The sequence below is a fragment of the Pelodiscus sinensis genome, chromosome 12 (genome assembly GCF_052426305.1).
Source record: "Pelodiscus sinensis isolate ZL-2025 chromosome 12, ASM5242630v1, whole genome shotgun sequence".
NCBI lineage: Eukaryota > Metazoa > Chordata > Testudines > Trionychidae > Pelodiscus > Pelodiscus sinensis.
This window is the reverse complement of record NC_143063.1, coordinates 22,399,824-22,688,181: the sequence shown is the minus strand read 5'-3', so window position 1 is coordinate 22,688,181 and position 288,358 is coordinate 22,399,824. Positions and strand designations below refer to the sequence as shown.

Genomic DNA, 288,358 nt, shown 5'->3' with positions numbered 1-288,358 from the left:
CTGCAGAGGAACCATTGGTGGACCCCAAATTCCAATCCATGCACCACATCATTGAGCTGCCCAATACATAAACTGCAAGGGCTATTTCTCCTTGATGCTGCAGGCCCTGGTCAACCACCGTGGACAGTTCTAGGACATTTTCATTGGGTGATTGAGCAGGATGCACAATGCCTGCATTTTCCAAAACTTCAGTCTCTACCAGAAGCTGGAGGCTGGCACATTCTTCCCCCAGCGTGACTTTCAGGTTGGGGACATGCAGATGCCACTGTGCATTATGGGGGCCGCAGCCTATCCCCTCATGCCATGGCTCATGAAGCCCTACACCGGCCACCTGGATCTCAGTAGGGTCCAATTCAACACCTACCTCAGGTGGGCCTGAATGCAGGTGGAATGTGCCTTCGGGGTTGCGGGGCAGGAGCAGGGACAGGAGCAGGGCGTACCATCATTTTGCAGATGGTGGCACACATGTTTTTTGCCACAAACTGATCCCACATGTGGGTCCACCACGGGCATCATCCTGGACCTTGTGGGCCAGGGTTTGCTGAATGTCAAGGAGGATGGCCACGTGCTCCCTCGTGAGGTCCTCATGGACCTTCCTACGCTTGCGGCTCCCTCGGGGTCCGGCAGCTGCCTTGGATAGCGGTGTCCCTCAGTCATCTGTGCCGTCCTCTGTAAGCAGCGAGCAACAGTCCTCAGGCCAGAGGATGGGGATGTCCTGGGAGAAAAGCCATGTGTGGCCTGCACTGCCTCAGAGGGGCCCTGAGGTGCCCAGGAGACCATGCTTCTGCCCCCTCTGTCCCACGGACAAGCAGGTCTGTGTGTGGTCATGTGTGGGCCTTGTCTCCAGCCTGCTTCCAGCATTGGTGGGTGGTGGGAGGGCTTCCCCAGGGGTCAGACGTGTGTGGCCTCCCCAGAGCCTGTCAGCAGGAGGCTGGGGGTGCTCCGGGACTGCCTCCTGAGGCCGTATGGTGCAGACTGGCACTGCACATGCTTCCACGTGCACCAATGTCCAGGCTGAGCGACGATCGCACCCCATCCGCTGAGCGACGATCGCACCCCATCTCCTCTGTGCCTCCTTCCCCCACCCTGTGAATGTGACAAACTGAGAGCACTCACCTGATGATCCCTTCCCGCTCTCAGAGGATGCCTGCAAGACATCCAGGCCCTGGGGTATCGGATCCAGGGTGAGGGTGACTGTGCTGGACGTCTCCTCCTCCTATTGTAGCTTGTCCTCCTCCTCCTCACCAGGGAGCCCCAGGTGGGAAACGACGGGCATCTCAAACCCTGAGTTCATCACCACGAGTGGGGAAGGGGCTGCACTTAGGGTTTGGTGGATCTCCTGGTAGTAGGGGCAGGACTGGGGTCCTGTCCCAGAGTGAGAGCTACGCTCCCTGGCCCTGGCGTAGCCCTGGTGGAGCTCTTTTACTTTGCTCCTCACTTGCTCCAGAGTCCTGGGGGTGGGGAAGGTGGCCCATCATGGCCAGAGCCTCAGCCATCCAGCCATAGATATTGACATTGTACCTCCAGGAGCGGAGGTCATGTAGGGTCTCCTCCTCACCCCACTGCTCCAGGAAGGGCAGGATGTCCGCCCTGGACCAAGAGGGCGCACACCTTTTTATGCCTTTGGCTGAGTCCTGGGAACCCTGGTTGTGCTCCCTGTGAGATCCAGGAGGGTTTCGGGGAGCCTGTGGCTGGGCTATGTTTGGAAAGGCCTATGGCAGTCAGAGCCACTTGGTTAGGTGCAGCTCTCTGGTCCAGCTTCCTGCCACAAGGCTTGTCCCAGGTGCCTGCAGCTTTAAGAGCTGGCAGGAGACAGGAACTATAGAGTTCTGATTAGTTTGGACAGAGTGGCTACCAGGGTACCCGTGTTATTTCCTGGAGTCCTCTTTTTTTGGAAAAAAAAAACCCCTCCCTCTTCTGTGTCCACACACGCCTTTTTCCGAAAAACCTTTTTCTGAAAAAGACTTCTTCCTCGTGGAACGAGGTTTACTGCCATCGGAAACCCCCCTCTATTCTTTCGACTTTTTGTCAAAAGAACGTGATAGCAGTGTGGATGCAAGAATTGTTTTTCCGGAAAAATGCTGCAGTGTAGACATACCCAAAGTTAGTGAGTCCAGTGTTGCAGAAGTGTGTAATCTAGTTTATTAATTATTATTATTATTATTAATAACTTGTTCCTAGGAGCCATTGCATGGTGAGGAAGGGAAATGGTGTACCTGCCATTAACTTCTTATTGGGTTTCAAGTGTATTAGCATTGCATCCATGTGATACAAAGAATTTGATACCACACTCATGCAGGTGTCCCGTCACCTCAGAGCAGGGGTGAACCACTCGCAGAGCTCAAGGAACGTGTCCTTCTTCATCCGGAAGTTCTGTGTCCACTGTTGGTCTCCCCAGCGCTCCAGGACCATGTGGTCCCACCAGTTCTTTAATTTCACATATGCTCCTGGCTACGCATGTGGCCTCTGGTGGCCAGGCTGGCAGCCATGCAGCTGTAGACGGCTGCATTCCTGCACCTAGTGCGGAGATTGTGGGTATTGGAGGCCTCCCCCCAAACCTCAGTGAGGTCCATGATCTCTGCACTAGACCAGGCAGGCGCCCACCTTTTGTGGCCCCTGGCAGGCTCCTGGGAGCTGCCAGCCTGGTCCTGGGGAGCAGTGGAGGGCTGGGTGGCAGCGGGTTGCTGGCTCATGCTGTGCCAGGTGCACAGTCTGCTGGTTGTGTGCTGGCAGGCTTATAACTGGCACAGTTACTGTGGCCCTTTAAGGGCTCCGGGGCTGAGGGGGAGCAGACGAGTTTTCCTGGTTGTGCCCAAAGTGGCCACCAGGACTCCCTGGGAAGGGTTGGAGGCCCCCTAATTCGAAATAACTGTCTACACAGCACTTATTTCGAATTAGCTATTTTGAATTTGGTGTTATTCCTCGTAGAATGAGGTTTACCAAATTTGAAATAAGTGCTCCACTATTCTGAATTTATTTTGAAATAGCTGTTTGGCGGTGTAGATGCTATTAAAGTTAATTCGAAATAACTGCTGTTATTTCGAATTAACTTTGTAGTGTAGACATACCCAGTGGCTGTGTCTAGACTGGCAAGTTTTTCCAGAAAATCATCTGCTTTTCTGGAAAAACTTGCCAGCTGTCTACACTGGCCTCTTGAATTTCCAGAAAAGCACTGACGATCTACTGTAAAATCATCAGTGCTTTTCCAGAAAAACTATGCTGCTCCCATTCGGGCAAAAGTCTTTTCCCGAAAGACTTGTGCGAAAGGGCCAGTGTAGACAGCATAGTAATGTTTTCCGCAAAAAAGCCCCAGTCGCGAAAATGGTGATTGGGGCTTTTTTGCAGAAAAGCGCGTCTAGATTGGCCACGGACGCTTTTCCGCAAAAAGTGCTTTTCCGGAAAAGCGTCCTGCCAATCTAGACGCGCTTTTCCGAAAATGCTTTTAACGGAAAACTTTTCCGTTAAAAGCATTTCTGGAAAATCATGCCAGTGTAGACGTAGCCTGCGAGTTTTAAACTCATACCAATTGCCCTCAGAAGGTAAAAGTGGCAAATATCTTCCGAAAAGTCTGCAAATGACACCATCACCTAATTATATAGAAACACCGATGGAAGTGTTTGGCATGACTTTGCTTTCATTTTTTGGAAATTACCTGAAAAGAAGACATTAAACCTATAAGTTATAATGAAAAATGACAACCTTTCAGAAGTGATAATTGTATCAATATGGGGTCAGAAAACACAACAATGTGCTATAGTTGAATCACCAATTAGTGATGCTTGATTTAGCCGATGTTCTACACTGAAGATTTTATATAGTAGATGGGGAAAAATAAGTCCAGCTCCTATCATTCAGTGAACTACAAACTAACTTTATTTTAAAAAGAAGGATGTCCTGAGACCTTAATAAACTTTTCAAGAAAATGTGGGAATTTTGCCACTAACTTAAGTGGAGCCAAGATTTTCCAAGGAGAAGACCTTCTAGGTACCTTAGGTATTGTTCTGCCTTACTTTCCTAAAATTGAAATAGGTCAACCAAACTTGACAGGTATTTTTTGCCAAGAGGCACATAAGTTGTTTACCAGAGTTGATTTCTCAACTCTGTCAGCTTCACTGTCTTTTTTTCCTCTAGTAAATCTGGATTAAGGATCTTCATTCCAATACCAGACACATGCATGTGCACAGAAGAATCTAGGGCAGGGGTGGACAAAAGGACCTCCACAGGTTGAATCTGGCCCACAAAGTGGGTTGATCTGGACTGGAGGGGTGCTGCTGCTCCCCTGTCCCCAGGCCAATCAGGGCCTAGCGATGGGGGAACGCACAGCGCTTAGGGTCAAACCTGGCAGTTGACTCTGCACTGTGCGCCGGAGGGCAGGGAGCGAGAGACTTTGAGCTCCCTCCCACAACCAGGCCAATCAGGACCTGGGTGCGGGAGAAAGCATGCAAAGTCTCCTCCTGCTCTGCAAGGGGCTTGGCACTTAGAGTCAACTACCAACTGCTGCTTAGCTGGTAGGTGATTCAAAGTGTGGCGCTCCCTTGCAGGGTGGGGGTAGACTTTGCATGTGTCTCTACTCCTCTAGGCCCTGATTGTTCAGAATAGCTGATGGTTCTCTCTGGGGTGGGGGGTAGGGGCAAAGACTTCACGCTGTCCCCCACCTCAGACCAACCAGGGTCTGTGGGTGGGGAAGCACAGAAGAGTCCTGGTCCTGCCCCTTGTGCCTGAGGCTCCACCCCTTCCTAAAGTGGCCCCCCAGTCAAAAATTATTCCCCACCCAGGTCTACGGCAAAGGTGTTTTATCAGATTGAATCTCTTCACAAAAAGGTATCCTCTCTTGAGCTATTTTTTCATGTGGCAGTAGTTTTACAGTTCTCATCCACAAGCCCCTGGTCCTGCAGTTGAATATTGTAGTTTTCTGAAGAATTTCATTGCTAGACTTTCTTAAAAAGATCTTTGCTACTTTGCTATAAATTTCCTGGGCAACTTTGTAGAGCTCACAATTTGATTTCTGCCCCCCAGCTTATAAGAGATGCCTATATCCTTTCCATACTCCCTCTTTCAATAGTCTGTTCATGAAACACTTGGCAGAGCATTCATGGGCCTAGATATGTAATATGGTGGTTCTTGAAAAATGTTGAATTGTTTTTTCCAGTATTTTAGGGTTTTTTTTATAGGAAAATCATGCCTCCCCAATGTACTGGAATTTTTGAGGGGGTTAACAAGCATGTTGACGAAGGGGTTCCACTGGATATAGTGCATTTAGATTTTCAGAAAGTCTTAGGAAAAAACCCTTACCAAAGGCTCTTAAGCAAAGTAAGCCATCATTAGATAAGAGGACAGATCCTCTCATTGATTGGTAATTGGTTAAAAGATAGGAAACAGTGTAGGAACAAATTGTCAGCTTTCAGAATGGAGAGAAGTAGTGTCATTCAAGGGTCCGCATTGGGACCAATCCTATTAAACACATTCATAATTGATCTGCAAAAAGGGGTACACAATGAAGTGATAATGTTTGCAAATTATACAAAACTACTCAAGACAGCTAAGTCCCAGGCAGACTGTGAAGAGCTACAAAATGATCTCACAAAACTGGCAAAAAAATGGCAGATGAAATTCAATGTTGATCAATGCAAAGTAATGGATATTGGAAAACATAATCCCAATTATCCATATAAAATGATGGGGGTCTAAATTAGCTGTTAGTACTCAGGAGAGATCTTGGAGTCATTGAGGATAGTACACTGAAAACAAGCACTCAATGTGCAGCAGCAATCAAAAAAGTGGATAGAATGTTGGGAATCCTTAAAAAAAGGATAATATCATAAGAGAAAATATGATATTGCCTTTATATAAATCTATGGTACACACACATCTCAAATACTACATACAGATGTGGTTACTCCACCGCAAAAAGATATATTGGAATTGGGTATAGAACAGCTGCCGCATGAGGAAAGATTAATAAGAATGGGCTTGGAGAAGGGATGCCTAAAGTTACACACCCACTACTGTAATATATAAATAACTCCCTCGCAACACACCTCGGAAGGAGGATTTTCCCTATTTCACAGGTAGCAAACTGAGGGGCAAAGAGATCAAATGGCCTCTTTAAAGAGGTACAAGGAGTCTAAGGGTACGTGTAGACTACAGGCTTCTGTCGACAAAGAGCATCGAGACCACATCCAGTTCGACAAAGCAAGCCGCTTTGTCGACATGAGAGTGTAGACGCAAAGGACAGTGTAGATGCAATAACGCCTTCTGTTGACAGAACTCTGTTGACAAAAGGCATTATTCCTCGTGAATGAGGTTTATCACCGTCAACAAACCTGCCGAGTTCTGTCAGCGTTATGTCAACAGAACTCGGCGGTAGTGTAGACGCTGGTATAGTTTTGTCGACAAAAGTCCACTTTTGTCGACAAAACCCTATAGTATAAACATACCCTAAGTGATGAACAAAACATACCCTAAGTGATGAACAAAACAGTGCTAAACCCTGGACTGGCCCACACTGGGAATTTACATGATCATAACTACATCTCTCAGATGTTAAAAATCCAAACACATGAAAGATTTATCTCTACTGACCCAATGTTGTAGATATTTGAAGATGTTTGATCTTTGGGAGATGATTAAATTCAGCTTCTTGCTGTTTTGTAGAAACAAGCCCTACATTACATGTTGAAATACTTGTTTGACTTAAATTTTCCATGTGGCATAAGTGGAATAGGAATTAACATCACAATTTCATTGAAAACTATATGGAAACCTTGGATGTTTTCATTTTTTTACTAAGAAAGATGTTTCATTTTACATGACTGGCCTTGAGATCCTTCTGAATGAGCTTGTTGGGGTCATTTATATGATAAGGCATTTGGATCATCAGGAAATAAAAAACATTCTCTTCTAGCAGAATAGAATGCTTTGTTAGACAGTCCTTGTACTGAAAGATGTGTGTGTGGTGTAATGAAAATTAAAATTTCCCATCCTGTAACTCATCAACATGTCAGAATATACTGCTGTGGAAAATTCATGATCCTCTATTTTTCCATTCAAATTGCTAAAGATAGATACAACACCATCTATTCACTATTTTCTGCTTCTCACTCTAGTTCATAAAAAAAACAGCTGCTAATCAATTACATTTTTAACTGATTTGGGTATGGTAAAAAACATGGTTAACTAATATGTGGTCAATAAAAGTTGCTTTTATTGTTTCAAGCTGTAGGAAACAATTAACTATATCATGGATATTTAGAATGCTTCTTTTCATGTTAATCCAATTATATCTTTTAAATTTTATTAAAATATTACTAGGGGGCTGTGTCCTCCACTTGGTATGCTTGCCAACCCCCCTCTCGCTGGCTGCTTTTGCTAGTCTTTATCCTGGAGCTCCATGGTCCACAGCCCACCCCTCTCCTTCCATCCCTATCCCAACTTCTACCCTCTATTCCTACACCCACCACCCCTTGCCTCCATTACTACACCCATCATCCTTCCTAACCCCTCCTCCTCCCCACCCAACACTGCCCATTCCTCTCTTTCCATCCCTATACCTACCTCCATTCTTACACCCCTTCCTTCCCTAACTCCTCCCTACTACCACACTGCCCATCCCTCTGCCTTCATTCCTATATCCCCCTCACCCCTCACCATCCACCCTTACCACACCACCCATCCCCACATGCACCCTATCCCCCTTCCTCTCTCCCTACACACACCCTACCCCTTCCCACAAATTCATCAAGCTGCACACCCCTCGCCCCCAGGAGCGCCACTAGGTCAAGAAGCACAGCCCCGACCAGAGCTCACCTCCTGCCCAGCCTTTCTGAATGGGCCTGTTGGAGCAGTTTTGCTCCATGGCGAGCCCAGGGAGCCTGGAATGCAGAGCAGCCACTCCAAAGAGCAGAGGAAGTTGCTTGGGTGCAGTGTAGCCATGCTGTCCCCAAAGGACTGGGTGTGCAGTGTGGCCAAAACCTACCTAGCTCGCGGCAGGCCTGGGAGAGTGCACCTGGCCCGGCCCCAGGTCACCGGCACACACTGGAGCCTCTCGCTCAGGGGCGGGAGGAACCTGCAGCACAGCCCCCAAGGGCTGTGTCCAGGCCTGGGCCTCACAGAGGAAAGCTACATAGCAGACTCATGGGCCAGGCCGGCTGGGGGCAGGGCTCATAGGACGCTGCTCCAGGGGATGGAGCCGCTGCATCCCCTTTCACAGAGTCCGGTCAGTGGGGAAGCCTGCCACTGGTGCTGGTAGTGTGAGGCCATGAGGGGGGAGAGGGTTGGCAACACAGAGTGACTATGTCGTCCCACCAGAAATTTTTATATATATATATATACACACACACACACACACACACACACACACAGAGAGAGAGAGAGAGATTTTTCCTTCAGCACGCTTTCTCTATAGCATGACAAAGTCATTTTGTTGTGTTGGATGCATTACTTAGAACAGAAGAACAGAAGAAGGGCCATACTGGGTCAGACCAAAGGTCCATCTAGCCCAGTATCCTGTCTTCTGACAGTGGCCAATGCCAGATGCCCCAGAGGGAGTGAACAGAACCAGGAATCTTCAAGCAATCCCTCCATTCCCAGATTTAACAGAGGCTAGGGACACCATTCCTACCCATCCTGTCTAATAGCCATTGATGGACCTAATCTCCATGAATGTATCTAGTTCTTTCTTGTTAAAGTCCTGGTCTTCTCAACCTCCTTTGGCAAGGAGTTCTACAGGCTGACTGTGCGCTTCATGAAGAAAAATGTCCTTTTGTTTGTTTTAAACCTGCTTCCTATTAATTTCATTTGGTGACCCCTAGTTCTTATGTTATGAGAACAAGTAAATAACTTTTCCTCATTCTCTTTTTCCATACCAGTCATGATTTTATAGACCTTTATCATATCCTCCTTAGTTTCCTCTTTTCTAAGCTGAAAAGTCCCAGTCTTTTTAATCTCTCTTCATATGGGATCCATTCTAAACCTCTAATAATTTTTCTGAACCTTTTCCAAAGCCAATATATCTTTTTTGAAATGAGGCAACCACATCTGTACACAAGATGTTGGTGTTGCAAGGATTTATATAGAGTCAATAAGATATTCTGTCTTATTCTCAATCCCTTTTGTAATGATTCCCAACATTCTGTTTGCTTTTTTGACTGCACACTGATTGGATGTTTTCAGAGAACTATCCATGGTGACTCCAAGATCTTTCTCTTGAGAAAGAGATCTCTTAAGATCTTATATGAAGAGTTGCTAAACTGCAGCAATTTAGCACTATTCTAGACATTCCCAATTTTGTTTCAATCAGTTCTGATCAGAAGTGGAGGTAATTGCTATTTATATAGCAGCTAATGTTTGTAAACACTTTCAGTGTCTACTTTTTGGTGGTGTATGTTTTATACTACATTACATGGGAAAGATTATGTCTTATGTCTGGCAGAGTACTCATTAAGGGTATGTCTACACTACCACCCTAGTTCGAACTAGGGTGGTTAATGTAGTCATACGAACTTGCAAATGAAGTTCCCGGGATTTGAATTTCCCGGGCTTCATTTGCATGTTGCCTGGCGCCGCCATTTTTAAATGTCCGCTAGTGCGGACTCCGTGCCCACAGCTACACACGGCACGAACTAGATAGTTCGGATTAGGCTTCCTATTCCGAACTATCTGTATGCCTCGTGGAAGCCTAATCCGAATTATCTAGTTCATGCCGCGTGTAGCCGCGGGCCCAGAGTCCGCACTAGCGGACATTTAAAAATGGCGGCGCCCGGCAGCATGCAAATGAAGCCCGGGAAATTCAAATCCCGGGCTTCATTTGCAAGTTCGTATGACTACATTAACCACCCTAGTTCGAACTAGGGTGGTAGTGTAGACATACCCTAAGAAATTAGGCTATGTCTACACTTGTGGGTTCTTGTGCAAGTATGGCCGTTCTTGCGCAAGAATCTGCAGAGCGTCCACACTGCCCGCCTGCTCTTGCGCAAGGAAATTTACAGTACAGCGTGGTAAGACAGGGCTTCTTCCACAAGAGCTATGCTCTTTTTTAACAGGTGTAAGCCCTCTTGCGCAGGAGCTCTTGCGCAAGCGGGCAGTGTGGATGCTCGGCATGGATGTCTTGCACAAGAAAGCTCAATGGCTAAAATGGCCACCAGAGCTTTCTTGCTCAAGAGAGCATCCACACTGCCATGGGCACTCTTGCGCAAAAGCACAGCTCACACAAGGCAGTGTGGATGTTTTCTTGTGCAAGACTTATTGCACAAGAGCCCTTGCACAAGATGTTCTTCGCTAGAAACCACGAGTGTAGACATAGCCTTACTGTGTAGTCACAAAAGTTAGAGAAGTGACTACTTTCATTCATCCACCACTGTGGTCTCTATTTAGGGTGACCATATTTCCCTATGCCCAATATAGAACACCAAGTGGGGGGCCTGCCGGCCCTCAGTACTTCAGTCCTGCAGTAGAGGGGTGGAAGGGAAGGGAGTCTCCGGTGCTCATGGCTCCAGCCCTATAGACTGTGTGTGTGTGTGTGTGTGTGTGTGTGTGGTGGGGAAAAATGGGATGGGATGGGATGGGGGTAAGCCCTGCAGCTGGGGCTTCCCAAGAACAGGGCAGAGCCCTGCAGCAGCAAAAGGATTTCAGCCCTTTGGCGAAAGCCACATGGGAACAGGGCTGAGCTCCACGGTGACAAAAGGCCTTTTGCTCAGCAGCAAGGCCCGCATGGGAACGAGGCTGCAGCCAGCAGTGAGGGTGCCAGAGACAGGAGTTTCAGCCTAGGGTGGGGCACGTGTGGTCAGGCTTGAGCTTGATGTTCTGGAAAGGCTAGCAGAGTTCGCCCTCAGCACCCTGCCTGACATCAGACACCATACGCAGGTGCCTGTTTTACCGCCAGCCACAAATAGGAGGCTGCTGCGGCAGTGTTGACTGAGAAACTCAAGGACCAGGAGAGGTGGTGCAAATATGGGACATTTTGCCTCTTTTTTTTTTTAAAGTTGGGATGCCTGGAAGACAGCTTAAATATGGGGCAGTCTTGGTAAAAATGGGATGGATGGTCTCCCTCTCTCTGGGTATGTCTACACTACAAAGTTAGTTCAAACTAACGGATGTTAGTTCGAACTAACTTTCATAGGTGCTATACTAGCGCACCGTTAGTTCGAATTTAATTCGAACTAATGGAGCGCTTAGTTTGAACTAGGTAATCCTCATTCCACGAGGATTAAGCCTAGTTCGAACTTACTAGTTTGAATTAAGGGCTGTGTAGACCCTTAATTTGAACTAGTGGGAGGCTAGCCCTTCCCAGCTTGCCCTGGTGGCCACTCTGGCCAACACCAGGGAAACTCTACTGCCCCCCTCCCGGCCCCGGAGCCCTTAAAGGGCCACGGGCTGGCTACACAGTTTGTGCCAGTTACAAGGCTGCCAGCACCCGTGCCAGCACACCTAGCAGCTGACACCCATGAGCCAGCCACCTGATGACACCCAGCCCCCACCCTCTTCCCGGGACCAGCCTGGCGGCTCCCAGGACCCTGCCCGGGGCCGCAAGAGGCGGGCGCCCGCGTGGTGTAGAGCGGAGATCGTGGACCTCATCGAGGTTTGGGGGGAAGCCTCCAATGTCCACGATCTCCGCACTAGCCACAGGAACGCGGCTGTCTACGGCCACATGGCTGCCAGCCTGGCTGCCAGGGGCCACCAGCGCAGCCGGGAGCAGGTGCTCTGGAAAATAAAGGACCTGCGGCAGTCCTACTCCCGAGCCTGCCTGCCAGGAGCCGACCTGGAGGCGTGCCCCCACTTTCTGGCTCTGGACCGCCTCCTGGGGGCTCATGCTGTCCCTGCCCCCTGGGACGTGATAGACCCCAGGGCAGAGGAACCGCTCCCAGACACAGAGGAGGAGGAGGAGGAGGAGGAGGAGGGCTCCGAGAGCCAGGAGCCTGCCCGCAGCCTGCCCAGGACCCGGGACCCCCGAGGCACCCCACAGAGCCGCTCGCCTGTGTCGTCCGAGGCTGGGTAGGCGTCCACATGTGAGTACCATCGTGCTCCCCTTATGTGTGTGGGGGGCTGGGGCGAGAGGGAGCCCAGGGACCGTGCGCCTGGGCCTTGCCCACCACGGAGCAGCAGCTGGGGATCCTGCAGGGGCCCAGGCCTTGCAGAGGGGAGCTGGGTTTCACACACCTGGGCCCCTGGGGTAATTGACCGCTGTTCTTGTTTCACCACAGCCGCAGCACCTGGGACTGCAGGGCGCACCACCCCTCCTGCAGCAGCTGTCCGCGCCCGGGCCAGCAGGAGAGCCAGGAACCAGGAGGAGTACCAGAGGCGGCACCTCCGGTTCATGGAGCAACAGCTCCTTATCCAGGAGCACTTGGTTCAGGAGGACCTGAGGCTGCGCCGGAGGAGCTTGGAGGCACTGGAGGAGCAGGGCCGTGCCCTGCGAGGCCACCTCCAGAGCCTGCTGGACCGCTTCCCAATTCCTCCTGCCCCGGCTCCCCCTCCTGCTCCCCCTGCTCCCCCTCCTGCTCCCCCTGCTTCCCCTCCTGCTCCCGCTCCTGCTTCCTCCACACCCCCCGTCCCTCCTGCAGCACCCTCCACAACCATTCCCCACCGACGCCCCCGGACCCGCAGTGTTGCGAGACAGGAGAGGCAGCCGGACCCTCACCCCTGAGCTTTCCTTTCCCTTCCTCCCTTCCCTCCCCTTCCAGCTCCCTTGTCCCAGATTTCCCCCTCCCCTCTCCCACCCTCCTTCCTCCCTCCCCCCACCCCAGTTATGTGAAATAAAAAGACTTTTTGTTTGAAAAACAGGTGTCTTTATTTGACAGTAGGTAGGGAGGGGAAAGGGGAAGGAGGGGGGGAGGGTGGAAGAAGGCCCCAGTGGGGCATGCAGGGAGAGGTCAGTCCTCCTCCTCCACATGGAAGCTCTCCCACAGGGCTTCCCGGATCCGGACAACCCCCCGCTGGGCTTCCTGGATGGCGGCAGTGTGGGGCTGACTGTAGTGGCCAGCCATGCAGTCAGCCTCAGCCATCCAGGCTGGCAGGAAAGCCTCCCCCTTTCTCTCACATAAACTGTGGAGCACACAACATGCTGCCACCACGGGAGGGATGTTGTGCTCGGCCAGGTCCAGACGGGTGAGGAGGCATCGAAAGTGGGCTTTCAGTCGCCTGCAGGCCCTCTCCACCACGATGCGGGCCCTGGTCAGCCTGGCATTGAAGGCCTGGCGGGAGGGATTGAGGTGCCCCGTGTAGGGCTTCATCAGCCACAGCTGCAGTGGGTAGGTGGCATCCCCCACCAGGCACACGGGAATGTCCACGTCCCCGACCCTGATGTGGCGGTCGGGGAAGAAGGTCCCGTCCTGCAGCCGCTGGCACACGGAGGAGTTGCGGTACACCCGGGCGTCGTGTGCTTTGCCGGACCAGCCCACATTACTGTCCGTGAACTGTCCCCGGTGGTCACACACGGCCTGCAGGAGGATGGAGAAGTACCCCTTGCGGTTCACGTAACAGGAGGCCTGGTGTTCCGGGGCACGGATGGGGATGTGCATCCTGTCGATGGCCCCCCCGCAGTTGGGGAAGCCGAGGGCGCCGAATCCCCGGATGACGGCATCCAGGTCGGCGAGGTAGACCACCCTGCGGAGCAGTACCCGGTTGATGGCCTTCACCACCTGCGGAGAGAGACACAGCAAAGCGCCAATCAGTGGGGCGCTCGGGTGGCTGGGAGCATTCGTGCCCTGGCAGTGGCCCACGCCCCACTCCCGGAAGCAACCCCCCTGGCAGCATGTAGTATGGCCGGGACAGACCGACCTCTCCGGTGCGGGGCGCTTTCGCCTCCTCCCGCCCCCCCTTTGTCCCTGGGGTGGCCCATCCCCTCCTTGCAGCCCCCCTCCTCCCCCGGCGCCGTGGCTGGCGAGTGCCGTACCTGCATGAGCACTGCTCCGACGGTGGATCTCCCCGCGCTGAACTGGTTCCCGACGGATCGGTAGCTGGAGAGCTTCCAGAGGGCGATGGCCACCCGCTTCTGGAGGGGGATGGCGGGCCTCATGCGAGTGTCCCTTCTGCACAGAGCAGGGGCGAGCCACTCGCAGAGCTCCAGGAAGGTGTCCCTCCTCATCCTGAAGTTCTGGGTCCACTGTTGGTCTTCTCAGAGCTCCAGGACGATGCGGTCTCACCAGTCGCTGCTGGTGTCCAGACGCCAGATGCGGCGGGGCACGCCGGTGCCGGGGTGCCGCGGCGGCTCCTCCACGGCCCCCAGGGCGGCCAGGTGGAGAGGCAGGGGGCTGACGTGCACCAGGTGGTGCCAGGCAGCCTCGAGCCATTGCTGGCAGGCTTGCAGCAGCAAGTCCAGAAAGTGCACCAGAAGGTGCAGGGCGAGCTGTGGCTCCATGTTGCCACCTGTGGCGGCGTCCCCGAAGGGAAGCACCGACACAGACGGGCACAGAGACCAACGCTTTGCTGTCCCTCGGCGAGGTTGGCAAGCAAGCAGGAAAAGCTGAGAACCGGCTGTCCAGGGGGGTCCCTTTAAGCACGAGCCTCAGATAGCCTCAGACAGCAGCCACACAACGCAATTACTGACTTGATGCCCTGCCAGAACCAGTTTCAGCCACCCTTAAATGCGCCCCTGCGTCCAATCAGTGTGGACGCTCTAGTTCGAATTAGCAAAACGCTAATTCGAACTAGTTTTTAGTTCTAGATGCATTAGTTCGAATTAGCTTAGTTCGAATTAACTAATTCGAACTAAGTTAGTTCGAATTAGCACTGTAGTGTAGACGTACCCTCTACACATTTTCTAGTGTGCTGTGCAGTGCCTTTTTTAAAATGACCAACCAATGGGACAAAATAATTTCAATTTCCCCAGTTTTGTTAGTTATAAATCAAAATTCCTAAATGCAAATTAAATCTCTGTTTCTGCTACGAGCTTGGAGCAGTCAGACTCCCATGTTACAGGGAGCCCATTAATAAACTGTTGCTATGAGAGAAGCTTGGCACTTTTGAGGAGGGAGCAGCTGAAACTCATTCTGTTTTCCTTCAGGTCCTCACTCTATTTCTCCCCTCCAACAATTGCTTGCCTATAGGGAACATTATCATTTTCCAACCTGTTAATTTTTCCCCATTGAACATAATTGATGTAGAGATTTTCTGTGTGCATCTAAGTGATGGAGTTCCAGCTGTGCACAACTGAGAATAAGGCGTTGTTGTGATATCATGAAAAGGTCATCATGCAGCTTTGGTAATCAGTATTCCCAGCCATATTCTTCCCCAATATCAAGTGCCAAATGTAATTAGTGCCGCGAAAGAAAAAGCTGACAATGTGGCCCCTATCACAAGGACAATAGATCTTTGGGACATGATTCTCAGGTACACTGGAAGCGTAAAAAAGTCTTACAGTGGGAATGAACTCTTTTGCACCAGTTTAAAGAGGTCTTCCCGTAAATGTGAATCTGGGGCTTAAAGTTCAACAAGCTGCTTTGTAAACATTTGGCATTGAATAGCGTACCAACAATTTGCACAAATGAAAACACAAATTTATAGTTCAGATATAGATATATAAAATATCCAGATTCAGCAACAAGTGGTGGCTGATTGTTTGAATGTTTTCTTCAATTCAAACGATTATGCTGAATGGTGTATGTCATATTGTTCTGTCAAAAAAAACCTTTTTTGTCTTCGTAAAATAACATACACAGCAGATTTTTAGTAGCCATCAATACACTGCTTTTATTTCCCTCTTTAAAATGTTAGCATCTTTGTATTTTTGTAGTGTTTTATGGCATTTTATTTCATTTTATGAAAAATTGTCATTAAGTGCAGTAGACTGACAAAAATTGAGGAAATTCCATAAGACCATGTGAAAGCTAGTCATGTAATCAGATTCATTTTAAAAAAATACTTTAAATATTACAAGGGGGGATCATTTCTGACATTACAAACTCATCAGGGTTGTAATAAGAATGTGAGAGGGGGATGTTTTTGGTTAATTATATTACAACATTTATACACTTGTGTAGAGTGACAGATGCTGTATGTTTATACAAGCTTGGATAACTTTTGAATCACTCTCAGTAGCACTGTGACTACAGCCTTACAAAATGACACATTATTTAGCTTTGGAAAAAAGACAGCACACTTGCATTAAAGTGTATTTGGTAGCTAACAGTGCAGAGACTGCTTCTTTCAAGCTATAGGGAAAATGGTACACCTTGATCCTTGTGTCCAACTGAGATGTATTTGGCATACATCTGAAGGGCAGAAATGGCTTTTAGCACTACTGCATAAGAAATAAAAATGTAAAAATATTTATTCCCCCCCCCCCCAAATTAATACATTTTTACTATGTCTTTATGTGCCCTCATCCTGAATCTGTGCTGTCTGAAAGCTGACTTGACCCTTGATACCAACTACTACTGAGCCAGATATGGGACATTACCACTTCTACTTCCTCTGAACAAAGGACAGTATGTGAGTGCTGCTCATACGAAAATTATTCAGATTAGCTTTTTGGCATTTGCGTTAGATACAAGATGACAAATCTGGGTACAGGAGGGATGAGATAACTCCATACAGAAACATTGATTGTTCATATTTCCATGAAAAACTAGAAAAATACAAAGCTCTATTTCCCTATCAGCAAATTCCAGATTATTGTGTTCTGACAGACTTGCCAGGCCCCTGGGCAAGGTGGAGGGTGGGGTTGTAGCTGCAGTCCCAGAAGGGACAGGGCCTCAGGGGGAAGGGGCGGGGCTGAGGCAGCCAGCTTTCCATGACATCTGGAGTGCATCGTGCCTTGGTCCCCTTCAGGCAGCCCTCAGAGCCGCCTGAAGGGGGCCATGTGACATTTTGGCAATAATTTAAAGGACTTGGGGCTTTGTCAGAAGCCCTGGGCCCTTTGGAATCACTGACAACTGCTCCCGTTATCCCTCCCTTTCAATGGGCCTATGTTCAGATGATAAAAGTTACCCTGTCCCTGAAAGAGGGAATCTCCTGAATCGATGGCATTGGGTGTTACAATGCAATCGCGCTAATTTCTTTACTGCTGATGCAAAATGTTACTGTATTTAAAACCAATCTCTCTTCCTTGCTTACTCGCAAATGGGGACTTGGAAGTCTCTCAGAATTAACTACACCAAAACTTCATTTCTTCTAAATTGAGCCATTCTTTGCCTAGAGTTTAGTGAGACAAGTATAAGCTGAATTGCTTTTCAATCATACACTAAAATGAATTATTTAACATATTTTGTAATGACTGAATTTTAAGAATCGGTAGAGTGAATCTGACTGGAGGTATGGAGCTTGATTCTCCCCTGTCATAAACACCAAAGCAAAGTGAATGTAAAATCCTACCCAGTCAGAATAGTACTTTGCACTTGTGTAAATGATTTCACAAAGTGCAGACAGGACATAGGAGAATTAGGTTGACTTTGCGCAAGGTTATATTATTATTATTATTATTATTATTATTATTTTATTATTGTCATAGTGATGGTCTGCTGTCCCTGTCCCCTCAACCCTCCCACATCTCCCAACTCCCTGCCCTCTGCATCTCCATCCTCTGCCCTGAGTCCCCTACCCCCTGCCCTGACCCCTGTACCCCCCACCATTAACACCCATCCCTGAGCCCCCCCTCACCCGAACCCAGACTTCTATACCCCCACCGAGACCCTCCTTACCATGCCAACTCTGACTCCTGGACCCCACCACAGCCCTAGTCCCCTGAAGGACCCAATCAATGCCAGGTAAACCTTCTAGTTAAATATATACTTCACTTCAAAAGCCAGGGTTTTTAAGAAAATAGTAATTGTCATGAGACTCATGACAAAATCATGAGAGTTGGCAACACTGCCTTCTGTTTAGAGGCTAATTATTTTCCAGAAGGGTCTTAAACACATTTCAACAGTGCTTGAGTTGCAGTTTTCACAGGAGAATATTAAAAACCAAATACCAAGAAAATTTCATGTCTTAAAGCTGAGGAAAAAACCCTGAGATTTCTGAGAGCCACTGCATGCAGGAAAGGAAAATAAACAGCACAGAAGCTCTGGACAGCTTTTCCTCTAAGAAAGTTGGAAGGTCAACTGTTCTGGATCTTAATCAAGTAAAGCTATTGCTGTCAATGCCTCCACTCATAGATATGTGATAACAGGTGTGCTCAATAACTATACACTTCATATTTAATATGTGAGTAATCTTATCCAGAGTTACACATCATTTACACATTGACTCAGAGACCACATTTTCCCACTAGTTGCATTTTAAATTCTGGTCTTTAGTCCTTGTGTCCTATGATGACACAGACAACAAGTGTGAAAAATTGGGGCAGGGCATGAAAGGTAATAGGCTTCTATATAAGGCAAATCTCTAAATATCAGGATGGTCTCTCTAAAATCACAGAGGGGTAGCCATGTTAGGGTGCATCTAGACTACATTTCTCTTGGAACGGGGAATGCAAATGAGGGAAATCGAAAATGCAAATGAAGCGCAAATTTACAAATCTTGCACTTCATTTGCATAATCACATCCAATCTCTTTTTCAAAAAAGTTTTTTTTCAAAAAAAGCAGTCTAGACGTGGTTCTTTAAAAAAAAAACCCACCCTTTTTCGAAAGAAACCTTATTCCTGCAAAAATGAAGTTTACAGGGTTCTTTTGAAAAAGGGTTTTTTTTTTTCAAAAGAACCGTGTCACAACAGCTTTTTTTTTTCCGGAAAAACCTTTTTCGAAAAAGTAATTGGATATGATTATGCAAATGAAATGTGAGATTTGTAAATCTGCACTTCATTTGCATTTTCAATTTCCCTCATTTACATTCCCTTTCCAAGAGAAATGTAATCTAGATGCACCCTTAAGCTACGTCTACAGTGCACTTTTGTGTGCAAGAACATATGCAAATGAGGCACGGTGATGAATATTGCTATGCCTCATTTGCATACTTAAGGAACCATCTTTTTTTGCAAGGGGCTTTTGCGCAAGAAGGAGCAGTCTACACTGCTCCTTCTTGTTCAAAAACCCCCTCTTGCACAAGAGCCGTTCTGCCTGAAAATAAGCGGCACAACGGCTCTTGTGCAAAATGGCAGCTCATTAAGTATGCAAACGAGGCATGGCAATATTTGCATATGTTCTTGCGCAAGACAGTGCAATGTAGGCATAGCCTCCAGTCTGTAACTTTAAAACAAGTACTGTGGCACTTGTTTATATAGTATCATGAGCTTTCGGGGGTAATGATGAAGTGATATTTACCCACAAAAGCTCATGAAACTATATATTTTTTGTTAGTCTCTGAGGCAAGAGTGGGCAATAAAAAAATGGCAGCCCCCAGGGACAGTTCCTGGTGGGCCGCCACTGCTATGTTTACCTGCGCCTCCACAGATATTGGAGGATTGCAGCTCTGGCTGGCTGTGAATTGCTGTTCGTGGCCTGTGCAGTTGGTGGGAAGCATCATGGACCAGGATGCTGCTTCCTGCTGCCCGCTTTGGCCGCTAACGTCAATTTATGGCCAACCAGAGCTGGGATCCTCCGATATCTGCGAAGGCGCAAGTAAACATGGGGATAAACATGGAGGTGGGGGACCACCACAAACTAACCCTGCGGACTGTATCCAGCTTGCAGGCTGGAATTTGCCCACCTCTGGTCTAAGGTGCCACAAGACTACTTGTTCTCTATAAAATCAGGACATCTGGTCACTCTAATGTGTCCCTCAGTGCCTCATCTGTATAATGGGGATAACAGCACTGTTATCACCGAGGCACTCAGATGCTATGGTGATGGGCCCACTGGTGGAGTGGGAACTTCTCTATATCACAGTCCTCTTCTTTTCACCTACCCTTGCCCCTCACATTTCCCTCTTAGCTCAGCGGACTTGGCTATATTTCTTCTGAGCCCCCTATCTTCTCTCTTCAACCCCTGGCACCTTCCCCACAGATATTCCTGTTTTATAGGTTCAATTTAGAATGTGCAGATCCTTAATTTAATCACTGGCCCTTTCTCATCTTAATCAACTTGCCTCTGTAAACAAAACACTGACTTCCTGCCCTAAGGAGAAACATATCTCCTCTGCAAAACGCATATTCCACACAAATTCTGTACAGCTAAGAGGTTCACCTGCGAGCCCATCTTCTGAATGAAACTCAGGGTGGGGAAGGCAGGACTCTCCTGCCCCGCTCTCCCAGCTGGTGCCCTTATCAACTGGACTCTATTGACTTATAAATATTTATACCATGATTTATAGGTACAAAAGGTGACATTTTTGCCCCATAGATGACATGAGGATAAAAAATAAATGCAGTTAGTCCACTGTGATGGATTATATCACATGCCTGTAAACATTTTCAAACTGGATTATTTTCATTGAACCTAGTTTAAATCCTTTGTGCAGACAAGCCCTAAATTTAAAGAAATACCATAACATACCGCTATTTTACTAATAATATCTGACTACTGAAATTAATGTTTGAGATTTGGCATATTGTTTTCCCCCACCAGTAGTTTGAAATGATTCAGCACATGATTAACTTTAAGCATATTCATAGAACCCATGTTTAAGGCAGAACATAAATAGAACCGAAAATACACCCTACAAATGCTGTTGTGAGTAGTGATGAATTTTAGTATGTCAGTGCTTTTGTTTAGTTAGGTCCTTAATGCTCTAATATTTGCATTAATTTCAGAATCTAACCATCCTCTATGTATGGAGATGTCTTCCATTTCTACAGAACAATGTAATTGCAATATTGTAATGGTGATATGTTTAAACCAGGATACATCGCCAAAGCAGCAGACACTCATGTTTCTACATTTCTGAACATTGTGGCTACATCTACACTGGCATAATCTTGCTCAAGAACTCTTTTGCGGAAGAGTTCTTGTGCAAAAACTCTTCCAGAAGAGAGTGTCTACACTGGCATGTGCGTTTGCGCAAGAGCTTTTGCACAAGAGCATCCATGCCAGTATAGACGCACTCTTGCGCAAGAAAGCTCTGATGGCCATTTTAACCATAGGGCTTTCTTGCGCAAGAAATTCATGTTGCCTGTCTACACTGGCCTCTTGTGCAAGAACAGTTGCACAAGAGGGCTTATTCCTGAGCAGGAGCATCAGAGTTCTTGCACAAGAAGCACTGATTTCATACATTAGAATGTCAGTGTACTTGCACAAGAACTCGTGGCCAGTGTAGACAGGCAACAAGTTTTTGCGCAAAAGTGGCTGCTTTTGCGCAAGATCGCACCAATGTAGACACAGCCTGTGATTTTGGGAACCGTTCATGATGCACTAGTTTAAAGAAAATGGGTGTGTATTGTCTTTCTTTTTACATTATTTTAACAGAGTAAATGCTACTAAGCCTCTTAAAGCATCAAAAGACTCTCTTTAAAGGGTTGGTTGACTTCTTGGTTCATCACGTCTTTAGCAGTAAACAAGCATTTTGGACATGTTCTTTGATTAACTTTAGTGATTTAAGCACTCAGCTTTAATTACTGCTAGTTTTAGATACAGCACAATAAAGATAGACTCCTGCTTCACTAAATCAGGGAGATGTGACTGAAGGCCTCCTGATCCAATTGTTCTCATTTAGTCTAGAGCTCACAAACATGGTTGTAAAATATTATTGTGGCTTGAGCTGACATGAAACACCATTGTCATCAATCAAATAAAAAAAAAGTGAGAGAATCAATACGTAACACAAACATTGAGGCTTCAACCACTTAATCAATTGCACATATTTCACAGTTTTGTTCTCTCTCTCTCTTTTAACACTTGTCATTCTGCAATCTGGTGAGATTTAGCAGCTGTGGAGATGAAAAGATCAATACTTCCCAACAAGGGTGGCCTCTGAAAGACAACTGTAACACTATAACCAGAGCATTCAGGCTCTCATATTACTTAGTCAAGCTCTTTGAGTTTTAGTCACTTAATGAAAGGCGGTACTATAATAATCTTTTGTCTCCCTGCTGATACAGTTATGCGCAATCAATGAATAGCTATGATTGTGTAGCCTGACAGGATTCCAAGGTTTTGCTAAAGTCTCTGCTGTATAATAGAGCAGTGAGGCAGGTGTAATGGGTAAGTTGGATAAGTGAGAGGCCAGCTGGTTTCAGCTCTCTCTAACCACAATAATATGTCTCAATCATTCTACAAGTTATTTATTGGGATTTTTTGGGGGTGGGAGGGGTTATATTTGAAGATTCCTATCAGAGCAATTTGTGTGGGTGGGTATGGACAGATAATAGTATACAGTGCACAGACTAAAGATACATTTGAAATGAAGTTGCAATCTGACTAACAAAGTGATCATTAATTTTACAACTGGTAGCATTGCTTCACTGTGCAATATTCCCATGTTCACTGAGTAATTGCTTACAAGTGATAAAACTCACTCTTGACCCTCAAAACAGAATAAAGATAATGTCTGTAGAATTATGCATTGCAGTGCTAATTACTGCTATGTTCACTACTAATGTCTTAATTTAAGATTGTGTCAAATGAATAATCTTCAGACAAAATGAGCAGTACCATCTGACACATCTGCAAGGAGGAAGATAATTCACTGAACTGACAAAAAAAAAAGAGGAGCTCTTTTTTGGGCAGTGTGTATATATATGATTAAATGCACCCTCATTGCAGAGAAGTTTGTATTCTTTTCTGTTCTTTTTTTTAAAGTAATGTCACATAAGATGGGAAAATATATTGTAAGAAATGGATGGCCTCAGAAATATTTGGATCAGATTTTGCTCTGCCTGTGTTTGTGCCTAGTAACTACTGGATTGTTGGGTAAAGCAAACTGTTTAGAGAAGCTGAATTTGCAAAGCTTAGATCTATGTGCTCCGATTTAGGAATGCACTTAAGCATATGCTTAAATCCGTCTTTATTCTGCAGAATGGTAGGTAGTTCCCCAGCTGTGAAATATGGGATTCCATATGTATTTTTGCCTTCATGCTCCCATGGGATTCTGGACTGGGCCTAATTGTGTTCACATAGATAATATACCTATGTACAAATGGCTTGATGATCAGATGTTCTGAATGAGTGCATTCAGCTTATTTTGATGTCAGAAGGTGTGGCTGGGGCCCAACACCCCTGAAAATCAGGCAAAATATGTTTACATATATTCAGAAGACATTGAGTCTATTTTCTTGAGTTATATTAAGGTCTTGATGTTCACAAGCCCACTGAGAGTGAATATTGACGCTCGCCATCAATTTGTCAAGGTACTGAACACAGATAAATAATTTTACTCTTAGGAAACCTTTGCCTCGCTTAGGCACACTAAAGCAAAGCAAGTGCAGGATTTAACCCTGTAAAACTCATAATTTATTCAAGTGTAATTTGTGAGCTTCATTTTTTAGTGTTTTCTCAAAAAACTGAACAAATAAAAATGCTTCAGAAAGGACTGACAGCCTGGAGACTGATGTTCTCTGATCCAAAGGATAAGGACTCTTTACAGTAATGTTAAAAGAGCTTTTCTCAGAAATGAATGAAAATTGACATGACAACTATAGCAGTCCTCTTGGAACCATTCCACTGTGTTTCATGCATGCACGAGTAGTCTAGTTCTTGGGAACTTCTTGCTAATATGTATACACTTCACAGGTAGATGCACTTATATGATGGATTAAGTGATATCCAGTCTAATGTGTCTGTAATGCCAGTTTCTTTGTCAAGTGTTTTGGATGACAAGTGTATAATCTTTATTTATATATGTGTATTACAAAAACCCGACACTGATATTTTTCTTCTTGTACATCCAACCAGTACACTGAATAAATTAGGGTTCCTATGTAAAAACAGTATGTTACCATGTAATTAAAAACTATATCATACTGCAGATGTAGAAGGATACAGAATTGAGGTTTCATGAGCAAATTTAAATTTGGAATTTTCTAATTTTAGATTGCCAATTCAAGCACTCAATACAATACTCCTTTTAATATGGTTATTTATGAACATACTTTCTAAAGTTTTTTTTTCAAAGTGAAAAGGTAAAAACAAATGTACAGCTAGAACAGCCTCCCAGACTCCTCCCAAATTATAATTATCCTTAGAGCTGGTAGTAAGGCAGATAATTAAGGCTGGCACCTAAATCAAGTGGCCTGACATTCACAGATTCTGGGAATCTACCATTTCACTTAAAAAGAATGGGGCTACAGCTACACTACAGGTTTCTTGCACAAGAACTGTTTTCTGCAAGAGTTCTTGCACAAAAGGTCTCGTGCAAGAGCACGTCCACACTGCCAAGTGCTTTTGCGCAAGAGATGTGCTTTTGAGCAATAGATGTGCTTTTGCGCAAGAGCGTCCATGGCAGTGTGGACGCTCTCTTGTGCAAGAAAGCTCTGATGACCATTTTAGCTGATGACCCTGTTGCCCGTCCACACTGCCTTCTTGCTCAAGAGCTCTTGCACAAGAGGGCTTATTCCTTGTGGGGGGAGGAACAGCTCTTGTGCAAGAAGCCCTCTTTTCTGACGCTTTACTGTAAGTTTACTTGCACAAGAACGCGCGTGCAGTGTAGATGTTCCGCAAGCCTGCAGTGTAGACTTAGCCTGGGTGTTTTGGGTGCCCATTGCATTTTGGTACCAAACTGGGTACATAGGGCTTATCTATGGAGTATGCTAGTCTGCATCAGCAGGTCTCATTAACTGGCTCGTGTGGACCCTGAGTGTGGACACTGAAGTTCCCACGTGTGTTAGTACAATAGCACACACTAAGAAATATTAAGTGACTCCACTGAGCCCGTTAGTGCCTGAGACCTTGTTGCAGACTGAAATTTATGTCTTACTAGTGAGGACTAACTGGGCCTCTAGATACTTAATTTTAGGCACACAAGCTTAAAATTTTGTTCATAGTATATGGAAAATGAATCTCTCCTTGGTTAGCATAGACCGTCTGGACCTTTGCAAAGATGTCTGGTTAGAATTTTATTTGGCAATTCACATTCCATCTAGGAACATTTAGCTTTTTACCTTTCCTTGCAATTGATTGTTTACTATTGTTTCCTCCCTGTAACTTTGTTACGTTTGTATTTCAAAATGTACTCCAGTTTTTTGTCTTTTCTGACCAGTGGTTAAAAATATAATCTGCTTAATCTGTGTTTGACAGACATTTGAAACTAGGAAAAATGGGTAATATTTAAAGGCTAAATATATAACAGCTTTGCTTGTTGTATGCACACTATTTGGAAGAAGGATCCTTGGCTGTCCAGAGCTGAGTATTGAAGAGGTCACATAGCAGCCCAGAAAGGGTACTGCTTTAACTCCCTGCAGGGAAGGAGAAGGCTGCTGCTAAGCCTAATTAAAATGCACTTTGTTTGCAAGGGGCAGAGCTAAAGGTTAAATTGTTGAGATACTTTTTAAATACACTTCTGGGTAGCTGACGGAAGGGTAGTTCCCCACTTTCTCAGACTGGCGAAGGGAGGGGCAAAAAAATAATTAGAGGAAGCTATGTGCTTGCTTATTCTCATCCACATCTTGCAGATGTCATGATATGAATCAGGTAATGTGTTTGGGCCAAACACCCAGGCCATCTGCACAGAAAAAATCTGTGACCCAGGTTTAGAGGAGCTTTATGTCTGGGCTAGGTTATTCACTCATGGTATAGGTTAGAACCTAGGTTCTAATTTTAATGAAATCTTAAAGAAAATGAACTGCAAGGTTTAGTAAATAGCATCAATAAGGGTACTCCAGTGCATTGAATATTTATATGGTAAATAAATCCTCTTTGATTTCAAACTGCAACTGCTGCAGGGGAAGGTTTTTGGTTCTTCATAGCTATGATTCTCAGGAGACTATTTGAATCATAATCCTAGTGTCTAGGTGCTGCATTTATTTGATGTTTATGAGAAGCACATGGCATTTGCACCGCAGAGATGTAACCATAGGTTGGCCACTAAGGTTACGTCTAGACTACAGGGTTTTGTCGACAGAAGTTTTGTCGACAGATACTGTCGACAAAGCTTCTGTCGACAAAGAGCGTCTACACTACATTCAGTTCTGTCGACAAAGCAAGCTGCTTTGTTGACATGGCAGTGTAGACACAAAGACAGTTTACATGCAATAACACCTTCTGTCGACAAAACTCTGGTCCCATCTTGCCACTGTTCTCAGCTGATGGGTTGATTGCTCTTTTTAGCGTGTCAACCTGCTGCATAAATTAGGTCGTCACCCAAATAAATCCATTTCAGGGCATAATAGCTAGTACCTTAGGCCTTGTCTATGTTACCATTGCTGGCGACCTAAATTACGCAACTTCAGCTATGCGAATAGTATGCTTGAAGTTGACAAATTTAAGTCTACTTACCAAGGTATCTTTACAGTGGAATGTCAACAGCTGATGACTCTGCTTACTCTTTGTGTTTTGGTGGAGTACCAAAGTTGACAGGAGAGCATTTGGAGATTGATTTATCATGTCTAATATAGACATGATAAATCAACCCCCACTGGATCGATTGCTGCTCATCAATCCAGCCCACAGTGAAGATATGCCCTCAGTGATGCCCTCAGTGATCAGAGTGCTCTAGACTTGTAGCACTATGTAATGCTTACTTAAAAGAGATCCTTCAACAGAAATTAACAAGCTGACTGTCAACAATTTTCCTATATGAGATCCCATATACCTCACTTCTTACAATGGTTTAATCTATGAGAGATTCATTTGTACATTTGAATAGAATTCAGCAGAAGGGCAAAATAATAAGAAATTCTCACCTAACACCACACCTCTGACATTTTCTGTTTTATTGGGAGAGAACAGAAATCTCATAATCTGTAGTGGAGGAAATATATTCTTGTTCAAACTACGCCAATCTTACAGTGAGTATTATTTTAGTCTTGATGAAATCAATGGGAGTTTTTTGGGTGAAAACATGACTTTCCAAATCAGTGTTGGTTGCTCACAACTGGAAATAGTATAAAGAATATGATGTGACTGGAAAACAATACAGCAGTGTGGCGGGGTTTGTTATCTGGGACCAGCTGTGACAGTAGGGAGTCCTTTGTTATTAAATCCTGAATTTTAATGCTCTAGCAACTTGTGCCTAATCAATAAATGCAGTATGTGAAGTGAGCACTGCATTTGTGCCCATGCTGTCTTTATGTCTAATCTGATAATAAATGATTTATGGGGCATGTGTTTATTTTTATTACTATATAAGCTAGTAGAAAAGGGAAACTCAAATCCGAACAAAGTTGAACATATTGCTCTGCCATTGGTTGCACTAACGCCATTGTATGTGGAGGAAAAAAAAAGAAAGTCACACCAGAAGCAATAGATCTTTTTTGACATATTATCTAAAATGCCTACCTAAAATGCACCCTACAGAATACCTTGGATCATTGTGATATAGTTCATGTAAGATGTTCAGTGTTCTTGTCGTTACCAAAAAAAATAAGTGGGGGGAGGCTTTGAAGACAGAAAATATTGTAGCCAATTAATTGAAATGTTACAGTTGGTGCATTCAAGGCGTGATGGGCTCATTAAGCATTAAAACTCCTTGACATTTCCTGGTTGTAGAGAAAAATAGGAATAAGCTGTTTGGATTTTATATTTCCCTAATTTGTGCTTCTCTTCAGATGTTTTGATTGTTATTTTTTCCATGTTTAATTTCCATACATTTTATTATAAAATTCAGCACTACAGTGTCCTCATTCCTCATCTAATTATCTTTTCCCAAAAAGTCCTATCTTTGTACCAATTACATTATTTCATTTTAAAGTTTACTAGTTAATACTCATTGTTAAATTGCCAAAAGGGTATGGACTAATTTAGCACATCATTGCCACTTGGCGAAAATGCCATCATTAGTGATCCATGAGTCGAGGACTTAAAAAAAAATAGAAAAGGAGGCCAACTCAATCGTACTAATATCCAAAATGATTTTAAATGTCTTCTTTAATTAAAGATGGAAACAAAAACAGAAAAGCCTTTCTTACTTGACATATTTAAATAAATTTGAATATTATGTTTGACTGAAATTGAAGTATATTTCTTTAATACACACGAGTAACAAAAATGCAGAAGTAGCAGATTTTGAAAGATTTTTGTGAGCTTCTTTATATTAATAAATATAACTTTAAAACAACTCTCTGCTCCTTTGTTTGGAAACATTGCAAAACTTACAAGGTTTCTGATAGCAGAGCTCGGATAACAAAGCTACAGGGTGGATTACAGTGACGTGAATGAGTGATATAAACTTCATGCTTTATCTTTCTTCTTATTTCCTACTGAGCACAGTGACTCCTCTGTTGCTGGAAATCAAGAACTCTTTGACTTTTGAAGCTTAGCTGCTGCTTGCTACTTGTTCTGTGAAGGTGAAACTTTCCTGTTGGGTCCCCATTGCCTGTGGATCACTCCTCAGCATCAGCAAGCCAACAGATCTCATCTCAAGCCCTCCTTTGCTTGCTGCTTGAATATGTGTGTTGCTGTTCTGGCTGCAGAAGAGGTTTAAAGAACTGTGTGCATGCACCCTTTTTGCCACATCATAAGTGTTCAACCAATAGTTAGCCCCATATCTGTGGACTCAGTGGTGTGGCAATGGCCGTTTTTGCCGTCTTGCACTGAATGTAGTTTAAAAGATATACTGTGGCCCCTTTACAGAGCTCTGGCCATTGAAAGGGGCCTTAAAGTGTGCAAATACCGTTGCAGACTGCCTCTTCAGACAGTGGGTATAAAAGCCACTAAAGTGCACTTGGTGTTAGATGGGCAAAAATAGTTACTGCAGAACCCCAGAGTCCATAGATATGGGGTTCCCTTTGTTTCTGTGCTTCTGGCTTTACGTGACCTTTCCATTTCCTTTATTTAGAGCCCTGCATATCCATGGCTATCTACTTCATATCTGCACATAGCAGAGCGGATACCCATGCAGGGCTCCCCCCACCCCACTCTCTACCCAGCTGCCAGGTGAAGGGCAGTGGGGAGGGAGGCAGGGCACGTCCCTGCACTGCTGGGAGGGAAAGGATGCAACAGGCTCAGTTCCAAATCTCCTTGCAGGAGGGGCTCAGTGCTCGCCCTGCCCACCTGGTGAGCACTGACCTGCAGAGCCCTAGCCCTGGGTCCATGCTGTCTCTTACCCCCCAGTCCCTGCTTTTGTGCTGCCCGCTCTTCCCTGCATGACCCTGCCCACTCCTGGCTCATCTGTGCTCTCTCACCCTCCCCCCCAGATGGTTTGTTGTATGGCTGCAAGTAAAATCTGGACTGTGGATTATAGATCAGATGATGAGTTGAGCCTGGCAGATGCGGATCCACGTTTTCATATCCATGCGGGGCTCTACTTGTATTGTGGGGTCATATAAGCATGTGCCTGCTCCCTATTTAGCTTGCTCTATGTAATGCTTTGCTTTTCATAGCCCCCCCCCCCAAAGGCCCCAACAAAATAGACAAAGCACAGTGCTTGCTTTCTAGGTTTGCTTTGCACTGACTGATTGAAAGTGTGGAATAGAGAATTCAATTGCAAGTTTAGTGTGTAGTCTTTTCTGAGATAAAATGTGTACCATTTAATTCAGCACCAGTAAAATTTGGGATTTTATGAAAACATTATGTATGTGAACACTATTAGGTGCAAGTTGCAAAATTCAACACATCCTTATAAGAAAACTTGGAACTGTTCTACTGTATAAGAAACTTTAACATATAATCCTTGGTTCTTCGCCAGAGTAGTATAAGAGGTCTTCTTAGAAAAGAGAATTTACACAAGCATGCACAAAATTGCATCAAAATACCCACCAGTTTTAATCCCCACTTTTTGTAATTTTGGTGCAAGTCTGTGTGTGAGCATCATAATTGAACTGAATCTAAATTGAACTAGGAAACATTTTTTATGAGTGTCTTTGTGCAGATTTACACATCATTTATTATTTCAGAGCATTACAACTGGATTACAACATTCTTAATCTCCAAAATTGCTGTGGGATGCAATTCTAGTCTAGTCTAGTCTAGTATAAACATCATTGTGGTGTCTGAATACCTCATGGCTGTGTCTACATTGGCACCCTTTTCTGGAAAAGGGATGCTAATGACACACTTTGGAATTGCAAATGCCCCAGGGATTTAAATTTTCCCCGCGGCATTTGCATGAACATGGCTGCTGCTTTTTTCCGGCTCTGGGCTTTGCCAGAGAAAAGCGCCAGTCTAGACAGGTATCTTTCGGAAAATAAACCCTTTTCTGGAAGATCCCTTATTCCTGATTTTAAGTAGGAATAAGGGATCTTCCGGAAAAGGCTTTATTTTCCGAAAGATACCTGTCTAGACTGGCGCTTTTCTCCGGCAAAGCCCCGAGCCGGAAAAAAGCGGCAGCCATGTTCATGCAAATGCCACGGGGAAAATTTAAATCCCCGGGGCATTTGCAATTCTGACTGGTCTCATTAGCATCCCTTTTCCGGAAAAGGGTGCCAATGTAGACATAGCCTTTGTGTTTCAGCTGGAGGACCAATAAAGTCCTTAAACACCCATTAACATTAATTACAATTTTAAGCAGAACTAGTTCAGCTACATTAAGGAAACAGTTTGTCCAATGTAGTCCTTTTTTCTGTTTCTGAGTTGTTTATGAACAGATCATGATTTCTACTTGTTCCTCTGAACTTACTTGGCTGTTTTCAGTGAATGCACATCAGCGTGTGAGTTACTTGTGAGTATTGCTTTAGTAGTCACTTTGAAATTCTAATTGTTTATATTGGATGCAGAGGTTACATGCTGTGTTCTTTTCCCAAGTACAGGTATATCTTCATAGCATAAGCTATGCTCAGTCTAGCTAACCTGAATTAGTTTGAATACAGTTAGTGCAGGTAACAATAGCAGGGCAGACAGTACAGCCCATTCAGAAGCTCATGTGATATTGTCTTCACTGCACTGATCAAGTTGGCATGCTAAAAAGAGCAGTGTGCATGCAGATTCATGAGTAGAGGCTCAGGCTAGCCTCTTGAGAACAATCTCAGTCAGGTACTCATGTCCCTCTTTGCTGGAAATAGCGGAGCACTTAGACTGCAGCAAACAGGTGAGATGAAAGATCCAAGGAATAGCTTTCAATAATATTTTTGATCATGATGATCATATCACACTCTACCTATTGATTAATTTAATCTAAATGTGACTTCTACTTTCTCTATTGTTACTGAGTTCCTCTGACACTGTTTTCAAAAACAAATCCAGTTCCTCTTGGACTGAAGCTACATCAAGTAGAATTTCAGTACTCTTAACTGAACTTTTTTGACAGCATTTTGTGCCTCACACCAGTTCCTGTTGAAGTTTGTGGCAAAATGCCTAATAATTTATAATACATTTTGTCCCTTGTATTCGCTAGATCGAGGGTGAGCAATAAGCCAGAAGCAGTTTGCCAAAGTCAGCCCCTGGTGAGCTGCGGGTATGTTATTTATTTGTGTGTCTGCAGGTACAGCTCCTTGCAGCTCCCACTGGCCACAGATCGCCGTTCCAGTCCAATGGGAGCTGCAGGAAGTGGTGCGGAATGGGATGCACTAGATGATGATGTAAAAAATGTGAAAGATTTTTAAATGAGACCAATTGGTCGGATTCTAATTTCAGTTTACCCATTTGATACTACTTTAATTCCATTTACCTCACTGGAGTTAGACTTGACTTAACTTAGTGCGAAGAGAATCAAGCCCTTTCTGTTTTATAGCATTGCATTTTGTTTTGACGTTAGTTTTATTTACTCCCAATCTATCTTCTTTAATTCAGGGGTGAGCTTTCCACTGTGTGTTTGGGATGGATGCTCAAGCTCTGTATTTGCAGGGCCTTGCAGTTAGAACATACAGCTAGCCACGGGGAGGACTTCGCCTGTTGTAAAATGAAGGCCAGCTAAGGACTGATAGTGAGGTCTCCCAGAGAATGGACTTCTATTTCCAAATTAATCCTGCATCTCTTTCATCTCCTTTTCCATTACACAAACTGCAGTCAAAAGATCCCCCGTGTAGTGACCACTTCATTACAAAAAGAAAGGATTTAACAAAAATGAGAGAATTTCCTTTACCTTCCTATTTCAAATGAACTGCTTCCGAGTGCTGTATACTCCATCACAATGGTTATATTCATCTGTCATTTTGCTTATGCAGTCACTCTTTAAGCCTTGATTACCCTTGCTTTGGGCAATTCCATAGATTTTACATTGTATAACGAAGGCAAATCCAGTGAGGCTTACACAATGAGACCTTTAAGGTGCCATTCAATCCCATTCAATCACGCTGAGGCAGAGATTGCTCTTTCCCTTTATAGAAATAACGATCTCGAGAACAGTTGTCATAATATTTGTAAGACAGCATGTAAGTGCAAATTGTTATTAACTATATTGATGCACGGCTGTGGAGAAAACTCTTTATTTTGTTGATTAATTTACTTATTTAAGGAATATGTAGTATTTAAGGAATTTAATGAAAGGAATATGTATTAATATCAGCGGATTAAAAAACATCTCAGATGAGAGGACCATGATAACCTCTCACAACAAACCACTCTATTGAACTTCTAACTTTTTAAAGTAAAAGACACAATAGAAATATGAATACACAAAATTCTGCTTCAATATTACTAAGAATTTCCTTTAAACTGGTAAGAGCCAGAAAATTCAGATTTAGGGTTACCAAGTTGCCCTGGTCCAGCACCTAAATTTGTGTGGGTGGGCCCTGCTGTAGGAATAGATTTTTAGGGCCAGCGTTACAAAGATATTTTTCTGTGCTGAAAAAAAGATTAGGTGCCTATTCCCATTGAAAGTCAATAGGAGATGGATTCCTAACTCACTTAGACACTTTTGAAAATTCCACTAGGCACCTATCTGCATCTTTAGGAATCTAAATATTTTCTAAAACCTGGCCCTAAATCTTTCCCTCACCCTGAATAGTCCAAGTAAAAGAATTTCAATGAATTATCCAAGAGATAATGACAAGGAGTTTAGGTTCCTAATTTAAGGCTAGATTGAGGATAAGTACTTTAAAAAATTATGAGCTACAATAGTATTGAGGCCATATGAGTACCTACAACCAGAGCCAGATTAAAGAAATTTTGGGACACTGTAGATGGGAGGGCGGAAAGTCTCTCACTTGACTGAAATTTGGCCTGGATGCTCCCCCATCATGATGCAATGGGATCTGGCCAAACCTGAGTGGGGCTGTGACTCAGTGTGATAGGTTTTAACACCACCCATCCAAATCTGGTGGTCAGGGGCCACTCTGAGATGGGGCCCTGTGCAATCCTCCTGAAAGCACCTAGCTTAATTGGGGCTGTCTAGGGCCATGCCTCCACTATGAACTAGGAGTATGAGGCCCATACTTGTGCTACTTCTCATCAAGCTAGTGCAAGTGTAAATAGCAGTGTGGCCTCAATAGCACAGGTTATACTATGCACAAACCCTATGAATTTAGGGAAAGTGGGCTCAGCCTTGCTCATGACCTAGTAGCTATTCTTCAACCTTACTGTCATCAGAGCCTCTTTAGTGACCCAGCTGGGTGCAAAGGGTGCTGAAGCAGGGAGAGCACCACTTAAATAGACCTGGGAACTCAGTAGAGGGAGGTGTTACCAGATTTGCCCAATATCTGGGGTATGCTTATTTATTAGGGTTACTCTTATGGGATTGGGGGGAGGTTAACAATTCTATCAGTGTGCTGCTTGTGCTCTCATATAGAGCTGAATTCTCCCTGCTGTCAGTCCCCCCCCCCCCCCCACTGGAGCTCTCCTGAAGGAACTAGGTTCCTCAGGATGGGGTTCTTCCCACCTTAGCAACACACACAGACACTCACACCCTCTAACAGGGCACACCTGAGAAGACTGGGTAATCAGCACTCAGAAGCTGACCCCTTGCATGTCCCTGGACTCAGCAGGCTGGGTTTAACAGCAAAGCCACACTGCGCCCTTATGAGCCTTTGGACTCAGTGGGCTGGATTAAACAGCACTTTAAGCTGCCATCCTCATATACCCCCAGGGATGCTAATGAGACCAGTCAGAAAAGGGATGGAATAAGGGATCTTGCGGAAAAGGGCTTATTTTCCGCAAGATCCCGTCTAGACTGGCGCATTTCTCCAACAAAACCCCGAACTGGAAAAAAGTGGCAGCCATGTTCATGCAAATGCCGCGGGGGATATTTAAATCCCCCGCGGAATTTGCAATTCCGACTGGTCTCATTAGCATCCCTTTTCCGGAAAAGGGTGCCAATGTAGACACAGCTGAAGTGTTGTTGCAGAGCAAATGGGGAAGCCAAAACAACACCCCTTGAGGAAGAGTGAGTGAAACAGAGAGAGACAAGCAACCAACTTAACCATGAACGTTATTTATTTCTGGCTAGTGAATATACAAACACACAAAACAGTTACAATATTAAATCTAAATTGAAATGATTACAAATGTTAGAGCTAACTAACCATGTAACAGTTTACATAGGGCAGAGGCAGGAGGCTATGCTTGGTGGTGGGGGGAGACGAGGAGGAGGAGGAGAGAGAGAGACATCACCACTCCGTGGATCTTGCACTAATCGGGGTTCCCAGATGGTGCTGGGAGCTGGGGGTCCAGAGGGCAGGAGACAAGCAGAGCAGAGCCCCCAGCACAATCAGACAGAAGATGAAGAAGTCTCAATGGAACTGATGCAGTTTAAATCCAGGTATCAGAACAGTTTTTCTTGGGCAAGGGTAGGAGTTTTTATAGGGATAGGACAATAGTTTGAAGAGAACACTGGATTTGTTTATGGGTAAACAGGCGAGACAATAGAGACTGATCACACCTGGCACAATGAAACTAGGCTGTTTCAGTATTTTGGATGTCAGTAGGATCCATTACTAGAATTCGTCTGATAATGACTAATTTGGGTGTGAGCAGGCCTAGGTTCATTAGCATCTGGAGCAGAGATTTCCCATCAGGCTTCTCTGCAGTTCCTGCTTTGGAAAAGGTGAATTCCATTCTGTATGCTAATGGAGATGTGTCTCTGTTCTATCTTCAATGCAGATGGGGCTGGGGTGTTTCCTTAATCCTATAATCCTTGTCTGGAGCAGTTTAGGTGTGTCGTCCCTGGTCTTTTCATTGCTTTGTCTTTGATTCTTGCAGAGGCCTGGGGGAGGGGGATGGTTTTCCATGAGTGTCACTCCCTGGCTCCCCAAGAGCGCAGGGCTGGTAGGGAACAGAGGAAGACTCCGGAGAAAGGAACAGAGTTCCTTTTGGGAAGGGTCTGAGGAAGTCAAGTGGCATCACCAAGAGGAAGCAGGCTGTACTCTTATTGAAGAGAGCCCTAAGTTAGGGCCAATGATGGAGAAAGACACCCACAGAGACAAGAAGGGTGTCATTGACTTTGGGGCTCTTCTTACTCCTTCTAAGCCCTGGGGTAAACTCCTAAAGTTCCTAATGAAGGGAATCAATGGGGAAATCTGACTGGGAAAGAGGTATCTGTGTAGGGGCTAGAAGAAGGTCCAGGAAGCAGAAGATTGAGTCAAGCCCAGAAGGGGAGAAGATCTATAAGTCTGGACACTGTTTATGACCTTACGGTAGACCTTTATTTATCCCAGAAGGAGAGGGAACTTTAGGAGCCACAGAAGAATCAGAGAGGGAGTTGAGAGAAGAGGCTGGCTGAGCCTAGCCATCATGGAGACAAGGAAGAGGTTAGTGGGGATGGGAGAGGGTTCAAGAAGAGAAGTCTCCTGCAATACCATCCACTCATGAGGGAGCACCTCTGAGGCACAAATTTCCCCTAGTTCCTGCTTGTTTCCAGGAGGTAGTAATTTATTAGTGACCTGTACCAAATTGCTACGCTGCTGCTGTTGCTGCTGCTCTGTCCAGCGAGTAGAGGATCTATTCATTCTTCTTTGAGTGCTTGCTCATATCCAGTCCATATTAGGTATGTGTGCTCTCCACATGCATTGGTGCTGGAAGCTTTTTCCTCAATAGTATCTACTGGGGACTGGTGTGCACATGTTGTGGTATAAGGGGCATTGTTGGATCCCCCCATCCTCTGATCTTTCTTGCCACCAGTGACAGTGCTGGAACTTCTGCTGCTTTGACTAATACTGTTTTGTTCTCCATTCTGTGAACTTTATAAACCTGTAATGCAGGTTATGTACAGTGAGTAGCTGAATTAGTTACCCTTAATACTAGTCTTTAGTGTGTGTTAGTCCCAAAATGGTCTCAGCGGGGAGACCTCAACAGGTACCTAATGAAGATAAAGTTCCATATAGTCTCCCTGTATTCTGCCATTGGCCAATGTGTGCACCTCAATAACCTCCAGACCCAGGGTATGTGGTGTCTGGAGGAGATGATGCATCACAGAAATATCAAAAAGTTCTGAGGAGTCTACTTGGTATGCGAAGTCTTCCTACCACACTGTTTGGTCAAGGTGGTGAAAGTCCTGACAGACAACACAGCCTCAATGTTCTACATTCCATCTCTGGCACCAGACACAAAATCCACTTGGAAACTTGTCACTTTCCTTAAAGAACATGCTAGCAGATCACTTTGCATAGACTTTCCTCTTACCACGAGTGGTCATTCCACCCAGAGATAGAGTGCATGGTCTTCCAGAGGTGGGGAACTCCCCATGTGGACCACCAGATAAAGCAGGAAGTGTCTCTGGTTTTGTTCTCAGCAAGATCTGGACTGGGACCCCCTCTCTGATGCCTTTGTCCTGTTGTGATCAGGGAGCCTGATGTACATGTTCCTTCTGATTCCACTCATCAGCAAAGTCCTAGCAAATATCAAGAGAGACAAGGCACAGGTTATCATAACTGTCCTAGCATGACCTCATCAGCAATGGTCCGGCTAGTTCATGAACCTGCTGCCACAGGACCATAACTGGCTTTTATACCCCAGCCTCCTGTCCCTCCACCTCTTGGCATGAATGCTGCATAGTTTAATCTGAAGGAGAAGACCTTTTCAGATGATGTCCTACAGGTCCTCCTAGAGAGTAGGAAGCCCTCAACCAGTCTGACTTACGTGGCCAAGTAGATGAAATTTTCCTGATGGGTGCCTGAGGTGTGGCATCTTTCCTTCACATACTTTCATTGTCTCTTAGACTACCTGCTTCATCTGAGGAACGTGGGCCTGACGAACTCTTGTATTAGAGAGCATCTTGTAGCCATCTGTTTTTCACCAACCAGTCTAGAGCCAGATGATATTTTCTCATGACATGATGGTCAGATTCTTGAGACACCTCAAGAGACTCTTCCTTGGAGGCATAGACCCCCCCCCTTCCACAGTGGGATCATAACTTGGTTCTCTCTAGACTCAAGGGTCCATCCTTGAGCTTCTGTTTCCTTTCCCACCTACCATGGAAGGTCACTTTCCTGTTGGCAGTGATATCTCAAGACAAGACTCTGAGATTGAAGCCTTGACCTCAGAACTCCTGTACATGGTTTTCTACAAAGACTAGGTTCAGCTGCGGCACCACATAGCCTTCTTGCTGAAGATTGTATTTGCCTCCCATATTGGCCAGGACATCTTCCTCCTGGGCTGTGTCTACATTGGCACCCTTTTCCATAAAAGGGATGCTAATGAGACACTTCGGAATTGCAAATGCCACGGGGGATTTAAATATCCCCCGCGGCATTTGCATGAACATGGCTGACGCTTTTTTCCGGCTTGGGGTTTTGCCGGAGAAAAGCACCAGTCTAGATGGGATCTTGCGGAAAATAAACCCTTTTCCAGAAGATCCCTTATTCCTATTTGGAATAACCCCGAGCCGGAAAAAAGCCATGTTCATGCAAATGCCGCTGGGGATATTTAAATCCCCCGTGGCATTTGCAATTCCGAAGTGTCTCATTAGCATCCCTTTTACGGAAAAGGGTGCCAATGTAGACACAGCCCTGGTGTTCTGTTCCATACAGCATGAGTCCAGTGAAGAGAGGCATCTTCACAGGCTAGATGTCCGAAAGGCCTTGGATTTTTACCTAGAATGTACCAAAGCTTTCTGTAAATCAGCTCAGCTCTTCATTGATGCAGCAAATAGGATGAAAGGTCTTCCTGTGTCCTTGCAGAGGATTTCCAAGTGGCTCACCTCTTGTTTATAGATCTGTACAAACTAGCAAGGATCCTGATAATCAAAAGCCACCTAACTGGAGCTCAGGCATCCTTGGTAGCATTCATGATGCACATCCCTATCCAGGACTCTACAGAACTGTGATGTACTCCTCTATTCACACATTCATGGCACATTATACCATCATTCAGCAGGCCAGAGATGATGCAGGGTTCAGCAGAGGTGTGTTGCAATCCACACATCGTGAGCTCCTATCCACCTCCATTGGCACTCCTATAATCTAATATGGAATAAACATAAGCAAGCTCTTGAAAAAGAAAAGACAGTGATCTTTTTCCATAACTGGTGATCTTCAGGATGCATTACTCATGTCTATTCCATGACCCAGTCTCCTTCTCTACTGTCAGAGTTTCCTGACAAGAAGGAACTGAGGGTGGGGGAAGTTGGCGGTGCCCCTTATACTGTGGCATGTGCATGCTACTCCAGAGGGCTCCAGAGCCAGACCCTTATGGATACTACTGAGGGAGAAATTTGCATATGGCAAGCAACACTCCTAATATGGAATGGTCATGAGCAACACATCTTGAAGAACAACAGTTAGTTTCCCTGTCCATCTGCTCCAGAGAAGGAGTAAAAGTGAGTAATCCAGCTTATTCATGTGCTTCTGGACAAAAGATCCTAGTTGCCTATGAAAGTGTTTAAGGGAGGGTTCTTGTTCTATCTTACTCCTTTGGTCAGGTGCATAGTCCAACTCACTATCAGGTCCTTAGGTAATATCTTATAAAAGCTATTGTGAACTGAAATGGGCTTCATGGATATTTTTTAAATAATGTTATTTGGCTTTAACCAGTTTCTGTCAGGACTGGAATGGCAAATGTAACAGTATTGTGATAAATCATAAAACAAAGTGAACTGTAAACAAAAACATCAGTTTAATTCCATTGTCCAAACTGCATGAGATTGAGAGAGTGAGCAAACAGCAGAAGTGATGAAAAACATAAATTACTAGAAGCCACAAGATTCAGATCAAGATATTAACACTAGAGATCTTGGATATATCCTAAAAAATTGCTTAGAGTGGTGCTTGCAGTTGGGCAAACTGCTGGAGAAGCATTCAAATTATCATGGACATGCACTGAGTAGTGAGAAGCAGCCATAGGTACAGCGAGCCATTTGCTCTGGGGGTAGGACTACATCAAGGATCAGTATTCTACTCATTCCTATTTGTGATTATAATGGACACCTTGAAACAGGGGACTAGGAGAAAGGCTCCATGAAGCATTGTGTGGTGCTATGAAAATAAATATGAATTGCAAAGGAGTTTAGAAAAATGAAGGGCCTCATTAGAAGAAAATAGTTTATGAATCAGCTGACAAAGAATGGAGTACATGCAATGCATCAGTGAAAGGGCCAACAAGAAGCCAGTGAAACAAGATGATAAATAGTTTAAAGTCTGTGCAACAATTCAAATACCTCAGTTTGTTGTTCAGCCATGATGAGAATATGGATATTAGGAAGTGCACAAAAAGCACTTGGTGCAAATGGAAGGAGCTGACAGGAATCTTCTGTGATAAAAATATACCAAGTAAACTAAAGAGCTAAAGATCATGGTTGTTCCTATCCTCATGAATGGGTTGGAATGCTGGCCAATGTGGAAGAGGGAGCAACTCTTCACACTATCAAAATGAGAATGCTGAGGTGGATGATAGACTATACAATGAAATGGTACCTGCCAGGAAACAGGCAGGCCTCATCATGGAAAAGAAGCTGAGCGAGCGCGGACTGAGATGGCTGGGTCATGTGGGATCTGTTGACCAGAGAGTGTGAGGTCTGTTAGTCACAGAGTCTGGACAATCAGGAAGACACAAAAAATGGGATCCAAGATGCTGATAGAAGATGAAAATAGAGTGGATGTCAGTGTGGAAGAAGAATGTTTACAGATGAAGAAGAAAAGCTGCCACTCCGAACAGGACAAAGTGAAGAAGAGTAAACTAGGTGTATGTAGGAAGGAAGTCTGTTTTGTCTTATATCTTCTTGTTTGCTTTTCCTGCTGCAAGCCTGCCCTCATTCTTTTTTCCAATAAGCCACGTACATAAGCATTAACGTAGCATCTGAATTCCAACCATAATTTGTAGGAGACACCATACATTGAGAATCCAATCCTTGTATGAGGAAAGCTGCTGCTGATTCCCTACATCAGACTTTACAAAGTTGTAGTTTGTAAAGATATACAATTAGAAATGTCTGTCTTAATGCCTTCACTTAGTTCCTTTACTAGAGAGTTATAAAACAGGTACAAATTTAAGTTAGAAATAAATAGCTTAGGCTCCAGTTATCAATCCATGCTTAATCAAAAAGTACTTAAGCAATATGCTTAACTTGAGGCATGTGAGTAAATCCCATTAGCTGCACTCAGGCTTAAGCAAATGCTCAACTTTAAGGATGTGCTTAAATGCTTTGCTGAATAGGAGTGGAATTAAGCACATGCTTAATTCTAGTCTACTGGAGATTTAGGAGCTATACTAAAGGGACTTTTTTCTATTGGCTTTGCTTAGCATAGGTTTGATAAACCAAGGGTAGGACCTGACCCACCACTGGTGAAGTCAATCAAAGTTTTACCATTGGCTGCTAGGGGCCATAAGGAAAGGCCTTTTTATCTGAAATCAAATGGGCCAGATGAAATTATTACAGCTGGGAAGGAGGAATAATATGAAGGTGAGCTCTAAAAAAGCCAGAGTTCCAAACATAAACATATTTTGTGGATTTCTTGCTGCATGTTGCTGCAAAATCTTTTTATCTCAGATGAGAAACTGCCATTTAGTGCACAAAAAGGGGAAAAAACATTCTTCAAAAATGAAATAATCTCCATGGAGCTATTGTGAGATTTTAATGATGGTGAAATTGTCATGATCTTAGAAATAAAACCTTGTGCTTGCTGGTAAGTACAACAATTTCCCCTTAAATCAGGTTCACAGATATGCATGGGGATGTTAATGAAAAATGGGCAGCTTGGCACCATTCTAATCACCAGGGGAAGACTCTTTACATATGACAGCTGCCATCAATTCCTTAAAAAGTCCATCCATTGGAGAGGAAGCAAAGGTCAGTGATCTCTTATTGTCTAACAATATCATGGTTTTGCTGAGAATGGCAATCAGCAGCATGTTGCAGGGAAAATATTGTGGGCTACAGGCTTGCACAGATCAGCATTTCATTATAAAAACAGTAAGTGACTGTTATGTATTTTCTAAGTCAAGATGGAAGAAGTTCAGTGGATGCTTATGATTTTAATGGGGAAAGGTGTGTTATATCCATTCAGGTGCAGATGGGTAGAAAACAGAACAATCCTCCTCCTTTTGTCACAACACAAAGTGAAACATTTTTCCTTTAAAGGGCCAAACATTATATTCCTGTCTCATTAATTAACAGGTGGGCAACTAACACTAAGCTGCTCTTCAAGAGTAGTTATGTCTGTTGGATCCTAAACCAGTAACACTGAAACTATGGGCAGAGGAAGGGGGAGCGCGTCTCTCTGAGTTAGTGCAATGTGGAACCTGCCATCATTGAGCAGGAGATGTAGAGTGATGGTTGCAGGAATTACTTTGAAAACAATTTCTCCTTCCCCCATGAGACTGATCGTATGTAGCCCCAAACGCACATGCAAGTTGAAGCTCACCTAGAGCCACTTAGTTTTATGAAGGAATTTTGCAATGTTTTCAGTTTTAACTGAAAAGTAGCTTTAGTAATGATGTTGAGGTATCGTATGTGGTTGCCTTTTCCACAAAATACCACGAATGTAATAGTCTCTAATTAGATAGAAATCCAGCAGGGTTTGCAGGAATGTCCTTAGGCGACCAAGGGCAGCAAGACAAAGGTGACTTTTGATGCAGAAGGGAGTGTTCCATTCCTCTGTCTGTCTTTGAGCAATTGGACAACCTCGGATTCTGTAGCCCACCCAAGTTCATAGAAGTGGCTTGACCCAATTGCAATCTTCATTTCACATCCATCATAGCAAATCATATTTTCCTCTAAAAGCTTCAGAAATCAACATGTCCAACACCCAAAAGAGCACGGGAATAATTATTTAAAGAGTTGTGTAGAGAGATCTAACGGGTTTCTGTAGTTGTATACAGGAACAGCCATGTTTTTTCAATGTTAACTATTTGCAATTTATTCTTTTCACCTAAGAATAAAGACCTAGTGAAGAGGTTCTGTCTCTAGACAATGCAGATTATACAGAATTACTCCAGATAGGTAAGTCCAAAGAAGACTGAAGAGTTATAAAGGGATCTTGCAAAATTGGATGGGGCAACAGCACGGCAGAAGAAAGTCTATGTCGATAAATGCAAAGTAATGCACAATGGGAAAACAGAATTCCAACTATACCTACAAAATGTTGGGGTTTCCATTACTGTTACTGCTTAAGAAAGAGATTCAGTGTAGATAGTCCTCTGAAAATATCTGCTCAGTGTGCAGTGGCCGTCAGAAAGCTAACAGAACCATAGGACACTATTAGGAAAGGGATGTATAATAAGACAGTAAATATCAAATGCCACTGTATAAATCGATGATATGCCTGTACCGTCAATATTACATGCAGTTCTGGTTTCCCCATCTCAAAAAAGATTTATTAGAATCGAAAAAAAAAATTCAGAGTGGGCAACACAAATGATTGACACCTTCTGTATGAGTAGAGATTAAAAAGACTGGGATGTTTCATCTTGGAAAAGAGATGACTAAAGAGGGGGATATGATAAAGTTCTATAAAACGTGGAGAAATGTGAATGTGTAAATAACATTTCCTTATTTACTCATTCACATAACATAAAAATAAGGGATCACCCCCATTAAATTAATAGGCAGCAAGTTTTTAAACAAAGAAAGAAAGGAAGTATTTCAATCAACCTGGTGAACTGATGCCAGGAGATTTGAAGGCCAAAGCTGAGGCCCGCTGACAGGAATCCTGGGCCTTGTGGCAGAACAACCAATGGGTTCCCTTCCCACCCTCCTTGGCTGGAGCCACAAGTTCCAACCCCTCCCCAAAACTCCAGAGCACTTCTACCCCTCAACCAGACCGGTTACAGCTCCATCCCCAACCTGCCCAGAGGGGCCCTGTGCCAGATGCCCCTGCATCTCCAGATCCCTTCTGCAGATCCAACCCAGGAGTATTTGATACTCAGCTGCCCCCAAACCTGCATGGGGCATGTTTTAAAAGATGCTTTTCCCTAGAGCAGGTTGCGTCTGGGGCAGTGGTGTAGCCATGGGTGAGTCCGAGTGGGCTGTGGTGCACCCACTTTATATCCAGGTCCACCCGCACAGCCCCACACAGCTCTCCTCATGCTCCAGTGCTTAGTCTGCTCTGACAGCCAGGGAGCAGGATTGGCGTCTGAGTGCTTACCATGCTTCACCAGCTGCTCTGGCCCAGGAGTTGGATAGAGAGCTAACCCTACTGTGTCTAGTGCTGCAGCTGGGGAACAGGGTTGAGGCTCAGGGACTCAGCTGGGGAGCAGGGTGGGGACTTGGGGATTTACCCTGGTCCTCAGGATCACCAGCTGGGGAGTAGGGAGTCCAAATTAGATATGAGGGCTCACCCCACTTCATGTGCCTGCTACTCTAGCTGGAGAGAAGGAATGAGGTGTGGGGGCTTAGAAAGCTCTAGCAGGGGGTGGGAACAAGAACTTGCCCTGCTCCATCTGCTCGCCCAATTGTCCAACTGGGGAGCAGGGTCGGGGTTCAGGGGTTTTCCCTGCTCCACTTAGTGCTGCAGCCGGGAAGCAGGAGTAGTAGAGCTAGAACTCACTCTCGGATGCTACTCCTGAGCTGAAGCACCAAGCAGGTGCATGGAACAGGGCAAGTCCCTGCACACAGACTCCATTCTCCAGATGCATGCCTGGGTCTCTTACCCAGTGTGCCTATTCTCCCTCCCCCCGCATCAGAGTGAGGAGGAGGCGGTCCCATCCCTCCTGTCTTTGGCCCCCTGTCATGGTCCACCCACCCAGAGTTGGGGCCCATCCCAGTGTCCCCCTCTGGCTAGGCTATTGGTCTGGGGAAGAGGGGCTGCTGCTGGCCCAGGGCACCTCTGGCATAGGGTGGAGGGGGCACTTAGGACTTCTCTGGGGCTGTGTCCAGACTCAGGGGTTTTTTCGAAAAAAGGCTACTTTTTTTCGAAAAAACTTCACCTGCGTCTAGACTGCAGCCGCGTTCTTTCGAAATTAAATCGAAAGAACGCGGCTTTTCTTTCGACGGTGGTAAACCTCATTTCACGAGGAAGAACGCCTTTTTTCAAAAGTGCTCTTTCGAAAAAAGGTGTTCTTGAAAGCAAACAGGGCTTTTTAGAAAGAGAGCATCCAGACTCACTTGATGCTTTCTTTCGAAAAAGCGGCTTGCTTTTTCGAAAGTTCCGCGTGCAGTCTAGACGCTCTCTTTTGAAAGAGGCTTGCAGTCTAGACATAGCCTGGGAGTGGCAGACTGGCCCAGGACTCCTCTGGCATGTGTGGGAATCCTGGGGGCTTTTCTAGGTGCGTGTGGGTTAATGGGTCCCTTATGCCCCTTCTCTGGCTGGACCCGCGATCATTTAAAACCAGAAAAACCCAGCGCATTGCCACTCCTCAACCAGAGAATCCGTTGGAGACAGGAGCTTGTGGCTTCGGCTAAGGGTGGGGGGAAGGGTCTTTTGGCTCTGGCCAAGGGGGAGAGTGGGAAAAAGGAGTGGAGCCGGGGGTGTGTCTAGCCTGGAATCCCCTAAGTGGAGCTCCACCACTCACCCATACCTGTGGCCCATCCAGGTGCTTTAAAAGTGCCTGGCAAGATTGTTGGCTGCCTCTACTATGGTAATGTCTGGGGCCCCTGTGCTCTTTTAACTCACCCTGGCCTCCTGGGTAATTGCCCCTCCTCTCCCATTGGCAGGACTGCTAAAGCTATAATGTGGTTTAAAAAAATCCATTAGATAAATTCATGGAGGTTAGGTTAATCAATGGCTGTTGGCTGAGATGGTCAGAGATTCAAGCCCATGCTCTGTGTGTTCCTACACTGTGAGTGTCAAGGTGATAGGGGCTGGATCACTTAATGATTGCCTGTTCTTGGGGCACCTGGCATTGACCACTGTTGACAGACAGGATACTGGGCTAGATGGACCTTTGGAGTTATCGTGGACAGTTCTCTGAGAACTTCCACGCAGTGTGCAGCGGCGGTCAAAAAGGCAAATAAGATGCTAGAAATTACTAGGAAAGGGATAGAAAATAAGACCTAGAATATCTTACTGCCCCTGTATAAAACTATGGTACGCCCACATCTTGAATACTGTGTACAGATGTGGTCTCCTCACCTCAAAAAAGATATTTTGGCCTTGGAAAGGGTTCAGAAAAGGGCAGCTAAAATGATTAGGGGTTTGGAACGGGTCCCATATGAGGAGAGGTTAAAGCGACTGGGACTTTTCAGTTTAGAAAAAAGGAGACTGAGGGGGGATATGATAGAGGTATAGAAAATCATGAGTGGTGTGGAGAGGGTGGATAAAGAAAAGTTATTTATTAGTTCCCTAAATAGAAGAACTAGAGGACACCAAATGAAATTAATGGGTAGCAGGTTTAAAACTAATAAAAGAAAGTTCTTCTTCACACAGCGCATAGTCAACCTGTGGAACTCCTTGCCAGAGGAGGCTGTGAAGGCTAGGACTAAAGAGAAGCTTAAATAATTTAAATAGAGTTTAAAGAGAAGCTAGATAATTTCATGGAGGTTAGGTCCATAAAAGGCTATTAGCCAGGGGATAAAATGGTGTCCTTGGCCTCTGTTTGTCAGAGGCTAGAGGGGGATGGCAGGAGACAAATCGCTTGATCATTGTCTTCGGTCCACCCTCTCTGGGGCACCTGGTGCTGGCCACTGTCGGCAGACAGGATACTGGGCTAGATGGACCTTTGGGCTGTGTCTAGACTACATGCCTCTGTCGGCAGAGGCATGTAGATTATACAGATAGGCAAAGACAAATGAAGCCGCGATTTAAATGATCGCAGCTTCATTTACATTTACATGGCTGCCGCGCTGAGCCAACAAACAGCTGATCAGCTGTTTGTCTGCTTGCGCGCTAGTCTGGACGTTCCCTCTGTCGACATCGAAGCCCTTTGTCGGCAGCCCCGTTATTCCTTGTGGAATGAGGTTTACCGGGGCTGCTGACAAAGGGCTTTGATGTCGACAGGAGGAACGTCCAGACTAGCGCACGAGCCGACAAACAGCTGATCAGCTGTTTGTTGGCTCAGCGCAGCAGCCATGTAAATGTAAATGAAGACGCGATCATTTAAATCGCGGATTCATTTGCCTTTGCTGAACAAACAAATCTACATGCCTCTGCCCACAGAGGCATGTAGTTTAGACGTACCCTTGGTCTGACCCAGTACAGCCGTTCTTATGTTCTTATGTTCTATGTTATATTCTTATGACCTAGTGTTGCCATTCTGATGTTCTTAGTTCCCATATTGTTCCTTTGATTTACACCAAAAACTCCCACAGATGTCAAGGTTCTGTGGGGGGATGCACAAGTGGCAAGATATGATCCTTACACTTCAGAAGGGTTTTCTGATGGGAGTTACAGTACAGAGCAGGTTGCTAAGTAGACAGATCTATGTCTGGATCCACCATGGGAGACTGTACTAGTCTGTTCACCATTTACCTATACCTTATACGAACCAAGGTAGGACGCTGAGGAGATTAGGTAAAAAGCTCTTTCCCTCCATGTATTCACACAGTTCTAATCCCTTCAGAACAGGCTTGTTTACTGCCACAAAAATTAATTTTGCAGGGTTGCAAAACCCCTCTCCATCACAGAAATCGCTGATGAGAAGCTAGAGGTTTTCACATTTCAGTTCAGTGGAACTGGAGACAAGTTACAGTTTGCCACGTTGGGTTTGTTGGCAACATTTATTTCTGCACAGTGATTGTTATCATATCTGCTTTGTGGGTTAATCACTTTGGACTGTTCCAAAGGTTATTGCAAAATATGTGGAGAAAAAGTTCAAGATGTGTTTTATGAGTAAATGCACATTGTCAAGAGGATGTCAAGGAAAAACAAGGCTGAGTCCTAAGGTCATTCCACACGCCATACCAGGAAAAACCCCCATTTAACTTGACAGCAGTTGGTTCTGAGTAAAATTGCAGGACATGACCCTTAGTCTTGAATTATTTTAAGTAATACCATTTTATTTTTAAAATCAATTGGATTCCAAGTTCAAAAACAAACAAATATTTAGCATTTTATTTTCAGCTTCTGAAAAAATCAGAGTCCTTATCCACAAGACAACTGAGGGTTGTCACCAAGCTGCCAGATAACAAGCTTATATTGCTCGTTGAAAATATATTACAATTTTATCTACTTGTACTGTTCAATAAAACATTAGTATCTCAGCATTTTTATTTAACAATGGGCAACCTTAGGCCAGTAATTATGCAACAATTATAATCATAAAAACTGTCCCCTGCTGCTTACCTAGAAACAAGAATATATTAAACCAGTACTAACCATCTAAAAGGCAAGCAACAAACTACACTCATTTTTAATGCCCCTGCAGTGCACCATGGGAAGCTAATAATTCACCCTCTAATTAGTATCCCTTCTGCTGCTGTTGGCGCAAGGACAGACAAAGAGGTATCCGCTTCATTACAAACTTGTCTTGGTAATCTTTAAATGTCTTTCTTCTCTGCAGGTTGAATGCATAGAGCAGGGGCAAATAGAATGTGCAATTAAAGAAGGTTTGCTAGTCTTGCCAGTCTGACCATGCATCCTTAGTCTAATGAGGATGCTGAAAAATCAGAAAAACCCAAATGAATGCACTGTTTCTCTCCTTGGCTGTGTCATAATTCCTCCTTATTGTCTTTCATTAGCTTCTGCATTATCAGGAAGAAATGAAGGGGAAAACACAGAAAGGACAGCACAATAACTCCACAGCATGCCCTGACATATTTCAAAGCCTGAACACTTGGTAAATTATATTAAATTGGCCTGATAAAAGTAAAGGACAATGGGCTTCAATTAGTGCTTTAGAAGAGTAGGATGTACTTTTTCAAATGAAGGAAATGTACATTAATATCTTTTTGTTTTGTAATCCAGAATGGTTTTGCCACAGGACAATACAGCTTTGAAATATACAGAACTTTCCTACATTATTTTTAGAATCTCGGTGATGACAGCGATACTATTATTACAGAGGTGCATTTCTGTAAATAGCTTGTTTACATATGCATAATGTATTTTCTTATTAAAGAAAATATTACATGCCTGAGGGTATTGTCAACCTGCCAATACGTAGCTGTCTATAATTGCTATAGATGAATTTTAGAACATAAAATATGGCCTACTGGTACATTAAGAATGAAGGCCAACAGGGTATTGGACAGCCCAAGGGTAAATCGTTTACTTGTTCAAACCAGACCATGTCAATAAAAATACTGACATTTGACAGACTTTTAGTGACTTTTGTGAAATGAACAATGGTCTCATTGCCAACAATGAAGTCGATAAGACTTTAATAGGGACAGGATCTCATTCCTATCAAAGCTTTGCTTGAGAGTAGGGCCAGCTATACTGTGTACCATGCTTATGTTCAGAAATAGTTTTATATGTGCATTAGTAGGAAGGATGATCCTAGGGACTCAGGAGATCTGGGTTTAATTCCTGGCTCTACCCCAGAGTTCCTGTTTCATCATAAGAAAATCACATTACCTCTTAGTGCTTTAGTGTCCTCATCTATAAAATGGGGATAGCATATTTCATCTATTTCACTGTGGTGTTGTCTATAGAATTCATGAAATATTTTGCAAAAAATTCACTTGATGAATTTAGTCTTTTTTTCTGCTCATAGACTATCCATAAGACTAAGATTTTCCTGACAGTATCTTGTTCGGAATTATTTGGATCTTTAAATGAAAAGAAGTCCCGCACTCTTGGCTTTTGAGATTGGCAGTCAGTTGAATTTAATTCAATACAAACTCTCAGAGGAAAAGCCCACCATGTGCTCACCCTTGAAGACTTTCCTTGTGTTCTTTCTTTGTTGTGTTGTTACATTAATCTGAAATAAAGGCCATTTGGATGTTTCTTTATGTAGACATACAATAGTACAAAATGATGGAAAGATAACTGCTTGACTCATGGGACTAGTAGTGAGACGTAGAACTCTTCCATCTGTCACCAGCTCAAATACAGCCAGCTCAGAAAATAGAAATTTGTTACTAGTGGATGGGTATCCATTTAAAAAGAAAGCTGTTGGCCATCTCAGCACAGATAGCAAAAAATGAATGTGGCTGGAGTTTGTACTAGTTCTGAGTCAAAGCAGAGGTAGTGTGTAGCAAGCTTATACTGCTATTCAGTGTCTAAGGCTACATCTAGACTGCAAGTCTCTTTCAAAAGAGGCTTTTCCAAAAGATACTTTTGAAAAAGCCTCTTTCGAAAAAGAGCGTCTAGACTGCAAGCAGTACTTTTGAAAAAGCAAGCCGCTTTTTCAAAAGAGAGCACCCAGGCAGTCTGGATGCTCTCTTTCGAAAAAGCCTTGTTTGCATTCAAGAACGCCTTTTTTCGAAAGAGCACTTTCGAAAAAAGGCATTCTTCCTCGTGAAATGAGGAGTACAGCCGTCAAAAGAAAAGCCGTGTTCTTTCGATTTAATTTCAAAAGAACGTGGCTGTAGTCTAGACGCAGGTGAAGTTTTTTCGAAAAAAAGCTACTTTTTTTGAAAAAACCCTGCAGTCTAGACACAACCTAAATGAAGATCATAATTGTCCCGACTTGTGAATTTAGCCCCAGCACTAAATTCATTTTAAATGTCCAAAATACAATTTGCTCCACGGCAAATGATATGACAATTATTTTGAAAAACCTCCAATGTTTCTATTGAAATTATTTTTAGTAAGAAAATAATTGTCTATAATTAGGGATAAATTAGCTATAAATATAATTAGATGCTTAAGTGCGGCATGAAACAACATGTGGGATATTGCATCACAGAGTATAGAAAGGAAAACGAACTATAGTGTTTTCCTTAAAATATTAAGCATTTTTAAACAAACAAACCTGCACATGTAATAGTGATTACAGCATCATAGGGCATTTGCAGGAGAGCTAATGACTGGATGAAGTTAATGGTGCTTGGCATTGCATTGGAAGACCCACTCTCATAATCAGCCATTTATGTAAGAGGAAATGCTCTCTGCCTCAACCATTACTGCTTGTTGTTCTACCAGAATATTCCCTAACGTCTCTTATTTTTGTCTTGTATAAATTTCTTCACATTGTCAGGGTACACTGTATTATGTTACATTTCCTTATATAAAACTTTATATTATATTAATTATATTATAGATTATATTATATTACATAGTTATTTTAATAGCAATTGTCTGATTAAAAATATGATGGTATGCTTGGGTCAAATTTTCTAAAGGCCTGTATGATTGCCCCAGCAAACTCTTGTGTTTGACCACAAATACACGTGTGTTTGGCAGAGTGGATAAACATGTCTATTACTACTCTATTTGCATGTGTAAATTCCTGTTTGCATGCATGGAGGGGATGCACCAGAGGTACTTTGAGAATGAGTCCTGTTGTGTCATCAGGCCCCACTCCATACTGAATATGGGGTACATGTATTCCATGCTGTCCTGGCAATCCAGGGTTAGTGCAGGAATTGCCAGCATGTGCTGACTGCTAGCCCCACAGCCGCTGAGAGAATGAAAGAGCTGAGAAGTGGGTTGGTGGCTGAGTTTCATTCTCCAAGCAGATTAGAGAACAAAACTCCTTCCACCAAGCTGCTGAGAAGCTGTCCAGAAACAAAACCCTGAAAGGAGATCACAAGCTCTACAGGGAAAGCCTGCCAAGCCCAAGGAAGGTAGGAAGATCAGGACATAGCAAGAGGAGCTGTAGAGGCCTAATTTTGCCTCCATTCTTTAAGGACCCTGAGCTGGAACTCAGTGGAGTGTGCAGGCCTGGGATCCCCTACAGACCTCTCAAAGAATTAGGAACCAAGGGGTTTACAAACTGCCTAGGTACCAGGAACAGTTGACCTTGCCAAGTATCATGGAAAACCTACATACCACAGTGGGACTGAAATTAATACTCTTCATCGTCCAGAACAGGATTACTATAGATATATAGGCAGAAGCTGCTGACTGCTCTGCTCAGATCAAGAAAGCCCTTGGCATTGACCTCTCTGATCAAATAGGGCAATGATTCATCAGCTCACCAGCTCTCACACATCAAGCCAATCCCTGGAGAAGTTAACAGAGCTTTTTTCACCTGAGCAGGGCAACATTGGGAGGGTAGGAACCATCAGCCTCAATTACCCATGCCACATGTGCAATGAGTAGAGCTGATCAGAAAACAGGCTTTCCCTCCTCTGAAATAATTAAAATATTTGAAAAATCTTTTGTCCTGAATCAGGATGAAAAATAAAAAAATCAAAATTTTCACAGAAATTAAAGATTAGAGAAAAAAAATTCTGTTTTGGGAAAATTGAATTGGAATTTTTAGCATGGGAAGCATGCCAAAGTCCTTGGGTTGCCTGGGGTCTGAGGCACCCCGGGGAGCCAGTTGCCAAAGTAGCCAGCTGCCTGAAGGATTGGGGAGTCTCAGGGAATGTCTACACTGCAGAGTTTTTTTCTGGAAAAATGGCAGTTTTTCTGGAAAAACCACACTTATGTCCACACTGCAGTTGCATTCTTTTGACAGTTCCCCCTGCCACTCCTTGCTCTCTCAGCAGCCCCTCTGGGGGTACGTCTAAACTACATGGCTCCGTCGACGGAGCCATGTAGATTTGTTTTCTTGGCAAAGGCAAATGAAGCCGCGATTTAAATGATCGCTGCTTCATTTAAATTTACATGGCTGCCGCGCTGAGCCGACAAACAGCTGATCAGCTGTTTGTCCGCTCAGCGTGCTAGTCTGGATGCTCCTGTCGACATCAAAGCCCTTTGTCGGCAGCCCCGGTAAACCTCATCCCACGAGGAATAACGGGGCTGCCGACAAAGGGCTTTGATGTCGGCAGGGGAGCGTCCAGACTAGCGCGCTGAGCGGACAAACAGCTGATCAGCTGTTTGTCAGCTCAGCGCGGCAGTCATGTAAATTTAAATGAAGCCATGATCATTTAAATCGCGGCTTCGTTTACCTTTGCCTATCTGTCTAATCTACATGGCTCCATCAATGGAGCCATGTAGTCTAGACACAGCCTGGGGGAAGAACCCCCAGCTCCTCCTGCAGCATGCTTATCAAGAGTTTGCAAAATCAGCTAGGAGCATGGGGGGCAGGGAGGAAGGAAGCTACTGGGGGTGGTGGTAAGGAGGAATCCTGTTTGAGTAATAACAGTGGATTGTCAGGGGTTTAACGTACCCTTCACCAAGGAGACAGAGAGCAGCTCTGTGTTATGCAAAGAGAGTCCCCGCCAGCCTGGCTGGAAAACACCTGCAAAGACTTTGGGTGAGCGCAACGTAACTAGAAAAGATAGGATCTTATTAATTAATTCTATGCTCTAGAAGACATGCTATGGCTTATCTTACATGTAACTGTTTCCAATACTTTGACATGAATTGCTATACTCTGCTAAATAAACTTTCACTTGCTTTCAATATAAACTTCTGTAAATGCTGCATGTTCAACAGAGGTGATCTGAAGTGAACTGTGTACAGCTTCTTTGGGAACAGTGGGCCTGTGATTTGTGTCTCGTGGACCGTGGTCACTGCAAGGGGATGCTCAGAGGGTTTGGGCTAGAATGTGTCTATTACTAATCTGGCAGAAAGAGAGCTGGTCCTGATTAGGCCTGGAGAGCAGCACTTCTGCTGCCCATGGCTAGTAGGATTGTGACAAGCACCCATACGACTTTTTCCTGCTAAAAGGAGTGGTAGTGAGGTGTCTCACAACTCCCAAGACTTATGGAAAGTGTCAGACCAAGTGCTGTTTTTTTTTCTTTTTGAAAATCCATTCATATTTTAAGGTCAACGTGTGAAAATGGAGGCTATCAAAGCCAAGTGACAAATATCTGAGCTTTTGCTTATTTTTGCCATGTGTAGCAGTTACTAGTAAACTTATTGTGATAATAAATGCATTATATATAAATTGTATTGATTATACATTCATTATAGTGATATTTTAATCACATTACATCACTTACTTTCAGTCTGAACTCTTGAAGAATGACTATATGTGCAGAAATTAATCATCTAAATCAAATTATCATTGATTTGTTTTTAATCTAGAGAACTTCTTCCTAAATCCATTTCCAGCCTTTGATTATGGTGATAAATGGTTTAGAGAGTTTGTCGCTCCTGTAGGAAGTCTATTTCTTAGCATGGAGCCTGCAATTTAGATTTCAAGGATATCTAAATAAATTAATTAGCTTGTCTGACTGAGCTCTGAGTAGACTGAAATTTACACTATAAATAAAGACAATATTTTTATCGTACATAGTGCATTCTTCTTCTGTTTGGCTCAATACAAAATCTTGGCTAAAGAAGAGTGTGGGACTGATAGGTTATGTCTAGACTGGCACGATTTTCCGCAAATGCTTTTAACGGAAAAGTTTTTCGTTAAAAGCATTTGCGGAAAAGAGTGTCTAGATTGGCATGGACGCTTTTCTGCAAAAGCACTTTTTGCGGAAAAGTGTCCGTGCCAATCTAGATGCGCTTTTGCGCAAAAAAGCCCCGATTGCCATTTCCGCGATCGGGGTTTTTTTGCACAGAACAAATCTGAGCTGTCTACACTGGCCCTTTTGCGCAAAAGGGACTTTTGCCCGAACAAGAGCAGCAGAGTATTTCCGTAAGAAGCACTGATTTTAGACAGTAGGAAGTCAGTGTTCTTGCAGAAATTCAAGCGGCCAGTGTAGACAGCTGGCAAGTTTTTCCGCAAAAGCAGCTGCTTTTGCGGAAAAACTTGCCAGTCTAGACACAGCCATAGGGTATATCTACACTGCAATACTATTTTGAAATAACTAGCACTATTCTTAAATAACTTCGTCCGTGTCTACACAGCAGGCAGTTATTTCAAAAGAGTCAAAATACTGTCAAGCCGGAGGACTTCTTTCTCCAACTTCTGTAACCCTCATTGTATGAGGAATAAGGGAAGTCAGAGGAAGAGTGCTCTATTTCAAAATAAGATGCTCCCAATTTCAAAATAAGCTATTTTGAAATTGATACACAAATTGACTAGCCCTGTTTGCATAGCTTTTTTCGATTTAAACTCTGCAGTGTAGATGCACCCATACTGATTGATGTCTTATATAAGACAGACATCCAGTGAAAGCCTTCTGGTCAGTAATGTAATCCTTGGTGTGGCAGAAGTGTGGTAAAGCATGTAGGAAGGAATCCTTGCACTTATAAGAGAATTCTGTTGTGTGTTATTTCTTATGTAAAGATTTAGAAAATTTCCAGAGCTCCTCTTGCTCTTCCAATATGTGACAAGTGCCTGAACTGAAACAATTGAAAACCAGGAAATACAAAGTTAAAGCAGATCTGTGATGCACCTAGAGATTTGCAAAAGGGGTATATAAATCAGTGCAGAATAAAAAACATCAGCTAAACTGAGGCCAATAACATCTTCACTGTGTTCATTGCTTATTTGCCGGTTATACCACTACCTTGTTTTTTGTTAGTGTTGATATTACAATGAAGTGAGTCAAGTGTATGTACAACACTACTCTATCCTGGAAAGAATAAGAACTGTTAACTGGTTTTCTTTCTACTACTAACTGTCTTGTAGCTTGAAGAGTAGGGAGTATTGGAGCAGAAAGAGCTAAGATCTATCCTGTCTCCATAAAGTTCTGAATGGCTATGATGTGCAGCTATTGATAACTGTGCCATCCTAGGAGGACATGGATGTGTAAAAATATTCATGAATCTACTGTTGAGCAGTCCTAGTTTGCAACTTTGCTTAATAATTTAAAACCTCTTATTCATTTAACAAACCCTTCAGAGCAACTTCACTATAACTTTCTCTCTTTTTTTCAGTCTGACTAATCCTATTGGGCTGCCTATGCTGTGTGTGCATAGGATGATACAAAAATAAATAGTTCTAGCCTTCAGTGGGCTGCTGACAGCACAGTAATGAAAGAGGCAGTATGTTCAAGGTACAAATCAAGACTGAAAAATCTCTTGTGAACTTTTCATTTTAAATGTATGCTTAGCAATTAAAACCCCTCTGTGCTTACATATTTCTTTTAGCCTGCTCTATGGATTGGTGGAAACAAGGTAAAGTATAAGACAGAAGAACTAATTAGAATGGGCCAGAATACTGGACACGTCAATAGGAACAAAACTTCCTAATATTTGGAATGCCTCTAGATTAAGTATTTATTCCACTGACTTTCAGATCAGTGGCTTCCCATAGAATTTTATAAAGATCAGAAAGAGCTTGATGCACCTCAGTTGTCTTCTGACTAATATATAAAATAATAATTATATAAATGTTGTTGTAATAAAAATCATATGTTCATATAAAGCAAGCTTATGAATGTAAGTCCATTGTCATGGCAACTGAATTCTTTTCAATGTAATGTCAGTAACTCTTGTCACATGTGGCTCTGTATGCTTTTTCGTTGGGTGAATGACAATTGAATTGGATTGATTCAGTTTACCCACCAGTGTGACCTGTTGCAGTTGGACTGAGAGTTTACTTGGTGTGTCTGAAGCTGCTGAGCTGCTGATGCAGCATCTAATTCTAAGGAGTTGGACTGTTAGGACCGGATTCCAGCATCATAGTAGGTACTGTCTGTATTCCCCTCCTCACTGTGCTGCTGGCTGTCACTGCTGTGTGAGGCAGCAGTTATCCATTCCTTTATTTCACCTCACAAGGGCAGCCCCTCCCTCATTCTTCAGCAGTTATCCAAGGAAAAAATGTTTCTGATGCTGATGCTAGGATGGGCAACAAAGTGTTTGTGCCATCTCTCTCTGAGCCCCTGTCCCAGAGCTGTCCGTGCAAATAGCAGACCCCAGTGTAAGCCAGCTTAAAGTAGGAATCTTCTGTGGAGGAGTTTAGGATGGTGTGAAAAAGAAAGGCTTTTAAGCTACGTCTACACTGCAAGGTTTTTGCGCAAAAACCTGTGGCACGTCCACACCTCAAATGCACTTTTGCGCAAGTAAATCAACAGGAAAATGGCAGAACAGAGGGCCTTTTCCGGTGTAGGTAAACCTCCTTTTATGAGGCATAATTCCTTTTTGCGCTACAGCTAGGCTATGTCTACACTGCCATCCCTTCCGGAAAAGGGATGCTAATGTAGCACTTTGGAATAGGCAAATCCGTGGGGGATTTAAATATCCCCCGCGGTATTTGCATTAACATGGCTGCCGCTTTTTTCCGGCTTGGAGATAAGCCGGAGAAAAGCGCCAGTCTAGACGTGATTCTCTGGAAAATAAAGCCTTTTCCGGAGGATCTCTTATTCCTACTTGAAAGGCTTTATTTTCCGGAGAATCACGTCTAGACTAGCGCTTTTCTCCGGCTTATCTCCAAGCCGGAAAAAAGCGGCAGCCATGTTAATGCAAATACCGCGGGGGATATTTAAATCCCCCGCGGATTTGCCTACTCCAAAGTGCTACATCAGCATCCCTTTTCCGGAAGGGATGCCAGTGTAGACACAGCCCTATTGTGCAAAAAGGGAAGTGTGGATGCTCCAGAGGAGTTTCATGCGCAAGAAACCCCTATGGGGAAAAAGCATAGGTGCTCTGATGGCCATTCTGTGAATGGCCATCAGAGCTTTCTTGCGCAAGAGCATCCATGCAGTGTGGACGCTCTCTTACGTAAAAGCACATCGCTTTTGCAATGCGCTTTGAGGTGCGGACGTGCTCTTACACAAGAAGTTTTTGTGTAAAAACTCTTGCGCAAAAGGCTGCTTGTGCAAGAAGCCTGTCATGTAAACTTAGCCTTAGAGGTGTGTGCTTGCTCAGTGCACAGATTCTGCAGCATGAACCCCAGGAAATGACTGGAGAAAATTCTGAACCAGAAAATCTCCCTGGTGAAGAGTAATTAGCAATGTTTCATGTATCACATGCTGGGAATAACATGAATGAACTCCATGCTTTAAAATCTAAACAGACTCTTTCTTTATTAAGAGAACTAAAAATTTCCAGAGATGCTATAACTGTAGCTAGTATTCAAACCAGGTGTGGAGAGACTGACTTCCTAGCTCTGCCTCTGAACTTTTCCTCCCTACAACTTGTGCTAGCACCTCTAAGTTCCACACAGGTTGCTATGGGCAGAATACATTTTGCCTGAGGCAGAGGGCTCTTCCGCAAGAGGAATATGCCCTGCTGCATGGACCAGCTAGATGGAGATGAGAAGGTGGTGATAGTCGTGAGGAAGGAGTTTAGTGGTGCAGCTCCAGTTACTGCAATGCCACAAGAGAGTTCAAGTTCTCATCCAGGAATTGATCCTCATCCCAAAGACCATCAATTCCTAAAACACTGCTCTATTGTTGCTTCATTTATAGAAAGAAGATGTCAGCCAAAGCTCTCAGATGGGGGCAGAGTCTCTGCCACCATTTCTGTTGGACACAGATTCAGGTGTGAATAGTAAGGGGAAGGCAGCAGTTCCACACTGCATTTTCTTCAGCTGCGATCTGCACTAGCTATGATGCCCCAAGCCCCTCATGGGTTTGGAAATATTTCACAGTTGATACTGAGGTCTGTACCTGTGCCATCTGCCAGTTATGCATTTATAGGGTTGGTCTAGGGCAAGGGTGGGCAATAACTTTTGACTGGGGGCTCCTTCAGAAATTTTTTAAGTGACCCCGGGCCACTCAGGAAGGGGCAGGGCCAGGACATGTCCGTGCTTGACTTTGTGTGCTCCCCTGCTGCCCCCAGGTCAATCAGGGCCTGGGAAGGGGGAACACATGAAGTCTCTCGCTCCCTGCCCCTGCCCTGCAAGGGAGAGCTATGCTTAGAGTCAACTGCCAGCTGAGCAGCAGCTGAGTCCTTTTCAGGGCAGGAGGAGACTTCACGCGCTCCTCCTGGCCCCAAGCCCTGATTGGCCTGGAGGAGGTGGGGGGAACACGCAAACTGTCCTCCCATCCTGCAAGGAGTGTGCGATGCTTAGAAGTGCCACACCCCTCGCAGAGCAGGAGGAGACTTTGTGCGCTCCCCCACCCCAGGCTAATCAGGTATCCCCAGCACTATCTGTGACTAATTCCATTTTGGGCTAAAACAGCATTAAACTATGTTTTACTACCCTTAATAAACAAAGATTCAGATCTACATTTATGTGATTTGAATTTTATGGAAGCAGCAGTTTTCTCACTACAATAATCCCAGATCAAAAAGTGTGTTCTTTTGAATTCAAATCAACCAAATACGCATCTCTTTATGAATTCATTCATGTAGCTGATCTCTTATCTGAAGCATAGCTGGGAGTGTGATATGGTAAAAAAGGTGTAGCTCATTTAGGCTGTATATTTTATTCATATATTCTATGTGCAACTGTTGGAAGCCAGAGAAATATCTTCCAGCAAACTATCTGTGGTTAATAAAAATGACTTTTTTTCACGAATCTCCAATTTGCCAATTACCCACTAAAAATGTAGATTGGATGTTCTTTACCTAAATTGTTGCCAAATGCTTTAAGTATATTTCTTTTCTGAAAGAAAATAGCACATTAGTTGAAAAGGACAATAATGATAATTGACTATCCCAGCACAAACTATATATTACCTACCATATAAATTCTATGCTCCGTTCAAGGCTCTGAATTTTGGTGTTATTTTGTTGAAATGCTGACTACTGCTTGCTCTCAGCATTATCTATGGATGTTACAAGTGTGCTCATTCTCCATTATTGCTGCTGTAGATGTATTTTCTCTCCCCCTCCCCTGTTTTTTTAAGTTGAAAAGGAGTTGTGTGGATAAAGAATTTCCAGAATGCATTTTTCTGAAAGTCAGCTGGTGTTCACATTTCAGTTTTGCTTGGAATAGTGACATAGTTTTCTGTGACACTGCACAGAGAAGTTGGGAAGAGTATAAATCTGTAGGCAAGTTATAAATATTTACATAATAGCTTTGTTCAAGAGAAAGGTCTTTCCTTTAGAGAAAGGTCTAGCACTTGATTTTCAGAGAGACTGAGCACTTACAACTTCAAATAAATTCACTGGGAACAGCAAATGATCAGCCCTTCTGAAAATCAGGGCTCTTTTTATAAAACCAAAGCTACCAGTGGCAAATGTGAGACAAATACAAACAAAGCGGTGTCCATGTTACAGTATAACTGTTGGGAGAGTTAGTCTCTTCACGTGATGCAATAAGCTGCAAAGTGAAAAACTGTACTCACCGAGTCATTGGCAATTTCTGCTTGCTTCCACAACACATAATTTGCTTAGCTCTGATTGTTATTAGTGCTGCTTCCAATAGCCAGAGATGTTCCTGCTCCTCCTCACCTGCATTTCATTCCCATCTTCGTCAAACATGAGTGTGCATCCCTATTACTATGACATATGAGTTGGCTTATTAGTGTTATCATGCACATTTCCGGACTTGGACTATTTCTTACCATCAGCTCTGTGTTCAGAGCACTGCCCAACACCATGTAACTATGGCCCCTCTTGCTCCCTGGACTTATAACCAAATAATGTGTCCTTTGTGTCTAAATATCATTGCTAGACTGAAGAGCGTGGACTGCTGCTTTAGCATTTGAGCAGCATCTCTGTGTCCTTTTCAGGGCATGATACACTCTAGGGGACCCAGCTCACCCCAAGTACAAACATCTTAATTTCCCGAATTGACCTTTTAGCATAGACACTGCAATGGGCTCTTGTATTTGTGCCATTTAAAGCTTCCATAGGCAGCTTGATTTTAATAATAATAATAATTAATGACATTTACTCTTATTATTTTATGCAGTAATGAAATCTTCTTAGACAGTTTCTTATGTTAAGTGACCAGCCGAAGAATCGCCAAACACTGAATTCATGGCTAGATAATCTGCATTAGCCTCAGATTTTTGTCAGTTTTCAGTTTGTAATAACGCTTGGACAGCTATGTAGTTTTTTCAGTCCATTGGTCTGAAAGCAGTTTACTAAGGTGGCTATGCATCAGCAGGTTGGAGGAGCCTCACCTTTCCAGGACTCAGCAAATACGGCAGCAGCTGCAGCAGCAGCATGTGCCTCACACTTTGCTCTAGCAGCTTTTATGAAAGATTTTGGCAAAGGCAGAAGTCCCAGTGGGTGCCAGATTGGCACTGGCAGCACCTATGTTTTCCTTTTAAGATTTTTTTTTAATTCAACCTGCTCTATAAGATGCTGTAGACTGAGATGAGGGAAGAGAGAGGGAAAATAATTCTTGTTCATTTGCTGGCCACTTTCCTGTCATAGCCTTTTGCCCATATGCCTCTTAATTCTCCATCATACTAATTATGAATAACACATGAAGGACTAAAGTCAAGGACAGTCTCTGGAAAGGGATGTGAAGGGTAAGTGCTTCTCTGAAAGACTATTATGCTGTAGTTTCTTATATTTTCAAATATAGATGCCTAGTGCTGTTCATAGACTGGAAAGCTGCACTTATTGCTCCACAAATTACATCACTTATGGTCCAAGCCTGCTGCAGTAAAAGCAGCGAGAGTGTTGCCATCGACTTCAATGGTAGGATCAGGCCCTTATTTAGGTGTTTGTATCTATATTTAGGCATCTAACAGAAGGTGACCAAATTTGATATTTTAGCCAGTGTATATTTTGAGGCATTGCAGGTGCTCATCATCTGAGGAGAACAGGCGCTTTGTGTGCTGTATGATTATTTGCAGCTCATGCCTCCTTATTCTGCATGTTTTCTCTTGAGCTCATTGATTTGGACCCAGTGCTTTTTCTGCTAGTATTGGAGAGCCTGGCTGTAGCGACTGGTGCCAGATGACTGGTGGTGAGCTTCTGTTGGCTGAGTCTTGCACAAAGCTGTGGTGGTGATGGAGCCCTTTCCCTGAGCCCTTTGTCCTTGTCCCATATAAAATGGGTGATGTCCAGGAAGAATGTGAAGTACAGAGAGTGGAGAAAAGCCTAAAGGAGTTTGACTCTTATGAGGAGACTTGGAGCTACTTGAGGATGTTGGTTGAAAAGTTTAGGTTAGCATAATGGTATGTATAGGCCTGATAGATGTGTACTGGGCTCAAAATGGAAACATGCTTACAATATGCTGCAGCTAGAACTTGGCTCCAGACTTGGCTGTTGTAGCTCTTCAGTAGTGTAACCTGATTTTCAGAGATGAACGCCTACAGCTCCCAGTGGGAGATGAGGGAGGAGGGAGAGATCAGCATTGCTAAGTATCAGCATATCAGCTCCTTGTGGATAGTCCTGCTGTAAGTTTGGGATATCATCTTGGATTCACACTTGGCCGACTTGTGCTGCTTTTCTGTGTTTTTACATCCTGGGGTTGCTTTTAATGGTCTACCACAGCTCTGACTGATTTTACATTTGGTGGCTGCTAAAATGTGGAGGGGATGGCATTTTCATAGCACATTTTTTTTGCTGTAGCATCTTCCAAGTGAGCTCCAGACCTGTGTAGTTTTTTTTAGTAAACCAGTGCTTTTTTTATGATGGTATGGCCCGGAATGGTGTACTGCAGGGGTGGACTGTCCTGGCGGGATACCAGGAATTTCCCAGTGGGCCGTTCTCCAAAGGGCCAGACGAAGGGCCAGCTGGTGGCTGATGGAGGAGAAGGGGGATTGTGATGGGACGCTGCAACCCCGCACTTTAAATTCCCTGGCACCGGCCATGTACAGGGCACAGGGGGGCCGAGGGAGCACATGCACGGTATGCTCAAACACCACACAACAGCTGAGAGGGGAGACGCCCGGGCATGGTGTGACGTCACGGTCCGGGACTTTAAAACTGCCTGGTCCAGAGTTGCACCGTGTGACCCGGCTCCAGGCCCGGCAAGTGGTCTGGAGATCTGGAAGCAGCTGGGGCCAGGACTGCAGGGACTTCTGGGGCCTGATCACAGACTCCAGTGCCACAAACTAGAAGGTAGGGGAGGGGATAAGAAGGCAGAAAAATAGGGGGAAGGGTTGGGAGAGGAAGGGGTTTATGCTGAGGGGAAGGGTGCAGGTCAGGAGAAGAAAGGGGAAGGCACCAAGGGACGGGGTGGAGGAGAGACAAATGTTGGGGGGCCAAGTGGAGACAATGAGGAAAAGGGCAGGAGGGGAGGTGTCAGTGGGAGGGGGGACAGGGTAATGCCGGGAGAGGAGAGGGTAAGGGCATTGGGAGCTAGAGGAGGAGGGGGAGGTGCTAGGAGAAGGCTTGAAAGAAGGGGTGGGCATGAGGAAGGCGGGGATGGAGCAAGTCAGGTGTGAGGGCACAGGGCATGAGGGGAACGGGGACAGAGGGTGGTGAGGGGGTGGGCATCAGGGATAAAGGGAGCAGGGGCAGTGAGGGAAGGGGGGGCACCAGAAGAGTGCAGGGATAAGGGAAGGTGCAGATGCCAGGGAATTCTGGGGGTGAAGCAGAAGAGCAGACACCTGCAGGGGAGGGACCAGCACCAGAGGAGAGAGGCAGGGCAGGTGTGTAGAGGGAGGTGTTAGGAGAGGGGATGAGGAGGGGTAGCTCACATGATCAGAGTGGGGCTACTGGAAGAGTGGACACAGGGGGGAGAGAAGGGCTGGTGGAGGGGGGCAAGTCGCAGGAGGGCTGAGGCCGTGAGAAGGGCAGGAGTCAGGACAGAAGAGGAGGGTGAGGAGTTGGGGGGCAGCAGGCACCAGGGGAGCTGATGGAGTAAGGGGAAGAGACAGGGCAGCAGAGGGAAAAGGGAGAGGTTTATGAGATATTTATTAATAACTTGGGTGCCACATTGGCACATGCAAACAAGCCACATGAACTCAGTACTGGTGCACAACACAAAATTCATTCTTCTCATGGGAGGAAACTCTTAGAGGGAACACTTCCCCTAGCCTCTCCACCCCCTCCGCCCCCAAGTTAATGTCACACACATTGGGTTAATGCCATTCCAGGATAGTTGCATGAGGGGGGTTTGGTGGGGGCCAAACAAATCCCTATTGGTAGGAGGATGGTGGGAAAAGTCCTTAGAGGGGGGTCACATGACACTTTTTACTTCTGGTCATGTGTCCATCTTGCCCCGAGAGTGTTACCTCTAGAGGCCTGGCTAATGAGGGTCGGGGGTAAATTTTTAAAAAGAGTAAATTTTTAAAAAATTCTTTGATGTGAAAAAGTGGGCTGTTCTCAACCCATTTCCCGGGCCTATTTTGATTGCCAGTCTGCTCCTGGTGTACCGTCACCTATTTTCCCAGCACGTAGTAAAAGAATGGCAGCATTACCCCCTGCGTACTGGCACTTGTTTTCCTGGTGCCACTCATCTTCTGACAGAAGTCTTCTCGAGATGCGAGGCGTTTTTTTTTCCCCAGCTCCCAGCGCAGCACTTTGGCTCTTAAAGGGGACAGTATTTTGGCCCCCAGTGCAAGTTTTTTTGTTTTGTTCGAGCCTGGAGTACTGGCACTGCAGTAAACCATACACAATTAATTTTGCTTAGGTCGTGTCTACCCTGCATCTAGGAGTTTGCCTCTCTGCCTGAGCAGACAGACATCTGCTCTCTCTGCTAGAACTAGCATGCCAAAAATAGCCATGTGGACCCTGTGACATGAGCAGTGGCATGGGCTAGCTGCCCAGTACAAGCCTGCCTGATTCCCTGGATCCAAGTTAGGTCCAAATGTGCTGCTACATGTGCCACAACATCCACACTCCTTTTTTTTTAACACAAGTTCTGCTCGAGCTAAAGCATGTCTGTCTATGTGGGCTGCTAAACATGCAGCTGCTGTAAAGACACACATCAAGAGACGTTCCAGGATAGGTCCATCAATGGCTATTTGCCAGGCTGAGCAGGCATGGTGTCCCTAATCTCTGTCAGAAGCTGGGAAGGGGCAACAGGTGTGGGTCATTTGCTGATAACCTGTTCTTTTCATTCCCTCTAGGGCTCCTAGAATTGGGCACTGTTGGAAGACAGGATACTGGGCTAGATGGACCTTTGGTCTGACCTAGTGTGGCCATTCTTATCTGGGTTGGAGCTAAACACATGTTAAGATTTCTTCTCAAAATCTGTCTGCAGGAAGAGCAAATCTAGCTATGTAAATAAGTGCAAATGTGTTTGCTTGTTTATTAAGTGGTGCATCACTCAGAGAACACTCCCTGTTAGCAATCTCTACTACCTTCCAGTTAGCTTTCAGATTAAGTTTATGCTGCTGATTTTGACCTGTAAAGTCTTAAATCTTTGAGACCTGGTTACCTGAGAGACTCTTCCTCTCTGTGTGACATTCTGCAGCTGTGATCATCAGGGCACCTGTGCTAATAGCCCCATTCCTTTTAAACCTGGGGGCTATGTGGGCATATCCTATGGGAGGGCAACCTGTGGCCTGCAGGACCCCCTGTTTGTCCCTCTCTCTCACACGCTTCTTGCACGCTGGGAGCCCCACATTTCCTATTTCTCCCCCTTTCTCCCAGCATTTTTGGAGAGCCACACATCTGCTGATTCATGCACTGCTCCTCTCCCTCCCTCCCAGTGCTGGAACACCGTGAATCAGGGTGTACTACATGGTACTTTTATAGTCTTAGGCTACATCTACACTGCAAGGTTTTTGTCCAAAAATGGCGTTTTTGCGCAAAAACCTGCGGCGCGTCCACACCTCAAATATGCTTTTGCACAAGTAAATCAGCAGTAAAACGGCAGAACAGAGGGCTTTTGCTGGTGTAGGTAAACTTCCTTCTATGAGGCATATCTCCCTGTTGCTCTACAGCTATTGCGCAAAAAGGCAAGTGTGGACATTCTTTAGGGAAAAAGCACAGGTGCTCTGATGGCCATTCACAGAATAGCCATCAGAGCTTCCTTGCGCAAGAGTGTCCATGCAGTGTGGATGCTCTCTTGCGCAAAATCACATCACTTTTCCAATGCGCTTTGAGGTGTGAATGTGCTCTTGCGCAAGAAGTTTTTGCGCAAAAACTCTTGCACAAAAGGCTTCTTGCGCAAGAAGCCTGCAGTGTAGATGTAGCCTTAGGGTTTTGTTGCAGGGGTAGTTTAAACAATAGAGTGGTCTGATGCTAGAGAGATGAGGGCCATATAACCACTTAAGTAGTGGGTAAGCAAGGTAAGTTATTTTGTTGTCCAGTTTTTATTTTATCTGTGGCAGTTGATTTAGATAGGCATGACAGATGTGTACTGTGCTCCCATCAAAACAACAAAATCAGAAGAGAGAGCTCTTATTTTGCAGCTTATCAAAGAATATTAAAAACAATGGAGCAATGAAAATAAAAAAACGCCAATATCTAAGTGACCTTTACAAACTGGTGTAGAACAGCTGATAACAAATACAGAATTTTAAAAAAGCTCATGATGAATCATATTTAGTAAGAACTTTTGGAGAAGCCCACCATAGCTGGGGGTGTTCATGCTTGTTTACCCTGCTGAATAATGCACTTAAAACAACCCTCTGTAGTGTAGACATACCCTGGGTAGCCAATTTTTTATATTAGAAAGTTACCTATTACAATATGTGGAATCTTTTTAGAAGAAGAAAATATTGCTAGGCAATCAGCACAGTTTCTGCTTGGAATCACAGGTGTATCAGCTTTTGGGAATAGCTGATTTTGAAGAGTTAAAGTCCTGTTTCTCAAATGATATCTAAATCAGTTTGCTCTAGAACAGCACTTACATTGTGTTAGGGTACACACAACAACATTATTTTGAAATACCTAACGTTATTTTGAAATAACTTAGTCCACATCTACAAGGCAGACAGTTATTTTGAAATAAATACTGTCAAGCTGGAGGACTTCTTACTCCGACTCCTGTAACCCTCAGACTACGTCTACACTGGCATGATTTTCCGAAAATGCTTTTAACGGAAAAGTTTTCTGTTAAAAGCATTTTCGGAAAAGCACGTCTAGATTGGCAGGATGCTTTTCCGCAAAAGCACTTTTTGCGGAAAAGTGTCCGTGGCCAGTCTAGACGCGGTTTTCCACAAAAAAGCCCCGATCGCCATTTTCGCGATCGGGGCTTTTTTGCGGAAAACGCTACTGTGCTGTTTACACTGGCCCTTTTGTGCAAAAGTCTTTCAGAAAAAGACTTTTGCCCAAATGGGAGCAGCATAGTATTTCCAGAAAAGCACTGACGATCTTACATGAGATGGTCAGTGCTTTTGCGGAAATTCAAGCGGCCAGTGTAGACAGCTGGCAAGTTTTTCCAGAAAAGAAGCGGATTTTCCGGAAAAACTGGCCAGTCTAGACACAGCCTCACTGTATGAGGAGTAATGGAATTCGGCGGAAGAGTGCTCTGTGTAGATGCTCCCAATTTCAAAATAAGCTATTTCGAAATAAGCTATGCAATTGACGCAGCTCAATTTGCGTAGCTGATTTCGAGTTAAGCCCTGCTGTGTAGATGCACCCTTAGAGGCCTTTTTATAAAATTAATTTTGGACATGGTCGGTCTGTAAAATGTATTTTAATAAATAAGGCCCCAGTCTATCAAAGAATTTGATAAGTACTTAACTTTATGCTTGTAAGTCTCATTGAAGTCAATAGATTGCTTGTGTGTATAAATTTAAGCATATATTTAAGTTTTCACAGTACTGGAGCTATAAACACTAATTTACAATTTAGTTCTCTAGTGAAATTATTTTCTGAAATAAAAATATTTATTTTTTGACAAAAATACATAACACAAAAGTTATAGGACAGGACAGGTTACAGGTTTTTGTAACAAACACAGGAACATCTAAGCTACCCAGAGGTTGATCTATTAAAGTTGTACATTTATATTTCCTATATTTTTCAATACTGTTTCTTTTCAAACTGCTTTTCATAGACAACTGAAATTTTTTTAAGATGAACTTTTACAAACAGGACAGATCGCACGATCATTTACTAGTCTCTGTTTCCCTGAACAAAAATTAAACACACAATGATCTGATTTTAGCTGGCGCAAGCTATATAGATCAGTCACGGTGTCCTTAACTCACCCCCTGGCAACCAGGGGGGAAAAAATCACTGATTTGAAATCCTGTCCCTACACAATTATCTGCTTCCCTAATGTTCCTGCTTCAAACTATAAATGTTTTATTTTGACCCAGCCATCATGGCAATGAATGTGGAGGTCAGAAGTATTAGCAGGCTGATCCTTCTCATGCTCTGTTTTATAGTCCTTATCCCTCCTTGGTTTCACTTCAGTGATTCTCCTATTTCTCTTTCAGCTCAGCTGATCTGCATAATGCAAGTATTGGGCTTTCAGCTCTGGTCTCTCTCTCTCTCTCTCTCTTTCAGTTTATGTTCTTTTCTTTGAACTTTCTTCTCCTGGAAATCATCTTCTCAATTGCTACCTCCTGCAGCCTTTCTTACTAGTTTTCAGTCATTTTCATAAGTGTTTGACTTTTTCTGTTCTGGTGTGAATCACTCTTCTTTAATTTTGAAATGAGTATCGTCCCAGGAGTCTTATGCATCTTCACTCTCACAGTCTCTGTTAGGTCATGCCTATGCAACAAACTTTTGCCCACACAATCCCTTACATTACCATAAGCAGGGGTAGTTGTCTGTTTATTTGTCAAGGTCCAAATTTCTTGGCCAAGGTATAGCCAAGATCCAGATTTCAATGAAAATAATATTTAAAGAATAACAATAATGATTAGTAAATAAAAGGATTTCCACATCTGTTCAAAAGTGTCTGGTGCCACACTACCACAAAGCCATAACCATGAGTACTTTGCTTGTGCACCAGTAATGCTCTCATGCAGAATTGAACCTGGGACCTCTGGAGCTTAGTGCATGAGCCTTTGCAGTCTGAGCTAAAAGCCAGCTGCTTCTCAGCTAAGGCTGTAAAGCAGACTCACTGTTCTTTCTTTATGTGGTCTAGCTGGCACTAGATGGGAAAGTGAACCACACCCAATAGGTGTAATGACTACGCATGTGTATTCTTAACCCATTGTATTGGTGCTGCTGACTGGGAGTGTCCGTGTCAATGCACAGTTCATTGGGCAGGTATCCCAGGGTGCTACTTGCCATCGTTCAGTACACTGTCTTTTGGGAAGTTTTGGCAATGCACAGTAGGGAGGGGGAGAAAGCAAGTTGCACAGAGGTGACTCAGACTGAGGAATCAAGTTCCCATCATGCAACATTCTCCATCCCATAATGCCATCTTTATCCCATAATATGCCTATTTTTAAAATCCCATGAGCTGGTACGAGATTCTGTCATCTCTGGGAGAAGCCTGGAGCTCTGCATGATTGTCATGAGCACTGCAAGTGCAGGATGCACTATCCTCTGGTGTTTGCAGAGCTGCAAGTAGCCCTGTGGGGAACATAATGATTTCATGGAGGACAAGTTGTGGTGGGACCGGAGGTAAAAGTGGGCTGGTGCAGTGCATCTGTAAGAACTAGCCACCAGTACCAGCCACACCTGGCCGACTTTATGCTCCCCAGCCAGTTGGTAGCCCTGCTGGTAGGGATTGGGGTGTGTGTGCAGGAGAAGATTCTGGCCTGTCGGAGGAGTGTAGCAGGAGGTGCAGGGTTTGGGTGGGAATTTGGATGCAGGAGGGGGTTGTGACCCAGGGCAGGGCTTAGGTGGAAGTTCAGATGCAGGAGGGGGTTGTGACCCAGGGCAGGGCTTAGGTGGAAGTTCAGATGCAGGAGGGGGTTGTGATCTGGGACAGGAGTGCAGGGGGTGAGTGGGTGCAGAAGGCTTGGGTGCAGGAGAGGGTAGAGACCTGGGGCAGGGAGTTGGAGTGCAGGAGGAGGTGGAGTGCCAGGTGCAGGCTCTGGCTGGGAGGTGCTTACTATAGGTGGCAGCACCAGAGGACTCTCAGGCAGCCCCCTGCCTGCTGCAGCCCCCCCATGTCATTCAAAGCAGCTGGCTGTTAGAACAAGCATCTGTGTATCTGTATCTGCGGGACGTGCCCCTTGGGAGGGAGGCAGGTTTCTGTAAGCTGCCTGTGCCCACAAGCTCTGCCCCACCTGGTTTCCAGCCAATGGGAGCTGCAAGGATTGTGGTGAAGGTGGGGACAGCAATGTAAACAACCCCCTTCCCTTCAAAGGACAATTCATGAGGAGACACCCACTCTTACCCCAGCAGCCAGTCGCTTTGAATGGCATGTGGGGCCATGGCAGGCAGGGAGCCTTTTGAGGTCCTGATGGGTCATGGGGTATTAGTTACCCAGAGGACCATGATGGGTCAGATCAAAATGTTTGACAAGCTGGATATGGCCCATGGGCCATATTCTGCCGACCCCTGCTGTAAGTTCTGGCAGCACTGCTGTGGCAGCATGGTACTGCCCCTTGTGCCCGGGAGCAAAAGAGACAGGTGTTAAAGGGTTGCTGACAGAGGGAGCTAAAGGAGCAGCCCCACTCTGGCTCTGGCAGCTACAGGGCCAGGGCTGGAACAGAGCCACCTTTCCCCAGCTGCAACCCTACATGCCCCAATGTGCTCCCTGCCCACCTCTGTGCTTTCCAGGTCCTTGATCGCCTGCTGCATGACCATGTGGTCTTGCAAGCTCAGAGAGAACTCAGGTCAGTGGGGCTCAACTGTGACCAGAGCAGTCAGCATCAGGCTTTTTGGACAGCTGTGAAGGGACTGTTAGCATGGCCATAGGTAATCATGTCCATACTTGTTCTGTATTGACCTCTGTATGTCAGGTGTGGCTCAGTGCTGTTCCGGGAGCTGGTGTTACTATGCCAGTGTAACATGGCACTTACATTAGTGAAAGAAAAATTTAAACATAGACACATGCACAACTAAGTCAACACAAATTGGCTTATGTGACCTTATTTTGTATGATAGACCAGGTTTTAGCCTCCACTAAAGGTCAGGCGGTATGCCTGGTTTAGCCTCCGGGTCAGGTGGTATGATTAATTGTGTAGAATAGTTGACTATGGACTGCATTAATGTTTGGAAATCTGCATTTATGTCCACATTGAGGTGTTGCTTTATGCGTTTTTGTCTTACTTTTACTCCACCTACAAGATAAAAAGATTCAATTTTGAGTACTATAAAACAAACATCAAGGTAATTTTATGTCCTGTATTGCAATTAAATTGCTCATTTCTCTTAAAATAAAAGATTTGTTACTGATCTTACTGATCTTTGGACAGTATCACATCACCTGACAATCCTTCTTCCATTCCTTCACTATTCAGTGGTCCCACATTTCCATTATCTCACAAAACTAATGCAGAGTCCTACTCCAGAGAATGGAGAAAGGCAAATATAGCATCTATCATTAAAAATGGGAACAAGTGCACCTGGGGAATTATAAACCTGTCATCCTAACTTCAGTACGTGGAAAGATGCGGAAACGAACTATTAAACAATCAGTTTGTAGCTACCTAGAGAATAATAGAGTAATAAGTAATAGCTAGCATGGATTTCCCAAGAACAAATCATGTGAAACCAACCTAATTTCCTTCTTTGACAGGGATATTGGTATAGTGGAGGAGAGGGGGGTAGGGGTGGGGGTGGAAAGCAGTAGACAAAATATATCTTGATTTTTTTTTAGTAAGACTTTTGATGCAGTTCTACATGATGGTCTCATAAGCAAATAAGGGAAATGTGGTCTCCAGGTCGCACCTCTACACCGGGACTCTCTGGTCTGGCAACATCCGTGGGCCGGCAAGACCATGTATGTTCCATGATCAGAGTCCCAGAATGCTGTGCTGGGGGAAGAAGGTGTTGGAGGGTAGGAGGGGAGTCCAGTACGCTGCTGGGGGTGGTGGAAGCTCAGCATGATGCAGTGAGGGAATGGACAGGATCTGCTGGACTATGGAAGGGGGAGAAGGGAAGCTGGAAGCTTGGTTGGTCCTGGGGTGGGCAGTAATTTTTAATGGGGGGAGGGAACACTCCAAGAATTTGGAACGTGGTCAAGGGCCACATTCTTCCATATTAATGGAGGAGGTGCAGGGTCTGGTATGGAGGTCGGGTGCAGGAGAGGGTGTGGAGTCTGGGAGGGAGTTTGGGTGAAGGAGGCAACTGTGAACTGGTACAGGAAGGGGTGGAGGGGTTTGGGCTATGACCTAGGGCAGGAGGAGGTTGTGACTTGGGGCATGGTACTGGAGTGCAGGATCTGGGATACGGACGCAGGAGGGGGGCAGAGGTTTTGGGTTATGTGAGGTCAGGGGACAAAGGGTTGGGGTGCAAGAGGTAGGCTCTGGCCGAGAGACTTACCTGCTTGACTCCCAGCTAGCAGCCTTCTCAAGCAAACTCCCTACCTATCTTACCCCCACACTGGCTGCAGGGGCCATGTGGTTTTGAGCCTGAGGGATGGGGGGGAGGGGGAGGAAGGTGCTTTGCAAGCTGCGTGTTGACAACAGACCGCTCCCATTGGATGGAAACTGGTCAATGGGATTATGCTGGGGGCAGGTGCAGCACCTGAAGTCACTCCTCCCTCCCCCACACTCACAGCTGTTCAGACAGAGCCCCACAAGTTCTCACTGGCCGCTTTTCTCAGCAGCATGGGGGGGTGGTCAAGGAGGGAGTCTGCCTGAGGTTTCCCGCTGTGTCTGCAGGCGGAATCTGGCAACTTCATGGGTCAGATCTGGCCTACAGAGGGTATTTTGCCCAGGCCTGGGCTAGCCAATAGGTCTGATGAAAAGGATTGGGAGTTCTATTGGATCACAGATTAATCATGAGCCAACAACATACTGTAGTTGCAGAAAAGTCAAATATCATTCCATGGTGTACCATGTTGTATGTAAATCAAAAAAGGTAATTTTCCCACTATTCCATAGTGGTGAGGCCTCCACTCTGTCCAGTTTTGGGTACCACACTTTAAGAAAGATGTGGACAAAGTAGAGCGATCCCAGAGGAGAGCAACAAAAATGGTAAAAAGCAAAACAAAACAAGCCACAAGTTGGGCATGTTTAGTCTTGGGAAATGAAGACACGGGGGGAAGGGGACCTAATAGCAGTGTTTCAATATGATAAGGGCTATGTGATGGGGTTTAAAAGTGCTGAGCCAAGAGGGTCACCACCCCTCAGCAGCTACAGAGCATCAGATCTTCTCAAAAGGGGTCTGTGACAGGGAAGCCAGGGGAGAGTGGAGAAGAGACTGTCCAAAGGGAGAAAAGTTTCAGAGAGGTAGCTGAGTTAGTCTGTAACAGGAAAAACTTAAAAAAAAACAAACTCCCAAAGTCTAGTAACACCTTAAAGACTAACAAAACATGTAGATGGTATCATGAGTTTTCGTGGGCAAAACTCACTTCTTCAGAGGACTGGAGTATAATAAGTCCAGATCCAAGAATAAATAAGGGAAGGAAAGGGGGGAGGAGGGAGAGAAGGAAAAAGGGGAAGGGAGGAAGAAAAAGAGAGACAGTGAGTAGATAGTTACAAGATGCTTTTAAGAACCATTAGCACCTCTATTGTTTGTTTGGTTGGTTAAGTCATTAAAAAGTGGAAGATAGTGTGTGAGCCATCCTATAATCCCGGTTCAGACCATTAGCATAAGAATTAAACTTGTGAATGAAATTAAGTTCCAATCTGTCTCTGTGTATTTGGCTTGTGGAATTGGTCTGAAATAAAACAGCGACTTGGAGATCCATTAATGAGTGTCTAGGAAGACAAGTGGTCTCCAACAGGTTTTTCTGTGTTGCCTTTTCAGACATATGATTTGTGTCCATTAATTCTTTCTTGTAGAGATTGTCCAGTTTGGCCAATATACATTGCAGTGGGGCATTGCTGGCATTTTATGGCATAGATCACATTAGTGGATGTGCACTTAAATGAGCCTTTGACTTGGTGGCTGATGTCATTGGTTCCAGTGATGAAATTGCTGGTATAGATGTGTGTGCAGAGATTGCAGGGGTGGGTTCCTGGATGATTATGATAGACGTGTGTTGTGTGGTTACTGGAAAGAATTTGTCTGAGGCTCGGGGGTTGTCTGTGAGCAAGAATTGGCCTTTCCCCCAAGACGTCTGAGATTGAGGAGTCATTTTCTAGAATAGGTTGTAGATTGTTGATAATGTGTTGGAGGGGTGTAAGTTGTGGACTGTAGGTGATATCAAGTGGAATCCTGTTGTTTTCTCTTCTAGGCTTGTCTTGAAGTAGTTCATGTCTGGGTACTTTTTTGGCTCTGTTGATCTGTTTTTTCACTTCACCAAGTGGATATTTCAATTTTAAGAATGCTATATATAGATCCTGTAGGTCAGTGGTCTCCAACCTTTTTACACCCAAGATCACTTTTTAAATCTCAGACCAGGCGAAGATCTACGGCCCCACCCCTTCCTTGAAGCTTCGCCCTCTCTATTCTCCTCCTGTCCATCACTTGCTATCCCCAGCCCTTACTTACGCACTCTGATAAACAGTTTATTTTTAAATTATGCGATACATAAAATTAAAATCATGTGTTTATAGTTATGAAATAAATGGTCTGTTTTTTATTCATGCTATTTAAATCTAAAATGAAGCATTTATAATTATACATTTTGTGGGGACAGAGTTCTGCAGCTAGGGGCAGGGGAGAGGAAACAGGGTGCTAGGAGGGCAGAGGACAGGATTCTGCAGCAGGGGACAGAGTGCCAGTGGGGACAGGGTTCTGCAGCTGGGGACAGGGTGCCAGTGCGGACAGAGTTTGGGGAGCGGGGACAGGAATAGGGACAGAGTTCTGTGGCTGGGGCCAGGGGAGTGGGGACAGCATTCTGTGGCTGGGGAGTGGGGTGCCAGTCCCCTGCATCTCCCTCCATCCAGGATTCTCCCCTCCCCCCAGGGAAACCAGCCCATGCCTGCCCCGGGGCCGACCCCACGCGGCACAGGGAAGCCCCGAACGCACCTGCCCCGGGACCGACCCCCCCCACCTGCTTAGGGAAACCCCACGCGCGCCTGCCCTGAGGCCAACCGTGGGCTCCCCCTGCAGGGAAGCTCGTGCACGCCTTCCCAGGGGGCTGACTCCCCCTTCCCCCCCAGCGCAGGGAAGCCCCGCGTGCGCTTGTCCCGGCACCAGCCCCCGCCCCATGCAGGGAAGCCCCGTGCACACGCCTGCCCCGGGGCCAACCCCCCCCAATGCGCATGCGCGCTGGGAAACCCCCTGCGTGCCTCCCGCGGGGCTGACTCACCCCTCCTTGAGGTAAGTAGTGGGGCTTCTCGGGGGTGGGAGGGAAATGGGGGCGGGGCAGACAGGACGCCTCGTGAGCGACTGGTCAAGGCCTCGCGATCGACCAGTAGCTCGCGATCGACCTGTTGGTGACCACGGCTGTAGGTGTTTGTCTCTGTCTATGGGATTGGAGCAAATCCGGTTGTATCTTAGGGCTTGGCTGTATACAATAGGTTGAGAAATGTGTCTGGGATGGAAGCTAGAGGCATGAAGGAAGTGTAGTGGTCGATAGGTTTCCGGTATAGGGTGGTGGAAATTTGTCCATCATTTAATTGTACTATAGTGTCAAGGAAGTGGATTTCTCGTGTGGACTGATCCAGGCTGAGGTTGATGGTGGGGTGGAAGTTGTTGAAATCCCTGTGAAATTCTTCAAGGGTTTCTTTCCTGTGGGCCCATATGATGAAGATGTCATCGATGTAGAGTAAGGGTCTTAGAGGGCAAGAACTGAGGAAACGTTGTTCAAGGTCAGCCATAAAGACAGTGGTATATTGTGGTGCCATGTGGGCAACCAAGGCTTTGCTACTGACTTGAAGATACAAATTGTCTCCAAATTGAAAGTAGTTGTGGGTGAGGACAAAGTCGCAGAGCTCTGTTCCAGGTGTGCAGTGCTGTCATTGAGGATGGTGTTCCTGATGTGAACTGGTGGGACAAAATTCCTAATATGGAGGTTCTTAAGCTGTGTGGTGTCATGGGCATGGAAGCAATGCTTATGAACAAACAGTTTCTCTGGATTGGTCATGTTATGAGGATGGATGATACACGGATACCGAAGATGATCTTCTATGGCCAGCTTGCTCGAGGAAAGCACTCTATCAGTGTTCAATATAAGCACTATAAAGACATCTTAAAGGTGAATATGAAGTCACACAGCTTATCTCCCAATGATCTGGAAATTTTAGTTCAGAACAGATTGTCCTGGCAACAAACCATTGTACAGGCTCTTGATCCAGGCATTGTAAGAAAAGCGGAGGATCCGAAAAGAACATAAAGCGCCTGCAGTTGGCGGCTTTTTATGTGACATCTGTAATCGGCTCTGCTGATCAAGGATTGGTTTAGTTGCTCATCAAAGGCATCATAGAAGATGAGATCCATTGATCGATGGCTCAGTCCAAGAAGAGAAGAATTCGTCTTCATGTGGAATGTTGGTGTAAAGAGCTTCTACGTTCATGGTGGGTGGCCAGGATGGTATTTTCAGGTAAGTTACTGATGTTTTGTAGTTTCCTCAGGAAGTCGGTGGTGTCTCGAAGATATGTAGGAGTGCTGGTAGCCTAGGGTATGAGGAGAGTCAATATAGCCAGATAATCCTCTTTTAAGTGTGCCAATGCTTGAGATGATGGGTCATCTGGGATTTCCAGGTTTGTGTATCTTGGGTAGGAGATAGAAGACTCCTGGTTGAGGACTGGGTGGGTGGGTATTAGTGTAAATTTGGTCCTGAGCAGCATCAGGGAGCCTCATGAGCAGCTGTTTCAGGGTTTTTTGGTATTCTCTAGTGGGATCACGGGAGAGAGGCTTGTAGAATTTGGTGTTGGTGAGTTGTCTGGTCTCCTCCTGTTCATAATCTGTTCTATTCATGATGACTACAGTGCCCCCCTTCTCAGCCTCTTTGATTATGATGTTAGAATTGTGTTTGAGGCTGTGTATAGCATTGCGTTCTGCCTGGCTGAGGTTATATGTTATATGTTGTTGTTTGCTGACAATGTCAGCTCGAACACGTTTGCGGAAGCAGTCGATATAGAAATCAAGATTCTCATTATGACCATTAGTAGGGGTCCACATAGAAGCCTTCTTCTATGGAGGAAGCCATTTTGCAGCATCTGGAGATGGAGCAACCTACAGGAAAAGGATCTGGGCTGTGGGTAAGACTCAAACTGGATGGTAGGATTGGGGAGGGGTAGGACCCTAACCTTCCTCTCCCCCGTGAGGGAGAATAAGTGAACGCTGCTGAGAAAGCTAGGGAATACATATTTGACAAACTGAGACTGATTAGGCAAGTGGCACTTAATTTGTTTAACTTAATGCATCCTCTCTACACATGCACACATCATGCCTCTTTTGAAAGCTTATTGTATCCATTTTAAGATGAGGTATGATGTGGAACTGTGAATATGGTACCATTACCATAGAAACCAGGATAAACAATGACACCATCAACATGTTAAAATGATCACATTGAAAATTTTTTATTTGTTGCTGTTAGTCTTGAAATAATATATGCATTAGACTAACATTAGATTTCTTGGCGACCTTAAAGCACCACAACTCTCTAAAGGGTAAAAGAAAAGCTAATAACAAATTTGTGCAGGAATCATTGAAATGTAATAGCATTGCTGACATTTCAAGTCAATATCATCATCCTCTTCTTTATCATTATGATCACTTGCAGGAGTGCATGGGTTACCACAATCTTAATTGCCTTCCCTTCCATGTAGGGAAGACACTAGAAGAGATCTCAGACAGCATTCATTTGTAGGTCACAGGAGTTTATTTTCTCAAGTACTTTTCATGATAATTTGGTTCTGGATGTGTTGTAGAGTTTTCAAATGCTGCACATTGCATAAGAGACTCTGGTTATCTGGGGAAAGTAGTGACTTTTCTTTTCCAAGCATCAGTGATATTTTTTGTGATGCTAGTCTAGCTATGGACTCTTCTTAAAATACCACTCTGGTCATTGAATGGATGGCATTCTTTTCCTCAGGTGATATTAGGAAAATCTCTTAACTCTAAGCGTAGTAGGCTCTGGAATACGCTTCCAAGGCTTCCCTATTGTTTGAGGTTGTTAAGAACAGGTTCAACAAGTCCCTGTCATGGATGGTCTAGGTATAGTTGAGTCTGCTTTAGCACAGGGGACTGGACTAGATGATCTTTTGGAATCCCTTCCAGCCCGATGTTTCTATAATTTCTATGATTTCTGTCTGGACTTCTTAATTTCCTTCAGCTCACTCTTCTGGTACTGAAGCCCTACATGAAAACAGAGTACTCTTTTCATACTGTCACTGCTTAGAATGAACTCTCTCTCTATCTATATCTCTTCTATGTCATTGCTTCTCAAAGTACTTTATAGTATTATGTTAGAAGCTAAGGGTGAAATGATTTTTAAAAACAAAAATGGCCGCCACTGTGTGCTCACATGAAGCCTTGAACACTGGTGAAGGACTCCTGTCCAGGAGACTAATTATTCCTTTCTTCTCTTGAAAACAGCCATGGGATCTTTAAATTCCACCTTCAAAGCAACAAGTAACTTGCAGAAATAAGTTCTGTTTTGCATCTCTTTTGGAACACAGTGCCTTCTACTTAGTAAATGTTATTGCTACCGGGTGGAGAGAAGAATTTATGGAAGAGGTGGGCAACAATTTTTTGCCAGGGGCCACTTTGGAAATTTTTGAAGTGGCGCCGGGCCACACAGGAAGGGGCAGGACATCGAGCGGAAAGTATGGGGCCAAGATACTTCCAGGTTCCCCACCCCTAGACAATGATTGGTTTGGGGGTGAGGGAATGCCTTTGCCTCCCCACCCCGTTCCTCCTAGGTACCCGTGCCCCTGGCATGGGAGGAGACTTCCCATGCTCCCCTGTCCCTAGGCCAAATAGGGTTTGAAGATGGGGGAGCACGCAAAGTCTTCTCCGCTCTGCCTCTGCCCTGCATGGTGCTTCAAAGCGCCACTTCTTCCTGGCAGGGCGGGAGGAGGATTCGCACACTTCCCTGCCCCCAGGTCCTAATTGGTTTGGGGGCAGGGGAGCAGCAGGGCCTCCGTATACCAGATCCACCTGCTTGGCGGGCCTGATCTGGCCCACGGAGGCCCTTTTGCCCACCCCTGATTTATGGGATACTGTAATATCGATCTATGTACTATACAAGAAGGACTTTTTAGGTAGGAGTGTAAAGGTGTGCTCAAAATACTCCATAGAATCTCACGGGGGCAAGTTTCATAGTGTAGGGGACCATGCAGGTGTAGTGAACTGTATTAGAATTCATAAGGAACGGAGTAGGAAGTAATACAGAAAGTATCATAATGCCATGATGTAAATTAATGTGTTCGCTTCTGGTTAACCCATTTCAGAAATGATTCAGGAGAAACATAAGAGATTCAGAGACTGGAGGAAAAAGCTGATTAATGCATGGAAAGACCTCTATATGGAGAGCAATTGAAAAGACTGGGACTATTTCGTATAGAGGGGAGATTCAAAAGGGGTCTCAAATAATCACACAGTGCATTTGCAGTTTCAGCAAATATTCACAAAAATAATATTTACGCAGCTCCAATCAACCTAATATGAGTGTGTCTATATTTATATAGCTATCAATGGCACCGTCACTCTTTACAGATCATGGTGCATGTGAGGATGAATTTTTGTAATGGCTGCTGAATCTGATGGGTGAGTGACAGTCCTGTGTACAGGTAGGGTACAACCATACACTAGCAATGCACTGTCAGACAGCAGATTCTTTCCTCCACTGATGCTGGGGAACACAAATCTTGATCCACTCTGCTTTACAACGAGCTTCAGAGTACAACACACTCTTTGGGATCCTCTAACCCAGCATTCATGTGATATGCCCAGTCTCAGGCCCACCAACAGGGAAAAGGGGACAGAGGCACAATTGCCCAGGGTCCCAGGTGATCAGTAGTGGTTGGCCTTAACCGGGAGCCCTGGGCTCTTTTAAATCACCCATGCACGACACAGGGATCCTAGGTGTGTGCAGCATGGAACCAGCAGCAGCGAAGACAGCCGGGCGGGCATATAGAAGCGCTGACTGAGCTGAAAGCGTGCACCCAGAAGAGCAGCCAGCAGCTCAGTGGGCACCAGCCAGCACAAGCTCAGCCCCACCCAAATATCAGGCGGACTGTGTCCATACGGGTATGGCTTGTACAATCGGGATGCGGGGGGGGGGGGGGGGGACATAGTCTGGTCTGCCCTGGGGCCCGGAATGACTGTCAGCGGCCTTGTCCAGGCCACCTGAGTCTTTTATTACTAATTGAAGCTCCCAGGAATGGCACACCATCATGATTTAACACTTCCACAGTTGTCCCCTGGTGTTGCCACCTTATTTAAAGAATTTTACATAAACATCTGACATGAAAACTGCTTTGTCTTTAGGTATGTTTGGTAAAAGTCATCCATATTTCTGAACCATACAGAAAAGTGGATAAAACACATCTCAGAAATATGGGTTTTCACTATACATCTCTTTATACAGCAAAATACTTGATGGTGTAAAGGCATACATTAATTTACTAAATAATTGTTTTATTAATATGCTTACATACAATAGTAGTTTTCAGAGGTTTTCTATTAATCTACACTACCATTTCCAATATGTTATTTTCCTATTCTGTATTCTGTTGCCAGGTATCCCATTGGGAATTTTGCCTAAACTAAGACTTAAGGACTCTTAGATTATATTGCAACAAGAATAGATCATTCCTGCGCTTCCAAATTAAATCTTGACGTCTCTCATTTTTCCAAGAAAATCATAATATATGGATCATTTTATTTAAAGTGAAATCTCTCTTAATATTCCTTATTCCCTTCAGAGATTGTTCTTTTAGAAAACAGTGATGTTTCTTCTGATCTCCTGATACTATATAAAAGCTAAAAAAAAATACCTGAGGGTGTTTCTGAATCTGATGGCATTATGATAATTAGATTCATCATAGTTGTTTATGAATGTGTAACATATTTGCCTTTTTGTTATATTTTTCAATGACTGACTTTAGAATAGCCTCTGATCATATCAGTTGTTTAGTCAAGTGAAAGAAAAAGGAACATTAACATTTCCTTATCTGTTTGACAATTTTTATGGCAATCAGTGTTACTAAATTTCCCTATGTCATAACTAATGGTTAAGCTTTCATTGTAACTTCATTTATCCACATACATAGTATTAATCTATTGATATTCTCTCAGTTTGCATGGTTTACAATTGCTTTTCCCATTGCCTACATTTCATCCCAATACATAGTATCAATTTTGGTAGTCGATCTTCGTCTCATACTCCCTTCTCTGGCTGAGCTTTCAGTGGGAGGCCTGGGGACTTAACCATGTCAATGCTGCTTACGATATTCATGTGGCTAAATCCTATTTTATTTATCTCAATCTGTTCACTAAATATCACCACAGTTTCCTTCCATCCTGCTTATCTCTCCTGTGTTTTTGAAATATTTTGCTTTTATATGCAAGTCATTTTGTTGATTGTAGGAACTTCTGGTGATATGTTTCATCACTTTTCTTTTAATGCCATATGCTTGCACTGCTGGATTCTGGATTTCCTTGGATATTTGTAGACACAGCAAAAATTACATTATTTTCCTTGATTTGTCTAGTTGCTTGCATTTTCTAGATTTATTTCTCCTCACCCCCATGATTTAACTGTGAACGCTTCCCCTTTGGGTTATCCCAAGTGTTCTGTGCCTTTGTGTGGCTTCTTTAAATTACAGCTGAAAACATTTGAAAGGAATATTGTTATTTCTTTAGCTCTGTGAATCAGCTTTTGAGATCCACTGTTATTAAAGGATGGAATAACAGTTAGTGCCAAGGAATTTGAAGCATCTGTGCTACAACAATTAACTATTAAATGAACTGGAGAGCAGCTTGTCCATGTACGACAACCAGCTAATGATAGATGGTTCTATTAGGATAAGCAACCAAAAGTGTATTGTTAATTCAGGAGTTGGCACTATTCCCCTGAGTCATTACTGAACTAATAACTCAGCATAGTGGAAGATGGTGCTCTTCTTTTTTTTCAAGTGTAGTCTTTTGGATGAGACATAAAGAGGAAATCCTGAGCATGGGGCTATTAAAAGACCCCATCAGACTATTTGTGAGAATGAAGGTGCTAAGATTAGGGACCTGGCCAGATTCCACTGTGAGAAATGACAGGACCTGTGGGGTCACAGCAAACATTTCCCATGATTATTCACTTGAATTTAAAAAGTATTTGCTTTGGTCTAGCCTGCACCCTTTTTTGTGTATAGATTCTATGAGCACTGAAACAATTAAGTGTTATCAGCCTGCGTGCTTATGAAAAGTAAGCAGTCAGCTCGCATGACTTGGGAACAGCAATTTTAAAATTTGTCCTGGAAGTATTTCCACGTTAGCGTGTGGGAAGGTATGTGGAGGAGTTAGGATGAAAACTAAGGGCACGTCTATACTACAGCATTATTTCAAAAATAACGTTAATTATTTTGAAAAAAGGGTGAGTATCTACATAGCAAGCCCGTTATTTCAAAATAATTTTGAAATAATGGACTTCTTATTCCGGAATAATAAATCCTCAGTTCCCATGGAATAATGCCTATTTCAAAATCGTTATTTCAAAGTAGGGTGTGTGTAGACTGCATAGCTGTGGTTATTTCTAAATAACTGGCCTCCAGGGCTTCTCACAGCTGCCCTGGTGGCCACTTGGTCCATACCCTTCAGAACTCTATAGCTCCCTTTCCCCTGCAGCCTTTAAAGCTGCAGCCACAGGGGAAACAGTTTGTGGCACAAAGCAGGCCCTGACAGCTCTGTGTCATGCAGCAGTGCCCTGCTCTGCCTTCCTGGCTGCCATGGCAGACCCCCATGCTCTCACCGAGCCCTCCTTGCTTGCAAGCAAGCCAGCAGCCAGCTCTCAAGCCCTTAGCCGGGGTAAAAGAGGAGGGCACCATCCTAGTCTGGTGTGGAAATCCTGGATCTCACTGAGGTTTGGGGAGAGGAGGCTAACATCCAGGATCTCCACACCAGGAGCAGGAATGCTGATATTTATGGCTGGTTGGCCAACAGCCTGGGCCAGAAGGGCCACATGTGCACACAGGAGCACGCGTGTATGCAAGTGGAAGAGCTGAGGCAGACCTAGACCAAGGCCGGGGAGTGGAGCTTTCACTCAGGGCAGCACCCCAATTGTTCCTGCTACACTGGAACCTTGCGCTCCTGCTCACTGGGTTTCTGGAGAGGCCTGCCTTACTCCCAACTCCGTGGTAGGACACCTTCCCACTACAAGACACCACTAAGGAGGATGGGGTCAGGGAAACACACAGAAGTGCTGCACACGGCGCAGGCTCATGCCCACACTCTTGGGCAGCATTCGCTCCTGCACAAGCCCAGTCAGACGAAGGACACCAAGGCCCTGAATGGGAACCTGCCAGGTGAAGATGAGGAGGGAACCCCAGTAGCATACTCCCCAGCAAGCAGCATCTACCACTCATACACACTTTCCCCAACATCCTACCCCTCCTCCTCCAGCGGCCAGGGATAGAAGTCTTCTCCCTATGGAATGCTGCCACTGCCAGATCCTGCATGTACATGGCACAGAGAGAAGCTGAGCCACCGCATCACCCACCTCCCACCTGCAGGCTCCCAGCCTGGCTGGCATCTTCCTATGCCTGCTGGTCTCTGGGGTGTAGCGAGGTTCCCCTAGGACATCTGTGCTCCCACAGGAAAGTGCCCACTGTCTAGGCCACTGATGGCCTTGCTCAAAGTACATCACCTTGATTTGAACCGAGACCTTTTGGTGTCAGCTCACTCATTAGGACTAGAATTCATGCACCCTGACTCCTGAGATGACTGCCCTTCTCAGTTCTTCACAGTGGGACCAGCTGTGAGTAAGGCACGTCCACCACTTACCTGCACCATCCTCACGACCCCACGAGACCGGCAGGCACCAGCAACTCCGGGAAGATCTAAAGAGGGAATACATTGCCTGCCTGCATGCCCTGCAGTGGTCGCTCGAGCAGCAGGACCACAGGTTGGATGCTGACCTGGAGGTGTGCTGCACCACCTAGCAGGAGCTGTTGCAGCAGGGCCAGAGCATGTGCATGGCATACACCATTGCTGTGGATTGCCTGGTGGCGGCCATTAAGAGGTCCTGCTCCCATTCCTGCTCCTGCTGCTGGTCCTATTCCTCCAGCTTCTCCTTCTAGTCCCACCCCCCCCCACCATGTGGCCACCGAGGGCCCTGCACACAAGGCACCAGTCCCAGCCTCATTCCTGAATCTCTCCTCCACCCTTCTCCTCCTTCCTTCCAGGTTCTTACCCCAGTTCTTCCTCAGTTATATTTACCCCAAATAAAATAAAACCAGATTATTCTTTCAAAACAAAAAGTGTAGTTTATTGTGTCTGCGGGGGAAGGGAAGGGAGGGCAGGGGAAGGGAAGGATGAGGGAGGAAAGGCAGAGGGGGAAATGCAGAGGCCCCTTGTGGTGAGGCCTAGGGGAGAGTGTAACATGTGTGCTTGTCTGAAACTCCCTCAGGGCCTCCTGGATGCACACAGCCCCTTAATGGGCCTTCTGGATGGCAGCAGAGTGTGGCTGCTCAAAGGCCCTTGTGAGCTGCTTGACCTCTGCCCCCCAACCTGGAAGGAACTTCTTCCCCCTTGTTCTTGCACAGGTCATTCAGGACACAGCAAGCCGACACTACCTGGGGGACATTCCGCTTGCCGAGGTCCGGGTGGGTCAGGAAGTAGCAGAACCTCCCTTTCAAATGGCTGAATGTACCCTCCACCTGGTGCATGATGTGCAACCTGCTCAGCCTGCCATTAAAACATTCCTTCGTGAGGTCCAGGTATCCTGTGTAGGGCTTGATAAGCCAGGGGAGTAGAGTGTAGTCTGCATCACTTAGGGTATGTCTACACTACCCCGCTAGTTCGAACTAGCGGGGTAATGTATGCATACCGAACTTGCTAATGAAGCCCGGGATTTGAATTTCCCAGGCTTCATTAGCATAAAGCCGGCGCCGCCATTTTTAAAAGCCGGCTAGTGCGAACCCCGTGCTGCGTGGCTACACGCAGCACGGGCTAGATAGTTCGAACTACGTAGCCATTCCGAACTATCTGTACTCCTCGTTCCACGTAGCCGTTCCGAACTATCTGTACTCCTCCTAGTTCAATGGCGGCGCCGGCTTTATGCTAATGAAGCCCGGGAAATTCAAATCCCGGGCTCCATTAGCAAGTTCGGTATGCATACATTACCCCGCTAGTTCGAACTAGCGGGGTAGTGTAGACATACCCTTACAGTGCAGATGGGCATGTCCACATTCCCAACCCTGATGGTGCAGTCGGGGGAAAAAAGTGCCAGCATGCGTCCTCTGGAAGAGGCTGGAGTTGCAGAATATGTGGGCGTCATGCGCTTTCCCAACCACTCGGCGCTGATGTTGGTGAACCGGCCTCGGTGGTCCATGAGGGCCTGCAGGACTATTGAAAAGTACCTTTCTGGTTGATATAATCAGAGGCCTGGAGGTTTGGGGGCACAGATGGGAATATGGATGCCATCAATGGCCCCCGTGAACTTGGGGAAGCCTATGGCAGCAAAGCCAGCGACGATGGGGTCCGTCACCCAGGATGATGACCCTGCTCAGCAGGATGCTGCTGATGGCCCTCACCACCTGTAGAAAGATACAAACGGAGAATCATAGAGTTGACAGCCCTCAGAAATTCCACAAGCCCACCCCCCTTCCCACATTAGGCCCAACCCCAACTTACCCCATCCTCATCAGGGTTTTGTGAAGGCGGGACTGCAAAACCTCGAGGGACAGAGATTTTGCCCTCCTCTCCCCCCCCCCCCCCCTCCCGGCTTCCCTAGGGAACCCCATTCCAGTAGTTCACTGAAGCCCCTGCAGTCAGGTTCTCTAGGCTCTGGTGGAAGATGCAGTCTCAGGGCTTAACCCTTTCCTGCCTGTGCTGTAACTGGGGGCCAGGAGGCATCACAGTTATGTAGATGGCCAGCAGCACCCTGGCGTGTTAGCTGCCTTTCTACATTGTACGGGGAGGAAGAGACAAGCTGCTTTCAGCCATACGGGAGCAGGACATGGCAGGAGGAGGGGAGAGAAGAGCTCTGCAAAGACAAGGGCAAGATCATTCCCCCCCCATTTCTTTCCCCCTACAGTTGGAAGCAGTTCCTGTCCTTTCCTTCTTGCATAATGCCTAAGGGTTGTTGCTGGCCACATTCTAGTGTGAAGGCTGGCTGAAATCAGGGACGGGGTATATGATCCTGCATGCCCCCTGCACATTGCCTTGGGAAGATACAATGTCTGGTATCTGGAGAGGCAAGTCCATCCCGGGAACCCACCAGTCATGAAGGGTGGAGAGCATTAGATGGGGGGAGGGGGTTTGAATTGGTCAATCACCCCTCCCCCAGAATGAAACAGGTTTCTGGGAGAGTGTGTGTTTCACCTTTCCCATGTATGTATTGGGGGAGAGGAGAGTGTCTCACCCTTCCTCATGTGAACCCTAAAGTCTTAAAGATAAGAAGGTAAATAAAATACTTTGCAGTATTTTAATGGGGTCTCTGTCAACTTGATGTAAATGTGAACGATTGTACTTTTGAATGCTGTTGAACTCACTTGAAAGAATAGTTTTACCAGTGTCCTGTATTCAGCATAGGGAAAATGGTCATTCTAGTCAGCTTGAACGTTATTTATAATGATAGTGGGCAAAATACCAGCAAGATGTATAATTTATGAATAGAGACTGTTTAATGTAGTCTTGGTACCAGATTCTACAATGGAGTTCTTCCCTGAATTACTTTGGATTTATAGTGATGAGAGGGTCTGATTGAGCTACCACTAAAGCCAAGGAAAGAAGATTCCTGCTGAGCTGTCCTTTTGCCCTAAATGAGATTAGAATCAAACCCTTTTACTCAGAAAAGCCACCTTAGTTTTAGCTGCTCTAGGCTCATTAATAAGGGACAGTCCTTTCATTCCAATGAGCCCATTACCAATACTTGAACTAGAAAAGAACTGGCTTAATTAACTCCAGTGTATCCATTTTAATATATATGGATGCCATTAAAATTGATACATCGATGTTAAAGCCTCTGTGTGTGTTTAGATATATATGTTTATACATATTTATTACTTCTCTCCCATCACTGTAGTCAGGGTGCCTCACAATATTAAGGATTGAGCCTCACAATGCCCCTGAGTAGTAAGAAAACATTATCTCTGTTTTACAGAAGGGTTAGAAATGATTCATTGAGGTAACAGAGGAAATCTGTGACAAGACAAGGAACTATCCTCAGATCCTCTGAGCCCTAATCCAGGGACTTAACCAGAAGACCACTCTTCCTTTGATGAAGACTGGCACTTCTTGGTGCCAGATGCAAGACATGGGTCAATGGAGCCAGTTTCTACTGATTCCAGTGCTTATACAATATCCATGCTTCACTAACTCACTCAGCATTAAGGTAAGTACTAGTAATTAACCAGCTATGTAGCTGAATTATTCACTCCACCAGGTGTATCAGGGAATTTACAAAATGTATAGTGATTTCAGATTCCAGTATTTTGTTTGTCGCTGAGATCTTGACAATAAGGGCTATTTACTAAACAAAGGTGGACTTGTTATTCCATTAGAATAGTGATTTATTTCCATATTACCTGTCATCAGAGATGAATACCTGATTAAACTTCACAGGTTAAAAAAAAAAAAAAAAGGGAAACTGCCTTGTTTGTTTTCTCAGTGAAAGGTAGAAAAACACCTACATATGGTCACAGCCTGTTCTTCAGAAACAACAGCTGTGCTCACACCACATCTCAGAGGTAAGCAAATGAAATGTCATTAACTGCAGTTTAAGGCAATTAATTTTAGTTTCAGTAGCATGAAAGAACCAACCTGACTTCTGCGAATTATCTGTCCACACTTCAGATGAGGTAGCCATTATGTATGTCATAGATACAAGATATGTCTTTTTGTAGCCTTTATTCAAATTGAATTAACTAGTATGTGCTTGGGCTGTGAGAACAGTTGATTTATACTATATGGGTACGTCTAAACTACATGCCTCCGTCGACGGAGGCATGTAGATTAGCCAGATCGGCAGAGGGAAATGAAGCCGCGATTAAAATAATCGCGGCTTCATTTAAATTTAAATGGCTGCCCCGCTCTGCCGATCAGCTGTTTGTCGGCAGATCGGGGCAGTCTGGACGCGACGCGCCGACAAAGAAGCCTTTCTTGATCGGCACAGGTAAACCTGGTTTCACGAGGCATACCTGTGCCGATCAAGAAAGGCTTCTTTGTCGGCGCGGCGTGTCCAGACTGCCCCGATCTGCCGACAAACAGCTGATCGGCAGAGCAGGGCAGCCATTTAAATTTAAATGAAGCCACGATTATTTTAATCGTGGCTTCATTTCCCTCTGCCGATCTGGCTAATCTACATGCCTCCGTCGACGGAGGCATGTAGTTTAGACACACCCTATATGACCATGCTATATAATTGCCAGACTTCATCTGACCATTGTAAGCATATGGAAACTTCTTCTGCATATGACTAGTTCTAAAACTTAAAAGCATGAACGTAAGTTTTAATTCCACATTTTTAAGTCTTTTTCCTCACCTTATGGAAGAACAAAAAACAGGACTGTGTAGCATTTTAAAGACTAACAAGATGGTTTAATAGGTGATGAGCTTTCGTGGGCCAGACCCACTTCCTCAGATCAAATAGTGGAAGAAAATTGTCACAACCATATATACCAAAGGATACAATTTTTAAAAAATGAACACATATGAAAAGGACAAATCAAATTTCAGAACAGAAGGAGGATAGGGGGGAGGTAAATGTGTGTGAGCTAATGATATTAGAGGTGATAATTGTAGAGGGGATAATTGTGATAATTAGAGGGGAAGCTATCTTTGTAATGGGTAAGATAATTGGCGTCTTTATTCAAATTTGAGTGTAAAGTGTCGAATTTTAGCATGAATGACAGTTCAGAGGATTCTCTTTGAAGTGAAGTCTTAAAAGGTCTTTGAAGCAGGATGCAGGTAATCAAGTCATTGAGACAATGTCCTTTCTGGTTGAAATGGCAAGAAACTGTTTTTTCTTTGTGATCCTGTCTGATATCTATTTTGTGGGCATTGATCCTTTGGCGAAGTGTCTGAGATGTTTGTCCAATGTACATAGCGGACGGACACTTTCGGCACATGATTGCATAAATTATATTTCTGGATGTGCAGGAATATGTGTTCTTGATCTTATAACTCCCTTGGTTGGGTCCAATGATGGTATCAGCAGAGTGAATATGTGGACAAAGCTGGCAATGGGGTTTGTTGCAAGGGAAGGTACCAGGGTTGGTATTAGTGTGGTATGTCCTGTGGTTGTTGGTAAGAATCATCTTGAGGTTAGGTGGTTGTCTATAGGAGACTATGGGTCTGTCTCCCAGAGCCTCTCGGAGTTTAGTATCCTGTTCCAGTATAGGCTGTAGTTTATTGATAATGTGTTGGACAGGTTTAAGTTGGGGGCTGTAGGTGATGACAAGTGGTATGCTATTGTTGGTTTTCTAGAGTTCTTTGATCTGATCCTCTGAACCACTCATTTTCATTTTTCAAGCTCCTGTTTTGTTTTATTGTCCTATGGAGCCTTGGAGTTTGTCATAGCAGCTTTTAAGGTCCTTAATAAAACTGATTCAGCTGTTACTATCACATCCACGCTCACATATCCAGTGACCCAAGAAAACAAAATCACAGAATAGTTTAAATCAGAGGTTTTTAAAAGCATGAAAATCACGAACTCCATTACCTACATGACAGCCATAGCAATTTTAATGGGGAATATCCAGTTGAATAAAAATCTAGTTATTCTTTGAAGAAAGCATTCAGGCTATGCTACTTCTATTATGTTACAGTCAGATAGAATGTAATTTAATGCATAAAATGAGTGTTCATTATTACAGGGTTTACTTTGTTAAACATATCAAAAAAGAAAGTCTAAACAGAAGGCTTTACAGTTACATTATAAGTATCATTAGCTACTTTTTTCATAAATATCAATATAACTTTCCATTATTATAAATCACTCCTTTCAACAGAGCATCATATCACAGTATTTTACAAACACAAATTAAGCTTCATAATAATCCTAAATGCAGGATGATGTCCAGTACTTTGGAAGTCACCTAGCACATCATGAGTATTATTGGGGGGGAAGTGAGGTATTATGGTAAATGATACATGTATTGCAGATGAATAAATTGAAGCAATGCAAATTTGTAGCAGAGTGGAGAATAAAATCAAGGAATATTGACCCTATTATTACTAATAGACAGTCTTATCTTACTCTGTGTTTTAAACTCCTCTAAGTACAAATAATTAGATGCATGAGTTCCCAATGGTTTTAAACATTTTGTCTACATTAATATGATTGTCATGCTATCGTTGCTCCACTTCAGGACATTATTTACGTGCTACAACTTTCTCAATTAGTTAAGATAAAGATGGAATTGATTTCACTAATATTTATTTGACTGATACTATTAATCATGGTTATTTTCAATTGGCATCATGCACCTACAACTGCAATTGCACTGAGAAAAAAATCACGAAAGATAGAATATAGGGATGTTCTCAAAAAAGACAATTAGTTCTAACAATGGTTGCTCCAGCTAGGTTTGTGAATGATAAAGAAATGAAGAAATACAAGCCAGCAGAGATATGTTGCCCAATATATACACAGTGCTTGCTCTGGTGGAGTGTTTTATCACATGAAAATCTGGAGACAGATACATGTCACATAACTAGGACTAAAGAGATGAAATTAACCAAAGTGGATGCAGGTTGAACACTAGGAAATATTCCTTAGCTCTGAGGATTATCAGACTATGGAGTAGTTTCCTGAAGGAAGCACTAAAATTCTAGATGGTTGAGTCATTTGAAGCTTAAACAAAGCACATCCATAATTATCCTCCTCTCCAGGAAGTGCCACACTGGGGGACACCAGAAATATAACAGCTCCTAAGAGCAGGAGAAGGACAATTGAGCCCAGGTGGCCCAACAGAAGTATAGGTGTCTCCTTGTCTGGCCATACCAGAAGAAGGACTATAAGACACAGGATGTGGTTTAATTAGGCTGTAACTTTATTCTTAAATATTGGGGAATACCCATCAGATAGAAGCATACAGTGCAGAAAGCTCCATAAATATTTTGCACATACCCAAAGGGAGCTGTTGTCAGCTCTCCCCTTTACTCATTGTGGAGTCCAGCCAGCTTGCTAATAGGACCTCATCCCCCCACCCTAGTCCTTGAATCAGGTGAAGGAAGACTTAAAGGAGAAGGGTTTGGCTCCTTGCCAGTCATAGGAGCCCCATTCCCAGTTTCTACTCCTTTAAAATACCTTTTTTATATCCTTTACAAACCCATTTTATTTGATCACTGTATCTCTTCCTTACAGAGCACCCACAGTGGACTGCAGCTCCACACTTACATAATGAGTTGAGACGACATAGCCTAACCCCCGTTTTATATTTGCCCCAAGTATGTCCTAAACCTACTGCAGAAAAGGCAAAACACCTTACCTCATCTTGCCCAATCTGGCAGCATAGGAAAAAAATTCCTTCCTAGCCCACTGAGAAAGAAGTAACTAGCACATTGCCCACAGCAGATCACTACAAAACCTGGTATATAACTATTTCCGTAACTGGTAAGGTGGCTGCTGCTCTGTCTGATCCAGGTAAAAGAGGGCTCCCTTATTCCTGCAAGGGGATGTCTCAGCATCCTCATACTAACCAGGTCTGAAGCTGCTGCAGCGAGGCATTCTGGCTATCAAGACATTCTAGGGCATGTCTACACTGGGAGCTTTCAGAGCACAAGGTCCAGCCCACACCTGAATGTCCACACCACAATTAAAGAGCCCCTTAGCTCAAGCCCTGCGAGCCCGAGTTAGCCAGGTATGTTCAATTGCAGTGTGGATAGACCCTTAGAGCAGGAGTGGGCAAAAGGGCCTCAGTGGGCCGGATCCGGCATGCCAAGCGGGTGGATCTGACCCACGGAAACCCTGCTGCTCCCAATTAAGGCCTGGGGGCAGGAGAGTGCGCAAAGCCTCCTCCCACCCTGCCAGGAGCACGTGGCACTTTGAAGCGCTGAGTGCTGCTCGCAGGATGGGCAGGACGGAGAGGGGGAGAGTGGAGGCAGCTTCGCACACTCCCCTGCCCCCAGGCCAATCAGGACCAGGGCGGGGGAACTGCATGAAGCTTCCTTTGCCCTGCCCCAGCTCTGCGAGAGGCCCGCGGCACATCAAAGTGCCACGTGCTCTTCTCAGGGTGGGAGGAGGCTTCCCGCGCTCTCTTGCCCTCAGGCCCTGATCGGGGGTAGGGGAGCGTGCCAAGCTGCTTCCAGGGCATGGGTGCCAATCATGGTCTGGTGGCAGGGTAGCCTCGTCCCTTGCCGTTAGGTCCCACTCCATCTGGGTTGGCCCGGGGCTACTTAAAAATTTTTTGAAGTGGCCCCCTGGCAAAAATTATTGCCCACCTCGCCTTAGAGACTAACAAAAATATATAGTATCAGCGTTCACAGGTAAAACCCACTTAATCAAATGAGCATCTGATGAAGTGGGTTTTACCCATGAAAGCTGATGGTACTATATATTTTTGTTATTCTCTAAGGTGCCATGGGACTACTCATTGTTGTCCTTTTAATCATCAAGAGTTGGTACTGAGCCCAACAGATGGTATGACCACCCCACTAATCTAAAAATGTAGCTTATGTATAGTCTATGACATTTCAGTTCTGAAAAGTGGCAGCTTCTTACCCAATATACCCACAATTAGAGCTGCTTGTCATTGTAATAAGGATTTTTGTATTTTAAAAAAAATAGTATTCCTAGTAGCATTTTAGAATCTTTATAGGAAAAAGGTATGTACATTGGCTTTAGGCTCCTTTACATTACCAGAGTTGTGTCAAGGGGCCTTAATGTGAATGAAAAGCAGCCCAACCATGTAAATATTAAATCAGCAATTGGTGGCTGTTAGGCAGAGCTACCTGAATCAGCAGTAACTTCTGTAATAGGGGCACATGAGGGAGCGAGAGGACGGCCTGGCAGTGCAGGGGTTAAACAAAGCCTTTTTGCCCAGCTAGCCCCACCCTACTTAATCTGCATCCAATGCCAGGCCTGTAGGAGAGATACAAAAAAGGAGCCCATCTGCTTGGACAGCCATAGGAGATGGTAAGCCTCCAACCCCACACCCCTGGGACATGGGGTTAGAAACTCTAAGAAGAAAAACCTAGACTCTTGGGGCCATGCCCCAAACTTAAGACCTAGGCTAACATAGTGGGCTGGAGTTCCTAGTCCTGGGGTACCAGTGGCAGTGATCTGCACACCTTTCCTGCAAGCGAATCCTGGGGCCTAACCACTAGGCCACCACACTGCCAGGGATACCTGGCCACAGGGCACTTATAAAGGTTGCATAGGACAAGAGTTGTGGAGGTGATCTGATCTGAAAGGAGCCATGATTGTAGTATTACCACCTTCAATTATTTACAAATCATAACCCAGGCCCAAAAATATCACAAGATTGGCTTAAGAATCACATCATAAGATTTTAAAAATAATATTATTTCTTTCCCTCTTCCTTCTAGTCACTGAACCTTTGGGGTTATATTAAGTTTGCATTTCAAACTTTTCTCTGTGACCATGAGGGCTAGCAATGTTCTATTTCTCTCTCTCTCTCATTTATTTAAAACAAAAAACAAAACAAAAAAAGCTGGGCTTTTCATGCAGGCTCTTCACTCCATTTTAATTTCATCTGTCAGTTCCATAATCATGGTAATTCTACCATTTTAAAATGAAGTTTACTTTCTAACATACAGAAACACAGCTATTTTGTGGATGGTGAAAGATGTAATTATTTTTTGTCTCACCTCTTATTTGTTAGATAAAAATGCAATAGTGTTGTTTTATATGACAACTTGCTTGGAGTGCTTTAAAAAATGCATAGCTGTTGCAGTGCTAAAAATGTAGTAATGTGAACTGAAATCTCTATTTCACAGTTAATAATATAACACCACATTAATTATTGTTATTTATTTATAATGTCTAGGAGCCCCTATCAGCAATCTGAACTCCATTGTGCTAGCTTTGTAAAAACAGACTAAAAAAACACAGTTCCTGCACTGAAATGCTATAATCTCAGTCTAAAAGTATTTAATTGAAGCTGAACTATGAACTTTATGACGTATTTTTATGAGATATCTCAGCAATAAATACCGTATATACTCGAGTATAAGCCGACCCAAATATAAGCCGAGGCACCTAATTTTACCACAAAGAACTGGGAAAAAATATTGACTCGAGTATAAGCCTAGGGTAGGAAATGAGGCAGCTACTGGTAAATGTAAAAAATGAAGATAGATACCAATAAAATTACATGAATATTTATTTCAAAGAAAAACAATAACCTAGCTCTGTAAGTGGAAAAGGGGGTCAACAAAAACAATATGGTATCAAAAATACCGTAACTCCCGCTCAAAGTCCTCCCGCCAATCCAATGAGTCCCTGAAGGGCCGCCTGCAAGAAAGCGCCCAGCGCCAGCACCAGTCACACACGGGAACAGACGCTCGGACACTCGGCCCAACCAGCTCAGCCCCCGCCGCCCCCGCCCGGACCTTTCCCAGGCCAGAGCCCCTCGCAACCCAAGCGGCTGGCAGAGGCTCCGAGCGCCCCACGCAGCGACGGCCCCCGACACACGGAGCCCAGCCCGCTCCCGGCAGCGCCCCCCGCCCCGAGCGCCTCGGTTACCGGGGTCGGAGCTCCGGGCTCACGCTGCTAGACACGGCAGGCTGCAGAGACGCGCTGAGCCCGCCCACCTCAGTTCTCGAGACGCTGACTCGAGTATAAGCTGAGGGGGGCATTTTTCAGCACAAAAAATGTGCTGAAAAACTCGGCTTATACTCGAGTATATACGGGTATACTTATTTTCTGCCCACAAAATACTTATCCTGCATTTCTCAAAATAGCTGAATTCTGGCACCCCAAAATATACCACTAGCCCCGTCGTTCTAAAATGATCCCAGATGGACATGCCAACTCAGCTATGAATCCTTTCTTGCTTTATTTATATTATTTAATGAGCTAATATTGGACATCAGTCAAAGGTTTTGTGTCAGATTCATGTATATGTTGCTTTTAAAGCTCACTCAAATTTCACAGATAAATCTCCGTTTGAACTGTCAGCATGTGGACTGTAAAAAACCAAAAAAACAGTGTACACCACATTTCAAAGGTAGGGCAATTAATATTTTACATTTATTTTAACACTTTTTTCATTATTGCCAGATATAAGTGCTATGAAAGTGTTGGAAAACTGAACAGATTTGTTCAGCACAAGACAATGCATAACAAAACCTTGATCTTATTTAGAAAAGCATTTTTGTTATGCTGAATGCTTCCTCAGCCTTCCAAAACTTTTGTCTCTGCAGTCAAAAAGAAATATTATGCGCTAATGAAGGCTTAGTAGATTTTAGATATGATAAAAGCAAAGAATTGTTATTTAAAGTTGTAAGTTGCCACTGAAGACTGGATTTAGTTCATTATCAGTATGGATTATGGGAATTTTGTTTCAGAACATATACTTGTGTCATTTAGGGTTAATTTTAGCTATCGGTAAAACCCTGAAATTTTTACACATTTTTTTTCTGTTGAGAGATGTCCAAGGTTCTTGTTTTAGAGTTACAGTTCTTTCTCTGTGAAATTGGGATTTGTGCATAGGACAGTCAGTTTCCATGAAGATAGATCACTCTCTGTACAAGGTCAAACTCCATAAGCCTATGATTTCTGGCAGGCACATCAGTCAAAAAGGACAGAAGACAATCACCTTAGTCCCTTGGCTGTTTAGCTTGTCTAAGCCTTTCAGAAGGATATCATCCCTTTTAGAGCATTTTTGTAACATGCATGTAGAAATAATTTGGGAATTGACAAAAAAAGAACAAAATCAAAAGAAACAAAAAAAGGGGAGTAGAAAGAACAAAAATGGTTTGAAGATACTTGACAGAAGATATGGGGGCATTTAAGGAGTCACCTTACTGTCAGAGTTTGGGACCTCTGGGACATCACCTTACTGTCATAGGTTGGGACCTCTGGGATGTCACCTGAGATGCTTAGACACCGCTGAGCTTCCTTTCTCTGTCATTGGGAGCCCCCTTTTACATGGTCCTGCTACACCAGACTCTCTAGCCTGCTCTAACAAAACCCACAGGCAAGGCAAAAATACAAAGTTATATGAAACTTGCCTTCTTCCTCAATGTGAAGGAAGGTATACAAAGCCTCTTTCTCCCCTCAGTTATAACCCAGTTTATGTAATATCTATTTTAAACCAGCAACAAATTTACCAACTATGAATAACTATGAAAAAGTGTATTGTCAGTAGTCAGGGGTAGCAAATAGAACAAAGCAAATTAAAAAAATAATACAAAGCATACAATCTAAGCCAGATTCAACTAAGAACAGGTTACAAATAATAATTTCACACCCTAGTTAAGTGGTTTTCAAAGTGGTTCAGTCACGGCCCAGTATTAAGTCATGGAATGTCAGGCACTGGGTCTCATTGCTGGAGGGTGATTAGGTGACCAGAGGGTACTAAGGCAGGCTCAGCTTCTAGGTGGGGGAGAGGGCAGAGCACACAGGGCTCTGACCACTGCCCCTGACCCAAGCACTGGCTCCATACTCCCATTGGCTGGGAACCCACTGTTGGCTGCTTCTGGGGCACAACATGGTCTGCAGTGCCAGGAGAGGCAGGAAGCCTGCTTTAGCACCACCCAATACACACACACACACACACACACATTGCTGACTGGGAGCCACTCAACATAAGCTCCTCCTGCCCCAGCCAAGAACCCCCCAAATCCAGAGCCCCCTCCTACACCCAAAGCTCTCATCCTCAGCCCCAGCCCGGAGTCTACACTCTAGTCAGGAGCATCAACAATTTTCTTCAACTGGGTCACGAGAAAAAAAGTTTGAAAACCACTGCCCTAGTTGTTATGTCAGATAAAATCCTTTACAGGTCAGGTGTCTCTTGGCCTGGCTCCAGCAGTTCTTCCCTTTCCCTTTATTTAAAATTGGTTTGTTTCCAGGTGTTTTCAAATATTGCTTTGAAAAGGAAAAAAAAACTGAAGACAATCATTGTCCTCCTGATCTTATATCAAATTTCCATAAAGGGTGATACCTTTATTTGATACCTCACTCTGTTTGGGAAAAATACTGAATTCAAGATAGCTTCCAGTATCAGGTGACATGATAATATGTCCCTTGTAGAGCTCCTATAATCATTCTTCACAGGCTGATCCACATGCTGGGAGGAAGACCAAGCTCTTACATTATCTCTTGGGTTTTTTCATTGTTGTACTTGAAAAGCAGATAGTAGTCTTCACCCCAGCTGGAACACATCGGTAATATAAATGTACTGTCCATATTCCTAACTCTATCTACAAAAGCGATACAGGGATATGAATGGGATAATCATATTCAGTAAATCACAACCTTTCCAATGATATCTTACATGAGCCATTTTTCATAAAACATATCTGTTAATGTCATATTTCTAGCAGAAGCATATTTTCATAAGGCATATGGAATGCCACGTCATACTTTTTACTCTTCTCTTCCCCTCCCCACTAATAGCTACTCAGACTCTTTTGAGATTAAGTAAGAGCATGAAATTCAGGGATGCTGAGGATCCACACAACTGCTGTGAACTTCAGTATTAGCTGCAGGTGCTTAACCCTCTGAAAACCAGCCTAAAATGTGACACTTCTCCTGTGCTCAGCATTCATTACTGAGGCCAGACTTGTAAAAGTACTCAGGTCCCATTTAGGTCCTCAATGAAGGGCCGGGTTTTCTAATGTGCTCCAGAGCTCATAGCTCCCACTGGGACAACTCTGAGCAGCATTTTCAAAGGATCTCAGCATGCTCGGTTCAGATCTTTTGAAAATCTTGCCTTAACTATGTAACAGTAACTGAACTTTACAATAAGTAAAGTTTTCAAAGTACAATATTTAGATTCATAAGTGAGGGGAATTTAATATGGTTCCACTCATAGCATTTCCCCACATTAGTCTCTCATGAAATGAGTGGAGGGTTTTCTCCCAGAATCCAGAGATGCCTCCAAGATGTATTTGGATCCACTGGAAGATCTCCAGTTCCCTTGAAGCTTCTTGACAGTGTAGCTCAAGTGATACAATCTATTCAGGGATTTCCCCATGCACCACTTCCCCTTGAACTACGGTAATCAGTTGTCCCAATTTTATAGAGATAATCCTGATATTCGGGGCTTTTTCTGACACAGGCTCCTTTTTCTTCACCGCCCCCATCCTGATTTTTCACACTTGCTATCTGGTCACCCAACCTTTAACGCTTCCTAAAATGGGTTTTCACAGCATGGAGTGTCTGAGTTTGAAAGTTAACCCACAGTCTAAAGCTTTGGTAATTTCTCAGAGGATTCCCCATTGCACTGATGCATTTTCCCCCTCTCTCCTTTCCTCACACAGGGCCCCAACACCACAGAGAGCTCTTCATGGAGACTGGGAACTTAAGTACTGCAGAGCAAGCTAGAGCCTTCTTGTATGTGCGATGCAGTCTGCTGTAAATCTGTTCAGAGAGTTGGGCTACATCTAGGCTGCAGAGTTTTATTGGAAAAAGATATGCAAATTGCGATTACTGGGGTTTTTTCGGAAGAGGCTTTTTTGAAATTTAGCCCATCTGCACAGAGCCAAATTTCAGAAAAACCTCCTGTTTCAGAACATACCTTCTTCCTGTCACCGAGAGGAATACAGGGATGCCAAAAGAATGCGCCCACTCCTTTGGAAACTGTTCTGAAAAAGTGGACATGTTCCCTGGATATGGCAGAGCTTTTCCGGGATACCTCTGGTGTCCCAGAAAAACTCTGCAGTCTAGACTTAGCCTTGAAGGCATAGTCATCCATCTAAAGAGTTGATGGACCTCATTCTGTAGTCCTTACAAACAAAACTCCAATGGACCGGTTGTGCTTCTATTAATGACAAAGTAAAAGTCCAGTTGAAATTAATAAGACCAGATTTGTACCAATGGAAGTTTTGTCTGGGAAAAAATGAAGGATTGGACTTTCTTTATAGCTTTAAAAATTAATTACTATAGCTGCTTGTTGAAAAGTGTAAATTGTTTATAATGGAAAATTTTCATTACCAAATTCATGCAATTTTTAAAGTTATTTGATTACCCCCCCCCCCAAAACCTCCCCAAACTGGGGTTTGAGGAAAGGTTGTTCATTGAAAACTCAAATATTTTTCAGTGAAATAGTCAAGAAGGGCATGTTTTAGTGACAGTTTTCAACTAGCAAAATTTTGAAAATGTTTAAAAATGTAAAAAATGCCTGAACCCCCCTCCCCTCAAAACAAACAACAACAAAAAATTGGAAAAGACAAAAACTAAACAAAATCTGTGTGGAACAACCTGATAAATCACTTTTGATGGGGAAGAAATATTTCATGAAAGGCATTTTAATTCCCAGGAGTAGAATTATTGGTGAAAATAAATGAATTTAACATTTAAATTTCATTTTTAAAATCCAGTATGATATGGTCTTTTCTATTTTAATATTGGCAGAATATAGTTGCATCACTCAGCACATTTAATCATTTAATAAAATGCTTCAGTTCTTGAATGTTAACTAGAAGTCACAGGAAAGAATGTCCTAAATGTGTAAATATAATTAGTCTAGCTATTAAACCAAATCCTTCATAATCCTAATATATACAGCAACTGAAAGATCTGATTTGTTTTTCTTTGCAACTCTTGAAGTAACACTAATTTGCAATGGTTACACTAACTTGACTTATCTGTAAAATGAGCGCATACTAGAAGTGTTGGTTTATAGTTTTAATATGTTGCAATTAATTTACAGTTACAGCTAATTTAAAAACTGAAGCACTAATTGATTATTATATGAAAAAATGGCACTGGCTTTGAAAAATTCATATGCATTCCAAAGATTGCATGGCTGAAACACAAGGTAGAATTTAGCAACAAATGCACTGTTAGAAGCTAAAGCTTCACTCAAGATATATTTTTCACTTTGCGCTAATAAAGCATCTCATAAACGTTAGTCTATCTCCTGCCATAAATACAGGGTCATACTAAGGATTTAGTTCTTCAAAGAGAGTTGTTGCCATTCTATATGTTTACTATGCGAGTACCTATGTGGTTTATTTTTTTCCAGTGTCCCATGGTCATAGCTTGCTGATCTTAGTCTTACTAGGAAAAAAGTCATCCATAACAAAATAATAAAATCTGTTGTGTTAATGATCTATAGCAAATGGTGCTAGCTGAATGTCAGAGCCTGAAATAGATGTGAAAATGTTAAAACCTGGTGTGGAGAATGGAGGGAGATAGGTGTATTTTTTTATAACTATTATATTCCCCTCAGCTTACCTTTGTTATTTTTCTGCCTAATAGTACAGAGTGAAATCAGAGGAGGCTGAAAGAAAAAAGCAAACAGGAACATAAACAATGGCAAACATAAGCTGCCATCATAAGGAATACCAAAAGAGAATCAATGGGAAAGCTATGTTTGTGTACATGCACAAAAATTCAATTATAGTTAGCACACACCGAGTCAAGTGCACATTCTAATACCTGCTTATGTGTATGTGCATTTTGGTTATCATCTTCATTGAAGGGAAGTAAACATGTTACAGGCAGTCCTCGGGTTACATGGATCCGACTTACATCGGATCCCTACTTACAAACAGGGTGAGGCAACCCCGCACTAGCTGCTTCCCCCCGGCAGACCAGGGAGACGCGAAGCTAGCGCCCCTCCCCCCCCCAGCAGACCAGGGAGATGTGGAGCGGCTTTTCTCAGCAGACACCTCAGCTTGAGAATAAAGGACTGAGGGAAGTGAGGTGTGGGAGAATAAAACTGAGCTCTGGAGAAATGTTTGGCTAGAGTTTCCCCTATAATATGTACCAGTTCCGACTTACATACAAATTCAACTTAAGAACAAACCTACAGTCCCTATCTTGTACGTAACCCGGGGACTGCCTGTATTTAAAAAATGGTGAAATCAAATTTCATTTATTACAGTAGACTTTACTGGGAGATCACAGGGGTATAAACTCTAATATATTAGGGGCATGAAAGGAGAGAGATTCAGACATTTTGCAATCCTCAATTTTCCCTACATATCCTGCCTGCTTTATTTGGCATGAAAGAAACAAAGGTACCTGGTCTGCTGGGGGGGTCCAGAAAAGCCACTCGGGGGCAAAGGAGCAAAGCCACACGGGTGGCGGGGTCCCTCCACCTGTGCGGCTTTGCTCGGGTCTCCCTGGTCTGCTGGGGGGAGGGAGCGGGCACAACTAGTGCGCCCCCCCCCCCAGCAGACCAGGCTTTTGTTGCGGGACGCCTCGGGTAGAGCAGCTGGGGTGCTGCTGGGTTGGTCCTGTGGGAACCTACCGGGCAGCGCCCCAGCTGTTCTGTCCCAGGCTCCAGATTCAGCAGCTGTTGAAACTGATCAGGCTGATTCCAGGAAGCTGGGGGCAGAGCAACTCTGCCTCCGGCTTCCTGTAGTCAGCCCCTGGTCAGTTTCAGTGGCAGCAGCTGAATCTGGAGCCAGTTCCGACTTACATACAAATTCAATTTAAGAACAAACCTATAGTACCTACCTTGTACGTAACCCGGGGACTGCCTGTATAGGGCTTTTCTGCATGTTATTTTTTCAAATTAAAAGATGTGTAATCATTCCTAGTGGACTCAGGAAATAAGCAAATAATCAACTAATTATAGCTATAGAGAGACATTTGAGACCTTTATTGTGCTAACTCAGAGCTTGTCTCAAAACTTGTCTTCCTTATTCAGTGAATCAACATTGTAGTGATCCACTGGTGGTCAATCTATCATGTCTGCTTAGATGTGAAAAAACAATCTCTGAACACTCTCCCATCGACTCTGGTATTCCACCAAGATGAGAAGACTAGCCAGAGTCAACCTGAGAGCAGCCCCTGCCAACCTTACCACATAGATGGCATTGCGGAAAGTATATCGACTTCAGCTATGCTATTTGTGCAACTTCAACTACATTAATTGTGTAGCTGAAGTCGAAGTACCTTAACTCAACTTTTGGCGCTGTCCACACAGCAGGAAGTCAAATGAAGAACACTTTTCCTTCAGCTTCCCTTACTCCTTATGAAATGAGGGTTGCAGGAGTTGAAGTAAGAAGCCCATTATTTTGAAGTCATTTTGAAATAATGGGATTGCTGTGTAGACGCACACTCTGTTATTTCAAAATGAGCTTTCAGTATAGGCATAGCCTTAGTAAACCATGGTAGCCTTTAGGGACCAATCTTCTCTATGCATCCAATAGTCTACACAATGAAGAGAAACATAGATACAGCTTGGCATATCCACAATATCCAAGACTCGCATGTCCGTGCTCCTTTGTCTTCTCCTCCCATGTTTATTTCTGTATCCTGTTCCAAGTAGCTTACTATGGGCTATAGCCTGCGCACCCCCAAAGTTAATGAAAAACTTTCCACTGTCATCAGTGAAAAACTTTCCACTGTCATCAGTGAAAAACTTTCCACTGTCATTAGAGAATCAGGCTCTAAATCTGCAGCCCCTTTCTTGATCCCACCTATTGTGTCCCTTCTCAAAATACACTTTCAAGGAGGCTTATAAGTCACAATCTTATCCTATTATGACCATGATAACAAATCACATGAACTCTCTACACTATGGCACCTTTTATATTCCTTTAAGCCACCATATAATCTGTGTGGTCCTTCTGTCCTGTTTTCAACCTTGCCACATGTTCTTAACTCCACTGTGTATTTTTGTCTGCATTAAAGTTTAATAAATAATATCGGGCCTTCGGCTTAATTGCTTATTAATGATTGTTTCTTGTTTTACAGAACTCTTACTTTTTGTTGAGTAAGTTAAAAACCTATCAAAACACTCATTTAAAACAGCTATGTTCCCCTTAGTCTAGAATTGCAGACAACATAAACATTTTTTAAAATGCCTGAATGATTCAGGTTAGATAATGTAAGTTCTTCGCTATTTTAAAGATGAGGAAATATGTCACTATTTTATCTGATAGCATTATTTGTTAGCAGTTACTTGTTTTATTGCACATAATTCATTATCTGTGCATTTGCATTTGTTTTCACAGCCAACATAGGTCACCACTAAAATACTGTGTCACTGACAGGTTTATAATTCTGCTGACACAGGTTGGCAGATAGACGAGCCTCTTCTCTGGAATATAAACATAAATTTAGTTGAATACGTAGAACAAGGTCTGTTAGTGCTTTCATCAGAAGAGAAAAGCACTGTAAGAAAATAACAGCAGGCTTTTGACCCTTTAAATTACAGCTCACCAGGTCACAGAAACAATGAGCTGAACTCCTTAGCATTGATGCTACTCTGATTGCTCCCAGCATCTGCTCATTTGGCATTTGCATCAAATTCCAAAAGAAAGAGCAAACTGCTACCAAAATTAACTAAATGATTGATTGCCTGGTTAACCTAGAATCTAGGTCATAGGCTATGTTCTGATGATACCCCTGCCAGACTACAGTGCAACTGTAACCACTTATGGGGGAAAGGAGGGAATCATTTCATATAAACGGCCACTTCTTCTCTGACCCGTGTTTTGTTTTCTGTTTGTAAGTAAAAGCCTGAATGGATAGTTAGGGTGAGTACAGTAACTTGGAAAAAAATACAATCAAGCAGGTTCAATACTATTACATTTCCATAACAGCAAAGCTGTTGAATGGCCCTGGCAAGTAGGTGTAAATCTCCTAGCTATGACTAATTATGAATAAGTGGTTTAAAACGGAGAGTAGAGGGAGACGCTATTTCCTCTTTTGAACAAATCTGATAGAAGTCTATGTGTGTGTAATGGTGCTTGGGTGATGGGAGCCTTCAAAACAAACACAATCATGATTCTTGCATGGACTAAAACAAAATGTAGCATAAAGTCTTGTTTTTCTCTAAAGTAGCTGGCTTATCTGTGTGAAGTTTTGCATAGTGCGAGCTCTTTGTCTTTCAAATATTCTGTGTTCTTCAGCTGTCACTTGTCTAGTGTAGAACAATGAATTTCTCTCCCTCCAAACTGAGTTTATTTTTTCAGGCTGCCACGTTCTTGCCTTCATTGTGATATTCCCAGCAAGCCAGACTGCCTGAACTGGCAAGTGTCTATACTTTGCTTTCTTTCCAAAAGCTACAGCTGGTATTGTTAATAGTTAAAAGTTACTGCACAGCCTTTTATAAGCCAAAGCATATGTTCTTAAGGTAAAGGCATTACACATAAAGCATATCAAACAATGAAAGTTCCAAGAGGCATGTTCAAAACACCTGTTAATCTTTTGGTGCCTCTGTAGGCCAAAATCATTCCAATCCTTCCCTGGAAGAGTCATAGAACACTAGAATTGGAAAGGACTTTGAGAGGTCATCGAGTCCAGTCACCTGCCCAGTACTGCCTAGACTTTTTGGGCTCTGGAACCCTTTACATGCGTAAAAATTTATGCAGAGCCCCAGCGGTCCACTCATTGTATGTGTTGTACCTATCGATGTTTCCACTTTGTCAACCTCACGGAGCCCCTGGAGATCTCTGCGGAGCACAGTTCGAGAAACGCTGGCCTAGACCATCCCTGATAGATGTCTATCTAACCTGCTCTTAAATATCTCCAGAGATGGAGATTCCACAACCTCCCTAGGCAACTTATTAGTGTTTCACCACCCTGACAGTTAGGAAATTTTTCCTAATGACCAACCTAAACCTGCCTTGCTGCAGTTTAAACCCATTGCTTCTTGTCCTAGAGGCTAAGGAGGACAATTTTTCGCCCTTCTACCATTCCTTAGAATCATGAACTCTATGATTTCATGATCTCTTTCACCCAAGATGCCTTCAACTTTCAAATTCTGTCCTCCTTGGACAGAAGATCTTGTCCATTTGCTTGAACAGAATGTAGGCCCTGAGTCAGTTTAAACTCAGGCTGTTTTCTCAGGCTGTTTATCCAGAAATCATTGCATTGTTTGTTGATCTCTGGAGAATCCACTTTGAACTAGATTATGTAAGTCCTTCCAGTGGTACTTCTCTGGAAGTGTTACAACCTGAGTGAATTTGCCTAATCACCCCACAATGTTCTTAGTGCCTGAGGGAACTATGGTCACCCCACGCCATGGAATTATATATAATCCCTGGCCCACAATGCTACCTAACCTTTGCATTTAATGTAATAGACTCCAAAGATACTTAAATTTAATTCAATACATTTGTTTTCAAGCGTATTGAAGGAAATTGTCATATCTCTCAGAGGAGTATCTGAAGTGGATTGTGTACAACCTGGAGGTGTTTAAATGAAGAAAAAAATTGAATTTGGAGTAATTTTAAGATTCTGTCTCTCAGAGTTGAAAGTTTATGTTCCAACAGTTTCCAACAGATACAATATTAGCAGCAACGTATTTGTCAGATTTTATACTATAATTCAGCAGTTGGGCACTTAAGTGATTGCACTTATATCCTCCCACACATCCACCCCCCTTACATAACCTTCTACTCATCACCTAAGCATTATAAATAAACTCTATTCAGTTAACAAACGGTAAACTTTCTGGAGAAGAAGTTCGGATTTTTCCCCTCTAGTAAACCCACAAAAGCAAGAAAAAAAAATTTAACACCTAGCAATACATGCCATCTTCTTTTCTACCCACATTCTTTAACATAACAACGGCCATATAAAAATTACACCTTCCCAACACAACACATCACGACTCCAAAGAACCATAACTAATAGTATTTGGAGGAGGTCTTTTGGTAAAGGAGTGCCTGCAGAAAAGCAGACTGAGGGTTGCAGTCTATGATCCATGATGTTCAGAAGTTGTGATATTGTTAAGGTGTGTGCTGCTAGCTGAAGGAATAGACTGTTTGTACTGCCACACAGTTTCCCTTTACATTTCCTTGGTTTTTTGAGTTTGCTTCAGGTAGCTTATATGTATAGCAATCCTAATTGCTTCACTAGAAGGTTTTCATGTATTACTAACACCACCAGACCAGGTTCACAGTTGGTATTTATAAACTAATTCATAAATTCATTCAAAATGTATGATTGTCACATTAATTATGGGTGTGGACCAAATACAAGGAAATCTTTCCACTGAATTCAGTAGGCTTTAGACCAGATCTCATGGGCCAAACCCTGCCATCCTCCCTTAAACAAAAGCCTTATTGACGTCAGTGAGTTATAGAGTGAGATCTTTGGGGTGACTTTACTGAATTGAAGGTGGATGACTTTATTTTGTTAAAAATATACAAACATATCACAATCTCGCCTTCCCTTTCCTCTGCTTCCCCCTCTCCAAAATGTCAACATAAATTCTTATATTTAAATGAAATCATTCTGAAAGATTCTCTGAGGCTATGTCTACACTACAGAGTTTTTCTGGGATACCGCCAGTATCCTGGTTAAACTCTGCCATGTCCAGGGAACACGTCCACTTTTTTGGATCAGTTTCCAAAAAAGTGGGCGTGCTCTTTTGGAAGCCCCGTATTCCTCATTTTATGAGGAATAAGGGCTCTTCCAAAAGAGGGTTTTTTCCCTACATTTGGCCCTGGGTAGATGGGCTAAATGTTGGAAAATCCTCTTAAAAAATTGGAAAAATGTACGCAAATTGCAATTTGCAATTTGCATACCTTCTTCCGAAAATAACCTGCAGTGAAGACATAGCCTGAGAGTAGCATTTTCCTTGAAATGCAAACAGCAAGATTTCAAAGTAGGCACATTTAAGGAGTAAATATGAAGACACAGTATAAGTGCAATTTAAAATCAAATTCAATTTACCCAGAGGTCAAAGGTAAATAGTAAGATGATCAGATAGAGGAGAAAAGAGATTAATCCATCATACCTCGTGGCTGGAGTTCTTCATACAAAATGTAAGCTCTAGGGGTAAACAAAAAGAGAGACTTTCAGAGAACAACATGAGGCATCCACCAGGCTACAGAATCAGTGAAGTAATTCCATGCTCTATAGTTTCTGTCAAAGACTGGATATATTTTTGAACTTTCTAGTTTCATTTTTTTTAAGTTAACATAATACCATCCTCTCCTTTGTCTCTTCATGACTATCACTGTATGCTCTGTTTCAAAAGTTTCAAAAGCTGTTCTCAGTTTCCACTGACCAGATATAATCAGGGCACCATACACTCAGCATAGCACTTTAATTACACTTTCCAGAGATAGAGGTATTGCATGGATACCATACGTGTGAAAGAAGAAATTCTCTTTTCATGCATGGCTATCCTTACTAATCTGTAAAACCTTGTTTTAAATTCCAAACTCAGGAGCTGAGATTTCCAGATGCATAAATGTAAACTGCATTAGCGTTTACAATGATAGCTTCCAGATCTGCTACGGTCAAGGAGTGGATTAAATGTGAAAAACCCTGTTAGTGATATTAAGTTTTAGCAGTGAGTCACAGTAGGATATAGACTTACAAGTATATAAAGTGAAATATAAGACACCAGGTGAAGCCAAATGCTTTCAACTACTATAAAAAGGGAGTTAGTGTACTATAATTATTCATCTTAGAATCATTTACTATAGTCAAGAATGAAGTCAGATCCATGCTGTTACATGTAAGTAAATAGAATTTGTGGGTAAACAAACAGCCCAGTATCTCCACCCCCAACAAAACCAAACCAAACAAAATCACCAACTCCCTCCCAAATAAAAAAATGCCTTTACCTCATGAGATCTGAGAAATGCAAGAGTCTCTATAGGTGTGTCTAGACTACATCCCTCTTTCAACAGATGGATGTAAATAAGGCACTTTGAAATTGCAAATGAAGCCAGGATTTGAATTTCGCACGCTTCATTTGCATAATCACATACTGGCACTCTTTCGAAAACATGCTATTTCAAAAGTAAAACTGCAGTCTAGACATGTTCTTGTGAAAATAAAAGCCTTTTTTGAAAGATCCTGTAAAACATGTCTAGACTGCAGTTTTTCTTTCGAAATAGCGCATTTTCGAAAGAGCGCCATTATGTGATTATGCAAATGAAGCACGGGAAATTCACATCCCAGCTTCATTTGCAATTTTGAAGTGCCTAATTTATATCCCTCTGTCGAAAGAGGGATGTAGTCTAGACATACCATATGGCTGTGTCTAGACTGGCAAGTTTTTCTGCAAAAGCAACTGCTTTTGTGGAAAAACTTGCCAGCTATCTTCACTGGCCGCTTGAATTTCCACAAGAACACTGACGATCTCATGTAAGAAATCAGTGCTTCTTGCAGAAATACTATGCTGCTCCCGTTCGGGCAAAAGTCCTTTTGCGCAAAAGGGCCAGTGTAGACAGCTCAGATTTGTTGTGCGCAAAAAAGCCCCGATCGCGAAAATGGCGATCGGGGCTTTTTTGCGCAAAAGTGCGTCTAGATTGGCACAGACGCTTTTCTGCAAATCTAGATGCTCTTTTCCGCAAATGCTTTTAACTGAAAACTTTTCCGTTAAAAGCATTTGTGGAAAATCATGCCAGTCTAGACGTAGTCTATATGTATAAAGATCTAACTTCTGTTTGTCTCTGCTGCCACCACAACTCACCAGGCTAGAGAGTAATCTATTAGGTAGAAGTCCACATTACTGTTTTGTAAATCAAATTCTATTCTGCTTTTCACTATTCAAACTTCCCACTCCCTCTTAATCTGGATTAGTAAATATTAACTGTTAATTATGAATAACTATGACCCAAAGCCCACGAAAGCCAATGATTTCAGCGTGCTTTTGATCAGTGTTTTTCAAACGATGAGTCACAACCAAGAACTGGGTCATGGAATGTCAGGTGCCAGGTCTCCTTGCTGCAGGGGGATAAGGTGACCAGTGAGGGTGCTAAGGCAGGCTACCTGGCACCACAGACTGCACTGTGCCCCAGATGGGGGAGGAGAGCTCACAGGGCTCCGTGCACTGCCCCTACCATGAGCACTAGCTCTGCACTCCCATTGGTTGGGACCTCACTGCTGGCTGTTTCTGGGGCACAGTATTGTTTGCAGTGCCGGGAGAGACAGGAAGCCTGCCTTAGCACCCCCGCTGCACCACTTACTGGGAACCATTCAAGATAAGCCCCTCCTGCCTCAGCCCTGCCCCCTCTCTCCAAAAGCCAGAGCTCCCTTCTACACTCCAAAGCGCTCATCCTCAGCCAGGATCCCACACTCTCTAGTCAAATCATGTTGGGTTACAGGCACCAACAATTTTCTTCAACTGGGTCATGAGCAAAAAAGTTTGAAAACGACTGCTTTGGATGATGCCCTGTATGAATAGCAATAGTACACCAGCTAGGATACAATTACTAGGTATATAAATCCTTTATCTTAAAGGCATGTGCTGATTGCCAGCTACGGCTAATAAAATATTTCCTATTATTGCAAAGTTAGGTCTGTTGTGAGGACTTATACTTTCCTCTGAAGCACTCAGTATTACCCACAATCACAAACAAGCTATGGGTCTAGGTGGAATATTCAGGTCAAATCATGCTTCCTCTGAAATCACTGGCAAAATTTTAGCTGATTTCAAGGCCACCAGGAATTGGCCTGTAGTCTGGTCTGATAGGAAAAATTCTATATTCCTAGGCTCCTACTCATTCTGCCAAAATAACACAGGTACTCTGCACAAAAGCATCTTGCCATTACATCAGATCATCTTCCTTTCCTGTGCGTGTTGCATTTTGTCATCAACCAAGATTTTAATCTCTTTGGGGCAGGGAGCATGTCTTTCTGTTTGTTTGCACAGTGTCTAGCACTATGGGGCCTCAGGCCCAAACAGAAGCTTATAATAATTATAACATCACCAGGAATACTCACTTGTATGTTTCTCTCCATGAAATAAGTTCTATAGAATTAGACAGCATGGTTCAAATGCCTATAAAATCTGTTATTCTCTTTCAAATGATGCAGGATGGTAAAAATAACCAATAGAAATCACATATAGATAGGGTAGGTTGGAGACATTTTGTGGAAACCAAATTCCATCAGAATATGAGGGTTCCATCAAAATTTAGGCATTTCCCCAAATTTGATTTTGCTGGCGTTAGGTTTCAGAACAAAGCTGGGCATGGGGCTGCTTTGACATCTCTGAAACAAAATGTTGCATTTTGTTCACTTTGGAATGACTTCTTATTTCAAAGTCTTTTCATTTTATATTATAATATATACATGTCTTGTTCGCTGTACAAGTAATGGTTATAATCAACTACAAAATTGAAACAAAGTGTTTCAATCTACCCCACGTAATTATTATTTTTAACTAGATGACTTAACTTGCATTACTTGAGTCTGGCCTGGGGTGGGAGTAGGCTGTCACATCCTGGCTGCTGATTTCTGTGTCTCAGAGTGGGCTGCACCCCAGCTGCTGGTTTCTTCCTAGTGCCAGCCAGGAGACGGAAGCATGTTCCCCAGCTGCCCCAGGGCAGGTCTCCTGCCAGTGCTCCCCAGTTCCAAGGGGAGGAGTTGGGGGTGCAGCCTGGGGCAGAGGGAGCCATATACCCCCGCTATCTCTTTTGCCCCAGGACAGGTGTGTGTGTGGGGCCATGTAGGTGTTAGAGATCCAGGAGCAGCTGGGGTAAACAAAACTGCTTTACTGCCCACGCACATTAACCTCAGACCCCCAACACATTATTCCAAGTGGCACCAATTTGGCACCAATTATACCCTTTTATCTATTTTTAGTATGTTAATTCACATGTTTACTACTACTATCCCGAAAAGCTCATTTAGTAATGTTAACTTCTACATAATAAATAGTAATAAGCAGGTGACAAATAAGTATACCCAACCCTGCTTGTTGTTTACTGGTTTTTAGTTGAATCAGTTCCCCAAACTCCTCTCTTTCCATTTTACGAGAAGCAATCTAATTCCAGGCACATCCCATTGTCCTGGTACAACTAAACCATGACCTTGCTTTAAATTCGGATAAGAGGAAGCTGCATACCAAATTTGGTGGCCCTAGCTCTTATAGTTTAGGAGGCGTTCTTGAACAAACAGACTCATGGATGGACAGACGGACAGGAGCACATTTATAAAATATTTAGATCGATTTCACTTCATAGAGAATCTAAAAAATAAAATAATTCTGATTCAGGACAAAACCAAATTTTGAAATCTTGAAATCGCTCCCTAAATGGTATTCCTATTCTCCATAGAGCCCTAGTACCTAGTGAACTTTGACCCATTGATTTTAAAGAAAATATTTGTTGAGATATCATATAGGTGAAAACTAAATGAGGAATCCACTAGAGCATATGTTGTGCTTTATAGTTTTCTTTTTATCATATAGTAAGTTGCTGAAAAGGTCTTGAGGAAAATGGACCAAAATATTTAGGTTGTTTCAAAAGCACTGCAGAGGCCTGAGAGAGGCCCAAGATTAGAGGAGAATCAACATATTTACAAAGCAACACACTAGAATAAATTAAACATATTTAAACAAATGGGAAATGTACAGTCAATATGACATCAGACTGCTTTTATGATGACTGGAATTGCTGATTCATAACATTTGGGCCTGAATAGAATGAAAATCCTCCGATTTACAAAATTGTTCTTTAAAATGCATCCCTGGTTATTTTAAAATCCATTTTATTCTGATTCCACTTTATTTATTACTGAGTAGCAAGCAGATGGAGCAATTTTTCCTCAAAGCAGTTTGAAAGAGACATATTGCTATTGCACATACTGCTACTCCACTGATTTATAGCTTCCATGACATAGGAAGCATCCCTAGATCTGCTTCTATTGTTCCATTCAATAAAATGTGAAAATTGTCTCAATAGGATTTTACTTTTATGACATAGCTTGTAAATTAACGCATTACAAAGTGAAATATTATCGTGGCAAATCATTATCATATACTCAAATTGCAATGCAGCGATATTGCAGTTTTACAGAGGCTATGCATATGAGACTCCCGCACTGTATCTTTAAATAAGATCTAGCACAAGAAAGGATGAGAGATTAAATGTCCATTTAAACAAAGGCAATTTCATAGTGCCTAAGGAAAAAAATCATATCTTTAATCATATGAGTATTTGGAGAGCTTCACAGCAGTGCCATTTAGAGATTATCCGGTGGGCCCATTTTTACCTAAGTTGACATTACTATTACCACCTCAAAATTTAAAGGATGCAGGCACAATTATAATTCATAGCTTTTATGTAGCTGTCTAAGCATTCAAAGCACTGTATCAGCATTAACTAGTTAACCCTCAGAGGCTTCTTGTGGGGTAGGTGGCTAGGATCAGGAAATTGAGGCAGAAAGGTGAAATCTTAGTTCATACAGTAAGACAGTGACAGAGTGAAGATTCTGATTCAGGAAATCCTGACTCCCCGTTCCAGTGAAAATGGGCATGATAAGTTCCTTTGAGATTCCCAACTAAAATGATGTATATTTGAAATAAAAATTTCAAAATTTGCATGTTGCAAATGTAACCCCTCGTATTTGCTAGACCAGTGTGAAGTTATTCAGCATAGGGGAAGCCTTGTGACTTCTTACACAACTGTGGGAGGCTGGGCCTGAGGCTCCTTCGTATGCTCTGTGTTATGGGTTAGTGTGTGTGCACCTCAGACTAGACCCACTCAGACAAACCACCAGGAACAGGCTTTATTCTGTAAAAAAACAAAAAAAAACCCAACCATACAGCAGGATCACAGTTCAGCAGCCCCTCCTCTCTGCATGCAGCCTGCATGCTGCTTTTAACTCAGTCCGTGCTGAGACCTTGCTGGGGGCAGAGGTTACATCCTGGCAGGAACCAGGAAGTTCTCCCAACATGCTGCAGTTTGTAGTCTACATGTAGTTCTCAGGCTGCCGTTGAAGCACACTGGACCTTGGGCTACACCAACATTGCCACCTTCCGAAAAATACCTGTGAAGGCAAAATATCTCAAACAAAATGGAAATAATTTCAAGTGAAATCTTAAGAAATTTTGTTACCAGTTTGTACAGTTTTCATAATTCTATACCAACCTACAATTCCCCTTCCTATTTCCAACAGGGTTTTTTTTTTCCACCCTGTCCTAATTCAGCTTGTAGCATTAGAGTGCATTGTAGAGTCACCAACTCTGAATGAAGCTATTCCAGGAGGTTTTTTCTCCAACATGACCTATTGTCACATTCTTGAAATATCTTATTAAAATCTCCAGGATTTCTTCCAATAGTAGGGTTGCCAGGTGTCCAGTTTTGAACTTTCTGTTTGGGAAACAAATTGAGAAAATATAAATGTCCAGTATTTTCTAAATAAGATGTAATGTAGATTGTGATGTAATGTCAAGTGTGTCTGGTATTTTTGTTGAAACCATCTGGCAACCCTTTTCAATAGCCACTGGGAGATTGAAGTTGACTTTGGGGGTATGTCTACACTACAGCGTTATTTCAAAATATCTTATTTCAAAATTGTTATTTCGAAATAACTTATTTCAAAATAACACATCTACACACAAAATGCATTTTGAAATAGCATTTTGCTATTCCAAAATAGCATGTCCACACTGAGTAGACTCTGAATCACATTTAAGGCTGGCCAGAACCAGTTCCAGCAGGGCTCCAGGTCAGGATTTACTGTGTGGGATTGCTGCCTGAGGCTATCTGAGGGCTTGTGCACATTCTCCCCCCACACACTCCCGGACAGCCAGTTCTCAGGTTTCCCTGCTTGCTGGACTACCTCGATGAGGGACAGCAAAGCATTTTGTCTCTGTTGCCCTCACTTGGGACACCACAGCACTCTGCAACATGGAGCCAGAGCTGCCCCTGGGCACTCTGGTGCTTCTCATGGATGTGTTGCTGTGAATCTGGCTGTACTTTCTGCAGGCTGCCATCTGGGAGGTCCATCGGGGGGCTGTCAGTATCTAGGAAGCCCTGTGAGAGAGCTTCCACCCTGAGGAACACTTAGAGCCTCTCTGGTCTGCTCCACTGGGTGCTTGTGCCTCATTCCTCCCTCACATCCTTTCACTTACTCCTCTCTAACCCCCCGATGTCAAATAAAATACACGTATTTTCATGAACACAAACTCTCTTTATTTAACAAAACTGGGGGGAGGGAATGAAACTCTGGTGAGACTGGGGAAAGGAGGCAGGAGAGGGGAGAAGAGAGGGTGGAAGAGGGCAGGGAGAAACCTGGGAGGAGGGATCTGGAAGGGGGAAGCAAGGGGAAGAAGGAGGAAGGGAAGCTCAGGGCTCAGGTTTGGGGGGTCTTGCCAGACCAACTTGATTTTCATGCAAACCTGCTCCTGGGTTCACATGTGGCCTTTGGTGGCCAGGCTGGCAGCTATCCTGCCATAGATGGCTGTGTTCCTCTGTCTAGTGCAGAGATCATGGACGTTGGGGGCATCCCCCCCAAACCTAAATAAGGTCCATGATCTCCACCCTGGACCAGGAAGGCACCCGCCTTCTCTGGGCCCTGGCAGGCTCCTGGAAGTTGGCAGACTGCTCCTGGGGAGGGGGGAGGGCTGGCTGCCAGTGGCTTGCTAGCTCATGTTTTGGGGCCACTGGGTCAGGGGCTGGCACTGGGCTGGCAGGCTTGGAGCTGGCATGTGCACTGTGGCCAGAGTCTACCCCTTTAAGGGCTCCGGGGACGGGGGGAGGGAGAGAAGTGTTCTTGGTTGAGGCTGGAGTGGCCACCAGGGCTCCCTGGGAAGGCTGGAGGCTCCCTATTTCAAAATAAGTGTCTACACAGCACTTATTTCGAAATAGCTATTTCAAATTTGGCATTATTCCTCGTAGAATGAGGTTTACCAAAGTCAAAATAAGTGCTCCGCTATTTTGAATTTATTTCGAAATAGTGGTTTGGCTGTGTAGATGCTAGGAAAGTTATTTCGAAATAAGGGCTGTTATTTCGAAATAACTTTGCTGTGTAGACATACACTGGGAGACTCCAGGCCAGTCCTGGAGCATTAGCAACTCTAGTACATCGTTATACAGCTGATAGCTAGTATTTCAATGTTAACTCCTTTACCTGGAAGAATAAATTGATTTGAGATCCTTGAACCTAAGATCCCAGTTGGGCTTCTATGGTTATAAAGCCATCTACCGTCTTGACAAATGAAGGTGATATATTCAGTCAGTGAGTGATACTTAGCAATGGTATGGGAAAAGTTTGCATAGACTGTAGGCTGGTTCTTTCAAGAATTTTGTTGGTCCCAAATAACTCCAAGACTTTTTTTTTTATGACAGAGGTGATGGGAACTGTTTATGCTCTGCTCCTCTTGCTTGGTTTACGTAACCCAGCTTTCATCATCGTAAAGGAGGGTACGAAGGACACCAATCTGATAAACAGACATCTTTGCGTTCAGGGTTAGCAACATATTCCAAACATGTGAAATAAGTTTACCAAAGGTAAAAGAAGCTTTGCTGATTCTAGCATCAAGTTCCCTATCAAGGTTTAAGTGAACTGTTGAGAATTGAGCTAAGAAGTTATCCATGTTATCCAGAGCTTCATCATGACATGGATTTTAGGTAGAATGTTGGTACCATGTGACATGACAACTGTTTTCTTGATTCTGACTTGGCACAGGTAGCCTCCAGTCTGGCACCATTGAAATAATATTTTTATTATTGATTTCCTAGGGTACAGTAAATCGGGGTGACTGTTCCAATTCTCATGCTTTGGGGGCCCCATAGGCCAGCATGACTGGCTGGTGTGATCAGCCCTGGAAGTGATGGATTTTTTCCTACAACCCTGGAACCCACACCTCTTTAGGGATGTCCCTGGAGTCAGACATTCTAATGATAATGGAGATTTCAAAAATGATGGAACAATGAAATGGAAATATATTTGGGAAATTGTCACTGCACACAAAAGGGGCCATCCAGTTGACCAATATTATCCTTTATAATTGCATATTATCATATATGGGAAGTAGCATTGAGATACTCTACAGATCTTGAGGATCACAGGCAACTCTGTTCAGTCCATTTGAAAAGTACTGATGTTGAGTCTTATATAAGAAGCTGAACAAAGGCAGAGAAAAAAAGGAGATTTAGTGGCTGTTGGATAAAATGAGAAATAGCATGGGGGGAGCGGATGGGAGAAAATATACAGGGTGCAGTTGAGGGAATGGATCCTGTAAAGGAAATGTTTTTGTCCAGATCTGTGAAAATGGAAGCACATACTGTACCAAAATGTGTTACTGACTATAATCAGTCCATGCTCTCCTGCCAATTCCATCTAATTTGCAATGAGAGGGGTTAAGAGAAGATGACAGCTGTGCACAGTATATCAGCGCGTGCGAGAGAGACTTTGCAGTATATTTTGTCAGACTGCAGTGTAGCACTGGCACCGATCCAGATGTATAAGAAGTACTGGCTAAAGTTACTAAGAAAGTATAAATTAAATAATATACGGTTGAGGAAGGAACAGGACAGTGGCTGACCCTATAATCTTTATATATATATATATATATATATAATATATATATGAGATTTTATTCATTTGTTTGTTTGTTTTATTTTACGTCTTCAGAGAGAGTCTCCAATACCTAGAACTTTCAGTGATTGAGGTGTTATTATGGTACATACACATACAACTAAAAATTTGTATGGGTCTCTAGCCCAAAAGAGTTATAAAAACAAGGTGAAAGCATACAAGGGATAGGAAAAATGTGTGCTAAAGACAGATATACTATTTCTTATATGTAGAGATCTGTGAAATGTGTGTATAACTATAATACCAAAAAAAGTACTAGTTGGAAATTGCAATTGATGTGTGTATGTGTGGGGAAGTCAGGGTGAAGCAGAAAATGTAAGCTCAGAATAACCCATAATGATCTGACAAAAATGTAGACGTTATAAAGAATTAGTTTGGAGGAAGATAGAAATTCAAGGTACACTTGCAGGTCCAGATCCTGGCATCATTTGGATCAGCACAATTGACTTCAGTGGGGGCTGTTGTCAGCCCTGAATGGGTTAAGTAAAAGAAGAGACTAAAATAAAAATCTGGAGGAGAACTTGGGAGAATTTGTTCGGTTTCCTCATTCACTTTTTTGAGCCACTGGAAACTACATGGCTATGTCTACACTGGCATGATTTTCCGGAAATGCTTTTAATGGAAAAGTTTTCCGTTAAAAGCGTTTTCGGAAAAGCACGTCTAGATTGGCAGGATGCTTTTCCGCAAAAGCAGTTTTTGCAGAAAAGCGTCCGTGGCCAATCTAGACGCGCTTTTCTGCAAAAAAGTCCCGATCGCCATTTTCGCGATCGGGGCTTTTTTGTGGAAAACAAATCTCTGCTGTCTACACAGGCCCTTTTGCACAAAAGTTTTTTGGAAAAAGACTTTTGCCCGAATGGGAGCAGCATAGTATTTCCGCAAAAGCACTAACAATCTTACATGAGATCGTCAGTGCTTTTGCGGAAATTCAAGTGGCCAGTTGTCAGCCGACGGTCAGGGCAGTGTGTGTGTGTATGTTTCCGAGAAAAGGTTTAACGTCCGTGCCTTTACTGCTAGGACCGGGGTCCCATCGCAGAGGGTGGCCAGCAGGCCAACAGACGCCCCGTTATATAGGAAGAGCTTATTACATCTTAGATTTCAGCTGCTAGAATTTCATAATTCCTTCGCAGCGGGCAGCCTTGAGGAAAGACTGAAAGATGCCCCAGTGGGTCCTGTCACCTGGGAGTGACACAGATCCAAACGCCCAAGCTCTTCCTATAACTGTCCCTTTATGACCGGCTGAAGTTCTTTTAAATTGTGCTTGGTTCTATTACAGCAACTGAAGGAGTCAGGTTAAAGCTTAAACAGTTACAGGTTTATTGAGGAAGCTTATAAATCATATGGTTGCAATGGCTATTGTTCTATTTCTTAACTATTAGCAAAATATAGGTCTTAAAATGGTTACAAAGAAGATAAAGATAGAAAAATAGAAATAATGGTACCAAGTAACAGCTTACTCTTGCTATGTGTACACTTAAGACAGAGGACCACATCCAGGTACCATTTTTACCCCCTTCTGTGCCTCTCGACTCCAGCATGTCAGGCCAGGGCCGGTCCCTCAATTCCTAGGAAAGACGAAAATACGAGGTGGGCGTCCCCATAGAACCTCGGGAGGTCAAACACCTAACCCGACCAGCAGGTAGAGGGTAGAATGACACTCCAAGTGAGTGTGTGCTGGGCCCATCTTTTATAATCATGGGGTCACGTATTTCTCTTTCTTATCTTAATTGCCAATTGATGCTGGTCTGTCTGCTGTGAGACCAGTTCTTACAAGGGAGTTGTGAACTTAATTTACACTTGTAAGAGAGATTTGAGATGATTAAATTTTGAAGTACTGGACATTGTTTTCTCAGTGGGAAATTCCTCTTCCTGGGACTGTGTGTTCGAATCAACATAGGTGCCAGCCGCAGCCTCGAGGCCAGCTTATTGACTTAGCTGCTCTATATCCACATATCTGTGTTTCAGCTTCTCAGGATCAGATGAGCCAGCATAGACTATGCTGATATTATTGCTCCTTCTCTGCCCTGTGCTTCAGAGAGGCAAATAAGATGGATAATATGGAGGCAGGCTGTCTGGCCACACCAGTGTAGACAGCTGGCAAGTTTTCCACAAAAGCAGATGATTTTGCAGAAAATCTTGCCAGTCTAGACACAGCCCATCAGTAGATGTCTCCAGAACAAGTTGAGTTGCTAGCATCATCTGATATAAACCGACAAAGTCAAGGAAATAAAGTTATGGACATAATTTTCTCTTCACCTCATTGTTCTGAAGTCCTGACTCAGAGACTTGAAAGCCCAATGACTTGCAAGCCCAATAAAAAGCCCATAATCTGGAGTTTCAAACTAGATCTTAAAATGATTTTTGCAGGTGTTCCTCACCTTTGTTGGTCCAAATTTTGTTGAATGAGTGCTCCCTGTTAATCTATCACATAGGAAAGAGTGACTATATCTCAGACATGCAGGTTTGCTCAGTAGGTACATGACTAGGAGGATGATGGCAGTCAATTTGACATCAGATTCAAATATGAGTCTATAATTTGCTTATGCAGATTGTTCAGTGAAACAGATGGACAATGCAGGGGAGATGCAAGGATAAAAAGAGGTGAGAATTCAAGGATACTAGGGTAAAGAAGATAATAGCAGAAATGAACAAATAGAAGAATGGGAAATGAGGAAGCATATAAATAAGGAAGTAGAGAGCTCATGAGAGAGTTTCAGAAAAACTGAAAATACCTGATAGTTTCTAAGATACCACAGGACTACTTGCTGTTTTTAAAGTTACAGACTGACATGGCTACCCCTCCGAGACTTCAGAAATTATATAGTTCTCTACTGAGGATTATCAGAAATTAAAACTAAACTAACATATATATTATCATGAGCTTTTGTGGTCAAAATCCTCTTCAGGTATGTCTACACTTGCAGCCTAATTTGAAATAGGGCTGCAAATGTAGGCAAATGTAGGCATTTAAATATCCCGTTCTTGATTTGCATCTTTCCGGCCGGGCGCCATTTTTTGAAATTTACAAGCCCGGAATAACTGCCCGCGTCTACACGCGGCAGTGAAACGGGTGTTCGAAATAAAGCCCTATTTCGAACTACCTGTTATTCCTCCTGCAATTAGGTTTAACAGGTAGTTCGAAATAGGGCTTTATTTTGAATGCCCGTTTCACTGCCGCATATAGACGTGGGCAGTTATTCCGGGCTTGTAAATTTCAAAAATGGCTCCTGGCTGGGAAGATGCAAATCAAGCGTGGGATATTTAAATCCCGGGCTTGATTTGCAATTCCGAATGCCTACATTTGCAGCCCTATTTCGAATTAGGCTGCAAGTGTAGACATACCCTTTCTCAGATGAGTTTGAGGCATTGAGGCATATTCATTGTATATAATCTCCAGTGCATCTACTAGGTCCTAAGTGCAATGCCTCTGTTCTTCAAAGCATAGAAGAAGACACATTTTCTGCTCAGAAAAGATGATAGTCGTAACTTGAGAGACAAAATGGTTAATACATCAAACATATAAGGCAAGGGAAGCTAGTCTTTAGGAACTGATAGAATGAAGTCTTATCAGTAAGGTTTTAGCGGTCACACACCATGTAGATACTCCATAATGTGCACAGTGCAACGGCTGTAGTGCAGGCACCTGCTGCTGCAGGTTTCAGTGGATGCTGTACAGTCGGACACCATGGGAGGACTCCAGCCCCCCACTGAAGTTCCTGAAGAACATTGGCATTGAGCAGCTAGTTGAGCAGGCACAGAGCAGTTTGTATGAATTACTTTATGGTTTCCGACAGAATTGGGAGGCGGGAGATTTTTGTTTTATTCCTAACACAGACCCAGACACAGACTCACTGGGTGAACCTGAGCAATTCACTTAGGCTACGTCTACACTGCACAGTTATTTGGAATAAACTGTTCCAGAATACTTATTCCCAAATAGTTATTCCCAAAAAGCCTCAAAATTAATCCGAGGCAGGCTTCCCTAATATAGACGTGCTATTTCCATTTAGAGACCCAGGAGGAATAATTTAGAATGGCCCTGGTGAGGGGCTATTTTGAAATAGCAGCAGTGGAGCGTCAACACACACCTTATTTCAAAATAGCTATTTCGAATTAGGCATTATTCTTTGTAGAATGAGGTTTACAGAAGTCAGAATAAGCTATCTGTTATTTCAAAATAGTTTCGAAATAATGGAATTGCTGTGTAGACGCTCGTATAGTTATTTCGGAATAATAGCCATTACTCTGAAATAATTTTGCTGTGTAGCCATACCCTTAGGCTATGCCTAGACTGCAAGCCTCTTTCAAAAGAGAGTGTCTAGACTGCACGCGGAACTTTCGAAAAAGCAAGCCACTTTTTCGAAAGAAAGCAGCAAGTGAGTCAGGATGCTCTCTTTCAAAAAAGCCCTGTTTGCTTTCAAGAACGCCTTTTTTCGAAAGAGCACTTTCAAAAAAAGGCGTTCTTCCTCGTGAAATGAGGTTTACCGCCGTTGAAAGAAAAGCCGTGTTCTTTCAATTTAATTTCGAAAGAACGTGGCTGTAGTCTAGACGCAGGTGAAGTTTTTTCGAAAAAAGGCTACTTTTTTCAAAAAAAACCCTGAGTTTGGACACATCCTTAGGGTGCATCTACACTGCACCCGGAGCTTGAAATAAGCTATACAATTTGGGCTATGCAAATTGTGTAGCTTATTTCGAGTCAATTTCAAAATAGCTTATTTTGAAATTTGGTGCTGTCTACACAGTACTTTTTTCAAAATAAATTGCTATTCTAAAATGTTCCTTACTCCTTATGGAATGAGGTTTATAGGGATGTCGGAATAGTGAGCCCATTATATTTTGAAATAACAGGCGTGCTCAAAAGATGCAGAATAGCTATATCGGGATACCAGAGGTATCCTGAAATAGCACTGCAGTGTAGACGTAGCCTCGGGGTAAAATTTTCAACAGGTCGTAAGGAGCATAAGACCTCTTCAGACTTTTTCAATTTTCCCTCAAGGTCCCTCTCACCCAATTGCTCTTTACAGACAAATCTCCCATAATTATATATTCATACACTCATATTAAGACTAAAACATAATATGAACACCACGCTATTTTGTTCACACACACCACTATATCTAGCAGAGCTCCATGGAAATTAAACAAATTATTCCAGATTTACAGAAGTATGAGAATACCCTGTGGCCCTTTTTTTTCCTATCAAATATTCCTTTTAACAAGATTATTTCCTGCTGCAGTTTGTATTAGTAATCATTTAATTTGTGCTGTACAATACGCTGTAAACTGTTGGCTGACAGATTTATTAACCAGGTCTGATCATCATTCATAAATTATTTGCATTAATAATCAATAATTTAATTATATTTCTGTGTTGCTACATTTTCTTTATTAATTAATTCTTCTAGAAAGTATTTATTGAAAACATTTCTGTGCTAGTGTCACTTTGTATGGACTGATTACAATTAATTTACTTTAATATCAGTTTATTGTTTGTGTGTCTTCTTTAAGGTTTATATATTACACTGTGAAATTCAGAGATTGTTGCAAAGGCCATTGAAGTTAATGAGAATCTTTCTACTGATTTCAAAGGGCTTTGGATCAGACCCATTAAGGGCATGTCTACACTAGGAAATTATTTGGAAATAACAACATTTGAAATAATAACTCCCAAAATAACGATTTCAAAATAAGCTTATTCCCCCAGGGAAGCAGGAGTACAGACTTCAAAATAACCAGCTCGTTATCTCAAAATAACGGGCTTGGCAGTCTAGATGCTACAATTATTATTTTGCAATAAGAGGGTTATTTTGAAATAACTCCCTAGTGTAGACCAGGGCTAATAGTGTATTGTAACATCTTTACATATTACATGGAGGATGTTAGGCAGTAAAAAAAAAGTTGCATTTAGTAAACAGAACTGTCCAAATCAGTAGCAATAATGTGTTTTTAGGCAGTGAATTGCAATTCTGTCAGAATATTTTAGTTCAAGTTTGATCAACTTTGCTTTTTTGTTGTTTCAAGGTTAGGGAAGAATGATATTAAAAAATGCCCCATGCCATCAAGGAAAAAGGCTAATCAAATTGTACCTAAGATTATAAAAATTAACCTTCATTTGAATATGTAAACAAATCTAACATTTGGTAATTTTAAACTCTCCTTGTCGCAGGTCACAGGCAGCAGGGATGAAACTGATTTAGGTGCCAAGTCTTTTTATTGCTTAGGAATTTTATCCTTAAAGGTTTTTGCACATGAATAAGTGCTAAATAATAATAATAATAAGCATAGACTGTAACAAACTACTGCTATCTGAAGGGTGTCAACACAGTCATGATGAAGAACTGGGAGTTCTTCAAGTGAGTCGAGGTGTGACAAAATCTGCACTGATGAATGCTGACATCCTGAATAAAATCACTACATGACTTCACGTAGGTCAAGAAACTACATTGTTTCCCTGAGCCACAATGACAGCGGGGTGACAGAGATTAATAGCTTTGTATTGACTGAGCAACTTCCAGTTCCTTATCTTTGTCAAGTCAAGGCTCTGTCCAAGAGCTGAAAGTGTTATTAGACTTATAATTGCAAAGGCATTTAAAGGGTTTCCCCTTAAGGGACTATGAAATCCAATAAACCTTTCATAAAACCTCAAGCATTCAAGTGCAAAATCCTTGTCTCAGAGACAGGCACGCTTGCAGCCATAGCCAGGGAAACCTTGAAGCCTCATACATTGAATAATGTTTGATTTATGAAGTTGGTTTTGAATTTGTATCAGTTGTTTTATTAAAAATATATGAAAGAATGTTTTAAATATGAGTGAGCTGTGTTCACTTCTGTCTTGATCAAGTGCTTTGTGTGTCTGAGCTGGAGGTCTTTCTTTACCTGTCACTTATACTCCTGACAGCTCAGGAGTACTGAATTTGTATTGCTAATTTAAGGATCTTAATTCAATTTGGACAAGATTAAATCTCAACTCCTCACTGAAGTTTCAAAATAAAAGTTTTAAGATCATGCTGGGGCTTTATCATATTGTCTGATTTGTAAGGAAAGACCCGATTTGGGCCTGTTCGGCACCTCTCCATCAAGGGGCTGTCTGGCATTCTGTTTGTACAGTGCCTAACACCATGTAGTTTAATTCTCAGATTATCCTTAGGCACCAATGTAATAACCTTGATTAATAATGGTAAACATTGATGGAAAGATTCCCAGGGTCTGACAGTGGGCCAAGCTCTCTGGTACTCATATACGCCAGTGCAAAGTGAGTGTAAGATGGTGGCAAATCAGAATGGTAATACATGTTGCAGTCACTTTGTAGTCATGTGAATTTTGTCACATAGTGAAGAGCAACGAGAACCTGTCTCATTTAACGCGTGGTTAAAGGGACTCCCCTGAACACCCATTGCTCTGCTTCTGCAGCTGCCTTTGCTGTCCCTCTAGGAGGTAAGCAAGGCATTGCAGTGCTGGTTTGGAGTGCTCAGCTTCCTGGGACACCCCAGCAGGTTTTTTGTTTGGAGGTTTTTTTGTTTTAGACCCGTTTTTTTGGCATGGAGCCAGAGCTGCCCCTGGGCAGGCGATGGCCCCACGCCATCATACTGCAAGTGTTGCTGCATCTGCATGACACAGTCATGAGGCTACTTCCCCATCTGGACCCAGACCAGAGGTACAAAGGGATGGTCCGTCATGCAGCCCCACTGCCCTTGCCTCCAAACTTCTTTGTGGACAGGCGTGTTTGGAGGCTTGACACCAGCTCTGACTGGTGGGACCGGCTCGTTATGGAGCTCTGGGATGACCAATAGTGGCTACGCAACTTCCGGATGCGAAAGACCACTTTCCAGGAGCTGTGTACCTGGCTCGCCCCTGCTCTGCAACGGCAAGACACCCACCTGTGGCCCACTATCCCCGTGGAAAAGAGGGTTGCCATTGCCCTTTGGAAGCTGGCAACCCCCGACAGCTACCGTTCCGTGGGACACCAATTTGGAGAGGGCAGGTCTACTGTTGGATCCATCCTGATGGAAGTAAGTCATTGTCTGGGGACAGTCACAGTTTGGGGTGGGGAGAAGGGAGACTGTCAGGAAGGGCCAAGTGGAGTGGGAGTGGGAGGGAGCTCTTCCACTCACCCTGAATTGTTGAGGGGGGAGTTCTGAGGAGGGGATTCCCGGGGTGTCTGAGAGGGAAGGTGGGTGGTGGGTTCTCCTCCTAAGAGATAAAGCATCCCTTCTAACATTTTGTTGTCTGTCTCTTTCTGCAGGTTGTGAGGGCCATCAATTCGGAGCTGCTGAACAGGCTTGTCTGTCTAGCAGATCTGGACAGCGTCATGGCCGGCTTTGCTGCCCTTGGCTTCCCGAATTGTGGAGGAGCGCTCGATGGGACACACTTTCCAATCCGTGCACCGCCCCATCGAGCAGCCCAATTCATTAACAGAAAGGGCTACTTTTCTATGACCCTCCAGGCCCTGGTCGACCATCATGGCCAGTTTTCTGACATTTGTGTTGGGTGGTCAGGGCGGGCACATGATGCCCGCATCTTCAGGAACTCGTACCTCTACCGGAGGCTTCAGGCACGAACATTTTTCCTGCATCACAACTTTGCGGTTGGGGATGTGCACATGCCGGTGTGCATAGTGGCTGATGCCGCCTACCCCCTGATGCCGTGGCTGATGGAGCCCTACACCGGCCACCTGGATGCAAGCAAGGAGCAGTTTAATGCACACCTTAACCGGGCTCGCAACCAGGTGGAATGTGCGTTCGGACGTTTAAAAGGGAGATTCTGGTGCTTGCTCACACGGCTAGACATGGGGGAGCGCAACATCCCTGAGGTGGTGGCCGCGTGTTGCGTTCTCAATAACCTGGTGGAGAGGAAAGGGGAGGCCTTGCTACCAGGGTGCGGTACAGGTGCTGATGGTCGGGAGAGGCACTTTGCCCAGCCCCGGACAGCTGCTATCCGCCAGGCTCACCGGTCTGCTGTTTGCATACGGGAGGCCCTACGGGAGCAATTCTCAATTGGAGGCCACTGACTCTACTGAGGGGCTTCTGCCTGGGGACTGGGCCCTGGCCCAATAGAAGCTTCCCTCCACAACCCATCTCCTGACCCTGTTTGGAGAAATAATAAACACCAGGGTTTGTCTCAAAAGAATACGTTCTGTTTTATTTTTTAAATATCACTCACTGGAAAATAGTATAACTGTTGCAAACATAAAAAAGCTTTTGTTCATTTTTGATGTAGAAAATATACTTTCATGCCAAACTATGTACAATAAACATTTTGTTTAACACATACCTTGTCATTTAACTGGGGTGATGGGGGTGCTTGAAACCTGGAGGGGGGAAGGGGACTTGAAACCTGGAGGGGGGAAGGGGATCAGGTTGCACGGTGCTTGCCTGATCTCAGTCTCCTGCTTGGCCCTCGTGTTCGGGGTCCACCATGGCCACGGGATCGGGTGGTGCGCCTGTCGATTGGCTGGATAACAGCGGGTAGGTGCTCTTGGGACTGGGAGGCCTGGGGGAGAGGAGGGCCAGGGGGAGAGAGGGGCTGGGGAACTGGGGGGCCTGGGGGAGAGGGAGGTCCAAGGGGGGAAAGGGATGCTGCTGTGGAAGAGGGGTATGGTGGGGCGGGGTCATGGGGTGCTGGAGGAGCAGGACCAGGCACAGGAGCAGGCAAGCCGCAGACCTCCCTGAGAGTGGCAGTCAGGGACGTGTGCTGCTGGACCAGCTCCTCCATCAGCCAGTCATGCCACCGATCCTCTGCCTCTGCCCTCTCTCGCAGGATGGTGTTGAGCTCCTGCACGGCCTCCACATGCTGCCTCAGGATGTCTGCATACACACGCCTGTGTCTGTGACTCCCATGTCACCGAGATGGAGGTGGGGCTGAAGTGCTGCTGTCTTCTTGCACGGCTGGTCCGGCTGTGGAGGAAATGAGGAAGACACAATCAGTCATAAAAAACTGGACTATGTAGAACTTAAAATACTAACAGGATGGTTTATTAGGGGATGAGCTTTTGTGGCCCAGACCCACTTCCTCAGATCAGAGTAACACGGCTACATTTCTATCACAATCAGTCATGTGTGCAACAGCTGTCCAAAAGGGCATGCCCTCTCCTTGAGACAGGGGAATCAGACATTCTGAAGGTAACACCATGTGTGACCTGGGCATCAGCCTGAGCATGACAGGTTTCCCTTGTGCATCACCCACTGTGCACCCACCTCCCCCGGGTGTTACACAACCTCACTGCACTCACCTGCTGCTTCATCTCCGGCGTCAGATGATACCTGGGAGGCCTCTGGGGTCTGTGTGACTGGCTCCAGGGTGAGGGTCGCTGTCTCCTCACTGTCCTCCTCTGGCACCATGTCTCCATCTCCAGACTGCTCTGGGTCCTGCTCTGGCGCGTCCACCACAGGGTCCGCCAAGCCTGACTGCACGAGACGCCGTGGTGTGCGTGCTTCACCACCACCCAGCATCTGGTCCAGCTCAGTATAATAGGGGCAGGAGTGGGGGGCTGCCCCAGAACGGGAGCTATCCTCCCTGGCCTTCACATATCCTTGGCGCAGCTCCTTAACTTTGGAGCGCACCTGGTCCTGGGTGTGGGGGTAGTGTCCTCTCTGGGCCAGGGCCTCTGCCATGCGGCCATAAATGTCCGCATTTCGCCGCTTGCTTTTTAGGGCTTGTAAGGCCTCCTCCTCTCCCCAGAGCTTGAGAAGGGTCTTGAGCTCTGGCCCAGACCATGATGGTGCCCGGCGTTTGGAGCCCCTGGTTGGGTCCCCAGAAGGGTCTCTAGAAGGGCCAGGAGAGTCTTGGGGCTGGGACATGCTGCACTTAACCAGCCGTGTGCTCTGGCTGCTTTGCTGCCACAAGTGGCTGTGAGGGTGCCTGTCCCTTTAAGAAATGGCTGCAGACAGGAACCAGAGACATGCAAGGTATGCCCCAGATTGTTCACCAGGGCTTCTTCCTGGATGCCATTATTTTCGAAAAAAATGGCCTCCCCGTGTCCACACTCACTTATTTTCAACGGATCTCCGTCGAAAAATGCGTACTTACTCATGCAATGATGTTTACCGCCGTCGAAAGAAAAGCCGCGTTCTTTCGATTTAATTTCAAAAGAATGCGGCTGCAGTCTAGATGCAGGTGAAGTTTTTTAGAAAAAAGGCTACTTTTTTCGAAAAAACCCTTGAGTCTGGACACAGCCTAAGAGACTCATGTTCACTTAAAAAGTTCACTGAACTATCCACAACCAGTTCTAGTTAAAGTTAGGAATTTACAAAATGAATTTTGTCAATTTTTTTAGTTAAGCCATCATTAAAAATAAATAACCAGCAATAATTCAAAGCTGTGATTATAAAATTGATGAATAGGTTTAGCAGCAATAAAACATTCAGGACACGTGCAGGAGTACTGTTGCCTTCTGTGTCATCAGGACCATATCATGTATGGTATCCTATCCAGTTACTGACCTTTGTTATCCAGCATCTTTATGTCTAATTTATATTACTGTAGCATCCATTAAGAGGGCTCTTATGGGTAAAAATACACAACCTGGCATTTCTTGAGAGATGGCTCATAGTCACAGCAAACAGTGGTATATCAGAAAGAAAAGTCAATAGTTCCCTTTAAAGCGTATATGGAAAGTTTGCATGTGTATACACTATATGGCTCTGTGGCTTCTAATGTGGCTCAGACAATGGTTGGCTGATCACTAAGTTATATTTTTTCTCTTTAAGATGCTATTAAATATCAGATACAGGACTACCCCAACACAAACTGTCAACAATAAGCAACAGATCAGGAATACTGCACTTCCCTACCTCTAGATATTTTACTTTCAGACTGACAATAAATTGTAGCCATGGTATTTCCTTACATGACCATAGAAGAAGATTCAGAGGGGAACCTTTTTCCCGGTCAAAAGAAACTTAGCAGCACTTACTAGCATATATACACACAACCATACAAAAAGCTGTCCTGTGGACCACAGCAAAAAAATATTACATAAAAATTCCAAAATACCCTTCAAGTTCTTATTTCCATTTTCGTGCTCCAGCTTAACATACAGCAAGAGGTACGTAATTATGCCATCCCATGCAATACCATCTCCCATAGCTATAAACCATATGTGACAGATGTGACAATGTCCTGCAATATTAAAAAAACGTATTGTATTAAGGTTATGTATTATTGTGGAGTGGGATGGTATGTAATCTCTCAGGGGACAGGGGATGAGGGCAATGTGAAAGATGTAAGATCTGGGAGTTCAAATGACTATATTGAAAATTAGCCAGACAAGTAGGGGATTTTGGGACAATAAATGTTAAGTGGATTTCATGGGAATCTCCAGGGAGAGTTAATGCAATGTCCCCAGTGTTGGTTATGCAAAAACACAGCCTTTCAAAGCTATGCCCCAGAGAAAGTGCTATTGTCTGCTGATTACCTGTTACAGAAGACCAAGATCAAAGGCCCAAGCTTTACAAAGAAATGGCTGATCTGCCCATTTTTTTTCTGGTTCTGGATCTATGATGAATGAGCTTATTACCATGGGGGAAAACTGTTGTGGGTATTGAAGGACTAAACCTTACCAGAATCCGAGGTTGGAATTGGAGATGACCTCTGATTTTTACCATATGTAGGTTCTTTTATTGTTGTAATATGTTTTATTTGTAATGCTTGTAGTTTAAGAATGAACATGTTCACTTACAAGGAGTTGTGTGTCACTTGTAAATGCCAGCAATACATTGGTCATAGCCACTAGACAGAAAACAAAACACAGGTGCTGGCTTGTAAGCAGTATGGCTTGCTGGGGATATCACAGTATAAGGCAGCCTTCATATCTGAACCAAGAATGAATGAGATACAGATCTCCACCCAAGACAGGTAGTAACTGAGAGCCAGAACCTTTATGTTGTGCTTTTGGTGGACCACAGAAGGGGAGTACAGGTGCAATTGCCTGGAAACTGGTACACTATCTTCTAGAACAGGAAACAGAGGGCACACCTAATTTATTATTCTATAAAGAGGAAAGGAGATTAATGTCCTGTGTTCAAGTTAAAAAGAAAATACATTGTATAATGTTCTGAGAATAGAATCCTTGGGATTTGTTATCATGGTGATGGAGGTACCATACACTACATCCATGCTGCTTGGAACTTCAAGAAACTTATCTGCATGCTGAAGTTTTGTAGTACTTTCACATCAACACTTTCTTCACTTAGAGATAATAAACTAATGCCATCAATTTCAATTCATGACTTTTGTCCTATTTACAGTACTACGAATCTTCATCACAATCATGGTAGCATTGAGCTGTGAAGTGAAGAGTTTTGTCTATATCTGTAGAATCCATTAAATGGTGATAACTCACACTGACAGCTGGAGCTGCAATCCTAGTTCTCTGCTTTCTTGAGCTAGATTTTTTGGTACAGTAAACAGAGAGAGAGGAAGCCGTTTAAGCCTGTATAGATTACAGTAGACCCAGGAGCAAAATGCAGCATATATCAGATGGAACTGAGGTCTTCCTTACATAGGGAAGCTTCCAAAAGTTTCAAAGTCAGAAAGTTTCTCTGAATTTTCTTAAACCAGTTTGGAAGTGTTTGCAGGTATGGCTGTAGGGCAGTTTGTTTCAGATTGTCACCTGGATAACTTCTCTATGAGGCTATGTCTAGACTACAGGTTTTTTTTTTAAAGTGGCCTTTTTTTTAAAAAAAAACTTCACCTGTGTCTAGACTGCCGCCGTGTTCTTTTGAAATTAAATCGAAAGAACGCAGTAGTTTTTTCAACAGCAGTAAACCTCATTTTTTGAGGAAGAACGCCTTTTTTCAAAAGAGCTTTCTTGATCGCAAACAGGGCTTTTTCTACAGAGAAAAGTGGATCACTTTTTTGAAAAAGTTTTGGCTGTCTAGACGATCTCTTTCAAAAGAAGCTTTTTTGAAAGATACTTTTGAAAAAGCTTCTTTCAAAAGAAGCGTGTAGTTTAAATGTACCCTGAGACTGCTCCAGTTGTTCCCAATTGCCCAATAGAAAACAGACTTAGGGGCTACCACAAACTACAAACTAAGTTTTCAGGATATTGCCTTTGAATACCTTTGGTTTCTTTATTTTTTAATTTTTATAGCATATTAAACATTTCTCTTTATCTTTTTCCAATGTCCAAGGACTGCTGAAATTCAGTCATTTTTACTGTTAAACCGTTAGATGACTCGGAGAAAAAAATAAGAAGTAGAGAAATGGGATAGTATATGATATGCCTTAATTTTTCAGTGGCTAGTGTGATACTTATTTACAGTCCTAATAGACTTGAACTTTAGATAGTCAAAATAGTGAACTTCTAAATGTCTACATATTTTTAGATTTTCTAATTTTCTAGATTTTTGAGGGTGTTTTTTTCTTGGAGACTTCCAGCAATGACTGTCTAACTCAGATGTCTAATTATATTAGCTCCTTTGTCACTGGTTTATATAATCTGTCAGGTCTATTTAAAAGCTGTGCCTTTCGTTATTTGTTTTCCGTGTTTTAATTTTTACATAATTTGATTTAACCTTAAAGGGGAAAATATGTTTTTCATTTAACTTTATTGGCTGCTGTTTGTTGAGAATGTGTAACTATTTAAAGATTGTTTCACTCATCTCATGGGTACTTTGGGGCAGAATGTGGGTGGGGCCAGGCTGGCGGTTTGGGAAGGCAGAGCCTTCCATTGCCTAAGCCACTTGACAACCATGGTGACCCCTGATTGATTTTTCTGTGGGACAACTCAAAAAAGGTTCCCCACCCCTGAACTAGATATTGCTTTGGTGTGGACTCTAGTGCCACATACCGTAGTATGGATTACATTACAGATCATCAGATAACACTCCAGACATCATGATATATATGGATATTGGAACTCTGGAGTAAGTTTTAAATTCAGTGAAGAAAAATTGCTGTGATGGACAATTGGGGATTTTACTTTGACTATAGAAAGGCAGTAGGTTTGCCTATAGTGGAGAATGAACTAGGTATTCAGCTCCTGAAGTAACCGACAGACACTGTTGAGCCAGGACTTCATTTACTTTAGCCTCTTTAGAGCATAATTTCTGTCCCTAATTTGTGCCCAGCCAACTCTTCTGCTTTTGGAGAGTAGAAGATTCTTCTATCCATTGATCAGGGCAGCCAGAGAGAACAGAAAGCTGTACTAAATCTCTGGAGAAAAAGAATGTATTTTCCAATTCTCTTCTTTAACATTAATCATGGATATCAGTGCTACTTCTCCCATAGCCAAGCACATTATAGAACTATGCATAAACTAAAATATACATTATTTACATTAATATACATTATTTATCATTAATATGATAGTTTGCAATACACAGAAAGCTTCTCTACTAGACTCATCTTCCTTTCTGTCTTCCTAATGGTCATTAATGTAGGAATTCGCTCTTAGAGGAACATTTCCCCCCTCATGCCTTTCTGTTGCTGGTCCTTTAAATTTGGCAGAGGCTGGCAGCTACAACACTAAAGTGGCCATTTTATAACTGGTTGTTGTTTGTTGACTCTCCCTCTCTTCTAGATGGTAAGTGTTAACTCCTAATATGTTTTCCTCTGAGGAAATGGGATAGTCAGTCATTCAGTCATAGCCAAGCATAATTTACAAAGCTATATTATATGAATGGTTTGTGAAGTAAAAATATACCCTGCAGCCTTTCAGTTTCATGTAGTAGTGGGCTCTGTTTCCTGTGAATTCCTTTCAAGGAAGTTCCCAGGAGCAGAGCATAGCCTTTCACCCTGATCTACACTAAGGAGCTATTTCGAAATAACTCCCTTTATTTCAAAATAACAAGCAGAGTGTCCATACTACCAAGCCTATTATTTCAAAATAAAGGGCTGGTTATTTAGAAATAATAACTCCTACTTTCCACAAGGAATGATGTTTATTTTGAAATAGCAAGTGTGTATGCTCCACTGCTGCTATTTTGAAATAACTACTCCCCAGAGACATTCAAAGTAATTACTCTCCAGGGCTTCCTGGGGCTCTAAGTCAAGGTAGTGTGTTCATATTAAGGGAGCCTGCCTAGGACTAATTTCGAGGTTTCCCTGTAGTGTGGACACACTATTTCAAAACAGTTATTTTGGGGGGTTATTATTTTGAAATAAGTTATTTCAAAATAATTTCCTAGTGTAGACATGCCCTCAGGGACCACAGTCAAAGGCAGAATATAAAAGGGATGGTGCAGCCCCTGAGGTATAAGTGCCCTAGACACTGGAAACAGCACCATACCCATCATGTATCCCAGAGGGCAAATAAGATGTAAAATAAAGATCAGGAAGCTGGGATCAATAGAAACTGGATGAGTTCGCAGCATGTAAGATTAGATGCTGTTTCCTGGGCCTAAAAAAACCCCTAAACATATAGAGCTAAATTTTCAAAAGTGATTAGTGATTTTTGGTGCCTCAACTTAAAAAGCAATAGGGCATCATTCAATGATAGTCTCAAAAAACCTGAATGATACAAAATTGGTTATGGGATACAAGGACTTTTAACTCTAGGGCACTAGGTCAAAACTGGCCAAGACAGATGGTGACCAAAAGCTGCTACCATCTTATGGTTGTTCAGTAGCCATTGTGACATGAACTTACTGTCCAATTTTAGTTTCTAGCATCCAAATAACAAAAGCCACCATCGGAAGGGGGCACCTTTATTGATAGGACTGAATGAGCATGCTAACTTTTTACTGACAGATATTTTCTCAAGGTTGGGGTAGTTAAAGTGTTCTCTCTGAACTGCACTGCAGCACAGCTTCACAGGTGATTGATTAGCCACGCCCAGTAAATCAGCTCCATTCATGGAGTCCTGAGCCTCTGCTGATTAATCACCCAGGAAGCTGTGCTGACATGCAGCTTAGAGGAAACACTGGTGACACATGTTAAGGGTTGGTCTGAACACCACTGCTATGTGTATTGCACCCTTTTCTATAGAGGTTGATCATTTACAAGCTGACGATGTAGGCATAGGGATCTAGCTACTCAACTTCTGTTGAAATTAATGGATATTGCAAATAGAGAGAGCTGATCATGAGCTACCCCAATAGATTCAATGGAGTTACATCAGGAATAAATGTTGTCCAATGATTAAGATGCATGTAAAGGTAAAAGGAATGTCAGGAGATACACAGGTGGTGTAGTACAATTGATTTCCTTTGGTACGGAATCTGATGGTTGCATCATTGACTTTGGAAAGGGAAAGGGAAGACCTTTAAAATGTTAAATTAGTTTTTTAAAGACTGTTGAATGAAATAGTTATATTTGTTATACAGTTATGTATTTTCAATTGTGAGAGCAATCTCTGTATTAAACATTTGGTTTTGTTATTATGGAAATAATTAGCCAGAATGTACAGTAGTGTCAAGTTAATAGAAGAAAAGTTATCTGAGGCTCCATTAGGAATAATGATTTAGTAATATTCTCAATCTGCAGGAAAGCTTTTGTGTAGTACATCAGCTTGTTTCTCTCTCTCCCCTTGGCACTTCACATTCATTTCTAGTTTATTCACTACCAGTAGTTGTTTACATGTTGTGCTATTCCAAAGAGTACAAGACATTTTATTCAGAAGATAGCAATTGAAAGGGGATTTGTTTCATTGTTTGGTTAGTGGGTTCTTGGGAATGTACTGTTTAACTGTAGGTAAACTGAGCCTAAAGAAGGCATGGAGAAAAAAGTCAGAAAAATTTCCATTATTCAAATCCAACAGTGAGGATATTGGATGGAACCCCACAGAGCTGTTTTTAGGGGTGGTTGAGTTGGGCGGTTGCCCAGGGCTGTCATTTTCAATGGGCCGTCAAAAAGTAACACAATGAATTGTGTATATATAATAGGAAAAAATTGCATGAGTTTTGGCTGGATATTTTTCATGTTTTCTTGGCAGCAAAACTGCCCCACCTACGGCCTGTCCTGCCCAGTGCTCTGCCCTGCACTGAGGCTGCTTCTCATTCTCTGGTGCTGGGAACCCGCATCTGGTTCCTCGCATCTGCAGCTCCCTCCCCAGCAGACACTCCCAGGAGAGTCTCATGTCTCCTGACAGCTCCCCCTAATGTCTGTATTTCCCAGCCGGGCCCAGAGCATGAGGCAGCAGGCACGGCTGGAAGGTAGGAACCCTATTAATTTCATAAAAATCACTGTGGCAATTTTTAATCGCCTTTCTTCAAAGAGCAAATCAATCAACCACACTAGATAAGTTCTTGTTCTTAAGAAGCGGTATCAGCATTGCGCCTCGTCCGACAGTCAGAAAGGTGTAGGTGAGTGTGTCTAATTCTTTTAAATGAAAATGAGATGCAATACCGTAACAAGGAATTTTGTCGCCTAGGGCGAGACCAAACCTTAACCGCCTTTAAGAATTAATATATTGGCTTCTTTAAAATATTTCATTTCCATATATGCAAACTTAAGGATTAAAGAACATTTTTCGAAAATTTGGGCTAACACAGCATATTGTTGTAAGGACCGCAAAAAGAAATTTGGCCGGGGCCGCCAATTGGTTAGGACCGGCCCTGGAACTCCACCATTGAAATTAATGGAATTACATCAGGGATGAATGTGTCCCATTCAATTTGTACACAAACCTCAGAATTATACAAGTTTACTTATTGTGGCAGAGTTATGTACAAGCAAATGGGAGTTTTGGTGTGTTCATTTGCATATTACTTAGTACCACTGTGTTACCCTAGCTCACAGCTCTTCCATAACAGTGCTGGTGTTTGAGCCCTGGGAACAACTGAATGGTGTGAACATGCCTGCCCTGTTTGTTTTTATATGCATTGGCATGGCAGGTTAAAAAATGAATTTATCACATTGCACGTGGAAGTGAAGAAATGTTACACTAATGTTCATTTTGGCTTTAGGGTTTTTTGCCCTAAACTAAGGTTAATTGTTCCAGAACTTAGTAATATGGGTAGGGCATAAAGAAAAATTAAGAGGTGACTTTTTTGTAAACTGCTGAAAGGCTTTTGAAACAATTTACTTTGAATTTCCTTTGGGATATTTTATTCTGGGTTGTAGGAATTAGGTGGTGTTTTGGATTTTGTACAATCTCAGCATATTTCTTTAAATTGTCTGTGAGGGTGTGTCTAGACTACAGAGTTTTGTCGACAAAAGTGGACTTTTGTCGACAAAACTATACCTGTGTCTACACTACCGCTGAGTTCTGTCGACGCTGGTAAACCTCATTTTACGAGGCATAATGCCTTTTGTCGACAGAGTTCTGTCAACAGAAGGTATTATTGCATCTAGGGTTGTGTCTAGACTACAGGGTTTTGTCGACAAAGCAGCTTGCTTTGTCGACAGAACTGAATGTAGTCTAGATGCTCTTTGTCGACAGAAGCTTTGTCGACAGTATCTGTCGACAAAACTTCTGTTGACAAAAGCCTGTAGTCTAGACGTACCCTGAATGTACACCATTGCTTTTCAAAGCTTTTTAACACAAAGAAGTCAAATAAGAGCTGTGGTTCCCAGAGAGACTCCTTGAAAAATAAATAGGCCTTGCAGTGTTGAGCAGTTGGCTCATCCTAGTTATGTTTCTCTAGCACCACTAGCCAAAAAAAGCTGAAAGCATTTGACCTGCTAAGGAGATTACAAAGGTATATGTGTCATAGGCACCTGTGCAATACATGTCTCCTCTAGGAAATCCAAGTTCATGAATTACTTCTGTTTTCTTAATGTAATTTGATTCCATCAGTGAAAAGTTATTTATTCCTGTGTGTGATCAAGGGACCTTTTGGTGTCATCTGGCAAAGAGCACAGAGATCTTGGGGCTGATCTGGTTTCTCAAAGAGTGTAATCAGAGATCTCTACTGAAAGCCTGTGTCTCACTGGTCCTCATAATCATTGCAAGATGTCAGTATGGAAAACATGTAAGGAGTTACATACATGTTCTGAAAATTAAGCTCTGTGATTTAGTACTGGGTACCAAAATGTGAGGCAACAGATTTCTTTCAGGCGGGAGATGTTTATATATTTGTCTGGCTACACATAATTCAATATTATATGAGTGCAGATTTGCAATCTGAGCAAAAATGCTAATCAAGTGACTGCAACTTCCCCAGGGGAGATTCTAGACAGGAAAATAAAACAAGCAGCAAGGGTTATCCTCTTTACAAGGGAAGACAGTAGATTTTTGAGTATAACTATAGGGATAGACACGCATCCTGCATCTATCAACTGATGAGGCAAGAGGACTGTGCATTGGAGGGATTCTGTGTGAGTTTTTGCTCTATATGATATAACAATGTCTTATTAAACTTAAACAACAACAAATGGTCTGGTAGTACAGGCAGTCCCCGGGTTACGTACAAGATAGGGACTGTAGGTTTGTTCTTAAGTTGAATTTGTATGTAAGTCGGAACTGGTACACATTGTAGGGGAAACTCTAGCCAAACATTTCTCCAGAGCTCAGTTTTATTCTCCCACACCTCACTTCCCTCAGTCCTTTATTCTCAAGCTGAGGTGTCTGCTGAGAAAAGCCGCTCCGCGTCTCCCTGGTCTGCTGTGGGGGGCGCTAGCTTCGCGTCTTCCTGGTCTGCTGGCGGGAAGCAGCTAGTGCGGGGTTGTCTCACCCCGATGTAAGTCGGATCCATGTAACCCGGGGACTGCCTGTACTTTATAGACTAACAAAACATGTAGATGTTATTAGTTAGTTAAGTTTAGGTTCTAGGAAGCATGCTATGATTTTTTTTATGTGTAGCAAATTGTTTCCAATATTTTTACTTGCTTTTTCTCAAATTTCTGTTCTTTGTTAAATAAACCTATTGTGTTTTACTGGGATCATATCAACGCCCTGTGTGGTGAGTGGAGGGATGATCTGGCTTGTGACTGGTAAGGCAATGCATACTATTCCTTGGGGAGTAGAGATTCTGTGAATTCTGTGAATGGCAATAGAACTGAGGCTAGACACTCTGGCGGATGCTTGCAGCACTCCAGGGTTGGAGTGTCCTACTGTACATATTTAAAGAAGCTATTGCTTGTGTCACCAGAAGCTGGCAGTGGCAGAGACCAGGGATAAGTGCAGGTAGTTGCGAGGTGCCTCACAACCCTCTAAACGTAGTGGGTGACTTCTTTACTATTACAGTACGAATAGCTAATTGACACTAGTTACTCATTAGCCAATTAAAAGTGGAAGGCTACTTGCAACTGGGCAGTCTGAATGATGGTGTTCTACAGTCATGATTAGGTTTAGTTACTGGAATAAACACTGTAAGTAGTAGGAACAGCTACTTACTTACAGTAAGAAATCTGTCTTAGGCTAATGCAATGGTTCTCAACCCATTGTGGGCTGCATCCAGTGCTACCTGTATGGTTCTAGGGATGTCAAAAGGTCCATAGCTCAGGGCTGCAAGTGGCCCTGGAACCACAGATTAAGAACCATTGGTCTGTTGTGAATAACTAACTAGAAGACTTTTGGATACTATACATTCAGACCCAGAAAGCCAACTAGCAATTGGTTCACTGTTCAATATTTTATTCATCGATATATTTTGTCATATGGATATGGTGTCCAATAGCATTCATTCATTCTGGGATGAACAATAGAATATATTAGATCAATTTTTTGTTTAAATCCTGTCATGGAAAAAGAGAGGAAGGACAGTTTGATAATGCTGGGAATCAAGAGGTATTGGCTGCAGTCTCAATTCAACCATGGATTTAATGTATGACTTTGGGAAAGTCATATCATTTCTCAGTTTCAGTTTCGCTATGCAAAGTAATGAAGAGTACTTCATAAATATTTGTAAAGTGCTGTGTAATGCATGCATGGCCAGTTCTGTAGAGATGCAAGGTTTTGCATTACTGTTATTTTACTTTAAAAACATTTTTCCTGATTCATTGTGACTAATAAATGAGATTTGCATGGCTTATACATCACTAGGTGCCCCTTTTGCAAATAGTTCCCAAAGATACACACAAGAACTTGTAGGTTGTGCTATGGGGAAAGGTTTTTAAAGCACTAAATATTTTATTGCTAAGCAACAGAATGTCAGGGGTCCCTACCATAACAATACATTTTGTCCATGATGCTAGTACTAAGAATTGTTTATAATGGTCATTTGGCTGCTAGTTGATCAATTATTCAAACGGATGATTTATTTTTTGAATCATTTTGCAGCATATGGGTGAGATATTTATGCCATTGGCTGCAGCCATACACAGTTTCCCTGTTTCTGCCATGTTGAAATCCAGACGAGCTTTTATTTCAATTAATGCAGGATCAAGTCCAATATAAAGCAAGTACTTTTTGAGCTGTCTCACAAAGCTCTGATATTCAGCATCTCCTCTATTTCTGCTGGATTTGTCTTGCTTCCTATGTACAATATGCTTCAAGAGTATATTGAGAGAACCTAAATACTTACACGTATGTCAGTAGCATGAGACCATTATAGTGATTTGTAGTTATTATGGGGCAGATTCTGCCACCTTTGTTCATGGGATTCTGGTGCTGTAAGGTACTGCTCAATACATTGCCTGCAAGCGCTGCATTTAAAAAGCCAATAGTTGCCATGTAGTGGTAGCACAGAGTACCATTGTTTTCCCCCTTCACTTTGGAAGTATTAGCAGCAACAATGAAGTAACTAACTATGTGGTGAATCCTGGCAAATGTTTAATTATCAGTGGCTTCTACTGTATTTCTGGATTTGAACCCAGAGGTGAATTTAATTCAGTCAGTAAATAAAATGATCAACTTTACTGATTTATTTTGAAGACTGTTAGAAGGGACAAATTCCTGCAGGCTCTGCCAAGTGCTATCCAAGACAGTCCAGTTTCCTAACAGTTTTGGTTTTCTTAAGTTATTTTCCTATTTACCCTGAGACAGCTTTTAGTAAAGTTGCTGAGTGAAAATGAGCTTTGCAGACTCATCTAATTTTCATTTTTCAAGTTCCCGAGGGAGCTACAAAACTGTTTTACTCAATTCAGAACACTACTAATCTAACCATAAATCTAGGGGAAACCTGAAAGGATAGAATGGAATTCATCACATTTTAGCACAGGAAAACAGGGGTATTTCTTCAAGAAGTTTGGATGCTAGAAAACTATTAGCAGGTACAAACAACACTTCTTTTTCTTTCTACATTTCCTCCTTTCTTCTGGTTTAAATTAGTCCAGATTTATTTTTAAACTAAGAAGTCATAAAGTACAACAAAGGTGGCTATTCCACCAAGTATAGTTCCCTAATCTATTATCTTCATAAAGGAAAATGCTTTCCTTTCTTCATAATTATGTCAATAAAACATTTGATGGGTTGCAGGAAGTAGCCATATCTCTATGAAAATAGAGGTACTTGCTTAATGCACATAGATACAATGTTAGAGATTATTACTATTGGTTATGTCACTATCACTAAGGCCCCAGATAGGATTGGGGATCCATTGTGTAAGCTGCAATGCAAATGGAAATATAGTTCATGCCTTGCAACCTTTCCGTTTCAGGAATAGCACATACACATATGGTTAGGTATAAGTATGTGTTAATATCATACTGAAGACAGTGGGATTTAAATACCTACTTAATGCTCAGCATTTGCTTAATTATCAGTGGCTTTTGCTATGTTTTGGTGAGGATTTAATCCAGATATGAATTAACTCAGTGCACAGAATCAATGACTAGTAAATGATCAACTTTACTGACCTCTTTTGAAGACCGTTGAACTATTTGAAGGGGTAGATTCCTGCAGGCTCTGCCCAGTGCTGTTCAAGACCATTCAGTTTTCTAACAGTTTTCTTTTTCTCAAGTTATTTTCCTATTTAGGAACAGGGATGTTTTATTGACCAGGGACTAATCTACAATAGTATGCAACAAGTAAATGTGACAAACAATAGATAGGAAGGAGGAAGGTTAAATGGAGAGTGTCAGTAATGGCATCAAGTAATTACATATGACAGGTATGCACAAAACTCAGTGGCTTTAGTTCAAGTGAACTACAATGATATTTGAAAGCATGAACACTGCAGATTTTAGATATTTGCTTTCCTTAAAAAGAAGACAACTGCTTTAAGAGACTTGGGTAGGAGGAACTTATTGATTTTTAATTTTTATTTTTTTAATTTTTTTTCATGTGGAAAGTTGAAGAAGAGAGTTCATTTCAGAAACCATTGATCTTGGGTTAGGGAAAGAACGGTTTATTAGTTTATACGGTCATCTGTGAAAATCATGAAAAGGATGCAATTTTGTTTGCACTATAGATTGATTTCTGAGTCTTCCTCTAGTAGTAGTAAAGGAATAAAAACCAACTGAGGAAGCTTGTGATGAAAAAAATCTGAGTTCACCAAAGTGGATCATTTGAGACTGACACTATCAAAGTTTGTGAGCACAAGAGTATTGATAAGGTAGACTGCTGGTGGCAATGATGATGACTGAAAGAGTTGTGTAGCTTCAGGAAAAAACATTAGTGTGGGGAAAAATGCCTTTGAACCATTTAGTTATGAACAATATGACCCACAAAAATGCTTGTAGGGTTGCCAGGTGTCTGGTATTTGCGGCCTCTGTCTGCTAAAAAAACCTGAAAATACCAGACATGTAAAATATATTTTCTGTTTTTCTCGAATGGAAGGTTGCTTGGGACATTCTTCCCCTGCCATGTCTGGCCAGGGGGGAGGAGAGGGCAGGGAGAGTGGGGGAGCATGGGGATTTAAAGGTGCAGCAGCTGGTGTTTGTACGATTGGGTTTGGGGTTTTTTTGCTCAACAACTTTTTTTTTTCTCAACCAATTTTTTTCCCCAACACATTTGGTATTTTTTGTGAAACTATCTGGCAACCCTAAATGCTTGGCAGATTTGGAAAATTGTTCATCACTGATTTCATATGTAAATAGAATATTGTGAGAATTCCAGAGTCAGTCATAAAATTTTCACCTGCTAGATCCGCAGCACTGCAAGATTATCATACAAAAAGAGCTTCAGCATCTTCTTCCCTCTTCACCATCCTTTCTCCATGCACAAAGCTCTTTTTACTCAGTGTTGCATCATATAGAGATATATAGATATAGATATATGCACACAAAGTGACTCTATATAAATGGTATTGTGGAATTTTATGTCATTAATACTTACTGACTTCCAAAACAAATTTGGCTCAGGAGAGTTAAACTGGATCCTTACATCCCACACATCATTACCATTAATAAAGAATTTTTAGACTAAAAACAGAAAACAAGCAAACTCTACCCTCTGTGGCAACCCATTATCTTCAAATAGTGTCCTTACTTGTACTTACGGGGCAAAGATGAATTAGCGGATAATCCAAGTTCTACTAAAGTCAATTGAAAGAGGCCCATTGATTGAAATGATCACACCAGGCTGAAGCATCCCAGTCACATCCCCTTTCCTGCTGAAGTCAGTAACTTGACTCTGGATTTACACTGATGTAGCTGAGAGCAGAATGTAGCCCTACATCTACTATATATTGGAGTTTGTCTGCCTGTCTGTCTGGTTTTCAAGAACTCCTCCTAAACGGTAAGAGCTAGGATCACTGAATTTGGTATACACCTTCCTCTTATCATAACTTAAAAGCAAGATAAGGGGTTGGTTGTGCCTGGAATGGGATTGCTTCTGATAAAACCATACCTCTCACCACCACTAGGGACTGTCCCAGCCCTGAGCTTCCAACTCCCAAGCACCCTGTCAGAAGGGCAGGGGAATAAGCGACTGAAGCTCACCCTCCCATTTGTTTGGGAACATTGCTGGCTGTTCCTTTTTGTCAGGGAATGAGGGGAAAGTGCACAGTTTGCTGCAATCCTCCTTCTGGACGGGGAGCAGAGTATGAACACATCTGTGCCTGCCTCAGTCAGGACGCATGTCCCCTTCCCTCAGCTATGTAAAGTAAAGCTACAGCAGTCATCGAAAGGTGCATCACACCTGGCCCCAACCTGCTGTGGTGAGAAAGGGCAGGGCCTGTTCTCTTTTCCTAGGGCAGGCTGCATATTGAACTCCTCATCCATAGCCACACCCCAGAACAATGATTCAAATGAAGCATCTACATTTTCATTTTATTTTCCAAAAATTAATTGAATTAAGGACCTGAGCAATGCCAGGTAAATTATGATGTGTGCCACTTGAAGCATTGGTGGACAACGAGCTATAATAGTTGATGTGATGGAGTTAGTGATTCAGAAATGCTGTTATAGATGGCAGGCAGACTCCACAGAGGGAAAGATTACTGCATTGAGAGTGGTGAGATTATATGCAGGCACAGATGGGTGGCTGGTGTAGTAAGTTGAGCGTCAGTAATATGGAGTCAGCAGGCCTAAGGCCTGCAACATGGAAACAGCAACAGGCCTGCAATCTAGTGAGCAAGACTTTGGTTCAGTAACACATAACATAAGAACATAAGAACGGCCGTACTGGGTCAGACCAAAGGTCCATCTAGCCCAGTGGCCTGTCTACCGACAGTGGCCAGCACCAGGTGCCCCAGAGAGGGTTGACCGAAGACAATGATCAAGCGATTTGTCTCCTGCCATCCCTCTCCAGCCTCTGACAAACAGAGGCTAAGGACACCATTTTATCCCCTGGCTAATAGCCTTTTATGGACCTAACCTCCATGAATTTATCCAGCTTCTCTTTAAACTCTATTATAGTCCTAGCCTTCACCGCCTCCTCTGGCAAGGAGTTTCACAGGTTGACAACACGCTGTGTGAAGAAGAACTTCCTTTTATTAGTTTTAAACCTGCTACCCATTAATTTCATTTGGTGTCCTCTAGTTCTTCTATTATGGGAACTAATAAATAACTTTTCTTTATCAGCCCTCTGCACACCACTCACGATTTTATATACCTCTATCATATCCCCCCTCAGTCTCCTCTTTTCTAAACTGAAAAGTCCCAGTCTCTTTAGCCTCTCCTCATATGGGACCCGTTCCAAACCCCTAATCATTTTAGTTGCCCTTTTCTGAACCCTTTCCAAGGCCAAAATATCTTTTTTGAGGTGAGGAGACCACATCTGTACACAGTATTCAAGATGTGGGCGTACCATAGTTTTATACAGGGGCAGTAAGATGTTCTGGGTCTTATTTTCTATCCCTTTCCTAATAATTCACAGGAGCCAAGAAAGAAGCCCTATTGATAATTATGTGATTGTGTAAGTTAGGTTGAGCATGGAAGGACACAGGGAGGCACTGTAAGCCAAAGGGGAGTAATGGAACATCTTAATAAGAAATGTCTTGGTACAAAAACTCCCTAAAAACTAATGCACATACCGACCTAGGTTCAGGACTGGGTCGAGATTGACAGCATGAAGGATAGTAAGTAAGCCCCCCTTCCATAAAGTGAGGGGTGGTAACTAGGCAACAGAGGGTGGTAACCTGGTATGTAAAGAAATTATGTAAGTTGTTTGTACCTGTCTATAAAAGGACACTGCAGAGGGTGCTCTCCAGCCGACCTTGGGGGGGAGAGCACTAGGCGCCTGAACGGCAGGTGTCATTGCCTGAACTTACAGAACGCACAGTAGCTTACCTTTGACTAACTGCTGTTAATATCTGATATATGGCAATAGGCCTGCCCGGTGTTGGTACCTTGTCAACGCGGGCCATAGTGCCCAGTGGTGTAACATTTTACTGATCTCTGTTACCAACTGGTAGAGCTTCGCATTTGACAATAAACCTGCTCAATTGATTTCAAACCTTGCCTGCATCTGTCGTTTCCGGGGCCTCTCAGAGATTTCCTGTGTTGACCCAAGTGCACGGGGTCTAACACTCTAGATAAAGGGAGTACCGATTGTTACGCACACAGCCGAAAGTTTATTATCCCTGACGGAGTAGAGGTCCTGTCAGGAGTGGGTCAGGATGACCCTGACCAGATGACGCTGACACTGACAGTCCAGACCACTGAAGGTACCGAGGTGATAGTGGTGATGGATTAAGTGTTATGAGGAGGCAGGAAGTAGCCTCTACCTATACTGGAATGTAGAAAGCTAGCACCCTCCCTATATACATCACAGGGATTCGGAACATTAACTTCTCAGAAGACTCTCTTTAAACAAGTCCAGATGTTCTCTCTGGTTTGAGTGGGGGGTGAAGGAGGTGGCTCACTAAAGAAAGTAGCCATTTCATGGTTCCACAGTCCATTTGTCTACTGAGTTTCTCCGGCTGGGTAGAAGTAGGGCAATTGCCGTTCCTGTCAGAAGACCGGAGTTAATCAGCTGATGTAGTGTGGTAAAAAGAACCAGAAAAAAAATGCAGCTAAATCGTTACAGAGCAAGAGAAAAGCAGAGAAGTAGACTACACAATATGTTTCTCTCTTGAATCTGATTCACATGAAGGGTTAATAGGCTGTTTTGATATTTTAGTTGTTTCAATAAAACCAAAGAATGATACTTAAGTTTACAAGGTGACACAGCTAATAGCATCATAACTGCAAGATCAAACAATATCATCAATAATATCTCACGGTTAATTTTCTTGGGTGCTAACGATACCAGTAGGGAGCACGGACACTTGAGGGCTTCATGTTAATTATGATCAGATCCTCTAGATGCCTGCAAATATCCTCAAAAGGTTTGCAAGTGTCTTGTGTATCCCTGCAGTCATATGCAGCCAACAACTCCTATCAGAACTTTTAGGTGGAAATTGTACAAAACCAATGTCTTGAATAGGTACAAAATTAACACAGACTGCACATCTCTCCATATGACAACTTACCATGCCAAGACAACTCAAGGTGCTTTAAAATAGGTGGAAAGTTGCTAACAAATATCATCCTGAAATTTTTGTTTTAGTTGTCTGAAGAATGTTTGAGATCCATGTCTTGAGCCCAAATATGTGAGTTGTTCTTCATGATTTTATTATATTCGTTTAATTTGACCTAGAAAAAATTGTAGGTATCTGACTCCAGGCAGTGCAAAACTGAGCATATGAGTCAATAGGTCTCTCATTTTATGCCCAACCCAAATATCTTAAGAAGGAAAAATCAAACTGGTGTCAGAGGATATTAATAACAATCAGTACAAATTTTCTGTGTCTGTTCTATACTTGCTGTCTCTGGTACTCATGTTCATCTTGCCCTAAATTCTGGACGTGCTGTATAACAGCTTGGATTCTGGTTGAAAGAAATCACTCTTTGTTGTCTGGATCAGACAGGGTGATGCTCTCTTACTGTACAACAGCTATAACTGCCTGGGGAGAAAAGGAATCCTGATTTTTACTTTGGCTGAGGTTGAGTGCGCGCACACACGCATGCACACACACACAGCTTGCAATAAGAGCAATCTTTTATTTGGCTAAGCCAATTCAGTGTCTTGCCACCAGCTGGCAGAGAAAACTCTCACAGTGGAACTTCTGAGGCTAGTCCCTCTTGCCCTATCTGCCAAAAGCCCCGCCCCTTCCCAGGGCATGGAGTAAGGCCCCCACCTTGCCCAAAGGACCGGTGAGTCTGTCAGCCCCATTGGCTCAAGTTGCCCCATTTACTTGAAAAATTCTCATATACCTTTATAGATTTTAATATTACAGGGTACATAAAATGTGTGTTCACTTCTTAGGCTCAGCCCCTAGACAGTGTGGGGCCACTTTAATAAGCAACATATTCTTATGGAGTGGTTACTTTCCTACAGCGTTGATTATGGTTAAGCATCGGAGGGCTGGAATCCTCCAAGGCTTGTGCAATTCCAAGATCTTGACCAGGATCACAAGAGACTATCCTCTCCCCTTGTCCGATGTATCCAGGCTTTCTACTTCTGTGATGATGGTGCATTAACTAACATTTGAATTGAGAGTCAGGGACCACCTGTGAACTTACTGCTGGGCTGCAGGGTAAATGCTCTAAAATGCACATATTTGTACTTTTCAGAATCCAATTTTCAAAAGTAAGTACTGTCAAGGTTTTAACACAATTATGGCTAAAACTTGTCAGGGTCTGCTCTCTACATCTCTCAGGGTTTATTATGTATTACTTTTCATAGTATTTTGTGCATGCTGTAATATACGACCTTGGGACTGCAGGAGGTTATCAAAGTGGCAGCCTCAGGCAGGAAAAAAAGATTGCTGAACATGCACACACACACGCAAACTCCCTTGTATTGTTAACTTGCCGGATTATGGGTTTGGGTGTGTGGGATTTCTTCTGTATTATTGTCGTCTTTTTGTTGTAACAAATATGAATAGACTTAATGTGGAAAACTGTTAACTATACCATGTAGGGTACTCAAGAAACCTATCATGTTTTCTCAAGCACCCTCCATCAGTGGTGGTTCCACATGTACATAAGAACGGCCGAACTGGGTCAGACCAAAGGTCCATCTAGCCCAGTATCCTGTCTGCTAACAGTGGCCAACACCAGGTGCCCCAGAGAGGGTGGACCGAAGACAATGATCAAGCGATTTGTCTCCTGCCATCCCTCTCCAGCCTCTGACAAACAGAGGCCAAGGACACCATTTTTTCCCCTGGCTAATAGCCTTTTATGGACCTAACCTCCATGAAATTATCTAGCTTCTTTTTAAACTCTATTATAGTCCTAGCCTTCACTGCCTCCTCTGGCAAGGAGTTCCACAGGTTGACAACATGCTGTGTGAAAAAGAACTTTCTTTTATTAGTTTTAAACCTGCTACCCATTAATTTCATTTGGTGTCCTCTAGTTCTTCTATTTAGGGAACTAATAAATAACTTTTCTTTATCGGCCCTCTCCACACCACTCATGATTTTATAGACCTCTATCATATCCCCCCTCAGTCTCCTCTTTTCTAAACTGAAAAGTCCCAGTCGCTTTAACCTCTCCTCATATGGGACCCATTCCAAACCCCTAATCATTTTAGTTGCCCTTTTCTGAACCCGTTCCAAGGCCAAAATATCTTTTTTAAGGTGAGGAGACCACATCTGTACACAGTATTCAAGATGTGGGCGTACCATAGTTTTATACAGGGGCAGTAAGATATTCTGGGTCTTATTTTCTATCCCTTTCTTAATAATTCCTAGCATCCTATTTGCCTTTTTGACCGCCACTGCACTCTGTGTGGAAGTTTTCAGAGAACTGTCCACGATAACTCCCAAGATCTCTTTCCTGATTAGTCGTAGCCAAATTAGCCCCCATCATACTGTATGTATAGTTGAGGTTATTTTCCCCGATGTGCATTACTTTACACTTATCCACATTAAATTTCATTTGCCATTTTGTTGCCCAGTTTGGTGAGATCTTCTTGGAGTCCCTCACAGTCTGCTTCTGTCTTGACTATCCTAAACAGTTTGGTAACATCTGCAAACTTTACCACCTCACTGCTTACCCCTTTCTCCAGATCATTTATGAATAAGTTGAAAAGGACTGGTCCCAGGACTGACCCTTGGGGGACACCACTAGTTACCCCTCTCCATTCTGAAAATTTACCATTTATTCCTACCCTTTGTTTCCTGTCTTTTAACCGGTTCTCAATCCAAGAAAGGACCTTCCCTCTTATCCCATGGCCATGTAATTTACACAAGAGCCTTTGGTGAGGGACCTTGTATTTCTCATGAATTGTATTAATCCATGTATTGTATGGAAAATATGAAATGTTGATGTAGACTTGTCTAGGGCTCAGGCTTTGGTTAGACTTTGTAAGCATAGCTTTGCTATGGTGAGGAAAGAGTGCAGTGTAAAGAGAGGAGGCCACACCATCTCAGTTGAGCTCTGCAGTGTATTCTATTTTAAGGACATGCAATGCCTTGTATAGATCCTGGGTGTGCAACGCTTGTATGCCTGGTACCACTACCCTGCTGTAAGAGGTATGGTTTATGCTCTGTCTGTGACTGGTCAACAGAGGTGGCTACTGTGTGTCAGTGGGGCACTAGGGAGAACATAGTATCCTGGGACTCTGTTACCTTTTTATATAATTTCTTTGGGGCTAGAATGGGGATGACCTGCATCTCCCCAGTTCCATCTCCCTAGCCCACCTCTTCTTCACTTCTGCCCTAGCACAGACCTTGAATTACACTGGTGGCATCTGGAGGGGAGCTCGCCCTAGAAGTAGTGGGGCCCTGTTTCTAGGTATAAATCAGTGTTTCTTAAACTTTTTAAGACTCAGGAACATCAAACAATAACTTTTTTAAGGGGAACACCAAGGATTTTTTTGTTAAGAAAAACACACTTTAAGAAACGCTGGTATAAATGGTTCCCTTTGTGTTGACAGATGGTGCATGGTCCATCCCCATGTTTTTAATTTTGTATGGTCGTGTTTTCCTCCATGATCCAAAGTGAAAAAAACGAAGGAGAATCTCATTTCGCCCCTAAGGCATCAGTCCCAGTCTCATCTGGTATGAAACAGAGCTCAGGAAAACAGCCAGCACAACTGGACCAGCCAGCTGTCTGTGGACCAATGGCAAGTGCTCTGCAGAGCACTAGTGTTCCAGCCAAATCTGAGAACTGGTGTTTTCACAAACCCATACTATTACCTCCCTGCTTGTGAAATTCACCTTTCTCTGCATGAAGCCCAGACTTTGCACATGGAACTCCATGAAAAGCATTTGTAAGTCCTTCACCCCCACCTATGAGCTTGAGCTCTCTACCCATCCTATTCCTTATACTAGCAACTAGTTGGGCAACTAGCACAGAGTTAGTAGTTCTAGGAGCTATACCCTGTTACACTAGCTGATGACCTGGCCCATTACATTTCCTAGTCCACGGTCTCTCCTTTCCATCCTCCCTTCTATCAGTCATTCTCTGCTAACGGTGTATTACAATTATATTTCTTCTGTTATACAAGCATACCATTCCATCATGCTATTTTAACATTTCACACAAACCCCCTTTGTGTTTATATATAGTTTTCTGCTTCTTCAGAGCAATTTCTCTGATAGATATTTTTTTATTTGACATAAAGCACCAAGGAAATGTAATACTGTTGCACTTTTATATAAATTCTTTACTTAACTAATGGGGCCAATCAAAGGCTAGCAAATGCAGACTGAAGCTAATGCATTGTCCAGGCAATGTGAAAGATAGGGAACTGCATACTTTCAAATGTGCTGAAGTAGTTCTGTGGAGTTACTCACAGGTGGCTGGAATTAAATTGACTAAGTGGTTTCTCCAAGCACAGCACCTGTCATATCTTGTCTTCTTTTCATAACTTCAAAGATATGAAAGTCATAAAATCAAACCCAGGAAGGGTCAGAAGTCAGCAGCTTCTTTGATTGATGTTTTGTCATATTTTGGCTCATTACCTCACCAAGAATTTTCTCTACTAAATCTCAACATTTATAAACCTGTGAAAGATAAATATTATTAAAAAGTAGGCAAGAGGGTCAGAGAGGATCTAAACAAGATGCATGAATCTAGCCCTGATGCCTCCAGGATGCACTCAAAATAAAAGGTACAATAGAGATTACATTCACAATAATTGTTATATATTTCCTTGACCTTACAGTGGCTGGAAACATTGTTCAAGGAAATATTTTTTGCTGCTGTGTACAGAAGAATCTTTTTAATGAACACCAGAGGGTTTACTGATCGCTCTTAATGAATAAGGAACAAGTGTCCTGCAGGTAAATTGCCACCTATCTTTAGAAATAAACCAATCAATGAAGGTGATGTATAGAATGATAGAGTTATATGTACTTCTGCAAATAAGAAAACAAATATATCATTGTCCTTAATGTTGTATATAAAGGACACTTCAGGAGCTGGCAAAAACTCCATTGGACTACTGTTTTAGATCCTAAGGATCAATAACAACAGTTACACTGAGATTTAGTGACTGCTATAAACAGCTGCAGCCGCAATATTCAAAGAAACTAAACATTGTCTCAACAAAAACAAAAATCCCCAATCTCTGAGGCTTGTTTCAATCTTTTGCCACTTATTTTCAAGAGACTTTTTATGGCTTTCAAAAAGAAGTCTTTTCTGGATGCTACTGTGTACTATATTGTATTATATACTGCAAAAGATCAATTGATGTTAGTAAGATCTTAAACACCTCATAATAAACAATAGGCATTTGTTTTAGTTTGCAAAAATATATTAAAATTCCTTACGCAGATCTATTCCCTTCTGAACTAGCTGAGGTGGGTTCTGCTGTTTTGTGGGATTTAGTGTATTGTGTCACAGATGAGGGGTCCACGAAACCAATTCTTATTAAAATAATAACACCTGTCACTCTTAAAGAAACCAAAGTGAAACATAAATGTATAAACAGGGATTACTTCATCCACCACTCAAATCCAGGAGAACAGTAGCTGGCACATACACAGCTTTACAGTGGGAGGGGTGGGAAATTTTTCAAAGCACACAAGGGCAAATACCTTCTGTTATGAAAAGTGCCCCAGGTCCTTATATTTTTCTGAAAAAACTTCAATTACATCCACACTGCTATCACATTCTTTCAAAAGAAAATTGAAAGAACAGAGGGGGGTTTTCCAACATTGGTAAATATCTTTCTACGAGGAAGAAGCCTTTTTCCGAAAGAGCTCTTTTGGAAAAAAGCATGTGTAGATGGGGAAGTAGGAGTTCTTTCACAAGAAGAGGAAAGAGGAAAAAGCACAGGTGCCCTGGTGGCCATTCCACTCATAGTAATCACAGCTTATATGTGAGATAGCATCCACACTGAATGGATACTATCTTTCGGAAAAGCAGATCGCTTTTTCGATGCACTTTGGCAGTGTGGCCACTCTCTTTCAGAAGAAGTTTTTTCAGAAGATTTCTTCTGGAAAAGCTTCTTCCGAAAGAAGCCTGTAGTCTAGACATAGCCTGAGAAGGATGAATGACTGAATTAATCCTTTTGGGACTTGAACCTGTGTTCCTACATATTTCAGACCTGATATAAGACCACTATGTCTCCTCCCTTAGGGTACGTCTAGACTACAGGGTTTTGTCGACAGAAGTTTTGTCAACAGATACTGTCAACAAAGGTTCTGTCGACAAAGAGCGTCTAGACTACATCCAGTTCTGTCAACAAAGCAAGCCGCAAAGCAGGACGCAAAGGACAGTGTAGATGCAATAACGCCTTCTATCGACAGAACTCCGTCAACAAAAGGCGTTATTCCTCGTAGAATGAGGTTTACATACGTCGACAAGACTGCTGAGTTTTGTCGACGTTATGTAGACATAACTCAAAGGCAGTGTGGACACAGGTATAGTTTTGTTGACAAAAGTCCACTTTTGTCGACAAAACCCTGTAGTCTAGACACACCCTTAGAGTCTAGCCTTTCTAAATTTATAAAATAAAGTATTGTTTTCTTATGCTTCTTAGAATTCTTTTCAATCTTGAAATTCAGATGGTGTTTCACTCGTATGGGTAGCATATATAAGGGAAGAAATAGGTTTGAGGAAGGAAATTAAGGACTACATTCTATGGGAGAACTATAACATATTACTAATCCTTAAATATTCTGACTCGGAGTCAGGAGTGCAGTGAAAATATAATTTCATGTCTTTTGAATATACATGTATTGTTTCTATTGTTTCTAGAAAATAGTATTAGGCAATTTACAGTAGCCAACATAAAACCAAACTGGGCAATAACTACTCAATTACACTCAAGAGAAAAGCACTGTAAAATATGCATGTGTCTGATGTTTGTATGTTGGGATTTTTTTAGCTCTAGGGTCGCCAACCAGTTGATTGCAAGGTGTTCCCAGCCCTCCTTCATTTCCACCCCCCCCCCCCAACAAGGAGCCCACGCTGGCACTACAATCTCCTGTGAAAACGGAGGTAGCATCAGCTTCCTGCAGTATGGGGGGGGGGGGGAGGAAGTCCCGCTCCAAATCCATCATCTAAGAAAGCACGTGGCTGCTCCTCCCCTCCCCACAATAGCAGGCATGCTTCCTGAGATGACAGCTCTGGTGTGCAGCCATGGGACTTCCTTCCCTATGCTGCCTGCCTTCCTTCTTTCCTGCGGCATGGGAGCAGAGGGGGGGGGCAAAGGGGGGAGAAGACCCATGGCTGTGCGCCAGATCCAAATTCTCAGGAAGTGCGCCTGCTATTGTGGGGAGGGGAGGAGCACCACGCATGCCTCCTGAGACAATGGGACGATGGCTCTGGCATGTAACTGCAGGATTCCCTCTCTTCCCCTTGCCGCAGGAAGGTAGGCAGGCAGCACAGGGAAGGAAGGGAAGACAAGAAAGCGCATGTGCCTCCCCTGCCCACAACAGCACGTGTGCTTTCTTGTCTTCCCTGTACTTTGGGTAGGGGTGGGGCAGAAGGAGGGGATTAAGATGGTGGTGCAGGATCTGGAGCAGCTTCGTTCAGCGCTACCCAAAGATCCTCGTCCCTGGAGACCCACAGGTATTCGCTGAGATGTCCCTGCCCCCTCCCCCTGGCCAGACCCTCACCAGCACTCTGGCTCTTCCCCCTGACCTAGCCCCTACCAACACCCTGTGCCCTGCCCCCTGCTCAGGCCTCCACCAGCACCCTGCTCCTGCCCCCTCCCTCCTGGCCAGACACCTACTCCCAGCTTGCTCCTGTACCCTATTTTCCATCTGGATTCTACACCGCTATCCCACTCACTGGCAGCCCTGTCCGAATACTGGATCTCTCATTTTTGGCCACACCTGAGAGTGTAGAGGGACCCATAAAATCCACTAACCATGGAACTGTAGAAGAGTTAATCTGGCCTAAGGCCTTGAACCTCAGTCCTACTACTCTCCCCCCACCATGGGATTGGAGTGCCAGGGAAGGGAGGTGTCTCAGGCCACATCAGTGAGGGTTGGGGTTTTGGAAGGGTTGTTTTTTGCATCTCACATGTGTGGTCTCCAACTGATTTATCTGTGGGTCAGTCGTCCCTGACCCAAAATAGATTCACCACCCCTCCCATAAATGCTGAAATGTTTTGTGTTGGACATAATATTTTGTTTAAAAATGAAGCCTGGCCAACAATCCTCCAATTGGAGCCAAGCCCCCATCTGGTCACAGCATCATAATACTGCTGCATCCCCACACACACCCCAACCCTAAGCCTATCATGCACCTGAACCCTCTGTCCTGAGCCCCTCACACTCCCAAACTCCTGCACCTCTGCATCCCTGGTCTTATGCCACAACACTCCTGTACCATCTACACACTGCAAATCTTTTTCCTGAGCCCATCAAACTCCCAACTTCCCTGTCCTGAGCCCCTCCTTGTCAACTCACGGTGCCATGGACAAACAGGATTATGGATTCGCTTCAACGCAGAGGTGATTAGGGATAGTTTGTTTTATTAGTTTCACTATGTCACTGCTACTACAGAGTTAATGTTGCTGAATTGTTGTTATAGCTATTACAGAATGCATATCAGCAAGTGCTAGAGCAATCCAAATAAGAGTAAAAGGCACTTGGAATGTTACGTCACTTCTAGCGTAGGGAGTCCCGTCCCTGATCCTTGTTTCAAGGGCCGCGGTCAACGTGCCTCCAATTGGGTGGGGGAAGAGGAGGAATCCAGGGCACCCTCCGAGGTTTAGGTCCCTGGTGAAACTTACCAGGCACAGGACTCCCCACACTGTTCTTTACTGGGTGTGCGCATACTGGCCCCACACCACTATTAGCATTCTCATGAAGTTGAAATCGAGGTCAATGTGATTTATTCCTCACTACATTCCCTGCTCAACTGCATGGGCTGTGGCTGATAAGGGCCATCTGGTGTTTGCGTTTACAGGTTTCAAGGCTGTGCTAGGCTGTGTACTCCAAGGACAGAAGCTTTCATCCTGGCTCTCTAGGCTGCAGGCCTTGCATATGGCTTCTTATGACACTCATACACCCCAGACCAAACTCCTGCACCCCCACATCCACAAATCTGTGGCTTGCTCAGCACCCTAACCCTCCATCTGACCCCAACACTTTCCATCATGGAGTCTCCTCTTTGAGCCAGCATCACCTTCTCCACCTCCTCCTGTATTCAAATTTCCTCCCAGAGCTTGCACTTCTCACCCCTTTCCACACCCAAATCCCTTATTCCCACCCCAGAGCCCGCACCTCCTGTTTCAACCCAGTGACAGCAAATGGAGAGGCTGTGGACAGCAAATGGAGAGGAAGGGAATGGAGAGGGTGGGGCCTCAAGGAAGGGGTGGGGTCTTGGGGAAGGGATGGGGTAGATCTTAGCTTACCCTGACATTTAAAAAGTGGTCTTGAGTGTAAAAAGGAAGATAATTACCTCAGAAATCTTGAGTATTCGAATTAAATTAGAGGAAACTTACTTTTAGGTGGTGTTATCTGAAAGTCAAACGCAATACTAGAGCTGATTCAAAATGTTCAGACAAGAAAATGTGGTTTTATCAAATGAAATGTTTTAAAGCCATGTTGGTTTTGACACAACTCTTTAATTCTGAACAATGTTTTATTTCAATTTTCAAGAACAATTTTAAAAATATTTTGTATTTTTGTTTTTCCCCTTCCTTTTCACCTTTTTTTTGCCTCTGAATGCAACAGAACGAATGATATCTAGGGGTTTGTTTTTATTCATTTCCTTTTTTCAGTCTGTAACTTCTCAAAATGTTTCCTACTTTGGAAAAGTTAGAGTGGAAGAAGGGGGAAAAAACCCTCTATAACTCTGCCACACGGTAATTTTGCAAATATTAGAGAAGTTATGAAAAGTCACAGAGTTGAAGTAGCAAAAGGGGGAGGGGGGAAATAAGAGGAGGAAGGAGCCCTAGACATTATTCACTTCTTTGTACCCAAAAGGAACTCTTCAAAAGGGAACCAACTTAGATAGAAAATTATGTTCTGATTTTGTTTTTGCATTTTTAACCAGTTCTCCACATTATTAACATTGTGCCATTACTTCTAAGGACTCTCTAATGCCCTGTTCCTCACCAAGAAAAAATAAATTCAGAAGTGGTATAGAAGACACCTCCCTCTTCCCCCAACACCTTAGATTTCCATTGCACTCATTTAATCCCATAAAGCTACTTATACCCACACTACAGATGTTGAAAGGACTCTCAGTGGACATAATTTTAACTGACTGTAATACATCTCTTGGTTTGCAAGTACCTGCATTTTCTTGTCACAGTTTGGTTCTTATCTAGAATAAAATTATCATGGCGTTAGTTTCATTTTCTGTATACTTAACAGTATGACTATGAAAACATTTATGAAGTTCACTTAGTGATACTTCTGTGATTATCAGATATCTGTGATGGAATAAATTAGATTCATTCAGCCATAGAATGATCTGATGGGATACCTGTCTAGCAACATAATCTAATTTGTAACCAGGGGAGGTGACACTGAAGATATTATTAGAAAAAGATGAATGTTCACCCAAAATGCTGCATGAAAAAGATTTTCCCAGGACCATAACAGCGGGGCCTACGGAGGCAAAAAGTCTTTAATAACAGATGGGTTGGGTTATTTTACAAAAATATAATGTTTGTAAATTTTTGTTGGGATTTTACAAAATATAATTTTGGATTTTTCCACAATATCTCAATTTTCTGATTTTTTTTCCTGGAGAAGAAACTGCATTTTTGCTGTGTTCCTAGAGTAAGCACCTGTTGTTTCATTGTATTTATAGTCTTTTTAATCTCTGTGCATCTTGCTTTGTGCCTGTATATTAAGATGATCCCTTGCAGTTTGGTAACATTACACTATTTGAAATGCAGGTGACAAAATATAAAATACATTAATCATTATATAGAAGGCTATAGTAGTGAAAAAAACTCAACAAGATAACTGTGGGAACATACTTGGATGTTTCCTTTCATTGCAGGTGAACACATTTTGCTTTACAATAACATGGCAATACAATCACATTTATATGCTACCTGTTTGTTTTTCTTAAGTAGGCATAAAGCATATTTTTATATCCATTATCAGATTCTGCTTTCAGTTACATCCATGTAATCTCATTGAAACCAATGCTGTACCATGGGTGAAAATGAAAGGAAAATTTGGTCTTTGTGGTCTTTTCATTACACATTCTTAGGCCCGTGGTATGTTTTAAAGTTTGATCCTGGAGACTGTAGTCACATATGGTCACACAAGTAGTGCCAATCAGTATGAGAGCACCATTTGTGAGAATCGGGTTTGCAGAATGAAGCATGAAGTCCAACCCTGATATGATGAGACTAAGAAAGCAACTTTAGAAATGAGTATTGATTAATCACTAAGTACAACAGAACATAAGGCAGGAATGTCCAATTTTCCAAACATGTCTATGGAAGTATAGGATCAGAATTAGTGATGAACAGGCCTTGAAAGCATTGTATATTTCATATGAGAAAATATGCAAAAGTGTAACTGATTAGTTAATGCTTATCAGAATCTATTTATGTTAGCTCTTCACTTAATACAGTAGAGAGTGTGGCATGGATATTCTAATGCTTTGTTAATTAGGATAGATTTGAAAACCATGGGGAATGGAGTTGGGCAAGATGAAACTCTTATGAAAGATTTCAGTATTTATAGTTTTAACAAGGCTGGAAATACAATGAAAAATAGCTATACAATAAAAGTATACTTCTGATTTAAAACTATCAAGAAATACTAGTTAGACCCATAGGGTATGTCTACACTACAGCACTAATTCGAACTAACTTAGTTCAAATTAGTTAATTCGAACTAAGCTAATTCGAACTAGTGCATCTAGACCTAAAAACTAGTTCGAATTAGCGTTTCGCTAATTCAAACTAGCATGTCCACATTGAGTGGACCCTGAACCAAAGTTAAGGCTGGCTGGAAGCAGTGCCGGCAGGGCATCAGGTTAGGACTTAGAGCGAGGAGCTTCTGTCTCAGGCTAGCCGAGGGATGTGCTTAAAGGGACCCGACCCCCACCCCAGACAGACAGTTCTCAGGGTTCCCTGCTTGCTTGTCTACCTCAATGAGGGACAGCAAAGCAGTCCTGGCTTGGAGTGCCCTGAGTGCCCTCACTCGGCACATCACAGCACTCGGCCATCAGCCCGGCTGCACTTGCCGCAGGCTGCCATCCGGGGGAGTCAATCGGGGGGCTGCAGGAGAGCTTCCATCCCGAGGAGCCTGCAGAGCCACCCCAGTCCTTCCCATCAGGGGCTTGTGCCCCATTCCTCCCTCACCTCCTTCCACTTACCCCTTCCCTAGCCCCCCTTCCTGATGTAAAAAATAAAGGGCACATGTTCAAAAATAGAAACTCTCTTTATTTAACAAAACTGGGAGGGGGGTGATTAACCTCTAGGGAGACTGGGAAAAGGAGCTGGGAGAGGGGAAGAGAGAGGGGAGGGGGAAACCTGGGAGGAGGGAGCTGGCAGGGGGAAGCCAGGAGAAGGAGAAGGAGGGGAAGTATAAAATGATGGTACACCATATCTTCAGTACAGTGTACAGACATGGTATCACCTCAAAAAAGATGTTTTGGGCTTTGAAAACACCAAATGAAATGAATGGGTAGCAGGCTTCAAACTAATAAAGAAAGTTCTTCTTCACAAAGCAAATAGTCAACCTGTGAAACTCCTTGCCACAGGAGGCAGTGAAGGCTAGAACTATAACAGAGTTTAAAGAGAAGTTAGATAAAGTCATGGAGGTTGGGTCCATGGAGTGATATTAGCCAGGGGGTAGGAACAGTGTCCCTGGCCTCTGTTTGTAGAAGGCTGGAGATGGATGGCACGAGACAAATGGCTTGGTCATTGTCTTCGGTCCATCCCCTCTGGGTAGCTGGTGTTGGCCGCTGTCGGCAGACAGGCTACTGAGCTAGATGGTCTGACCCAGTATGGCCGTTCTTATGTTCTAAGTTTAGGGCTGAGGGTCTCACTGGACCACCTTGATTTTCATGCAAACCTGCTCCTGGGTTCACATGTGGCCTTTGGTGGCCAGGCTGGCAGTTATCCTGCCCTAGATGGCCATTTTCCTGTGTCTAGTGCGGAGGTCGTGGACGTTGGAGGCCTCCCCCCAAACTTGGATGAGGTCCACGATCTCTGCACTAGACCAGGCAGGCACCCGCCTCTTGCTACCCTGGGCAGGCTCCAGGGAGATGCCAGCCTGGTCCCGGGAAGAGGCGGCGGGCTGGGTGGCAGCAGGTGGCTGGTTCATGCCGTGCCAGGTGCAGGGTCTGCTGGCTGGGTGCTGGCAGTCTTGCGCCTGGCACGGGCACCATAGCCAGACTGTGCCCCTTTAAGGGCTCTGGGGCCAGAAGGGGGGCAGAAGAGTTTCCCTGGTTTGGCCCAGAGTGGCCACCAGCACAAGCTGGGAAGGGCTAGCCTCCAACTAGTTTGAATTAAGTGGCCACACAGCCCTTAATTCGAACTACTTAATTCGAACTAGGCGTTAGTCCTTGTAGAATGAGGTTTACCTAGTTCGAATTAAGCGCTCCGCTAGTTCGAATTAAGTCCGAAGTAGCGGTTTGCATGTGTAGCGCCTATGAAAGTTAATTCGAACTAACAGCTGTTAGTTCGAATTAACTTTGTAGTGTAGACATACCCATAGAGATTAAAGTGACACTTGAATCTTTGAGTTTGGAATGAAGTTAGAAAAATCAAATTCTATTTTATCTAAACTTGTTTTCCTACCCCCAATTAGACACTGTGATAGATAGGACGTTTGATTGTAGCTAGTGTATTATTTGGTATGTTTATCACTTTACATATGCAGCTTCACAACAGTAGGAAACTGTTTTAGATTTGCTGTGGATGGTTTTGCCAAACTATTTTCTTAGAATTATGTAGATTATTTCTGGCATTTATGAGAAAAGTGATTTAGGCCATGCTTTTATTAACGCATTTAAATATGTGCATGTTATACTGTAAAATATATACATAAAATCAATATTATTTGTTTAAGCTTGGTAACAAGATTGACAGATTGGTTATTCTTTCTGCCCTGAAGTGCCTTTAAGTGTACAATATTAGCCACTGACTCTCACTTTCTAGATTTAACTTTAACATGCATCTTCTTGAGGTTTATAGATTTTCTTCCCTCAAGGTAGGAGCCTATAGATTATATTTTTTTATCAAATCAATAGTTTTTTAATAACTGAGGCACAGGTGAAATGTATAGTAGATTTCTAAACAGGAGTATGTACATTATTAAAAAAGACAAGGAACATTTAACTATTCAGATGAATACAATTATAAAGTACACGTTTAAAATCTCTTGGTTGAATTATATTTTTCCAAGCTACAATGTGGAATTGCATGCAGTGATGATGAAAAATGCAACAGAAAACTGGAAGTTCTTTTGAACTGAAAAGCTCTTTAAATTCTAACATGTAACGGATTAAAAAGTAAATATTTAGATTTTTTTTTAACCTTGCATAACAGTGGTGTTGATGGAAATAACTTGCTGCTGTGAAAATCATATCAAAATGTGATTTTTAAAAAAATTAACAAATTGAGAAAAACTTTATTTAATTTTTTGAAAGGATGGTTCTGACAGTAATGTTATCTATATACGCCAGAAAAATCAATGAAATAACTTTTACCGTCTTTTTGGTCCCTTGCCATAAATACGTGTAATAAGTCAACTTGACTGGATGAGTAAACAGTGATCCTATCGGCTCCCTGTCTGTCTTTCAATTCCCTAATCCCTTATGGGCAAGAGCCAAAGAACAGCTAGTTTATTTGTATTTGCTCTCTGCAATCTTCTTTACTTTTAGACTGTCCTTTTCCTTTTTCATAAAAATATAAATGAGAGCTTTTGCGGAATGCCCTTTTTGCACAGCAGTTCCTGAATTCTTTTTGGCTAGGCACAATGTACAGTAAAATAGCGCCTTTGGCATCTTGCCTTCTGACCACTGCTAACACCTCTGCAATAGGGTTGACAAACAGAGTACACTTAAACTGCCACAGGCTATGACTGAGTCCTCTATACACATGTTTAAATTGTACTTAGAAGTAGAGCGAGGAAACTGTGCCTTTTATTTTGATGTCATAAAACTGTTCCTCACTTAAGCAGGTAGGAGGTAAAGATCTCTGCTAGCAAGTATTGCATTTGGTGAGTCTGTGATATTTGTAGGATATCTGGTTTCTTTATTGCAAAAGCCTACTATTTACATATGAACCTGGAACTAGAAGGGAATTTGCGAATAAAAGCTGTTCTTCCAATCCTTATTGCCATCTTTTAAAGCCTGACCTAGGTGAGGTATTACCTTGGAAGGTAATAAAGTGATAGGGAATAGCCAGCATGGGTTTGTGAAGGACAAGTCATGCCAAACTAATCTGATAGCTTTCTTTGATAGGATAATGAGCCTTGTGGATAAGGGAGAAGCGGTGGATGTCATATACCTAGACTTTAGTAAGGCATTTGACACGGTCTCGCATGATATTCTTATTGATAAACTAGGCAAATATAACTTAGATAGGGCCACGATAAGGTGGGTGCATAATTGGCTGGATAACCGTAGTCAGAGAGTTGTTGTTAACAGTGCTAAATCCTGCTGGAAAGGGATAACAAGTGGAGTTCCTCAAGGGTCTGTTTTGGGACCCGTACTGTTCAATATCTTCATCAATGATGTAGATATTGGGATAGAGAGTACGCTTATTAAGTTTGCAGATGATACCAAACTGGGTGGGGTTGCAACTTCTTTGGAGGATAGGGACATAATTCAAAATGACCTTAGCAAGTTAGAGAAATGGTCAGAGGTAAACAGGATGAGGTTTAATACAGAGAAATGCAAAGTGCTCCACTTAGGAAGGAACAATCAGTTCCATGCATACAAGATGGGAAGCGACTGTCTAGGAAGGAGCATGGCGGAAAGGGATCTAGGGGTCATAGTGGAACACAAGTTGAATATGAGTCAACAGTGTGATGCTGCAAAAAAAAACCAAATATGATTCTAGGTTGTATCAACAGGTGTGTTGTAAGCAAAACTCGTGAAGTCATTCTGCCGCTCTACTCTGCACTAGTTAGGCCTCAGCTGGAGTACTGTGTCCAGTTCTGGGCGCCACATTTCAAGAAAGATGTGAAGAAATTGGAAAGGGTACAGAGAAGAGCGACAAGAATGATTAAAGGTCTAGAGAACATGACCTATGAAGCCAGGCTTCATGAACTGGGCTTGTTTAGTTTGGAAAAAAGAAGATTAAGGGGGGACATGATAGCGGTTTTCAAATATCTAAAAGGGTGTCACAAGGAGGAAGGAGAAAATTTGTTCCTCTTGGTTTCTGAGGACAGGACAAGGAGTAATGGGCTTAAAGTGCAGCAAGGGAGGTTTAGATTGGACATTAGGAAAAAATTCCTAACTGTCAGGGTGGTCAAATATTGGAATAATTTGCCAAGGGAGGTGGTGGAATCTCCCTCTCTGGAGATATTTAAGAACAGGTTAGATAGACATCTGTCAGGGATGGAGTTTGGTCCTGCCTTGAGGGCGGGGGGCTGGACTCGATGACCTCTCGAGGTCCCTTTCAGTCCTATGATTCTATGATTCTATGAAAAGCCAGAGGCAGAGCAACCAGGGGAGCGAAGTGGACAGGGGGCTGCAGACAGGGGAGTTTAAGAGGGAAAGCAAGAGATTCCGCCGCTGAACAGCCTACCAGGTGAGAGTGAAAGTACTAGCTTTTGGCATGAGTGAGTTTGCTCAACTGTTTGAATTTTGATTTTGATTTCAGATGACTTCAGTTTCAGTTGCTGTGGAAGTTGGGACTGAGTGTCTGACCTCTGTTCCCTTGATTGTTCCCTTGATTGCCTTTGATCAGCCTTCCCCTGTGTGACTCACGAGGGGGTAGGCCTGACCTAGGTGAGCAGGCTTTAAAAGCCAGAGGCAGAGCGACCAGAGGGCTGCAGACAGGGAAGTTTAAGAAGGAGTTTGACAGAGGGAGTCCTATGATGGTCAAGAAGACCTGCAACACCTGTGCTAGCACTGCTTCTGTCTCCTCCACCTGTGCCTGTAGCCAGACAGAACACCTGAGCATGGATGCCTCCATTCAGATCCTGGTGTGGTTTTGCAGGGACTGTGGCTTGCAATTCCCACTTACTGATATCCAGGCTGGGGGGACCATTCAATGTGAAAGGTGCCTGCTGGTGGACTCTCTCAGGCAGCGGGTGGGAAAGCTACTGGAGGAGGTGGCTAGGTTGAGGAGCATCCGAATCCACAAGCAATTCCTAGACAGTGTTCATGTGGAGACAATTGAGGTAGCTGTCCCAGTACACATGACTGCTGACACACCACTGGTGGAGGAGGAGACGGCTCAGGGTGGACACTGGCAGCTGATTACTTCTGGCAGCAGGCAGTGCTCCACCCCTGCTCCAAACCCTCACACCATGGTACTAGGAAACTGTTATGCTCTTCTTGATACAGGAGATAAGGAATCACACCCTAAAACAGAGGCGGAGAAGCATCGTACCCCCAAGGCTGGGAGGTCTGCTGCCACCACTGTGAATAGGTCACGTAGAGTAGTGGTGGTCGGATACTCTCTTCTGAGGGGGACAAAGGCGCCCATCTTTTGCCCTGACATGTCATCTTGGGAGGTATGCTGCCTGCCGGGGGCCCGTATCCGAGATGTTATGGAGGCATTGTCAAGGATTATCCAGACCTCTGACTACTACCCCATGCTACTCATCCATGTGGGCACTAATGATACTGCGAGGTGTGACACTGAGTGGCTCAAGAGTGACTACAGGGCTCTGGGAGTATGGGTGAGGGAGTATGGCACACATGTGGTATTCTCTTCGTACCTTCCTGTCAAAGGTAGGGGCCCAGACAGAAACAGGTGCATCCTGGAGGTGAATGTCTGGCTGTGAAGATGGTGTCTCCAGGAGGGCTTTGGCTTCCTTAACCATGGGATGCTATTTCACAAAGGACTGCTAAGCAGGGATGGCGTTTACCTTTCGAGGAAGTGGAACACTGCATTTGGATACAGACTGGCTAACCTAGTGAGGAGAGGTTTAAACTAGGTTCAATGGGGACAGGTGATCAAAGCCCACCGGTAAGTGAAGAACATGGAGACCTGGAAGATGGGTTGGAAATGGGAGGGAATGTGGGCTATAATAGCAGAGAAAAAGGAGGGACAAGACAGAACTGGGAGGCAAGATCAATTCAGTATCTTAGATGCCTATATACAAATGCAAGAAGTATGGGTAATAAGCAGGAAGAACTGGAAGTGCTAATAAATAAATACAACTATGACATTGTTGGCATCACAGAGACTTGGTGGGATAATACACACAATTGGAATATTGGTATAGAAGGGTACAGCTTACTCAGGAAGGACAGGCGAGGAAACGAGAGGAAGTGTTGCCTTATATATTAAAAAATGTACACACATGGACTGAGGTGGAGATGAACGTAGAAGACATGCGTGTTGTGAGTCTCTGGGTTAGACTAAAAGGAGTAAAAAACAGGGGTGATATCATGCTAGGTGTCTACTACAGGCCACCTATCCAGGCGGAAGAGGTGGATGAGGCTTTTTTAAACAACTAACAAAATCGTCCGAAGTGCAGGATTTGGTGGTGATGGGGGACTTCAACTATCCAGATATATGTTGGGAAACTAACACAGTGGGGCACACTATCCAATAAGTTCTTGGACTGCATTGAAAACAACTTTAAATTTCAGAAGTTTGAAAAAGCTTCTGGGAAGAAGCTGTTCTAGATTTGATTTTAACAAATAGGGAGGAACTGGTTGAGAATTTGAATGTGGAAGGCAGCTTGGGTGAAAGTGATCATGAAATCATAGAGTTCATGATTCTAAGGTATGATAGAAGGGAGAAAGGCAAATTAGAGAAAATGGATTTCAGGAAGGCAGATTTTGGTAAGCTCAGAGAGCTGGTAGGTAAGGTCCCATGCGAAGCAAGACTTGGGGGGAAAAACAACTGAAAAGAGTTGGCAGTTTTTCAAAGAGACATTATTAAGGGCCCAAAAGCAAGCTATTCCACTGCGTAGGAAAGATAGAAAATATGGCAACGACTGCCTTGGATCAACCAGGAGATCTTGCATGATCTAAAAATAAAAAAGGAGTCATATAAAATGAAACTAGGACAAAATACAAAAGATGAATATAGGCAAACAATACAGGAATGCAAGGGCAAGATTAGAAAGGCAAAGGCACATAAAGAGCTCAGACTAGCTACAGGCATAAAGGGAAACAAGAAGACTTTCTATAAATATATTAGAAGCAAGAGGAAGACCAACGACAGAGTAGGCCCATTGCTTAGTGAGGAGAGAGAAGCAGTAACAGGAAACTTGGAAATGGCAGAGATGCTTAATGACTTTTTTGTTTCCATCTTCTCCTGAGAAGTCTGATGAAGGAATGCCTAACATAGTGAATGCTAGTGGGAAGGGGGTAGGTTTAGAAGATAAAATAAAAAAAGAACAAATTAAAAATGACTTAGAAAAGTTAGATGTCTACAAGTCACCAGGGCCTGATGAAATGCATCCTAGACTACTCAAGGAGCTAATAGAGGAGGTATCTGAGCCTTTAGCTATTATCTTTGGAAAATCATGGAAGACAGGAGAGATTCCAGAAGATTGGAAAAGGGGAAATATAGTGCCCATCTATAAAAAGGGGAAATAAAAACAACCCAGGAAACTACAGACCAGTCAGTTTAATTTCTGTGCCATGAAAGATAATGGAGTAAGTACTTAAGGAAATCATCTGCAAACACTTGGAAGATAATAAGGTGATAGGTAACAGCCAGCATGGATTTGTAAAGAACAAATTATGTCAAACCAATCTGATAACTTTCTTTGATAAGATAATGAATCTTGTGGATAAGGGAGAAGCAGTGGATATAGTATACCTAGAAATTAGCAAGGCATTTGATATGGTCTTGCATGTTATTCTTATCAATAAACTAGGCAAATACAACTTAGATGGAGCTACTATAAGGTGGGTGCATAACTGGCTGCATAACCGTTCCCAGAGAGTAGTTATTAACAGTTCACAATCCTGCTGGAAAGGTATAAGAAATGGGGCTCCGCAGGGGTCTGTTTTGAGACCAGTTCTGTTCAATATCTTCATCAATTATTTAGATATCGGCTTATTAAATTTGCAGATGATACCAAGGTTGGAGAGGTTGCAACTACTTTGGAGGATAGGGTCATAATTCAAAATGATCTGGACAAATTGGAGAAATGGTCTGAAGTAAACAGGATGAAGTTTAAAAAGGACAAATGCAAAGTGCTCCACTTAGGAAAGAACAATCAGTTTCACACATACAGAATGGGAAGCGACTGTCTAGGAAGGCGTACTGCAGAAAGGGATCTAGGGGATATAATGGACCACAAGCTAAATATGAGTCAACAGTGTGACACTGTTGCAAAAAAAGCAAACATGATTCTAGGATGCATTAACAGGTGTGTTGTGAGCAAGACATGCGAAGTCATTCTTCCGCTCTACTCTGCACTGATTAGGCCTCTATTGGAGTATTGTGTCCAATTCTGGACACCACATTCAGGAAAGATGTGGAGAAATTGGAGAAGGTCCAGAAAAGAGCAACAAGAATGATTAAAGGTACAGAGAATATAACCTATGAAGGAAGACTGAAAGAATTGGGCTTGTTTAGTTTGGAAAAGAGAAGATTGAGAGGGGACATGATAGCGGTTTTCATGTATCTAAAAGGGTATCACAAGGAGAATGGAGAAAACTTGTTCTTCCTGGCTTCTGAGGATAGAACAAGAAGCAATGGGCTTAAACTGCAGCAAGGGAGGTTTAGGTTGGACATTAGGAAAAAGTTCCTATCTGTCAGGGTGGTTAAACACTGGAATAAATTGCCCAGGGAGGTTGTGCAATCTCCATCTCTGGAGATATTTCAGAGTAGGTTAGATAAATGTCTATCAGGGATGATCTAGACAGTACTGGGTCCTGCCATGCGGCAGGGGACTGGACCTGATGACCTCTCGAGGTCCCTTCCAGTCCAAGTATTCTTTGATTCTATTATCTGTATATTATAATCATCACTAATTCCAGGAGGTCCCTAGCAAATCTTCACATTACAACCTGGTCAGCTTGTGTTTTCTTGCCCTACAATATATTTTCGTTTAATTTTGCTGTCTTCTGTGAATAACTCCATAGTTTACTTTACTAATTAACAGCTTTCAAGCATGATTGGATAGCACTGGAATTCACCTGCAGAGTGAGAAATGAACTTTTCAGTCATTAAAAAAAGAAAACTTTTGTGTACTTCCATCATTATAGCTTTCAAATTTAGAAGTTTATTTGCAGTGAATCATAGCAAGTTAGAACACTGTAAATAATCTCTTGTTTTAAAACGGCAAAGGAAACATTCAGTACATTGGGTTAGCTTGTACATTTATATGTGGCCTAGAGCAAGGCCTTGTGAGTAAATTGCAGCAGCTTAGGAGTAGCCCTACTTAAGAATGGCCATACACAATCAGACCAATGGTCCATCTAATCCAGTATCCTCTCCTCTGACAGCAGTTCAGGATTCAGAAGAAATAAACAGAACATGGCAATTTTTGAGGGATCCATCCCCTATCGTCCAGTCCTGGCTTTTGGCAGTCAGTGATAAGGGACACCTAGAACATGAGGTTGGGTCTCTGACCATATGAGCTAATAGCCATTGAACTTAATTCTCTATGAACTTACCTAATCCTTACATGAACTCAGTTATGCTTTTGGCTTTCACAGCTTCTGTTGACAATGATGTCCTCGGGTTGACTGAATGATTTGTGAAGAAATACTTTCTTTTGTTTGTTTGAAGCCTGTTGCCTATTAATTTCATTGGATGACCCCTGATTCTTGTGTTACGGGAAATAGTAAACCATCTCTACACTATGAGATTAGGTCAAATGTATTAAGGTCGATTTTTAACACCTTATTTTGTAAAGTTGAAGGTGCATGTTCCCATGTGTGCAAGAGTTGATGAAGTGCGTCTCCATTGGGTGGCTACTGTCAGTTTTGACGGTGATATACTGTGGGTAGCTATTGCACAGTTCTTGTTCCTTGGATTCCGGGTTAGGTTCCCAGTGCCTGATGGGACAAAAACAGTGCAGCGGGTAGTTCTGTGTACATGTCATCATCCTCTCATGGTGCACTTATTTTCTCCCTCCTCCCTGCTTGAAAGCAAGGGCACTCTTTTTATGCCCTTTCCTCCCTGGTTCTCTGTGCAGACACTCTAGCAGCACAAGATTGACCCCATTCAGCTGCAAAGTGCTGTGATAAGCATTGCAAACACCTCATTCCTTATGATGTGGTATGTCCACAGCCTCACCAGGAGTTGCCCGAGCAAGTAAGAATGCGAGCAGGGCATGAACACAAGCATGCATGAAATACTTGAGTGGAGCAATGTTGTTGGCAGTTGATCCTGTTGACACAGTGGAATGTCAAGTCTGATCCTGTGAGACAAGCCCATTCTGGTGGAACTGCAAGTTATGTAGCAATGAGATGATGAACAGCGGCTGCAAAACTTTCATGTGTGGGGGACCACTTTCATAGAAATTTGCAAATTGCTTTCCCCTGTTCTGAAGCACAGCAGTACCAGAATGAGACTTGCACTGACACTTGAGAAGCGAGTGGCAATAGCCATGTGAAAGCTTGCAATGCCAGACAGCTACCAGGCAGTTGAGAATCAAAATTGAGTGGGGAAATTACAGTGGAGGATGCTATGATCCAACTAGCCAAGGCAATCAATACACTTCTGCTATGAAGGACAGTGACTCTGGAAAACATGCCAGACATAGTGGATGTCTTTGCTGTAATGGGATTCCCTAACTGTGGTGGGGCGATAGATGGAGTGCATAGCCCTATGTTGGCACCTGACCATTTTGCCAAAGAGTACATAAACTGCAAAGGGTACTTCTCGATGGTGTTGCAGGCACTGGCGGATCACAAGGGCCATTTAATTGACATCAACATTGGATGATCAGGAAAGGTACTGACATGAGCATCTTTAGGAACTCTGGTCTCTACAGAAAGCTGCAAGATGGAACTTTTTTCCCAGACTGGAAAATTACCATTGGAGGTGTTGAAATGTCAATAGTGATCCTTGGAGACCCAGCCTACCCCTTGCTCCCATGGCTCATGAAGCCGTACTCAGGCAGCCTGGATAGCAGTAAGAAGCAGTTCAACAACAGTCTGAGCAGGTGCAGAATGCTGGTAGAATGTGCTTTTGGGCACTAAAGGGAAGGTTTTGTAGTTTACTGGTTAGGTTAGATTTCAGCAAAAGCAAAATTCCCATTGTTGTGGCAGCTTGCTGTGTGCTCCATAATATCTGTGAAAGTAAAGGGGGAAATTTTATGCCGGGGAGGGGGAAGGGGGGAAGGATTCAGGCAGATAGCCTAACCACTAATTATGAGCAGCCAAATACCAGGGCAATAAGGAAAGCACATCGAGCGGAGGGCACTGGAAATCAGAAAGGGTTTGAAAAGTAGTTTTGTGAATGCCCAGACAGCAATATGACAGTCATGTATGTTCCTCTTAATGAAGTGCCTCCTGCATTAAGTTTGCAGGCCTGTAAGCACCCCACTCTCATGTAATACAAGCAGTAAAGATGCTGGTGTTGAGAGAGCATGCATTTTTATTCAGGGAATGCAAGGAAGCAGAGACAAAAGGAATTCAGGGTGGGAGCTCTGGCTGTATTTGGGGGGAGCAAGGGCAAGTGGTGTATTACAATCTCCCTATTCAGCAATTAAACAGCTTTCTGTTCCAGGAGACATCCCTGGGAGTTGAGGGACAAGCTGCCCATGATTCCCCTCCCCACTTCTGCACTTTACGGTATTTGGGAGGGGATACTATGGAACTTGGTGAGGAAGGCAGGTGGTTCAGCATGGGGTAGAGGAGGATTCTGTGCTCCATCTGCTTCTCCTGTGACTCTACCATGCACATCAGCTATTCTGTCTGATGCCTCATGAGCCTCAAGAACTCCTCCTGGGTCTTGGTTTCACATTCCCTGCCTGCTCTCCTCTCCTCACACTCTATTTGCATCTCTTGCAGCATCGTTCTTCTCCACACATTTAATTGGACCCTGTCCAGGTGGGTGGATTACAACTTAAACCCCTCCAACACATTATCAGTAACCTACAACCTATACTGGAACAGGATACTACACTCCGAGAGGCTTTGGGGGACAGACCCATAGTCTCCTATAGACAACCACCTAACCTCAGGATGATTCTTACCAACAACCAAAGGACATACCACATTAATACCAACCCTGGAACTTTCTTTGCAGCAAACCCCGTTGCCAACTTTGTCCACATATTTACTCTTCTGACACCATCACTGGACCTAACCATGTCAGTTATATGATCAAGAACACATATTCCTGTTCATCCAGAAATATAATTTATGCCATCATGTGCCAACAGTGTCCTTCTGCTGTGTATATTGAACAGACTTCTCAGACACTTCGCCAAAGAATTAATGCCACAAACCAGACATCTTCACAAGGAAAAACCAGTTGCTTTTCATTTCAACCTACCTGGACATAATCTTAATGACCGTACTACATGCATCTTACTTCAAAGAGACTTTAATACCAGATTACAGAGGAAACTTCAGACCTTTCTTTCATGCTTAAATTTGACACTTTACAAATGGGCCTTGACAAAGATGCTAATTACCTTAACCATTACAAAGACAGCTTCCTCACTTATCACCCCTGATTAGCCATTTATTGACTCATAAATAGCTATTCCGTCTCCCTTGCCTCACCTTCTGTACTAAATCTGATTTGTCAGTTTAATATTGTGTTCACTTTTTTCATTGTATTCCTTTGGTATATATGATCATGCCAATTCTCTTCCAGAATATGATCTTAGGAAGCGGGTCTGGCCCATGAAAGCTCATCACCTATTAAACTATCTTGTTAGTCTTTAAAGTGCTATATAGTTTTTCCTTTTGTTTTAGCAAGATCTGACTAACACGACTACCTCTCTATTACTAAAGTTGGCAGAACAGGCATGGTGGTGTGAACTCATTGTATAGAAAATCAACCTAATGCAGTTAAGTTCGACTTAAACTTGTAGTATAGGCCAGGCCTAAGTAACAACTATTCATTTTATCCCCACTATGCATGATTTTATAGTCCCGGTCTTTTTAATCTCCCTTCTTACAGAAATTATCCACTCCCATAATCATTCATCCAGCCTCCTTCTCTTTCCAATTCTAATGTAGTTTTTTGAGATGAGAGAACCCAGAATTGAATGTAGCATTTAGGACATGGGTATACCATGAATTTATATAGTGGCATTATGATATTTTTTGTTTTATTATCTGTCCCTTTCTAAATGGTTCCTAACATTCCGATAGATTTTTTTTAATGATGCTATACGCTGAGCAGCTATTTTCAGAGAAATATCCACAATGACTCCATGCCTTTCCTTGTGTGGTAACAGCTGATTTAGAACCCATCATTTTGGATATATAGTTGGTTTTATATTTTCCAATGTGTATTAGTTTTCATTAATTCGTATTAGTTTGCATTCATCAACATTGAATTTTTTCTGCTATTTTGTTGCCCAGTCGTGCTGTTTGAGATCTCTTTGTAACTCTTTACAGTTCACTTTCAAATTAACTGTCTTGAGTAATTTTGTTTCCTGTCCAGATTTTGCCTTCTCACTATTCACCCCCTTTTCTGGCTATATATTATTAATGAATATTTTGAACAGCATAGGACCAAGTACAGATCTTTGGCAGGCCCCACTATTTACTTCTCCCCAGTTAATCTTACCCTTTGTTTTCTAACTTTTAACCAGTTAGCCCTGATCTACAGTAGGGTTAGTTATTTTGAAATAGTACAGGCAGTCCCCAGGTTACATGGATCCGACTTATATCGGATCCCTACTTACAAACTGGGTGAGGCAACCCCGCATTAGCTGCTTCCCCCCAGCAGACCAGGGAGATGTGGAGCGGCTTTTCTCAGCAGACACCTCAGCTTGAGAATAAAGGACTGAAGGAAGTGAGGTGTGGGAGAATAAAACTGAGCTCTGGAGAAATGTTTGGCTAGTTTCCCCTACAATATGTACCAGTTCCGACTTACATACAAATTCAACTTAAGAACAAACCTACAGTCCCTATCTTGTATGTAACCTGGGGCTGGCTGTAACTCCTACTTTCCACAAGGAATAATGCCAATCTTGAAATAGTTGTTTCGAAATAGCAGTAGTGTGGATGCTCCAGTGCCACTATTTTGAAATAACTACTCCACAGAGTCATTCAGACTGATTTCCCCAGTGCTTCCTGGGGCTCTAAGTTGAGGTAGTGCATCCACATTAATGGAGCCTGCCTCAAACTAATTTTGAGGTTTTCCCATAGTGTGGAAATGCTATTTTGAAATTATTATTTGGGGAGTTATTATTTTGAAATAATTTCCTTGTGTAGACATGCCCTTACTGATCCATGAGAGGACCTTCCCTCTTATTCCATTATTGCAGGGGCCTATTTTCTTTAAGAGCCTTTGGTGAGGGACCTTGTCAAAGTCTTTCTGAAAGTTCAACACTACTTCAACAGCGTCACACTTTTTCATGTTTTTGAGTCCTCTCAAAGAATTCAAATGGATTGGTGAGGAATGATTTACTTTTATAAAAGCCATATTGACTTTTCCTCCAAAAAAACTATGTTCATCTGTGTAACTGATTAGCCTGTTCTTGATGGGTATGTCTACACTTGCACCCTAGTTTGAACTAGGGATGCAAATGTGGGCATTCGAAATAGTCAATAAAGTGGGGATTTAAATACCCCATGCTTCATTAGCATGATCTTGCCGGTGCGTTACTCATTTTTTGAGGAGTAATGTTAGTTCAAACCAAGAGGTTTGGTTCGAACTAACACGTCCTGGCACTCAATTTCACTTTTGAAACAGCTGTTGATCGGAGTAACGCGCCGGCAAGATCCCATGCTAATGAAGAGCAAGATATTTAAATCCCCGCTTCATTGACAATTTCAAATGCCTACATTTGCATCCCTACTTTGAATTAGGGTGCAAGTGCAGACATACTATGATAGTTTCAACTAATTTGCCTGATACTGGTGTTAGGCTTGTAAATGTTATGATCTTGTCTGCAGCCTTTTTGTGCAAATCAGCATTAGAATAGCTGCCGTGCAGTCATCTAGTACAGAGGCTAACTTTAGCGATAGGTTACAGAACATAGTTAGCAGTTCTGCAATTTCTTATCTGAATTTCTTCCAAACTCTTGGGCAAGTGCCAACAGCCCTTGAATATGTTGTACCTGAGAGGTATCCTTCTGAGTCAGTATTCCTCATCTCTTTGGTATAGATCAGGAGCCAGGTTGGTAGAGAATGATAAAAGCTGTTATCCGAGGGAGATTCTGTGGTCTTTGTTTAATACATTCGTATTTTCAATAGGTTAGCATTTCCAGGTCAGTTCCTAGTGGACCAACATCCAAATAGCAGAATCCATCAATAGATTTTTCTCTAACTGGTACTCTTGTTACCTATAATTTTTGGCACTTACACTGCTGGTAGTCTTACTAGGACAAATAAGATTTTAAATGTGTAGGAAGAATGAATTACATTAACCTTTGGAAAGTGAATCTTACAGAAAAGAAGCAGAGCACATTGTGTTCTGGGCTTCAATTTTCAATGCTTTCATTTTTCACTAAGAATCATTCCACTTTCAGTATAAGTATTTTCAAACTTACTACTTCCCCAATCACACATCCATAACTTCACTAAAGGATCAATCAGCAGAGAAAATGGTTGCAAAGGGAGTCAGCTTTTATTCAAAACAAGTATCTCCTGCCATGGCAAAATGAATGTGGAATATTAATGGCTAATAAATTTCATTTTGCATAAATATTTTTTTTACAAATTCTGTCAAAGTACCTCTTTAATGTAAAAATAGACAAGACTACCTTACGCATGTAAATTCTACTCGGCTTGTGTGCTAGTGTTAGGAGAGAGAGAATTAGGTTCTGTTGCTTTGCTAAAAAGGGATCTCATGGAAATGTGGTGACTTTTAAAAGATTTAATTAAAACATTTCCTATGCATTGCTGAAAACCAAAGTAGACAGTCCTGGCCAAAATGTATCTTCCCTGCTGCTGGGTGCATTACATCTTTATATTGGCCTGGAACTTTATCGTGGTACTAGATATAATGAACTCCACTATTAGCACTTGGTCAGTACATTGGACAGTGACCATCAAGTTTATCTTGTGGAGCTAGTTCTGACTTTTAACTATAGAGAGGATACAACACAGTCTGTTGTAAGAAATAGAAAACCAGCCAACATCAACCTCACACAAAAGGCAAGGAAAGCATTTTCATCTGTTTGCACACATTTCTTTTGTTTGTAAGCCTTAACTCATTTTCAAGCATATTTTTAAGCAGCATAGGCACTGTTTCTTTTACATTATTTTTGAAGTTGTCTGTTCTTTTCTTTGTAAATGAATCAAAAGCAAACACATAGGCCTGGATCAAAAGCATTTAAACCACCAGCCATGATATTTGAAGAAGTTTGTCTCTGGATATGAATTTTGCTCCAATCTAATCCCAATAATGGTTTGGACACAGAATTCTGGATCTGCTGAAAGATAACCACCTCCCCTGAGGTTTGAGATAATCCAGATCTATAGCCAAACTTTGTCTCAGGTCTGTGTTGAACAGAATATGGAAATGATAAATATGCATCACTGAGGGTACGTCTAGACTACAGGCTTCTGTCGACAGAAGTTTTGTCGACAGATACTGTCGACAAAACTTCTGTCGACAAAGAGCGTCTAGACTACATTGAGTTCTGTCGACAAAGCAAGCTGCTTTGTCGACATGGTAGTGTGGACGCAAAGGACAGTTTACATGCAATAACACCTTCTGTCGACAGAAACTCTGTCGACAGAAGGCGTTATGCCTCGTAGAATGAGGTTTACCAGCGTCGACAAAACTGCTGAGTTCTGTCGACGTTATGTCGACAGAACTCAGCGGTAGTGTGGATGCAGGTATAGTTTTGTCGACAAAAGTCCACTTTTGTCAACAAAACCCTGTAGTCTAGACACACCCTGACAGTGATAATCTTTGAATCACATTTCATGAGTGGAGCTTATTTTTTAAAAAGTCTGTTTATTAATAAATCTTTTCTTAGCCTTGAACAGTTTCACTAGAAATCAAAACATAAGAATAGTCAGACCAATAATCCATCTAGCCTAGTATGATGTCTCCAGCAGGTGCATTTACACAGCATCCATAGATCAAAATAAGATACTTAATTTGAGCTACACAATTTGCGTAGCTCAAATTAAGTATCTTATTTTGATCTAATCTCAAAATACCTCACTTTGAAATTTTGAAATAAACCACTAATACAAAATGTCCCTTAACCCTCATAGAACAAGGGTTACAGGGATGTCAGAATAGCGAGCCTGTTATTTTGAAATCTATTTCAAAATAATGGTCTGGTTCAAAAGACACAGAATAGCTATTTAGCACTGAAGTCTAAACGTACCCCAGTAGTGGCTCATTTCCAGATGTTTCAGAGGGAATGAACAGAAAAGGGTAGTTTTGAGTTATGCATTCTCTATCATCCAGTCCCAGTTTCTGGCATTTGAAGGTTTAGGGACACTAGGAGCATGCAGTTGTTACCTGATCATTTTGGTTGCTAGCCTGAATGGACTTATCCTCCATGGACTTATTCCTTTTTTAACCCCAGAAGACTTTTGGTGTTCTCCACATCCCCTGATAATGAGTTCTATGAGTTGTCCATGTCTTGTGTGAAGCAGTATTCTCTTTCGTTTGTTTTAAACCTGTTGCCTATTAAGTTCAGAAGATGACCCTACTCCTGGTGTTATGTGAAGCAATAAATAACACTTCCTTATTCGCTTCTCCATATGAAGGTGGGAACCTTGGTCCCCAAGCTGGCCATGGTTAAAAAGGGTTAGTCTCTGATGGGCTCCCAGATGCTTTCTTTACCTGAACGCAGCATGCAGCTCTCAGTGGCTGTAGTTTACTGACCCCAACCAATGTGAGCCGCAGAAAGTGGTGACCAGTCCCACACCACTTCCCGCATCTCCCATTGGCTAAAAATGGCAAACCATGACCACTAACTGCTGCAAGCAGCCATTCCTGCAGATGCTCAGGTAATAGTGTCTGTCACCCAGCTAGGAACTAACCTTGATGAGCTGTGGCTTGCCTGCAGACCGAAGTTTGCCCACCCCTGCTTCATAAAATTCTCCATCATAGCTCTTCTTAGTCTTCCATTTGTTCAGATGAATGGTCCCACTTTTTAAATTTTTCCTTGTATGGAAGGTGTGTCTGATATATATTCATTGCCCTATTCTGCTCCGTTTCCAATTCTAATATTTTGTTAGATGTGGGATCTTGATAGTCTAGTGGCCCCATGCACTGTTTAGCAAACTTCGTGCTTATGTATAATGTTGCTGTTAGTTTTTGTGTTCTTGAGTCTGCAAATTCTCTCTCCGCCTGCTTTATTATACTTTGTGACTTCCCAGAGTTTATTCTTCCTTCTATTTTTTACACTGGGATTTGACTTCCAATTCTTTATGGATGCCTTTCCCACTCAAACTGCCTCTTTTACTCTGCTGGTTAATTATAGTGGCATTTTTTTGGTCACTTTGTGTTTTTTTAATTTTGGAATATATGTTTAGTTATCCCCTCTATTACGGTGTTTTTAAATAGTCTTAATGAATTTTCAAGCCTTTCAGGCCTTTCTAATGATGGTTCTTTTCAATTTCTATTTTACTAACTTCCTTGTATAGTTTCCCTTTTTGAAGTGAAATGTTATTATGGCGGGTTTCTTCAGCATTTATTTCCCATATGTGAATGTTAACTTTAATTACACTGATCACTATTATTGAGTGGTTCAGCTATATTACCTCTTGGACCATCTCCTTTGTAACTGTTCCACTTAAGACTAAATCAACAATTGCCTCTCTCCTTCTGAGTTCCAGAGCAAAGCGATTCAAGAAGCAATTATTTATGGTGTCTGAAAATATTACCTTTGCATCCCCTGCTGAGGCAACTGGGTAGTCAACATGAGGATAGCTGAATATACCCCACTCCATTATTATTGTGTGTTCTGCCTTTGTAGTCTTGCTTAATCTCCCTGAGCATTTCACAACACTGTTGGCGTCCTGGTTAGGAGGTTGGTAGTATATTCCTACTGCTATGATTAAGCATGGAAATGATATCCATAGAGATTCTATGATTTCTATTTGAGTCATTTAAGATATTTATTTTATTCTGCACTTTCTTTTACATAGTGTGCCACTCACTCCCTATGAGCAGCATGGTCTACTTAGTTATTCCTGTGTATTTTGTACCCTGGTATTACCATGTCCATTAATTATCCTCATTCCACCAAGTTTACATGATACCTATTATGTGACTGCCAGGCACTCTAGTTCACCCATCTTATTATTTAGACTTTCAGAATTTATATACAAACACTTGTACATTTTTGTCAGTATTTAGTGGCTTTGCATTCATGTGTTATGTTTAAATATGACTTTCTTAAATCTAAATCCTTGGCTCCTCAAATGAAAGATTTATGAGAGAAGACTGTTGACTTTAGAATAATGCAGTGCATTTGTAAATTGATTATATAAATACATTCAAGCAATATTTTCCAACACATTAGAGATTGATCATAAAAATAATGGAGTGGCATCACTGTTCATACTATTGCTCTGTGATATCTTGCTTTGAAAGATTTCATGCAGCAGAGATGTTCAATCTATGTGAGTGAAATATCCAATATTTCTGAATTATCTGTCAACATTTAAAAAATTATAGTCTGCTTCTATTTGTGGATAGCAAGGAAGGATCTGGGTAGCTGCAAAGATAAAATAAAGTGGCAATTTTGGAAAGTGACAACAAACACATTGTTATAATGACAAAAGGTAATTTCACAAAACAAAATGCTGTGTAGAAAGTTGCAAACAAAATAAATTTTGGGATGCAATTATGTCAGGCCATTAACATTTTTTGCCTTAAATATTTCCTTTTTCCTAAAGGTGCAATGAATTTGAATATGCCAGTGCAAGTCCCATGCATCATTGAAGTCCTATTTGGAGGACTCATTTGGAGCTTAGACCCAGTGCTTGAGCTTCTGCACCCTCTGTAAAGTCATTACTGAAAAGCGGAAGTTGTTGTGTGCCCTTTATCATTATTGTACCTGGCAAAGAGTTGTCTGAGTCTAGCTGGTCAGACAAATGGACAGTTTGGTAACTACTCTTATACTGGTATATGCATGTGCCTCATGACTGAATCTATTATTAATGTTATCTAGGCCTGATTCCTGATCCATTGGTATGGTGGGATAGAGGAAGAAAGATAGATGAGGAGTATCAATTTTTTTAAAGACTTGACTGATCTAGGTCATGAAGGGGGAAAGGAGGGAGACAAGTTTGTTACTTTCCTGATAGTGCCTTTTTCTAGTGATCAATATCTGAACTCTGCTGAAGTCCTTTATGGCTTCAGTTTATTCTTTTGCCATGTGGATCAAATAAAGCTGCCAATACTCATTCATCTCTGTCAGACATTTTACTTATTCTGCAGTCTATGGAAATTTCCGAAACGTTAATGTCATTATTTATGAATCAGTATCTTTTTCGTTTACAAATTAGCTGAGAGATTTATCAGAAGGTCACACACACTGCACAGCTTATTATCTCTGTACCCCTGCCAAGTAACAAAATCTGTTACCCTGGAAAAATTGGGATTGAAACTGTAATCCCCTTAACTAGCTCTTCTGTTTGTTACCAAATAAGTGTTGAGCTTTTATGTAGTTTCTAATATAAGATATATAAGATATATTCTAATATAAGATATATTGAAGAGATTGAGAATCTAGAACCTGTTCCAAGGCCCAAAGAAATCAGTGGAGAATCTCTCAGGGTATGTCTACATTACAGCATTAATTCGAGATAACTTAATTTAAAATTGTTAATTCAAATTAAGCTAATTCAAAATAACGCATCTATACACAAAATCTATTTTGAAATAGCGTTTTGTTATTTCGAAATAGTGCGTCCACACTGAGTGGACCCTGAACCAAAGTTAAGGCTGGCCAGAACCAGTGCCGGCAGAGCATCAGGTTAGGACTTAGTGTGTGTGGCTGCTGCCTGAGGCTAACTGAACTCTGTGCTTAAAGGGACCCTACCCCCACCCCGAACAGACAGTTCTCAGGGTTCCTCACTTGCTTGTCTACTTTGATGAGGGACAGCAAAGCAGTCCTGTCTTGGAGTGCTCTGAGTGTCCTCATTCGGGACACCACAGCACTCGGCCACATGGAGCCAGAGCTGCCCCTGGGCACACCGGTGTGTCTCATGGGGTCATTGCCATCAGCCCGGCTGCACTTGCTGCAGGCTGCCATCCAGGGGGGTCCGTCAGAGGGCTGTCAGGATCCAGGAGGTCCTGCAGGAGAGCGTCCACCCTGAGGAGCTCTCAGAGCCTCCCCGGTCCTCCACACCGGGGGCTCGTGCCCCATTCCTCCCTCACATCCTTCCACTTATGTCTCCCTAGCCCCCCTTTCTGATGTCAAATAAAATACACCTATGATCAAAAATAGAAACTGGGTTTATTGAACAAAACTGGGGGAAGGGGATGAATCTCTGGGGAGACCAGGGAAAGGTGGCAGGAGAGGGAAAGGGAAAACTTGGCAGAGGGAGCTGGAAGGGAGAAGCAAGGGGAAGAAGGGGGAGCAGAAGCTCAGGGCTCAGGGTTGGGGGTCTCGCCAGACCAACTTGATTTTCATGCAAACCTGCTCCTGGATTTGTATGTGGCCTTTGGTGGCCAGGCTGGCGGCTATCCTGCCATAGATGGCCGCATTCCTCCATCTCATGCAGAAATCATGGACGTTGGGGGCATCCCCCCCAAACCTGAATAGGGTCCATGATTTCCACCCTGGACCAGGAAGGTATCCGCCTTCTCCAGCCCTTGTTGGGCTCCTGGGAACTGGCAGGCTGCTCCTGGGGAGCGGTGGAGGGCTGGCTGCCAGTGGCTTGCTGGCTCATGTTTTGAGGCCACTGGGTCAGGGGTCCCGGTGGCCACTGCTGGCTCTGGGCTGGCAGGCTTGGAGCTGGCACAGGCACTGTGGCTAGGGTCTATCCCTTTAATGGCTCTGGGGCTGAGGCAGAGGAGAGTAAGTTTTCCTGGTTGTGCCCAGAGTGACCACCAGGGCTCCCTGGGAAGGGCGGGAGGCCCCCTATTTTGAATTTGGTGTTACTCCTCATAGAATGAGGTTTACCAAAGTTGAATTAAGCACTCCGCTACTTTGAATTAATTTCGAAATAGCAGTTTGCATGTATAGATGCTACTAAAGTTAATTCGAAATAATGGCTGTTATTTTGAATTAACTTTGCAGTGTAGACATACCCTAATTGACTTCAATGGATTTTGGAACAGGTCTTCTGTGAGGACCAATAAGGCAGGTTATAATTTTCAAAAGCAACTCTGATATTGGGTCTCCAGACTGAAAACAATGTGGCTCACTATTTGCAGCCCCTATTGATTTCAACTAGAGTTATTAGATGCTAAGACAATATATAAATCAGGTCTAAGGTGGCTTATACTGGGCTACAGCATCCTAGCAATAACACGGCTTCTGGTAGTGCTGTGTTCCCAGGGAAAGGTGGTGCTAGAGATACAGTATGGAGGGACTGTGAGATGTTCAGATTCTACAGTTGATGAGAGAGCCTTAGATAGAAGTACACAAGATACTATTTGTCTCATTTAATATTTTCTTAATAATCTTCCATTGTCAGATAGGATAGCTATCCCAATGAATTGTGTGCACTTTATAAGGGATTTATGTGAAATATACAAACCATTTGATAATTTTTACCCTATCAAGGATTAGCTATGAGGTATGTGCTGTCTCTCTTACATAGCTGAATGTTAGAGGTGTATTTATTTAGGGATAACACTGTTAATAATTACACAATAAGTACCTTTTAAAACCTTAAACTGTCATCAAAGATGCCATTCACAATGTTACCACGTCTCTTGGGCTGTAATTAAATTGTATTCTAGAGATATAATATCCAATGCAGTTATATAATATTATAAAGTTATTTTTTTCTCATTAAATCAGCATTTCTTAAAGTGAGGTGTGCTACGGAGAGAACAGAATTCAAAATGGCTGCCCTTAAAGGAACAAGTCTCCCCCCCCCCCTTTTTTTTTTGTTCAACAACTGTTCCCTGGGGACTTTTTTCCTCAACAAAAAAAGTCCTTCATGTTCCGCATAAAAAAAATTGTTTGGTGTTCCTCTGTCTTAAAAATATTAAGAAATACTGTATTAAATACTCTTCTTCTGCCACAAACCTATTTTAGCCTGGCTTCTAGGGGGCAAAGAAAGTCAATATTCACAGTGTTCCTTAGACCATGACTTCTTTATTGGGGGCAGGACACCTAAGTAAAATGCAAATCTCTCATTAATGGTGATGGGCAAAAAGAATTTGGGCTTGTGTCCTTTCTTGCTTCTGTGTGATATATCAAGAAGGTGAGAAAAATGTCTCTAGGTAGCTCTAACCCACCTGTCCATCTAGCTGTTTCATTGTGATTTATTATATTCTTAGCAAAATGAACTCCTAGTTTGGTTAAGGTCTCTAGGTATCAGTATGAGGTTAATGTTTAATAATAGTTAGTAACAGGGACTTTTTTTGAATGTTTTTTACATTAGCAATTCAAATCTTGTCTATCCTAGAAGATTGTGTAGTGGCTGTGGAACTAATGATACAATGACAAGAGGACAAGGCAACCAGAGACTGAATGCTGAGAAACAGCTCAGAGGGGAAAAGGAAACAACACTCACTTAAGCAGTTAAATAAAAATTCATAGCGTGGTTACTTTTAATACCCACAAACATGTAATACTACAACAACAATAACAAAATACGGGGAAAAATTAGACATTAATGAATTAAGCATGTCCTTGGGAGATGTTTTCATCTCTTCCTTAAAAAAGCAACAGTTGGTTCAGGATACAGCAGCCTGTTTGCTTAGGAATGCAGACAACCCAGGGTCCACCATCCCCATGCTCTGCTTTCTGTACTGGCTCTCTATTAAATGCTGGATCACGTTCACACTTCAGTTCTTATTTCCAAAGCCCATCAATAGAACTTATTTCCAAAAGCCCATCAACATACATGAGGCGCCACTTCACTCTGCCTCATCACGGCATTCCATGACAGTTCTATCCTGCTGAAACAAAGGAACTGCCAAGGGTTAACCTGGTACTTACGGGGCCTTCTCAGTGACTGGTCTACAAATCAGAAATTGAGTCCCAGAAGAGATAGAGGAGCCAAACTTGGGGCTTGGGGAAAAGCCGTAAAAGAGCGTCTAGACTGGCGCGATCCTCCGGAATAAAGCCCTTTTCCGGAGGATCTCTTATTCCTACTTGCAAGGCCTAGACGCTCTTTTCCGGCTTTTCCCCAAGCCGGAAAAAAGCGGCGGCCATGTTTATTTAAATCCCGCGGGGGATATTTAAATCCCCTGCGGATTTCCCTATTCTGACTTGCCTGCTTTACAGGCCTCTTCCGGAGAAGGGGCCAGTCTAGATGTAGCCAGCATGTGTGTGTGTGCATTATACACAACAGACACACATTTGGGAATGTAGAAAATACTAAATTGGACTAATGTAGGATATGATCCTGTTGCAATCTCTCATGAGAAATCCTGCTGGCTTGAATTGAATTATTCCCATGAATAAAGGCTGCATGATTGGACCCTTGGTATTATAATAATTGAATGTAAAACCCAGAATAGTACACCTTACTGAACTGAATTTCAAGTATAAATATAAGCAACCTTTAAAAAAAAAACACATGGAGGTTGCCTGTAGCTGTATATATCATATACTGTACCTTTCTTAATATCTCAGATGGAAAAATTGTTTACAAAAATTTTAACTAAACTTCTGATTATTGTTTTCTAAAATACTTTGTGTTCCTCTCCAGCTAAACTACTGACATAACATCTCAGGGTGCTGCTTCTTGTTTGCACAAATACATGCTGGTGAAAGCAGATGCAACCCAACTGTGTGCCTACTTACTACTAGATAAGTAGTCAAGCAAATATGTTTCTTGTTTTTAGAATATAGTGTGCTAACATCCAGACCTTTGCCTTCCCACATAGCTAATTAGTGTGGAAGCAGCAGTTTTATTTCCATACTAGGCACTTTAAATTAATTTCTTATTCGACTTTTACATTTCTTTGTCAAAGGATTCCCATGTACATTCTCTTAAACTACTGACAAAGCAGTCTTTGTATTTTGTACTGGCATTTCACTTGAGAGTCTACTTTTCCTGTCACATGCTGTGGCTTCGTCAGTATGGTTCCATAGATTCCACTTGTTAGAAATTTTGAGTTCAGGGGAGTCACAGCTGCTTACACCAGATCTGGAAATGCACAATATCTATTTCTTTTTAAATCATATCCCCCTTTGACTCTGCTACCTGCATGTAAGAAATTTCCATCTCAAAGTGTTCAGGTTATAGGCATAGACAGCACAGAGAATCTGCACGTACCTCAAGTTATTTTGGATGACGTGAGGAAATAATATAATACTCACAAAATGGATTAATGGGGTAAAATTCTAAGATGTAAAGCTCTGACTTACACCCATTCGAAGCAACCTGACCATACCCTAAAGAGTTATCCATTATTGATTTTATCCATGTGAGTCATTTATGTTTGAATTGGTTTAGAAAAGTGACAGGTTTTGGATCATAGAGGTTGGAGTCCTCAAATACAGGAGAAGTATTGTGTAGCACTGGCAGCAGCAGTGTAAGCTTCCATGACATTGGTTTGCCAATAGGCCTTAAGTTTCTCTGGAAAGGCCTTAGCAGAGACCATCTCTGATGGTGAAAGGGAGAATTTTTATTGAATTTTAAGCTGTATTTCAAATGCGCTGCCAATAAAAATGTCATGTTCATAAAGAGGCTCTATTGTCTCTTAAAACTGAGTAACCTTGGGAAACATTAACTAACTGACAAGCTCTTTATACATACATACACACACACATACACACACACTTTTTTCTATGAAGCCTCAATGACCTCTGCATCCACAAACATTTGAATTTCTACCAGCTCAATGCCTTGTTTATTTTCTGAGGCTCACTCTCACGCATTGAAAAGCAGTGATCTGCAAGCTCTGAGGAATGAACATGCACACATATAGGTTATTTTTTGCTTTAATTGTTTAAATGCAGAGAGCACCAGCACAATCCTGCAAAGTCAGGAAAGATTTTGAAAAACACACTGCTGTTCACGTGAAGAGTCATGCTAATTATGTAGCGTTCAAAAACCATTTCAGCAAGGGAATTTAACAAACACTTGTGTAGACATGAGCGTGTTATGCTGACAAAAAGCAATATTGCTTTGAATTCTTTATCCCGTGATTTACAAATTGTCTGATGTCCACACCAGGAGGTCAGTACAATGAAGACAGATGTCCAGAGACTAATTCATTGTTGTGCTCACTCATTAAAACCTTTCATAATATTCCCTCTGCCCCAAGCTTGTAGTGTAGACATAGTGCACACTTGAACTCTTTAGATGATGCTGATTCCTTCTGGGATATTACTCATTTGCAAAATGGAGATTTGTACCTGTTTCAAATAGGTGGGAACAAGGACTATGAATTTGTAAAGCATTTTATAAATGCTTTAGAAGTCACTTTCACTTATACTGAATCATGTATACGACCGGTATTTATCTCTTTAAACTATCACAGTTGAGAAATATGTCCACTAAAAGCCATACCTTTGTACTATAAAGTGTGCTTTACTCTAGAAGAATTACTCTCACTGATGTCAATAGGAATTTTGTCATATAATTTAGCAGGAGTAGGGTCAGGATACACAGTATACTATTTATTCTGAAATTGTGGAAGGTAGGTACACTCTGTGATGGGTGGGATCATAGGAATATCCTTGTGGTTATCCGCTGATGTGCTCATCAAGCCACTGATGCCTACCTTCTTGCCCTCTGGAGCTCCCCACCACCTGTCCTGCTGGGCCTGAAGCTCTGGATCTCCCCCAGCTAAGGCACAGAGTTGGAATAACTGCCCCCCTCCACAGAGCAACCCAGACCCTGAACCAGTTCAGCTATTAGGGATCAGTACCCCAGACACCAACCTCCAAAAGGGACCAAAGCCCCAGATAAATCTGTCTTACACTGTAAAAGTTTTACACAGAGAAAGCTCATAAGGTTGGCCCCCTTTATCAATAAAAGAGAGATATGTACAGTGATCGCTCTCCCCCGCCAAGTAACAATTATTTACGTGTGTTTGATAACAAAATTGTTTTATTAAACATAAAAAGAAGGATTTACATGATTGCAAGTGAAAACAGACAGATCAAAGTTAGTTACTAAGTGTAGCCAGACAGAAACCCCCACTTGTAACATCCATCTTGCTTGCCTGGAGCATACAGGGCACACACACAGCAGTAAAATCAGCATAGTCTTTGAAGCCTTGACAGGAGGCCTGGATATGCTAGCTCACAATGACCCTGGATAGCTGTAAACAGAGATACGCCAGTTGTTGACCTCGAGGCTGCAAGAACTGCCTTGGATGGCACCTATATTGATACGAACACACACTAGTCCGGGGGCGGGAGGAATCTCCTGCTTAGTAAAAAATGTCCAGTACTCACAATTTAGTTATCTCTCTTGCAAGTGTAAATTAAGTTGAAACTCCCTTGTAAGAACTGGCATCACAAAGACGGAACAACACAATTTGGCATCTTAGATAAGAAAGAGGATACAGGCCCCTATGTGTATAAAGATGGATCGAGCAGCACACTTACTCTGAGTGTCAATCTACCATCTATCTGCTGGTCAGGTTAGGTGATTGGCCTCCCGAGGTTCTGTGGGAACACCCACCTCTTATTCGTCTTTCCTAGGAATTGAGGGACCGGTCCTGGCCTGATACGCTGGAGTCAAGAGGCACAGAAGAGGGTAAAAATTGTACCTGGATGTGTCCTTTGTCTTAAGTGTACACATAGACTTAGAGCTCTTTAAAGATTAAGCTGTCACTTGGTACCATTATTTCTATTTTCTATCTTTATTTTCTTTGTAAACATTTTTAAGATTTATATTTGCTAGCAGTTAAGAAATAGAGCAATAGCCATTGTAACCATATGATTTATAAGCTTCTTTAATAAACCTGTAGCTGTTTAAGCTTTAACCTGACTCCTTCAGTTGCTGTAACAGAACCAAGCACAATTTAAAAAAACTCCAGCCGGTCACAGGGGCAGACACAGGCAGAGCTGAGCATTTTGGATCGTGTCACCTCCAAGGGGCAGATCCGTAGGGGCATCTGTCGGCCTTCCCTAGGCTGCCCGCTGCAATGGGACCTCGGTCCTAGCAGCTAAAGACACAGGTGTAATAAGCTCTCCCTGCAAAAACTTGAGGCATCTGTCAGCCTGTTGGCTGCCCGCTGCGAAGGGACCCCGGTCCTATCGGTCAAAGACATGGACGTAAAACTTCTCAGGGCACCTGTCGGCCTCCCCTAAGGCTGCCCACTGTGACAGGACCTCGTGTCTTAGCAGTTGAAGACTTGGGTGTATAACACACACACACGCACTGCCCTGACCATCGGCTGACACTAAGTTAAAAATTTGTAAAAGCCAGCTAATGTAATGAGACCTGTTGCATGCAAATTCTTGCCCTACACAAACTTAAAAAGCAACTGTTGTCCTGTAGCACCTTAGAAGCTAACAAAAAATACATAAATAGTATCATGAGCTTTCATGAGCAGAACCCACTTGTTCAGATGACACATCCCTCTGAGACCTTTGCCCTAAACAGTTAATCTTTTCTCAAGTAATATACTTCAGGAGTTGATCTTTACTCTGGCCTGGGTCTACAGCTTTTTTCAGAGTTCTTTGATACCATGTTTCTTCATGTGTATACTTTCTTTTGGGGGGTGGGGAGAGGAGGGGATGAGGCAGTTTCAAAGACCAGCTGAAAACAAAGATCTTTTCAATCTCCCCATCCCCATGGAAAAATTCTAAATTGAAGATGGATTCCAATACCAGGTGTCATGGTTGCATGTCTTTCCAGGAACAACCATAGTTTGGGCTTACAAGACAAGCAAGACTATTCACAGGTCATTGGTTTGAGTATTGTGTCATTAAGGTCCTAAAGTATCTCTTATGACCTCATTAGCACATTTAGAACTAAAACCAGAATCACACTTCATATGTCTACCTTCACATACAAGAATGAGATATACACAAAAATAGGATATACACATTCAGCAGATTGTACCTTTAAAATTGATGTTATATGATGCATTTTGCATCAAGTGTCTTCAAGTTATGCATATTCATATTCATAACCAATTTTCATAAAGCCTGGGGGGCCCTGTGACACGCTCCCCATTCCATCCCAGCTCATTTGAATTACAGGCAGTCCCCGGGTTACGTACAAGTTACGGACTGTAGGTTTGTTCTTAAGTTGAAATTGTATGTAAGTCGGAACTGGTACATATTGTAGGGGAAACTCTAGCCAAACATTTCTCCAGAGCTCAGTTTTATTCTTCCACACCTCACTTCCCTCAGTCCTTTATTCTCAAGCTGAGGTGTCTGCTGAGAAAAGCTGCTCCACGTCTCCCTGGTCTGCTGGGGGGGGGGGGGGGGGCGCTAGCTTCGCATCTTCCTGGTCTGCGGGAAGCAGCTAGTGCGGGGTTGCCTCACCCTGTTTGTAAGTAGGGATCCAATGTAAGTCGGATCCATGTAACCCGGGTACTGCCTGTATTTGAAACCAAATCATTCCTTTGGCTGAGCTACTGGATGAACAACAAGGGCCAATATTTTCAGAAGTTAGACTCACATGGGAAAGTGTGAAGTGTGATTTTTCTAGTCACAAGGAGCAACCTCAAATGTAGTCATCATGGCTTTTATTTGTTACAAATAAGGCATGCACGGTAAGTGCACTCATTGAAATGACACTTTTCTGTTCCCTGTTTGTTTGTTTGTTCTCAGCCTGCACTGAATACAATACCAAATGGCTCTGCCTTAGAGATTTAAAGATGCAGCATGGAACAAACAAACAATATTTACATAGTTAAACACACTACATGAGTGAAAACAGGCGCTTACTGCTATAGTTTCTATTGTTGCTGCTTCAGCACCTGGGTAAGGTAAGCGACAAGGACTTGCAATCCAGTTAGGAGATTATTGAATGCATGGTTTTCATCCCTGAGTTACCATAGTATCTGGTTTCCTTGGTTACCAGTGACCAAGGAAGGGACATTGGGGAAGCTGGGGTTTTGATGTATATTTTTTAAAGAGAAAGAGACACACATAGGGTGGGGATAATCAGTCAGAGAAGATCTTGTTTTTGTGAGAATACAGAATGTGAGAATACTGCTGGAGGACAACAGTTGGGAACAGATTTTCTTTGAAGATAGAATTTATAGATTTTACTTCAGTGCTGAAAACTAAAACAGTTATAGGAAAAAGGATTGTGTGAGGAAAAACAACAAATCTAATAAGAACTAGGAAAGTAAGAAATGTGGCGTTCTGTTTGTAAATGGCTGGAGATAAAATATTATGATGGTGTCAATACTAATAAAAGAATGGTTTTGGGAAAGCATTTATTTTTCAGGGGTGTTGGTGTTTGGCTTAAGTGTAGCTTCAAACCATTGCCCCATACGTTCAGGCCTGGCCAAAGAGTTTGTGGGACCCAAGGCAGGACACTGTGGTTGGCTGCAGCACGCGGCTGTGCAGCTCCCAGCCAGGGCCATGAGCCAATGGCCGGGCAGCGTGGGGCCCTGAACACATAGGACCCAAGGCAACCGCCTTACTTGCCTTGCTCTAAGGCCAGGTCTGGTTGGGTTGAACTGCATTGCCCTGCCTTGATAGGTAATACAAAGGAGGATAAAGTGCCTGCTGGTGGAATTGCCGGACATGTGGGTGGAGTACACCCTGTGGTATTCTTCAGGAAGTGCCTTGGCTGGCAATTGGCAGTTGTATCCTTATTTATCATTTATTCATATTTATTATTGTCATACTTAACTTTATTCCATATAAATTGAACTTTATCATGCAGCTGACTTGTAAATCAGAACTTTAGTACGCTCTTGTAGCTTTTTTCATGGAGGCCAGATGGTGAGATGCAGATGATTTTGCTTCTTCTAGCAGGAGAATTTTAAGCATGTGATTGTGGGGATATTAAGTGCATGGTTTGGCCACATCTCGTTGCAATATTTGTTATTGTCCCATTTATTCACATCTTAGTGAATCAGTTTTCCCTTGTTTATTCTGAAGATTGTTCAAGATGGTGCAAACAAATTATGTTCATTTTTTTTAAGTAGAGCGTCTCACAAAGGATAAAACAACAAAAAGAGAAAAGCAAGTGCAGCATTTTCACATAGGCCCTTCAATCCTAGACCGGGATTTCATATTTCATGCCAAGGTTTTGGATAGCGACAACAATAATAAAGTGTTTTTAATAGCAATGGCTTTGCAATAGATATTCTCAGATGCAGAATATTTTAATTCTTAAGTGGAGACCCTGGGCCCAACGTTGCTCTACGTTATTCCAATTTTACACTAACATAAATCCAGTGACTACTCTTGATTTACATAAATGGATGTGAAAGCACAAAGAGACCTGCTGTGTATGTATGGTCTGCCATTTGGTTTATATTTTCTTCATGATGAAATGGGGGTAATTGCCACAGTGTATTTTAGGATAATTTTGTTTCTTCTTCAAAATTCAAGTTTAAATTTGCAAATCTCTCAACATGTTTGCTTACTGAAATGATATGGCCCAAGATTTTCAAAAGAATGCACGCACTATTTGTGTGCCTGACTCTCATGAAGACCATTTCAAATACATGAAGGAGAACTTGGGATTTGCACATGTATATATGCCTGTGCATGGATTCAGTTTGTATATATATGTTAGGCAAGGCTAAAAGTACACTTTGAAACTGTAGGAGCAGATCTTCAACTGATGTAAACTGGCACTGCTTCATTGAAGGGAATGGAGATATGTTGATTTATGGCAGCTGAGATTCTGGCCTACAGGCTTACTTTATTTTTAAAAAGGTATTTTCCACTTATTTACAGTTCTTACTAAGAGAACTAGCTGTGTTTCTAGAGGCTGTGACAGCCTTCCAAAGCACATAAGAATGCTGGTCTCAAAAATCATAATTTTTTAGGTGTATGACAATTTTATTTTGCATCTAGTTTAACAGACCTCAGCTGTTATACCCGGCCTGTGGGCCAAACCTCAGTAAGGGAGGTGAAATCACTTCCCATGTGTCTCTTTAATGGCACCAAATCTGTGTTTCTGTGTACTGAGCTGAATGGAAGCATCAAGTGGGTGTCCTAGGTATTCTTTATGGTTTTATCTTCCATAGTCATATGCCCTTGAGTTTGATCATTATCTTCAGAAATAAAAAGGATCTTGCTTTGAAGTCAAGATTCCTCCCTTCCCTCCAGTGCTTGCACTGAGTTTGTGGATCACTGGAGAAAGATTAAATTTAACATTAATTGTAACTTGTGAACTTTATAATTTAAGTGGCTAACCTTTCCTTTTAAAAATATACACATGTTAATCACATTTTAGTCACACTATTTAATCTTATTCTCTGTGTTTCTTTTTCTATTATGTCTTTTATATGACCAACTTTTCTCTCTTGCCTTATTTAATTTATATTTTAATATATTTTCTTCATTTGGAAAAATGGGTATTGTTTATTTTGTTATAATTCATAGATGACTGTCCAAATTAAAAAAAAAAAAAAAAAAAAAAGCATGTAAGCAAACAAAAAACTCTCCCGACTTAGCTTTGATTAAATCAATTTTAAAGGAATTTTGAACAAACGCTTTCCTCACATATTTAGAAGAGCAGCTTTTATGCTTCAGTCATAAGATTAGCAATTAATATATTTTGCTATACTTGCATAAATAATAATTTAATTTCCAGTTCTGTTTTTGCTGACACGTACCAAAACTGTCAATTAGAATTGTTTGCTATATTGACCTCCTCCTTATTCACTAAAATTTTGGAAGCATGTCATTAGTCAACTTTCTTGAAAGTGGCACTATTTGCTGTTAAAAATAACCGTAATGTGACCCAAAATATTTAGTATATGGCAATAACATTTAACTATCTTGAAATGTGAGTGGAGATAAAGGTTCATTGATAAATTCATGTCTCTCATAAGGCCCAATATAGGAGCATTCAGAAATTCATCAAAGACTGAGACCATGTTCTGTCAAGCCAAATAATGAACCAAACAAAACACTGCCTTTGGCTGGATGTGTGAGAAATGCATTGTTAGCACCAGTGTTCCCCTCTATCACTGTAGGAGTTACATATCTGCATTTACTCCTGAACATTTCAACTAGAGCCAATCAGAAAGTTGCAGGTTGAATCTGTAGCTGAAGAACAAACTATTTTGAAGAAGCCTCAAGGGGTAGCCGAGTTAGTCTGTTACAGAAAAAAAACAACAAATGGTCTGGTAGCCCTTTATAGACTAACAAAACATGTAGATGGTACCATGAGCTTTCATGGGCACAGCCTACTTCTTTAGATGACAGGAGTTAAGCTGAAGTGGACTGTGCCCACGAAAGCTCATGATACAATGTTTTGGCAGTCTATAAAGTGCTACCAGACCATTTGTTATTTTGAAGAAGTTTGGAAAGGAAACATGGCAATGCACTTCCATTAGCCTTGCACTGTTCATCTAGAAATGAAAATAATTTGCTTCACAAGCTTTCTCTAGAGATTTACAGAAGACTGTGTATAGGATATAATATATCTTGAGATATACACTCACTCCTTGGGTGGAACATTGCCACCCTCTGGTAGAGGAAGTAAAAATTAATGTATCCTATTAAAACTACGGGAGAATTTTAGGTAGTTAGAATTTAGCAACATAAATGTACAATTCTCTGTACAAATGCACTGGAAAACTGTATTTCTATGACAATATTTTCTGTAAAAAGAAAATACTCACCTCTATTACATCCTCCAGACCCTTGGGCAAATCTCGTCCTTACTAGCATTGAAACAGGCCCTACGTTCCAGAAAGGGGAAGCATGACATCGTACCTCTCGCACAGGGCCGTCCTTAGGATTTATGGTGCCCTATGCGAGATTATTAAACTGGTGCCCCTATGACTGATTTGCTCTTCCACCCTACTCTCTCCCCTTCCCAGAAACCCCAGCAGCCAATCCCTTCCCTCAGACTGCTGCAGGCAGTGCATTCAGCTCTCTAGGACCCAGCCCTGCTGTTACATGCTCTACTGCTTCCTGTCATAGGCATGCACAGCATATTTCATTAGGGTGTGCACCCAAAGAATTTTTTTTAAATGTACTCTTTGACCTCCCCATTAGCCATACTCCTGACCCACGTTAGCCACGCCTCTGGAGGCAACACTCTCGGGGCAAGATGGACACATGACCAAAAGTAAAAGGTGGTGCTCCCTCCCCCCTCAAGAACTTTTCCCACCATCCTCCTACCGATAGGAATTAGTTTCGGCCCCCCCCCCCATGCAACTATCTTGCAATTGCATTAACCCAATGTGTGTGACATTAACTTGGGGGGCGGAGAGGCGGGGAAGTGTTTCATCTCAGGCTGTGTCTACATTGACGTGATCTTGCACAAAAGCAGCTGCTTTTGCACCAAAACTTGCTTCCTGTCTACACTGGCCGCGAGTTCTTGCGCAAGAACACTGACATTCTAATGTATGAAATCAGTGCTTCTTGCACAAGAACTCTGATGCTCCTGCTCAGGAATAAACCCTCTTGCGCAACTGTTCTTGCGCAAGAGGCCAGTGTAGACAGGCAACATGAATTTCTTGTGCAAGAAAACCCTATGGTTAAAATGGCCATCAGAGCTTTCTTGCGCAAGAGTGCATCTACATTGGTGTGGATGCTCTTGCACAAAAGCACATGCCAATGTAAACGCTCTCTTCTGGAAGAGTTTTTGCACAAGAACTCTTCTGCAAAAGAGTTCTTGCGCAAAATCATGCCAGTGTAGATGTAGCCTAAGAGTTTCCTCCCATGAACAAAATGAATTTTGTTTTGTACACCAGTATTAAGTACATGTGGCTTGTTTGGATGTGGCACCCAAGTTATTAAAATCTTATAAACCTCTACCTTTTCCCTCTGCTGCCATGTCTCATCCCCTTGCTCCATCATCTCCCTTGGTGCCTGCTGCCCCCCAACCCCTCACCCTCCCCTGCTGTCCTGACTCCTGCCCTTCTCACTGCCCTCAGCCTTCCTGAGACCTGCCCCCCTCCAGCAGCCCTTCTCTCCCCCTTGTGCTCACTCCTCTAGTAGCCTCACTCTGATCATGTGAGCTACCCCTCCTCATCCCCTCTTCTAACACCTCCCCCTACACACCTGCCCTGCCTCTCTCCTCTGATGCTGGTCCCTCCCCTGCAGGTGACTGCCCTCGTGCTTCACCTCCAGAATCCCCTGGCACCTGCACCTTCCCTTACCCCTGCACCCTCCTGGTGCCTCCCCCTTCCCTCACTGCCCCTGCTCCCTTTTTCCCTGATGCCCACCCCCTCACCACTCTCTGCTCCATTCCCCTCCTGCCCCTCTGTGCCCTCACACATGACTTGCTTCATCCCCACCTTTTTCATACCCACCCCCTTCTTTTAAGCCTTCTCCCCAGCACCTCCACCTCTAGCTCACAGTGCCCTGCCCTTCCCCTCTCCTCTCCTCTCCCAGCATCACCCTGTCCCCCCTCCCACTGGCACCTCCCCCTCCTGCCCTTTTCCTCATTCTCTCCTTGCCCCCCCCACATTTGTCTCTCCTGAACCCCTGCCCCTTGGTGCCTTCCCCTTTCTTCTCCTGACCTGCCCCCCTCCCATCAGCACAAGCCCCTTCCTCTCCCACTCCTCCCCCTCACCTCGCCTCGCCTCCCTTCTGCCTTCCCGTTTGCAGGGCTGGAGTCTGCTGCAATCGGGCCCCATGAGTCCCCGCAGCCCGGGCTCCAGACCACATGCCAGAGCTGGAGCTGGGCCGCTCGGCATTTGTAGCCCCGGCCCATCACAACACAGCTGGCGAGGCTCTGCTCCCCTGCTCGGCGCGTCTCCTTCCAAGCCATGGCCTGGCCATTTTTAAAAATGGTGCCACAATGCCAAGCTGTGCATGATCCCGCCTCCTCCGGCTCGCTGTGCGTAATCCCGTCTCCAGCTTAGCCCTGGCTCCTCCCAACGCTGCCACCTGGGTTGATAGCTTCCCTTCTCCAGCTGGGGTCAGCTTGCCGGCCTCCTCGCCGGAGTCCCTCGGCCTGGTGGGGTCTTCTGGTGGGGCTGTAAGTGCTAGCAGCGCCCCTACTGTCTCCAGTGCAGAGTGCACACGTATGCTTCCCCTCCGTGCCGGGCCGGCAGAGTGGTGCCCCAGAAAGTGTGGTGCCCTACGCGACTGCATACTCCGCTTATGCCTAAGGATGGCTCTGCTCTCGCATGAATTATCAGAGATGCGGATGGCAACAAATACCACACCTAAGGAAAGGTGGCCTTGTACCCATTCTGATGTGCATTCAGGTGAAATTCTGTCTCAGCCAGTGTGAATTTTTCTTTGCCTTCTGTTGAAATATGGCACCTCAGCTCCCCCTCCACTGCATTCAGTGTCTTAAAAGCTGCAGTCTCTCTTAGTAATAGGAGTCACTTTTATTGACTTGTATTCTTCAATTGAAGAATCAGGCCCCAGTATATAGGTGCAGCTGCACTGATTTCAGTGGATTTTGCCCACTTACAGCAGAATTTCACTTGACCCAAAAAAGGCCATAGGTTTTATACTTTACTCAATTATTTTCCTGGTCTCTACTATAGCATAGTGTAACAGCGTCTCCTGCTGGTCATCTGGGAATCAGCTCAAGTCCGGTTCCTTCGCACTTGTTTGGGTGGTGTCTGTCCTGTCATCGCTCTGTTGTCTCCGCTACTTCAGTTCTAGACCTGTATTGCTTCCTGGTTTGCAGTGTTCTCTTTGGGACTTGGCCCTCCAGCTGTGCCCCAGCTCTGATCTCCCCTTTCTGGGGGTCTGTCAGTCCTTCATCCTCTCATTCGCCTCAGTGGCAAACTGTAGCCTCAGGTCCAGCGCCTCACCTCAAGAGATAACTGTCATCTGGTTCCGCTACTCCCTTCCTTGGCAAGTGGGTGCAAAGGGAGGGGAGAGACACAGACCTGCTCACTACTGGGCCCTCACCTAGGGACACCCTAGCTGCCTATTGCCTTCCTCCACTTCCCTCTAGTTCTGCTTTCCCTGGGCCACTTCCCTGTGGCCCTAGTATCCACTGGACTGCTATATCAAGGCTTTACATCTGGCAGAGGTCAGTCAGGGATTTCCTTAGCTCTGCCATTATGCCAGCACTGCTCTGTCTAGATTGCCCCCCTATCCTTCTCCCTGCTGGTCAGGAAGAGATTGAGCTCCTCTCCTCTGATGAGTAGCCCCTTATCTCTGGGGCTGCCCCAGCAAGGCCTTTCCTAATTGGTCAGCTCCAGAAGCCCTTTCATAAAAGGCTGGGGTCTGCACAGGCTCCCTCCCGCCTGCTTTAACCCCTCTTACTCCAAATTGGGTCTGCAAGGCCACTACACATAGTATACACTGCAATATGACACGTGGAAAGATTTCTTTGGGGAAAACTCCTTGTTGCTTCCGAAAGTTGGGAAAAATCTTGATAAGAAAAGTCTCCTCAGCGTTCCTAGGACACCAGCTGTGTTATCCAGCCAATGCATGGTGACAAGGGCAAGCACAGTCATTGAGCCAGAAGGTCTGCCAAAATCTGCTACTCCTGCCAGAGCTTATTTTAGTCAAAACTTGCTGAGTCCTCCTCACTCCTTTTACTGCGTGCAGAGCCTAGTAATGTTTTGGACACAATGTGGGACCTTGGTGGAGATCAGGTTGACATAGCTGATGCTGAAGACAATGTTCTGTATGGGTATGTCTACACTACAGAGAAGATCAAAGTTGCCGCTGTTGGTCTTCCAGGGTTCGAATTAGCGGGTTTAGTGAAGACACACTAATTCAAACTGAAGGGGCACGGCAGTCAATGTTAGTAATCCTGCTTCCACAAGAAGTAAGGGAAGTTGAAGGGAGAGTGTGCTCCCTTCAATTTCCTGCTGCATGGACAGCACCAAAAGTCGAGTTAAGCTACTTCGACTTCAGCTAAGCAATTAATGTATCTTAATTCAACCTTATCCCATAGTGTAAACATACCCCAGGGGTGGCCAACCTAAACCTGAGAAGGAGCCAGAATTTACCAATGCACATTGCCAAAGAGGAATAGTAATGTCACCAGCCCTGATCATCTCCCCACCACACTCTCAGCACATCCCACCCACAAGCAGCCCCACCAGTGAGTGCCACTTCCTCTTTTTCCTCCTGCCCACTGGGATCAGGTCTCTCTGTGGGAGATTCTAGAGAGGGAAGCATGGGTGTGACAGGTTCAATGGAGAGGGTGGGAAATGGCAGGATCCTAGGGGGAAAGGGTGGAGGGGGACAGCTCCTAGGGCAGAGCTGGGGGTTGAACAGTGAGCACCATCCAGCCCAGTGCAAAGTTAGCACCTGTAGCTCCATCCCTGGATTTGGTACTTATGCAAAGAGCACATATTGACTTCAGATGTGGTTCTGGAGCGGCAGGTTGGCCACTGCTGACATACCCTGTGTGCATATATTTACTTTGTCTATTCTTCCCATTCTTTTGATGGATGCTGCCTGAATCCTACCTTACATCACATATAGCCCATGGGTTTCTTGCAACACAGGCAAAATTCTGGTATTAATTTCTTATTAGGTAACTTGGAAGTGTGTGTGTGGTTAAGAATTCACTATATGACAAATGTGTTGGATGGTATAGACTATAGAAATGCTTGAATGACATAATTAGCCATTGGGCTGGTCTCAGCAGTAACCATACCCAAGGGAGAAACTTTATCTTCAGCACCAAAAAGGACATTACCCTTTGCAAATACTTCCCAAACTCTAATGATGAAAAATCTCAATTCATATCTTCCCTCTCCCCCAGGCCTTTTGACAGCTGAAGCATCTACTGACTTGAATGGCTTCATTCAGATTTGGAAAAGGCCTGCATTTATATTAATCATCTTTAGGAAATGGTGCATAAACCTTACTCTTCACAAAGGCTTTCTTCATGAAGAATGATGTGCACAACACTTCCTGACACCGCCTTCTCCCCTGAAGCCCCTACCAAAACAAATAAGTAAATTAATAAATATAAAGGGGGGGGGGGACCAAAACCAGCCCCAGAACAAAACCCTACCCAAGCAAACACTCTGCGCTGAAGAGTCATTCGTGCTGGAGATTACATGAAGTCCATTAGGGATTTTGCTATTGATTTCAAGTTGAAGGTGCTGAGACTCCATAGTGACAGACAGTAGTATAAAACCAAGATGGAGATATATAGATTTCTTGTAAAAATGAGATTGACTCACATTTAAATTGTGAGAGCGGAAGACTTTTAATCAGTCAATAGCATTGCATAATAAATAATGAGTACTTAGATATTTGTGAATGAAGATGATACCATTTCCCACTAGTTCTGTTAAATATTTATAATAAAAAATAAAAGCCAAGCATAAATATTATAAATAATCTCTTTTGTTTAAATCCTCTCAAATCCCAATATACATCTGACTATAGTAATTCATTGATAAACAGAAGTAATATATCTAGATTGCTCATACACATTGAAAACATTTCACTTACATACAAATATGCTTTCTGGTTGTGAACCGAGTTTCAAACCTTTTTATCAGCGCTGATTGCTGCCCAGGGAAAAAGCTCCAATATATCTAAGCAGAGAGAAAAGAATGCCAAGAATGGCTTGGCTGCTTCAAAGCAGACTGCAAATTGAACATTAGGATTCATTGCTAATAAAAGCAATTTGTAGCAGAGAGGTAGGCATTGTTTGTGGAAGTATTTAATATTAAATAACTGCTAAAATATTACATGAAAATGAAACAGGTATTTTAGTTTAAAGAAGGATGAACAAAGCATCCAGGTTTAACAAGGTTTTTGTAGGTGTTTTGATTTTGACCTAAACTTAAAAACAAGATTATATGTAATTCAATCAGGGTATTTTAAAATTAAATTGATTTGTTCTGGGCCAGAGTCTGTTACATTCACACTGAATAGCACCTTACTTCTTCAGTGACTCTTTTCTCAGAGTAAGATATTACTCAGGGTGAGAAATAGTAGGAAAATGTAGCTTTTGGGTTTTAGCTATAACACATTGAAAGACAAAAAGGATATTTCCCTACTTAGCAGGGCTAGGGTAAAATGTCAGCAAAGACTGCAAACATTTCAGATACCTAAAATGAAAAGCATTTACCTTTTGGAGGAAAATAAATGTTTTCAAAGACATTTGGCTAAAGTACATGAATATTTCAAGCAAGATCCAGTCCCATTTTCCTGTACAGATTGGGCCAGTTTTTGAGCAAACGCATTTCTAAACAAAACCAGACTATATTTTGAAATGAAAATAACTAATTTCAAAACCATGCTTTTTTCATTTTTGAAGGGGTTGAAATAACAGCTATTTTGTTGTAACAGTCAATGAAACAAGCAAAAATATAATCTCTTATAAAAGAATATGGTAGAAACAAAAACAGTACACTTATCACAGTCTTAGGATGTAACTGAACTGCACTGGCAAAGTTGAAGCAATTTAGATAATTTTTGGCTCTACAGAAAAATTAAAGTTAATCTGACTGTTTTAGCAATTTATTGTTTTATGGTTGCATACTTACAGAATTATGTTTTCCCCCATAAAATCCCTAGAGCATTTGATTTGTAAAGCATCAACTAAAGAATTTGATAACTGCAAAGAATCCCACCTTGATAGCCAGGTATGTTGTTATACGTTCATTATCTTTATTCGATTCCAGTAAAGACCTTCTCCTGTTTGTCTGCGAAAGCCCTCAGGTGTGTTCAATGAAATACATATATGTGTGTAATTGTTTGAGAAAGGAGAAGAGCTGCCATTTCACAGAACACACACTATAAGAGTGTAAACTATTGGCATTCAGTGCAAGTTACCAGAGTTCAGACGTCTGTGTGCCACTGGCCTACACTTTAGAGCTTGACATTTATAGAAAGCAATATTGAGATTTCCAATTTCTTCCTTTAGGAAACTCTTCAGATCACTCAGAAAACACAGCTGGGAAAGCTAGACATGACTGTGGTATATTTGCCCTGCTATTTCTTCATCACGGGTCCTTGTTTAAACAAGAGACACATGATCACAACTGATAATAACCTAACATCAGTCAATTATACTTGTCCCATAGCATCTACCAAGCCCAACTGCTATTTTCCTCAGTGGCAGACAAACCTTCTTGCCCTCTTGCTGTTCCCCTCACAATTTCTCTCAGAGCTTCCCACAGATCAGAATCTTGCTCTGTTAGAAGCCCCAGTGTTTTGTGATTCCCAGGAAGGTCGTTGTAAATGTTAGTAGTGAACATTCACAGACCAGTTTGGCAGTAGTACCCTTGTGCTACAGAACAGGAAGTTTGTGACTCTTGACTTTGTCTGTCACTGTTATGCTGTTAGGTGCTTGGGAGCACTTTGACGATAACATGCTTAATTCTTTGTGGGTAGGAGGAAGTATACAGTAGTCAGTAATCAATCTTTCTCACTGGTTGAAAACAGCACTGATGATCTTTAAAGGAAGCTGTAGTTAGCATCCACAGGGATGGAAAGGGAATTGCCATACTGGGAGGATCTTCAGAGGGTGGGTAAGCACAGAGTTTAGAGAGTTCTAGAACAAAGGACATTGTGATTTTTTTGTAAATTGCAGAGAGTTCAGGCCAAACTCTGACACTATCTTTTCCATATAAGGCAGTGTAATCAGTGTGGAACTGATTCCTTTGTCAGTCTGAACCAGTTCTATCTACTTGCTGGTCTGGTCTGCTGATATTTATACCAGCCAAAGTTTGCCTTTCAACATCAACTTCCCTTTGCAGCATTATGAGTCACATATGTTTAATGGTGACTATTACCTATATTTTTAGTGAGTTGTCATCCCAGACCCTTCTCCAATCTGAAAAACATCTTATAGTCAAAATATTTCTCATTAGAATTAAATATGGCTGAAATAGGCCTTGATCTTGCTCCTACTGTTGTTAATGGCAGCAATCTTATTAGTGCAAAATTAAAATAATGAATATCTACTAGTATAATTAAGGAACTGGGGTTTTTCCCCAATCTTTTTCATGGAGTCAATGACTTAAGGTATGGAAATTAAGTCACCACTGAAATATACCTATAAGTAGCTGGGTAACTGTATGCCATCTTTGGATATGCAATGTTTCTTAGGGATCCCCCTATGTCTATTTTACACTTATACATGATGCTTGAGCGGTGAATCATACAACATGTAGTTTCTTATTTTGATAGCCATTTGAAAATCAGCCTTCTTTGTGAACACTGTGACGATTCCATTAGCTGGATAGTTATCTATTACAGGGATTTTAAGATTATAATTTTGATGTCTCAATTAATTGTGCAGACATTTTACATGTGGTATTGATCTGTGAATACTGGGTCAGAGAACAATCTGAGATAAATCTGTGTACTGTTGAACAGTGAGTTGACAACATGCCAATGATAAAAGGTATTGTACTTTAAAGGACATACAATCTGCTAAGCTTTTCAAAAACAAAAATAGATAAGATACAATCAGATTTTGCACTACCTTGTGTTGGTCTGGTGTCTTATAGTTTGACAGATACGATGCAATAAAATGGAATGTGAATGACACGACCCAATGTGACATGACTGACATGACAGCCTAGAAATTGAATAAACATTTTCCCATAAATTTGGTCTCCCCTTATCCGCACGGTGTTAAAATTTGGGTCAGGTGTTTTTGTATCTTAAAGCAATTACAGAATTTGGCAGATTGCTTATTCAGGAGAAATGTGATGATAATTCTCTCCTTCTCTTGCTGGGTATTCTAAACATGGACAGTGTTGGAACTCTCTATTTTTATTTATTATTTATTACAGGTTAAACCTCTCTGGTCCAACACTCTGGTTCAGAAACATCTGTAGTCCGGCATTATGTTAGTTAGCTGGATGTCCACTTATCATGGGTGTGGCCAACTTTCCCGTGGTCCCATAACGTTTGTTTATAGCCACCAGTCCTGTCTTTCAGTGTTCTGTGCTGCTATTTAGCTCTAATTTACCTCTAAATGTCTTCTAGGAGCCCACTAAGCAGTGGAAATGTTGGTAATGCTGCAAGACAATATTGATCTCCCATTGTCCAGCAAATTCTCTGGTATGGCACAGGTCAGGTACTGATGGTACCGGATTAGAGCACGTCAACCTATATAATCTTTAATTGCTGGAAACTCCAGGAATATATTTTTATACATAATCAATTTGTTCGCAACATGTCAGGTGCATCTAAATTAACTTGTTTGTAAATTGCCTAGCAGCCTCTCAATACAGCGAAAGGCATAATGGAAAATTATCCTTGGAATTGCTTTGATATTTTCTAGTTTTCAAATGTAGGTGCTCAAAACTGGGGGGAAAGAGTGAGATCTACAAAGCAGTCTAGGAAATGGTAGTCAGCCTCTGTTTCTCATCCCACCCAGCCTGGATTTAGCCAAGATCCTCTCTGAGGGTATATCTACACTGCCACCCTAGTTCGAACTAGGGTGGCTAATGTAGGCAATCGAAGTTGCAAATGAAGCCCGGGATTTAAATATCCCGGGCTTCATTTGCATCTTGCCGGGCGCCGCCATTTTTAAATCCCCGTTAGTGCAGACTCCGTACCTGCGGCTATACGCGGTATGAAGTAGGTAGTTCGAATTAGGCTTTCTAATTCGAACTACCGTTACACCTCGTTCCACTAATTCGAACTACCTACTCCGTGCTGCGTGTAGCCACGGGCACGGAATCCGCACTAATGGGGATTTAAAAATGGCGGCGCCTGGCAAGATGCAAATGAAGCCCGGGATATTTAAATCCCGGGCTTCATTTGCAACTTTGATTGCCTACATTAGCCACCCTAGTTCAAACTAGGGTGGCAGTGTAGACATACCCTGAGAGTCTGCACTGAGGGGGTTTTCCAATATACCAGAGATATCCCAGAAAAACTCTGCTGTGCGCAGAGAACACATTTGCTCTTCCGCTTTTTTTTTTGCGGAAGAGCAAACACGCTCTTTTGAGGAGCCCTGTGTACCTTGTTCTACGAGGATTAAGGGCTCCTCTGAAAAAGGAGGCTTTTCCACCATTTGGCCCTATCTAGACAGGGTCAAATGGTAGAAAAGCCTCTTCCAGAAAAGCAATTGGAAAAAGCTACACAAATTGCGGAGCGCAATTTATGTAGCTTTTTCCGAAAAAAATCTACAGTGTAGACCTAGCCCTAGTTAGCCAGTTGAGGAGAGCAGTGTGCTTCCAGACTCTAACTCTTATTAGTGGCTCCTCAGGGAATTGTGAGCCCCAAGGTAAGAAGCTATAATAGAGGTGACTCAGTCATATTTCTTTCATTAAAAACAATAGTATAAGTGTGTCAGGAGCTGGGGTAGTGGTGTGTCCATTGACATTTTAAAATTTAATCTGATTTTTTTTTGGTTGTCAAATTAAAAGAAAAAGAAAAAATAAATATACAAAAAAGAATATTCTTGGGATGAGTTTACAAAGCTTCAAAATGAATTAAGATCCTTACAAAAATAAATGATACTGTAGCAGGGAATAGCACAATGAACTGGAATTATTCAGAGGGCCTGAGGGCTATTATTTACACTGATGCATATTACAAATAACTTCACTGAAGTCAATGAAGGCACACAAGTATAAACTTGACCAAAGTAAAGTCCACACACAGCCCAGAAAGTCTGTTCCAGGTAAAGTTAATGTCAAAAACTTGCCCTGATTTCAATGGGAGCAGGAAAAGACTCAAGATGATCAGAGATATCTCAGTGCACGGATATACTATCAATCTATATTTTTTTAAAAATGACTACAGCTTTGTCTTGCTAATACAATCAGAGCATTGGTATGACATATTCCTGGAAATTTAATAACTTAATATAATTTTTAATTAAAGATTCATCTTTAATTCCTGGAAACTCCAGGCTAGCCATGGAGGGCTGGCAATCCTAGGTTGAACTCCAGTCTACCATGTTAAGAATGGTTTAATTCTAGAAAGCTAGCAACTCACTGACTTCTCTCTAAAATTCTTAGCTCAGAGAAAATAGTCACTGTTCCAACTCCTCCACTTCCACATCTACCAAGACTTCTTAACAGGACTGTGCATATTTCAAAGAGAGTGTCTTCTCACTCCCCTCTGCTGATTTCCATTTCTGCTAAACACTTTCACTGGACTCACAAATTCTTTCATCATGTGCTTTAACCATTTAATATTAATACAGTAACAAATGCTGCCAAAAAATAAAACTCCAAGTCATACCTTGAACATGGCCTTGCATTATCTTGTTTATCTTACTGAATATTGAACTTTACAGAAAGTTGAGGACTTGTTATTCATGTGTGCTAATCACTATCACGTTTGTATGACTAAAATTCCAGGTTGTTATATGAATCTCTCTATTAATAATGTACTCCAATAAACAATCTATATATAGATATTTCTAGGACACATTTAAAAAAAAACCGTAAAGCTTGTAAATAATTTGTACTTCCTTGAATAGTCCTTAAAATATTTGGCAGTGGTGATAAAGCAAACTCTTATTTATACAGTCTGAATTGATTCTGCCAGTTGGTCATTAACCAAACTAGATGGCTACTGCAATGAGGATGTGATAAACAAAAGTGCTGATATGAGACTGCTTTGCAGTTCCTGTCTTGAGCCATATGATATCTGTGAGGCTGATTACAGGTCATATGGTTCAGGGGGTAGCTGAGTTAGTCTGTACAGGATAAACTTAAAAAACAAGAAATGTTCTGGTAGTACTTTATAGACTAAGAAAACATGTAGATGGTCTCATGAGCTTTCATGGGCATAGCCCACTTCTTCAGATGACCGGAGTTTTGAGTTTAGGATGTACAGACCCAAAATAAATAGGGAAGAAGGAAGCGGAGGGGAAGGGGAAAAAAGGAAAGGGGCGGGAAACAAGGAGCAGAGGGTATGAAAATATCAAAGGGAAAAACAAGTAGGCAGAACTGGGCATCTATAAGCACCTGAAGATTGGATAGTTAAAGAAGCAAATAAGGATAGGATAGCAATTAGATAGGAAGGGTACTAATGCAAGAATCTACACAAAAAGCTGTTGGCACCTTCATTGAAAGTTAGGCTGATAATGTCCCAGCCATTTGTTATCTCGATTGAGAAGGTTATCAATGGAGGAAATGAATTTATGGATGAATTGTAATTCTAATGCCTTGCTGTGTATTTGGCTTGTAGAATTGGTTTGTGACAAAACAGCCACCTGGAGATCTTTTAAAGAGTGATTAGGTAGATTGAAGTGTTCTCCAACAAGTTTCTGTATGTTCCCTTTACGTATATCTGATTTGTGTCCATTGATTCTTTACCTTAGGGACTATCCAGTTTGTCCAATATACATATAGCTGTGAGGCATTGCTGGCATTTGATGGCATAGATCAAATTACTGGATGTGCAGTTGAATGATCCTCTGCTTTGGTAGCTTATGTTGTTGGCTCCAGTGATGAATTCATTTGTATAGATATGTGGGCAGAGTTGGCACCACGACTGATTACAGGCCTGGGTTCCTGGATGCTTATGATGTGATTGTGTAGCATGGTTACCAGAAAGAATTCATTTAAGGTTGAGAGGTTATCTGTAAATGAGAATAGCCCAAGGCCTATGAGAGTAAGGGTATGTCTACACTACAGCGCTAATTCGAACTAACTTAGTTCGAATTAGTTAATTCGAACTAAGCTAATTCGAACTAACACATCTAGAACTAAAAACTAGTTCGAATTAGCATTTTGCTAATTCGAACTAGCGCGTCCACACTGATTGGACACAGGGGCGCATTTAAGGGCAGCTGAAACCGGTTCTGGCAGGGCATCAGGTCAGTAGTTGCGTTGTGTGGCTGCTGTCTGAGGCTATCTGAGGCTCGTGCTTAAAGGGACCTCTCTGGACAGCCGGTTCTCAGCTTTTCCTGCTTGCTTGCCAACCTCGCCGAGGGACAGCAAAGCGTTGGTCTCTGTGCCCGTCTGTGTCGGTGCTTCCCTTCGGGGACGCCGCCGCAGGTGGCAACATGGAGCCACAGCTCGCCCTGCACCTTCTGGTGCACTTTCTGGACTTGCTGCTGCAAGCCAGCCAGCAATGGCTCAAGGCTGCTTGGCACCTCCTGGTGCACATCAGCCCCCTGCCTCTCCACCTGGCCACCCTGGGGGCTGTGGAGGAGCCGCGGTGGCGCCCCGGCACCGGCGTGCCCCGCCGCATCTGGCGTCTGAACACCAGCAGCGACTGGTGGGACCGCATCATCCTAGAGCACTGGGGAGACCGACAGTGGACCCAGAACTTCAGGATGAGGAGGGACACCTTCTTGGAGCTCTGCGAGTGGCTTGCCCCTGCTCTGCACAGAAGGGACACTCGCATGAGGCCCGCCATCCCCCTCCAGAAGCGGATGGCCATCGCCCTCTGGAAGCTCTCCACGCCGGACAGCTACCGATCCGTTGGGAACCAGTTCGGCGTGGAGAGATCCACCGTCGGAGCGGTGCTCATGCAGGTATGGCACTCATCGGCCACTGCGCCGGAGGGAAGGGGGGCTGCAAGGAGGGGATGGGCCGCCCCAGGGACAAAGGGGGGGAGGGAGGAGGCAAAAGCACCCCGCACCGGAGGGGTCGGTCTGTCCCGGCTGTACTACACGCCGCCAGGGGAGTTGCTTCTGGGAGTGGGGCGCGGTGCACTGCCAGGGCACGAATGCTCCCAGCCTCCCGGGCGCCCCACTGATTGGCGCTTTGCTGTGTCTCTCCGCAGGTGGTCAAGGCCATCAACCGCGTGCTGCTCCGCAGGGTGGTCCGCCTCGCCGACCCGGACACCGTCATCCGGGGATTCAGCGCCCTCGGCTTCCCCAACTGCGGGGGGGCCATCGACGGGACACACATCCCCATCCATGCCCCGGAACACCAGGCCTCCTGTTACGTGAACTGCAAGGGATACTTCTCCATCCTCCTGCAGGCCGTGTGTGACCACCGGGGACAGTTCACGGACGTTAATGTGGGGTGGTCCGGCAAAGCACACGACGCCCGGGTGTAGCGCAACTCCTTCATGTGCCAGCGGCTGCAGGACGGGACCTTCTTCCCCGACCGCCACATTAGGGTCAGGGACGTGGACATGCCCGTGTGCCTGGTGGGGGATGCCGCCTACCCACTGCAGTCGTGGCTGATGAAGCCCTACACGGGGCACCTCAATCCCTCCCGCCAGGACTTCAATGCCAGGCTCACCAGGGCCCGCATAGTGGTGGAGGGGGCCTTCGGGTGACTGAAAGCCCGCTTTCGATGCCTCCTCACCCGTCTGGACCTGGCCGAGCACAACATCCCTCCCCTGATGGCAGCATGTGTGCTCCACAATTTATGTGAGAGAAAGGGGGAGGCTTTCCTGCCAGCCTGGATGGCTAAGGCTGACCGCATGGCTGGCCACTACGGTCAGCCCCGCACCGCCGCCATCCGGGAAGCCCAGCAGGGGACCGTCCGGATCCGGGAAGCCCTGCGGGAGAGCTTCCTGGTGGAGGAGGAGGACTGACCTCTCCCTTGCATGCCCCACTGGGCCCGTCTTCCACCCTACCCCCCTTCCCCTTTCCCCTCTCTACCTACTATCAAATAAAGACACCTGTTTTTCAAACAAAAACATCTTTTTATTTAACATAACTGGTGTGGGGGGATGGAGGAGGGAGGGTGGGAGAGGGGAGGGGGAAACCTGGGACGAGGGAGCTGGAAGGGGAGGGAAGGGAAAGGAAAGCTCAGGGGTGGGGGTCCGGCTGCCTCTCCCGTCTCGCAACACTGTGGGTCCGGGGGCGTCGGTGGGGAATGGTTGTGGAGGGTGGGGCAGGAGGGATGGGGTGTGTGGAGGAAGCAGGAGCGGGAGCAGGGGGAGCAGGAGCAGGAGCCGGAGCAGGAGGAATTGGGAAGCGGTCAAGCAGGCTCTGGAGGTGGCCTCACAGGGCACGGCCCTGCTCCTCCAGAGCCTCCAAGTTCCTCCGGCGCAGCCTCAGGTCCTCCTGGACCCAGTGGTCCTGGATGCGGAGCTGGTGCTCCAGGAACCGGAGGTGCCACCGCTGGTACTCCTTCTGGTTCCTGGCTCTCCTGCTGGCCCAGATACGGACGGCTGCTGCAGGCGGGGTGGTGCGCCCTGCAGGCCCAGGAGCTGCGGCTGTGGTGAAACAAGAACAGAGGTCAATTACCCCAGGGGCCCAGGTGTGTGAAACCCAGCCCCCCTCTGCAAGGCCAGGGCCCCTGCAGGATCCCCAGCTGCTGCTCCGTGGTGGGCAAGGCCCAGGCGCACGGTTTCTGGGCTCCATCTACAGCCCCCCGTACACATAAGGGGAGCATGATGGTACTCGCATGTGGACGCCTCCTTGGCCTCGGACGACACAGGCGAGCGGCTCAGTGGGGTGCCTTGGGGGTCCTGGGTCCTGGGCAGGCTGCCAGCAGGCTCCTAGCTCTCAGAGCCCTCCTCCTCCTCCTCTGTGTCTGGGAGCGGTCCCTCTGCCCCGGGGTCTATCACCTCCCGGGGGGCAGGAACGGCATGAGCCCCCAGGATGCGGTCCAGAGCCTGGAAGTGGGGGCACGCCTCCGGGTCAGCCCCTGGCAGGCAGGCCCGGGAGTAGGACTGCCGCAAGTCCTTAATTTTCCAGCGCACCTGCTCCCGGCTGCGCTGGTGGCCCCTGGCGGCCAGGCTGGCAGCCATGCAGCCATACAGTGCCGCGTTCCTGTGGCTAGTGCGGAGATCCTGGACATTGGAGGCTTCCCCCCAAACCTCGATGAGGTCCATGATCTCTGCACTAGACCACGCAGGTGCCCGCCTCTTGTGGCCCCGGGCCGGCTCCTGGGAGCCGCCAGGCTGGTCCTGGGAAGAAGGGGAGGGGTGGGGGGCATCGGGTGGCTGGCTCATGGGGTGTCAGCTGCTGGGTGTGCTGGCACGGGTGCTGGCAGCCTTGCATCTGGCACAAACCCCGTAGCCAGCCCGTGCCCCTTTAAGGGCTCCGGGGCCGGGAGGGGGGCAGTAGAGTTTCCCTGGTGTTGGCTAGAGTGGCCACCAGGGCAAGCTGGGAAGGGCTAGCCTCCCACTAGTTCGAATTAAGGGGCTACACACCCCTTAATTCGAACTAGTAAGTTCGAACTAGGCTTAATCCTCGTGGAATGAGGTTTACCTAGTTCGAACTAAGTGCTCCGGTAGTTCGAATTAAATTCGAACTAACGGAGCGCTAGTGTAGCGCCTATGAAAGTTAGTTCAAACTAACATCCATTAGTTCGAACTAACTTTGTAGTGTAGACATACCCTAAGGGATCATTTTCCAAGATGGGTTGTAGATTGTGTATAATGCACTGGAGGGGTCTGAGTTGAGGGCTGTAGGTATCGACAAGTGGAATTCTGTTGTTTTCTCTTTTGGGTCTGTCTTGAAGTAATTCATGTCTGGGTATTTTTTTGGCTCTGTCAATCTGTTTTTTCACTTCTCCAGGAAGGTATTTCAGTTTTAAGAATGCTATATATAGATCCTGTAGGTGTTTGTCTCTGTCTGTGGGATCAGAGCAAATCCAGTTGTATCCTAGGGCTTGACTGTATACAATAGATTGAGAAATATGTCTGGGATGGAAGCTGGAGGCATGAAGGTAAGTGTAGCGGTTGGTGGGTTACCAGTATGGGGTGGTGGAAATGTGTCCATTATTTAATTGTACTGTAGTGTCCAGAAAGTGGATTTCTCGTGTGGACTTGTCCAGGTTGAGATGGATGATGGGGTGGAAGTTGTTGAAATCTTTGTGAAATTCTTCAAGAGTCTCTTTTCTGTGGGTCCATATGATGAAGATGTCATTGATGTAGCATAAGTAAAGCAAAAGTGTTAGGGGGCGAGAGCTAAGGAAACGTTATTCATGGTCAGCCATAAAGATGTTGGCATATTATGGTGCCATGCGGGTGCCCATGGCTGTGCTGCTGACTTGGAGATATAAATTGTCTCCAAATTGGAAGTCGTATGGGTGAGGATAAAGTTGCAGAGCTCTGTAATCAGGTGTGCAGTGTTGTTATTGGGGATGGTGTTCCTGATGGCTTGTAATCCGTCTTCATGTGGAATGTTGGTGTAAAGGGCTTCTACGTCCATAGTGGCCAGGATGGTATTTTCAGGTAGATTGCTGATGTTTTGAAGTTTCCTCAATATAGCCAGGTAATCCTGTGGTAAGTGTGCCAATGCTTGAGATGATGGGCCATCCGGGATTTTCAGGTTTGTGTATTTTGGGTAGAAGATAGAAATTTCCTGGTCGAGGATCGGGGGTGTGTGTGTTAGTGTAAATTTGTTCCTGAGCAGTATCAGGGAGCTTCATGAGCACTTTTATCAGGGATTTTTGGTATTCCTGAGTGGGGTCACAGGAGAGGCTTGTGGAATCTACTATTGGAGAGCTGTCTGCTTGCCTCCTGTTCATAATCTGTCTTGTCCATGATGACTACAGTGCCTCCTTTGTTGGCCTCTTTGATTATGATGTTAGGATTGTTTTTGAGGCTGTGTATAGCATTGTGTTCTGCATGGCTGAGGTTGTGTGTTACAGGCCATACGGCAGGAGTCAGTTTCTGGTGTTTGTTCCTGATTTGTATGTTTAAATGTAATCTATTTGAAGTACATGTATAGGGTATATGGGATATCTTAGTGTCTGACAAGATTTAATATATTGCTTCTTACAGCTCTCCCTTAGGAGAAATAGAGAAATACACTTTATAGATGGTGAACTGAGGCACAAAATAACAAAGTGATTTGCTGACAGCTACAAAAGAAGTCTATGGCGGGCCAGTTTTTATGTCCCAACTAGCATCCTAACTATTGGAACATACTGCCTCTAAATTTGTGACCATAGCTTGCAAGCTGCCAGGCTCAAATTAGGATATGCACGGTGGAGAAAGACCCTAACTGAACAACACCAGAAGTTATTCATAAAGAAACTTAAAATGTTGTGAAAGTCATCCCTTTATTGCCAATAACTCCTTCTATAACCTTCATTTTATGATTCTGCATTTCTGATATAAATAATTTTCATTGGTAAATTGAATGGACACTACATTTGTGTGGAAATGTATATGGAAATATGGGACTGAAATTAAGAAGTTTTGAGAAGACTATTTTTAAAATGCTTAATGTAGCCCATATAGAGCTGTCATGTAATAATCTAAGAATGCTGCTAGGTGAGAATTTTATAAATCCTCTCTGTGATCTGGTCAGTGATAGAAGAACATTGTGTCCCTCACTTGAAAGACAAGGGGCTGCAAGGAGGCTATTGCTTCTGAAGATCCTCTTCCATATCTCCAGCAAAGTTGAAAAACTTGGAAATCTAAAGAGCAACAAACAATTAAATTCTATCTCAGGAGAAGGAGATGGTGGATGTGAGAAGTAATTATTGAAGGGATCAAAAGAACTAAGTAGCAATTAATGGAGAATCTCCCAGAATGAGTGTCTGAAGAGAGCAGGCCATGCCAGCCAGATCCTAGAGGTTTTGAGCAGGGCAGGTAGGTTGTCCACAGGAAGCTTAGACCTACTAGGATGCTCACATGGAAGATAAATAGGTACCTGGTAAAATAGATGTACAGAGAGGCTTTTTTATTGTTTTAAGATCTGTTTTCTCTTAATCACATGTACCCTAAATGAATAATACTTTGATTTAAGGAGGCTATTTTGGTTTCTGTTAACACTGTCATTACTTTTGGAGGGAGGAGGCATCATCGAAGGAACCTGAAAGAGTCATGGTTGGTCCAGTGGAGAATTGACTCAGAGCCCAGTTTGAAAGTGAGAGTATCACATGATTTCATCTCAAGGAAGGTAATGACGTGTAGCCTGAGCAAGGAAGCACTTAGAGACCAGAAGGAATCAGAGGTGAAGTTAGTTCAGTAAGGGTGTGTCTAGACTACATGGCTCTGTCAATGTAGATGAGTTTACATAAGAAAATGAAGCGACGATTTAAATAATCGCCGCTTCATTTACATCAAAATGGCCACCGCTCTGTGCCGACCAGCTGTTTGGCGGCACAGCGGGGCAGTCTGGACGCACTGCGGTCAACAAGGGAAGCCTTTGCCGACCGCTCCGGTATGCTTCTTGCAATGAAGTTAACCGGAGCGGTCGACAAAGGCTTCCCTTTTCGACTGCGGTGCATCCAGACTGTCCCGCTGTGCCGCCAAACAGCTGATCGGCTCCATCGATGGAGCCATGTAGTCTAGACATACCCTAACTGTGGCACTTAATAGCACATTAATGTAGTTTTTAAAATGCAGACTGGTAAGAGAATCAATATAATCTGATTTAACATAATCTTCAGCAGCAGCAGCGTCGCACGCACACATGCACTCATGCCTTAATGATAAGCCCGTATCAGAACTCTCCCGGGAAAGTTTTGAGAGTAAGGAGGCATTCACTGATTTTGATGAACTCACTTCTTGCAGCACAAAGGTGGAAAACATTTCTCTGAAATTTTAAATGAGAAAGGGCAGAAACTGATGACAGTAATAACTACAAGATATTTTAATTGTGAAACTTCAAAGTTCACCTATTGAGTTTTATTACTGTAGTGCATGTTTAGAGTTTCGATTTTAACAGGCTTTTTTATAAGTCTCCTTATTAAGAAGTAAAGAACTTCCATATTTCAGAGTCTGAGCCTACAGACGCTTAGGCACATATTTAGCTTAATTCACAAATGCAAGCCTATTGGGACTTGCATGGGAGCAAATTTACTCATGTGTAAGTGTTCGCAAGATGAGTTCTTTAATTTACTATGTGCTGAGGTTGACACCGTGGAGCTTTGCCCCAAAGAAATTATTTTTCTAACAATGTCAATCAGATATGTTTGGTTCAAGTGGTGTAAAACCACAACTCTTTTCAGATTCATCTAGAGGGATTTTTTGTTTGTGTTCAGTCTTAAAAAACGGTTAAACCTGGACCTACAGGATTTAATTAGTTGAAGATGGGTTTTCAGTAGGTGAGCAGCTAAGGTGCTGCCTTTAGCAAATTGCATGGAATTTGGTGGGAGGAGCACATCTTGCAGGAAAGGAAGAATTTGGCACCAGGAAGACTGTCTTGCAATGTCTACACTATGTAGAAGCTCAAAGCTGCCATGGTCAATCTTCCGGATTGATATAGTGGGTCAAGTGAAGACTCACTCCAACTCAGAAGGCTCTCTCATTGTCGCCAATACTCCTGCTCCTAACAAGGAGTAAGGGAAGCTGATGGGAGTGTTTGTTCTTGTTGGCCTCCTATTGTGTGGATGGCATGGAAACTCAATTTAAGATATGTTGATTTCCAGCTACCTAATTAACGTAGCTTGAGCTGAGTATCTTAATTCAACCTTCTCTTGTAGTGTAGACCAGGTTTCTGTGTGCACAGTGTTTGAATGCCAGCTGTCATTACTTCATCTTTGTGTATATTTCTCTTAATAACAAGCAAATTTAGTTTTAGCAAATTTACTAGAAGACATGGAGTCTTTTAGTATTATTACACGCAGTGGGTGAACACAGTACTGCCTATACTAATATTTAAAATGATTAAGGGGAGAAGGCAGAGTGAGCAGAAACATAATACTCCTGTCTACACCTGGGCCCTGTCTTGTGTCCAAACAATTATTTCAATGGGAGCTGGATCAGGCCTTGGAGGCACAGGTGAGCCACTGCTTCCATTAGCATTGCACATGCCAAAGAGGGAGTTTTTGAGCAAGGTGGGACCATTTCCAATGTGCCATCCCCACCTTGCACAGCAGCTAGCACTGGCAAGGCTGTTAAATGGGCATACTCACCACTCCTGCCATGTATCAGAGCGGTAGCCGTATTAGTCTGGATCTGCAAAAGTGACACACAGTAGCAGATTTAAAGGTAGCCATCCTGCAGCAAAAAAACTTCAAGACCAGACTTCAAAGAGAAACTGCTGAGCTACAGTTCATCTGCAAATTTGACACCATCAGTTTAGGATTAAACAAAGATTGTGAATGGCTAGCCAAGTACAAAAGCAGTTTCTCCTCTCTTGGTGTTCACACCTCCAGATCAGCTGCTAGAAGTGGGCCTCACCCTCCCTAACTGAATTAACCTCATTATCTCTAGCTTTATTCTGGCCTGCATATTTACACCTGCCTCTGGAAATTTCCACTACATGCATCTGATGAAGTGGGTCTTTACCCAGGAAAGCTTATACTCCAATACATCTGTTAGACTATAAGGTGCTACAGGACTCCTTGTCACTCCTGTCATGAAGGTTTACAGCAGAGGCATGGAAACTTTTTTTGGGTCAGGGGTTGCTGACCCACAGAAAAATCAGTCAGGTCCAGGCTACTAGATTTTGTGGGCTCCAACTCCGTGGGGGGAACAGCAGAGGGGCTGGAGCACCAGCTCAGGTTCCTCAATGCTGAGGGGGAGCCCCGAATCTCAGGGGCTGCATCCAGGCAAGCCTTAGGTTCCCGCACACCTGGTTTACAGTATTGCTGACCTTGAGGATCAAACATCATGAGTCAGACCCTCTCAAGAGAACAAAAATCATGAGTTGTACTCTGCAAAACCATGAGACTGACCCAAAAAATCATAAGATTTTTAAAAAAAGATTATATTGTGGTTTAATCTGTCTTTCGAGTGTTAAATTCCGCTGCCCATTCTGTGTGTGTGTGTGGGTGCACATATGTGCATGATCGTTAATGTTACCCACACTCCCAAACTTATTGGGTAAGATGCTTTTTGGCCTCTCTTTCAGGAGTTCTCACCACCACATCTGCCCATCAGGTTCAGAAGGTATTGTGTTCTCACTTAGGCCCCATTGTTATACACCCCCAGAGACTCCCAGCCTCTCTTGGTTTAGCCCCACAATGCAGTCCCCATCATCAATTCAGTCCCCCATCAGTCCCCATCCCCTCAATGTATTCTCTTCCACATGTCACCCCATCAGTTCATCCTTCCAGTCCCATCTACGTTGCCCCTCATCAGTCCCCTGACAACCCACCTCTGGTCTTCTGTGGGGATCTTCACACTTCCCTGTGAAGGAGGGAGATGGGGTGGAGCAGAGTAATTGTCCTGTCTGTATTTCAAAGAGGGGAAGAGAGAGCTGGGCTGTAATGGGCTTTTTGTTGCCCCCTCCCCCCCAAAAGAAGAGTGAGCAGAGGAGGGGAGGGAATAGAGTTGTGCTCAGTGGCTGGGCTCTTAGTGAGGGGGCTGAAGCTTCTTTTGTCATTGCAAGATGATCTCCTGCAACCCTTGAACTCCTTGTGGAAGAAACTGTAAGAGTTGGCAGTATTGGGTTTAGAGTGTGTCCCTACTCAGTGTGTTTGCCCCAGTGCCTAGGAGAAATTCTGCCTTGTAGATTGCTCTCCTTTCAAATTGCTTCAATGCTGGAGGAGCTGTCCAGTATGTACAGCTGTAGCTCTTCCAGTGTGCTCTTTGAGGTTTTCTTAGCACTTGCCTCTTCTTACCACACCGAGCCTGTAATTCCTTTATTACACTTGACACCACTCATGTTTGGAGCTAGTACACGCTTCATTAGCATGGTGACAGGTTTTAAAAAATTAAGCTTTGGTTCTTCAGGTGACAAATGTTTTCTGGTGTTGACAGAATGGCATCCTTGTTACTGTATGGTCCTGATCTTTATTTCTCAAAGTCAGGGCTAATTTGCCTATTGCCTGGATAGAATAGAGATTCTGCAGCCATTCAGCTGCTGAGGCTGGTAGTTTGTGTCTAGGGTCAAGCTGCTGCGCTCATCTCTGCAGGGGCCAGGTGACAGCAAGGGTGATGAGTGGGTAACTTTTTTTGTGAGTTGCCAGATGGTCTTGCTAGTTTCATTTAGTAGCCCAGAAAATAGTTGCTTATTATCAGCTCTGATGTCAGTCTTTCCAAATGTGAAGCAAATCACCAGCAAACTTTTCTCGTTGATTAAGGCAATTTCTTCACTTGCCATGCTGGAAATCAAGCTTCTGGTGTTCAATTTAATAGATCTAGTAAGGACCCACTAAATCAAACTCTGAGGGCAAACTTGGTCAGCACCAGTACTCCTATTTCTTACAAGGAATAAGAGAAGCCAACAGAAATGTTTGCTCCCATTGATCTCCGCTGTGGAGATGGTGCCAACCTAGGCTTAAAGTATGTCAACTCCAGCTACATTATTTATATAGCTAGTGATGCATATCTTAAGCTGACCTTCTGAGTCTAGTATATACCTGGCCTAAGTCTCCCTTTGAAATAATTTTCTTCTGTGTAAGTTATTCTCACATAAGCCAGTGAACCTTACATGGACCCAGACCATTACAACAATAATATTCTGTTCTCGAGATATTGGGAAATAAGCCCCAAACATAAATGTATTTATGTATTTGTGATATATTCCTGAAAAGCAGGCTATGAAAAGTAGATTTTACATTCATTCAGCATAGATATATTCCTGGAGAAGAAATGATGCAAGATAATATTTACAATGGTATATAATGCAAGTAATACTGGACATCAAAAGAGGATTGGGAATAGTATGTTGCTAATGAATACAGATCCGGGTAGGTAACTTTGAGCTGTTACATTCTGTAAGTCCTCCCCTTTCCCCATGTTTGCTTTCTCTGAACCCCTTTAAATACAAAGTTCTGTATCAAAAGCATCTGATGAGATTTTTATCTTCCTGCATTTCTCTTCTTTTCTATTTGTTTCTTAGTGGCTATGCCCATAAGGATATCTAGAGGTAAGAGCAAAGCAAATGCCACAGCCAGCTTCCCTAAAGCCTGCACCAGCTCAATGATGCAGGGCTGTTTTAATTTTCTTGCTGTAGTTTTCCTTTCTCTCCCTGAAGGTCATATGCTTGACCAAGCAATCATGAGACTCCCCGTTAATTACTGTACAGTATGTGCATTCTTGGTTATCATCAAAAACAGAGGGTAGTTTTCATTGAAGATATAAAGGAGTGAGTCTGACCGTGACTTTCCTCATAGTAATTACATTGGTATCGTTCCACCAGTGCAAAGAGACCCAGTGTAGTCAGGGTCTACGTTTCCAGTAACCATTTGGATCCAGTTTTGAGCACATGTGAGAAAATGGATAGTTTTTGCATTGAGATCCATTAGACATTGTCAGTTTCATAAAGCTATGAGGACAAAGCAAGATGAACCTTTTCATTTGGAACAGTTTCAAGTTGTGTGTGTATGTGTACGCGTGTGCACACATGGGGGGAATTTAAGCAGATTTGAAACATTAGCACTTTTTTTGCATACTTCATTAAAAGGTAACCACCAGCTCCCATACAGCTGTACTGATGCTCCCACGGGACTCATTGGATGTGACGCCCCAATTCTCAAAGTCCACCAAGGGTGACATTAACATCGGTAGCTAGAAAACCAGATTTCACCAGTTGCTCTGTGACACAGCTGCCTGGCCACTAAAGAGGTGTCATCTAGCAAATAGGTGAAATTGTCACTTCTTGCCATAGAGTTCTATCGGTGCTCTGGCAACTGATGCTGGCCTTAGACATTTACCCAACATGTGTACAATTGTGCAACACGGGGGGGAGGAGGGGGAGAAAGGAGGAGGAGGCTGCACTGCAGTGGCAGCTTCCTTAATACTGTCCAGCAAGCATCTCTTCTGGAACATACCCATAATGATGACTCATTCTCCCTTCACCTTGAAAAATGAACATGGGGATTCCCTCCTTGGCTTCCTATTGAGAAGTATAAGAGTCTACATTTCAGATGATGAGCTTTCTCCCCTGTGGTATTATAGATTCATAGATTTTTTTTTTTTTTTTAAGACTAGGAAAATTCTTGTGGTAATCTAGATTGATCTCTTGCATTACACGGGTCATACAACTTCCCAGAATTAGTTCTTGTTTCAAATCCAATCACTGTGCTAGATTTAGGGCATATAATTTAAGAAAATAACTAATCTTGATTTAAAAATTCCCAGTGATGGAGAATGTACTGTCTTTGGTATGTTGTTCCCTGTGCTTAATCACCACTATTATTTTGAGCCTTATTTCTAGTCTGACTTTGTTTAGTTGAAGTTTCCAGCCATTGGATCTTATATCTTTGTCTGCCAGACTAAGATCCATCTATTATCAAAGGTCTCGAAAACATGACCTCTGAGGGAAGATTGAAAGAATTGGGTTTGTTTAGTCTGGAAAAGAGAAGACTGAGAGGGGAAAATGATAACAGTTTTCAAGTATCTAAAAGGTTGTTACAAGAAAGAAGGTGAAAAAATATTCTCCTTAACCTCTGATGATAGGGCAAGAAGTAATGGGCTTAAATTGCAGCAAGGATGTTTAGATTGGACATTAGGAAAAACTTCCTAACTGTCAGGGTGGTTAAGCGCTGGAATAAATTGCCTAGGGACTACTTTCCCATTTACAATTATACTTGAGACATGTTAATAAGCCAGATATTAGTTAATTCTTAGTTGCTTATTGGTATGGAGGTATTCCATCATCATCTGATATGAATACACTAAGTAAATTTTTCGCAAATACTGAACAGAAATATTGATTGAACATTTCTGTATTTTCTGAATTATTAATGACAATTCTACTATTTTATACTATTGTTACAGTTCCTTTTATTCCGGAAATCCTTAAAAATCCTTTATATATTTAAAACTCTGATGGCCAAACATTCCCATGTGTTCTTTTGCTTCCCTAATCAATTTTGCACAGTTTCTAGTTTTTCATTTATATTTATGTCAACGTTCCCTTTTTTCCATTTGTTACTCTCTTTTTTTTTTTTTTTTTTTTTTTTTTTTTAGCAGCTTTCACTTTTCTCCTAAGCAGAATTGGTTTTTTTAACCAGTATAGCCTTCTTTTTTTCCTTAGCATTGACCTTCTCTTTCTGTCTGAGGGAACTTCTACACTGCAGGGCTAAAGTTAAATTAAGCTATGCAACTTCAGCTATGTCAATTGCATAGCTTAAGTAGAAATAGCTTAACTTGGCTTTAGAAGCTGTCAACACAGCAGGAAGTCGAAGGAAGAACACTCTTCCTTTGACTTCCCTTACTCCTGGTAAAATGAGGGTTACAGGAATCAGAGTAAGAAGTCCTCCAGCTCAAGATTATTTCAAAATAAAGGCTTGTAGTATACACACACACTATGGTAATTCAGAATAACATCAGTTATTCTGAAATAATGCTGCTGTGTAGACATACCCTAACATTGCTATGCTTGTGGAAATCAGCCAAAAGTCATCACATATGCTACTTTTGCACAGGGCTCTCAAAATCCTAAGGCAGCCCTCTAAACAGCCAATGAGAAGCATCTCTTCTGATCTGTACGGGGGAAGGAAGGGAAGAAAGATAAAATAACAATATATACTGCACAGCGGGCAAATTTTAAATTCGGACAATAATTCCACCATGGATTCCCGTTCCCCTATGCAACCCAGGGCAGCTATCCCATCATAACTTGGCATCTTCCTCTGTTACTAACACTGGAATATGCCAGATTATTTTTATTTCCATACCCACAACTTTTTTGTCCACTGCTCACTTGGACCACCCAGGGAACAAAGGAATCTCCTTGCCAGCGGGGTGATATTCAGTCGAGAATTTAATGTTGGGATTAAGTTACCTTTTAGTTCTTTCCTATTTGTATGAGAATTCAATAGACCTGGATATCAGAGAATACTGACAAAGGCATTTAGAGAAGGTTTTATAATACAGGGCAGTGTATTACAGTTGTAAAACAAAGTAACCAGTCTTAACATCTGTCCTCCCCACCCATCCTCTGAGATGCCAAAGAACGAATGGATGTGTGGTAGAATTTATGTTTACATGTTACGGATTTTAAATAAAAAGGGAAGGAATAAGGTCTCAGGCAGCATGTGAAAGACAAAATAAAAAAGGATTGATTAGGTACTTTGTTCACGCTGCGTAGTTGTCAAAATGACAGATGATCAAAGGAAGTAAAAGGCAATACATATGGCACTTTAAGACTCATCTGCACACACATAAGCTGCTGATTCCAGTATGACCTACAGCGTCGGAAACTCCACATAGTTGCTGGATGAGCATGTCATTCTGCCATAAATATGAAGGGGTGTTCTTGTGTCTACCTTGCAAGGAGGTGCCAGACAAGAAACTTCCACAGACAAAAGCAGAGAAAAAGGCAGTAAAATTACCCCAAGAAGTAGAGTCTTGTAAATCTTGCTTCAGTAGAGAAAACTAGAACATATCCTGCTGTAGTTTGCTGGGAGAGCAGCAGATTAAACAGTTCTTCCATATCTGCCAATGTGGGAGAGGAAGGAGACTTCAGCAACACTAGTGCATGCTAGCCTCATCCTCTTTGCTCCCTTGTAAAAGGGATGACAGAGCCCGGCTCATTCTTTATAATGTATTCTGGCTAGTTCATGGTTATTAACATGTATTAGTTGTACGAGCTTAGAGAGCGTTTTGTGCAAAAAAAAAAAGAACGTTTCTGGAAAAAATGGTTTTGTGCAATTCTTTTAATGGGGAGCCAGTGGATTCCATTTTGTCATTGTTCATGCCCTGCTGCTTAAGCAACATAGTGGAGTGATATGATACATTGATGTTTAGAATAGCAGAGATTAAACTAAGTGCTGGTTTGCTTTTGCTGGCTTTAAGCTGGACTCCTGGTAACAGATTCTTGTCTGAGGTAAATCACTGAAGCTTTATTGCGTCAGTGGATTTATGCTGAAGTACACCCACTGAACATGTGGCTCTTAAAGACAAAGACCCTGCTCTGAGATCTGGTTCTGAGACCAGAACGAGGCCCAGACCCTTATTTTAGCAACTTTTTTTTATTTAAATGTAATAATCTTGTTCTTATGTCAGAATTGCCTCTCCTACTAGACCATACCCTCTCCATATCCATCTGTGTTACACCAGGAATACACTCTATGCAAACCAAGTAATTTCCTCTATTATATTTTATGTAGAATAGAATTCTTCAAATCCAAAGGTCACCAAACAGATATGTCAAATGACTTCATGAATGACTTCAGCTCATTAATCACGACTCAGCGTAACAGTGGCTCTCGTCTGTTCATTAGAATAACATTTCTTTGCACTTTATGGCAAGCCATCATTATAATACAGAAGAAGGACAACAAAGTGCGAAAGACTTTTTTAATGAGACTTCACAGCAGCTCATAGTGGGACTCCTCATCCTCCTGGCTCTTGAAAGAGCTGTCTGACAATGCATTAGAAAGACTTTACCTGATGAAGAGAGCCAGGGAGAGAGTTTTGCACGGAAAACTGTCAATGAGCTTGCAGAGAGCTGCATAAACCTGGCTGCCCTGTTGGCTGAGCTGTCAGTCTTCAGAAGAATACAGGGAGAAAATCTTTAATTGCACACACCACAAAGATGACATTTTATGCTGGATCACTGTCATTTGCAGTTCTTAACTCACTTATAGGGGGAAGGCGAGAACCGCAGGATCTCAAGTGGACCCTACACTTAATAAGGACAATCTTTGCAGCTTAATAGTAATAAATTATTGAGAAATAAACCCTTCATCAGTCTCTAATGCTAACTTGCATGGATAGTGTTCCTGCTGTTAGACTAATATTATTTCAGTTCATACCTTGGATACACCAAATAGAACGAATTATTTCAAATACTGCTGGACGGAGATAACTAATTTAAATCTCTTTTAATAAATTTTTGAGGACATTAATATATTTTAGTATCTTTCTTCTTTGAGGGAAATAATGAAACTACAAAAATGACTTATAAGGTTTTGTGAATATTCATTTTAATTAAATTTTTCTCTCTCCCTCTCCCCTCCCCTCAGTTCTGTGGTGACTCTTAGTGGCTCATCACCAATTTTCTTGTTAGCACTGGAAATTTCATTGAATTATTACTAAGGCTGTGCAAAAGTAAGCCAAAAGTGTTCATGGCAGTTCAGTCAAAAGCATATCAGTGGGATTTTTGTGATGATTACATACCCCTGAAATTTGACTTCTCCACACAATTTTGAGGGGAGGTTACTTTTATTTCCATATACATGAAGATGCCTGAAAAAAGCCCCCAACCTCCTAAGAACTCACTTTTTGCTTGAAATGCTTGTGAAATTTATAGTAGAAGCGCTTTACATTTTATGCATGAAAAAGGCTTCCATCTGTTACTCCGGATGCCATTGATAATAGTTAAAGTAACAACACAGACCAAACAAAACCAGGAACAAAGCCCCTGGAAAACTCAGTCTACACTCAGCACATCTGATTAGGCAGGAATTTGCCCACTAAAGCACCTCTCCCCTAGAAACAATTTTATTAAGGCCCCACACTCTGCGATGGCTCTTTTGTGTTTAAATAGAGTGAGAGAAAGAGTTAGACACACAGGTATTAGCTATGCTGCTAGCTGCTGCTGCCCTCCCTCATTTCTCTATCCATACTACTTCCTCGGAAGCTGATCCAGAAGGTGCTTATACACTTGTCTGTTGTAAGGTGAACTGTTTTACCCATGCAGTTCTCCCCAGTGAATGGCAACAGGTCAAATGCCAGCATTCTTTTGCCAGCTTTATATTAAGCAACAGAGCCACTGAGGTGTTCAATGGAATTTAGGCCAGATGAGCACCGCTCAGCAGCAAACACCACCAGTAGCAGGAACAAAAGCACAGCCAGCATTTAAGTGAGCAAGTTTGGTCATAACTAAACAGCCTCTGTAGGAGTGTCACCAGGTAAACAGGCCTGATCCTTCACCAGGATCTCACATTGTATCCAGAGCGCGATTGATTTCTATCTCCTCTATGTTACTCACAGGCACAAGAATTCAGATGATCCATAAAATGGACTCTGGCGCAGATAGCAGCAGAACTAGAAATATCTTCTAGCTTTGTTCCCAGCCAGGATTATGTCTCAGTGTTGTCGGTGTGTAGCCAATGGCTTATTGAATTTGTCGTGATCCCCATGGATAGAGTACTAAGTGAGTATACAGAAGTAAGCAGGCAGCTTCTATATCCCCTCCCTTCTCCCGGCCACTAGGGTTCATGCTTGCTGCAGTTTTCCTATTTACATGATAATAATTCATGAAAGTTCAGCGTTAACATTCTGAATTTTGAATCTTTAACTTTAACTTGAGGATGGGCTCAAACAAAACCCAGGGATTTTCAGATCTATGAGTGTTTTAGGCACAAGTTGGAAATCTGACCTTGAATTTGAATTTTAGAAATGATTCTAATCTTTATGGTAGGTTCAACTGAAACCTCTCCCTAGATCCAGAAGCTTTGTCCTCTACTCAGTCTGCACTAAATGACACCAGGAACCACATTTTAATAGAGGCGAGCATTTATTTTCAAATATATTCCATGGTAGTACATTAATCATTGCTCCTGGCAGAATCTATCTTTAGCACCATGGCAGAAGCAACTTGAATGAGAGCAAAGGACTGGCTGTGAGATAAAGATGTCCCAAACTTGTCTTGCCCAAACTTGAAACTTTGCAACAGCACGCAGGGGCAGATTAAGGCAGGAGCCATGAAAATCTGTCCTGCCAGCCTGAGGGCCCTGGTGCAGCAGTGAAAGCAAGAGTCTGTCCAAGGACTGGGAGGCAAACATCAGAGAAGGAGAATGGGAGAGCATCTGCCTAGGAGCTCTGGGAGGAAAAGCAAAGAAGATATGCTTGGGAACAGAAGGGAATCTTCCCATGGGAAGGACTGTTATATTGTGAGGGATCTTGCAGTTTTGATGCATTCAGACTTATTTAACCTTTTCCTAATAAGATGAAAGGAGACAATGTCCTTGGGAGATGTTTTCAGTAGATTATAAAACATTCCTAAGGTTAAAAATAGAATGCTCCTTACTGGAAAGTATGACAGTGAAATGCAGTGCTGTATCTTGCCTTTTTGTAAGCAATATTAGGGTCTGAGCTGAAGCCACTGGGAAATTTTCCATGGGCTTTGGATGTTGGACTAGAAAGTTAGTCAATTGATCTAATTCTTTGGACTTTAAAATGAGAAAAAAAAATCCGGCTTAATTGCTTTTTTTGAGTTTCCTTTTTTTCCCCTTCAATACATGCACTAAAAAAATCTGAAAACTAAAACCACCAGAAATTATTTAATGTGGTACCAAAATAATATAGAATTTGTGGGAGGGGCTGATCCTATGAGATGATGCCTACAAAACTGATGATACCTTGAACTCCTGCAGCCCTCTATTGACTTTAATGGCTCCTGTGAATGGTTAACATGACAGGGCTGGAATTTAAGGGAGTATATATAATTTAGTATGTGAATTAAACAGAACTTCAGAGGTAGAACAGGGGCTATCCATTTTTGATTATCCAGAAAGCCCCTATCACAGGAAAGGTGCTATCTTATCTACATTATTAATTATAAATTAAAAATTCAGTCCCAAATTACACAAAACAAAACAAAAAAAAAACCCACAAAACCTTAAGACCAGATCTATCTAGTTGAAATTTTATAATTTCAATCCATCATTTGGTTTCATTCTAATCCTAAAATGTAGTCAGAAGTAGCATTTTATGTGATTTCAACAACCTAGTCATTTAAAGAGATTTAGAGGTTTAAATTCCTAAATATGCAATTTTTATTTAAACTATTTAAGATGTCTCATGTGTATGGCACATTTTATTTTTAAATATACTATATTTACCAAGCACTGCTACTTTTATATTTTCACTAAAGAACATGGTAGACTCCACAACTAATGTTTTCCAGGTCACAAATTCTAGTGAGTTTGTACTGTGTAGAAGCTTATTGAAAATATACTGAATATAAAGACTGCCAGTGAGTTTATAATGTTTCATTGTTAATAGAGGTGATTACACTGACAAGTCTTTTCTGTTACTGGCTACTCTTGTCCTCTTTTGATTTATTACATACATGTTCACCTGAGTTAGGAAGTGTAGAGATTAGTCAAAATTAAAATTCTCATTAGCCTTGAGTACTTGGGATGGGATTTCAAGTGTTCAAATTCTGCTCACATTTATGCTGATACAAATCCATAAGAACATTACTGAAGGCACAGGCATAAGTAGGATCAGACTTTGGCCATGGTGTGTCAAACTGACTCACTCATCAAACGTAACAATGAAAGAGTGAACTATTTATATATCGTACCTGGAAATTCAACAGCCAGGAAAACTTCTTACTAGCACAGGGTGATGATGTTCTCTATCACAGGTAATGGCTTCAGATAATGGAAAAATAGGCAATTACATTTTCATTTTGCCATGAAAGTATTTAAAGGTCGATAGAGCAAAGAAGTTGCTAGAAACTGTAGTTGTTCTTTGGGGTCTTGAGGTCAGAATTCCAAACACTGCAGTAAAGCAAGAGGAACAGTGGCTTCACAGACTACGTCTACACTGCAGGCTTTTTGCGCAAGAACAGCTGTTCTTGTGCAAAAACTTGCAGAGCTGTTACACTGCATGCACGTTCTTGCGCAAGTAAATTTACAGTAAAGCGTCAGAAAAGAGGGCTTCTTGCACAAGAGTTATTCCTTTCCCCACGAGGAATAATCTCTATTGCACAAGAGCTCTTGCACAAGAAGGCAGTGTGGGTGGGCAACAGAGCTTTCTTGCGCAAGAAACCCCTATGGCTAAAATGGCCATCAGAGCTTTCTTGCACAAGAGAGCGTCCACACTGCCAAGGATGCTCTTGTGCAAAAGCACAGCTCTTGTGCAAAAGCACATGGCAGTGTGGACGTGCTCTTGTTCAAGAACTCTTGCAGAAAACAGTTCTTGCGCAAGAAGCCTGCAGTGTAGATGTAGCCATAGAGTAGAAGGTTCATATTTAAATACTGATAATGTGGTAACTATGGAGGACTCAGGGTTAGGTGATTTCTGATTCAGGGATGTACAAAATTGCCCCCTGGAAATCTGGAAGTGAAGCTTCAGAATGCATGAGGTTGCAGCAGACTGCAGTTTCCTAAAGCTGCCGAAACTCAAGATAATTCAAGATCGGCCGTATGAGGAGAGTCAAAGAAAGGGATACCGGATAATTATCTGAATTTTTTTGAACTCCAAAATGGTTTTCCCATTTTAATGTCAATAAGCTGCACTCTCTAGGGTTAATGTAATACTTTATGCTGAGCATAACTTCCATCTACAAATCAGTCTGATGCAAAATGTTGGGTCCCAATACACCTGAACTTTATGATACTCAAGTGTCAGATCCAAGTTTTGCAGATCAGGTTTTCTAGCCAACATGTTTTACAAAGGTTGATTGAATTAAGCTTCACAACATCCCAGTAAGGTACATTTAAGTTATCATTAGGATTCACGTTCATGAGAGGTTTCAGATAAATTCACACTTCTCTCAGAACTATCATTAGAGGCTCTTTGCAGACCCAGGCCGAAAGCTGTGTATTGCTTATACGTAGTGGATGTTTTGAAGTTTTTCCTTTTAGAGGAAAGTGTAGAGTCTGTAGCACAATTTTTCAGTTGATTAAAAAGCAAAGAATCATGATACTATTTACCTGACTGACTAATTCCATTGTAGATAGGGCCCTTTTTATACGTGTTTCTATTAGTGCTATACATAGTATGTTATTACTTTTCCATTTTCTATTGAAAAGTCCCCTAAATGCTCAATGCATCAAGTTCTCTATCTGTAAAAAAATACTTAAATATTTACACTTAATTAATGCAATTATTAGCCCTATTTTAGACGTATGGCAGAAGAGGATGTTCTTTTGCCCATTATTGTAGAAGAGTGGGCTACTTGAGGATGGTCTTTTTTTTTTTTTTTTTTCCTCCCAGGAGAGGTATTGAGCTGGAAACTGAGTTCTGCACACTGAGTTCACAGGCTGGGATGTAGCTTACCCTGCTTGGCCTAGTTTCAGCCCAGATGGAGCAGCTGGGTCCCAGTAGTGATTGTGCTGGGGAAGGGGAGGAGGAGTGTAGAGGAGAGGGAACTGCTGTGGATGTGGCCGAAAGAGAATGGTCAGTAGCTGCTTGGGGGGTGGGGGAGGCGAGATGGAAAGTGAAAGTAGCTGGAGAGGTACTAAAGCAATGGCAGAGACAGAAGGGGTGCTAAGGTAGGGAGAAGATCTGTTGGTGGCAAGTGCGTTTTTGTTTTGTTTTAGTTTTATTTTCTACTCTGTCGGGCTCTTGTTCCTGCCACCCCTGGCCATCATGGGACCTGCTGATAAATCCAGCTCACCTATATCAAACCCACGTATAATGTACATACATGATCACAGCTTGACAGAAAATGCAGCTTTTACCTTTTGCACATATGGAGGGGACAGACGACAAACCATTTGTTCCCTCCCTGTGCCATCTTGAAGGGAAGTGCCCAATGTTTCTCAAGGGTGCTGTGCTACAGGTGGCGCTGAAGGGCTGGCAGAAGAAGACTAGCCCTAGCCCCAGCCCCACTCCTTCTGCCTGAGGCCCCCATCCTCTCCAGGAGCACAAAGCCAGCTTCTCACTACCTTGCCCAGGGGCCAGGCAGTTCTGTTGCCCCACCCCGCCCCCCATTGGAGCAGAGAGAAAGGTGAGGAGGATGCAGATTTGCTAGGAGGAAAAGGAGAGGAAAGCCCAGGCCTGGCCCTAGGGCAAGGCGAGCAAGGCAAATGCTGAGTATTCACCAGAGCAAGGCAGGACTCTGGGAGTAGGGCCCCAGGCCTGGAGTATCCACCATCCAGGCCCGGGACCCTGCTCCCAGAGTCCTGCCTTGCAAACCCTGTGGCCGGGCCTGGGAAAATCTGTCACTGGCTCTCCCCAGTGCTGCGGAGACAAGTTGTTGAGTAGGAGGCCGGTACACTGGAAGTTAGGCAAGCCTGGGGTTGGCCCTGTCATCTTGGCGGGGAGGTGACAGAGCATGCAGTGGCTTTATGCTGCATAATCCCAGGAGGGCCTGCCATACTGAGAAGGTGTCCTGTGCTACACTGGAGGTGAGGCCTGCAGACCAGAGAAGTTTGTATTTTGTCAGTAAGTTTAGCTTCCTGCAAAAGAACTAACACTTTAAATATTGATCTGTTTTCGGATAAAGCAGCCAGAAGCCTCCATTCCCATGTGATTGAAAACAGGTTGAGCTCTAACTTCAATCTTTATTTCAATTAAAAATAAAACTGCAGGTAATATCTGTAGTTCCTGAAAATGACTTCCCTTATTAAACCAACAAAAAGTAAATTCCCATTGGAATATTGATCGAGAGCTAGGCTGTATTTCCACAATTTGAAAATATGAATGTTTATTGCAGTGGCCTGCCTGCTAAACCAACAATGCTGTTCATTGCATAGCATCTGTAGGATTTGTGAGAGTTTCTGCTGATCTGCTCCATGGGTGTAGGCCAAACCGGCAATATTAGTGCTGCTTAGCAGATGTGATAAAGTCATATCACCTATCCTAGTTCCTGTTAGTTAGTTTTATCCCACTTCTACCGATTTCTCTTTCTCAAAAACCCTAGCTCGTGACAGGCCTATGCTGTAATTATTAATTAGTTCCTAATTCTGGAATATCTAAATCAAGATGATTCTAATTAACTACTAGTGGCACCACAATGTGCAGTGTAAACATAAAAGCAAGGCACAGTCTCTGCCCCAAAGAGCCTGAGGCAAAAGGAGAGAAATACCAAAGAAAAGGGGTCAAGGTGGTGATTAGCTATGTCCTGCCATTGCATATTAAGAGCCAGATTAATTTCCCCTCCACTGCTCTGGTGGTACACAGAAGTTGGAAAACATTCACACAACTATATATAATATTATGTCATCCATTTTGTGTTTTTACTATTGACTAACATCATTCATTTTGTTAATACAAGAAATCATGTTACTGACAAGAAAAGCATGAGCATTTTTATTTTCTTGTTAATTCTTTGGAATAGGTATAATGTCAACTTAAAAGGAAAAGCTAGAGAGAAGATCAAAGACTGGAAAGGATCAAACATTAGGAACATGCGTTATTTGTGCTAATTTGACAGAAATTGCCAGGTTTTGTTTCATTAAAAGGTGCATAGAATGGCGAAGAACAAACGGTTTTGAAGAATGCACATCAAAAGAGTTTTCAGTTAGAAACAAGAACATCTATCTTGGATACATAAGAAAGGTTACAAAGCAGATGCAAAACATGTAAGTCAAATAAGACTCGTCATGAGAGTGCAGTTACTCAGGTGCCAACAGCCCCAGCCATACCATAAGCTCCAAATAATGTCAGCCCCATTGATTTCACAAAGCAGACTGCAGGATTGGGGCCTAAGTTCATACAGGGTCCAGCCCTATGCTGTTTTACTCCACAATACTGCAAACTGTCTAATTTGGGAAGAGACATCACCTCGCTATGGCTCTGTTTCTCTTCCCTCCATTTGTCTTGTTTATTTAGTTTTTAAATTGTTGGGAGCAGGGAATCTCAAACCCACCAAAGAGGGTGAGGGGTGGGACACAAGGACACTTGCCTCAAGGCCTGGCAATTCTAAAGGGCCTGCAGTTCCCAGCTACTGCTGCTTGCCCAGAGTCCTGGACCCTTTAACTGCCGGAGCACCCCATGGTTACATCAATCAGGACTTTTAAAATAAAAAAAAATACCCTTTCATTCCGAATGTTGCTGAACTTACAATGTATGTAATGGCCCTGATTCTGCAAGCTGTTCCACATAGTCCCCTGAGTGCATGGAGGGCACAGGGAATCTTCCTGGACACAGAGGCCCACTGGCATTGAACACTATTTGGAAGATAGACACACCCAAACCACATTTTTAAAAGCATCTATGACAGGGCTGAATGACAGCCATGGTCCCCCACCATGCTTTATACAAATTGGCTTATGAATATAAATATGCATAACTCTGAGATGTTTTGGACAAAATACCCGATATAACCTATCAATTTTAATGTCACAATCTGCTGGATCTGTATATCCTGTTTGGTGCATGTATCATTATTACGTCATTCTTATAGGAGAAGTTTTTATAGTTTTAAATGTTCTAACGAGAGCCATTTCTGGTATCCCCCAGCCTTAACAACTTGGTGATCAACTTAACGATTTGTAAACTGTCTTGTTTATCCTAAAAGCACAAAGATGATTGGACTAATAAGACGTGACCATACCACCTGGTACTTGGATTCCATTTTGACCTTGGTAATTTTCTATAGATCGGGGACTGGTGAATAAATGGTTCCCACCCTAGGGCTTTGTCTACACTGCAGGGTTTTTGTGCAAGAAGCTTTTTGCGGACGAGATCTTCCGCAAAATTTCTTGTGCAAAAGCGCGTCCATACCTCAAAAGCAATGTGCTTTTGCACAAGAGAGCATCCACACTGCATGGATGCTCTTGCGCAAGAAAGTTCTGATTGCCATTAACAGAATGGCCATCAGAGCACCTGTGCTTTTTCTAATAGGCTCTTTTTGTGCCAGAAACCCCTGTTGAGTGTCCACACACACCTTTTTGTGCAATCTTGAGCAAAACTCGTGCGCAAAAAGGAGTTATGCCTCGTAAAAGGAGGTTTACCTACACCGCAGAAAGCCTTCTGTTCTGTCAATTGACTAGATTTTCTTGCACAAAAATGTGCTTGAGGTGTGGACACTCCGTGGGTTGTTGCGCAAAAAACCTATAGTGTAGACATAGCCTGGGGGAAAGACTATTTAACCAATGGGAAGCTATCAGCCCTTTGTCTTTTGCTGGCCTGACACACTCTGAAGAGACCCATTTCTGAGTAAAAGATCATCTTTGACTTCAAGATTATGCCTAATAATAACTGCTCTTTAGGGTGGGAGGGGAAGGGGGCACTGACCCACAGAAAAATCAGCAAAGGGCTGATAAGGCAGAAGAAAAAAAAATGATATGGCCCCTGACTGAGAAGGAAAAATGAACTCCTCTTGCACACCAGACTCTGTGGGAGGCCCAGGCTAGTAGATTATATGTGCTCCAGCCCTGTGATGGGCTGGCAAGGGGGAGGAAGGGAGACTGGAGTACCAGCATGGGCTTCCCAATGCTGGGGGGAGGAGCAGCCCTGGACTTCGGGGGCCAGATCCAGGCAAGATGGGGACCACATACAGTACCCAGGTCTGAGGTTCCCCACTCCTACTTTAAGGTAAGAATTTGCTTGCAATAAGCTTTTTAGTGCATTAGAACTATCTATGCATTTTCTTTTCATAGTAACTTAGTAACTTACTTTGATCTGCCTGTTTTCACTTGTAACAACTTAAATCCTACTGTTTGTAGTTAATAAAAACTACACTATCAGGCCCAGTGTAAGTAAGGGTGCATCTACACAGCGGGACTTAACTCAAAATAAGCTATGCAAATTGAGCTTTGTCAATTGTGTACCTTATTTCAAAATTGGGAGCGTCTACATAGCACTTATTCCTCCGACTTCCCCCTCTCCTCGGACAATGAGGAGTCAGAATAAGAAGTCCTCCAGCTTGACAGTATTTCAACATTATTTCAAAATAACTGCCTGCTGTGTAGACATGGACTAAATTAATTCGAAATAATGCTAGTTATTTCAAAATAATGTTGCTGTGTAGACGTACCCTATCTGTTTCCCGAAGAGAATGACCAGTGTGCATCTCTCTCTTTCATTGATAAAGAGAGCGAACATCTTCATGAGCTTCCTTTGTGTAAAACTTTTACAAAGAGAGAGGCAGATTTCTCTGAGGTTTTGATCCATTTTGGGTATTGCTTTCCTGGGTGCCCTAGAATTGCATACTTACAGAGCTGAAGTGGTTCAATGTCTGCATTGTTCTTCAGGAGGCGATAACCCCAAATCTGTGCCTTGTCTAGGGGAGACCAGAGGATCTGGCCCTGCAGAACAGGGTGGTGGGGAGTTCCAGAAAGCAAGAAGGCAGGTGCCAGTGGCATGATCAGCACACCAGGGAACAATCTCATGGGATCTTCTGTGTCCATACCCTATCACAATGGCTCTTCAGAGGAAGACGTCACATAGGAATGGGAGACCTACCTTAAATTGGGCACGAATGTATTGTGAGGTATCCAGAATTGGCCAGGGTTAGGTGGGTGGATGGGCTTATAACCGTGTAACCCAACAACATATGAAAACTGATGATCTTTCCTGGTAGAGGACCATGAAGTCACAGACAAACTATAGAGGTTGCATAAGGACTCTTGCCAAAATCGCTGGGGAAAAGGATTGATCTATACAATGGAGTGATTTCCCCTCTTTCCTGAAGTTACGAGGATTGTAAAAAAGCACATGGCCTCGGACTATAGATGGAGAGGTTTGTGCTGTGCCAAAGGCCTAATAAACTTAGCTTCCCAGGAAGAAGGAAACTGATTTTAATCAGAGCTACTAGAGTCTGATTGTCCATTGCCTTATCCCTTGTATAAGGGGTAAGGCAATGGACAATTTATATCTGTGTGGGGGAGGGTGTAGTCATTTACCTTTTTTCATTGCACACTGTAAATGACATCCTGAGGAGCAAGGCAATGGAGATGTAGGCCCAGAGTATCTATTTTACCATGTGGAAGCCTGGCCTCTCTTACAGCCTCCTTGCCCACATCCAGAATCCAGTGTCTGCAGATATATTGGTCTGGGCATGCAAAAGACTATGATCTGCACAAAGGCTCTAGGAGGTAGCAGTGCATGTAGACCTATAATATAAGTAGATATTTTAGAGTGGGTAATTGCACCTTCGATGAATATGCTGAATTCACAAATATGGCAGGCACTCATTAGGGAGACATCTAAAAATTTGGCCTGTGCATACAAAATGGAAAGGGAAATTTTGCTCAACTGGAGGTGGACTATAAAACCTACCATCATTAAAAGGGAATTTTTGCATTACAAACCCAGGTTCTGTGTTATGGCAATTTATATTATTAAAGGACAATCATTAGCTATTTTGCAGCTAGAGAATTGCAGAATATGTTACCCCAATTGTTAACATTGAAAATAACATTTTGCATGTGCTTAGTTCTTCTAACAAGCTGTGCCCTTTCTGGTATGTTGAAAACATAAAAAACCATAACAGCTTCAAAGCAATGAAGGTCGTTTGAACATGCATCGTTATCTCAATATTATAATAATTCCTTCATAAAACTGTACAGCCCGATTTAAAAAAAAAATGAGGGACAGACTACAGATCACATCTATTTTGTATGTACACTTGTATATATCAGAGTATGTGAGTGCCCATACAAAATCAGGTTTGTTCATATACAAACATATGTGTTCATCCCACTATGGTACATGTTAGATTTACATGTTTTTGGTGGTATGTGTCCACATAAATGGTGCAAAGACCTCTGACCACTGAGGCAAAGTGGTGTAAATGCAGGTCTTGAAAGATCCTGAGAAAAATTCACTCCTATAATAAGATCTGCCCAGTACGGGGTGGGGAGAGGATCCATCAGGGAGCAAGTTATGATCATTGTTGCTGACTATTCTAATCCCAACACAATATAGAGCAGCTCAGGAGTTGTCTAAGAATTGATAGAGCAGTGTGGACCTCTGTCCTTCGCCCACTTCTATGTGCTCTTCTCCTGGGGTCTGACAGTTGCAGAAGCTGGCTTTCCCAGCACCATGCTCCGCAAAAGTTCCTTCAAACCTGAGAAATACAAAATAGGCAACTCCAAGAAGAGAACCTGCTCCACTTTCATTAGTGATAGAAATGTAGCCGTGTTAGCCTGGTGTAGCTGAAACAAAAAACAGGACTATGTAGCACTTTAAAGACTAACAAGATGGTTTATTAGGTGATGAGCTTTCGTGGGCCAGATCCACTTCTGAGGATTATTATTATTATTATTATTATTCGCCCACAAAAGCTCATCACCTAATAAACCATCTTGTTAGACTTTAAAGTACTACATAGTCCTGTCTTTTGTTCCACTTTCATTAGTGCTTGTTGAAATTATATGAATGTCCATGTTTTCATCAAAAGCGGCGAGGAGTCCTGTGGCACCTTATAGACTAACTGAAGTGTAGGAGCATAAGCTTTCGTGGGCAAAGACCCACTTCGTCAGATGCATGTTTTCATCATAATTTTTAAAATTTCAATCAAAATAATCAAATAAATAAAAACAGGAAAAAAATTGAAGAGAATTTTTGTTCTTTCCTCTTCCAATCTCATCCAGCAGTGGAAAATCACACAGTGATTCCAGGCAGTTTGTGGAATGGCAGTTAAAGCAAGATGAAATATTGGTGCAATCAGAGATGATGTTTCAATGACATAGACTGTCATCCAACTTACTCCCTCATGTGGAAGGCAAGTGGGGATGTTGGCTTGGCGTCTCCATCCTGCAAATGGAAAGTGCAATTAGTGAACTTGAAAGAATAATCTGTAGTCTGAAAATGTGTACTTCTTAAATGATGAAAGTACACATGTATCAATCAATGGTAGCCTGATCAGAGTACAGACTTCTGCTTTGCTGCAGAATAGAAACAGGGCAGGTTGCCCTTCCCCCCACACTTTATTCCAAATCTGGACAGACTACACTGCAAGACAGGGCAATTTCAGTCTCCGTGACCATTGGTCTCTTGCACTGCCAGCATGGCCCCCGTTAATGCTGGTTGTGACTGTAATTTTTGAGATCTGAACATTTTCCCAGCAGAAACTGTATTGAAACTACTAGCTTCTTTCATATGGGTCACCTAATAGCTAGTGATTTATAACAGCTTCCCAGCTGCTTCTGGTCCAGGTTGAGATTGAATCTGGGACCTAAATGTGAAAAGCTTGAATCAAGTTTCCAGTTCCTGGGGTCATCAAGACTGCCTGCAAAAGTTTAATTTACATCTTGGATGCAAACCTGCTTTTGTTTGGAGAAGAAAGAAGGTGATATTTATGGTGTTTACCAGCTTAGAGCATCCTAATAAAAAAATTTAATAACAAATCCTTTTAAGGGAAACATCCATATTTGAATATGAATATCTGAGCTTTGGATGTGCATTGTAATATAGTTCACTGCAACTTTTTAGATGTACGGAGGATGTTGTGAAGGAAATTTGCTGCATTACAAACTTTGGTCCCACTGAAGTCAATGCTAACAGTGCTGTTGGCTACAGTGGAACTAGGATTGGCCCCTTTTGAAGAAAAAGACCTATTGAATCATCAGTCTAGCTCAGTGGTCTCCAACCCTTTTAAGCACAAGATCACTTTTTTAATTTAAGTGCAATCCAAGATCTACCTCAAATATAAATACCCTTGCCCCGCCCCCTTCCCGCCCTTTCTCCAAGGCCCCGCCTCTGTTCACTTCATCCTCTCTCTCTTGCTCATCCTCACTCACTTTCATCAGGCTGGGGCAGAGGGCTGGGGTGCAGGCTCTGGTCATGTACTAAGGGATCTGGTGCGTGAGCGGGGCTCTGAAGTGCTCTTGGGGCAGGCAGTTGGGATGTATGAGGGGGTTTTAGGTGCAGGCTCTGGAATGGCATTTGGATGCAGGGGTGGTCGAGGCTAGGGCAGGTGCTCAGGGTGCACGAGGGGGTTCGTGACTAGGGCAGGAATTCAGGATGTGGGCTTCAGCTGGACATTGCTTACCTCAGGTGGCTCCTAGGTGGTGGTGCAGTGGCGCTAAGACAGGCTCAACCCTGCCCTGGCCCTGGACCACTCCCTAAAGCAGCCAGCAAACTCCATCCCAAGCCCTGTTGTGCCCCCTCTCTGCTTTGTGGAGAATAGATACAGGGTTGGAGGGGGCATCTTGACATCAGCACCCTCCTCTCCCTCCCCTGCCCTGCTCAGAAAGCAGGAGGCTTCCCAGCAGGAGGGGCAGCTCCAAGGCAAAGGGCAGGAGATGAGCAGCAGTGGGGGGAGGGGCAGCTGAAGTGCGGGCACTTGATAGCCTCTTGGCCAAACCAGTCAGGATCACCTGTCAGATGCTCCAAGATCTACCAGTAGGTCCCGATCTACTGGTTGGTGACCACTGGTCTAGCTCTTTTCCAAGTCAGAGCTGTTCCATATTGCACTTTTATAAATGTTATACCAAGTTTAGTCTTAAATTGGCCAGTGATGAAATTTGCCCGATTTCTCAAGACTATCGAACAGCCTAATAAATCTCAGTTTTACAAAGCTTTTCCTAGTCTTAGCGATTAACATTTTAACTCTTCCTCCTCTTAATATCCCATGATTCCTAGTTGTACCACTTTAAACTACCTATTATATATTTTGAAGAGTTTGCTTGCTTGCTTGCTTGCTTGTTTGTTTGTTTGTTTGTTTGTGGATTTGTTTGTGCAAAATAAAGTCATACTTCACAATTTCCTACAGATACCAAATTTTGCATAAACAATTCTGCCACTTAAATCAGCTGCATGTACTACTTTTTACTCCAGCATATGCTGGGTGGAAGGTTTAAATAATTATTTTTGGTTTTCATGGGAAAAAAGTCATAACTATTACGATTAGAGTTTATACAAATATTTGCCAACAAAATTAAAATTAAGTCGCCTGTTCAACTGTCATTTTAGTGCAAAGAAATATTTTACTGTTAGAAACCCCAAAATTATTCAAATGAGTTACAGAAAGAGTAATAGAAGCTTTACAAGTTTCTGATTCAAATGTACTATGTATGTTAATTATTCAATACAATGAATAATGTTTGAAGTTGAAATTGTACACATTTAAAACTATTCTTTTATTTCCTTTTTGTAAGCACATTAATAGAAAATTCTATTACATATATTTAATTTATTGAACTTTCCTATAAGTGTACTCTACACAAAATGACTTTGCCCGGTCAACGATAGGCTTCACCTGCTAGTTCTATATAATTCCATATCCCTCTCACTGTTTGCACCTTTTGGTAGATGTTTATCATAGGGCAGAACCCTATCTTCTTCCTCCCAGCTGAAGCAAGCAGAAAGAATATTACATATTACATCTTGTCAATCAGGCAGCATGCCTCCCAGGGCTACCCTGAGATGATGTCACTGTCCTTCATCTTTTGCACCAGGACATAACTAGGGTGCAATGTAGCCATGGATGTGGGAACTGAATACAGCAGATACCATGAATTTTCCTTTATCTTATAAATCAATTGCCCAAGTTACATAGTTTATGACCAAGAAATTGTCAGGATTTTGCATAGCTGAGAGACAAATCTCTGCTCTATTAGAGTTGCGGGGTTTTTTCCCCTTTCATTTTGTCTCATGATTTCAATTACTTTTGATAATATGCATGAAAGTTTTTTTTTATCTACTGGAACAAAAGGTGAAATAGAAATATGAATCTGTTTTCTGCCTTTTATCCAATATACTATACAAAATTACAAGCAGGCACATGGTGAAGTCCTTTTTAAAATTTTTAACAAAAAGTATATTAACTGACCATCAAAGATTAATGAATAAGCAGGATGTAAGAAATGTAAAACTATTAAAGAACGGTTTCCAAATAGAATTGATATGTTTAAACATATAGTTGTAACTTTTTACAGAAATGCCTTCTGGTTAAAACATACTACATTAAATAGTTTGCCATAAGAAAGTATCTGTTAAAATATTTAATGTAACAAAATCACTTCCACTACTTATCTCTGAATCTTAAGAGAAACTTTGGCTTAAAGTACATCTCAGACTGATTTCAGAATTTTGTGTTTCAATCTGAAAGGTTGAAGATATATCTGAATGCTTTGTATTTTAGTTGGATCCAGATTGTGCAACTCTTCTTAGTCATGTGAAATTGTATCTTACTCCCAGGTAATTCTGTTAAAGCTAGTGAAGCCACTTGTGAAGTAAGGTATCATTCACTGGGTGAAATCCTACCCCACTGATATCAATGGGAGTATTCAATTGACTTCACTGGGAATAGAATTTTACCCAATGTGAGCAGGCATTACAATGAAATTCATGGACTTATTTTCTGTCCAAAGCAAGGTTGCTGTGTTTTTAAACTGATGCCCTGCAGAAAGTGACAGTTAGCATGAGGGAGACATAAACACAGTCAATATATTGTAGTAATCAGAACAGTACCCACACATTTATTTGAGTTCAATGTTGGAGAAATGAAATTGTACTTCACTCTATTATGCAACATTGGCCAATTTTCTCTCAAGAAACTCATCACATGCATTTTAATTTTCAGTTCATAATAAGGAAGTTTGAAATACTAACTCAGGGAAGAAAATAAAAGTATTAACTAAAAAGAAAAGGTATTTAATCCATGAAATAGAAGAAAGGAGAACCAAATTGTTTGCATTACGTTTAGTATTAAGTGTATTATGCTTATTTATTATAGTTATTTAATCAGTGGAAGATGAAGGAAAAGAATACATGTACTCACACAAGGCTGAATTGTGAACTTGTTACTCCCTTTAAGTGAGCAGATATTCACATGAGCAAACCCAGATCTTTCATGAGGCCTATATTAGTAAACTTGCAATGGAAGTAAAATGTTTACATCCCATGCGATTTCAATGTTTTCATACCCGAACCCAGAAAGGGCTCAGTGGTGTGGAGCATGTTGGAGGTTCTGAGCATAATCAGTTCCCACTGAAATCAGTGGGAGCTGAGGGTACTCAGCAGCTTGTTGAATCAGACTCTAATTTGGAGTCTATCTGAGATCATTTCATGAAACGTTATATTACTCAAAGATAAACTTGTATTGTTTCCTGAAACGCTTAAAGAATGAGGACCATATCCCAATAGAGGGCTGGTATTTGTCCTATGATGACAATATACATTTATCCATGACAAATATGAACCCTAATTTCCTAATCCATTACATTTCTGTAGGGGCTAGAGTTCTCTTCCAAGGTCTGGACAATGTATTACTTCCTGCAAGACTTAAGTGGTGACAGTTCACTCTCAGAAGCACAGGAAATATGTCCAACCCAGAAGACTTTTGAAGACAATGGTAAGCTGACAATATTTTAGTTTTAATTTTGGTCATGGACTAAGAATCCCAATGAAGGATCATAACTCTCTTGTCCTGTTTTAATTCTTTTAAATTGATTGTCCCTTTCTCTCTTTTTTTGGAAAGGATCTATTCTTTTTCTGATGCTTGTAGATGGCTTACATTTTAGTAGTCAGAGCAAGTGTGCTTAGGTCCAATATTTATTTCTTCACCTGTTTTAAACTCCCTTGTTCATTACCAGTGATTGGGACCACGTGGCTGTTTAAAATTCTACTGATTTTCTATGGAATATATGAGATGTAGGAATATGGAGCCTGCAAATGTCATTTTTGATCAAGCTTCAAGCATCCATAAGGCTGAAAAAGGGCTAAGGGACTGTAAGTTCTACTGGAAGTTCTTCATTCAAAGATTTGGGGAGACTTAATTCCTCTGAATCAGTAACAAAAACAAGAAAATGAAACTTATAATTTTCTTTACTTGTCTCTCACAATGGGGCCTTCAGATTGACTTACTTTTTTTTTTATTCTAAATTACACCACATTTCCTTATCTATGACATCTGTGATGGAGGGTTCTGGGCTAAAAGCACTTTCAGTGGGAAAATGCTGGGTCCCATGGAGTTAATTAGCTCAATTTAAAACATTTCCCTTAATACTTATATTATGTTGCTTCCGGACAATTTTCACTTTATACCGGTTGTTGCTGGGTGAGGTAAAGTGAAGCAATTCCAGGGGCCTGAGCAACTGCTTAATTTTCTTACAGCCACTCTCCATGATTTCTCCAGATAATCCCTGAGTTGAAATCTAAAAAAGAATCTCCCCAAAGCTAGCCACCTGCTCTTCCTAGAACACGAGACATCCCTTCCCTTCTGAGACCCGGGGAATCTTTCATGAGAATTCTAGGAACAATGTTCTAGACCAAGGGTGGCCAAACTGTTGCTTATGAGCTGCATCAAGTTCTTTTACAGTTACAAGTGCGGCTTGTGGAGCCCCTCAGGCCTCCACTCCTTTTCTGCCTACCAGGGGGTGGGGGATTCAGGACCTTTGCCTTACAGGAAGTAGTGTCGGGAAGTTTTCTGCCCAGTGGGGAAGTCAGTCTTGGCACTTCATCCCTGTGAGGCACACTCACCAGAGGTTGGGACATTAGCAAGAATGGAGCTGAAGCCCCAGCCCTGGCAAGTGGTCCCGGGCTCTTGAACGTCAAAAGATTGTCATATGCATCCCAGAGGGTCAGTAAGTTTGGCCACCCCCTGTTATAGACACTGTTTACATTCAGATCGTGTTCCTAGCTGAATGAATTTGACCCTGAGCTGCAGCAGTGATATTGCATATTATGTTGCAAACCATTATACATTACCTTGCCTTGAAAAGTACAATATTTTATATCAGTGACTGAACAGGGAAAAATAGTGATGGTATGAAAAAAGAGGGGCTGATTAAAATTGCCACTGCCATCCATCTTTTTTCTTTTTCTGCTATTTTCCTCTCCTTTTCCTTTAATTTTTACTGGAAATAGCAACATGTTTGGGTGCAGTATATTCATATATATTTTCCTGGTTCAAACCCAACTGCTGTTGAAAGGCCTTCATACCTTTCACAAAACTGTCAGGTTGATAGAAAAAGATCCTGAATTTTCACTAGTTGGATACTATTTTTAAATGAAACTACCATTTCCATAAATGGATGTGCAATTGAAATTTGAGAACTGCCTCTCTTACTGCAAAACTGTGCTTGAAGAGCGGGTCATATTTAAATTCTTTTTCCAAAGAAAAATGCCAGAGAGAAATTTGAGATAGAGTCACTGAGGATGTGTCAAATAAAGGGGCATAATCACCAAAATACGTGTTTGCTGTTGTCCAGCACATCGCTATATTCTGCATTTGAATGTCAAGAGGGCTGCAAAGTGTTTGCATTTCTTTTGCTGCACTTTTAACATAATCAAAATTGATGCAAAAGGTGTTATTCTTAGCTTACAGTATTTGTTAAAAAAATCAAATTCCATCAACAATGGACAAAAAATTAGGTTTTATCAATAACCAGAAGAAAGAACTGTAAAGAGGCAGTCGAGAAAACACCACAGATCAAATCACCTTTAGGGAGGTGTTCAAATTCAACTTTCTTTCCTCAAATTGTCCACTGTTGCTACAATCAGTGCAGTAGAAGTGCAAGTGACTGTGCCTTCTGGCTATGCTCTGAGCAGGGCTAGACAGCAGTGCTTAAAACACTTGTCCCCCACCCACAGACAGCGGGAGGGGAGGGCAATTACCCTGGGGCCTGGAGATGCAAAGGGGCCTGGAGCTCCCAGCCACTGCTGCTACTGTGGCAGCAGCATGGCTGGTGCGCTGGGCCCTTTTGAATTATTGAGGGAGCGCCAGAAAGCCACTCTGCGTGGCTCTGGGAATGTGTCGCAGACTGCGCAGCGCTAAGGGCTGACTGCCCTCAGCCTGTCTCTTCTGTCCTGGGCTCTGCCCCTTCTGGGCTCTTCCCCCACACTTTGCCCCGTGGCCTGCAATGCCTGTCAGCTCCCCTGTAGCTGACCTACACTGCACTTACCGTTACTAATGCTGGTGGAGTATCTGGTTGTAGCAATTGTTGGGGGAAGAAACCCTCATGTTGCCAAGCCCCGTGGTTTTGTTAAAGCATTGAATGCAGAGGCAGAGTGTGGCCTCCTAATAAGAAGTGTACATAACCTGTCGGTAGTGTCATTTGGCCAACAGCTGAAAACTGATCCGACTTTGGATTCCTCAAGAGTATGGGAGGCACATCCAGATGGGCTCAGGGGAAGAAAAGCTTTTTTAATGATTAACCACTTGAATGATAATTTATTACAAGGATATAGAATAAATTCATGCCTGCTGACAGGGGAGTCAAAGGGGGAAATTGCCCAGGACCTGGCATTTCAAAAGGGTCTAGGGATCCCCACCACCGGAGCCCATGGCGGCACACTCTGGGTAGCGCTGAAGGCGGGCAGGGGAAGGCTGGCTGCCTGTTCCTCCCTCTTCCTCCCAAGACCCAGCCCCTTCTGGGTGCATTCTGTCCCCTCCCCACCCCTGAATAAATTAAACTAAAATCTTAACCATCATTTGACCCAAAAGACAACAGCCAAAGAGGAAACCAAGTGGCAAGGGCAGTGAATCAAGCTAATCTTGCTGCTTCTTCATGTGGCTAATGTAGCCAAGTAGAAATACATAATTTTATATTCAAAGTAGCTACTTATTGTTCTGAAAGAGAAATGTTAAATACCAATATCAAAGTAAGAATAATTATTATTATTCTGTCTGCTGAGGAAAAGCAATAAGCATTGGGAGGGAAGTGCTTTATCTTGTTGACAGAACTACAGTTGAAACTGTGAGGAGTAGATGAGATTTCTCTGTCTCATGACCATGGCAGCCATATTAATGAGGGATTATCTGTGCTAAGGTGAAACTCATGTGTGGACATTGGGCTTTCTCTGGCCACGCTGTGGATCTCCTTTCCACTAGACAGTAGATCAGCGGTGGGTGATAATTTTTGAAAGGGGGCCCAGGCTGCCCCAGAAGGGGTGGAGCCTCAGGTGGAAGGGGCAGGGCCAGGGGACTTCTCGTGCTCCCCCACACACAGACCCTGATTGGCATGTGTGTGAGGGAGTGCATGAAGTCTTTGCCCATGGTGTCTAGAGAGAATCGCCAGCTGTTTTAAAACAGCTGACAGTTTTCTCTGATGCCGTGCACCCGGGGTAGGGGGGCGGAGGAGACTTTGCGTGCTCTCCTGTCTCCAGGTCTCTATTGTCCTGGGGGCAGGGGAGCATCAGGATGGGCATAGGCCAGATCCACCAGTTTAGTGGACTGGATCCAGTCCACAGAGGCACTCTTGGCCACCCCTGCAGTAGAATGACCATGGATATTTTTGTAGATTCATGCTCTATGCTTTCTCCCACAAATAATTAATTTAAGTGGAAAAGGAATCCTTGGACAGGAAAGATGTCACATCAATGGACACAAACCGGAATAAAGAGCACCAACCCAGCAAAATGGAAATTATACAAAAAGGACAAGTGCAAAATATTTCACTTAGGAAGGAAAAATCAAAAGTGCAACTATAAAAAGGGGAGTAACTGGCCAGGTGTAGGAACTACAGAAGATTTGCGGGGGGGGGGGGGTATAGTGGATTACAAATTGAATTTGAGTCAGTAATGTAATGCAATAGCAATAATATCATTCTGGAATGTAATAACAACACTGTCAATATGTGAAACATAGAAGATAATTGTTCACCTTGACTCAGCATTGGTGAGGATTTAGCTGAGTATTGTGTCCAGTTTTCAGCATCACCCTGTAGTAAAGATGTGGACAAACTGGAGAGAATCCAGAGAAAAGCAACAAATATGAACACGGGCAAGCTTAGTCAGGAGAAAAGAAGATGGTGGCGAGATTTCGTTGTAGCCTTCAAATTCATTAAGGGCTGTTAGAAAGAGGATTGAGATCAACTGTTTTCAGTGTCCACTGACAGTAGAACAAGAAGGAATAGACTAAATCAGCAGCAAGAGAGATTTAGCATTTCTGAGAGAGAAGGATAGATTGGCTCTGGGTTGGGCTTCCAAGGTAGATTTTGGAATCCCCATTATTGAAGGTTTTTAAGAAAGGGTTGGACAAACACTTGGCAGGGTCTGGACTTGATGACTCAAAATCCCTTCCAGGCCTACATGTTTGTACATTTTTTGCGAGAACACTGCTCCATCCATCTACTGAATGGCAAGGCATGTGGAACACAGCAGCCTGCTGGAGATATAATCTCAAAAATAAGGAAGCATCATATTTTCTAGTGATTTCCTGTTCATGTGCATAATTTTCAAGCCTCTGTTAATAGACCTTATTAAAGGGTTTGGCTGATGGAGACAATACTGGGAACAAATAGGGACATAGCTGGGATGCAGTGCATTCTGGCTATTCCAGGTTGTATGTATGGAGCCCGTATAGGCAATATAAGTTAGAACACTCCTGGATCCAGTCTCACTACGTTTATTCTCACAGACCAGCCCTCTCTATACCTAGCAGTGCCAGCATGACCATGCAGTGCCCAGCTATTGCCAGAATCCAGAGCACAAATGCAGTCCACAGCCAAGTTTGCTTCCCCTGCAATGTTGTCAGCTTCCTAGAGGCCCATTTTACAACTGAAGGTCTCTTGTTTTATACCAAATATGGAAAAAACAAAAACTTTTTTGATCCCAAGTCCAACCGATCACTGTGGGTATTTCTAGACTACAGGGGTTTTTCGAAAAAAGTGGCTTCTAGACTGCTGCTGCGTTCTTTCAAAAGTAAATTGAAAGAATGTGGCAGGTTTTTTGGCCGCAGAAAACCTCATTTTTCGAGGAATAACACCTTTTTTCTAAAGTGCTCTTTAGGGGGGAAAAAAAGGCGCTATGTAATGTAAACTGTGCTTTTTCGAAAGAGAGCATCCAGACTGCCTGGGTGCTCTCTTTCAAAAAAGCGGCTTGCTTTTTCAAAAGTACTGGCTGTAGTCTAGATGCTTTCTTTTGAAAGAGGCTTTTTCGAAAGTATCTTTCAAAAAAGCCTCTGTCGAAAAAGGCGTGTAGTCTAGACGTACCCTATGGCTGCGTCTAGACTGGCAAGTTTTTCCTCAAAAGCAGCTGCTTTTGCAGAAAAACTTGCCAGCTGTCTACACTGGCCGCTTGAATTTTCGCAAGAACACTGACGATCTCATGTAAGATTGTCAGTGTTCTTGCGGAAATACTATGCTGCTCCCGTTCGGGAAAAAGCCCACTTGCGCAAAAGCTTTTGCACAAGAGGGCCAGTGTAGACAACGCAGTATTGTTTTGAGCAAAAAAGCCCCGATTGCGAAAATGGCGATTGGGGCTTTTTTGTGCAAAACCGCATCTAGATTGGCACAGACGCTTTTCCGCAAAAAGTGCTTTTGCGGAAAAGCATCTGTGCCAATCTAGACGCTCTTTTCCGCAAATGCTTTTAACAGAAAAACTTTTCCGTTAAAAGCATTTGCGGAAAATCATGTTAGTCTAGACGTAGCCTATGAGTTTAGAGTTCATTATGACTTTTGGTGTGGATTTTAGAGATGTGTTCAGGGAGGTGTTTCAGAACAAATGAAGCTTATTATAGAAACTTATTTGTAGTCTTAAATTTTGGCAGCTATTGTTTCTCCATAATATTTGCATTCATTTATTTAATCTGCTAATGGCATGTAAGAATGTTGTTATTTAACATTTCAGAGTTGCTGTCCTGAGATCTTTGGGAGCCAAGGGTGAGTTTGAAGTGTGTATTATACTATTAATAATATTTCATACAAACTTTGAAACTATTTTATGTTATCCTGACAAAATTACTCCGAGAATATTTTAGTGCTTAATCATAGCTTAAGTAAATAATACAATATATGAAATAAAATTCTGTTACCTATGCTTCACACATTCCAGGCTATTTTTCATCTACAACCTCTGTATGCAAAGATATTTTCCTTTTTTTTTTTTTTGCATCTTCTTTATATGAAAATACAAGGTATGATTTTGGTTGGTACTTTTCCCCAGCTATGGGACCAGTTTTTGCTTAAAATGTTATATTGACTGTGTTATGACCTACCTTTCCTACACTCTTATTTTTTTCCACAAATGTGTCAGAGTGAAATCAAGTATAAAAACATATATAATAACAAACATGAAAGTGATTTCTCAGGAAAGGGACTTATAGTAGCAGAGATGGCATTTGTATGGTGCCTAGCCAGCTGCACACCCAAACTCATGATCACTTGCCAGCTAACCCAGATGAAACAGTCTGACTAACTTACAAATGGGCATGATGCCATTGGAACACATGGACATGAGTTCACGCTGCCAAAAAATCACGTCTGAGCATCAAATGTGTTTGCTGAGTACTGGATACCCAACCTGGAATTCCAAACAGCTGTCCACACTGAGGTTATGCATGAGTGGTTAGGGGAATGTGAAAATGCTAATCTAGGTTTTGGCTGGGCTTACTGAGAAAAACATTGAAATTGCCTCTCAGCTACACAGGGATTTTTGGCCCTGTGATATGAAACAGGGTGTTGTGTTAGGGGTGGATAGAGATTCCCAGCAGTACTCTTTATTGTTTATTGGATAGCAACTAGCCAAAATATCACCAGGCTTTCTGCTCAGATGCCAAAAAACATATTGACTGTTGTCTAAGTGTTAGTGGCTACAGCCATTTCAAATGTGCCTTATTTCATGGCTGTAAATCTATCACCAGTACCAAGCCCTACAAGTAGAGCATAAGGGGAAGCTTCCTTCTTTATATATTCAGTAACAAGCCCTGAAGTTATGGCATACAGACAACGACAATACTGCCTTTTCAGAAGCCTTGAGAGTGTCAGGTGGAAAACACCCTGGGTGCGTCTAGACTGGCAAGATTTTGCGCAAAAACAGCTGCTTTTGCACAAAAACTTGCCAGCTGTCTACACTGGCTGCTTGAATTTGCACAAGAGCACTGATGTTCTAATGTAAGAATTCAGTGCTTCTTGCGCAAAGACTTTGACGCTCCCGCTCAGGGATAAGCCCTCTTGCGCAAGCCCTCTTAGCTTTCTTGCGCAAAAGCGCGTCTATATTGGGCACGGATGCTTTTGCGCAAAAACATTTTTTGCGCAAAAGCATCCGTGCCAATCTAGACGCTCTTTTGCGGAAATACTTTTAACGGGAAAACTTATTGCAAAATCATGCCAGTCTAGACGCAGCCTCTATGTTCAATAGACGAAATAAATTATTTTCAGACTTTTTTTTATCTCCATCACTATTACAACATGAAACATCTTTATTTTTAAGAAAAGTTTTAATTCCATCTGAATGCAGCAACAAAGACCGTGTTTCTCATCAAAGCTATGACATGAACCTCTGTGAACAATCCTAAGAGCATGATCTCAAGATTGCTTCCATACTCCCTGTGTCTGGGTCCCTAGCTGTAATCTGAATGTGCCCAGTAGATTTCCAGTAAAAAGCATATTTAACACCATATTTAACACCATATTTAGGCATTACAATGAATTTTTAGGTGTGTGGAGCATCTGCACTTCCTTGCAGCCTGTGTTACAAATGCTCGTGTGTGAAAGTCATGCCTCTCTTACATAGGACCCTAATTTTAGGCTCTCAGATTTGAAGATGTTGGCCTAAGATAAATTATATAGGAAAGTCTGCAAAGTTTCCTCTTTCTCTTTTTATGAAATTTTTCCAAGTAATATTCAAAATAATGATTGTCAAAATGGCATCTTATGTCTCAGTTAAACCGCATGTTGTATGCAGCCAGAATCTTATCTAGGTGGTTCCATGGCAAAAATACATTTTTATTTCTTTGAACTCATGTTATCCAAACAGAATCAATATCGCGATTGAAGAATGAGCTGGATATTGTTCTGGCCCATGCTAACTACATTCAAACAGTAGAATTTTTATTGCTAGTGATAATGCACAGCCTGGAAACAGCACACCTTGATGATCAGATCCCAAGCTTAATCTGCAGGCTTGGCTATTGAAAAATAAAACCCACTTTTTATGTGTAAGCTCAGCAGAATTGTAATAAGGGTTATTGGAGGGGCAATAAAAGTAGAATCCTATAATGTCATTTCTGCAACCGTTTTTTAGATGCAGCACTTGCAAATCCTGTTACTATGTGAAAGTCATGGATACCCACACATGGAATGTGCAGTTGCAGTAATTACACAAGCACTTTGGCACACAGTTGTGCATGCCGCTTTCCTTGCATTCATCCATATAATATATAAGCAATAATCTTTTAAGTTTCTTAATAAATTCATCATGGCCTATTTTGCATATTTGTCTTAGGCAGTGTATTTCTTTTGTCATTGTGATGCATAACCCAAAAACAAGTTTTACTCAGCCATTCCACTCTGACTCATCTGATGAAGTGGGTTTTACCCATGAAAGCTCATGATCCTATATAATTTTGTTAGTCTCTGAAGGGTATGCTTGTGTTCATTTTAAACAAAATGTGATTTAGAAGGTATGTATGCATAAAGAAGCATGCTATGGCTCACCACCCTAGGAACATTCTTGAAAAGGCCAAGGGGGGGGGAGGGGTGAGCTCAACGTGTAGAGTGATGAACAAATCCATATATGGAAATGTTAAATATGATTGGCCAGAGGTTTGTGTTATGTAACTTGTTATGTAACTGCCATGTGCTATAAAATAGCAAGGGGAGGGGCTCCTTGCTCGAGGGACTCTGGCTGATTTTTGTACCAGGTGCTCTCCCTTTGTGCACATTGAATAGAGTCTTGTTGAATTGAATGAAGTATTGAAGACCCTTGATTCTGCCCAGCATCTGACTCATTTGGTTATTATTGGGTACCACAAAATCCCAACATCTCTAAGTGACACAGGACTATTTGTTGTTTTTAAAGTTACAGACTAACATGGCTATCCTGTGGGGCTTTTCAGCCATGCTGTCTGTTCCAATAAATAATGAATAATTTAATTCCAATACAGGTTGCTCTGATGTTGAGAGATTGCATTATGCGGAGAGATTTGTTTCATTTACTTGAACAATATATTATAAATTTAACATTATATAGTTGCATTAAGAAAACTAATGTTTTTAAATAAAAGTAAATTTATTGAAATTAGACTGTAGCAGGTGTGAACTGACTAAAGTAAAACATTCACTTAATGGATGAAATAAAAGTTAAACTGTAAATGAATGGGATAATTACCTAGAATTTGCTTCTGCTATCGCACCTTGATTCCAAGGATTTCAGTGGGTTTTTTTATAAACATTAAATGACTTAAGCTTCACAATACCCCTGTGAGGCAGGAAAGAATTAGTTCACATTTCAGCTGTGAGACAGAGATTTAAGTGATTTTTCCAAATTCATATAGGAAGTATATTGCAGAACTGGGTATTACAGGTTGAACCTCTCTGGTCCAGCACTATCCATGGTCCAGCATGGTTTTAGTTAGCTGGATGTCCACTTATCATGGGTGTGGCCAAGTTTTCTGCGGTCCCATAAAGTTTGTTTACAGCCATAGTCCTGGCTCTCAGTGTTCTGTGCTGTTATTTAGCTCTAATTCACCCATAAATATATCTAAGGACACGTCTATACAGCAGGGCTAAAGCCAAAATAAACTACACAACTTGAATTGTGTAGCTTAAGTCAAAATAGCTTATTTCAGCTTTTGGTGCTGTCTACACAACACGAAGTCTGAGTTAGAGCACTCTTCCTCTGACTTTCCTTACTCCTCATAAAATGAGGGTTACACGAGTCCTCCAGTAAGAAGTCCTCCAGCTCGACGTTATTTTGACTTTGTTATACAGAATAGCGTACGTTATTCTGAAATAATGCTGCTGTGTAGACATAGCCTAAGAGCCCAGAAAGCAGTGGACGTGTTGGTAACTTTGCTAGACAATATTGACTTCCTGTGGTTCAGCAAATTCTCTGATTTGGCACCAGTCAGGTCCCAAGGGTACTGAACTAGAAAGGTTCAATCTGTAGAAGACATTTTAGGTACATCTACACAGTAGCATTATTTCAGAATAACTGACATTATTCCGAAATGACAACATGTCTACACTACAAGTCTTTGCTTTGAAATAATGTCGATCTGGAGCACTTCCTACTCTGACTCCTGTAACCCTCATTTTACAAGGAGTAATGTAAGATGAAGGAAGAGTGTTCCTCCTTCGACTTCCTGCTGTGTAGATAGCACCTAAAGCTGAGTTACGTCAATTGTGTTGTTTAAGTTGAAATAGCTTAACTGAAGTTGTGTAGCTTAATTCAACTTGAGCCCTCCTCTGTAGACAAACCCTTTCATGCCTGGCTGAGCAACCAAGTAAGAAAGTTACCCAGGCTCCCAAACCACTCTGTCCTGTTTATAAGGATGCATTTCACTAAATAGGAACAGAGACTTACGGGAAACTAATCTCCTTTACTTCCATTCTCCCTTTATTTGTATCAGGCAGGCAAGAGAACCTGCTTGTCTTCTATTAATACAGCTGACCAAATAATGAAAAAACAAGATTTGTAAATAAATGTATGCATAAATGACTTGGATTCAATTTGCTTCTGTTTGTGTAGTCATATTTGAGAATATTCAGATATATTACCAGTGTTTATCAAAGTGTTTGTGAATTCCTTAAATTTAATAAACTTGTATTGGAAGTGCACTATTTATTACTCTCCTGCTGAAAAAAAAATTTAGATTCATATGTTTGCTTCCACAAAAAGCATTTGGCCAGCTCCATTAATAAACGTTAAATAGATTCCTGCAGTTCTCCCCTCAAAATACCATTTCAAATGACTTCAAATGTTGATTGCATGTATAAAGTTCCTCCGGCATGTCCCTTTTTTACTATCAAACGTGTATGCACTGTTCATTATTCGTACCACGTGAAAAATGCAAATCGAGCAAATTTAGATTTTCATTTAAATTTTATTTAGTGAGACGTGGGTCCTGTCAGCAGTCTCATGGAGTGTTCTAAATTCATTTGTGGAGGCCGGAAGGGGACGAAGGGTTAATCTGATAATGAGAGGCTTCTCCACATCTTCTTCCCTTTGGAACTTCATTAGCCTTCTCTCAAGCTGTTCAGTCCAGAAACATTTTCACAGAGCCAAAAGCCAACCACCTCTAGTTAACTAAGTATGCTTCAGAGTCTACATGATACTTTCACAGAAACCCACCCTTTGTACATCCGTTAAGGATGAGTTTCACTTCTAGAGCAGAAAGACATTTGTCACTTGAATCAGAATTCAGTGGATAACAGATTCTGCTAATTTAGTCTGCTACATCAGTCACTTGAAGTGCCATTACTAGGTTTTTTGAACAGTCTCACTAGAATTCTTCATCTTTTTCTGAAGTTACGTCAAATTTGCTATAACCATTCATCTGGTCCTTCCTTTCTTGAGTTTCTCTTTTAATTCAAGATATCCTACAATATTGCATTGGACCATATTTCATGTGATTTTAGCATGGACACATTGACATCAACAACATTTGCTCCACTATTCAATTCTGTATAATGATATGTGCATGAGATTTGTAAGGCTATGCTGCAATAATAAGCTATGTATTTCCATAATTATGTCATAAGCAATTCTTTTATTACTAGTGTCAATGGAATCAAACAGGAGTGACATTATGGTCTTAAAAACATGAGAAAAACACTTGTCTGCACTAATATTAGCAATGATATTACAGCTTCTGGTGCCCCCAGAGAGACTCAGTGGTTCCCAAACTTTTAGGCATCATGCCCTCTTATTTGATTTTTGAAAAACCCTTACACACCCACCCCCCAAAAAATAGCAAAAAAACTTGTTGAGCAAAAAAAAAAAAAAAGAAACTAACTGGGATAGCAAAACTTGATGGGGGAAATGGGGGAGGGGGAGGGGCTGGATCGCTTCACATCTCCCTGGAATTTCTTCATGTCCCCCCAGGGGGACACGCCCCCCAGTTTGTGAACACATGGATCATAGTGATCATAGTGAATGATGAAGGTTGATAGATATATTTGTAACAGGGATCTTCTCTAGCAAAACTGAAGCTTTTGAATGTAACTTGTCTATAGAAAATATGCCAACAAGAACGCATCTTTTCCTTGATGATGTTCTTAAAATAATCCACAATTAGAAAAAGCCAGAGGGCCTTCAGGATGTCTCTATGTCATTAAAATTAGAAACAACCGAAAGATCACAGTATCCTGACAAATAGGGAGAAGTGTTTGGAAACTAAACCTAGAAGTGGTTTATGCAGCGGAGTCCTATCTCTAACCCTGGCTCATCCAGACACCACCTCCAAAAATTTAGAATGTTCAAGTGGCCGACTTGAAGTCTATAGCACACACCCACTTGGATTTTATAACCAGATTGTGTCCTTTTCTTTTCCTTTTCCTTTCCTCTTTTTTTTCCTTTATTTCCTTTTCCTGTAGTTGGATATTTTTTTCTTTTTCCTTCTGGATAGAGTAGAAGGGGACTTGTGGTCTTTATCAAGACAAACTGTAACATCTATTAGATTCTTTTCTCTTTATGATTTTCTTTGGTAACCTTTGTTATTAACAGCCATACAGTATCAGTGATGACTAAAATATGGAAAGTATAAATACATTACTTAAATTTTAAAAATGCACTTTCTTGGCTAGCAGTCAACAATTGTTAGTGAGATAAGTAGAAAGAAGTAGTAACTTTTTACCATGAGTGAAATGAATGTGCATATGTCATACACGTCCTTTGCTATTGTTCACAGAGGGTGATAATTTATAGGCATGGGTCACTAGACTTTTTGGATCATTTAAAAACAATTAGAATACCAGTCAAAACAGTTAGCTGTAAAATTTATGAGATTAATATTTATTCAATAGTTTACAGTGAAATAGTTTATCATAATGTTGCTCCATGTGATTTATTTTGGTATTGAACATATCATATTGTGTATTGTGGTTTGTGGAGGTCTTGGGTAGAAATGGATTTTATTGGTTTATAAGAGCTGCTCACTACCAGCAACTCAGCCTAATCTTTTAGGGTTCATCTACACTGCAATACTATTTTTAAATAACTAGCGCTATTCTGAAATAACTTAGACTGAGTCTACACAGGAGGCAGTTATTTCGAAATAGTGTCAAAATACTGTCAAGCTGGAGAACTTCTTACTCTGTCTCCTGCAACCCTTATTGTACGAAGAATAAAGGAAGAGTGCTCTATTTCAAAATAATTGCTGTGTAGTGGCGCCCTATTTCGAAATAAGATATGCAATTGACATAGCTCAATTTGCGTAGCTTATTTCAAGTTAAGCTCCAAGTTAAGACACACACTTACTCTCTTACCAATTATTCATTAAAAGATTAAATGACAATAAACCATCTCAGATTGCTACTGTGAAAGCAAATGTTGTATCACCAGTACTAGCCTGGCAATAATGAATGAATCTGACAAGTAGAGGCTGATTCTAAGAGGGGAAGGTCTGTTTACAACACTCTTAAATGCCTTGTAATAATCAAGGATGCAAAATAAAATACAGAAGAAATCCCAACACTGCAGCTGTATTTCAAACATCATTGTATTTTGTAAAATTTGATGGCATTTTAGTGATTTTTCTGATTTTATACTGAACAAATTGAGATTACAAAGCAGGACCAGGACAGTCCTTTCAAATTTTCAGATGCACATGTTGAAAGAACTTAGCATTTTTATTATACTTTTTAAAAGTTTACTGACAATCAACACCATTAATCTCCTGTTTAAAATTTAAATCTGAATCTTTAAATAGCCACTTACTCTTAAGGGAAAGCGAATCATTTGTTAAACTGAACCAAGCAGATTTATATCCTTTGATGGTCATTTATCATTACAGATAAAATGTGCTCTAGTGGCTGAGCAAAACTAAATCCAGTGATACACCCATTTCACTCGAGTGTGATTTTGCCTGTAAGGAACAAACCATGTAGATATAGAAATTTCAAATTGAAACTAAGTGCACATCTCTCTGTATCTTTCAATATAAGCTTCTTGCACCAAGGGCACAGACTGTTTGACCAGTGAGCCGTGTGATAAAGCACAAACAGCGCAGGAAATGAAAACCCTAGGAGCAGCAGATGATATAGGCAGGAGGCACAGGTATTTCACTCAATTCTATCTGGTTCACTCCCCAGGCACACAAAGAAAACTTAAACATTATTTACTCAACCATGTGCCAGTTAAAACCAATATCTCTAGACCATCTGTTCAGGAAGATGACCTCATGGAACTTTCTGCCCTAACATTACATCAGCATAATTCTAGTCTAATCAATCTCTGTTTGATCACATTGTTTTAAAGTGTTTTTTAGTGATAGGAAGGATTAAAGTATGTACTGTAAATTCATTTATTTGGATTTTCAGCATATTTTTTTAAACAGAATCCTGCCCATAGCTGATATGTCGGTTTAGCTCTACAGAAATCATGTGAGCTAGTTTGATTTATACCAGCTGAGCATCCATCCCACATATAAAATAGGTCATTATTATAATCATACCATAATATCTTTTTAATGTGTCCATTCCCGGGATTTTACAAGGGAATGTACTTTGATGATCTACCCAACTCTGTTTCCATCCTGTTAAGTGTTCATTTTAAAATATAGTTGTGGTTGTTCCACATGCTGTAATTAGAAAATAATGCTGTCCACTTACCATGGACATTTTTTTTCAATACTAAATATATTTGTGTGTCAAATATCTAATACTTCAAGCTATGGGTCGGTGTTAACAAAAAAGTCTTACAAATAAAAACAAGGTAAATAAATTACTTACATTATTTTTCAGTGCAAAGCAAAGAAGAAAAACCATCAATGTCTTCACTAGGGCCTTTCTTAATGGGATTACATGGAAAGATTGAGCGATGGGATGCAAATTCAGTATGCGGGAGTGCTTGGTTTCCAACTGCGTAAGAATGATGTGAAAGCCGGAATACTCTGGGAGAGCACTGACAGATGAGTCATATTTCCACCCATGTCTACTGAGCTGTTCTTTGGAAACAACATACAGCTTAGTGTAGAACTCTATTTTAATACATATTTATATCAAAACAGCTTGCTTGCCTGCTCTTCCTTATGTTGCATTTGAGTTTGGACTGTGATCACTTGGCTGAAAACCAGTTCTCAGTTACATCCCTACAATTTACCTATGGGCTGACTTTGGCCCTATGTTTAATTTCCTGGTTGGTGAAAGCATCTGGCCACACATTCTAGCACTGAATTTGGTTTCTCTCACCTGACACTTTCACTTACCCCTGTCACTTCCATTTATTCATTTGCACCTTAGTTGCTTTCTGATCTGGTTCCTGTAGGTTGCCAAGCAACCATAACTGTATTGTGCTTGGATCTGCAGTACACCCATCACTGAACTGCTGAGCACTGTTAGGTAGTAACTGATGTAAGACTGTATCTTTCATTGTTATCTGTTCCCACAAATTGGATGTTTCTAATGTAATCGTGTTTAAATTTTTAAGGATGCAAACTTTCCAGATACATAATCAATATCCAGGGACCAGGGGTCAGGAATAAAACAGATGGAAAACAGTGAAATAAAGATGTTTTACTGTGTATCCTCCAGCACTGAAAACACCTTGCAGATATGACATGGCTCTTCTGAGGCATCACTGTAATGCCATGTGGTATCATGTTCTACAGTTTAGACATGTCAGATCAGTCTGTTAGCAAGCATCAGTGGTATCCAGAAATAGGTTCAGTGGTTGGCTGATTAACTTCATTTTATTTATTTAACCTCTAGACACAAAGAGCACATTTTTATGTGTCTATTCTTTATAGCTCAGTGATAAGTGGAGCTGGGGGCTACTACTGGTGAATCTATTAGCATTATACACTTATTTAGTTGAATCTAGACAGATGGCAGAGAATATACATTGTTTGAGAGGGGAAAATCACACTAAAAAGATACAGAAGGATGGAAAATTTACAATTGCAGTGAATGGATATACGTCCAGTGCCTAGGGGATAAATCTCACACGAGGGAATTCATTTACATAGCATTAAAGTTGACATGTTAATATCAAAGCATTAAAATATGTAAATAGCAAAAGCCTACACCAAATCCTAATTACTGCTTTACATTATCAACTCGTTTACTCTTTATGATATTTTATTACTGTTCAGCTGTGTCAGCGAACAATTATGAGAACCTCCGACATCTTGAGAATATTTTTCCTTTTCTCTTTCTTTCTTTCTTTCTTTCTTTCTTTCTTTCTTTCTTTCTTTCTTTCTTTCTTTCTTGTAACATAGTTTGAAATGATGAGAAGTTGTGCATTGCTGAATACCCTTTTTGCATGAACAACGTATGCTCTGGGTTCATGGTGTTTCACTTGTCTTTCTTTTATCCTGCTTACTGCAAAGGCAGATTTATATGCAGGCTAATGAGAACTGACATTTCTTACACTATCTGCTACATTTACAGCACAGATTTAATGTTTTGCAGGTGTTATATCATTACAAAATAAGCTAGAGGCATATAAGCATTAAGGAAAAACTTAACAATTATTATGATAGAAAAAGATGCTTCATTTTATGAAGTATTGTGTCTTTTGAGTCATAAAGTCTTTATGGCAGGGAAGAAATTTGTCAAAACATCTGTACTGCCAAACTGGAATAAGATGTTCATTCCTCCCTCCCGTCAAAATTTAAAGCAGTTGTTGAAATAAAAAACTGGTGATGTGACATTTCTTGATTTCATTAATTTTTTTTGAAATTTGATCATGTTTTATTCATTTCAAATAGTTGTTTTTAATTAAATGGAAATATCTTTGGGATGTGACACTGCTTTTGGGATGAGTCTCTTGGTCTATAACAAGAAATGCTTACAGCAGCTCAAGACACATCTTATCACGTCATGTCAGTGTTTGCAGTGTGTACAAACAGGCAGAAAGACCAGCTCTGATGGAAAATCCAAAGGGTAGAGCTAGAGCCTTATTCAGTCAAAACCACTATTAAAGTCAAAGTTGTATCTGCATTAGGATATGGTACTCAGTCCTTAGTCTGAATAATGAGCCTAACTCTACTTTTCAAATGTATACCTTTTTAAAAATCCTATGCCACTAGGATCATAGTTACTAAGTATTCATAAGGGACCACATGCTGTATGGGCAAGGGCATGGGCAGGGGGCCCAACAGAATTGCAGACTCCCTGTGCAAAGTCGATGTGCAGCTCTGTGCTCCTGGAAGGGGAGGGGACTTAGGTGGAAGGGGCGGAGCTGGGCAGCTAGCCCTCAGCACTGCCTGCAGTGCATTGCACCATATCCACCCCTTAAACCAGCCTTCAGAGCCTCACAGAACATATAGTGTGACAGCACCAAAAACATACATGTAAATAAGTAGAAGTAGACCACAGTGCCTGAACCTATAGTCTGACTGAAGAATTGGTATTGATAATAGAATTGAGGGATCTGAGAAATAAATAGATGTGATTTCCACTAAAGAGAAAGTTTGGGATCAGGAAGCACCCATAGAACTATTTTAAGCCAAGGATAGATGATACATGATTCAAAATTGAATGAGCCATAAATGCCACGGAAGGTGCCAGATGTACAGTTACAGCACAAAAGTTCTGCACAATTGCATACCTTTCCATAGCATATTTCAATAGCGCCTTATAACTCACAAGTGCAAAAATTCCACCTGAAGATGCAGGGATGGAGCCCAGAATCATTTCAGACAGTCACACGAATACATTCCAACTCAGATTTTATGTTAACTGTGAGAGTTCCTAAGCCTCATTGCCTGATACCACAGATCCTTCTTGTAGAAGTTTCACTTCACATCCTCTGACTGCTCACCAATATGAGACAGTCCCAAGCACCAAAATATGCCTTGCAGTAGATTATACAGGCAGTCCCCGGGTTACGTACAAGATAGGGACTGTAGGTTTGTTCTTAAGTTGAATTTGTATGTAAGTCAGAACTGGTACATATTGTAGGGGAAACTCTAGCCAAACATTTCTCCAGAGCTCAGTTTTATTCTCCCACACCTCACTTCCCTCAGTCCTTTATTCTCAAGCTGAGGTGTCTGCTGAGAAAAGCCGCTCCGCGTCTCCCTGGTCTGCTGGGGGGAAGCAGCTAGTGTGGGGTTGCCTCACCCCGATTGTAAGTAGGGATCCAATGTAAGTCGGATCCATGTAACCTGGGGACTGCCTGTCTTCCCCTGTTGGTCAGCGTTTTCCTGGCATGCCTAGGAATGTGAAATGTTTCACGATGTGGCAGACTCTTTGTTCCTCTTCCTGTTTGCTCCACCTAAATTTATGCCTCACTTTTTATGCTGAACATCTAGAGCTGCCACTGATCACTTGTTTTGGTCTTTATGTATGGATGTAGCCCCTATCTCTAGATGACTCATGATTAATAATGTTGGCCTTAATGCATGCTACTCTTTTAGACAACCTGCCCCTAACAATGCCCTGAAATGATCTACCCTTTAAAGGGAATTATAATGTTCATCTATGATGCTATATAAATAACAACGATGTGCTGGGTACTGCCTTTTAAAAGTACAGATGGGTTAAGAGGTTACTAACTGCACCGGAGTTGCCTAGAACAATTCCGGTGTATGAAGTGGGCTAAAGAACAGCGAATTCAGCAGCGTTCCTACTCCTGTTCCAAAAAGGAGCAGTGTGTGCTTCCTCCAGTCCAGATGGGAATATGTAAATGGGGAAGCTCAGGGCTTGCTCATGCCCTCATGCCAGCTGGCATGACCCTTTAGATTCATGTCAGCTGGATCCAAGCCTACTACTGGGTTTAAACCTTGCCTTTTCCTTATGTACAAGCATTAGGGAGAAAATATTTGTGATGCCATCATCCCCTTCCCTTTTGCCCTTTATAAGTAGCCCATTTAAAATACAAATAGTTCTGCCAGTGTTTAATTATTGATACTTTCTAAATGGAAATTCAGAGGGAAGGGACGAGCGAATAAGTTTTAAGTCCGTTCGTTATTAATAATGTGCTTAGCATGCAAAAGTAGGGGAAGTGATTTAAAAAAAAGAACAGTGACCCAAAGACCTCATGATGCTAATTGGCAGAGAGTAAAGGGATCCCCTGGGTAAAACAAAAGAATGTCATGTAAGAGCTCTACTGAAAGCCTGTGTCACACTCATCAGCAAGATGTATGCATGGAAAATATGTGAAGAGTGATGTAAACATACCAAAATCTTTGTTTTCTGGATCTGTGAGTTAAGACAGGTCACCAAAGGGTAATCCACATACTCTTGGCAAATAGCAGGGAAAGATGTTTATCTCACTCTGGCTGGTCATATGCAAATTGGGTCTTCTGTCAGTCACAAAAAAGGTACATATTTCCTGAGACAAATACTGATCAATAGATATGGGCCAGGGGCCTGACAGAATTGCAGGCACCCTGGGCAAAGTGGAGGTGCAGCTCTGTGCTCCAGGAAGGGGAGGGTTCTAGGGTGGAAGGTGAAAGGGGTGGAACTGGACAGATAACTCTCAGTGCTGCCTGCAGGGCATTGCACCATATTCGCCCCTTAAACCAGCCTTCAGAGCCTCCCAGAGCATGTGGTGTGAGTTAAAGGGCCTGGGGCTCTAGCCTGTGTTGCTGTAGCAGCGGTGGCAGCCAGGACCCTCGGGCCCTTTTGAATCACCAGACCCTGGGGTAACTGTTCTTCCCTCTTCCGGTGGGCCTGGATATGGGGAGATGCATTAACAACAAAACCAAAAGGAGTTAAACCTGTTTAGGGTTATGACAATGAACTTCTGAAACTATATTTGGGGTACAAATGTGTGAGGGCAGGCTTGATCTTATAAGAAGGGGTCTCAACCAAATTGGTTGAAAATGCTGTGGCAAGAACTTGAGTAAATTATCTATTTAGGAGATAGGGGAATGCCTCATGGATTAAGTTTAGTTTCTAGTAAGTATCTTATTTTAAATGTAACCACTTGTTTTCAATATTCTTACTATCACTTGAATGCCTGTTCTTCGATAATATTATATATACAGATGCATAGGGGATACGAAGTGAGGATGTTGAGTTGAATATGACAAGCTATTCCTTTGAGAATAGCAGATCTAACACACAGGCATAAAACTGTGTGCGCGCGCGCACGTGGGTGTGTTGAGGGGAAAGATGGAAGGACAGCATGGCGGAGTGAGACAGGAAGATGGAGCATCTCAGACTCCAACTTCCTGCAACAGCTATATATGACTGGAACAACAGAATCATCAAGACCTGTGAATGCAGGACCAAATGGGCCAACCAGAATACATTAGAACTGTCTCAAATATTCATGTCTTGAGAGTCAAAGCAAAGCTCCTGCTGGATGGAGGCTGGGAGCGAAAGACAACACTCCTTCATTGTGACTTTTAAGGAGGCTGCAAGGCTAGACACTTTAGAGATGAGCATGGTTTAACTATCTAGAGGAATGTATTTCCACTTCCTTGGCATTTTCATGTTTTATTCCCAACCCCTTTTGATCAGTACACGGTTGCTTTTTGTTTTTGATTCACAGACGTTTCTTCTCATGGTTTTACCCTTAAATCTTATTCTTAATATAAAAGTTATTTTTTTCAGATCTGTACCTTCCCATATTTTATTTTTAGAGGTAGTACTAGCCAACAGGAAGACATAAGACTTCTGCATTAAATAAATACAGATAAAACATTGGTGCAAAATGATTAAAGCTGGAAAATTGGGGGAAAAAATGACTCGCATTACCCCCTTAAATTGTGCTGTTCTTTAAACAGTGAGGATCAGGGGCGGATATAGGGCAGGGCGAACGGGGCGGCTGCCCCAGGCCCCGCGCTTCAGAAAGCCCCGCGCATGCGCCATGGCGTCTCTGCGCATGCGCCGTGGCAAAGGGGGGGCCCCGCGGAATTATGCTGCCCGGGGCCCCGCAAAACGGTCATCTGCCCCTGGTGAGGATACATCTACAGAGCAGCATTATTTCAGAATAACTAATATTATTCCAAAATAACATAGTGCACGTCTACATACAAGCCTTTATTTCAAAATAATGTCAAACTGGAGGACTTCTTACTCCACCTAATGGTAACCCTCATTTCAACAGAAGTAAGGGAAGTTGTAGGAAGAATGTTCTTCCTTTGACTTCCTGCTGTGTAGACAGCTCCTAAAGTCAAGGTAAGCTATTTCAGCTTAAGCTATGCAATTAATGTAGTTGAAGTTGCGTAGCTTAATTCAACTTTATCCTGCTATGTAGACGTACCCTGAGGGACTAGAAGAAGCCCAAAGAACCAGATGATGTGCAAACTTCCTATATGCAAATAATCCTCCATTTTTCTATGCCTTTAAGCTTCCCTAAGTTTGAGGGAAGACAGTTCTATTCTAGGTACTATGTGTGTAAGATGAACATTTCTCACTGCTAGGCTAGGACTGCCACACTCTTCTATATTGTGTTTGTGCTTGTAGCTCTGTTAGATATGCACTCAGTTCTGTGCAGAGGAATGTCTAATGCCCTAACTTTACATTGTCTGGGTAGACAGAAGGAAGAACAGGAGATACTTGACATGGATTTGAAAAATGTACAGTGCAGGCAAATCCACTAGACCCCCTTAATTTCCATCCAGGTCCCCCAGCCAACCCATGACTTGGACCTCGTAAGAGGGTTAAAGTGAGATGTGAGAATGGGGGAGTAGGGGATAAAGTAGGAGGAGGGTTGGTCCCCTGCTGTACTGATCAAAGAAGTTCCCAAATCCCCTCTCCCATTCTGTTCCTTTATCCAATACCTCCTTTTAAGTCTTTTAACAGGTCATTTCTCTGGTCCCTGGATGCCTTCCCTATGGAGTACCTGCACTAGATCTCTGCCACAGCAGGGTGCCAGCAATTTGCTTAGCTGCCCCTTCCTTCTTCCCCCCATAACTCAAACAGGTTCCTAGACATCTCCCAATGGCCTTTTGCCTAGTGGTCCTAGAGCTCTTTTGAGAGAAAGAACCCATTGCAGGATCATCAAGGAGTGCCAGCCGCTACATTGTCCTCGACCCTGGAACTGCAATAACTGCCCTCCACAGTGAACTAAAGAGGCTTCCTCTGCCCACAGCTTGTGCTTTTATACCTTTCAAACTTCACCTTGGGGAGGGGGTGAGTCAGTGCTGCCTAGCTGCCTACCACCCACCTCTTTGCAGCAGTCTGTGATTTCACTCCACTTCCCCCCAGCCATAAAGCAGTGCAATCATTCTCTGGCAAGCCCAGACAACTCCTCCCCTACTCTAATTGTGGTGCAGTCATTTTATAGCACTTAATGTGTTCAAAGCACCGTGCAGACATTCATTTATTAGCCCTCACAACACTCTTGGGAGATAAGCATGTGAACACTTTTATCCCCTGCTGACTTATGGGAAACCGAGACAGAAAGGTAAAGTGTGTTGCTCAAAGTCTCACAATGAGTCTGTAGCAGAGCGAGGATGAGACTTTAAGGACCTCCTGGCCTTCAGTCCTCATCCCAGTTCTGCAAAGCATTAGGCACATGTTGAAGTCCACTGCTATGCAAAAGAACATAAGCACATGCTTAGGTGTTTGAGTGCCACTGACATCATTTCTTCTTACAAACAATTGATTTTAAAAATGAAGCCATGACAATAATCCTTAGAATTTGTGGAGTCCCAGATACATTAGAAAGAAGTTACTTGGTATGCTGTTTTGATTTTGACTCCTTGTAAGGTTATTTGCTGTGATCCACAAGTGGACCAGTTACAGACTCCATTTTCATGTTACTGTCATGGTGGGACCTTCTGAATTCACCTTACAAAACTGACATCTTGCATGGATTGCAAAACAAATTATGAAAGCAATTCAACAGAAGGAGTTGCTCATCATTAGCAGCAAGTTTACAATCTTGTCTTTGTTTTAGTGCCTCTAGTGTTTGGCACATAAGCAGATGGCCCTTCGGGGGAGACAGGGAGAGGGAAAGGAAACAAAAATAATTGTCTTATCACCATATAAAATAAATCCCAAACAAATACTTTGGTAGTGGGCCAGATTGCCATTCACTCGTGGGGGCTTCTGGCTGCTTTATTGATTAGGTATTATTTAGCTTTCCCACTTTAACATGTCATGGTTTGGCAGAGTTCATTTGTCTCTAGAGTGACCACAGTATTACAGTTCATTTAAGAGATGATGTGGGAGAGATGCTAGGATTGAGGAAGTTCTTTTGAATTTTCAGTAGTTTTATTAGCACAATAAGCAATGGCACTACAATGTAGCACAGTAGACAGAGATAGTACCAGCATTCAGAATTTAATGGGGAATCCCATAGTAGCTCGGAGATGCCCCAATGGGTCCTTGGCTTGACAGGTTCTACTTTTTATCAGAAGTTAGTTGATTACTACTATGCCTGCTGCCTGTTCAGCAGGGGTTTCAACCCTTTTTTCTTACCTATAGTTCCTGACCCAGATATTGTTGCGTGGCCTTCTCCCATAAGTTTGTATGCCTTTTACTTCAAACTTATGAAGCAATATGCCAGTTAGTTACCATGGTATTCTTGTTGGTTAGACCTCAGCTGCTGTTGCTATCATAAAAATATCTAAAACTGATATAAACAGACATCTTGTATTTAACTACCAGCAGTTTAGCAACACTTGCTTTTAACAGCACTCTGTCTTGTGACATCTGATAGAGGGTCATTAACTGGTTAGTTTCTTATGGCAAGTCTTTAAGCCTTATTTAGATTCGCTAACCTGCTGTTTAATAGGCTTGATACCTGTTGTGTTTTGAGTTACTGCTTTATTCCATAGCTATATCTTATTTAGTATATGCCCTTATATCTATAGCAAAATAGCTGGCTACAATGTTACTAGCAAGTATTCAGGAAACCCGATGTGGTAACTGACTTTCTCAAAAGCAAGCAAACTAAGAAGATGGGCACTTGTATTTCTGACATCTTAGAGATTAAGTGATCTTTGAGTCGACACTATTCATTATTAGGGGCCAGGTTTTCTATGGCAGTGTGATTTCAAGAAGTGGACTGTAATTAGATTGCTTAACTCTATTGAGGTATATCTGGAGACTTTCCATACAACTCCCTATTGGTTTTCTGATATTTGCTTTATGATGCTACCACATGTTTGAGAGCACTGTCAATGAAAAACATAAGAGGGATTTTAATGTTTGTATGGTTTAGATCTACTGTGGAGTGGTTTTTTTTATTATTTAGGAGTCCTGGATTAAGAAGAACTTTCTGACTCTTGTTATATTTATCATTGTGCTTTGGAAACCTGCCATAATGCCAGACCTTTTCTATGGCAGTGTGGGTGCTGGCATATTACATTCTCTTGGGGAGTGCTGGGTGATCAGTTTGAGTTCTTTGTCCCCCCCCCCCCCACTTTTGCCAACACCAGTTCCCCAGGGATGTAGCAGGCTCTGGCATTAGGAAGGCAGGATAAGAGATGCCCTGAAGGTAGGGTGCTTCCAAATGAATACTGATTTAGGTCCATGATCAAACGTCCACAAAACCTTCCTCAACAATAAAACATATCAGAGAACTTGAATGATGATGCAACTGACATATCTGCGGGATAAAGGGTAATTGAAGCATTAGGTAGGCTGAGGGTATGTCTACCCTAGCCCCCTAGTTTGAACTAGGGAGGCTAATGAGGGTGACCGAAATTGCTAATGAAGCATAGGATTTAAATATCCCATGCTTGATTAGCATAATCCCGGCCGGTCGCCATTTTGGAAACTGAAGTAGCCCGAAGTAACTGCCCGCGTCTACACGCGGCAGAGAAGCGGGATTCTGAGATAAACCCCTTAGTTCGAATTAACTGTTACTCCTCATGGAATGAGGTTTAACAGTTAATTAGGTGAGGAAAAAGTCAAATGAAAAAGAGGGTAGCAGTCAAACACATCAGGAAATGGCAGATAGTTAAATAGTGACAAATTTTTAAAGTGCTTACTCACAAATGCTAGGAGTCTAAATAATAACATGGGTGAACTCAAGTGCCTTGTATTAAAGGAGGCTATTGATATAATAGGCATCACAGAAACTTGGTGGAATGAGGACAATCAATGGGACAAAATCATACCAGGGTACAATATATATCAGAAGGACAAAACAGGTCATGCTAGTGAGAGAGTGGCATTATATGTGAGAGAAAATGTAGAATCAAATGAAGTCAAAATCTTAAATGAACCAAAATGTTCCATAGAATCTATATGGGTAGTAATTCCATGCTCTAAAAATAAGAATATAGGAATAGGGATATATTACCGACCAGCAGACCAGGATAGTTATAGTGACTATGAAATGCTAAGGGAGATTAGAGAAGCTATAAACATAAAAAACTCAAATTAACATCCCTGTGGTGGGAAAAACACCTTAGCAGCCCAACACTGTGTCATTTAATTTCAGAAAGAGGAACTATATAAAAATGAGGAGGTTAGTTAAACAGAAGTTAAAAGCTACAATACTAAAAGTAAAATCCCTGCAAGCTGCATGGAAACTTTTCAAAGATACCATAATAGAGGCCCAACTTAAATGTATACCCCCAAATTAAAAAACACAGTAAGAGAACCAACAAAGTGCCACTGTAGCTTAACAACCAAGTAAAGAAGCAGAGAGAGGTAAAAAAGCATAATTTTAAAAGTGGAAGTTAAATCCTAGTGTAGAAAATAGAAAGGAGCATAAACTCTGTCAATTTAAGTGTAAAAATATAAGGAAAGCCAAAAAGGAGTTTGAAAAACAGCTAGCCAAAAACTCAAAGTAATAGCAAAATGTTTTTTAAATACAACAGAAGCAGGAAATCTACTAATCAACCAGTGGGGCCACTGGACAATAGAGATGCTAAAGGAGCACTCAAAGATGATAAGGTCATTGAGAGAAACTAAATGATGGTCTTCACAGCTGAGTATGTTAGGGTATGTCCACACTACAGCGTTATTTCGAAATACTTTATTTTGAAATAGTTAATTCAAAATAAGTTATTTCAAAATAACACATCTACACACAAAATGCATTTTGAAATAGTGTTTTGCTATTTTGAAATAGTGTGTCCACACTGAATAGACTCTGAATCTCATTTAAAGCCGGCCAGAACCGGTCCGGCAGAGCATCAGGTCAGGAGTTACTTTATATGGCTGAGGCCTGTGCTTAAAGGGACCTCCCTGGACAGCCAGTTCTCAGGTTTCCCTGCTCGCTTGCCAACCTTGATGAGAGACAGCAAAGCATTTTGTCTCTGCGTGCTCTGGTTACCCTCACTCGGGACACCACAGCACTCTGTAACATGGAGCCTGAGCTGCCTCGGGCACTCCGGTGCTTCTCATGGATGCATTGCTGCGAGCCTGGCTGCACTTTCTGTAGGCTGCTATCTGGCAGATCCATCGGGGGGCTTTCAGTATCCAGGAGGCCCTGCAGCAGAGCTTCCACACTGAAAAGCTCTAAGAGCCTCCCTGGTCTGCCCCACTGGGGTCTTGTGCCTCATTCCTTCCTCACGTCCTTCCACTTACCCCTCCCTAACCCCCCTTCCTGATGTCAAATAAAATACACATATTATCATTAACACAAATTCTCTTTATTTAACAAAACTGGGGGAGGGGAAAATGAAACTCTGGTGAGACTGGGGAAAGGAGGTGGAAGAGGGGAGAAGAGAGGCTGGGAGAGGGGAAGGGGAAACCTGAGAGGAGGGAGCTGGAAGGGGGAAGTAAGGGGAAGAAGGGGGAGCAGAAGCTCAGGGTTGGGGCTCTCGGTGGACCAACTTGATTTTCATGCAAACCTGCTCCTGGGTTTACTTGTGGCCTTCAGTTGCCAAGCTGGCAGCTATCCTGCCATAAATGGTCCTGGTCCTCCATCTAGTGCAGAGATCATTGACGTTGGGGGAATCCTCCCAAACCTGAATAAGGTCCATGATCTCCACCCTGGACTAGGAAGGCACCTGCCTTCTCCGGGCCCTGGCAGGCTCCTGGGAGCTGGCAGAGTGCTCCTGGGGAGCGGTGGGGGCTGGCTGCCAGTGGCTTGCTGGCTCATGTTTTGGGGCTATTGGGTCGGGGCAGTCACTGCTTGGATCTGGCACAGGCAGCGTGGCCAGAGTCAACCCCTTTAAGGGCTCCAGGGACAGGGGAAGGGAGAGGAGTGTTCTTGGTTGAAGCTGGAGTGGCCACCAGGGCACCCTGGGAAGGCTGGAGGCCCCCTATTTCGATATAAGTGTCTACACAGCACTTATTTTGAAATAGCTATTTCGAATTTGCGTTATTCCTCATGGAATGAGATTTACCAAATTCAAATTAATTTTGAAATATTGGTTTGGCTGTGTAGACGCCAGTAAAGTTATTTTGAAATAACTTTGTTGCGTAGACATACCCTTAGGGAGATTCCCATACCTGAGCCATTCTTTTAGGTGACAAATCAGAGGAATTGTCACATATTGAGGAGTCATTAGAGGAGATTTTGGAACAAATTGATAAACTTAATAGCAACAAGTCATCAAGACCAGATGGCATTCACCCAGGAGTTCTGACAGAACTCAAAATGTGAAATTGAGGAACTTAGCTGTGGTTTGTAACCTATCCTTTAAATCAGCTTCTGTACATAATTACTGGAAGATAGCTAAGGTGATGCCAATATTTTAAAAGGAGGTGAGGTGATCTTGGCAATTACAGACCGTTAAGTCTACTATCAGTACCCAGTAAATTAATTGAAGCTATTGTCAGACACATAGATGAACATAATTTGTTGGGTAAAATTCAACATGATTTCTGTAAAGGGAAATCATGCCTTACTAACCTACTAGAATTCTCTGAGAAGGCCAACAAGCATGTGGACAAGGGGGATCCAGTGGATATAGTGTACTTTGATTTCCAGAAAGCCTTTGACAAGGTCCCTCGCCAAAGGCTCTTAAGTAAAGTAAGTTGTCATGGGATAAGAAGGAAGGTCTTTTCATGGATTGATAACTGGTTAAAAGACAGGAAACAAAGGGTAGGAATAAATGGTAAGTTTTCTGAATGGAGAGAGGTAATTAATGGTGTCCCCCAAGGGTCCATACTGGGACCAATCCTATTTAATCTATTTATAAATGATCTGAAGAAAGAGGTAAACAGTGACGTGGCAAAATTTGCAGATGATACTAAACTGCTAAAGACAGTTAAGAATAAAACAGACTGTAAAGGGTCAAAAGGATCTCACAAAACTAGGTGATTGGGCAACAAGATGGCAAATGAAATTTAATGTTGATAAGTGCAAAGTAATGCACATTGGAAAAAATAATCCCAACTATACATACAAAATTAGAACTAATTTAGCTATAACAACTCAAGAGAGAGCTCTTGGAGTCATTGTGGAAAACATCCACTCAATGTACAGCAGCAGTCAAAAAATCAAACAGAATGTTAGGAATCATTAAAGAGGGGATAGATAATATCTTATTTCTCTATATTAAATCATGGTATGCCCACATCTTGAATATTGCATACAGATGTGGTCACCTCATCTCAAAAAAGATATATTGGCATTGGAAAAGGTTCAGAAAAGGGCAACAAAAATGATTAGAGGTTTGGAACGGGTCCCATATGAAGAGAGATTAAAAAGACTGGGACTTTTTAGCTTAGAAGAAAAATGACTAAGGGGGGTAAGATAGAGGTCTTTAAAATCATGACAGGTATGGAGAAAGTGAATAAGGAATAGTAATTTACTTGTTCTTATAACGTAAGAACAAAGGGCCAACAAATGAAATTAATAGATCGCAGGTTTAAAACAAACAAAAGGAAGTTTTTCTTCATGCAGCGTACAGTCAACCTGTGGAACTCCTTGCCAGAGGATGTTGTAAAGATCAGAACTTTAATGGGATTCAAAAAAGAACTAGATAAATACATGGAGGTTAGGTCCATCAATACTTATTAGCCAGAATTCATAGGAATGGTGTCCCTAGCCTCTGTTTGTCAGGGGCTAGAAATGGCTGGCAGGAGAGGGATCACTTGATTACTTGTTCTATTCACTCCCTTTGGGGCATCCATTATTGGCCGCTCATGGAAGACAGGACACTGAGCTAGATACATCTTTGGCCTGACCCAGTATGGATGTTCTTACGTTCTTATAATTATTGCAATGGTTGGAAAATACTACTTCAGATCCTCAAATTATGTGAAGTGAAATGGTGCCATAGAAATCAGGATTATGCCAAGTCACACCAACAGAAGGTCTGGCACATTAACATTTGGCTTCTATGATTGTATTCGTTTACGATATGTCTTTTGATATGCCTTCTCTTATTATGATTCTTTAAGAGAGGATAATGTAGATTCCATCATTCTTACAATATAGAGGCAGGAGACTTTAGAAAATTTTGAATAGTTTTTTGAACCAAATTGTTTCATGTGCTTTATGAGAGTCAAATATTACTTTTATGAAAATTACCATTGCTATTAATGTTGTTATTATTATGGATTTATGAAAATAACATGAAGTTGAAAGTTTAATTATTTTTTTAATTTTGCAAATTCAAAACCTCCCCCCCACCAGCGCCGCTTCCCTCCCTCCTTCCTCCAGGCACCCCCATCTTCTCCTTCAGCCCCACAGCCTCCAATCCCCCCCAGCTCTGCTTCCCACCCCCCTTCCGGCCAGCCCCGCCCCCTTCCCCTCCCTGCGTGGCACCCCGCTCCCCTTCCCCTCCCTCTGTGGCACACTGCACCACTCAGCTGGGCCCTGGCGGGGGAGCAAGCAGTGGCAAGCTGAGCCAAAGGGCCACTTGCTTCCGCTTGCTCCCCCGCTGGGGCCCAGCTGCGCAGCGCAGCGCTAGGCCAAACCACCAAGGAGGGAGGGAAGGGGAGCGGGGCGCTGATGTACACAGCCAGGGGACGTGGCCATGTACGTCAGCATTACAGACTCACAGACACTGGGCTACTATATATATGATAAGAATACTTTTTGTTTAAATTGTTGACAGGTAACTTTAGCATGTAATATTTCATTTGCTTACATTTTTATATAGCAGTGAGGTGGAAAGTGTAACATACAAGATTCAAATCTTAGTCTGAAGTCTTACAGTTAATGTATGTTCTAATTAGCATTTCCACTGAAAAACAGGATGTGCAAATATTTAACATTATGAGAAATTTTTATCAAAAGTGCAAATTACATAAAATGCATAAATTAAGCATTTCATTTCATTACAACATAATGTGAAACCATTTGTTTCAAGATGGAAATTTTGTAATTAAGAGGTAAATGTTAATACTAATAGAAATTAATATTTGGTATATTTTGGAAGTGTCCTTATTGAGTATTAATACTATAAAACAGATTTATGGGCTTCCATTTTGTTTCCCAGTTTCTTCTATATTAAGTTTGCCCATATTCCTACAGAAAGAAAGATGCCTTTTTTTCCTAGCTCGATGCACTCCAGCTGGAATTCAAGCTGGTTTCCTCTGGCTCGTGCATCTTCACCAATAACAGAAATTTAGCTGTCAGGACTTATTTAACTATTCTGTGGATAATGTATGATCCAGAAAGGATGCCATCTCCCTCTTCCATAGCTGCATTGGTTCTGCAACGTTAAGAGTAAAAAAAAGTAGGACATTTAAAGAGTATGAAGAACAAGATAGACATTTATAATGAAAACATTGTATGACTTTCCTAAGGAAAATGGCAATCTACTCACAAACATTTGTGAAAATCAAAAGAACCGAGTACATTATTTATGAATAGTTTTTTTATCTGGTCCTGATCCTACAGACTCTTAGACAAAAGGCTAATATCAAGAATGTAAATGGTCCCATTGATTTCAGTGGGACTACTCATAGGAGACAAATTATACATGTGATAAAGTGTTTATAAATTGGGGGGTTTAAATTTGTGGCTCCTGTGTCTCTACATTATAGCTAACGTTTATTAAAATAAGACTCCTCTTATCTTATTAAAAAATTCCCTTTCAACTCCTCAAAGTAAATGTTTGTGTTTGTTTTCTTGGAATTGTATTCTTGGCAGAATATCAGATCAGCTTTTTTCTCTTAATTGGGCTGGAATACAAGGCTGCAGGTATGGTACCTTTTCAAGCAGACCTTTGGGTCTGTCAGTAAGACAGACTTGAACAGAATCTGTTTGCTTCTGTTCTTCCAGCTAACTAAAATAGTTCAAAATGGGGGCATAACTACAGCCTTTCATGATTTCTATAGAAAAGTACTAAGATATTTTTCACTTGGTTCCTTAATTTCTTCCCATAAGAAACAGTATCAAATTTTAGGAAGATTTCTACCTACCCCAAATCATAATCAGCGTGTGTGAAAACTCATGCAGAGCTATTATCTGATGAATTATCAAAGTTTAAATGTCTTTCTCCTATAAATCATCCTTTGTTTCATTTCAAAGGAAATTGAATTACAAAGAACATCCTGAGTCTACTCTAAGGGACAGGATTTTTATGGTTTTAATACAAAATCTTTTCTCATTTGCTAATTTGCCCCCAGCTTCCATCAGTGCTCGAGTACAGGACTTTTAGATACACTGATACTACCATGACTTCAAGTATGTATTGCTGTGAATATTATAAATACAAATCTTTAAAAATCTTAGGAGAGAGCTGACTTTTCGATCCCTTTCATTTACCAGTGCTTTTAACTAGCTCTGTGAATGCTGAGCAGTTCTGAAATGTAAGCCCTGGGTTTTCATTGATAGGTCTGGGATTATTGGCTGCAGTCTCCATGGAAAGGCAACATCATTTTTCAGTTATGTCCTATATTATTGATATCTACCAGCAGCAGCACTTCTGCAAGCAGCAGCAGCCTCAGTGTTTAGATCAGGGCTACTCAACTTTGGAAGCCCCAGGGGCCACAATGATACTCATAGCACATACTGAGGGCTGCAATTTAAGTATGGTTGCATATACATGCAAATATATATGCAAATATATGCAAATAGCTTTTCACACTGACAGACGTCTTGAATACAAAGATTAAGACCAGACTACACAACATATAGGCCCCATTTAAGTCAGTTCTGCTGATACTAATAAAATGCAATATTTACCCAATTTCCACCCATATGATAGCACTTTAATGAGCAGTGACAGTCCAAGAATTTAACTACTAAAATGCATATCAACAGAATACCGTTATATTGACTACTTTTTTTTTTGGCTCCCATTCTCGGGCCATATGTTGAGCCCCACATAAATCCAAACTGCACCATGGGCTGCAAACAAATAGGTTATGGGCCATGTGTTGAATAGCCCTGGTTTAGATAAATGTAAGGGGACATTAATGCTGCCACTGTTAAGGGTGTTTAAAAGTCTCTTTTGTCATCAGCTTAGAACTGCACTCTCCATGAAACTCAACCTCCTCTTCTAAACAGTGGATAAAATGTCTATAATAAAGGTCTGTAACTGACCTGGAAAACTCTTCATTTACTGTGACCAACTCTGGCAAAATGTGCTGTTTCCTCTGAGTTTTGTATTGTGTATAAAATATACAATATTGTATTTTATATACAAAATATTTATATTTTGTGATGCTGGTCACACTATAATAGACCAAATAACTCTGTGCAGGTTGTGCTAAGTACTTTGCTTTCTTAACAATGAATCTGGAAAACTTCCCAGACTGTACATCTGCTAGGTCTTTCTGACTTCATAGTATGAAGGTTCTCTCTTTACTAACATCAACTTGCTCATTTCCTGCTCCACTACTTAAAAAAATATCAGGATGCTGCTACTAATATTCAAAGCCAAACATGTAATTGCTTGTAATGCATGTATGTTTTCACTGAATAGCCTATCTTAGGGTACGTCTACACTACATGCCTCTGTTGGCAGAGGCATGTAGATTTGTTTGTTCAGCAAAGGTAAATGAAGCCGCGATTTAAATGATCACGGCTTCATTTACATTTACATGGCTGCCGCGCTGAGCCAACAAACAGTTGATCAGCTGTTTGTCGGCTCGCTGCTAGTCTGGACGTTCCCCCTGTCGACATCAAAGCCCTTTGTCGGCAGCCCCGGTAAACCTCATTCCACGAGGAATAACGGGGCTGCCGACAAAGGGCTTTGATGTCGACAGGGGGAACGTCCAGACTAGCGGCGAGCCGACAAACAGCTGATCAACTGTTTGTCGGCTCAGAGCGGCAGCCATGTAAATGTAAATGAAGCCGCGATCATTTAAATCGCGGCTTCATTTGCCTTTGCTGATCTGTCTAATCTACATGCCTCTGCCGACAGAGGCATGTAGTCTAGACACAGCCTAAATGTATAACTAATCCTCTAGTGATACAACATGACAGTTATGTTGTATACTAATAAAAGAAAAAGAAAGGGAAATCAGAAATAAGGTTACTTTTTACTCTTTTACATCTACTTTCACACCTTGCCTGCATCCTTGATATTCTTCATTCCTACCACCTTCAGCCCCTTATTTCTAATCATACCTTCACTGGACAAATCAAAATTGTCACTCCTTATTTCATAAATATAGGCCAGCCCACATGAACCAATAGAATCTATTTGGTTACCTTTCTATGTGCTTGTGCTGAAGTCAAGTTTTATACTGCCTTTCTATTCTCCCCTTCTGAGCTTGGTATTTGCAGCATGGATGGAGCTGAGGACCCTAACCCTTTAATAATTTTATGCAAGTCCCTTTTCCACACCACCAATCTCAAATTATTAAGCATAGCAGTATGCAAAGAAAGATTGCCCGGAATGGGATAAAACAAGCTACTGAAGAATAATGTAACATAAACCAAGTCAGAGAGCACTAAAATTCTTGCTAGATAGAAAAATACTTTACTTTGATTTACTATAGAAGCATGAACAGATGTGGTAGCCCTAATGGCCTTCTGTGGAGCATAAAAACTAAAATGTCTTTTGGTCTGACAGTTTTTAAACTGAGTTGTGATTAGAGATATCCAGAAATAGACAAAAGAAGAATTCTACCCAGAGCTTATTTAGAGAATCTTTTAAAAAGGCATATTCATCATTTGAAGTTTTTATAGACCTTGTTCTTTATTCTTATTCATATTGCAGTAGTTCTTAGATTCCCTAGTCAAGGGATAGTTATACAAATGTAAACAGATGTTCCTCCTCAGAGGAACCTAGGTCACAGTGGGCACAATAAGTGGATAGTAGAGACAAACCATGCTGGGGTGGAGCTAAGGAAGAGAAAAGACATGATCAGAATTCATACCTTAAAACAAATGCACAGAGGCTCATTGTAATGCGTAAAGTCTGACTTAGGAACCCTATTTCCTAAGTGTGCTGTTTGTAAGTAAGTGTAGAACTGAACAAAATATATAGATGTTTAATTAATCGTGATCTCAGGTTATAATTATATCTTCAATTAAGTCTTAAAGAGAATATTTGAATTTGCCATGCTGGACTTGTGCTTCTGTATCTCTCTAGGTTTTCATATGAACTGACCCACATGCACGACCTGTCCATATAATTAAAAATATATAATGAAAAAGTGTTTAATTGATGTTCCGATATGTATACCAAATAGGATAACATTTGCTTCAGTCATAATACAAAATATGTATGGCAATTTTGTATAACTGTTCACTAGGATGATTAACAGTGGTCAAAATTTTGTCAACATGCTTTTAATGGAAATTTTAAAATTTTGTGGTAATTGTTTGATTTTCCATGGGAAAAATATAAATATTTCACTTCAGGTCAGGTCAATCCAGGGCAAAACATTTCAGTTTGTTCAACTGAATTGAAACATTTTTTGTGGGGAGAGGGTCACTTTGACATTAATCTAATTAATCTGAGTTGCCATGGTGCTTCACGATTCAGGGTTTCTGGCTGGACTACATCTCCCATGATGCCTTCTGGTCAAACTGAAATGATAACTAATATGAGTTACATGACCACAGTGCACAATGAAAAATATAGATTGTCCAGGAAACCAAGCTCACTAAGAAGAATGGGAGTATGAGGTATTCAATCTACAACTCCTATGAGACACTGTTGGAGTTATGGGTGACACAGATTAATATCAAGTCAAGCAAAACAAAATGCTTTAATTAATTCAGCAAGTCAAAATATCTCATTTCAGTTTAAGAATGTTGAAGAGTTTTGGTTGGAAAATGTCAAGATGAACTCTCTTGATTTTTTTTTACCCACAGTTTTGCTTTCTGGTCCATAAAACCCCCCCAGTATTTTGACTTGTCATCTCAATTTGGGATGAAAACAAATTCTGAAATATTGGAATTTCCTGTGGGATAGAAAATCTGATTTTCAGTCAATCTATTAATGAAGTTGTTTTTTAAAGTAAATAAAGAGTGAAAATTGGCAATACTTTCCTCACTGGGAATTTCTGACAGCTAGTATGATACAACATCTCAAGAAGAGCAAGAGGCTGAGTTACCTGCTGTCTCTGTATTCTAGCGTATAGTTTTGGAATGAAGAGCTCCTCTCAGAAGCCCAACAGTCTGTCTATAAAATGTTCCAGTGAGAAAATGACTAATTGTTAAGACATGCATTTTTGCAGGCAGCATTTGTTAACTTTGATTTGGTGGGTAAAGTTCAATGCTGTTTAGCTCAGAGAGAAAATAATAAGAGAGAGAAATCATAGAAAAGGAAAAAGGAGAGTGAGAAGAAAGGCATGGCTGGAGTCCTGACATTCACACCATGACTGAATCTCAGAGCAGCAGTGCCAATGTCACTTCTGCCAGCTGAGGCTTGGTGCTTTGGTGAATGGAGGATATCTTTGCTGTACCACACAAAGAGCTCTGTTAATTTATTTCTTTATCCTCCAAAGCAAATACTTTCTTTATAAATGGTTTCCCAAGAATGCATTTGTTTGCTCATAAAATACTCTCCAGACATCTATAGCTTCTTTGCTGATGAGCTATAATAGGATAATACAAAAATAAAGTAGAGACCCCCTTTTTTTATTTCACAGTCGGTGGGATCACTGAAGTTGTTCTTCTCCTACCCCCCACCATAATGAAAATGTAGACAGTGCTCTACAGGAAACTTTTATGTGAATATAAAGGGCTTATTGTTAGAAGACTACACAATCCTACAATTGGTATTCTACCTGTTACAGGTTTAATTCATTGTGAATTAAGCTAACCAAATTAAAGCCACTTTAATGCTGAACAAGATAGTCCACACATGATATTAATGCAGCTTAACTAATTCACTTTAAATTGACACTTTTAGTTAATTTGGATTAACTTTTCTGAGCATCTCCAGGTAGAAAACCCATAGTTTAACTTCCCATATATAATTTGTAGTCTAGTTCCATAATTCAGTGCTTAATTCCCAGATTTTGCTGTGAACAGAGTACTGAAGAAATGCACTCTTTATTGCTGATTAATTTCATAGAGCCATTTTGATGGAGTGAATATGTGGACTGGAGAGATGTACATCTCTAGAAAGGGTTGACGATACCCTTCGATAGGGGGGACTCCTCCAGTGCTTTAAATAAACGGTCAAGTTTCGCTGTGAAATTATATTACTACAGCACAGCCATAACTGCAGTTACTTGTGCTTAGTCAAGATAAAGTGCTTTTATGTGTATTTTTACTCCTGTTTTTATATTGCCTATATGCTTTCTATTGCTATATCATATTGTACTATATTGTGCTTTAGCTATTTCTGTGACCATTTCAAAAACAAAGCATCCAATCTTGCATTCCCTTTCAGCTGAAATAGGGCTTGGGTGTGAAAGGAACAGTAACTTTATCCCCTAGAAAATAAATAATTTATTTTCACTTGTGACAGAGCCAGAATCAGACCCAAAGGCAAAACACTTGTGCTTTGGAATCACAGGTCGACTGGCCTGGGTGTTTAGGGCACAACCAGAAAACTGCACTTGGAAGAGTTTCAGCTCTAGTGCCAACCATTGTATCTGAACTCATCTCCAGGCTCACCAATGGGGATGTGTGGCAAAGGGGACAATTGCCCAGAGGCCCAGCAATTCAAAGGAGTCTGGGGCACCCAGCCACCACCAGCAGGAGTAGTGATGGCCAGAGTCCTGGACTCTTTAAATCACTGTTGGAGCACTGTGCAGCTCACTCTGGGCAACTCTGAGGGCTGGCAGGAGGAGGGGAGGGGAAGGAAGTGAGTTGTGAGGCAGCACACTCCGGGCAGTGCTGAGGGATGTTGAGGATAGGGAGGGGGAAGAGGAGAGGAGTTGTGAGGCAGCATGCTCTGGGTGGAGCTGGGGCAGGCTGCCCCCAGCTCTGCCCCTTCTGGAAGCACAAAGCCAACCCCTCCCCCATCTTGCCAGGGGCCTGGCACGTCTGTCACCCCCCTGCTCATCTCTGATGAAAAATTCACCTTCCTGGTTTGGGATGAAGGAAAACTGTATCCATATAAACAGCTGTTGAGCATAGTAATGAGAGAGGATTTCCCAGGAGTTTGCTCGTAATAGTTTATAGCATCATAAACCTTTTCTTTGTCAAAATGTTTAAAAATCAAGATGCAGCACTTAAAGGTTAAACATAGATGCAGCAAAAAAGGGTATTTTACTTTTTTTCTCTTGAATTTCACTAAATCAGGTATATAAGTATGTCACATGCCTTAATGCTTCCGCACAGCTTGAAACCAGCTACAGGGTGAAAACTCAAGGGCCTCTGGCTAGTGCTCAAAGAAACCTGCTACTTAAAACTGCTATTTGTAGAGAAGGCCACACTAAACAGTATTGAGCAATAACATGGTTACTCACAACAATACTTTCTCTGTAGGATTTTTTTTTTTTTTTTTGGCGTATGGAAGATTTGAACAACCAACATTTCAGCACAAGAGTCCTTCAGTGCAGTGCATATAGAGCATATGCTGTGACTGTCTCTGTAAATGCACTCTTCAACGCCATGAAATATTCATTACATTCCAGACATGTGGCACTCGCCTCCCAGCTGATCATAGCATCAAGTAATCTTCTCTGTCATGGTTCCATGTCTTGTCTCTACCTGTAAGCTTACCAGGACCAACAATCTGTAGTTATCTGGTCTATGGAAAACCAGTGCAAATCTATGACAATATCAGCCTGGACCAAACTCTACTGAAATCAGCATGGGTCAGTGGCCTTATACAACCAATTGCCTATAACAACTATATAAAAAGAATGTTCATGATATAAAGTAAAGCACTCAAAATTTAGTGATAGAAATGTAGCCATGTTAGTCTGGTGAAGCTGAAACAAAATACAGGACTATGTAGCACTTTAAAGATTAACAAGATGGTTTATTAGATGATGAGCTTTTGTGGGCCAGACCCACTTCCTCAGATCACATAGTGGAAGAAAATTGTCACAACCATATATACCAAAGGACACAATTAAAAAAAATGAACAAATATGAAAAGGACAAATCAAATTTCAGAACAGAAAGGAGATGGGGGGGGGGGAGGTAAATGTCTGAGCTAATGATATTAGAGGTGATAATTGGGGAAGCTATCTTTGTAATGGGTAAGATAATTAGATTCCTTATTCAGACTCAGGCATAAAGTATCGAATTTAAACCATCTTGTTAGTCTTTAAAGTGCTACATAGTCCTGTATTTTGTCTCAAAATTTAGGAATTTCCAGATTTGTAATTGCTGTGTGAACTTAATGAAGCCTCTTAGTATGAACACATTATGATACACATACTATTTTCTCCATAGAACCCCTGCCTCGCTCAGTAGGCTACTTCCTTCTGCTCTTCCATGGGTGCTAGCTAGGAAAGTACTGCGATCACAACACAGGGAGTCTTCTTGCTTTCAGGTCAGATGCCCAGTACCATAGCTGCTTGCTGCTGAGAGGAGTGAAGTCATAGTCGTGAAAGGCCAGATCCGCCTGGAAATTCTGAACAGGAGCATGGCTAATTAAGGCAGAATCTTTCAACAAAATTAGTTGTCAAACTCTTACAACCCTCTACTGAGTATGTGCAAACTGTGATTTTCAGAGGTTTATAATATGCCCAGATTTGGATTGATTTTGGGTTGAAAGCAAAAGGCACATCCCTGATATCAAGGATTTCTAATTCCAAGTCTGTGATCATCTAATTTGATCTTCTGCATAGTATCTGCCATAGAACTTCCCCTCCTCTCAGCAAAATTTCCACTTTTGGAGTGGAGCATATGTCTTAGCAAGATATCCAGTTTTGGTTTTAAAATTGCCAGTGATGGAGAATCCACTACAAACCCTGGTAAATTGTTTCAATGCTTAATTAGCCTCACTCCTATTTTCAGTCTGAATTTATTCTAGCTTCAACTTCCAGCTATTGGATCTTCCAGCTATCTACTAAATTAAAGAACCAATCATCAAATATTTGTTCCTCATGTAGGTTCCCTGATCATGTTGTCCCTTAACCTCTTTGTTTAATTAAGTAGATTGAACTCCTTCACTCTATCACTATAACAAGTTTCAGAGGGATAGGTGAGTTAGTCTGTAACAGGAAAAACTTTAAAAACAACAAATTGTCTGGCAACACTTTAAAGACCAACAAAACATGTACAGGCGACCCCCACACTTACGACTTAATTGGTTCCTGGAGAACCATTGTAAGTCGGGCCATCCTAACCCATAGGGGCAATGTTATGAACGAGGGTTCCGTTCCTGGCCAACTTTGCCTCCTGGGAGTTGTAGCTGGAGCCAGGGGGCTCTGCTGGACAGCAGGTAGCCCTGCATCATGGCATGAACAGCTCTCTGAGCTAGTTGGCAGTTGCACTGGCCAGTAGACGGCCCCATGGAGCAACGCAAATGGCACCATGAGCCGCCCAGCCAGGGGCTGGGCCTGGCAGTTGGTGGCCCCACAGCATGGCACAAACAGTGCCTTGAGCTGGCAGGCCAGGGGCTGCTCCTGACAGTTGGTGATGCAAACAGCACCTTGAACCAGACAGCCAAGGGCTGGACCCGGTAGTTAGCGACCCTGTGGTGCAGTGTAAACAGCGCCTTGAGCCAGCTGGCCAGGGGCTGGGCCCAGCAGTTGGTGGCCCCGTGACACGGTACAAATGGCACAATGAGCTGGCCAGCTGGGGGCTGGGCCTGGCAGTTGGAGGCCTCATGGCGAAGCACAAACAGTGCCGTGAGCTGGCCGGCTGGGGGCTGGGTCGGGCGTTAGGTAGCCCCACGGCTCCTGGAGCTTTGGCAAACAGGGTCTTATAATGGAAAGTATTAGGCAACCTTAACTATAGGAGTTACTATACTATTATACTATATTCTTGTTTATTATCATTAATGGAATATGTATTTCCTAGAAAAAGCTTTGTGCCTAACATTCTTTAAGGACGCAATCATACAAATTACTGAGCAACTATTGCAGAACTTGAGTGCCAAAAATCCTATTGCAAGATGATAGGAGTCGAGAGCACTCACCACCTCTACGATTAATTCAGCACTTTGCGAGATCAATCTCCGTGTGCATTACTAGAGTCAAAGCCACTGATTCTGTACAGCAATCTGCCTGCATGGAGCTCAATCAGATTTACTGTGGTTCTGTGCAGGCCAGTGATACACGCACCCAAATCACCATGCATGATTGGGATTGAAGATGATAATACCAATTCTGATGAGCAGAGGGAGGAACATGGAAGGATATTGATCCATCAGCATTCACAGAGATTTCAATATGGAAAGTTGATGATACAGCCAGGGTTTTTTTGGTTTGTACAGCTTGGAAATTTCTATGTTTGGGAAATAATACATTATTTAGATAAATGGGGAACCCCCAGCTGTTAATTAGGCTCATCCTGCAGCATGCAAAGCTGTATACCTGTCACCTGAATGACAGTTTTTGAGGGGTAACCAGGACCAGACTAAGGGGTGGGCGAGCCGAGCAGCTGCCCGGGGTGCCAACCGATGGGGGGGGGGGGGTGGCTGATGGCAGCTGTAAGGGGCGTGCGGCACCTCTTATAGCTGCCATCAGGCACTGCATGCCTGGCTCCCGGCGGGCTGCAATGGCCGCCCAGGGCGGGGGCTACGTTAATCCCCGCAGCCGCAGGGCCCTGCACGGCCAGCCCGGGCGGCCCCGGGCTGCGTGCCAGTGGTAGTGGCTGGGCAGCACATGTGCCGTGCACTCGCCCCGCGGGCCCAGGGGGAAGGCTCGTGCATGTGCCATGCTCCCGGAGGCGGGCCCATGCGCCCAGGGCGCCAAAATGGCTCGGGCCGGCCCTAAGGGTAATTTACAATAGCTGCAACCTTCTTCTAGTAAACTCCAAATGGATCATTGATTTACATTCGTTGGTGTGTTACTTGTTTTTACCATTAAATAATGTATAGGTTATTTATAACGTGGTACACTATGATGAAGCTGTAGCATTTTTATCTCTAAGGTGGTGGTGTTGCCTTTTGTGGAAGCAGAAGGCATGGGAGGTAATAAATCATTATTATTCCCACCAATTCTTTACTGCACAGATGTTTTACAACTAACCACGGGGACAGAACATTCAGTAAACTAAATGGCATAGCACTTAAAATATAAAATAATTATAAGGTGTAAGTTGGAATAAAAATTATACCTTTACATGTTAGGTAAAGAATCACTAATAAAACTAAAACAGACACACATTGTACAGCATGGGGTTCATAATGAATAATTGCTGGGTTATTAGTGCTTAGCAAATTAAGGGTACTTCCATTTATTACTGTGCTCCACTAAGAATGAGCATTAATTTTTTTCAAAGCAAATTCACTGGAAACAGACAGTTTAAAATTTATGCTTGTAATGATTGCTACATGGTCCATTAAAGCCACCTCTAAGTGAGCTTAATTTGTAGCAGATAAATGTACATGTCTCCATATTTTTCAACATAGTTTATGGTTCATCCTGCACAGCTGTGCCCAACTGATTAAATCCTCAAAAATTTAAATAGGAAACCCATTACATAGACAGTATTATATCCATTTATCATACCCACATTTTCAGTTTAACTCTCTAAGCTTTGTGTTGGGATATTTTCAGTGGTTCATTAAATATGTATAGTGATGCAATTTGCTTTTGTTGTTTTAGTTTGCCCTTTTTTGTGATTATTTTATTTGTACCTTCCTTCTTTTCTGTTCTGTTATCCACTAATTAAGAAGTGCAACAAAAACAAGCATTTTGATAATAGCCTCTGAGATGGAGGTAGCTTGCATGTCATTAGATAAGATCATTAAAATATCCTCATGAAATTATCTTTCCATGACTCTACTGTCAATTAATATGCAACTAAGGAGTCAAATTAATATTTTTTCTTATATTCTTTTCTCCCTTCATGTAATATTTTATAATATAAATGGGCTAACTTATTTAGGAATACTTAAGCTTTTCTTGGAGAAGGTGTACTTTGACAGTGTTTACTATTGGATCTCAAGACAATACATTGAGTAGTTCAAACTGACAGGGTGAGGAAGTACCTTCCATTGTCTCTCTCACAAATAATCTTGTCCAAGAATTGTTTGATTTAATTTCTTCAATTTAATCTCTTCAGTCCTGTCTTCAGGCCAAAATTATTACTTGTACTGTAATTCTTATATTTGTTATTTGGTGGTAGAAACATGGAAGAAACGTAAGTAGAATCTTCCACTGGATGACGGGGAAGCCACTTTATGAAGATGTCCAGCAGTCTTAAACCAAGACACTCATCCTTTGTCTATAGCTGTGGTAGGCAAATATTGGCCTGTGAGCCAGATATGGCAAAGCCCCCACCCTGCCATATTTACCTGTGCCTCCATGAGTACAGGGGAATCACAGCTCCTGGGCTATGTCTATACCACAGAGATTTTTTTGGAAAAACAGCTGTTTTTCTGAAAAAACTTCAATTACGTCCACACTGCCATTGTGTTCTTTTGAAAAAAAATTGAAAGTACAGAGGGGTTTTTCCGACAGTGGTAATCCTCTTTCTACGAGGAAGAATACTGTTTCTGAAAGAGCTCTTTCAGAAAAAGGCGTGTGTGGACAGGAAAAAGGATTTTCTTTTGAAGAGGCCTCCAGGAAATAACACTGGTAGCCACTCCATCCAAACTAATCACAACTCTATAGTTCCTGTCTCCTGGCCCCTCTTAAAGCTGCAGGAAACTAGCCCTGCAGCTCTCCCTGCCACTGGCCTTCTCACTCATGGCTCAGGCACAAGCCCCCCAACACACTCCTGACCCTCGCAGGGAGCACAACCTGGGCTCCCAGGATCCACAGAGGGGAACCAAGTGGTGGGCACCCTCATGGTCTGGAGCGGCAATCTTGTCCCTCCTCAAGCTGTGGGGTAAGGAGGAGACACTAAAGGATCTCCACTCCAAGCACTGCAACACAGACATTTGTGGCTGAATGGCTGAGTCCCCGGCAGAGCAGGGGCAACAACCTCGGAGCTTAGAACAGGTCCAGAGTAAGTTAAAGATGCTCAGCCAGGGATATGTGAGGTCAGAGAGTGAATCCTGTGCTCTGGGGCAGGACCCCACGCGTGCCCCTATTATGCAGAGCTCCACCAGATCCTGGAGGGTGGGGAAGCTGTTTCCCCACCTGTCGAGGTGGACTCCAACCTGGAGAAGCCTGTCATTGCCCAGCCAGAGGTAGTGGAGGAGGAGGGACAGCAGAAGGAGGAGGATGACTCGGCTACTCTCACGCTGTCCCTGGAGCCAGTAGCTGTGATCCAGGATGTCTCCCAGGCATCTTCTGATGCTGGTGAGGGATCTTTAGGTGAGTGCTGTCAGTTTGTCACACCCAGGCTATGGGAGACTGGTGCAGAGGGGGAATGCTGTGAGCATCACTCTCCTGCTCGGGCTGGACATCATGGTGTAGTCCATGCACGTGGAACCACGTGCAGGTGTCATCATGTGCCACACGGACTCAGCGTGCAGCCCCTGAGCCCACCCAGGCTCCTGCTCCCAGGCTCAGGGGAAGCAACACACATGTCTGGCCCTGGGTGGGCATCCTCGCACACCTGCCGTGGCTGGAAGCAGGATATCTTCAAGGGTGCAGGCATGGCCCCATACACACCGAAGAGTGCAGCACATGGGCATGCCTGCATGTGCAAAGTCAAAATGGGACGAATGTGCCCACCTCCAGTTTGCTGGAGTTACGAAAGATGTGGGCATCGTGTGCCCTGCCCGACCACTCACAACGGTCGACCAGGGCCTATAGCACCATTGAAAAGTGGCCCTTCCTATTGATATACTGGGCCATGCGATGTTCAGGTGCATGGATCGGGAGGTGGGTGCCATCTATGGCTCCCCTGCAGTTTGGGAAGCCAAGGGTGGCAATTCCTTCAACAATCAGCTCCAAGTCTACCAGGCGGATGACCCTGCACAGCAGGATGGAGTTGATGGCCCCCACAACCTGCAGGAGACAAACAAAAACGCAAAACAGAGAATGCGAGGGAGTGCCTGAACCCTTGGGAGGTGCCCACCCTCTCCCCTTTCCTCTCCTCCCTCTCAAACACCCCAGGAGCCACCCCCTATGAGGCTGCCGCCCCCCCTCCCTCAGCAGCAGGGCTGTGAGGGGGTGGAAGGGCACAAGCCCCTGGGGACGTGGTTTCCCCCCTGCCCTCCCTTTCCCAGGACACCCCCCCCCCAACACGGCAGGGACTGCAGCCCAACATTGCCTTGCCTCCATGAGGAGGGCCCCGCCGGTGGACTTCCCGAAGCTCAACTGGTTGCCCACTGACCGGTAGCTGTCTGGGGTGGTGAGCTTCCAGATGGTGATTGCGACCTGCTTCTCCAGGGGGATGGCGGGCCACAGGTGGGTGTCACATCACTGGAGGGCAGGGGCGAGCCAGGCACACAGCTCCAAAACGGTGGCCTTCTGCATGCAGAAGTTTTGGAGCCACTGCTGGTCATCCCACAGCTCCATGACCAGCCAGTCCCACCAGTTGGAACTGGTGTCCCATCTCCAAAATCATCTCTCCACTGTGGTGGGTGGTTGCAAGGGTCTTGCTCCCACACACAGGAATAGGGTCTCCAGAATGAGCTCGGAGTCGAGCTCATGCAGGGCCAGGAAGGCATCCTGAACAAACTGCTGCAGAAACTGCAGCATGGCTGCGTGGGGCAATCGTCTGCTCCAGCTCCATGGCACTAACAAAAAAACTGGCATCCAAAAATGCTGGGCAGCAAATGCAGGCACTGCAAGCACTTTGCTGTCCCTCAAAGAGGTAGGCAAGCACACAGCAGAAGCAGAGAAACAGCTGTCCTGGAGAGTCCCTTTAAGCACATGTCTCAGATAGGCTTTGGCACTAGCACTCGGAAGCAAATGGTGACCTAGGGTGTGTCTAAACTACATGGCTCTGTCGATGGAGCCATGTAGATTTGTTTGTTCAGCAAAGGGAAATGAAGCCACGATTTAAATAATCGCGGCTTCATTTAAATTTAAATGGCTGCCGCGCTGAGCCTGCCGACATGAAAGCCCTTTATCGACCTCCCCGGTAAACCTCATCCTACGAGGCATAACGGGGATAAAGGGTTTTCAGGTGGGCGCGGGCGCATCCAGACTAGGGCGCTGAGCCGACAAACAGCTAATCAGCTGTTTGTTGGCTCAGCGTGGCAGCCATTTAAATTTAAATGAAGCCGCGATTAGTTAATCATTTCCCTTTGCCAATCAGCCTAATCTACATGGCTCCATTGATGGAGCCATGTAGTTTACACACACCCCTAAAGCCCTGTCTGAACTGGTTCCGGGTGGCCTTATATGCGACAGAGGTCCAATAAGTGTGGACGCTATCTTTTGAAAAAGTAGATCGCTTTTTCAATGCACTTTGGCAGTGTGGACGCTCTTTCGGAAGAAGTTTTTCCAGAAGATCTCTTCCAGAAAAGCTTCTTTGAAAGAAGCCTGAAGTCTAGATGTAGCCCTGTTGGCCGCAGATTGCCGTTCCTGGCCAATGAGAGCTGTGATCTCCTGTACCTGAGGAGGTGCAGGAAAATATAGCACCAGCGGCCCACCAGGGGCTAACCCCGGTGAACCACTGCTGTTTTATTGCCCACCTTTGGTCTATAGGTAGTAGCTGTATATGAGTCTAAAGGTAGCTTCCTTGGGGGATGTCTCCACTGCAGCTGGGAACAAATCTGCCCATCCAGGAGAGTGAACATTGTAGATCAGGTGACAGCTCGGAATCTCAAATCCACCTAGCCTCTTGAGTCTGTGCTTAGGTGGTTAGCCTGAGTCTCCCCAGCAGCTGTAACATTCAGCCTGCCACTTTTAGCATGTTACCTTGAGCTCAAATAGCATGGGTCTGTCTAACTGGGCTGGGAGCCTCACTCCTAGCAGCAGTGTTGCCATAACCCTTTTGGACAAACTACTAGGAATTATGCCAGTTAAGGCCTAGTATGGAACTCCCTTGTGCAGAGCATTGGAAAACTCAGTAGGGATGTGCAAAAGGACCAGTCTGTGCTAACAGAGCTGATTGCAAGATGAAGTCCTGCTTTTGTTCCACGGGCATAGCTTTATAAGCAAACATTTCAGTAACAATAATGTATATTTATCATTTCTTACTTCAATGCAACACACTAGTTCTATGTACTGTTTTACAGGATGGGCACATTTATGCAAAAAATGCAGACAAAAAATTCCTTGAAGTTTGTGGATCCCACATGGAAAGAGCTGGAGTTAAAACTACTAGTTCTTTGATAGCTGATTCTGTTTTGTAAATGTGCAAAATCATACAGGAATTTTTGGAAACCAGCACTGGTATTTCAGGATGAAATGAAGGACGCTCAACTTTTCTAATTTTGTGTAAATGGTGAGATTCTATTAATGTAATGTTTCTGGCTAAAACAAAAGACAGGACTATGCAGCACTTTAAAGACTAACAAGAGGGTTGTTTAGGTGATGAGCTTTTGTGGGCCAGACCAGGGCATTATATAAACTATCTGTAGGTTTTATTTTCAAATGTCAGTAATGCCACACTATTCTCTGAAGAAACACAGAAATAGATGAATGGGCAATTTATTTTTAAAACCTTGCTAATGATTACTAGAAGCCAGCACATAGCCTGTAGGCTATTTTCAATATATTTAGAACTTTGAGGGGTGATTTATTAACATTAGGATTTTATTTAAACAGTACCACTCAGATTTTGACTAATGAATGTTATAATGTGGCTGTGACAAAGATGTAATTGTATTTAGTATCACCATTATAACTGCACTATAGTCTGACAAGTTGTATTTGTGAGCATGTCACACAGAATAGTCTTCCAGTTTTTCAGTACTTTCTATGGCCCCATTGAGAAAGATTTGAGAACTCAGTACATCATGTTCATTGAGATGCCCCTCCCCCTCACATATTCATTTTATTTACATATGTTACATCTATGTGGAACTTCCTCTCAGAATTACTTCCCTAGACTGAGGTCTGGGGCCTGTCTGTGTGACACACAGGGTCAGCCCACAATAACCTCGTGATGGTGGTCCCCCTTTCAAAAGAAATATGTCCTTATATCTATATCACAAGCAAAATAATCAACAGAGCCGACTATGCAAACACGATCTTTGTGCCAAACAGACAGCCTGTATATTGACTGCTAATCTCAAGAAGAAATGTCGCTTGCCATCACCAGAGATGCTCTGGGAGCGGGAATTACCAACTTCCTGGCAACTTAGTCAGTATAGGTGGCACAACATTCTGCACAGCTGTGCTCCATCCTGGCTAGTAGAGCCCAGATGATGCATGGCTGTGAGGTTCTCTATGCTGTGAGATCTCCCATGAGCGTAAGAAGCACTTGCTTTAACACAAGGGCCATGATGGACTTTTCTTACCTTAATATCCTAGTTGACCACATAGCTAACAATTCCGCTATCATTTGCTATGAGACAGGATCTCTGTCTTGCTCAGATTTTTCACCATCTCCTAACATGCTAGCCCACCCATCTTAAGAACCACTTTGGTGAAGTAACAAAATGCAGTGGCCTCTACTGCTGCATCTGTTTTGATTCTATCTGGAGTTTCCATAAAACTTCTCCTTCAAATCTAGTTGGCAATGTATGGGCACCTGTCTTGGACTCATTTAATAGGCTGGAGATTACTTGGTTTCTCACTTTTCTCATTGACTATTCCCTCCTCTCCAAAACAACGGAGAAACTCTTATAAGTTAGTGCCATGCTTTAAAATCTGAGGCTCTGCTTCTAAATCAGCTACACAGATCTGTCAAGCTCTTTTTTATAGTCCCAAAAGAGCACGCAAAAAGCAAATCATACCTTGTCAATGTTCCACCAGAGAGCTCCTTAATTTTCTAGTCATTATTTCCTATATTCTTAACTGAGTTGGAATTATCCCTTCTATTTTGGAGGGAATTATTACATCCACTACCACAGTTATCTGACATTACACCAGTGGCATCATTCCAGCAAATTACAGGAATGCATCTTCCAGTTTTATGTTTTACCCCCATATTAAGGTTAACTTCATATCTCAAGAAAATCAGAACCAACCAACAGCCCTTGATCAGAGTCCCCTGACACAGTAAAATCCTATACCAATTTAATGTTGTCTGTTGTTATACTGGTTTCTCAGTTCCTGGTTACCTTCAGTCATTGGCCATTTGCCACTGGGATCATCCCAGACCAGGGAGTTAGTTTCTGAGAACTTTCCTTGGAGGCCTTCTATCCATAACTTATTGGCTAACATAGGGTACGTCTACACTACAAAGTTAATTCGAACTAACAGCCATTAGTTCGAATTAACTTTCATAGTGTCTATACATACAAACTACTAGTTCGAACTTAATTCGAATTAGCGGAGCGCTTAATTTGAACTAGGTAAACCTCATTCTATGAGGACTAACGCCTAGTTCGAATTAAGGGCTGTGTAGCCACTTAATTCAAACTAGCTGGAGGCTAGTCCTTCCCAGGTTCCCCCTGGTGGCCACTCTGGGCCAAACCAGGAAAACTCCTCTCCTCTCCCCCAGCCCCGGGCCCTTAAAGGGGTAGACTCTGGCCAGACCGCACTTGCCACAGCCAGCCCTGCCAGCAGTCTCTGCCCCGACCCAGTGGCTGCAGGATGAGCCTGGCAGCCAGTGCCAGCAAACCGTCCCCTGCCCAGGCCCCGAGCACCCAGGGGCCATCCGGGGGCCGTAGACGGCGCGCGCCCTCCTGGTCTAGTGCGGAGGTCATGGACCTCACTGAGGTTTGGGGGCAGGCCCCCAACGTCCATGATCTCCGCACTAGGTGGAGGAATGCGGCTGTCTATGGCTGCATAGTGGCCGCCATGGCCCGAAAGGGACACAGGCGCGCACAAGAGCAGGTGCGCCTGAAAATAAAACAGCTGCGGCAGGCGTACGCCAGGGCCACCAGAGGCGGCGCCGCAGCAGGGGCTGCCACCCGCCCCTCCTTCCCCGCCCTTGACCGACTCTTGGGGGGCAGGGCGGTCTGCGCCAGCCCGGGAGGCAGCGAGCCAGACCAGAGGGCCCTGACCCGGGCGCACTGGAGGGGCCACCACAAGGAGTTCCAGCACCGGAGTCGGCAGGGTCGTCCAGGGAGACCATACCGGGTAAGTAGTTCGAATTAAGTAGTTCGGGGGGGAGGCGGGGAGGGAGACCAGGGACCGCGCACGTGGGCCATGCCTCCCACGGATCACGCAGACACCTGTGCATGTGCGAGCACGTGCCATGCCACCCTTGGGCAGGTGGCTCCAGCTGCATAACACCCAGGGGCCGTGGCCCAATAGGCACATGCGTGTGTGAAGAGACCTGACATGCTCCCGAACCTGGGGCGGGACCCAGCAGGACGCTTTCCCTTCGCACGTCCCCTCTACACGGAGGCAGGGGACACCTCCCCTCCCCCCGCCCCGGCCACACTATACATGGCACAGGGACATGGGTGCGGTCTTGGGGCAGCTCCCAGTCCCGCTGAGAGCCAGACATCCTGACCATGGCCTCTGTACAAGCACAGCGGCCCTCACGTCACGGGGGGGAGGGGAGAGGGGCCTGGGCATCATCTACTGTGTCCCCAGGGAGAACTGACCACTTCTCTTCTTTCTCTACAGCTGCACCAGCTGCTCGTGCAGGACTCACCACCCCACCTGGGACATGCTCCCGCACCCGCGGCCTGCTCCGGACCACCACCACGGAGCAGGAGTACTGGGACCAGCACCTGGGGTCCTTGCAAGCCCTGCACCACACAGTGGAGGCCTGGCTGTGGGCAGACCTGCAGCTCCACCAGGAGCAGCTGGCTGAGGACTGACCCAGAAATGCAAATCTACAGGCCCTGCTGCAGAGCATGGTGCCCTGTGCTGGTCCTGCGCCTGCTGCCCCCCCCCAACAACTGCCCCTCCCTCCCACCTCTTCCTCCTCAACTCCCACACCCTCCTCCTCAATGTCCACACCCCCACCTCAACCTCTGCACCCTCCACCCCATCCCCCGGGGGATGCCGAGGCCCCCTCCCTCGCTGTGCTGGGAGGCGGTTGGCCCGGCGAGACCCCCACCCCGATCCCTGAGTTTCCCCTCCCCCTCCTTCCCCTTGATTCCCCCTTCCAGCTCCCTCTTCCCAGTTTTCCTGCTCCCTTCTCCCACCCTCTCTCCTTCCCTCTCCAGTCTCCTTTCCCCCGTCTCCCCACAGTTTTATTTCTCCTCCCCAGTTTTGTTAAATAAAGAGAGTTTGTATTTTTGAACACACGTGTCCTTTATTTTTTTACATCAGGAAGGGGGGGCTAGGAAGGGGTAAGTGGAAGTAGATGAGGGAGGAATGGGACACGAGCCCCCGATGGGGAGGAACGGGGTGGCTCTGCGGGTTCCTCGGGGTGGAAGCTCTCCTGCAGGGCTTCCTGGATCCTGACAGTCCCCCGATTGACCCCCCCGGATGGCAGCCTGCGGCAAGTGTAGCCGGGCTTATGGCCGAGTGCTGTGATGTGCCTAGTGCGGGCACTCAGGGCACTCCAAGACAGGACTGCTTTGCTGTCCCTCATCGAGGTAGACAAGCAAGCGGGGAACCCTGAGAACTGTCTGTCCAGGGTGGGGGTCAGGTCCCTTTAAGCACAGCCCTTGGCTAGCCTGAGGCAGCAGCTCCACGCTCTAAGTCCTAACCTGATGCCCTGCCGGCACTGCTTCCGGCCAGCCTTAACTTCGGTTCAGGGTCCACTCAATGTGGACACACTAGTTTGAATTAGCAAAACACTAATTTGAATTAGTTTTTAAGTCTAGATGCACTCATTCGAATTAGCTTAGTTCAAATTAACTAATTCGAATTAAGTTAGTTTGAATTAGTGCTGTGGTGTAGACATACCCATAGAAACTTGTGAACCAGAATCCATTAGGATCCTGTGCAGACAGATGCTACTCTCCACAGTTGCACTTGGACACCTACGATTTGCTGATAGCTTGTGTGTTAATCCCTGCACTAGTCTGTCCAATGTCAGTTTTAGCCAGTGGGTGATCCCCTTTAAAATGTGGGCCCTTTAAAACTTTCCATATTTTTAGCAAGCCTGATCCTCTGTAATATTTACTAATTAATTCCAATGCCCCGTTGGGCACAAGCATTACCTTGTTCCTCTGGATTAAAAACCTGCATGTCTCAGCCTCAGTACTTTTAGCATTGTTACGGGCTGTCTTTCTCTCTAGAGCTCTCTGCCTTCCCTTGTCAAAGTTTCTATGGCTTCCTGCAATTTGCAAACTTAATTGTGTTATTGATTCCTTCACCTTCACTACAGCATCCCTGTGCTCAGTGGTCCTGAACCCTCTGTGGTGCCCCCTCGCTTGTGGATCAGATTCAGTTCACTGCCTAACATGATGGTTTTACTGAGTGCCTGTAGTTTTGCACTCTGGGATTGTATCTGGACATCCCCAAGACCTGCATTAGCAATGAAATAGTCTCTTGCTAGACTGTCCTGGACTACTGTGTCCCGTCCCCATTTGGCTTTCACTAGTAGTCAGCTGAGCTGATTCCCGCCCTCCTGAGTGTTTCTTTAGCCTGGCATTTCCCATCTGCAATTGCTGCTTGAGTCCTGCCTTCTTATGAGGGAGGATCTCACTCTGCACCTCCAATGCCTCTGTCAGAGCTCTGTAATCCATCTCTATTTGGGAGGGCAGGCAAATGCAAACCTGTTGTGGTTTGCCTTTCAATAACAGCACTAGTGCTTTTCCTCAAATACAGCCTGCACAGTAATTCCATCCGAGACTACAGTAAAATTCCTGTTATGTTCAATCCTATGGACTTGGGATCTAAGTAACAGAAGACAAATGTGTCCCTGTGTACCAAGGTGTGTATTTTTAAGGCAATAAAGGAGATTTTAGCAGCATATCATCCATTAGAACCAAATTCTTCTACTGAAATTGCTTTTACCTATACCACACAAAGGAGTGTTATAAGACACAGGCTCATGTTCTGCACTGAGCTATCAATAGCCTGTTAATGAGTGGAAGGAGGATTTGGCCCTTCATTGTCTGTAAGGTGTCTCAAAAGCTAGGAATGACAGACAAATGTAGTGCAAAGTCTTACTATTATTGTTAATTATGTAGGTGAAAGGGACCATCATGGGACACCATCACAGATGAATTTTTCTGTAAAAGACTCTTGGAGAAACAAAATGTTTATGATGATACAATAAAAAACAGATATAGCAGCAAAGCCTTCAAATGTCACCCTGTACATGGGTCAAGGGTTGTAACAGATTTAATAGAA

The 288,358-nt window shown here is 42.8% G+C and overlaps 1 long non-coding RNA gene across 2 annotated transcripts; it reads left to right on the top strand.

Annotated features, from left to right (window-relative positions):
* The first annotated feature begins 130,538 nt into the window (after positions 1-130,538).
* Positions 130,539-252,642, top strand: LOC149523724 (uncharacterized). Of its 2 annotated transcripts, none has more exons than XR_016350543.1 (4): positions 130,539-130,597; positions 235,347-235,467; positions 241,686-241,717; positions 250,742-252,642. It is a non-coding gene; the product is annotated as an uncharacterized LOC149523724 (long non-coding RNA). The 2 variants fall into 2 exon arrangements; XR_016350544.1 differs by lacking the exon at positions 130,539-130,597 and adding an exon at positions 148,378-148,496.
* The last annotated feature ends 35,716 nt before the right edge of the window (positions 252,643-288,358 follow it).